We start from the raw sequence: 288,358 nt of genomic DNA, 5'->3' as shown, positions 1-288,358 counted from the left end.
CAACAGACCCTTTCCATTAAAAATCCCCCATCACAAAAAATGTGGTTAGGTAATTGTTAGCATCTGCCAATAGCTTTAAAAGTGTGATGCAATAGTAGGTTAGAATTCTTTGCTGTACCCAGCATGCCCCTGTCCCGACTAGTGAGCAGCTTCAAAGCTGAAATTCCAACGTCAGCTTGGTATGCTAATTACAGTGTGGATTCTGATTCTTACCTTCTAAGTGAACAACATAAAGGTTTCCCTAGATAATCTTTGAAAGATCTGTCGGATTAAATTTGGATAACAAGATGATTATGTGTCTATGGGAATTTTTCAATCTGCCCAACCAGGGCCATCTTAAAGAGGAAGTAAACCCTGATGGGTTTACTTCCTCTTTGTCTCCCTGCAAAGGTAAAGCATAATGAGCTAGCCCATTATGTGTCACTTACCTGACACAGGAGCCAGTGATGTCACCGCTGTCCCCTGTAGCACAGAGCCTCCATCTTCTTCCGAGTATCGCTGCTCCGGCCACTCACAGCGCCGGAGCAGCGATGACATCACTCCCGTGCATGTGCACAGGAGCCGCCACTAACGGCATCTCAGTGTGTCTTTTTGCAAATATCTCCTAAACAGTGTAGGTTTAGGAGATATTTCTTTGACCTACAGGTAAGCCTTAATCTAGGCTTACCTGTAGGTCAAAGTGGTTTATAAGAGTTTACAACCACTGTAATAGCATCATGGGCCCCTAGGCAAAGTAATGCACTGGGGCCCCTAAAATGGACACAGCGCAGGTAAACAAACATCAAGTAGGTAGGAGGCAGACAAGTGGAGCTTTCCCTTTTGGGTGGAGCTTTGCATTAACTATATGAACAATCATTCTGTATAGCAAAGAAACAATACTACATACATAAAGTAACAAAGCTGTCCTGTGCATTTAATATATCTGCTAGAATGATGCCTCCCCAGCACTGTGACCCCTCTACATCCCAGAAATCCCCCCAGTAATCTGACCCCCTCACACCCCAGATCCCCCCCAGCACTCTGACCCCTCTACACCCCAGATTTCCCCCCAGCACTCTGACCCCTCTACACCCCAAATATCTCCCCAGCACCCTGATCCCTCTCTACACCCCAGATATCCCCCATCACTCTGACCCCTCTGCACCTCAGCTATCCCTCCAGCACTCTGACCCCTCTACATCCTAGATATCCCCCCAGCACTCTGACCCCTCTACATTCTAGATATCCCCCCAGCACTCTGACCCCTCTGCAAATTAGATATCCCTCCAGCACTCTGACCCCTCTACACCCCCGATATCCCCCCCAGCACTCTGACCCCTGTACACCCCAGATATCCCCCCAGCACTCTGACCCCTCTACACTTCAGATATCTCCCCAGCACTCTGACCCCTCTACACCCCAGATATCCCCCCAGCATTCTGACCTCTCTACACCCCAGATATCCCCAGCACTCTGACCCCTCTACACCCCAGATATCCCCAGCACTCTGACCCCTCTACACCCAGATATCCCCCAGCACTCTGACCCCTCTACACCCCCGATATCCCCCCAACACTCTGACCCCTCTACACCCCAGATATCCCCCTAGCACTCTGACCCCTCTACACCCCCCATATCCCCAAGCACTCTGACCCCTCTACACCCTAGATATCCCCCCAGCACTCTGACCCCTCTACACCCCAGATATCCCCCCAACACTCTGACCCCTCTACACCCCCGATATCCCCCCAGCACTCTGACCCCTCTCTACACCCCTGATATCCCCCTAGAACTCTGACCCCTCTACACCCTAGATATCCCCCAGCACTCTGACCCCTCTACACCCCAGATATCCCCCAGCACTCTGACCCCTCTACATCCCAGATATCCCTCCAGCACTCTGACCCCTCTACACCCCAGATATCCCCCCAGCACTCTGATCCCTCTCTACACCCCAGACATCCCTCATCACTTTGACCCCTCTACACCCTAGATATCCCCCAGCACTCTGACCCCACTACACCCCAGATATCCCCCCAGCACTCTGATCCCTCTACACCCCAGATATCCCCCCAGCAAACTGATCCCTCTCTACACCCCAGATATCCCCCCAGCACTCTGACCCATCTATACCCCAGATATCCCTAGCACTCTGACTCCTCTACACCCTAGATATCCCCCCAGCAATCTGACCCCTCTACACCCCAGATATCGCCCCAGCACTCTGATCCCTCTCTACATGCCAGATATCCCCCAGCACTCTAACCCCTTTACACCCTAGATATCCTCCCAGCACTCTGACCCCTCTACACCCCAGATATCCCCCCAGCACTCTGACCCCTCTCTACACTCTAGATATCCCCCCAGCAATCTGACCCCTCTACACCCCAGATATCCCCCAGCACTCTGGCCCTTCTACACCCCAGATATCCCCCAAGCACTCTGACCCCTCTACACCCCAGATATCCCCCCAGCACTCTGATCCCTCTCTACACCCCACATACCCCCCAGCACTCTGAACCCTCTACATCCCTAGATATCCCCCCAGCACTCTGACCCCTCTACACCCCAGATATCCCCCCAACACTCTGACCCCTCTGCACTTCAGATATCCCTCCAGCACTCTGACCCATCTATACCCCAGATATCCCCCAAGCACTCTGACCCCTCTACACCCCAGATATCCCCCCAGCACTCTGATCCCTCTCTACACCCCACATATCCCCCAGCACTCTGAACCCTCTACATCCCTAGATATCCCCCCAGCACTCTGACCCCTCTACACCCCAGATATCCCCCCAGCACTCTGACCCCTCTGCACTTCAGATATCCCTCCAGCACTCTGACCCATCTATACCCCAGATATCCCTCCAGCACTCTGACCCCTCTACACCCTAGATATCCCCCAGCACTCTGATCCCTCTCTACACCCCACATATCCCCCAGCACTCTGAACCCTCTACATCCCTAGATATCCCCCCAGCACTCTGACCCCTCTACACTCCAGATATCCCCCCCAGCACTCTGACCCCTCTGCACTTCAGATATCCCTCCAGCACTCTGACCCATCTATACCCCAGATATCCCTCCAGCACTCTGACCCCTCTACACCCTAGATATCCCCCAGCACTCTGACCCCTCTACACCCCAGATATCCCCCAGCACTCTGACCCCTCTACATCCCAGATATCCCCCAGCACTTTGACCCCTCTCTACATCCCAGATATCCCTCCAGCACTCTGACCCCTCTACACCCCAGATATCCCCCCAGCACTCTGATCCCTCTCTACACCCCAGATATCCCTCATCACTTTGACCCCTCTACACCCTAGATATCCCCCAGCACTCTGACCCCACTACACCCCAGATATCCCCCCAGCACTCTGATCCCTCTACACCCCAGATATCCCCCCAGCAAACTGATCCCTCTCTACACCCCAGATATCCCCCCAGCACTCTGACCCATCTATACCCCAGATATCCCTAGCACTCTGACCCCTCTACACCCTAGATATCCCCCCAGCAATCTGACCCCTCTACACCCCAGATATCGCCCCAGCACTCTGATCCCTCTCTACAAGCCAGATATCCCCCAGCACTCTAACCCCTTTGCACCCTAGATATCCTCCCAGCACTCTGACCCCTCTACACCCCAGATATCCCCCCAGCACTCTGACCCCTCTCTACACTCCAGATATCCCCCCAGCAATCTGACCCCTCTACACCCCAGATATCCCCCAGCACTCTGGCCCTTCTACACCCCAGATATCCCCCAAGCACTCTGACCCCTCTACACCCCAGATATCCCCCCAGCACTCTGATCCCTCTCTACACCCCACATATCCCCCAGCACTCTGAACCCTCTACATCCCTAGATATCCCCCCAGCACTCTGACCCCTCTACACCCCAGATATCCCCCCAGCACTCTGACCCCTCTGCACTTCAGATATCCCTCCAGCACTCTGACCCATCTATACCCCAGATATCCCTCCAGCACTCTGACCCCTCTACACCCTAGATATCCCCCAGCACTCTGACCCCTCTACACCCCAGATATCCCCCAGCACTCTGACCCCTCTACATCCCAGGTATCCCCCAGCACTCTGACCCCTCTACATCCCAGATATCCCTCCAGCACTCTGACCCCTCTACACCCCAGATATCCCCCCAGCACTCTGATCCCTCTCTACACCCCAGATATCCCTCATCACTTTGACCCCTCTACACCCTAGATATCCCCCAGCACTCTGACCCCACTACACCCCAGATATCCCCCCAGCACTCTGATCCCTCTACACCCCAGATATCCCCCCAGCAGTCTGATCCCTCTCTACACCCCAGATATCCCCCCAGCACTCTGACCCATCTATACCCCAGATATCCCCAGCACTCTGACCCCTCTACACCCTAGATATCCCCCCAGCAATCTGACCCCTCTACACCCCAGATATCGCCCCAGCACTCTGATCCCTCTCTACATGCCAGATATCCCCCAGCACTCTGACCCCTTTACACCCTAGATATCCTCCCAGCACTCTGACCCCTCTACACCCCAGATATCCCCCCAGCACTCTGACCCCTCTACATCCCTAGATATCCCCCCAGCACTCTGACCCCTCTACACCCCAGATATCCCCCCAGCACTCTGACCCCTCTGCACTTCAGATATCCCTCCAGCACTCTGACCCATCTATACCCCAGATATCCCTCCAGCACTCTGACCCCTCTACACCCTAGATATCCCCCAGCACTCTGACCCCTCTACACCCCAGATATCCCCCAGCACTCTGACCCCTCTACATCCCAGATATCCCCCCAGCACTCTGACCCCTCTACATCCCAGATATCCCTCCAGCACTCTGACCCCTCTACACCCCAGATATCCCCCCAGCACTCTGATCCCTCTCTACACCCCAGATATCCCCCAGCACTCTGAACCCTCTACATCCCTAGATATCCCCCCAGCACTCTGATCCCTCTACACCCCAGATATCCCCCCAGCACTCTGACCCCTCTGCACTTCAGATATCCCTCCAGCACTCTGACCCATCTATACCCCAGATATCCCTCCAGCACTCTGACCCCTCTACATCCCTAGATATCCCCCCAGCACTCTGACCCCTCTACATTCCAGATATCCCCCCAGCACTCTGACCCCTCTACGTCCCAGATATCCCCCAGCACTCTGACCCCTCTCTGCACCCTAGATATTCCCCCAGCACTGTTACCATATACCATAAGATACTCCTTGTATACATCCCTGATACCCCCACACTGTGGCCTCTCTACATCTATGATACCCCTAGCATTATAGACACCCAAGATACCCCAAGCATTTCTACCCCCTATACACCCCAGATCCCCCCTCAGTGTTGTTATCCCCCATACACCCTTGATATCCCCCAGCACCATTATTCCATCCATGTAGTACCCACATTTCCAGTGGAGATACAGTGCATGTAAACTTTTGGCTATGTGCCCACCTCCAGCACTGGGACAAGGACTCTCCTATACCAAGCAAGTTATGCAGGCAGAAGGAGGGATGGAGGAGGGAGAATCCCTCCAGGCATTTCAAGTCCTTCAGTGTGAACAGTACTGGACAGTTGGGCTCACCATGACACCATCCACAATGCTACTTCCGCAAGTGGGCTCTCAGTGCTGCCGACTCAGCAGCTCCCACTCCAGATCCTACCCGCAGCCCCCGAGTCCCGAGCATTCAAGCTTCATGGGGCGGGGTCAGAGCATCACTGGCGCTCCAGCCCCACCCATCCCTGCTAGCTGGGAAATAATAAGTGTCTTTCTATACAGCATGGCCCACCGCTGCCAGCCTGACTCCCCTGTGTATCCATCACTCTCAGTGCCATCATGGGGCCCCCAATTTTGGGGCAGCATGGGCTCAAGGAGCAGCTTCCTTGGGGAAAGTGCAGGGGCCCCCCATGCAGTGCCCAGGTGTGAACAGTCATTAAGACAGCCCTATGCCCAACCACCCCTTAGCGAACCAGTTGTGGGTAAAGCTTCAGTTGCCAGTGTTGGATTTTTCCAGCTGCTTTCTTTCAGTCTCCAAAAATGACGCTGATAATCCATGGTGGGCACAGAACCATAATATGCATATTTGGCTGAAGCAAAATTACATGTTTATTTACTAATTGATAGTCATCACGTGACTTAAAATACAGGCCAATGAGTCTGAGGCGCGCAAAGTCGGATGCCAAGCAAAACCCTGCAGTGTAAATTGTAGCACTCTGTAGTTTAGGCAGGGTTTCTCCTAAATTTGCCTGCCAGGAGTAACTACCTTGGCTAATTGTTAGGGCTCATTTTTTTGTTTAATAAATGTTTATTAAAGATAAACAACAAACATATACTGTTAAATCCACATACAGCACCCAGTCCCATAAACCAGGGGACAGGATTAGTAATTAGCATCAGAGCATCTTAGGGCAAACACAGTAAAGCAATAACGGAAGTGCCAGTGAAGAAAAACAAACAAGAAAAAACACAAAAACAAAACCGAAAAGCATTCAAGAGATAATGAGCAAAGTACACAGCTCTGATTCAAGGACCAGGTATCATGTTGTCTATCACAGAAACTGAGAGATAACAGAAAAAGGCAAGAGAGTGTAAAAAGGGGGGGGGGGGGGGAAGAGAAGGAGAGGAGGGTCAAGGAGGGGAGAAAGAGGGTGGGGGTACGGTGGCTCGCGTGGTGGCATGTAGAAACTTAGTTTGCGCTGCTCAGTGGGGCTGCGCTAAGATATCTGCGTAAAATGTAGTGGAGGTAAATTCTTTCCAACAAGACCAAGTCAAGAGGGTTTTTTGCGAGGAATTCTTATTGGCATGAGTGATGTCCTCCATGAGGTAAACTGCCTCGATTTTACGCATCCAACTTTTCAGTGACGGAGTCTTTGATTGGCCCCACAGGGCAGGTATCAGTGCCTTAGCTGTGTTCAGCAGGTGTGGGATGATAGAGCGTTTGTATCGGCCCACAGGGTCTATAGTAGCATGGAAGAGAATGGCCCAGGGTTCATCGGGGAGGAGGGTGCCAGAAATACGTTGAATAATCTGGATGACATTCGACCAGAACGGCTTGATAACGGGGCATGACCACCATATGTGTGCATGAGTGGCCCGGAACCCACAATTCCTCCAGCATAACGGGGAGTTGTCAGGAAACATCCTGTGTAACTTCACAGGGGTGTAGTGCCATCTGGTGAGCAATTTGTAGTTAACCTCAGCTATTTGTGAGGCGATGGATGAGACCTGGGTTAGTTGTAGCACCTTCCGTTTTTGTAGGTCAGTGAGGTTGGTACCTAAATCTTTCTCCCATGAGGCCAGAAAGGACGGGAATGAGTTGTGGAGGAGACTATTGAGGGCCTTATAGAACAAAGAAATGCAATGCAAGGGAGGATCCTTGGGGTAAAACACCACCTCAATTTCATTTAAAGTCTCGGAGTCTCTCAGTGGTCGGGGCAGGGCCCGCAGGAAACACTGTAATTGAACGTACCTCCACTTGTCCAGGAATGTAATCGGCTTGGTGCCGAGTATTTCTGACAAAGGTTTAGGGGCATTGTTCCGGAGGACCTGGTGCAGCATCAGGGACCCATCCGAGGACCAGGCATGAAAGCCTGGATCTAGTAGACCCGGTAGAAAATATCGTTGGTGGAGAAGTGGCATTAGAGGGGAGTTGTAAGACCAGGAGAACCGCTTGTGTAAGTAGTCCCAAACAGCAAAGGTGGAGGAAGTGAGTGAGGAGGTTTCAGTACCAAGATGTCTGTGAACACGAGGGATCCACGGTGCAACTCTGAGGTCCGCCCCAGATAAAAAGTGTTCCATGGCCACCCACAGCTTGGTGTTAACCGCGTACTTCCAATTTGCTATCCTGGTGAGTATAATTGCATGGTAATACATCCTAAAGTTCGGTAGAGCCAGGCCCCCAGCATCTTTGGCACGGTATAAAACGTCCCTAGATACCCTGGGATGGCTGTTCCTCCAAACATAGCGGGAGATCATGGTCTGTAGGTTAGGGCTCATTTGATTTGTCCCTAAGTCTGGCACTGCTGCACTTTTCTCTTCTGCCGCTAGGTGGCCAGGTACCTAGTGCCATTAGATACGAGAAGGGCAATGCTAGGTCAGATTATGGGTATATGGGGTGTCTCAGCCAATGGGCAGGGGTTTTCTTGTATCCCTTGGCCTGCTGGGAGAACCTATATATATGGGTGCAGCCAGGTGATCGGTGTTCTGTGCCACCTGTACAGCTGTCTAGGCGAACACGGCTTGCAGTCCAACCAGAAGTGACAGAGAACCTGTCGTGGTCGGAGGTAGAGGGGAAGCTGTGGCCACTAAGGGACCATCCACCTTATTACCAGGGACCATAGAGTAGCTGAAGCAAGTACCGGAGCAGTATTTTCACCAACCAGGGACAATGAAGAATCAGGAAAATTAAGTAGGTATCAAGCCAGGGACCCAGCAAGCGGAGGTGACACATTCAGAGCAGCCTCGTGTGTCTAGCCAGTGATTGTAGTGGACGCGAAAGAACTGTTACAACTTGTGTTAGGAACCGTTAAAGACTGTTGCCATGGAAGACAGTGCTTCAACACATGCAGATGTGGCGTCTCACGGGATGCCTTTCCCTGCATGGCTGTCCTCCTGTTGAAGTCTCGGAGTCTGACAATTAATCTTGCAACTGCCTAAGGGTGTCCTGGCCCTAACCCTTTCTCCCAAACATCTGTTAAGAGAACTAAAATCTCTTTTGCATTCAAGAAGTGTCTGGCGCCCAATGAATCTAACTGCTTTGCACCCACCATGCCTCACAACCCATCATATACAGAGGGATGTCAGCTATCTCTGGCCCTGGAGGTTCTCATTAGACCGAAGGAGGCCTGGGACCTTGCTACACAATGAACATGAGGGCCGGGGTGCCCTGCCTAAGGTGGGATCTTGCTGCCACCAGCCTGCCTCGCCTCCCCCACCAGGGAGGTGGAGCATGAGCATACGCGGCAGTACCCAAAAGATAGTAAACTATGCCTGGGAAGGTTAAAACCAGAGGAAACTCTGATGGGAGCCCTGACATGAGAATCGGTATACAACCTGGGTATATAGACAAAAGACCAATTGATCTATTCCATCTGATTAGATACCTTTACCATGAGGTACAGATTACCCATCTCCCGTGGTAGCCAATCAGTAAAATTCTCTCTCTTTAACTTTATGCGGCCATGTGACTGCACTTCTGGTTTGGTAGCCCTTTGTATATTCACAGATTTTTACATAGGCAGAGACTTACTGTCAGAGACCATGAAATCAGGCTGAGACAGAAGTACAGTTAAATCACACTTTTTTAATAATAAAAGTAAAAAGAACAAACTTAGTCAAAACATACCCAAAGTTCAGTAACCAGAACTGAGATAGTCAGCCAAGCCAGAAGTCAGAGATCAATGTAATGGAACAGAAAGCAGGATCTGGAGCCAGAAGGGATGTCAGCAAAGAAAGTCTTGAACAAGATCGCAGGAGAGCGTCTCAGGTTCTGTGATGTTGACCAAGGCAAAAGCAGAGCTCCCCTGGACAGGACGGCTTAAGTAGGCAGGGCTGACGAGCAGGATATCATCAATAGCTGAGTAACTGTGGAGAGATAGGATCTGTCAATTAGCCGACAACTGAGCAACCAGCTCATAGAAGGAAGGGCTGAGCCCAGCCCTGACAGTACCCCATCCTCAACGACCCCTCCCCCTCAGAGGACCACCAGGCTTGATGGGAAAATGTCTATTGAAATCTTGGAGGAGGACAGGGCATGTACGTCCAATGATGAGACCTAAGAGTGTTCCTCCTGTTAATGTGTTAATCCTGCGAAGAATACAAAAAGGCCCAATAAACCGAGGTGCGAAGTTCAGTGAGGGAACACAAAGTCGGAGGTTGCGAGGTGACAGCCAGACCTGGTCCCCAACCTGGTAGGAAGGGGCAGGCAGGAGTCTGCGGTCAGCATGGAGTCTGTGCCTATCATTAGCATGTCGCAAAACCTCCTGGACTTGTACTCAAGTGGCATGAAGACCACAGAGATGCTCTTCTACCGCAGGAATAATCTGGGGAACAAGCGAGTCAGGCAACATGAAAGGTTGGAAACCATAATTTGCCATAAACGGGGACAGACAATCAGGAAGCAGAATTCAAGGCACTGTTGTGAGCAAACTCTGCCCACGGTAATAGGTCTGACCAGTTGTTATGATGGTCAGAAATATAGCAACATAGGAATTGGTCCAAGGACTTATTGCCTTGTTCTGCTGCCCCATTAGACTGCGGGTGATACGCAGAGGAGAAAGCAAGCTGAATTCCCAACTGTGCTTGCCAGAACCGGGACACAAACTGACTACCCCTGTTCCGAGACAATCACCTTGGGTAGCCCATGTAAGCAAAAGATCTCCCTGGATAAAATGGAAGCCAGTTCCTTAGAAGTGGGCAACTTCTTAAGTGGAATACAATGACACATCTTTGAGAAGCGGTCAAGCACCATAAGGATAACTGTGTTGCCCTGGGAGTTGGGTAACTCCACAATGAAATCCATAGACAGGTGGGTCCAAGGCCTCTCTCCATTGTGTATGGGTTGTAGGAGGCCCACTGGAAGGTGTCATGGAGTCTTACTCTGAGCACACACAGAACAGGCAGCTATGAAGGCAGTTACATTAGCATGTAGACTAGGCGACCAGAATTTTTGGGAAATGGCCCAAAAAGAGTTGATTCTTCCCAGGGTGGCCAGCCGCCTTGGGAGAATGGTAAGTCTGGAGCACAGCAGTACGGAGACTCTCTGGGACAAAGCAGCGATCACAAGGTTTCTCAGGAGGAGCATGGACCTGAGCAGCAAGAATTTTGTCACCCAAAGGAGAAGTAAGACTGGTGCCAGCTGTAGCCAGAATACGATCAGCAGGAATCACAGGAACCGGAACTTCCAACTTGGAAGTGGAGGAAAATTGTTGTGACAAGGCGTCAGCCTTTACATTCTTAGTATCGGATAAGACAAAGTAATTGAAACTTGACAAGAAAAGAGCCCATCATGCCCTTCTGGGAGCCTCAGTCAAGAATGTGAGATTCATATGGTCAGTAAGAATGAAAACTGACACAGTGGTACCTTTGAGGAGATGTCTCCATTCTTTCAGGGCTAAAAAGATCACCAACAGCTCTCCGTCACTAATCTCGTAATTGCACTCCGCAGGTGACAATTTCTTGGAAAAGTAGCCACAAGCATGCATAGTGTTCTTAGAGGTAGGACGTTGAGACAGAAGGGCTCCAACACCAGTCTCAGAAGCATCAACCTCAAGGATAAAATATAACGTAGGATCAGGATGTGTCAACACAGGAGCAGAAACAAAGGCAGCCTTGAGACTCTCAAAGACCTTAATGGACTCCGAAGACCAACTCTCTGGGTTACTGTCCTTTCTGGTCATATCATGCACTATAAACAAAAATAGAGTGACAATTTTGAAAAAAACACATTTTTTACTTTTTAAATATCCCCCAAAAATATATAAAAAACATTTTTTTCCCCCAGTTTAGGCTGATACGTATTCTTCTACATATTTTTGGTAAAAAAAATCGCAATAAGCGATTATTGATTGGTTTGCGCAAAAGTTATAGCGTTTACAAAATAGGGGATAGTTTTATTGCATTTTTATTAATAATTTTTTTTTTTACTAGTAATGGCGGCGATCATCAATTTTTATTGTGACTGCGACATTATGGCGGACACATCGGACATTTTTGACACATTTTTGGGACCATTATCATTTATACAGCAATCACTGCTATACAAATTCAGTGATTCCTGTGTAAATGACACTGGTAGTGAAGGGGTTAACCAGTGGGTGGCAGTGTAGGGGTTAAGTGTTCTTAGGGGTGTGTTACTAACTGTTGGGGGCTGGGCTTTCATTTAGTGAGCACTGATCTCTGCTCCAATCACATGGAGCAGAGATCAGCGTCACTTGTTGCTAGGCAGAACGGGGAGATGCTGTTTACAATGGCATCTCTCCGTTCAGCCGCCCCGTGAGACGATGGCGGGTATGCCCGCGGCGATCGAGTCCACGGGACCCGCGCCCGGACTCACGGGGGTCCCAACCAGCACGCGAGCGTGCAGCCAGCGGTGCGCTCGTGATGGCAGGGCGGCATTAAAGATTGGACGTACCTGTATGCCAATATGCCTGCCCGTGCCATTCTCCTGACGTACATCGGCGTGCGCTGGTCGGTAACTGGTTAATACAATTCTGGAAAACTGCCGGGGTGTTACAAAGGCCAAAAGGCATTACGAGGTACTCATAATGGCTTGTTCTGGTATTAAACAAAGTTTCTTTATCGTACATCACATGACACAGAGCCACAGTAATTACTGTATGGGTTATATGGCACTATCAGCAAAGAGGTACTCACTGAGGCCAAGATGCAGAGAGCGGTGGCTGTTGTGACTCAGCGCACACCACCCCTGGAGGTGATACAGGGAGTGGGTTGCACCAAGAGGCACAAGCCTCCAGTGGGCTATCCTGACTTGTGTGAAGGTCTGGAAGAGGGCTTGCGCAGGATGGACCGGACCAGAAGGTAAGTAGCAAGCAAGTCTGTAAAACAGGTAAGCAGAAACAGGCCGAGGGTGAAACACAGGTAATCAGTCCAGGAACCAGCAAGGCTAAGTGCAGAGGATAGAGGATAATCCAGAGGCAGGCCAAGAGTCAAACACAGGTATCAGTCCGGGAGTCAGAAAGGCTAAGAGCAGGAAGTCCGTTAAACAAGCCAGGGGTCAGGTCAGGAGAGAATCAACGTAGTCTTCAGGCAATCCGGGTCACAACAGGAAGTGGTAAACAGGAACAGGAAGCAGAGGAACACAGGTGAGCTGAGACAAACCAGCAACTTGTCTGTCTGCTAAGGCTCCTTTTATAGGCTGGTCAGGGAATTTGCGTTATGCGTGCTCAGTAGGGCATTGAATGTGCATGCGCCGGAGCACCGATCCATGTCGAATTTGTGTGCGCAAAGGCGCCATTCCGCTGCGCCTGTGCGCAGGGAGATGGTGAGCTTGATCCAAATTACTTCCCTGATAGGCACTTTCAGGTGATGGACACTGGCACCCTAGACAGGAAGTTCAATTCCTCATATAACCCCTCCCCTTACCGGGAGTACCTCCGTTTTTTCACCAGTGTCTTAGGTGTTGGTCACACAGCTGTGCTGAGCTAATCTGGAGAAATCTTGCTGGGGCAAGCCATGCAACCGGATCCATTCAAAGTGTCTTTTCAGGCCAAATTGAATGGTACATGGGCCTCGTGTCGGAAGAACGAGGTTTTACATGTAACGCTTCTCTTTTTAGAGAGTTTGACTCCTGGATCCAGTGCTTGGTTTTTTCAGCCATATTTTAGGTGGGGTGCTTTACAGGTCCAGGGGTGTGGAACCCTCGATAAAAAGGGGTCCCAGTCCCTGAAGTTTTTTTAACGGAGCCTACCATGAGTGGTGAAGATTGGGTCTGTCAGGTTTGCCACAGAACCCTGCAGCTAGATAAGGTAAGGGAGATTCCTAAGGAATTTTTCTAATTCTTATGGGTTTTTCTCCATCTGGGGATGATTTGGACAAATATATCCAAAAAATATCAAGTGGGAAAAGTACCCTTTTGCCAGTTAAGAAAAAGAGTAAACGTCCCTCATTTAAACTGGCTCTTTCTCCAGTGCCAGGGGCATCAGTCTCCAGGCAGTCCCGATGGCTTCCGCCGTTAGATTCAAGAGGTAAACCTCAGGGTCAACCCCAGGGACAAAAGAAGTCCTGGGGGAGGAAACCCACAAGACAGAGCGCTAAAGCCTCTTTATGAAGGGGCATCCCGGCTTGTTTGAGTGGGGGGAAGACTTCTGCAGTTCTCAAGGGTCTGGCAGGAAGAATTTCGAGACAAAAGTAACTCTAGGTTACAAACTAGAGTTCCAAGAATTCCCATCTCCTTGTTTCCTCAGCTCAAATGTCCCCAAAGATCCAGAGAAAAAGAAGTCTCTCTTTTTAGCGTTAGACGGCCTTTTGTCACAAACAGTGATCATGGTGGTCCCCATGGAAGAGCAGAGTTTGGGGTTTTATTCAAACCTTTTCACGGTGCCAAAACCAAATGGAGATGTCAGACCCATTCTAGATCTCAAAGATCTAAACCGGTTCCTCAATATCCGCTCTTTTTGCATCTATCTGATCATTACTCTCCATCCTACAAGGAGGAGATCTTCTGGCATCAATCGACATCAAGGATGCATAACTGCGTGTACCTATTTTCCCCCGCTCACCAGAAATATCTGCGTTTCGAAGTAGGAAAGCTTCATTTTCAGTTTGTAGCCTTGCCTTTCGGTCTACTGCACCTCGGGTGTTTACAAAACTTCTGGCCCTTTCTCTGGCCAGATTAAGGACTCAAGGTTGAACGATAATAGCATAACTAGACGACCTGCTCTTGATAGACCGGTCGGTAGTCCGCTTGGACCAAAGTATGGTCACCACAGTCAACTACCTGGAATACCTAGGTTGGGTCCTCAACCCAGAGAAATCTTCTTTAAGGCCAGTAAGAAGATTAGAGTACTCGGGCCTGGTTATAGATACAGCCCAGAAGAGGCTGTTTTTACCCCAGGCAAAGATGAGCGCGATAAAAAAGCTGATTCAGGTGGTCATGGAGAAGAAGTGTCCTTCTAGTCGCCTTTGTATGAGGTTGCTGGGGAAAATGGTGGCTTCATTCAAAGCGGTTCCCCATGCTCAGTTTCATTAGAGACTGCTGCAAAACTGTATCCTGTCTGCCTGGAACAAGAAGGTCCACGCACTTTATTTTCCGATAAGTTTGCCAGAGCCTCAGTTGGTGGAGGATATCCGAGAATATGCAGAAGGGGAAATCCTTCTTACTAGTTACCTGGAAGGTGGTAACAACAGATGCCAGCCTTTCGGGTTGGGGAGCAGTCCTGGAAGAAGTGTCTGGCCAAGGGAAATCCAGAACCATCAACCCATCAACATTCTAGAGGTTCGGGCAGCTCACCTAGCCATAAAGGCCTGGACATTCAGGTTGCGGGATTCTCCTGTCAGGATTCAATCTGACAACGCCACAGCAGTGGCTTATATCAATCACCAAGGAGGCAACAGAAGTCAGGCAGCACAGGGAGAGGTAAACCATATCCTAACCTGGGCAGAAAGACATGTGCCATGTATATCGGCAATCTTCATTCCAGGGGTAGAGAACGGGCAGGCGGACTACTTAAGAAGCAGCTGTTCTCCAGGGAATGGTCCCTTCACCCCGACATCTTCCTGGCTATATGACAAAGATGGGGGATCCCGGAAGTGGATCTGTTTGTGTCCCAGTTCAACAACAAAGTTGACAACTTTGTGTCAAGAACCAAGGATCCATTCGCATGCGGAACATATTCAATTGTGACCCCATGGGATCAGTTCTCACTGATTTATGCATTCCCTCCTATTCTGCTGCTACTACGACTCCTTCGCAGGATCAAGCAGGAAAAGAAGTCTTGGTTCTTGTGGCCCCAGCATGGCCCAGAAGATCTTGGTATGCAGAAGGCTGCAGGGGCCCCATGGACCCTACCACCACATCCAGACCTGCTATAGGGACCAGTATTCCATCCTACCATACAAATGCTAAATTTAACAGTTTGGCTATTGAAACCCACATTTTGAGGAATCATGGGCTTTCAGGCTCAGTGATATCTTCTGTACTTTGATTAATGCAAGGAAGCCAGCTTCCAGAATCGTTTATTATAGAGTCTGGAAGGCATATGTTTCCTGGTGTGAATCCAGCGTTTGGCATCCTAGAAAATATATTATAGGTAGAATCCCTGTCTTTCTGCAAATGAGGTTAGAAATGAAGCTGGCCTTGAGTACCATCAAAGGCCAGGTCTTGGCCTTATCGATTTTGTTTCAACGTCCACTTGCTTCCCATTCTTTGGTCTGAAGCTTTATACAGGGAGTAACGCGCCTTAATCCACTGGTTCCCTTGAAACTTGAATTTAGTTCTGTTGGCATTACAGAAACAGCCTTTTGAGCCGAAACAACATATTCCCTTGTCCTTTTGACAAGGAAGCTGTTTTTTCTGGTAGCCATATCTTCTGCAAGAAGGGTATCAGAATTGGCGGCTCTTTCTTGTAAAAAGCCATATTTAATCATTCACAAGGATAGAGTAGGATTGTGTCCTCATCCTATTTTTCTGCCAAAGGTGGTTTCAGATTTTCATCTACACCAGGATATTGTTCTACCTTTATTTTTCCCAGAACCCTGTTCTTCGGAAGAAAAGTCACTACATTATTTGGATGTAGTCAGAGCAGTCAAAATCTATTTGAAGTCATCTGCTCAGATTCGGAAAACAGATGTTTTGTTTGTGTTGCCTGAAATTCCTAGGAAAGGACAGGCAGCATCAAAATCCACTATTGCCAAATGGATACGGCAAGTAGTTATTCAAGCTTATGGTTTGAAGAGGAAAGTTCCACCTTTTAAAATCAAAGTGCACTCCACCAGGGCTGTTAGTGCTTCATGAGAAGTGCATCACCAAGCCTTCATGCCTCAAATCTGCAAGGCCACAACTTGGTTTTCAGTCCATACATTCACCAGATTCTATCAGGTAGATGCAAGTAGGCATGAGGATATCGGCTTTGGGCGCAGTGTGCTGCAGGCAGCAGTATAGGTCCTCAGGTCTGATTGCACCTTACCTTTGTTGGTGTCCCCTCCCCTCAGATAGCATTGCTCTGGGACATCCCATACAGTAATTACTGTGGCTCTGTGTCCTGTGATGTATGATAAAGAAAATAGGATTTTTATAACAGCTTACCTGTAAAATCCTTTTCTTGGAGTACATCACAGGACACAGAGGTGCCTCCCCTCTTTTTGGTTACAAGCGTATTGCTTTGCTAAAAAACTGAGGTACTCCCGGTAAGGGGAGGGATTATATGGGGAATTAAACTTCCTGTCTAAGGTATGCCAGTGTCCATCCCCTGAAGGTGCCATATAACCCATACAATAATTACTGTGGCTCTGTGTCCCGTGATGTACTCCAAGAAAAGGATTTTACAGGTAAGCTGTTCTAAAAATCCTATTTTTCCACTCATCACCCTCCTTAATCCTCTCAAGATTGTATGCCTCTTTCAAATCAAGATTTGTGAAATTGTGTGCTCCTTGAGGCGGTCAAATAATTCTGTTATGAACGAAATCGGATAGGCATTCTTAATCGTGAAATGATTGAGACCCCTATAATCAATACAAGGTCTCAGTTCACCACTCTTCTTCTTTATAAAGAAGAAACCAGCACCAGCAGGAGATGAGAATTTGCAGATGAAACCTCGAGAAAGTGCATCTGCAACATACTCCTCCATGGCCTTATCCTCCAAGACCAACAAAGGGTAAACCCGTCCACGAGGGGGTATGGCACCAGGTTAAAGGTAAATTGCGCAATCATACGGCCGGCCGGTGAGGAGGCATACTACTGGCTTGACCTTTGTCAAAGACATCGCTAAAATCGCAGTGAAGTGAAGTGAGTGAAGAGGTGCACAGGACCTTGGCTACCTTCTGGAAGCATGTCTCACAGCATTGTGGTGACCAGGAGAGAACCTCAGCACTGAGCCAATCAAAAGAAGAGTTGTGTCTCTGTAACCAAGGGTAACCAATAACCAGCAGACACTTAGGTGAGAAAATAACTTGGAATTGGATTATCTCATGGTTAAGAGCCCTTATGGCCATGGACAATGGAACTCTCATGAGTCACATGGGCAGGCTGTAGAGGTCTCCCATCAAGAGCCTCAATGGCAATTGGAGTGTCACGCAGCTACAGTGGAATTAAGTGCTTCGATACAAAGGCAGCATCAATGAACAGGCCTGCAGCCCCAGAGTCAATTAGAGCCTGTATCTCGATGGACGACTCAGCCCAAGAAAGGGTAACCGGGACCAGTGGCTTATCCTTCTGAATAACTGGGGACGAAACAATGCCACCTAAGGTCTGTCCATGACAGGACCTCAACGTTCAGTCCTGGACAGGTAGGACAAGACTTCAAAAAGTGACCTGCCTGGCCACAATAAAGGCACAATCTCTCCCTCCTCCTAAAGGTTCTCTTTATCCGCAGAGAGATGCGTGAAGCCCAAGTGCATGGGTTCACCTTCACTGACCGATTCTGTACCAGGAGGCATGGGAGGTGAGGGAGGCATGGGTGGGAGTGCAAGGCTTGGAGACAAATGTACAGGAGGCTTCCGCAAGCGCTCCTTAAAAGAGAGTCTTGGCAAACGTGATCCACTTCTCCAGCTCAGTGGGCATATCTCGGGCTGATATCTCATCCTTGATGGTATCCGAGAGACCATGAGAAAAAGCAGCCACGAGGGCCTCATTGTTCCAAACAACCTCTGCTGCCAGAGTACGGAATTCAATGGTGAAGTCAGCAACAGTTCTCATACTCTGTTTGATGGACATGAGGCACTTGGCAGCAGAAGCGGAGCGAGGGGGAACATCAAATAGCCTTTTAAACAAAGCCACAAACTTAGGGTAGCTCAAGACAACAGGTTTTTGCATCTCCCATAGAGGGTTTGCCCAGGCCAAGGCTCTGTCAGAAAGCAAAGATATCACGAAACCTACTTTTCTTCTGTCTGTGGAAAACGCCTGGGGCAGCATCTGAAAGTATATCTCAACCTGGTTGCGGAACCCTGTGCATTAAAAGTAGATTGCCCCCAAATCGCTGGGGAAGCCTAGCTGAACCAGACATACCTCTTATAGAGGTAATACTCGAGGCTGGTGCCTGCACAGAGAATGAAGCAGCAGCAGGGTCAGCCTGCAACATAGGTTGTACCGGGGTGGCCACAGTGGGAGATTCCAGGTGAGCCATGTGACTCAGGAGAGTTTGAAATGCCTTGGAAAACTGATCCATGCGGTGATCCAGTTCATCCAATCTGGAAAAAATATTACCATCAAGTGGATTGACTGCATCTTCTGAATTTATGGCCTTCGCCTACTGTCAGAAACCATGAAATCAGGCCAAGACAGAAGTACAGTTAAATCACACTTGTTGAATAATAAAAGCAAAAATAACAAACGTAGTCAAAACATAGCCAAAGTTCAGTAACCGGAACGGATAGTCAGCCAAGCTAGAAGTCAGGGATCAATGTAATGGAACAGCAAGCAGGATCTGGAGCCAGAAGGGATGTCAGAAAAGCAAGTCTTGAACAGGATCGCAGGAGAGCATCTCAGTTTCTGTGATGTTGACCAAGCTAAAGGCAGAACTCCTCTGGACTGGACAGCTTAAGTAGGCAGTACTGACAAGTAGCATATCATCAACAGCTGAGTAACTGTGGAGAGATAGGAGCTGGCAATTAGTCGACAGTGGAGCAGCCAGCTCAGAGTAGGAAGGGCTGAGCCCAGCCCTGACACTTACAAGGGTGATGAAGTAGGGGCACAATGAAGTAGTGGCACACTGTGTGCACCATGTTGAATAGAGGGCATGGCTCATTTAAATAAGGAGTGTGGCTCCAATGCCCATGCAAAGACTTTCCCATGTAGACAAATCTTTTATTAACCAACATCCCTGAAAGTACAGAGCTCACAAAATGCTTTTCTTCACAGGTTAAACGCTCTAGGTTCCACCTCAGGCTCAGTACCTAACTGACACAGGAAAAAGCATATCAGCAGAGACACAATCAGTACCATAGTTACACTACCAGAAAAACACCAACAGTTCTAACTAACAGTTCTGCAGTGACTCCGCCATAAATACAATCTGTTCCCTAGACACCACCAGAAACATGCCTACATAGAGGCAATCAATTCCATTGTGACTCCACAGGTAATACATCAGCAGAGATATAACCAATACACATGCTTTAAGATGATCAGTCATTTACTCATTAAACATATAACACAAAGATTGTATAAATTACCTGAGTTATTCTACTGTACAGCTGCAAAGAACGTGCAGTGGGCACATAGCCAGCTCCTTCTGACACAGACACAAAGTTATGCGTGAGTGGGATAAAATGAGTCCCAATTCATCGGTGTCAGTGGGAGCAAAATAATCCGAAGCCCAGCTTTGGTGTTCAATGGCTAACATACTCATCACATTGTCCCTTGCTTCACCGCCTCTTTCCTCCATCAGGTCAGGGCTTTGCTGGGACTGTTGTGCAGATCACTCTGCCCACAAAGTCCAGTATGCTTGCAGTGTTCCAGCACTTGGCCCCCAAAACTTGAGAGATTCAGTCAAGCTCTAGGAAGACATGAAAATACTCTGCAATATCGGGTGATTCCTGAGTTTCCTGACTTGAAATATTATTCATGTAGCACCCTCCACCATAGGTAGGTGCTAAAAGTATAGTGTTGTAGGTTTTGTCAGTACAGGTAAATTTAAACAGGCCTATTCTACAAGCTAGGCCTGTTTGTTTTTGATCTGGGGGCAGGGAGTGGTCAGTGTAGCAGTTGGTGTGACCACCTGTATTTTAGTTCTGAGGTGCCTCCCCTGCTTCCAGGGAGAATGTTCTGGAAGAGGGGCAGGGCCTAGAACTGGAGTAACAGGCAGCTCATGTGAGGAGCCCTGACCAATCCCTAACTGGAATTGGCAGGGGACAGGCCTTCTATAGAGGTAACAGGCCACTGGGGGGGGGAGTTGTCGGCTGGGAAAAGTGGAGAATGGAGTACTAGACAGCAGCATTAGGGCACCCCCATCTGGGGAGAGGGGGGTGCGCCGATCGCAGAAGGAGGTCTGGGAGAGCTGTGAGGGAGCTTCACCCTTACATGGTCATGGGTGAAGTCCTCATCTTTACACGGTCATTGATGAGGAATTCCTGGAGCACAGGGGCCGGAGAAGCTGTTGCAATGTACGATTCGGTTAAGTTCTCCATCATGGACTCGGGGCAGAGAAAGGTTGGTGAGTGTACCACAGTGGAGAGCTGGATGTGGAGACATGCCAGGAAGTCTGGGAGGGAACTTCATCCTTACACGGTCATGGATGAAGTCCTCATCTTTACACGGTCACTGATGAGGAGTCCTGGAACAGAGGAGAGACTGTGGGGAATAGTATCAAATCGATGCAGCCCGAGGGCACAGGATTTACAAGCTGGACTAGCTGGGAACAGAAGTCCACCGTTCAGCACATGTTACTAAACTACTAGGCCTCCGGGGAGAGGTACTGCAGACCTCCGGCCTAGTAGCAGCAACTAATCAGAGTCAGCATTAGAGACTATTCAGAGTAGGTTCTTTTGCATATAGAAGAGGATGTGACAAGAAATATAATGTGCTACAGAATAAGTTTGTGCAGGAGGGAAGGATTCCTGGGAGCAATAGTCTGCAGGAGTTACGCAGAGGAGGAACAATAATCTGCATGGAGATGCAGGGAAGAGACTGTAGATCTGATGTTATACATGTGTGTAGTGGCTATAACCCTCAATAGGGCAGCCTTGACTGTTGGGCTTACCGATTACCTCCGCTTGGCTTGTTCTTCCATGTCTAGGGGTTCCCAGGGTTAGTACCCAACGACTTTGGACGCTGACACCATAAAAGTCCTTTAGAAAGGTTTTTATTTCCAGGGGGAACATCCAACAAACACAGTTTCGTATGGGAACAGAGGGCAAGAGTGAAGAAACTCAGGCACCTTGAACTGCTAATCACTAGAAAGTCTCTACTACAACCCAGAGAGTAGCCACTCGCAGCTGGGCTTTACAAAGCTGAACAAATCTCTAGCCAGATATTATGGCAGTCAGCACTTTAATCCAGAAGAAGCAAAGTCTCTAACCTTGAACACATTGCAACCGAAAGTGAACAGGAACCTTTCCTCAGTACCTGGAACGCTCTCTGTCTCCTTTGCAGTACTGGGAAAGTGTGGATCCATTAGTGTCGTTGACAACCCAGCAACCAGGCACTTCTTGGGATGCCAGCTTCAGACCCTGCCCCTTATGATGTCCCAGTCCCAGCATCCTCCGGGACTGTGACATCATAAGGGGGTGGGGTCACCATGTGACATCACCTGGTGACCCCACCCATTGTCCCTATATAAGTCACCGCACAACACGTCCCTGTCATTGCGGCCAGAGAGAGCGTTGAGTCAACATCTCAAGGAAGAAGAAGTGAAGAAGAGAAGGTGGCGACAGTGGCGACAGAAGACCGGGCCACCGCTAGTAAAAGAGCTGGGAGAAGAAAGTAGAGGCCTGGCAAGAAGACCTGAAGAGGGGGACAAGACCCCCGAAGTCGGAAGAAGACCCCCGGACGGCGGCGGTGACAATGAATAAGAAAGCTCCTCTGCTAGTAAAAGAGCTAGCAGAAGATAGCGGATGAGTCCGGCGAGAAGACCCCCCAAGACGGAAGACCACCAGAGCTGTGCAATAAATTATTTTAAAAACATGTGTTGTGTTTTTTACTTTACACTTTTTTCCCCCAGGTGAATGGGTAGGGGTACATGGTACTCCAATATTCATTCACATAAGGTGGGGGGCCGGTATCCCGGATTCCGATAAGCCCCCCTCCCACAGACCCCAACAACCAACGGCTAGGGTTGTCGGGAGGAGGGCCTTGTCCTCATCAACATGGGGACAAGGTGCTTTGGGGTGGGGGGGCTGCAGGGCCCCCCCTTCCCCAAAGCACCCCCCATGTTGAGGGCACACGGCCTGGTACGGCTCAGGAGGGCGCTCCCTGGAAGCTTTCCTGGGCTTCGTGCTCGGATAAGGGTCTGACATGGACTTTGGGGGGGACCCCCACGCCATTTTTTCGACGTAGGGCTTCCCCTTTAAGTCCATACCAGGTGACGGGGCCAGCGAGGTGTTAATCTCGCCACCGAAGCGGCGACATTGACTTCCTTCGCTAGTCCCAGCTACCTGGAGCCACGTTCAAAATGAACTGACTTTCCTCCGTGTGTGGGCAAGTCCATTCATTTCAAAAGTCCGGCGGACTCCCACCATAGTTCGGTGGTTTGTCTGCCGCACCTAGTCCGCTGGAAAAGTCCGGTCGTGTGTGGGCAGGTCCGCTCGTTCGGAAAGTCCGGTGGACCTCCGCTTCAAAGTCTGGCGGTTTGTCCGCTGGACTAAGTCCACCGGATAGTCCGATCGTGTGTACGCGGCATGACATTAGATGCCATGTCTCTGGATACTCCATTCGCATTATCCCTGACTCCTTTGTTTAGCATCCTTGGAAACAGCACTTAATCCTGTCCCTAAATCAGAAGTTCCCTTGCAAATGACATTGTTCCAGCATTCCGTCTCTGGAAAATGACTTTTCCCATATCTGACTTGGCAATCAGTATAGTTTTTCTGGAAATATCATTCTCTCTCATTCCTGACTCAGCTTTGCCTCTCCAAATAGCAATATCCGCCTATCCACAATGAAGCAGCATGATGTCCCTGCAACTATCACTCTCCCATCCCTGGCTCATTGGTGCACTGTATCTAGAAATTTCGATCTCAGTATTTCTATGCTGTGATGCTCAGCGATATAATTCTTGCTGGACATTTAAATGTTAGTTCATTCTAGGGGGTGAGAAAGCAGAAATACTTACTGTAGTGTATTCATTGCTTACCTCTGCCCCCAGTTTGTGGGCAGACCCTAGTTGTTCTCACATACAGTGCAGGGCCACTGGTCCTGCATTGTACATGATGCAGAGGCTCCATCATTTCACAATTAAATGTCAGGGGTTTGGCCTAGTGTTGTAAGGGTGTGTGGCTTTAAACTACATTTGCACAATAGTGCAAGGCTCTGTAGTGACATGCTGCCAAATCTCATTGCTGCATCAACTGTGAGCTGAATGGTGTGTTGCTGGTTAGATACTATAGACTTAAGAGGTCAGCAGCGATCCTCTGTGATTGGGAGATGAGCCATTCTGAGGCCGCGTACACACGTGCGGACTGTTCACCCAACTTTGTCCGCTGAACAGTGTTTCAGCGGACAGTCCGCTCGTGTGTGGGCTTCAGCGGACAGTTTCAGCGGACTGTCTGACGAACAAAGTCTTACGCAATTTCCGTAAAACTGTCCGCTGAAACTTGGTTTGAGCGGACAGTCTGCCCGTGTGTGTGCCAGTCCGCTGTACTTTCGAAATGAGCGAACTGTTCCCGCCCGGAGAAAAGTCTGCTCATTTCGAGCGCGTCTCCAGGTAGGCGGGGCCCGCGAAGGAGACGTCGCGGGCCCCGCCGCCTGGTATGGACTTAAAGGGGAACCCCAACGCCGAAAAAAATCGGCGTGGGGGTCCCCCCAAAGTCTACAACAGACCCTTGTCCGAGCACGCTACCCGGCCGGCCAGGAAAGGGGGGCGAGCGAGCGCGCCCCCCCTCCTGAGCCGTAACAGGCCTCGTGCCCTCAACATGGGGGGTGCCTTGGGGAAGGCGGGGCCGCGCAGCCCCCCCACCCCAAAGCACCTTGTCCCCATGTTGATGAGGACAAGGGCCTCTTCCCGACAACCCTGGCCGTTGGTTGTCGGGGTCTGCGGGTGGGGGGCTTATCGGAATCCGGGAGCCCCCTTTAATAAGGGGGCCCCCGGATACCGGCCCCCCACCCTATGTGAATGAGTATGGGGTACAATGTACCCCTACCCATTCACCTGTGAAAAAAAGTACAAAAAAAAACACAACACAGGGTTAAAATATTTTATTGCACAGCTTCGGGGGTCTTCCGTCTTCGGGGGTCTTCTCGCCGGACTCCTCCGCTATCTTCTTGTAGCTCTTTTGCTAGCGGAGGAGTCCGGCTTTCTTCCTCCCCGCCGCCGGCCTCTTCTCCCGACTTCAGGGGTCTTGTCCCCCTCTTCGGTTCTTCTGCCGGGCCACCGCGCCTTCTTATAGCTCTTTTAGAGGCGGTGGCCCGGTCTTCTGTCGCCGCCTTCCATTCTTCTGCCGGGCCACCGCGCCTTCTTATAGCTCTTTTAGAGGCGGTGGCCCGGTCTTCTGTCGCCGCTGTCGCCGCTGTCACCGCTGTCGCTGTCGCCGCCTTCCGTTCTTCTTCTTCTTCTTCTTCTTCTTCTTCTTCTCCAGGAGATGTTGACACGACGCTCTCTCCGGCCGGAATGCCAGAGCCGCGCTGCGCGGCCACTTATATATTGACAATGGGGCGGTGTCACATGCTATATGTCACATGGGTTGGTCACATGGGTTGATGTCACATGGGGACTATGACATCGTAAGGGGGCGGGGTCACCATGTGACCAACCCATGTGACATATACCATGTGACACCGCCCCATTGTCACTATATAAGTGGCAGCGCAGCGCGGCTCTGGCATTCCGGCCGGAGAGAGCGTCGTGTCAACATCTCCTGGAGAAGAAGAAGAAGAAGAAGAAGAACGGAAGGCGGCGACGGCGGCGACAGCGGACAGAAGACCGGGCCACTGCCTCTAAAAGAGCTATAAGAAGGCGCGGTGGCCCGGCAGAAGAACGGAAGGCGGCGACAGAAGACCGGGCCACCGCCTCTAAAAGAGCTATAAGAAGGCGCGGTGGCCCGGCAGAAGAACCGAAGAGGGGGACAAGACCCCCGAAGTCGGGAGAAGAGGCCGGACTCCTCCGCTAGCAAAAGAGCTACAAGAATATAGCGGAGGAGTCCGGCGAGAAGACCCCCGAAGACGGAAGACCCCCGGAGCTGTGCAATAAAATATTTTAACCCTGTGTTGTGTTTTTTTTTGTACTTTTTTTCACAGGTGAATGGGTAGGGGTACATTGTACCCCATACTCATTCACATAGGGTGGGGGGCCGGTATCCCGGATTCCGATAAGCCCCCCTCCCGCAGACCCCGACAACCAACGGCCAGGGTTGTCGGGAAGAGGCCCTTGTCCTCATCAACATGGGGACAAGGTGCTTTGGGGTGGGGGAGCCGCGCGGCCCCCCCTTCCCCAAGGCACCCCCCATGTTGAGGGCACGCGGCCTGGTACGGCTCAGGAGGGGGGGGGCTCGCTCGCCCCCCTTTCCTGGCCGGCCGGGTAGCGTGCTCGGACAAGGGTCTGTTGTGGACTTTGGGGGGACCCCCACGCCGATTTTTTTCGGCGTTGGGGTTCCCCTTTAAGTCCATTCCAGGCGGCGGGGCCCGCGACGTCTCCGTCGCGGGCCCCGCCTACCTTGACACGCGCTCGAAATGAGCGGACTTTCCTCCGCGTGTGTGGGCGAGTCCGTTCATTTCAAAAGTTGCACGGACTTAGTACGACGAACTTAGTCTGCCGTATTAGTCTGCTCAAAAAGTGCCGTGTGTGGGCAAGTTCGTTCATTCAAAAGTTTGAGCGGACTGTCTGACGAACTTAGTTTGGGCAGACAGTCCGCCCGTGTGTGTACGCCGCCTGAGATTTTGCCTTCACATCTAATCACCTGTAAAGTCTATCGGCATTCTTAGAGTGAATCACAATTGCAGCTGACACATGAGGCATAGGGCTTGATTTACTAAAGGCAAATAGGCTGTTCACTTTTCAAAGGAAGTTGCACTTTGCAAGGGAAATTTCTCCAGTGCTTAGGGAACAAGGTGCTGTCATCCAACATCCAATCATGTGCAAGCAAAAAATACTCACTGAAACTGCACCACATTTGCTAAACTCTGGGAAAGATTCTCTTGCTAAGTGCTACTTCCACACAAGCAGTCTTCAGTAAATCAACGCCATAGGTCTGCTTTGGGGCCATTAACAGTTTTCATTGGCCACAGGGGTTGATTTACTAAAGACAAATAGACTGTTCACGTTGAAAGCAAATTTTTCCAAAAGCTTGGTAAATGAAGTGAAGCGCTGGTGAATTCTATCAACCAATCATGTGCAAGCATACACTATATTGTCAAAAGTATTGGGAAACCTGCCTTTATACACACATGAACTTTAATGGCATCCCAGTCTTAGTCTGTAGGGTTCAATATTGAATTGGCCCATCCTTTGCAGCTTTAATACTTTCAACTCTTCTGGTAAGGCTGTCCATAAGGTTTAGGAGTGTGTCTATGGCAGTCTTTATCAACTCCAGTCCCCAAGGAGCCCCAACAGGTCATGTTTTCAGGCTCTCCATTATTTTGCACAGGTGATTTAATCTGTTTCACTGCCTTAGTAATTACCACAGTCGTTTCATTTGAGGGAAATCCTGAAAACATGACCTGTTGGTGCGCCTTGAGGACTGGAGTTAAAGAACATTGGTCTATGGGAAAGGGTTATACCATTCTTCCAGAAGCACATTTGTAAGGTTAGGCACTGAGGTTGGACGAGAAGCCTCCCCTCAAATTCAACCCAAAGGTGTTCTATCGGGTTGAGGTCAGGACTCTGACCTCCACCCCAAACTCGCTCATCCATGTCTTTATGGACTTTACTTTGTGCACTGGTCCAAATCATTTGGTGGAGGTGGGGACTATGGTGTGAAGTTGTTTTTCAGGGGTTGGGCTTGGCCCCTTAATTCCAGTGAAGGGAACTCTTAAGGTGACAGCATACAAAGACAATTGGACAATTTCATGCTCCCAACTTTGTGGAAACAGTTCGGGGGTGGCTTCTTCCTGTTCCAACTTGACTGCACACCAGTGCACAAATCAAGGTCCATAAAGACATGGATGAGCAAGTTTGGGGTGGAGAAACTTGACTGACCTTAACCCGATAGAACACCTTTTGAGATGAATTAGAGCAGAGACTGCAAGCCAGGCCTTCTCATCAGGGTCTGACCTCACAAATGTGCTTTTGGAAGAATGGTCAAACATTCCCATAGAATAGCCTTCCCAGAAGAGTTGAAGTTGTTATAGCTGCGAAGGGCAACTCAATATTGAACCCTATGGACTAAGACTGGGATGCCATTAAAGTTCATGTGCGTGTAAAGGGAGGTGTCCCAATAATTTTGCCAATATTGTGTATATATATTTTTTTTTTCTTTGGATGTGCTTGAATATTCTTTGCAAAGTAAAATTTCACCACATTCACTAATCTCTGGGAAAAATTTCTGTGCAAAGTGCTACTTTTCTTCCCTATACTGCCTTCAGTATATCAACCCTAGTGTCTTTTATATAGGAATTGTTACTTTAAATGAACTTTTCTTAATCATGTATACATGTTTCAGTATTTAATTCATAATAAATGGCTGGACGCCAAAAAGCAGGGGAATATAATTACGTGCCCACCGATTCAAATATGGTATGGGTTTATATACCTTAAAAGCAATATAAAAATTAAACCAGCAAGTGAAAAATAATTAATAAAGTAAAAACATTTCCAATATATGCGACTCATATTTAAATACCATCACCCTCCACCATAAACCTGACAACATTGTCGATTCATTATTTGCATTTTTGCGTTTATTTGCAATATAATGCACTGTAGTTGCATTTATGTAAAGGTGCCCAGATATGCAGCATTTATTTTTACAGTTAACAAATATAATAGTCAGGAAATTGTCTGGTGTTAAGCAGCTGTCACTCTCACTATCTGGTCCTTGAGCTGAAAAACATCAGTTAAGGTCAATGTGGAATACATCTGGTTCCAGATGATCTGGCTGTCCACAAGATCATCTTATTGAGACCAATCCACATTCTCTACTTGACTTGTCCTATTCATTCAAGTCTCCATAGAACAAGGGGACTCTGTGTAAAGAATTAGCTTTTTGTAAGCCAAAGGAGGATGCTTTTTGAGATAAATTGCAAGTTTATCATCGCGTATCGACCTAGAGAATATTGTGTGCTCTCATGCTTACTTGCAGGTGTCTCAGAAACTAAATATTTGCCAGAGTGTGTTCCAAATTATGATGACAAGGGTGTTTATTAGGAAACATTACATACTTAATCTACTCACGGACATGCTAGGGTGGTCAGAAATGCACACATGATCTGACTGTCAAAAATCTTTCCATAAACATGCACCCCTGGATCACTTGAGTGCACATGTTTTTGACTTTGAAGGATTGAGGAGGCTCTAGGTTTTCTTGGGGTAAAACCTTTGTGATCAGCCAAGAAAATGCAGCTAATATTTATTAAAGCTGAAGGCCAGGAATGGTGTTTTTTTTAAACTTACATTAGACCAGCTTGGTCACATAAAATTCTTCATATATATAGTTAGTAAGGCTGAATAAAGACACCAGTTCAACCTGAGTGAGTGTCTACAATTATCCCTATCCCTGTACATTGCACACTCACATCAGTCCCTACCCTCAAGGAGCCCACAATCCAAGGTCCCCATTCATATACTAGGGCCAATTTTGGACAGAAGCCAATTAACCTACCTGCATGTCTTTGGAATGTGGGTGGAAACTGGAGTACCCAGAGGCAACCCATGCAGGCACAGGGAGAAGGGAGAACATGCAAACTGCAGGCAGGTAGTGTCATGGTTGGGATTTGAACCAGCAACCCTTCTTACTGCTAGGTGAGAGTGCTACCCACTACACCACTGTGCCACCCAAATCTCTCATCTCATCAGCAAAGCGCTACACAAACTGTTGGCACTATATAACTCCTGTGTAATAATAATACATGTAGCCTAGCTGTGTATAATCAGCGCTTGTATCTTTCTCATTCACCCCTCCTCTCGTTCAATCAGGGAATGCCATATTCTTCTAGATTGTAAGCTTTAACGAGCAGGGCCCTCTGATCCCTCCTGTATTGATTTGTATTGTAAGTGTACTGTCTGCCCTCATATTGTAAAGCGCTGCGCAAACTGTTGGCGCTATATAAATCCTGAATAATAATAATAATAATAATAATATTTATTGTCAGAAGTGCTGAACAAGCGACCTCCTGCAATCAGTATACAAATGGCAAGTTGCTTGAGCAGCCCTTGGATGAGATCAATGCTGAATGAATGAAGCTCAGGCTATTACAATGAATTTCTGCATCCCCAGCAGCCCTCTGGATGTGAGATGTGAAGAATTTAATGTATCCAGGCTGGATTAATGTAAGTTTTAACAAATTAAAATCATTCCTGGAGTTCAGCTTTAATTTTTCCCCTGAGGTCAATGGGCCAGTACATCTCTGTAGGAGCCAAAGAGCGCCAAAAGACATTCAGTAGCTTTGTAATTAAACCCACATTAGCTAAATTGTCAGGCATCATATCACTATGGGAACATTTATTTATGGGTAAAAGCATGCACAAAAAAAGTCATCATGCGTTGGTTTTCCGGAGGTTTGCGCCTCATGCACATGGACTCTTGGCAGCCCTTTTCCAGTGCTTTCTGGCACCAGGGGAGCCACGTGTGCAACACACAGCCCCCAATAGAAGTGAATGGCAGTAGGTAAATGCTGATGGCTTCCACAAAAAACAGTCAATCCATGGTGTTCGAGCCTGAACACCTCTGTGGAGTATGACATTTCTCCCCAAACGCGAAATTGGTGAATATGGGAACAAGCGTCATATGCACACGGGTGGGTAATCGTTAATGCAGAAGTCACTGACGTTTAACTGAGCACAGTTGCTTACAGTTATTTACTTGTACTGGTGCATGTGCATGGCACATATGGCTTGCTGAGCATTTTACACCTCAGCACACAGGAGCTGCAAAGTGTCCGTGTGCATGAGGCCTTAGTGAACATTGCACTTCACCACTTGCCGGTCTTGATAATGTAACAGATTATTATTATTATTATAATACAGGATTTATATAGCGCCAGCAGTTTGCGCCGTGCTTTACAAAATGAAGGCAGACAGTACAGTTACAGTACAATTTGTTACAAGAGGAATTAGAGGTAGGGTTGTCACCTTTTCTTCAAGTCAAACCCGAACACTTTAGCGGCGCACAACCTTTTTTTTACAGTATATACTATAGAGTACATATATTTTGTGATTAAATAACAAGAGGCCCCTTTTACATCAGAGTCCACAAAGTTCCCCTTTTAAACCTGAATCCGCAGAGTTTGCTCTTACATCTGAACTTGCAGTGTTCCCTTATTCTGTAAGGGGGGACTCTGCAGACTGATGTAAGGAAGAACTCTGGACACTCTGACATAACGGATGCTCTGGGAATCCTGATCTAAGGGGGAACACTGAGAACTCTGATGTACGGAGAGGACTCTGATGTAAGGGGGAACACTGTGGCCTCTGGTGTAAAGGGGAACTCTGAGGTTAGGGGTGCTCTGAGAATCCTGATTTACCTTAGTATACTCACTCAGAGGCAGGAGAGAGAAGGGGGGAGACCTCAGCCACAGACAGGGATGGATGGTGAGCTTGCTTACCCCTTGGCAGTCAGCACCTCTCATCCAGATGTATCTACGTCTGCTGGGCTTCAAATGTCCCTCCCCCACTTCCCTTTTCTTATTGGATTGGAGTGTGGGCAGACACAGAGGAATAGGGGCGGGAGGAAGAGGAGCAGATCAAACCCTCTCTCCTCTCCCATCTGTATGTGTGTGTGTGTGTAGGGGGGCTGTTAATAGTAACTTGAAAGAGATTTTGACAGACACACTCGGCTTAGACAACTGCAGCCAGCAACCCTGCTGGGAAGCCATGGTCCGGTCTGAATAATGTGTCCAGGTTTCAGGTGGTCTGAAACCCGGACACATGATTCAAAACCCGAACTGTCTGGGTGAATCCTGGACAGGTGCTAACCCTAATTAGAGGGTCCTTCTCGTCTGAGCTTACAATCTAAGATAGGAGTAAGCAAGGGACTTTGAATTCAAAGTGTCACTAAAATATTCCTGTTCTGTTTATCTAACACTCTAAATGAATGATATGCACAATATTTATATCCTACATATCCGCAAAATATATATTGTTTAAGGTTCTTGTACTTGTTTCCTATATTATCTATTTTGGTGATAAAGACGTAAGGAGTGATTGCATTGGCATTGCCATACTTCTTTACAGCACTGATCATCCTCAAACTTTAGCAGGGGTCCGCTTTGAAAATGGAAGAAAATTGGTAACTGCCTTTTTTTTTTCTTTGTTTCATTCCTAACAGATATCCAGTCTGTGAGGTTCATCATCAAGTTACTGAAAGGGAAAATTTAAAAAAAACAAAGCAATGAGGAAGTATGTTCTCTACTGATATGGAGTAATGTCATGTTTGTTAGCTTTCACATCCCTCTAGTGGCCTTTCTGTGTTTTACACTTTAGTATTGGTGTCTAACCTTAGACTTCTCAGTGAAAGCTCAGAAGTACCTGACTTGTCCTGTAAATCCCCATACACACTATCAGTTTTTCTGCTGAGTATTTCCTTCAGGTTTACCAAAACCATGTAGTGCAAGGGCCTGCCTGATTGCATACAAACTGAAACTCCTAAGGTCTGCCCTCATATTATATGGTTTTGGTAAATCTGAAGGAAAAACTCAGCAGAAAAACTGATAGTGTGTATGGGGCTTTAGGGAAACTAAAAAATGACTTCTATGAGCCACATGGAATATTTTGTTTGTTTCCCTAACTGGTACGGGACAAACTGGATATTTTTAAGCTGAGTTTGTAGGTGCAGTGCAGCGTAGTATGACTTAAATAATACACACAGTCCAAGTGCAGCGAAAGAACTCTTATTAAGACAATGCAAAGACAGTTCACAAATAACTCAGTGGCAAGACAGCCCAGCTGGGAACACTCACAAGTCCAAAAGCGTGTAGAGAGGGGGTTTCAGCCAAACTCACAGTGTTTGTAGAAAAGGACAGAATGTGGCCTGGCCATCTTGCGCCCAAGCATGCAGATGTCCAGAGCAGTAGCAAACCCTACACTTTCTTTCCTCGTCAGGAATCTTTTCCTGATGCTAGTTCTGTCCTACCAGATGGGGTACCTGTCCCTACTCTACCAGCTCGCAAATGTGTGCCAAAACCTGGGAGCCAGGGCTTTAAAAAGGCTCTTCTTGTCCCAACCCGCTCTGACTAGGCCGGGCCGGAAGCTCCTTAGGCACATCCTGACAGCGGCCCGCTGCCTGATAGCCCTTAACTGGAAGAATCCATTGCCCCCGTCTAGGGAGGCCCTTTACTCCAGGATCAAGGACGTTGAGCTCATGGAGAAGATGACTGCCAGGGTGAGGGACAGGCTTGAGGAGCATGACCTGGTCTGGGGGAGATGGCGGCTGCTGGAGGATTGATGGTGAACCGGTGTGGACATGGTGATGTGGACCGTTGGCACTCTATTTCCTTTTCTATGTCTTTCCCTCTTTCTTTCCTTCTCTCTCCTCTTCTCTCCTCCACTCTTCTCGCTCATACTACTGATGGTCCTTGTTTTGTTTTAAGTTTGGCATGTAAGCTAAGCAGCAGGCCCCGGGTGGCCTTTCGGTTTCCAGCATGGATAACTGACTTTTGGTGTCTTCCGTCCTGCTGTGCACCCTGGGTCGGTTGGTCTGATCCCGCTGTATTTCCCGGTACTGTACTCTTCTGCACTGTCCACTTACAATGGGCCTCCTGTGTTTTGGAAGCCATGTTACCATTGCTGTATGCCTGCACTACTACTTTTGTTATGCGACCACGAAAACTAAATAAATTGTTATTTGGAAAAAAAAAAAAGGCTCTTCCTGACCCAAGATGGCTGCAGGAGTCACAACCAATTGGATAGCTTCCCCAATGACCCAGGAAACCATAAATAAGCCATGTTCCTCTGTGGATAAGCACCACCTGCAGTGGAGAAAGTAGGTTGCACCGACCAATGAGCTTTCACTGAAAATATTACTCTAGGTTAGACACCAGCCAGAAATGACAATTTCTGCGTGATAGTGGCACAGAAACTGTCAGGTGTGCCATGCGCTACATTAACTAAGCCACACACGCCAGTTTCTATTTCAGAGTGAAATAGAAACTAGCGCAGGTCTGCCTATATTTAAAAGAGGGAATACAGCAGGTCTCAGTATAGAAAACTGCCGCAAACTAAGATAGATAGACCGACCCATAGATAGATAAACCCATTTAGTCGGGTGCTCGTTTCAGTTTTATCTGGCAGAAGCAGCTAACTGTTGTACATCCAGGAATTGTTTGTGTAACTTCTTCCCTCTCATGTAATGCATATATGTCATGGCAGGAAAAGTGGGCCTTAACCACTTTCAGACCGGACCATTTTGCTGGTAAATGACCAGAGGTCTTTTTACACTTTGGCACTGCGCTGTTTAACTGGTAATTGCGCGGTCATGCAATGTTGTACCCAAACGAAATTTGCGTCCTTTTCTTCCCACAAATAGAGCTTTCTTTTAAAGGTATTTGACTGACTCTGCGATTTTTATTTTTTGTGATATAAACGTAAAAAGACCGCAAATTTTGAAAAAAAATGATATTTTCTACTTTTTGTTATTAGAAAAATCCAATAAACTCAATTTTAGTCATACATTTAGGCCAAAATGTATTCAGCCACATGTCTTTGGTAAAAAAAAAGTCAATAACTGTATATTTATTGGTTTGCGCAAAAGTTGTCACATCTACAAACTAAGGTACGTTTTCTGGAATTTACGCAGCTTTTAGTTTACGACTGCCTATCTAATTTCTTGAGGTGCTAAAATGGCAGGGCAGTACAAAACCCCCCCAAATGACCCCATTTTGGAAAGTAGACCCCCTAAGGAAATTGATAAGTGGCATGTTGAGCCCATTGAATATTTTATTTTTTTGCCTCAAGCGATTGAATAATGACAAAAATTTTTTTTTTTTTTTTTTTTTTTACACAAAGTTGTCATTAAATGATATATTGCTCACACATGCTATGGGCATATGTGAAATGACACCCCAAAATAAATTCTGCTGCTTCTCCTGAGTACAGGGATACCACATATGTGGTACTTTTTGGGAGCCTAGCCGCGTACGGGGCCCCGAAAACCAAGCACCGCCTTCAGGCTTTCTAAGGGCGTAAATTTTTGATTTCACTTCTCACTACCTATTACAGTTTTGAAGGCCATAAAATGCCAAGATGGCACAAAACCCCCACAAATGACCCCATTTTAGAAAGTAGACACCCCAAGATATTTGCTGAGAGGCATGTTGAGTCCATGAAATATTTTATATTTTGCCACAAGTTGCGGGAAAATTACAAACTTTTTTTTTTTTTTTTTTACACAAAGTTGTCACTAAATGATATATTGCTCACACATGCTATGGGCATATGTGAAATGACACCCCAAAATAAATTCTGCTGCTTCTCCTGAGTACGGGGATACCACATATGTGGGACTTTTTGGGAGCCTAGCCGCGTACGGGGCCCCGAAAACCAAGCACCGCCATCAGGCTTTCTAAGGGCGTAATTTTTTGATTTCACTTCTCACTACCTATTACAGTTTTGAAGGCCATAAAATGCCAAGATGGCACAAAACCCCCACAAATGACCCCATTTTAGAAAGTAGACACACCAAGCTATTTGCTGAGAGGCATGTTGAGTCCATGGAATATTTTATATTTTGCCACAAGTTGCGGGAAAATTACAAACTTTTTTTTTTTTTTTACACAAAGTTGTCACTAAATGATATATTGCTCACGCATGCCATGGGCATATGTGAAATGACACCCCAAAATAAATTCTGCTGCTTCTCCTGAGTATGGGGATACCACATATGTGGGACTTTTTTGGAGCCTAGCCGCGTACGGGGCCCCGAGAACCAAGCACCGCCTTCAGGCTTTCTAAGGGCGTTACAGTTTTGAAGGCCATAAAATGCCAAGATGGCACAAACCCCCCCCCAAATGACCCCATTTTGGAAAGTAGATACCCCTAAATTTACGGGTACACTAGTGAGACTAGGTAATAAATGGCGGGTGCCCTGAAACTATAAAAAAATAACTAACCAACCAGCGTCACCTGTAACAGTTATATGGTGATCACTGGTGAAAGGGTTAACTAGGGGGCAATCAGGGGGCTTTATGCGGTAGTATATGGGGGTCCCTGGCGCTATAAAAAGCTGCGGCGAACCTAAATACCTACCTGCCTAACTAGCGTCACCTGTGACACTAATACAGCGATCAGAAAAACGATCGCTTATTAGGCTGGGTTCACACTGGAGCGATGCGGGAACGCCATGAATCCGCGGCGGGTTCCCGCATCGCATGCCTCCCGGCGGCAGTTCACACTGCCCTATGCGAACTGCTGGGAGTGTCAGTGAAATGTTAATGACACCCCCAGATCAGTTCGCATATCGCAGTGCGATCTGCAAACTCGGATCGCATGGTGTGAACACCCATGTGATCCGATTCTGCTGCGGACCAAAAAAAGGGTCCCGTGCGAGTTTGCGGCGGGTGCGGCGGGTGCAACGCGAATTCAGCCATACTATCTGTATGGCTGAACTCGAATCGCACAGAGATCGGATGTGATTTGCACTGCAGTGCGGTGCGAATCACATCCGTTCTCATAAACCGCTGCAATGTGAACCCAGCCTTAGTGACACTGGCGACGGGGGGTGATCACGGGGTTAAACCTTTATTGGGGGGGTTAGGGGGGTACCTTAGAACTAAAGGGGGCTAACCCTAACTGCCCTAACAGTTATTACAGTCACAAATGACACCAATGCAAAAAAAAATAAAAAATGCATTGGTGTCACTGTGACTGGGGGGGCAGGGGTAATTGGGGGGGTGATCGGGGGGTAAAGGGGGGGTGTGAGTGTGCCTGGCATGTTCTACTGTGTAGTGTAGTGCTTGTGCAACTCACCGATGCTCTCTCCTCGGTGCCGGAATGAAAAATACAGACACGGAGGAGAGATTACATCACTTCCTCTCCTGTGTTTACATTACAGGAGAGGAAGTGATGCAATGCTTCACTCCCATTCGTCGGGAGCGATCGCGAGGGGGTGGCCATGAATGAATGGCCGCCTCCTCATCACCGATCGCTCCTGCACGGATACCGACCGCCGCAGGCACCGGGCGGGGGCCCGATCGGGCCCCCGACCCGCGGGAAGGCAGGGACGTACATGTACGCCCATATGCCTGCCCGTGCCATGCTGTCGACGTACATCGTCGTGCGCCGGTCGGGAAGTGGTTAAAGTGACACTAAACCCTAATCTTCTCAAGTATACTGCATATTTCTCATTTAAAACATGCATTATGTTGTTTTCAGGCTCCTTCTTACATGGTTAGTAAGGTTGAATAAAGACACCAGTCCAACCTGAGTGAGTGTCTACAATTGTCCCTATCCCTGTACATTGCACACTCACATCAGTCCCTACCCTCAAGGAGCCCACAATCCAAGGTTCCCATTCATATACTAGGGCCAATTTTGGACAGAAGCCAATTAACCTACCAGCATGTCTTTGGTGTGGGTAAGGAAGCTGGAGCACCTGGAGGAAACCCACACAGGCACAGGGAGAGCATGCAAACTCCAGGCAGGTAGTGTTGTGGTTGGGATTTAAACCAGCAACCCTTTTTACTGCTAGGTGAGAGTGCTAACCACTACACCACTGTGCTGCCTATGCTGCCTTCTTGCCTCCAAATTCCATTTTTTTGCTGCTGTTAGACAGTGGTTACATTAGTTCTTCATGGTCCCACAGTATGTAGGAATGTAGTCACCATACCTCCCTTGCTTCCAAAATGGACTAGGGATTAGAGACTACGGGATGTGTAGTGTGCATAGAGAAGTTCTGTGAAGGCCACAACTAACATGCACTGGTTGTTCCATATGGAAGGAAAGGCTCAGGAACTCATGGAGGACATTACAAGGAGGCAGAAATACACAGTAGGAATTGATTTAATGAAAAGTATATTACAGGGCCATTAATTAGTTGATGTGTATATGTTATTTTTGGGGAAATTTCTTTAGTGTCATTTTAACACCCAGCCGATGCACACATGTGTCTATGGTGGTTAGAAGTTATGTGCTGAGAGTGTGCTCCCAGTACATTAACCAAGATGTCACTGATAGCATTTGGTCACAGCTTCCAATCCAGAACCAGCCAGATGGGCTCCTGGTCATGTGACCAATGTGAGTGGTCCTAGAGTAATAGAAATACGAAGGATGCAATTGCAAATCCCTGTATTCTTACCTAAAGAAGAATTCCAGGCATGGTATATTTTTACATTAGCTACATTGGTCCAGCTCAGAGCATGAGGACGCTGTTATGCCAAGCAGTCGACTAAAAAAAGTGCAGATGCATTAGCCATTACTCTGAGTTGTGTGATAGCGCCCTCGTGTGGTTATACCCATTTACACCTTAATAAATCTAGTTCTGAGAAATACATTTGTTGAAATATCCTTGGCACTCATCCTGTGGCTCTTCATCATATTCCACCGGGGCTCAAATGGGTCACAGTGTGTGGGACTCTCTCAGGGGGTCTCCTCAGGTCCTTTATGTATTGTATTAACTTGACGGTGAGATACCCTTCAGCAAAATTGTGCTGTGCTACTATGCTTATACATATTATATGTATGTATGTATGATATGTTAATAATTATTTGATACAGCCCATACTGTATATGGTAGTAGAAAATCTCCTGATGAAGCCACATTAAAGGCGAACCATATTGAAATGACTACTCCAGACCAGCATTAATGAATTTATTCACAAATTTGCATCAGTCCATCCATTTGATGTAACTGACATGTCTTCAAATTCACATGCTTTTATATTATATATATTTTTTAACAAACTATGTAGCTTTTATGAGATTTTGTATAGCAATAAAATTGTGGATTTTGTATTATGTGTATATTGATATTGGCACTGCAAAAGAACCACATTTGACATATTCCTGTTGCCTAAAAACATTCCTGTTGTCTTATCTTATAACAGGGTTCTTTAGGTGAATACATCCCCTACCAGTTTTTTAGGCATCATACTGCCTTTGGTAATGCTGAATAACCTGCAAACAGAAAGGACAGACAGTAGACGGGCTAGGAAGGAAATAGGGAGAAAGACTGGGGAAGACATGGAGAGGATAGGTATGTGGGGTAAATAGCTATAGGGAAGATAAGTAGAAGGAAAGGTTTTTGCGTATGGTGGTAGAAAGCAATTATAAAAATTAAAGGGAATGCTCTAAGACCTAATTATAAAAAATGGGAAACATCCGAATTTAGGCCATCTTAGAAGCTGTCTCCTCTATTACAACATGATCTATAATATGTACTAAGTTAGGTTTATACACGATTATTAGCTATGTTGGGGTTATTGATTTTTCTAATATCTCACAAGTGAGCCCCAAATCTACTCCTAAACCTCCTCTTGGCATTTCCCGTACATCGTATACAGGTCAACATAAATATTACAAAGCTTTTATAACAATTGACTACTTGGAGGCCACTTGAATTTCTTTCACAGCGTGGATATCTGGGGGCTTTGTGACAGTTTAGCCTATAGATACCTTGGATTTCAATAGACTTTCAAAGAAAAACTACAAAAAATTGTAAAAGCATTACTCTGTGAAGAGTGACCCAAGGCAGATCACTTTTCAGGGGTTGCTTGATAGGTCATAAGTTGGCAATACGCCTTTTTTTTTCACAAAAAGAAATTGTTTATTCAATTTTTTACAGTACAAGCGATGCATATACACAGTTGTTCACAGAAGATTGTTACATGAATTGTCACAGGGTAGATGGGCTGTACATTCAAATAGGAGAAAGATGTGGTGGCTTTTAAGTTACAATACATTAGGATATGGGTTCGGAGGCATTAGAATACAGCAGTATCAAGTAAGGAGGTCCATGGGAAGAGTGGGGGGGGGGGGGGGGGGTGAGGAGGGTAGGATACAGGAGGAGAGGAGAAGAGGGGCAGGACGTAGGGAAAAAGGGGAGGGGGGAGGTGGAGAAGGAAGGGGAGTGAAGGAGGGGCCTCATATACTGTATGAAGTATGCATAGTACAAACAGTGATTATATACTCAATAGATCATGTCAGTGGTACCCTGTTTCAGGGCAGTTCCAGCAGTAATATTTTAGTAGTTATCCACCAGTTCTGCGCCCCAGGCATCTATCCATCCTGACCATATTTTGTCAAACTTGCCAGGGCAATTACGATTGGCATAGGTAAGCTTGTACAGTGGCAACACCGAATTTAGTGTTAGGCGCCATGAGGACACCCTGGGAGGCACAGCGTCTTTCCAATGTAGGAATATCTCTGTGGGCATAAGAAGTAGCGTAATTTAGAAATAATCTAGTATATTTACCCCTTATTCTGGAATCAAAGACATTAAGCAGCATCATTATGGGGTCTGTTCCCAGTTCGAGGGAGGTAACCCGACCCAGGGTATCAGCTATCTCTGACCAATAGTCTCCAAGTTGGGGACATGACCACGTCATGTGAAAGAATGAGGCAGAGGTACTATCACATCTAGGGCAGGCCACAGGGCTGCTAGGGTTCATAATTGTTAAACGCCTAGGAGTGTAATAGGCCCTGTGGAGGAACTTAACCTGCATAAATTGGTCTCTGGCCAAGATCATGTTAGTGACAAAGGAAGATAGACAAGCCTCCCATTCCTCCTCTGTCAGGTCTGGGATGTCTAGCCTCCACTTTACCAGGGTTTTTTCAAGTTTCTTCAGTGAGGCTATAGATAAGTGGAAGTATAGGGAGGAGAAGGGTTTATCTATGATCTTGGTAGTAAGTAGTCCCTCCACAGAGTGTGACTCCAGTACAAGCTGTGCCGGGAACTGTTTCCTATATGCATGGCGAAGCTGGTAGTAGCGAAACAGCATCCACCCCGGTAGTAAGTAGGCACTTTTAAGATCAGAGAAGGTTCCTCGCCACCTTTTTTAACCCCTAAAAGCTTGCAGCACCAGGCCACAACCACATGCATTGCATGCAGTTGCAGCACAGCCCCATTTGCTTGAATGGGCCACATTCAGCAGGTGGTACCTGACAAGCATGACGGGAGTATAATCCTTACCCTGTTGCCAAGCAAAGCATCATGGCTGTGGCAAATTTACAACCATAGTGTAAAATAAATATACCACTCTAAATGCTATATGCAATATATTGCTATGTACGGACAAATGTAAACTACTGAAAACAATCAATAAATGTAACAGTCCCCAGTGAAAAGTGCTGGTGCTTGTGGAACAATGATGAAAAACTCATATACAGTGCTGTGACTTGATAAGTAGTTCCATGCTCCTTATGTGCTTAAATAGGGTGCCCCCTAGTAGATTTGCACTCACCCTTGGGATTGGACCAACTATCTTTACTTAGGTCCAATTTGTGTGTGGGGTGACCCCTGTAGATATGCTCTGGACCGTTGGTTGACTATGATGAATGTCCCTCATATAGATGGACACAATAGAGAAAACCTCATTCTGCAGTCCCGTTTCAAAAGAACATTTATTCCAAAAAATTTAAAGATATTCAACTCACATGTATGAGTGCCTGATATCCTGGCACCCAGAGTGAACAGCAGGTAAAAATATCATCCGTGTTTATACCACACATTGCGCCACTTCTCCATGATCTCAGGTCTTTCCATCAACCACTCAAAATCGGTAGCCCTCAACCTCTCACTAGACGAACACAGTAGCACAACTACGAACCTCATTTCTATTTAAATGGCAGACAGAAGCCCTCCCATACTTAGGAAACTTCCTGACCCCCACTCTAGATAAGCTGTATCTGGCAAACTTTCCCCCTCTTTACAACAAGATGATGGCTGATCTCCAATGTTGGGGCACTAATCCTCTGTTGTGGTTCGGAAGACTGCACACAATTAAGATGAATCTCTTGCCGAATTTACTTTACCTATTCAGAACACTGCCAATATCCATTTGTATGCCAGATTTACGCAAATTCCAAAACAAGGTTTTGAAATTCATGCGGGGGAACAAGAGACCTCGGGTGAATAAACGCACCCTTTACACGCCTAAGATGGGGGGAGGCTTGGGAGTCCCGCATTTAGCTAGATATTTCTATGCAGCCCAATTGGCACAGCTAATTCGCTTTTACTCCTCAACACCCCCACCCATCTTGATGAAAATTGAATCAACCTTGCATCCTACTAAACCAATCAGTCACCTGATGTGGTTGAAACCATAAGACAGACCAATCATGATGTGTCCCACAGTATAATTCTCATTAAACCTATGGGATAGACTGTCGAAATCCCATAATTTCAAATCCCCACATACTCCCATGGCCCACCTAGTGGGCATCCCGGATTTCACCCCAGGTCTCAATTCCCAGTCCCCTGCTTGGTGTTGGTGGACAAACAAGGGTTTGATACGTATAGCCAACCTCTGTGATTATAGGGGGATTCTAACACAAGGATCCCTTCAAGTACCTCCTCCCAAATTCAGAAATCTTTCATTACGTGCAAATAGTGCATTTTCTTCACTCCTTGCAACATGCAGCCGATATAACCACATCCATCTCAATGGAGTATTTGTGAAGATACTTTGATAAGCACACTGGCTTCATCTCCAAAATCTATAGTATATCAACCTCTGCTTCAGAAAAAAAACTTTTACATCAAGAAGTGGGAACAAGACATGAGTGAGACATTCACTCTTGCCGAATGGTCCACAAAGTCGCAGTGTGCATCAAAATCATACATAAATGCATCATTAATTGAAGAAAATTACAAGATTTTTCTTAGATGGTACATGATACTGACAAGAATAGCCTTGTTCGTTCCAGAGGCATCTCCCTCCTGCTTTCGAGGGTGCGGATTGGAAGGAACGATTCATATATGGTGGTCCTGCCCCACGGTGAAACGTTTTTGGATCCGCCTATACAATTTTATCTTCTCACTTACACAGGTGAATTTAATTAAATCCTAACAACAACAGGGAGACTTGTAGCCTTCATTTTTAGCCAGAAGAATAGCAATTGCCAGATCATGTTAAATGAACACCTTTTGGCGATCCTACAGGACAAACAAGCTCAATTTGACAAGGTGTGGGAACCCTGGATAAGATATTTGTCGGACCCCTTGTGAGATATCAGGGATTCACTAAATCAACCTTAGGTCTTTTCCCTCTGAAATTCCTTCTTTCTTCTATTCTTTTAGTTTTTCTTCCTCTGGAGAGGTTTGTGGTCTTGGCAAGCTCCCCCCCCCCCCAGTAGGGTGTGGGGGAATGGGGGGACCAGGCGATATTTATAATTGCCTTCTAGATTACAGAAATGTTAATTGGTTGTGTTAGTGTTTAGTTCTTTCTGGGATTGCAATAATATAATAACTTATGTGCTAGCCGGAAGTAAATAATTTGCTTTTCTCTAAAGATTGCATTGTATACTTATACTAAGTTATGGCAAACAATTTATGCTAAAATGTCAAACATGTTTTGCAACTTTCAATAAAAACCATTAGAATATAACATATCCGTGAAAGCTGCCTGATCATTTCATGCAGTGAAGGACTCGATTTCCGGGTATGGGTGTCCAGCTGCCTTTGCAGTTTAAGTGTAAACTTAAACTAACAACCAAGCAGTATTGCCAACTGGGATATCCCAAAGCAATGCCACAATGGGGTGGGTAAGTACATGGAATGTAAAATCAGACTAACTGTAATATCTAGTATAATATAAGCCAGTCAGTCTGCCACCTGTAAAACTCTAAGCCCCAAACTGAGATTGGATTGCACTGCAAAATCCACCTTGTTAATTTTGGGGAAAGCTACTCCCAGAAACAGTGGTTCTTGGTGTTTGATGACATATTTGTTCAATGGTTTGCTGGAACCAGCATGAGATGTTAGCATTTGACTCTGTAAGGCCCTTATTTGATCCCTCTTCAACCTCCTTGGACAATGCCAGCAGTGAGAGCTCTCTTTTGAAGCCTGTGTAGCACACCACCTACGGAGCTGCAGGTAAATTGGGGTCATCAAATTTGCACAGGCACAGGCACTCTTGAGGCTGTGACTTTGTTTCTGTTATTTAATGAGGTTAATAACTTGGATAGGGTTGGGAGGTTATGGGATGCCCATTTGACTTCAGCAACTTCAGGGACAATTTCCTAGACAATTTCCTACATACAGTCTCTATATACAGCTTCTCTTCTTCCTCCAGCACTACTTGCTTGCAGAACCTAGCTGGAACACTGTGAATATTTGACAGTCACTCAGTCAGATTAAAGCAATGGCCCATTACAGGCAGGAACCCAAGACCCCTTAGTTGAATAGCAGAATTTCAGTGTCCAGCTTGCATCACTCCTGTGCCTACTAATCCATAGTTGCCAACAGTCCTGATTTTCCCAGGACAATCCCGATTTTGGGTCCCTCTGAGGCCGTCTCGATTTTGGATTTTGCCTTTTTTGTCCAGGGAAATCGGGAATGTTTGGCTCTGCAGCAGCTGGCTCCAACAAAATGGCCCCCAGTGCACCCACTAGATCATTCCCCTTGTGTTCAGTTTGAGAGGGGAGGGGGCTCGATCCCTGCAGCCAATGAATCGGCTTCTCTCTTCACAATTCTGAAGCCGGGGTTAGCTGCATGGATCGGCCACTTACCTCTCCACTGAACACATGGCGCCGCTCATGGAGTTTGCTCTGCTCTTGTCCATCTCGGTGTAAAGCCCAGGCCAGAAGTGATGTAACTGTAATGTACAGGGAGGTTATTATGTACCAGGGGGGTTACTATGTACGGGGGGTTACTATGTACAGGCGTGGTTACTATGTACAGGGAGGGGTAACTATTCACAGGGGGGTAACAATGCACAGGGGGTAACTATGTACAGGGGGCAACTATGCACCAGTGGTAACTATGTATCGGGGGGTAACTATGTACAGGGGGAGGGGGTAACTCTGTACAGGGGGGTTAACTATGGCTCTGCCAGGGACACTGATGTAAGTACTAAGGCTGGGGACACTGGTGTAAGGGCTGACTCTGCTGGGGCCACCTGATGCAATGAGGGACTCTGCTGGGGGCACCTGATGCAAGGATGGACTCTGCTGGTGGCAGGAGACGTGGCAGGGGTCCCACTGATTCTGCATTATGGTGAGTTGAATGATTTAATTTTATATTACGATGTAATAATAGAAATAATGCACTTCTATCATCTTGACACCATAACAGCCATGGTGCCGGGATTATTAAAGTGCTAACACCAGGTGTTTGGAGTATCTTTATCTGCTGATTGTTAAACTCTGGAATACACATATTTCTATTGTAGTGTAGGATCTGGGGCTGCTGTCCCTCCATCCTTCTCCCTCTCCCCCCCTTTCCCCCTTTTCCGCTCCATCCCTCATTCATCTCAGACTCTAACCACATCCCTTTTGAGCCATGCCCATTTAAGACACGCCCACCCTTTCACGTAAATCACACCCATTTTTGGGCACGCCACATTGTTATTATCATGCCACGCCTACTAGCGCATGTCCCGCCCCTAATTATAATGTGACTCTGACTATAGCCAAAAAACTGCCCCTAAATTTTTTTTTACAATGTTGGCAACTATGCTAATTTCAGCACCACCTCTTCAGGCACTGCCAACTCACCTGGCTGCAGCTGCTCCTTTCAATAGCCCTCCTGCCTAACTTCTCCCAGCAGTACTCCAGACTGACACTCACCATCCCATTTGGCTGACTCTCAGGAGATCTCTCAGACATGTTGACCTACTCCTGCTGTCCTCTCTCCTTACATAGGTACATAGTAGGTGAGGTTGAAAAAAGACACAAGTCCAACCTATGTTTGTGATTATGTATTCCTTGCTCCTGTGCCTCCAGGAAGGGCTTCCATGTGTTTTGGCAGCATTCTTCCAGCACCTGAGACACAGTCCGAGTTCACCCCCCCCCCCCCAGACTATGCGTTACCTTCCCTCAAGGGCCACAGACAGCCTTCTCAGCACTCCATCTTTCACCCAACTGCCCCCTGCTGGCATGACTCATAACTATTTATGAGATAGCCTGCTCCCTGCCAGCCCTTTACCTGGGATTGGCTGAGGCCCTCATAAATATTCCAAGCAGCTCCTCTTAACCTCCACCCACTATGACTATTTTCCCATGTCCCGGAGAACAGGGGGAGGCACCAGAGAAGCTGCTAGGATAAGTCATCCAGCCCTGAGTCACTGAACCCTGATCCAGACTCCCACCTCAGGCTTGCCCCAGAGTCAAACTTACATTTTCCTACACTAACAGCTATACTAACAACCTAGCACACTAGAGCAGTTTCTCAACCGGGGTTCCGCAGAATGATAGGGTTCCTCGAGAAGTCCCAAGGGGTTCCGTGGCAATCTACCCATCAATCACAGACAGCTGACGGGTAGATCGAATCTAAGTCAAAATGCAGAGTAGCGAGGGAAGCGGCTGTACTAAGACCTCTCATAACGCAATCCTTCCCGCCGGCCCCTCCTTTCCTCTCATCCACAGGTGACGTCACATACAAGCACTTGGGCTGGATGGAAGGAAAGGAGGGGCCGTCGGGAAGGATCGCGTTATGAGGTCTTATTACAGCCGCTTCCTGTGCTACTCTGCATTTGAAACTGCTGCTGTTGCCGCCGTGTCCTGTACCCTGCTGCCACCTGTGCCCTTTACCCTGCTGTATAGCTGTGCTCTGTACTCTCATGTTTCCTGTGGCCTGCTGTATACCATGTCATGTACCCTGCTGTATGCCAGTCCCCTGCTGTGTACCCTATATACCCATATCCTAATGTTTCCTGTGCCCTGCTCAATACCGTGTCCTGTACCCTGCTCTATGCCAGTGACCTTCTGTGTGCCCCTTCCCTGTTGTATACCCATGCCATGTACCCTGCTGTATACTCGTGCCCTGTACCCTGTTGTATACCCGTGCCCTGTACCCTGCTGTATGCCAGTGCCCTGCTGTGTGCCCGTGTCCTGTACACTTCTGTATACCCATGCCCTGTACCCTGCTGTATACTGTGTCCTGTACCCTGCTGTATGCCAGTGCCCTGCTGTGTGGCCATGTCCAGTACCCTGTGTGCCCGTGTCCTGTGCCCTGCTGTGTGCCCGTGTCCTGTACCTTGCTGTGTGGCTTGTGCCCTGCACAGCCATGTCCCATGTCGTATGCCTGTGCCCTGTACCATATTGTGTGCCCTGTACCATGTTGTATACCCTGCTGTGTGCCCTGTACCATATTGTGTGCCCTTTACCCTGCTATGTGCCCTGCTGTGCCTTGTACCATGCTGTGTAATCTGTGTGGGCTGTACCATGCTGTGTGACCTGTACCATATTGTGTGCCTGGTGCGCCTTGTACCATATTGTGTACCCTGTACTCTGCTATGTCCCCCCCCCATAATTTGCCCTTGTGGTGCCCCATAATGTGCCCTGCTGTCCCCCCTGTTTTGTATCCTGACCTCCTGCCCTCTGTACACTGCTTATCTCAAGTTAAACCCAGACTTGAGCATTTGTGCAGAAGAAAAACAGAACATGTCTCACATAAAATAGGTAAGTTCTAATATTTATTTCTATTATTTAAAGAGGAAGTAAACTCTCCCACTCTGATGCTTCTCTTCATTTAGTCCATTATAATAAGTAATTATCAGACTATAGACACTGTAATCCAGCCGAACTGTTTAAAGAAATTTAAAAAAAACTTGTTTCCAGGGGTTAGGCAGCGCCATCTTAACCACTTGCCGACCAGCGCACGACGATGTACGTCGACAGAATGGCACGGGCAGGCAAATGGGCGTACATGTACGTCCCTTTAAATTTGCCGCCCTGCCATCGGGAGCGCGCCGCCGGCGGCGCGCTCCCGCGCTGGTCGAGACCTCCGTGAGTCCGGTCGCGGGACCCGCAAACTCGATCGCCGCGGGCATCCCCGCAATCGTCTCACGGAGCGGCCGAATGAAGAAATGCCGTTGTAAACAACATTTCTCCATTCTGCCTAGCAACTAGTACGCTGATCTCTGCTCCATGTGATTGGAGCAGAGATCAGTGTTCACTAAATGAAAGCCCAACCCCCCCACAGTTAGTAACACACCCCTAGGAACACTTAACCCCTACACTGCCACCCACTGGTTAACCCCTTCACTGCCAGTGTCATTTACACAGGAATCACTGCATTTATATAGCAGTGATTATTGTATAAATGACAATGGTCCCAAAAATGTGTCAAAAATGTCCGATGGGTCCCCCACAATGTCGCAGTCACAATAAAAATCGCTGATCGCCGCCATTACTAGTAAAAAAAAATAATAAAAAATTATTAATAAAAATGCTTTAAAACTATCCCTATTTTGTAAACGCTATAACTTTTACGCAAACCAATCAATAATCACTTATTGCGATTTTTTTTACCAAAAATATGTAGAAGAATACGTATCGGCCTAAACTGAGGGGAAAAAAAGTTTTTTTTATATATTTTTGGGGGATATTTATTATAACAAAAAGTAAAAAATAATGCGTTTTTTTTCAAAATTGTCGCTCAATTTTTGTTTATAGCGCAAAAAATAAAAACCGCAGGGGTGATCAAATACCACCAAAAGAAAGCTCTATTTGTGGGGAAAAAAAGGACGTCAATTTTGTTTGGGAGCCACATCGCACGACCGCGCAATTGTCAGTTAAAGCGACGCAGTGCCGAATCGCAAAAAGTGGTCTGGTCTTTGACCAGCAAATTTGTCCGGTCTGAAAGTGGTTAAGTATTGTTTTCTGAGTCCACGGTGGAGTGTATTTCCGCCCTTACATTGAGCACATCCTGTACTGTTAACCAAGCCTCCTTCTCAATCCAAAGTTTCTATGGCAACCCTGCCTCCCTGTTCATAGCTTACTTGTTTATTTCATAGTATTTACATGTGCCTATATCTAATGTTTGCCTTTTTCAGACTTATCAGCTTCAGCTGATAAGACTGCAGTAATGGCCAAGTTTAGACTGTATGTGAGGTCACATGGTCACATGGTGTGTAGGAGGAAGCTCTGAGTGATTAGCAGAGTTCAGTGTTGTGCTATAGGAACTCCTGATAACAGATAGATAAGCACATAGAGAGTGTGCCATAAATCAGGGGAGATCTGGGCATGCTCAGTGACTTCATTCTACAGAACAACAAGCAGTGTTCATTAGGGTTTTTTATGCTGATTTACATGGGACAAAGATGTGGGGGAGGGTTTACAACCACTTTAATGCTATTTCTTAAAATAATCGTTGCCATGTCACAGCTCGCTAATCACGGCAATGTTCCGTGAGCTGTAGACCTGAACGCTATTTTAGGGGTTCCCAGAGATCTCAAACTTTTTGTCAGGGGTTCCTCAATGGTAAAAAGGTTGAGAAACACTGCACTAGTGGGTGCTATTGTGCCTTGCGAATGTATTCACCCCCTTGGCATTTTTTGTTTTGTTGCCTCACAACCTGGATTTAACATGGGTTGTTTGAGGATTTGCATCATTTAATTTACAGAACATGCCCACAACTTTGAAGATTTTTTTTTTTATTGTGAAGCAAACAACAAATAGCACAAAATAACACAAGAAGTCAATGTGCATGATTATTCACCCCCCTAAAGTCAATACTTTGTAGAGCCACCTTTTGCGGCTATCACAGCTCCAAGTTGCTTTGGATAACTCTCTATGAGCTTGCCACATCTTACCACTGGGATTTTTGCCCATTCCTCCTTACTTACTTTTCTGCTCCAGCTCCATCGAGTTGGATTGTTTGCGCTTGTGAACACCAATCTTTAAGTCTGACCACAGATTTTCTATTGGATTGAGGTCTGGGCTTTGACTAGGCCATTCCTACACATTTACATGTTTCCCCTTACTACACTCAAGTAGAGTGTTTGGGGTCTTAGACCACTTAGCAGAGTGTTTGGGGTCATTGTCCTGCTGGAAGGCTAGCATTTTCTGTTCTGTGCATTTGCTGGAGAAGAACCCCTGTGTGGGAAACCTTTGTTGTTACAGACTTTTATTTTTTCCTGTTTTAATAAAAATGGGCTACCATGCCCTAAAATATAATTCCTGACTCGCTTGGATCACTGAAAATGCATCTACCATGAGAGTTAATGGTCCCCCATGTTACACTATGTAACTATATTAGGTTTTGCGGCTGGTTTATATATATTAGTATCACTCTTTCTGTAATTAGGCACATTTTATCAAATACTCAAAGTAGTGCGAGGGACACTTTTACACAGCTCAAAATACCCCTAGCAACCTCTGGAAGAACCCTAGTGTTCCACAGGATCCTGGGTAAGAATGACTACTATAGGTAATTGCACTTTTAAAAAATATTGGATTATTGATTTCCATTAGTTATAGCACAATTATCACTAGTGACTATGAATTTCATTGTGGCATTTATCACCCCACAATTTTTCACACTCTTTTCCATTATACCCACCTGAATGACAATTCTGGCTTCGTTTTGACTCCCTGCAGTTTTGAGGGGTTTATAAATTCCTCCACCATTATACTCCCAATCATCAAAGAAAGTGGCTATTATATTTGTAAATCCATAGTATTTATTGGAATACCTTCTACGTTCAGCATGTAAAAGAGCAAAGTTTCTTTACTGTTACCATTGTGAGAACATAGGATAAACTCTGATTCTTATAGCACAATATATATTATTTCAACAGATCTTTGTTTTGCTTTTTACATTGTTTTGCAACTTTATTAAATATCAAAGAAAGTTAACAATAACCTTTTACAAAATAACACTTAACTGAAATGATGAGTAAACACTTGTAAACGCATCTCAAAAGCATCAAAAATCCACCCCAAACTGATCTGAAATACAAGCCATTTTTCCATGAACCTAAAAGCATGCTCCATTGAGCTAGCTTGTGAGTCTGACCCCAGGTCACAATGCTTTATTCTGTTCCTTTACCTGGTGGGGCCAGAGTCATCTGTCAGATTGGTATTTTTATTGAAGAACCACTTTATGTAATTGTTTCTTATTTATGAAACTACTATGTATTCACTATTTAATTCAATTCTGTTCTGTGCAACACTTTTCTAGCCTGCAATGTCTAAAGTTTTTATACTACAGTTACTCTAAATGACCTAAAGCTGCTCTATATGAATCCTCATTAACCAGTTCTGAACAGGCCAGAGAATACAAGGGACGAATCTTTAAAACATTGCCTACTTTCCTCCATTATGACATTTATTTAACAAATGAGTTCTCAAGCAGTTTCCCAACCCCATTTGCAAGTGGACAATGAAAGAGGTGCCCTCAACTCTTTAGCCTCTCCCCAGCATGTCATGCATTGGGGCTAAAGTAACTGGCTCTCTTTACAGCTTTTGTCTTCTGCTGCCAATATTTAATATTCGTGTGCTCCACCACTGCCCTGGTTGCCTCAGCACAGATGCTAGTAGAAAGCCCTGTGCAAGCTATGTGTCAGTCTGTGTCTGTGCTTACACAGAGCTAAGGAATGTTCCCCCATATGGCAGAGCTCAAGCACGCTGATTGGCTACTCAGATGTTGTTCATAGAGAGAAGAAGAGAAGATGGTCACATGCTCCCCTATACAAGGAAGTATTTCCAAGACTTTCAACCAGTGTATGGGGAAGCAGCGTCGCATTGTGTTTGTATCAGCACCCTTAAAACAACCTATCCGATTAAAAATAAAGCCTATCAGATTAAAAATAATGCCGTTACTTCAAAAGCAACATGTAAATACTCTGGTGCTGCTCAGCGCCACTCAACTGCTGAGGAATCATCCCTCAAAGTGTACCAAGATTCCAGCACTTCCAGGAGTGTTCTGTGCTCCCCACAGTGTTGCGTGGTTCCTTCTGCCAACCTCTGTAGTGGCAGGAGTGAGATCTAAGAAGTAAGATTTTACATTTTTCTTTTTAGAGTTATTGTAAATTTAATATTAGCAACAGGGTAACTCAGTACACTCAGCTTTACAGACATCAAAAACAAATTATGCAGTGTCTGAGGTGCTGCTGTAGATAGCTTGTCGAACATTTAAGTTGACCAGGATTGATGAATAAAATAGTAATAGTAAAGATAGTGTAAATTGTTATTGTAAAAAATCCTGCTATAGGAACCTGGTTGACTTTGTGTGAAGGCCAAAGCTCTTGCTCACATCAACTGACTTATCAATATGAACTCTGGACCTCTCCTTCAACACAGGTTGCATGACCAAATGCCTAGGTCCCAACAAATATGACCAACACTGAAGAGAACCTAGGGCAGCATTTTCTCAAGGAAAGGTGATTACTTCTGTTCTTCTCTTGCTATTTACCAATTCCGTCGGAATGGTTAAGAAGCATTATGTTAAAGTTGAACTAGATCTCTTTAAATGCAGTAGCGATCATAAAGGTCCCAGGTATGTGGCTCACAAGAATTGATCCTTGATGAAAAGAATCCTCATCAGACATGAGACTTTTTTATCTACAGTTTATAGAAATCTCTAGTATTGTTTAAGTTAAAGCTTTCTTCACCATATCTATAACCTTAATCACTGAGATTGTTACATTTTTAAAAATGTATTCTTCTTAGACGGCAGGGGTCACTGTTATTGTCATTTAAATTGCATCTGTCAGAAGAATTCAGAAATACAGAGGCTGCCATTGCTAAGCTCACAATGCTTGTTGCCTGGTTGTTATATTGAGTCTCTGGTTTCCGCGCTTTGAGTCATCAACCTGGAATTAGTATGCAAATGAGTATTCCAAGCTTTTCTTTGATTTTTCCAGATCTGCTTACTTATTTCGGGTCAGTAGTCCATTAATTATTGAAGCAGTGGGTCAGAATGACAGGGACAGAGGTTAACAAATGCAGACTCAAAATGTAGGTTTACTTTAAGCCTACAAACTATTTTACAAACAAAAGCCCTGATAAACATTATATACAGAAGAGGCAATAAACAGCAATAAATATAGTAAAAGGATTTTTTTTACAATAGGACTCTTGCACATCACCTGAGCCAATGCAATGTAAATCTCTGTGTTCCCCCCTCCGCCTGGGCAGACCAGGTGCAGCATACAGCTGCCCATAGACATGAATGTGCACTGGGTACACTATATAGCATACGGACTTGTGTAAAAAATAAAAAATGTTCTATAGCATATATACATATTCTATACTTGTGTTTACATGAGCATTGCTGTATACTCAAGAGTACAGTGGCACACAGCCATTCATGTCTATAGGCAGCTGTACACAACAGGAGAAATGAGACAGATCCCTGCTCCAGGTGGGTATATTAATCCACCAAAAAGGAAGGGCAGTGTGCTAGCTCCGACTTGCAACCGTGAACATGTAGACCAAGTGAGAAAAATTATCTGCACACCAAAATCCGACCAACAGGTTTATTGAAAGTCTGCCACCAGGACTAAAACAACGGACCAAGGGGTGACAACGTTTCACAAGAAGAAGCACAATGTATGTGTGAAACATTGTCACCCCTTGGCCTGTTTTCTTTCTCCTGGTGTCTTTCAATAACCCTGTTGGACGGATGTTGGTGTGCAGCTAATTTCTATCACTTGCTCTAGCTGTACACAACACTTGGTGGGTTATTTACGAAAGGCAAATCCACTTTGCACTGAAAGTGCACTTGGAAGTGCAGTCGCTCTAAATCTAAAGGGTAGATCTGAAATGAGTGATTTTATCATCCAATCATGTGCAAGCTAAAATGATGTTTTTTATTTTCCTTGCATGTTCCCCTCCGATCTAGAGCGACTTTACTTCCAAGTGCACTTTCGGTGCAAAGTGGATTTTCATTTAGTAAATAACCCCCTTGGGCTGCACAAGCAGGGATAGAAAATGTCAGGATTTATGTTGCAGGAGCTCAGCCATTCTTGTGTAGGAGCCCTTAAAGTGCAAACAAGTCCATAAATTTACTTTTCTAGTTCAAATGTTTCTAAATATGTATTCAAAATGTTAACATTTTTATTTATCCTAAAGGCCATTTCACATTTGCAATTTTGTAGCAGAGATTTCCAGCAGCTAGTAATCTAATTATTTTTCTTTATTTACTGAAGCCAGCTACAATACCTCCTTTCTCTACAGCTATAAATTGCTGGTGTAACATGATCACTAGCACCTACATTGTATAACATGGGTAACTATTGAAGCTGGTGTTTTGTAGCTAGCCCCACAAAAAAAAAAAAAAAAAAAAATCACAAAAATCTATCTCTCCGATAACCTGGAATTTTTGCAACTTTCAGTAACTGTAACTGATTGTTTCCTAACAAAAATCCTAATCAGAACAATTCTCAGGATGCTAGAAATTGCTGCTGCAAAAGAAGCTCTGTGGCCCTTATGCCACATACACACGATCGGATTGTCCGGTGAAATGCGTTTCATCGGACTAAGTACGCCGGACAATTCGATCGTGTGTACGCGGCATTAGATTTCCTACTAAATTAATGACACTTGCTTAGTATTATATACAGCATAAAATTGTAGTCTCCTATTGTTGAAAACATAAGAACAAACACACACCCAAATGCTTCTGTAGAGTTAAAAAATGTTTACTACCCAAGTTAAAATTTTATTGAAGATTTTTACACTCCCTTGTAGGAGCATGGAATAGTCCCCTTCTTTCTGAATCCATTTATAAGCAAGAGTTGAGTATCAGTCCCTTTGTTCTGTACAGCTGCCTGACAACCCTTGAAGGTGTGGTAGCATTGTTATATCTCAATAATGGCTTAAATACTGGGAGGGGGTGCATAATTAAAAAAAACTGTCTGTTGGATCGGATTAGATAGCACTCTGGTGTAAAGGGACAGGTAGTCCATTAATATCCAACCATTTATAAGAGGAGAGTGGGCTGTGTCTGTGTCTGCTCTGCATAACACGGACCAGCCATCCGCCTGCTCAGCGGGGTTTAGCTGAACCGGCAGACTCCAACAGAGCCTGTCCTGTCTGTAAGGGGCCTTAGGTTTGTGGTAATCATATTAAAGCCAGACTCTGGGAATTGCCAAAAAGCTACCCCTCCACCCTGCAATGGACAAATGTTTGTTAACTCTAGTCTAGGGCATGAGGAATGAGGTGTGATACTTACCCTACTCCTTGTTTCTGAAGATTCCCTCCATCTGTGCAACAGGTGCCCAGAAGCCTCTTCTGTAAGGCTCTCCAGGCTTGGCCACGCAATGATGTCAGTGAGTACAATGCAGGGTCAATCGCTGTTCATTGTATCTAAGGATGATGAGGGACTGCCCACAACCTTCACATTGCAAGGGATAAATGCTTGTTAACTCTAGTCTAGGGAATGGGGAAAAAGCTGTAATACTTGGACTGGTGCCCAGTAGCCTCTTCTCTTAGGCTCCCCAGGCAGCAGTCACATGATGATGTCATTAAATACAATGCAGGTCTAATTGCCCTTCATTGTATGAGCGCCCACACCCCCAAGCAAAGGAGTGCGACAGAGTCTGTCACAGTCAGGAGTGAGGTAAGTATTATACTTTATTCCTTATCTCCCAAATGTAAAGCCCCATACACACTTTTAGATTTTCTGTTGTTTTTTACCTTCAGATTTACCAAAACCATATAATATGACGTCAAACCTTAGGAGTTTCAATTTGCATGCAATCACCCTTGCATTACACGGTTTTGGTAAATCTGAAGACAAAAATCTGATAGTGTGTATGGGGCTTAAGAGTTAAGTTAACCCTTTGTTAGTTTTTTTTGTAATTCCTTTTTTTGTTTGCCTGTCTGTCATGCAGATGCAAAAAGAAATCTCTACAAAGTGAGGGTATATTTTCTGGTATGTTTCACTAGGACGGGTGTTCCCATTTGAAGATTTCACAGCCAAAATGAGCTTTCTTTGATAGAGTAGGGAAGGGTCACAAATTCTGTCAGTTTATTTTTTAGGTGTCTGTATACCATGGAGATGCAACAGAGACTCTCTACCAAGTGAGGGGAGCACCCCTCCTAGGTGTCACCAGGACAAGTGTTCACATAGGGAGATTTACCCTCCCTTTCTGATGACAACTGTAAAATTTTAGATTACCCGTCACTTTCTTTCTCTCTCATCAGGACAAACAGTGAGGGTGGGTCTACCAAGCAGAGACACATACTGTAATACAAAAGGAGCAAGAATTCTAAACCTTCCCTACTCTATCCAAATCCTGAGAAAAGAATTGACTATACACTTCAAATTTGAAATACTCTGTAGGGTTCACTTTTTAACAAAGTCTTGTTGTGGCTTCTCTTAGCCCATGTACACACGGTCGGAGATTCTGCCAACCAAATCCGTCGGATTTTGTCCGTCGGATTTAGTCTGACAGATTGTGTCCGAAACTGTTGCATACACACGGTCGGACTAAGTTGTCGAAAAATCCGATCTTTCAGAACATGATGACGTAATTTCGTTACGATGGGACTACATTCAGGCTAGTAGCCAATAGCTTTGATGTAGGGATTTGATCTGAGCATGCGTGGCACTTGGTCCGATCAAAATTCGCTACACATGATCGGAGTATGTCCGATCGAACCAGTTGGTCGGGAAATATTTCCAACATGTTGGAAAATTGGGTCCGACGGATATTCGGACGGAATCAGTCCGATGCATACCACACACAGTCGGATTATCCGACGACACGGTCCGATAGGACACATTCCGACGGATTCTCTGACTGTGTGTACAAGGGCTTAGGGTGTATCTTTCATGGGATTGGAAACTTTGCAAAGACAAGAAATCAGCAAACCCTCTGCCTGTCTTAAAGGAGAACTATAGTCAAAACTTTTTTTAATTTTGGACAGAGCAAGGGAGGGTTATAACCCCTGTCATATTCTTTTCTCACCCTCTGAGTCCCATTGCGCAGATTTCCCTTCACTTCCTGTCTCATAGCCAAACAGGTAGGAAATCACTGCAAATGAAGGGAATTCCTTGGGGACCCCTAAGTCACCAGAACTAGTGTCCCCATTGGAAGATTTTCCCTCTATTACTTTTCTAGTCCAAAACAACCCAAAATAAACCCAAAATGTGTATTTTCTCTACTTTCACTTTTATTGATAATGGTAAACTAGACCGATACAGAGGATGAATCTCCTTAACGAGGACAAAGACAGCAATAAAAACTGACAGGTGTTCTAATCACTGTCCACTCTATAGAAAACCCCCAAAATGGTTTTGGCTTTAGTTATTCTTTAAGCTCACCACACACAGTACACTTTAACATCTTGTTTAGATAGTTTAGGTTCGTTATCATATTCAAATATATTAAATCTAAAATTGCCTGTGTAAAGATTGTACAGTCAAATTGTGAGATGTATGGTGACCTTAAAACAAGTCAGTCCATGGGGGCGTGGCCAAGCTATGGAGGAGTGAGGACATGATCTCCCTTAGCTCAGCTCTCACCGCAGCTGCTATCAGCTACACGGGGACAAATCTAGCTGTAGCCGGATCCAATCATGTCACAACATTTGCAGGCACTCTACCAGCTGCCGAGGACAGATCGGGCGAGGCAGGGCCCACTGGATACGTACTTCCTGGAGACCCGTTAGCCCGGGAAGGGAGGACCGAAGATGGCTCTGGAGAAGGAGGCCGCTCGGTAACACGTCTCCAGTCCCTGAGATGGTGGCATCCCCGATCCAATCGCTGTGGTCGGTGAGTGACTCTGCTCCCCGGAATCCCCAGGCTCAGTGTCTTCCCTAGAGAATGACCCTGACTCTACAGACTTGCTGGGGGGGTGGTGACCTCAAGCACGACATCTGGTCTCTCCCCACTAGAGAGGACTTGGAGCGATTCACAGCCAGGATAGAAAAGGCTTTCACACAGGCGCACCCTTATGCAACGCAGAGCTCTACATCCTTTGCTAACGGCCATTCAAGATGCAAGCCTTACTTACCACTGGGGTTTCCCCTTTACCCCGGCAAGTGCTGAAAGAGGGGCAACAAGTTACATTACGCAGTAAAGATGATTTACTACACTTCCTCTCTGTTTTGAAGCTCGGAGAAGTGGACTTTCCGGACTAGAGGAGATACCCGGATTTACCTGCTTTCTCTCTCCCCCAGCCATGGCAAACCGCAAGTGGCAAAGGTCGCTCGCTCTAGAGGTAACAGACGCCGTACTTCCAGTGCCTCTCTCTGCCCATCTACCACCAGAGACTGATGGAACTTTCCCTTATGGCTCAGGACGATTCCAGTGCCCTCTCTCTCTGGGCCTAACCACTCCTAGCCTTGATGGTCTAGGCGGGAAAGCCTTGGTCCCAAACTCAGGTTTCACTAAAGGGACTGTGCGCTATTGTTTCCCTTAGGTTCCTGGCATATTCTCTCCACCCCTGATGTTGGACTCTGGACATGAACAATTGGCGTCGCCTGTTTGATTATTAATACCCTGTAGAGGCAGTGGGAGGGGAGTGGGTTCTTAATTTTCCCCATGCTGGCTTCTATTCCCCCAGTAGGCCTATCCACACTTGGTGTAAACCCTATAAGGGATAGTGGGCCGTGGCCCAGGGCCCTCCTTGCAACTGAGGGGTGCCCTGTGCCTGGCTCACTGACTGACCTTATAGCAGGCCTGTTAGACTCCACCTGCTTTGATAGGTTGTATTTTCTAACCTGTTCAATTGCGTTGATTTATACGTTAATGTGTTGTGTTTTTTTTATCCTTTTCTTTTTCCTTATCTCCACTCGGTATACTTTAAGGCACTCTACGCATCACATTGCTCACGCCATGATCAGTGGCGCTCCTCGGCTCTGACGGTGTCCCTGGGCCTTTATGGTATCTGTTAAGGTAATATCTTACAATGTTAGGGGTCTCTGCTCTCCACACAAACGACGCAAGCTATTGTCGGAACTAAAAAGGCTAGGGGCTCAGGTACTGTTTTTACAGGAGACACATTTTACCTCCCCGTCCACACCTAAACTACCCACCCAATTATTTAACCAATGGTTCCTAAGCTCCTCTATGGTTTCTATGGCAAAAGGTACGGCCATAGCTATCCACAAATCATGCCCTTTTCAACCTATAGAACATTTTTCAGATTCCTTGGGCAGGTTTGTCTTCCTGAAAGGGAAAATAGCCGAGGCACTATACACCTTTGCAAACGTATATGCCCCTAACTCTAACCAGCTTGCCTTTCTAGATACCACTCTGGAACGACTGACTGAATTTAGAGAGAGCCATCTGATCTTAGGGGGAGACTTCAATGTCTTGACACATCCCATAACCGCTCAACTCGTATGCATTCCCCAAGCAATTTCGAAAAATCCTCCAATCCCACCTCCTGTTCGACAGCTGGCGAGTACTATTTCCTTCAACTAGGGACTACAGCTATTATTCTAAACTACATGATGTATACACCCGTATAGATCTCCTCTTTGTGGACCAGTTGACCCTCAAGCTACTGCAGGCAGCATCCATAGAGAATATTACCATGTCAGACAATTCGCCAGTGTCTGCCACTTTTACTCTACCGCACGGCAACCAGTGTACATGGTCTTGGCAACTAAATGAGAACCTTTTGGATGACACTGCGGTGGTGGCGGGGGTTTCTGATACCCTAACATACTACTTTAAAGAGCATACTACTGATGATATGGGTGAAGGGATGATTTGGTTGGGACACAAGGCAGTGATACAAAGCAAGCTGACTTTGCAGGGGGCCAGCTTAAAGAGGGCACAGCAGGCCAACTTTCAGAAAGTCCTGGAAGCCCTTCAACGGGCGGAACTCCGCCATAAGCATCACAGGGATCCAGAGGCTTTAAAGAGGTTGCTGGAGCTAAGAGAACTTTTCTCACGCCTACTGGACCGCAAAGTCTTCCTTCGTTACCTCTCTCATAAATACGATGAGCTTGGTAACAAGTGCAGTAGGATGTTTGCTAGAGAACGTTGGTCTCAAACCCACGTCCACAAACTCCAATCCACTTCTGGTGGGACGGTCTCACATGCCTCTAAGATTGCCTCGCTGTTCTGTGACTATTATGCAGAGCTTTATTTATTGGATGCAGATATGTCATCTGCGACCAGGGCCTCTAGAGGATCTGACATTCAGGAATATCTGGCAGCCTCTGGCTCCCTTCCTTGTCAGAGGAACAAAGGACGGCATTGGAGTCCTCTGTTGCACCCTCTGAAATTGAGGCAACAATGAAATCACTGCCCAATGGGAAGAGCCCGGGCCCTGATGGATACAAGTAGGCATACTATAGTATATTCCTACCCCTATTAATCAGCCCTATGTGTAGTTACATTGATTCAATAGCCAAAGAAAATCCGATCCCCTCTGAAGCTTTATTAGCCCACATTACAGTGCTCTCAAAGGAAGGCAAGAATCCTACTTTAGCTAAGAATTCCTATCTAATATCACTATCGAACGTGGACGTTAAAATCCTAGCTAAAATACTAGCTAACTGCCTGAAACACCTTATTCCCCACATTGTACACCCAGATCAAAGGGACTTTGTCGCAGGCTGGGAGGCACATGATAATTCTCTCAGGGCCATCCAACTCGTCCGTTGGGCTTGGACCAGCTCAGCACAGGGTCCATACCTCATCCTCTCAACAGACGCAGAGAAGGCTTTTGACCGGGTGGACTGGTCCTTCCTGAGAGCGGTCTTGGAGACCATGGGACTAGGTCCTTACATGCTGACATGGATCATGGCCTTCTATTCCACCCCCAGTGCCTCATGTCAAGGTGAATGGCCTCCTCTCCCCCAGATTCCCAATTAGGAAGGGCATGAGACAGGGGTGCCCCATTTTGCCCCTCCTGTTTGCTCTCACTTTATACCTGCTGCTGTGTAAAATACAAGCTAACCCGGACATTAAAGGGCTGACGGCTGGAGCACATGGAGCACAAACTATCGGCCTATGCAGACTATGTCCTGTTCCACATAACGGAACCCCTGATCTCTCTGCGCTTCTGCTGGTTTCCCCCAGGAGAACAAATAGCATTCTTTACAAAGTGGAGGGATGATTCTAATGCTTGCTGTGGCAAATGTCTGGAGAACGGTAGACTCCCCACTCTTGAGACCCTTAGGGCTTGCCATGGCAGCTCCCCAATGGATTTCTAGTGACATAAACAACTCAGTCACTTTTTTGCTAAGCAAGGTCAACCCATTAGAGCTACTTCTTAGCTTACACCCTTTGAGCTTCTCTTTGTCACGGATGAACCCATCCCTCGCATGATCTCCAAGTTATACCAACAATTGTGCTCAGCCGCTTCAGGGACTAAGCCGGTTTATATCAGGGAATGGGAACGGGATCTATGGAGGGAGTTCTCCGGGGCTCCGCTGGCTCACCTGTACCAGCTAACACATTCTAGCTCCATTGAGTCCAGAACGCAAGAAACCAATTACAAGATACTGACACACTGGTACAAGGTGCCGGCTGTCCTATCCCGTATCTACCCCTCCTTATCCGACCACTGCTGGAGAGGCTGTGGCCTCCGTGGTACTTTACTTCACCTATGGTGGGAATGCCTGAGAATCAAGCCCTTCTGGGAGGAGATTAAAACTCAGATACAGGACATACTGGGCATCAACATCCCTTTCTCTCCTTTGCACTTCCTCTTCCATATTCCTCCTATGTTTGTTAGCCAATATAGGAAGAGCACCTTGCCACACTTTCTGAATGCTGCTAAATGCCTGCTCCCTATATATTGGAAGCAGACCCATGTGCCTGGTCGAGAGGAATGGACCCGGAAGTTGAAGGAGATTAGGGAAGCGGAAGAATGAGTAGCTACTTGCAATGGCACTAGGGAGCGTTTCAACACTACTTGGGCCCTTGGCTAAAACACATCTCCGACATGGGGTTTATTCCCTCCAGCCTGGATATCGCCTTATTGGAGCCTGCTGAGCCCTCCCTTAGGGAACGTATTGGTCAGCATAGTTCAACCACCTAATATAGAGACCCAAGAACTGACAGGACCACCACTGTAAATACACCTTAATCTTCTTTGAAAAGCGGTTGTGAGTAATTACATGTATGTTCTCAACAGGAACATGGGTGCATGCCAGGAGGAGAGGTCTTCTCCTTCTCTTCCCTTCCTTCTTTCTCTTATTTTCCCTGTCTTCTTTACTTTTTTACTTTTTGGTTTCTATGTTATGTTTTGGATTCACACATGTTTACCTAAACCATGCTACCTAGTGGAAATTAGGCACTTCACTACTACGAGGTCCACTTTTTATAATGGTTGATGCTCCCTCTCCTTACTATAATGGAGATGGGGCCATAATGGTGCAATGCCTTTCTCTTGCGTGTCCGTGGGCTAGATACTAGCTGGAGAGGGTCAGATGAAGGTTCCCCGAACCCCCCTCTCTACTGAGGATATGCAGGAGTGGGCCTTTCATTAGACCCGTAAACCTAGAATGTTCACTCATTCTGTGAGGCAATACATACTCGCCAAACCACACCACACCACCACAAGCCTAGGTAGCCTCTATGCCAGCTAGGTAGTCTACCCCCCTTCTGGAAAAGGTCATCATAGCATTGGAAAGATGTTCATGACCTATTACTGCTTGTATTGATCTATGTAATTGATTCCTGCCTTACAGTATGTTTAGGACAATGTTTATAATGTGTATCCTCATAATTTGTTATTTTTGTAGTCATAAATAAAGATTACATTTAAAAAAAAAAAAACAGCTCAGCCCCTTCTAATTGGGGTTCTCTGGTACTGTACTACTATAACATAGTGAACACTACCACACATTCATTTCTATACTCAGTGTTTCTCTTAATAAAGGCCAGGATCCTACTTTAAATTAGTATCTTAAAGGCACAGAAAACAATTGAGATAATTCCATGGTCCTGGAAAGAGACACTGGCCCTTATATAGTACACCTGACAAACACTGCAAACAAGCTCTGGTAAGCATGCTGTAGGGTAAATTGCCTGCTGACAATGACCTTCAAATGCTGCATAGTAGACAATGACAAACATATCCAGTTTTTCACAAGCAAGAGTATTTCCAAGAACTGCACCAGTAGCTCTTTATGCCAGGGTAGCTTAATGGTCTTTCAAATGTATTGTTCTTTTTCAAAAAAACTACTCTATAAAACCTTATGTCACTCTGAAGCTGACACTTGATTTATAGCAGTGTAACTATACAACAAAATACATTTATTTACAGTAGATGGCAATAATGACATGATCACCAATCATCATTTTTACACTTTGACTTAGTTATTCAGCTATAAAGTCCAGTGCATCAAGCCAATGGGTAATGCTTATGAATTATCTATAGTGGTATGTTATTTCACTAACTAATCTGTTAGAAGCCTGCTTACATGATCATATTTTTTTTTTTACCTTTCTATATACATTAAATCAGTATGGTCCAAAGAGGCTTCCTGACCATTATCTAAATGAAAAAATAAAATTCTCTCCTAACATTCCATTCTTTCGGTTCTGTTTCCTTTGATATGCAGTAGACCTACAGCTCTGCATTTATTTACACAGCTAATGAATCTGTCACTGGGAGGAAGGGGGCAAACTGCTACAGGCACCTAGAGGTGCCAGTACATACATGTATCAGCACCTTAAACCTTGGTGGTGCCCATGTTGTGTGGCCAACCTCCTGTGTTCAGAATGCAGCTGTAGCCGCTCGGCACGGTACCCAGAAGTTAGAAGCGATCACTTGAGTAGATGTGTCTACTTCACTGCAGTGGCGGCCCGTTCCCTAGGGGTGCCTGGGCACTGGCGCCCTCTCTCCAGGCCACCCCCTATATGCAATTGACAGATTCATGCATAGCATGAATCTATCCATGGCTGCCTTAACCACCCCCTATTACAGCAGGGTTTTTTTTTTAAGCAAATGATTAGAGCCAGAAGCTCTAATAGGCTTCAAAATAGGGTGGGCTTGGGTCACAGAGAATATGAATGGAGCCCACCCAGGTGTGTTACAACAGCGAATAAATATTCGCTGTTGAAACACTGATCCTCAATCTGGCCAATCAGAAGCGGGTGTGAGACCGTTTTCTGATTGGCAAAAAAAGAGAACACTCCTGATTGGCCGCTGAAGAGGAGGGAGGAAATGGAAGCCATTGCCGCCGCCGTCGCTGTGATGACCCATGGAGAGCAGGAGAATGAGAGGCCACCGCCGTCACCGAGCAAGGGAAGCCGCCGGTGATGGTGTAAGTGCTACCAACTGACCGGGGGGAGGTTGTGGTTGCCACTGCTTCAGTGTTTCCCAGCTTCTAGAGGAATCCCACAAGTATGGTATATGCATAGTTACAGTGCTCCTCACTGAATTGATGTTACTAAATGTAAAAAAAGGCCATACCTGGAATTCTTCTTTAAGCTGTCTTGATTTGAACTCCCATATAAATCAGCTATTTAGTTGGGTTACACAGCACAGGCAGACCGTTGATAGTACCCATAGTGGATGGGTACTATCAACGGTCTGCCTAAAGATCTGGTTGTGGCTAAGGTTTTAACAGTGTCAAATGCTTATACGGCAACGGCTCTCAGCAAGTTAACAGGTTATATTACTAGTGTCTGCCATTGGCAATCCAAACTTTTCCAATTGCAATGTAAATTATAGCTTTGCTCTCTTGTAACAGCAGCAGTTCAGCTATCGGTTGCCACTACTGAAATGACAAGTGGCCATCCTTGGATCATAGGGACAGTGCAGTACAACCGTGGCAGCCTGAGGGCAGCTGCATGAAAAATCTGGCACTGATTTTCACAGGGATCATCTTTGTACAGGCACATAATGTTCAATATTCAAGGATTTCCCCTTAAGGCACAGTACAGTAATCCATCTTTCTTTTGGCATTCTTTTGAATTTAGCAAAACACAATAAATTAACAGCAGTTTTAACATGCACACCACTGCAAGGTCCAGCTACTTTCTCTGAGCTACTCGCTTGGCTCATTGGTGTATAGGCCAGCTTCCCAGCGCAGTGCCATTTTGTTCTTGCGTCGATTTACACGGGTGGACTTCACAATCTGAAATAGACAAACCAATCAGTGAATCTCAGAAGTGATAAATTACATTGCCAGAAAACTTAAAGAAAGCCAGTGCTCATCCATTGATGGCAAAGCAAGTTTCCTTTAATACCACCCTTCGCAGCAGTTACAATACAACTTATTACAAGATGGTTCAGGATCCTGCTCATGCGAGCTTAAAGCGGTAAAAAAACACCACTGAAATAAAAATTAAATGGGCCCCCCGTGGGGTTAAGTCATAATGTACTAGTATGCACCACATACTAGCACATTATGACAGACTGACCTGTAAAGCGGATTCCTTCAGCGCATCACTGTCATGCATTCCAGTGCTGATATCTTCATCCAGTCTTCCTTCTGGGTTTGCGGGCTCTAGCTGTATGAATGGCCGAGCCAGGGTGACGTCACTCCTACACATGTGCACGAGACCATCTGGTTTCAGCATGGAGCTATAAAGAGACAGCATAGATATGCTGTCCCTTCAGAGCGCGTATGCCAGTGACATCACCGGCAGCATCGCTTGTGAATATCTTCTAAACAGTGCAAGTTTAGGAGATATTCGTTGTACCTACAGGTAAGCCCTAATATAGACTTAGACCTGTAGGTATGAGTTTAAAAGTGGAGTTTACCTCCACTTTAAGCTTTGAAAACGCAGGGGCTGAAAAATCAGCTTGTGTGTACAGCTGTCTGTTCTACAGAAGCACGCCTCACAAATGGCCTCTGTACAATGAGCATCCTGGCAAACCAGCATCCGATCAGCACTGGCAGCCATTGCGGGGGACAGCCCCCCTTTCAGAACACAAAGACACAGAGGTGGAGTTCCCACTGAATGAGGCTATCTCTCAAAAAAAAATTTTCATTCAGGCCACTGGGTTGAACAAAAAAAAAACTTCTAGTGTGTACCAGGCTCTACAATCTAAAAGAGAGGGTCAAGCGATAAGAAAGGTAATTACTGTGAGGAATGACCTGACAGAAAAAGTAAAAGTTAAGTTTATTTGGTGGAGGCGGGATAGCTTTTTCTGAAGACATGAATTTTCAGGGATCGCCTAAAGGCAAACTCAGTCAAGAAAGTCAAACAGATTGTTGTAGGGTGTTCCAGAGGATGGGAGAGGCTCTGAATAAGTCCTTGGAGCAAACAAGGGAGGAAGTGAGAGAGCAGTTGGTGTTGGGAGGAGCAAAGAGGATGCTTTTGAGATTTGTTTGAATATGTAGGTCAGGACAAAGTTGTGAATGGCTTTATGTGTTGTTGATAGTATTTTGAATTTTATTTGCTGGGCAAGCAGAAGCCAGTGGAGGGTTTGGCAGAGTGAGGTGGTGAACACCGAATGATTGGTAAGATGGATGATTTACCATATTTATCAGCATATAACAAACACTGTGGGTGCGTGTTATACGCCTATCCCCGTTGATCTCCACTGATTGTGAGCAAAGCGGAGCGATCGTCGCAGAGATAAACATAGCCGAGTGTACTCGGCTCCTCTCAGCTCCGCTCACAGTCCCGCCCTATGATGGACATATCACAGGTCTAATGGTGGGACTGGGCGTGACTGTGAGCAGAGCCGAGCCTAGCCGAGTACACTCGGCTATGTCTATCTCGGTGGCGTTCGCTCCACTCCGTCCAGTCCCTGTGATCTTGGTGGTGCCAATTTAAAATGCATCCAGTAACACTGACAAGGCTGCAATGGACACTGGGGCAAGGCTGCACTGACAAGGCTGCAATGGACACTGGGGCAAGGCTGCACTGACAAGGCTGCAATGGACACTGGGGCAAGGCTGCACTGACAAGGCTGCAATGGGCACTGGGACAAGGCTGCACTGACAAGGCTGCAATGACAAGGCTGCAGATGGACACTGATAAGGCTGCATTGATGGGCATTTAAATTTAAGGGGTTTTTTTTTCCTTAAAATTCCCTGCTAAACTTGGGGTGCATGTTATACGCTGACGCATGTTATATGCCGATAAATACGGTAAATTGGTTACCAGTGATAAAATGTCAGCGATGCGATTAGTAGCAATGAGTAAATCTTGTCAGGTTTAATTCATGGGCAATTTGTTGTACCCTGTTTGAGATTTGTGAATTTAAAGATGTTTGGACCAATACAACTATGAACATAAGACAGCACAAAAGCTAAGTGGTTAGCACTTCTGCCTAGCATCACTAGGGTCATCGGTTTTCATCCCAACCATGACCCTACCTGCATGGGGTTTGCGTGTTTTCCCTGTGCCTGCGTGAGTTTCCTACCATGCTCTAAAAACATGCCTGTAGGTTAATTGGCTCCTGTCTACATTGGCCCAAGCACTATATAAATACCTGTTATAAATAAATATATCGTACCTGGCAGATCCCCCTGGAAGCTTGAAATTTCAGAAGTAGACACCTCTACTCCAGTGATCTCCACTAGCTTCCAGGTCCCATGCTGAGCAGTCAGTCTTATACATTCTGAACACAGGAAGTTGGCCTTTCAGCTTGGGCATCATTCAGAGAATGTGTTGGAATCTCTAAATGAATGCAAAGCGTTTGGATGGAGTGGAGGGGTAGAGCAGTGATTAGGGAGATTTTCTTTTATTTCCTGTCCAGTAGACGCAACAAAAAGTGAGTATATATGTCTCCAAAGTGAGAGGAATTACCTTCTTATACAGTTGCAACAAGAAAACTGTACCCTCACCAATTCTTTATTTGTTTTCTGCTTCTGTTCTTCTGGTGACATCTCTAAAATTCAGCATTTTCCCTGTTTTGGTGATCAGTGGAAGGAATAATGCCCCATCACTGGTGTCAGTGGAAGAAATAGTACCTCATTATTGGTGTCAGTGGAAATACCTCATCATACATGTCAGTGGGAGGGGTAGTGTCCCATCATTGGTGTGAGTTGAAGGAATTGCAACAGTCATTGGTGGCAGTGAGAGAAATTGCGCTCATTACTTTGTGTTGGGAGGATTAGCGCTACAGGGGCCAGTTGAATGCAAGAAAAGGGCCACATTAGGTATGGTTGCAATTTGGGGATCACTGGTTTAGCTTCTCAATATGAACTCTAAAAACTAAAAAGCCAGCTATAATGATATAATTAGAACAGTTTTTTTAAGTTGTTTATTTAGGTCTTTAAGTTTTTGTAACAGGTTTTTTTTTTTATTGTATTTGATCTATAGGTTTTTAAAACGTCTTCTTTTTTTATTATATGGGTAGATATAGAGACAACACAGCAGACGAGCATTGTTTTGTTCAAAAATGTATGTTTAATTTTCGAATCATTAGTGGGGTCAAATTGATGTTCATTTTCAGTGATGAGAAAATTTGAAAGGGCAGGATGGAATTTTTTTCTTAAATGAACTGATTTCTAACACTTAACAGGCAGTCCCCGGGTTACAAACAAGATAGGGTCTGTAGGTTTGTTCTTAAGTTGAATTTGTAAGTGGGAACAAGTAAACTTTTTTTGGATAGCCTGTGGTAGGGTTAACACCCCTGTAACATGTATTTTGCTGCCTGTGCCCCTGTTCAGAAGATTTCCCCTCACCTTCTTTCCCTGTGACAATTGGATTTTGAAAAATTTGGGGTGTTGTGGAAAAAGAATTGGTAATAAAGCTTCAGTGGAGGCACCTTTTTCCCATGTTACCTTTACAGTAGTGAATTTCCCTTCCTAGGGGAAGATTTCCTTTCACTCCCTGTTGTCTTCCTCTGTTTGTAAGTAGGAGTCGTTTGTAAGTAGGATGTTTGTCACCAGGGGGCCGCCTGTATATGGTTTTCATTAAGTCCATTTGTTCCAAAATCAAATGTTAAAAGGAAACAAAATATTGATGTACTTTTGAACGACATTCATTGAATGAACTCAGAATTTTTTGTACAAATATTCATACAAAAGTTTGCAAAAAACCTACTTATGTATGGCCAGCTTTAGAATGCACTGCCCAAAAACTAGAAGACACTGGGGTTGATTTACTAAAGGCAAATAGCAACTGCACTTTGCATATGCAGTTGCACTCTCGAAGGGAATTTCTCCAGAGCTTACTAAATAAGGGAAAGCTCTGCTGACTTCCATCATCCAATCATGTGCAAGTAAAAATGCTGTTTTTTTTTTTATTTTGCTTGCACTTGTGAGTATATTTGGAAAGTGAAGCTTCACCTCATTTGCTAAGGGTGTAGATGCTCTTCACAGCTGTTCAGGACATTAGCAAGAAAACCCCCTTTTAAACCTCTTAAAGGTTTTCAGCTAAACAACTTCCATCACAGGTCTCTGAGTTCTCCATAGATTCATCAGTTATGATGTATGGTCGGTAGCAGTTCCGAGTGTAATGGACTGTCTCTTAGCCATGACCCTGAATAGTAGCAGTGACCCAGCAGGGAACTTAAAGAGGAGCTCCAGCTTCCTGTGTAAAGATTAAAGGTCAGAAGATACAAAAGCAGTAGCTGCTGACTTTTAATGAACAATCTCTTACCTTTCCCATGATCCAGTGATGGGCTCACCCCAGCTGTTTTCCCCTCTTGTCATCTGTCCCTGGCGTTGGCATTCTAACTGTGGGTACCCAGTTGTGACAGTTTGCAGCTTTACAGCTGGGTGCCCAATGTGCATGTGCAAGCTGTGCTGCGCATTGTGAATAATCCCACACTCTTCTGGGCCTGTCATGTGTCCCAGAAGAGTGCAGAGAGGGAGGAGAACTTCCGCTTCCAATCGCCTAGGCAGTCAGAGCGGAAGTGGGAGCAGGTACCTATCAAAACCTGTGGACAGGTACCCACCTCCCGAGAACAAAAAACAATGCATGGGACTTTATCAGTTGCCAACTGTAATTCCAGGTAGGAAAGGATGAGTACACTGATTATAAAAATATTCAAAGTTTATTTAAGAACAAAGTTAAAATCTCAAAAAGTATGTGCAATAAATTGGATACATTATTTCCCCATAGGCTGGATAGCTAAAGTGTATACATATACAAAGAGATCTGTCTAAGGCTGGATTCACACCTATGCAGTTTTAGTGCTTTATGCATTTTGCAGATTTGCACTAGAGTCCATTTAACATTGATTCCTATGGAACACGATCTGTAGTGCAAATCTGCAAAATGCAAAAAGCACAAAAAATGCATAGGTGTGAATCCAGCCTTAATGGCCCACTTCAGTTCAGATTATAGTAGTAAGGAAATGGATGAGAGATAATTCTTTCATATGCAGGGCCAGGTGCAGGAATCAGTGTATTGTCACCAATAGTGATCGCTATGCGTTTCACCAATCTTCCTCAGTGCATCCTATTGGTATTTTATATACCAAGCCAGAATGAGAATCATGGAGGAAGGGGGGCAAGAGAGGGCCACATTCATCCAGTTCAAAATGGGGGAGAACATGCATCAGGGTCAGTGCAGCTAGAGAGGGGCCTCGCTATGGCATAGCTTTAGAAAAAGCAGAAAACAGTAGGCTCCTGGTAAACAATTCAGATATCATTGTGTAATCATAAGTGGACAAATTGTTCCACATGCAGTTAACATTTTAGGTGCTTAGGAAATGAGTTCTCCCAGACCGGTCCTAGCTGTGACCTCCATTACCTCACAGGAGTTGAGTGACATGCACCAGCCTCCCCCCTCCCAATTGAGAGATTTCACAAGCAAGGGCTGGGGAGGAGACCTTAAAGCAGAACTTCCCTTTTGGGTGAAGTTCTGCTTTAACCTGGCTCTGCTTCATCATAAACTATAATATCTATTTAAGGAGGAATTGGTCTTTATTAGTGAGAATACAAAAAGGAATACATTTGCATAGCTCTCCTCTGTTATTTCAGTTTTTTCTTGCTACAAAGGGAATATCAAGCTGGCAAGTACTGATAAGATACATCCATACCAAATGGCAATCTCCCAAGATCAGCTACTCCAACCTGTTCCCCAGTGACTTTTTTTGAGGGCACTAGTAAAGCACTTCTTCTGTGAATGTCCTGTGATTATCTATTCCTGACCATGCATAGTTGAAGGATTGTTGAATTAAGGGTAAACTAGACAATGACGGGGGCATTGAAGCAATACATCATCGTACAGTAATCACAATAAAAGACATTGGGGTGACGCTCAAAGCAGCTGATCACAGATCCATACAAACAATGTTTGGGAGATGTTTGAGTACCTGAATTGTGCTGTGTCCCGATATCTCAGGGGGGAGGGGGGTGCAGGTACCTGTACAGTACAGGTAACTGCACCCACTTCCGGGATAGCTCTCTGCGGAAAGGGGCGTAGATTACGCCCCTTTCCGAAAGTCCCCCGCTGCCTGCTGGGAAACACACAGATCCCAGAGGGAGCGGGTCCATCCTTATTGCGCAGCGCGACTCGCGCATGCGCAGTAGGGAACCGGGAAATGAAGCCGAAAGGCTCCACTTCCTGATTCCCATACCCAAGATGGTGGCGGCAGCACCCGAGAGATGATCAAGAGATCGGCTTCGAGTGCCGACATTGCGGGCGCGCTGGGCGGGTAAGTGTCCTTATTTTAAAAGTCAGCAGCTGCAGTATTTGTAGCTGCTGGCTTTTAAAAAAAAAAAACGGCGGAACTCCCGGCGGACTCCCGCTTTAACCTCTGTGGTGCTATGGTGGATGAATCGGGATGTGCAAATAAGCATCCCTGAGGTCTACTGTGGCCATGTGGCAACCAGGAAACAGGAAATTGGTTATCGAAAAGATCGACTCCATTCGGAATCGTTTGTATCTCACAAACTTGTTCAGGGGCGGAGATTCAGGATCAAGCTGAACTTTCCCAAAGGCTTCTTTATGACAAAGACATGGGAGTAAACTCCCTGACCACGTTCCCTCTGGGGCACCTGAACCAGCAAATCTCCCAACAGTAGTCCCAGGCCCTCTGCTTTTTCTCAGTCTCTTGGTAACCGGGTAACCTGAAAGCTTGAGGGGGGAACTAAAACAAACTCCAACCTGTAACCGTTCCCTATGACGTCCAGTAGGAACGGACTTGAGGTTGAAGCGGTCCATTGTGGGAGGAACTTCCCCAGCCTCCCTCCCACTGGGACGCAGGAGTCACTGAAACTTTGGGGTGGCTTGAGGATTAAATAGGATTCCTCCTTAACCCCGCCCCTTGTGGCCTGACCAATGTTTCTTGGGGGGGCCTCCCTCTCTTGTTGGGTCCGCTGCCTGCGACCTCGAAAAAAGCGTTTTCCTTCAATCTTCTTTTTCTTTTGTGGGAATGCTTTTTTCCTGTCCTGAGTGAGTTCCAGCGCCTCCTGTAGGCCTGGTCCAAATAAGTGGTCACCTGAAAAGGGTAACCCGCACAACTTAAGCTTTGAGGCCACATCGCCTGTCCAGGCTTTTAACTATACAGTCCTTCTAGCTGCATTTACCAATGCTGCTGACCTAACCGCCAATTTAACCGATTCGGCAGAGGCATCTGTCAAAAAACCGACTGCCTTGAATAGTAACGGAAACGACTTCAACAGCTGTTGCCTAGAGGTGCCCGCTGAAATTTGGGACTGTAACTGAGTTAGCCAACACTCCAGATTTCTGGCCACGCAAGTAGCTGCAAGGGCTGGTTTGAGCCCAATTGACGAGGCATCCCAGGCCCTTTTAAGCACCACGTCTCCTCTTTTGTCCATGGGATCTCTGAGCGAGCCCATGTTGTCAAAGGCCAAATCTGTTTTCTTAGAGACTTTGGCTAATGGTGCATCAAGTTTTGGAATTTTATTCCAGGGATGCGCAGCATCTGTTTTAAATGGGAATCTCCGCTTGAGGCTGCCTGAAAAGAACGGCTTTTTTTGCGGCTGCTCCCACTCCAGCAAAATCGATTCTATTAGCGATGTATGCATGGGGAATACCCTGTTCTTATGAGCACTAGACCCCTGGTACATAAGGTCGTGCTTGGAAAGTTGGACCTGCTCCTCCCGAATTTCCAAAGTGTCATAGATCGCCTTGAGAAGATCTCCCACATCGTCCAAAGACAATTTGTATCTGGACCCCCTGGAAGACTCTTCCTCTCCTTCAAAGTCAGATGCTGAACCCGTTTGAGAGGAAGCTAGCGCTCTCGGTACCCTCTCCCTATCCCCCTCATCCTCCTGACTAGGCTAGGATAAGGAAAGCATACTCACTGCCCTGGGTAAGGAAAAAGAGGGACCCTGCATCCTATCCATCATACCCTTGAAGGACTGGAATGTGGCTGCAATCTTGTCCTTAACGGATGTCAGGACTTTGTGACACGCTGCCACTGAATCGTCCCTGACAAGACTACTGACACATTCGGGGCAAAATGGTTTTCCCCAATTGGCACCTAACTTAGCCCCACATACGGCACATTTCTTTCTGGGCAACTGTATCTGGGTCCTATCTTGTTTGACCTGAAATTTAAAAAAAACTATTTCCCATTAGAATACAGCCCTGACCCGCACCACCGTGTTTAGGGTAAGCCTATGAAGTGCCCAGCTCATCACCTGTGGCTCCCCACCCTGGGAGGGTTCTCTAAGGTCTAAAGGACCCTAACCCCCCAGTATAAGACATGGTCTACCCTCACCATGCTTACCTGAGAGGTGCCGGAGCCTGCTGAACCGGAGTCCACCTGTGTAGCTGTGCCCTCCATGGTCCCTGGTGTTTGCTCAGTCTCTGAGCCTTTTACACCACTCCAACGCCTGTCACAGGTACTTTAGCGGAGCATGGGTGGCGTAATCTGCAGCACATCGGGGTCCTGCTCTCTCTGATCAAAAAAGGCAGAGGTGGTTTTATAGCGACCCTACTCTCCCCTGACAGGACAGAGGGGTGCTACAGGCAGAACCAGTCCATGCCAGGGGCTCTCCCAGGACAACCCCTGAGATAAGGAGCTCCCCTTAGGTTCCTACGTGCTCCTTCCCGTCCAGCAGGAAACACGAAAAACTGAAGAGGGAGGCCTGGAGGACATCCTTTTAATCTGATTGGGTAGACGTGTTTCCTGTCCCGGAGAGAGGAGCCCTATGTCTCAGAGGCTGTCCTGGAAGACGAAAGGAGAAATAATTTTAAATATGTTTATGCGGCCAGTTAGAATGAGGGGAAATGACAACCAGGTACTGAACCTATCCATCATTTGTTTGACTATAGGAGTGACATTAAAGCGGAGGTCCACCCTAAAGTGGACCTTCCGCTCATTGGATTCCTCCCCCCCTCCGGCGTCACAATTGGCACCTTTCAGGGGGGAGGGGGGTGCAGGTACCTGTACAGTACAGGTATCTGCACCCACTTCCGGGATAGCTCTCTGCGGAAAGGGGCGTAGATTACGCCCCTTTCCGAAAGTCCCCCGCTGCCTGCTGGGAAACACACAGATCCCAGAGGCAGCGGGTCCATCCTTATTGCGCAGCGCGACTCGCGCATGCATGGTAGGGAACCAGGAAATGAAGCCGAAAGGCTCCACTTCCTGATTCCCATACCTAAGATGGCGGCAGCAGCACCCGAGAGACGATCAAGAGATCGGCTTCGGGTGCCGACATCGCGGGCGCGCTGGACAGGTAAGTGTCACTATTTTAAAAGTCAGCAGCTGCAGTATTTGTAGCTGCTGGCTTTTAAAAAAAAAAAAAACGCGGACTCCCGGTGGACTCCCGCTTTAAGTTCTTCGTATTTAGAGAGTTCAGCATGTATTTGAATACCTAGGTATTTAAAGGAGGACATTAATTGGATATGTGACCTTTGTAGATAATCAATAGGAAAGGGGGGCCTATGAGAAAGGCCTGAGATTTTTCCAACCCACCTGAAGCCCTGAAACCGCACCAAATTCTTCCACAACATGCAACAGTTTAGTAAATGAGCTCTCTCTACTGTCCAAATATATAAGGGCATTGTCCGCATAGAGAGAGATCATCTCCTCTCCTCTATTGGACCAGATCAGATGCCCCCTATCTCTGATGTTTGTCACACCGCCAGGGCCAACGGCTCAAAGGCCAATGCCAACAGAAGCAGAGAGAAAGGGCACCCCTCTTCAAGGTAAAATGACCGTCTGAAGTCTAAAGGCAAGAATTTTTGCTAGAATTTTGGCATTGTTGTTTAAGAGGTAAATGGGACAGTAGGACCCACACTGCAGCCTATACTTACGAGATTTACTTATGACAACAATGAGTGCTTCGTTCATAGAGTCAGGAAGTTTCCCCAGCTTAAGAGAGTCTTGGAATGTTTGCTATAGAATTCTGCAAAGGTTTGGTTAATAGTCAGTGCGTCAGTAGTAGCTGACCCATCTGGGAGTTGAATTTCAGCAATCGAAATGTCCTGAAGGTCCGTATGGGCAAGATACGCAAGGAGCCTACCGTTTTTCCCCCCATGCTTATGAATGTGAGCAGAGAGGTATAGTTGTTGCTTCCTGGTCAAATCCACCATATGAAGCTGCAGCGCCCGATGAGCATCCTTCAGCATACCTCTAGTCTCAGAGGAGGGGCTACCCATATGACGATTGTGTGTGCCTCCTCCAACGACTTTTGGAGAGCTTCTTCCATCTGTATTGTTTAATGAGTGAAATATATGAGCCCCGACTACCGCCTTAAAGGCGTCCCAGACAGGGTCCCCGGCTGCACAGTCAGTGTTGGAATACCAGTAATTGGCCAGTCGGGATGTACTCAGAGATTTCCTGCGTGGAGAGCCAGAGAGTGCTGAGTCTCCAGACCTGGAACGATGGTCTGTGGCCCACAGTCAAACCCACCTGTATTATAGAAAGACCAGACACCGTCTGGGACAGATATGCTATGGACTGGACATGGGGTAAAAAGTCCCCCATGGCCAGGGCATAGTCTATTCTGGAGAGGGCTGCGTAGAACCTGGACTGGCAGGAGAACACTTTGTCCCTAGGATGTTTCCAGCTCCATAGATCCACATATCCATAGGTACTGTACCACAGGTATTCTGCAAATTTCTCAGTGATGGCCCACAACAGGGCAAGCAACTCCAGCTTGAAGGAGCTATAGTTATGGGGATTCCTCTCAGTTAGCCACAGACAATAGCTCGCATATGCGATTACATGCTCAAGGTCATCCTGCCCTTTGGCCAGGACAGCCCCCGGACCCTGTAAACTCCCATCCGTACATACTGAAAAAGATTTAGAGTAATCCATATTTTGCAGTAGAGGTGCCAAAGTCAGTTTTGGTTTGAGAGCTGCAGAGGTTTGTTGCTGGGGTGCTTGTCACTAGAATGGCTACTCAGTATCTGATGCAGAGAGGCGAGGATTTGCTTAAACTTAGGGAGGAACCGCCAATAATATTCCAGCAACCCCAGAAAAGAGCACAGCTCAGTGATAGTCTTTGAGGAGTGCCAATCCTGTACTGCCTGGACTTTGGCAGGGTCTGGAAAGACCCCCCAGCTTCTACAATGTGCTCCAGGTACTGTATTTTCTGACTCATTAAGCAGGACTTACTTGAACTTTAATCCGTACTGGGTTAAACAGATGAACACCCAGTCCAGATGTTGGATGTAGTCCTCAAAGGTTTTGGAGAAAATGTTGATATCAACCAGGCAGACTAAGCCCTTGTACACACGATCTGAGATTCCGACGGAATGTGTCCGATCGGAGCGTTTTGTCCGATATTCCGACTGTGTGTGGTCTGCATCGGACTGTTTCCGTCGGAATATCCGTCGGACCAAATTTTCCAACTTGCCGGAAATATTTTCCAACAAAATGCTCCGATCGGACATACTCCGATCATGTGTAGAGAATTCCGATCGGACAAAGTGCCACGCATGCTCAGATCAAATTCCTACATCAAAGCTATTGGCTACTATCCTGAACGTAGTCCCATCGTAACAAAATTACGTCATCACGTTCCGAACGATTCGGATTTTCTGACAACTTTGTCCGACCGTGTGTATACAACAGTTTCGGACAAGATCCGTCAGACAAAATCCGACGGATTTGGTTGTCGGAATCTCCGACCGTGTGTACAAGGGCTAACAGTCTCAAAATTTAAATCTCCCAAACATCTTTCCATCAGGTTCTGGAACGTACTGGGGGCATTGCTTAGTCCGAAAGGCATGTGATCAGGGCCGTCTTTAAGGCAGGGCAAAAGGGGCAGCTGCCCTGGGCCCTGTCATTGTTGTGGGGCCCAAAGCAGCTGCCTTATACTTGCCAACTATCCCAGTTTAAATTTCCTTGTCCCTTGAAGTTTTAGCCCTGTGCTGTGTCCCGATATCTCAGTGTGAAATGCTTGCACTAATGCTGCCCAGCTCTGCCCTATTGTTGTGCACAGATGACTCACCTGCAGACCCTGTGTTTACATGTAAACAACTGGCATTCATATGTAAATAGCAGCGGCATTACTAAGCAAATAGCTGTGGCCAGCGGCATTGATATGTAAATAAAGGTGGAATTCATATGTATATCATGCTTCCCTGCAGTGAGAAGATGATGTACTGTAACCTCTATCAATCAGTGAGCAGTATTACTGTACAGTAATCTCTAGTAACTAATTAACAAGCAGAAATCATTTTCTGTAACCTCTAGCAACTAATCAGTGAGCCGTAATGTGTGCTGTAACTTCTAGCAACCAGTCAGTAAGCAGTAATGATATGCTGTAACCTCTGGCAACCAATCACAATTGCTGCCTGATCTGATACAGTAAACTGATTTTAAGTCCAGCTGTTATTTATTGTATGTCTCAGAGCAGGTGGAGAGTGAAATTGCATGGGAGGGGGTCCCCCAAATTTTTTTTGCCCAGGGTCCAATCAATATTAAAGATGGCCCTGCATGTGATTAATCTTGAATAGTCCCAGGGGCATGATAAAGGCAGTCTTTTCATGATCTTGGCCCCTAACTGGAACTTGCCAGTAGCCGCTTGCCAATACAAGGTTACAGAAAAAAATGGCTTGACCCAGTTCCATGAGTGACTCCTCCACCCTGGGCAATCAGTAGGCATCCCAGTGAGTACAGGCATTTAGCTTGCAGTAAACCACACAGAATTACAGAATTTCAACCTTTTCTCATACTAGGACAATGGGGTGGCCCATGGACTATGGCATTCCCAAATTATCCCACTCTACAGCATGTTGCGGATGAAGTCCTTGGCCTCCAGGCACAGGGCTGTAGGAATAAGACAGTACCGCTGTTGAGTGGAGCGTTCCCTGCATGAATTTAGATGGTCGATATCCTCTGTGCAGCCGTAGTCCTCAGGGCTGGTAGCAAAGACCAGTAGGTGCTTCTCCAGTAGTTAATGAAGTAGCTGCTGTTTGGGTAGAAGATAGTCCCAGGAAAGGAATAGCCATCTGTTCTAGCAGTGATTTGTATTATGGCTTGTTAAAGGAGCACGTGGCTGCCTGTAATGGGGCACAGACTGCTTCCACCCCTGGCTGGGCATCTGAAATAGAGTGGTGGCACACTGCATAGAGTTCTGCTATGGTGGTATGGTTAGGGAGCAGGATCTGGAAGGTCCTTAGATTGATAAGCTGAACCAACACCTTTCCTTTGTCAACTTTGGATAAGGTGTGGGTGATCAGTCACTCCCCCGGTGTTACTAGGCTCCTCCATTAACATGGCCCTTTACATTTTCTTGTGAGCCCCGATGGACAGAGATCAATCTACCTCTTAGAGGGGTGCTAGGAGTAACTTTTGCTTGGGGGAGGGTGTACGGACAACCCCCTCTTGATCAGGCTGCTTTCTTGCTGCTCTCTGGTAAACCTCGTAGGCCTGGATAGCATTAAGCCAGACAGCTCGCAGACCACCGACCCCGTGCACTGGCCTGAATGCTCAAACTTGGCCAGAAAGCAGAGCAAGCACAAATCTTTCAAGACGTTGATGCCCAGGATAATAGGTACTGCTGAGGTCACTGGGCTCACTGAGTCACCACAATCCCTATTTGTATCGTCACCCAGGTAACACCTTCCATCGGGATGTGAGGACAGCCAAGAGGGGTCCAGCTGGTCCTGTGTCCCGAGCCGCTGGGCATAGAACTCATACTCCATGACAGTGACCTCAGATCCCATGTCGATCAGGCAAGGGACCTTTTGCCCATTGATGAGGGCTTTCACCATTGAGCTTGGTGCAACCATAGCCTCTGATCTGATGGGACCTTGTGCTGACAGTCCTGGGGATCATCCTTCTGCCCCAGGAACTGCTAGTTAAATGGCAGCCTCCGGGTGCTCTTGGATTTAGCCTGACCACAGTACCTAGCTACATGTCCAAAGTGGCCATACTGCCAGCACTTCTAGTGTCCATCCAGATCTCTCCGCAATAGATTCTCGCCCTTAGAGGGGTGTGCTGAATCATATTTGAATGTGGACATCTCTTGCTTCAAGGAAGCCACGTCCTGGGTGAGCTCCGCTATAGCTGTCTGTCAGGCTGATGGGCGATGGAGCCAAGGCCTCCTCTTTCAGGTGTAGCCACTTTGTCCCCGCCACGATTTGGAGTGGACCCTGCACTTTTCCTACTCCTCTGGAACCTTTCCCTGACTCAATGGACTGTCCCTCTCGCACAGGTGACCTGTCCCTACTCTAGCCACTTGCAAAATGCATGCCAAACCCGGGAGGCAGGGTCTTAAATAGACTCTGCCTGACCCAAGACAGCCACCAAAGTCACTTGGGGCACCAGCATCTAATTGAATAGCTGCCTCCCTGTGACAGAGAAAACCATAGCGAAACTAGACTTGACTTCATCCCCATCTGTATTGCTGCTGTGGATGAGCAACAGCTAAAGTGGAGAAAGTAGACTGCAGCTGCCTACAGGGCACCTAGCCAAGCACGCTCCTGAGCCGGACTGTGGGTGTCCATAGACACACACAACGCAGCTCAGCCACACCTCCTCCTTCCTCACAGGATTTGGCTGACAGCAGTGGGAGCCAATGGCTACTGCTGCGCTCAGTGTAGCCTATGAACCCAGGAAGAAAGGGGGAGCTGAACTACAGATGGGGACAGCACTAGAGTGTAAGAGGACTTAGATAAGTGTTCAGGGGGCAACCAGTATCCTGTTTCCTAGCACCTGTGTACCCATCTGCATTCCTGATGGTACTCCTGCCTTCCTGTGAGTCTAACATTCTTAGTCTTAGTCTTAGGCTTTTTTTCACCAGGCGATCTAGCCAGTAAGTCTGTTTATTAATAGAACAAGCTGTTCTGCATATGTAGCAGTTAGTGATGGCTGCATTAGAGGGTTGAGACAAACCATTTAACACTGACATGGGTGCTTACAAAGATCAGCTTTTATTTATTTATGTAAAACCTTTATTCCAAAATGAACAAAACTGTTGCTTTAACTACTTAAAAGGGTTCTTAAACACAAAAGTTTTTTTCCCTTAAAGCGCTCGTTAACCTCAAAAATAAATGGATTCTGTCCCTTTAAAACATTTTATACAGCACAGTGCTTGTGCTGTGTAATTTGGCCCCCTGTAACACCTGTAATACCTGGTTGATCCTGCCAGTTTCTGCCTACCCCTATGTAAACGGATCACGATTGATCATGGCTGCTGAGCTCTGACATCGTGGTCAATTTACGTGCCTCCATCATCCGCAGCCCTCCTGTCCTCCTATGTGCTCCTGTGTCCTCCTCCCCTCCCGTCTGCCCCTGTGTCAGTGCCTGCCCCCTCCACTCCTGCTGCTGTCATAACTGTTAGATTTATATAAGGCCTTCTGTGTCCTAATAACAAGTGTTCCTGTCTGTGTGCTTTATAAAAAAAAAAAATGCCTCCTTTACCAGATTTCACAGATCATGTGGCGGCCGTCTCTCTCTCTCTCTCTCTACTCTGCTCCTCGTGTCCTGGTTGACGTCAGTGGGGGAATCTCAGCCCTGCCCATTGCATCTGTCAGGCAATCAGAGGAGAGAGCTGGCTGGTGACATGTTTGCAAGGAACTGCTGTAAAATACGGTAAAGGTGACTTTTTTTTAATAAAGCACACAGATGGGCTTATTTAAAGTTATATAAGTGGGTTAACAACCACTTTATTGCATTTTCCGCATTAAGGTAATAAACCTTCCACTACCCCCCCCTCCCCAAAACACTTTCCTGAGTCCTCTATCGTGCTTGGCCCAGCTGTAGGTCTTCTCCTCTCTCTGAGTCACTGAGAGCAGGGAGAGCTATTGGTTCCTGCAGCTGACAGTAAAATCATGTGAGGGGGGAAGTGAGGGGGGGAAGTAGGGCTAAGCCACAATGTGTGTATCTATAGAAGCAAACAGCCTGGCTCAGGAACCCGCCCGCACAAGTGCCTACACAGCACACTGTTTTGTATGGGGGCACTTGGAGAAGAGGAGGAGCAGACAGCGCCACCAGGGGCCTGAAAAAGAACAGGTAAGTGACCAATCTGTGCAATATCCTTACATAGAGCAGGTAAGTATAACATTTTTATTATGAGTTTTATATCACTCTAAAAAAACACGTTAGCTGGAGTTTGCTTTAACCACTTGAGGACCGCCGTATTGCCAATGTACGTCAGCACAATGGCACAGGCAGGCACAATCACGTACATCTACGTGATTGCCTTCCAGCGGGTGGGGGGTCCGATCGGACCCCCTCCCGCTGGTTACGGCGGTCCGATTCGGTCCAGGAGCGCTCCGTGATGAGGGGATGGCCGTTGGTTTTCGGCCACCCCCTCTGGATCGCTCCTGGCCAATGAGAAGCTTCCTCCCCTGTGTATTGTTTACACAGGAAGGAGGAAGTGATGTCATTCTCCTCGGGGCGGTCTTTTTGACCGGACTACGAGGAGAAGACAGAAAGTAAGTGTGCACCAACACTACACTGACATGTAGGTACACACAGGCACACAAACCCCCCCCCGATCGCCCCCCGATCCCCCCCGCCCCCCCTCCCCCCCCAGTCACAGTGTCACTGATTGCATTGATCATTTCTTTACTGATCAATGCATTCAGTGTCAGTTGTGACAGTAAAAACTGTCAGGGCAGTTAGTGTTAGGTCCAGGGTAGCCCCCTATCACCCCCCAATAAAGATTTAACCCCCTGATTGCCCCTAGAGTTAACCCTTTCACCCCCTTTTGCCAGTGTCACTAAGCGATCATTTTTCTGATCGCTGCATGTGTCGCTAGGTAGCTAGTTATTTTTTTAGGTTCACCGCCAGGTTTTTATATCGCTAGGTACCCCGATATACTACCCAATAATGTTTTTAACCCCCTGATTGCCGCTAGTTAACCCTTTCACCCCCTTTTGCCAGTGTCACTAAGCGATCGTTTTTCTGATCGCTGCATTAGTGTCGCTACAGTCGCTAGGTAGCTAGTTATTTTTTTAGGTTCACCGCCAGGTTTTTATAGCGCTAGGTACCCCGATATACTACCCAATAATGGTTTTAACCCCCTGATTTCTGCTAGTTAACCCTTTCACCCCCTTTTGCCAGTGTCACTAAGCGATAATTTTTCTGAACGCTGCATCAGTGTCGCTAGTGTCGCTAGGTAGCTAGTTATTTTTTTAGGTTCACCGCCAGGTTTTTATAGCGCTAGGTACCCCGATATACTACCCAATAATGGTTTTAACCCCCTGATTGCTGCTAGTTAACCCTTTCACCCCCTTTCACCAGCGATCACAGTATAAGTGTCACTGGTGACGCTGGTTAGCCAGTTAGTTATTTAGGTTCCCCGTCAGGTTTTTATATAGCGCCAGGGACCCCCATATACTACCTAATAAAAATTTGAACCCCCTGATTGCTCCTAGTTAACCCTTTCACCACTGATCACCGTATAAGTGTTACGGGTGACTCTGGTTAGTTTGTTTTTTATAGCATCAGGGCACCCACCATTTATTACCCAATAAAGGTTTAACCCCCCGATCACCCGGCGGGTGATATCAATTAGGTTTTAGGGTCAGGGTCTGCGTCGCCCCAGGCAGCGCTAGGTTAGTGCCAGTACCGCTAACACCCACACACAAAGCATACACCTCCCGTAGTGGTATAGAATCTGAACAGATCAATATCTGATCTGATCAGATCTATACTAGCGTCCCCAGCAGTTTAGGGTTCCAAAAAAACGCATTGTTAGCGGGATCAGCCCAAATACCTGCTGGCACCTGCGTTTTGCCCCTCTGCCCAGCCCACCCAAGTGCAGTATCGATCGATCACTGTCACTTACAAAACACTAAACACATAACTGCAGCGATCGCAGAGTCAGGCCTGATCCCTGCCATCGCTAACAGGTTTTTTGGTAGCATTTTATATTCAAATCCGGAAGGCAGTGCTTGGTTTTCGGGGTCCCGTACGTGGCTAGGCTCCCAAAAAGTCCCCCACATGTGGTATCCCCGTACTCGGGAGAAGCAGCAGAATTTATTTTGGGGTGTAATTTGACTTCTGCCCATAGCATGTGTGAGCAATATATCATTTAGTGACAACTTTGTGCAAAAAAAAAAAAAGTTTGTAATATTCCCGCAACTTTTGGCAAAATATAAAATATTCCATGGACTCAACATGCCTCTCAGTAAATAGCTTGGGGTGTCTACTTTCCAAAATGGGGTCATTTGGGGGGGTTTTGTGCTATTTTGGCATTTTATGGACTTCGAAACTGTGATAGGTAGTGAGGAGTTAAATCAAAAATTTGCACCCTTAGAAATCCTGAAGGTGGTGATTGGTTTTCGGGGTGCCGTGCGCGACTAGACTCCCAAAAAGTCCCACACATGTGGTATCCCCGTACTCAGGAGAAGCAGCAGAATGTATTTTGGGGTGTCATTTCACATATGCCCATAGCATGTGTGAGCAATATATCATTTAGTGACAACTTTTTGTAAAAAAAAATTTTTTTTTTTTTTGTCATTATTCAATCCCTTAGGACAAAAAAAATAAATATTCAATGGGCTCAACATACCCATCAGCAATTTCCTTGGGGTGTCTACTTTCCAAAATGGGGTCATTTGGGGGGGATTTGTACTGCCCTGCCATTTTAGCACCTCAAGAAATGAGATCGGCAGTCATAAATTAAAAGCTGTGTAAATTTCAGAAAATGTACTCTAGTTTGTAGACGCTATAACTTTTGCGCAAACCAAAAAATATACGCTTATTGACATTTTTTTTACTAAAGACATGTGGCTGAATAAATTTTGCCCTCAATGTATGACTAAAATTTAGTTTATTCGATTTTTCTTATAACAAAAAGAAGAAAATATCTTTTTTTTTCAAAATTTTCGCTCTTTTTCCATTTATATCGCAAAAAAAAAAAATCGCAGAGGCAATCAAATACCATCAAAAGAAAGCTCTATTTGTGGGAAGAAAAGGACGCAAATTTCGTTTGGGTGCAATATTGCATGACCGCGCAATTACCAGTTAAAGCAGCGCAGTGCGAAATTGCAAAAAGACCTCTGGTCCTTAAGGTATTTATTGGTCCGGAGCTGAAGTGGTTAAAGGCTAAGTTCACCTTTGTTCACTTTTTCTAAATTCCAGCTCCCCTATGTACCAATATAGTATTCATGTACTTTTTTTTCAAAGATATCAACGCTTTCCATAAAAGCGGGGGAGGCGTTTTGGAGCATTTTCACTCATCACACATAAGGCAGCCCTGAATGGGCTGCTCTACACACAGCAATCACCCCAAAGAGGCTTCAGAACTTTTTTTTAGATTGGAGCTTGTTTCGTTTTTCACTGCGATTTTTGGTGCAGCGCATTTCTGAAATGCAAGGAAACGCACAGATGTGAATGGAGCCTCGTTGTTCTTGTGTTACCGCACCAACTTCACTTTCAGGCCCCATTCACATCTGGCATAGTGGGAGCAAACGTTTTGTGGCTCATTTTTCCTCTGACACGCATAGTGCATAGTGATTTCAATTGGCTGTGCTATATGTGGCTAATGGGACATTTTGACATTTTGTGGGTTGCGTGTTTTTTACTGTGCGTTTTGCAGAAAATGCATGTGGGAATGTGAGTTCCCGCTATGCAGAGATGTGAACAGGGCTTGACAACTGAGTTTTTCTGTTCACTCCCTCCTATGTACTTGTATAAAGATGGCCATACACTATGTAATTTGATTGTTTATTGTGTATTTAGTGAGAAGTGTGATCACTGATTGATTGCATTTCATTTAAACAAAATGTGCCGCTGGAATGGTAGGGTGGATGATGCAGGGTGTGTGCTAATGAGGTCGGCTGGTCAACTCCTTCCTGTGTCATAACCTATAGTCAGTAAGGAAGTAAGACAGAAGCAATAGATAGATTTGGAAACATGAATGGAGGACAGTAAGGGAAGTGTCTAAATTTTATGGCCAGCATTGATATTTTTTCAAAAAAGTACATGAATGCTATATTGGTACATAGGGGAGCAGAAATTTTGAAAAAGAACAAAGGTGAACAAGTGAACAAGGTGAATTTAGCCTTTTAAATGTTAATCTGCTAGTCCATCCAACACTTCCCTCCCTCCAGATTAACAATGCTGCTTTCCAAATGTGTCTCTGTTTCTCCTTCATCCAGAGTGTAACCACTCTGGAGGAAGGAGAATATGTTACTGGTCAGATCATCAGGTGAAAACAGAGGTTAAAAACGAATGCAGCCATCACCAATGATTGGTAAGCTGCAATATATCGTATTTTTGAGTTTGGGTTTAATTTTGATTTAACTCATACCTCCTGTACCTCTGAATCTGGTCAGCTGTGGCCTGCATAGCTGTACTTGGGGGCCGCAACCTAGGAGGTGCCCTACAGCACAATCCACCACCATTAGATTCTTTGGCAAAGGCCTTAGACCCTGCAAGCCAAGCACACTACGATTAAGTGTGCAGGCTGCACAGAGTGTTCACAAGCCCCTAGCCCATTATACCATAGACATCAGAGAAAAGAAGAATGGAGATCCACAATTCAGCCAAATCACTGATGCAGCCTGATTACTTGAATATTTTTTGTTCATGCTATACAGAGGTAAGAAAGAGAGGGAAGCCAAGAGTGGACAACACTGGCACCAGGTGAATAAATAACTGTTTTCAACCAGTGGTTTCTGCAGAGTTACCGCAGTCACAAGGATTTTCACCAGAACTGCCCAAAAAGAACAGACTGGGTGGCACTCTTGTCATTTATTGTTACTTTCATCATGCTTCTGGAATCACTATGATTTTTCTGCTGATGGAACAAATAGTCAGTGTATTTGTCATTATACTTGTATGGTCAGGCTTCAATAACAGTTCCTTCCTGACCATCTCATGGCAGCACACACATGGGTTTGGCTCTGCCCCCACACTCCCATAGGACCAATACATTGAATTCTCACCCAACTGGCCTTGCTTTGTTTTTGTCCATGCTATATTGGACTGTAGAAGCAAGATGAACATACCCCCTTTTTTGTGCCATGGGAAAACCCATTGTTCTCAGGTTGCCTCATGCGTGCAGAGTTTTCTAAGTATCCATCGGGATGTACTATGTACTAAATCTCAGTCACAGACAGCTGGTCATAACCTGCTTTAGCCCTTCTTGTTGTGTTTCCAGGTTTCAGATGAGTGCATTGCTTAACCTTTATGTGCTGTTTTTTCCAAGTGTTAGGTCAGCAGGTGTGTTAGCCCTTATGTGCCGTGTTTACAGAATTCACATTTTGTGGCCTGTTCCCGAGGGAAGCAAGGAAGCCAAAATCGCCTATATGTCCATTGTTTTCAAAGTGACCTACCTTTGGTCTTAGGATATCTATCAGAACCTCCCTTTCATAACAAACAAGTTATGAAATCTGACTTTTGAAATCTGAAGCTTTCTTGCGCTCAATCACTTCTGGCAGAAGAGTTTTGGAACTGAAAGCTTTGGGATGCAGAGAACAGTTGGCGATTTTTTTCCGACAGAGTCGTCCTAGTACCTATGTTAAAATTCCTAATAAGAACTGATGTTACCCATGTTCAAGGACACAGAAATGCAAATGACGCATCACCTGGATGTGGAGGAAATACTGCAGACCTACATCCAAGCAACTTCCGAATTCTGACGCGCAGATCAAAAAAGTGCCGCAACTAGTTACAACTAGTATTCTGAGAAATTATGAAATGTGGATCCTAGTTTCACTGAAATGGGGGCAAATGCAGAACTGGGAACCCCCTCATGTGTTCCTGCAGGAGGGCACATAAGTGCTGGTTTTATTTGTTTTTCAACCTGGAATATCCTGTTAACAAGGAAGGAATGTTGACATAATCATATCAATTTCTCATCTACTCATTCATGTAATGCAATGTTGTAGCTTTTTCTTCATAATTTTAACATGAATAATTCCAACATGAAATGACACAATTGCTGAATTTGCAAGTTTATATAATGATAGAGAAGCTGCACAGAAGCACATACACATAAACTTTTGGAAATATGAGAGATCATTACCTCTGTGTTGACAGCATCACTTGGTTCAATGCCAGCATACTAAAAGAGATAAATGAATAGCCTGTTAACTTTTGGGGTTATCAATTTATGTTAGGGAAGACACTACAATTTATATTTAATATTCAGTAATTAGTGGACCTCATAGTAAAACAATGTATCCATATAATAATATCAAGCACCTAAATAAGTGAAATCCTCCTAAATACCCACTTGAAGACCAGGTCTTTTCTGCCATTTTTTGTTTACATTTAAATATCTGTATTTTTTGCTAGAAACACCAAATATTCTTTATCTTTTAAGCAGAGGCCCTAAAGAATAAAATGTAGAGTCTTGCAATTTTTCATATCTTGTGGCATTTTTCAAATGCAACACACTTTTATTGCACACAAACCCGATATAATACTCATAAAAAATATAAAAGATACCTAACATGTCATGCTTTAAAGTTGTGCCAAACTATGGTATTTAAAAATCTCCACAGGTGATGCTTTAAAAGCCTTTACAGGTTAGCATTTTAGAGTTATACAGGAGGGTCTGGTGCTAGAATTATTGCTCTCATTCTGACGTTCATAGCAATACCCTACATGTGTGGAGCCGTTCATGCATGCCTGCATTTTACTTTTTTTTGGGGGGGGGGGGGGTTTACACTATCTTTTAAAAAAAAAATTAAAATCACTTTTATTGTTCTCACAAGGAATTTCCCAAGCAAAAAATGGTTTTATTTACATCTGGCGAAACTAGAAGTGACAAAATACTGGTCACTTCCGGTTTCCTATACCACAGAGATGATCAAGGACATTCCAGTCTCCGAGCGCACCTATGGTAAGCTGGAAAAACCACTGGCTTCAGTTCCAGGCTCCCCGGTGAGAGGGTGGCAGGAGGGGGCGACCCTCCTCAGCTGCCTGTAGAATTGGTCCAATGACTAATTAGCAACTGATAAGGATCTGCTTCTCTAGACCACCCAATTAACAATGGATTTACACTGTTAATTTTTTCATTTTTATTTTTTAATAAGGGCTAAGTGGTGTATTTATTTACAGAGCTTCTTTTTTTTTTTACCATGTACCCCTAACATATAATTTGAGGGCAAGGGTCAGTATCTGATGGACCATTTATTTTTAAACGGCCTTCCAGAATCCAATAAGCCCCTCACCTGTCCCCCCACCAAGGTGTTGGGGAAGAGGCCTTATCAATATGAGTATCCCTTTCCTCCATGTTAACAGCATGTGGCCTTGTATGTTTCAGAGGAGACATAAATGTCTGGTATAAATGAAGAAAATCCCTGACCATTTTTTTTACAAATTAATTTTTATTTGCCAACAATTTAAAAAAAGCATTTTTCTACCTAAAATGTCAGCGTTGCTGTAGTAGGTTGTATACATTGTACAAATGCACACCTTCACAGGCAGGTTAAGGGCATCTCCCAGACATTTTATTTAACCACTTGACCTCCAGAAGGTTTTACCCCCTTCACGACCAGGTCATTTTTTGTTATTCAACACTGTGCTGTGCATTGGGAACACTAGTATAGTTCTGATCATGATCAAGACACTGAACTGTACAGACACTATACTAGTTACGGTGGTGATCAGCGACTGATAGTGTGGTGGGAAATCAGGCGCTAACTGACACAGTGTTCAGTGATATTACTGTACACTGTACTAAAGACACTGACTGGGTGACAGGAGTGATCAAGAGCACAATTAAGGAGTTAACTTTGTGCCTAACAAGTGTATGCAAGTGTATGCATGCAGCTTTTACTTACTAATCATCTGGCTGAAGTCTCTCCTTGCTTTCAGTTCTAAACGGTAATGGAAAGCGGGGAGAAATCCAGCCATATCTGTGTGTAGTGTTTACCACCACACAGATCTGTGTTGTGATTGGCCACAGTTGATTAGCAGGTAAACAGCCAAAATAATTGTCAGTAACCTGCTGACAAACTTGTGCTGTGTCCAATCACAGCGCAGGCCAACAGGGGGTGCGCACATGCGTGTATCTAAACCAGGAAGCTGCCAATAAGTACCCATCAGCTGCCAGTCAGTGCCTCATCAGAAACGGATGTCAGTGCCCATATCAGTGGCAATCAGTTCCCACCACAGTGCCAATCTGTGCCAATCTGTGCCCAGCAGTAAAACCTGTCAGTACCTCATCATCAGTGCTGTCCATCAGTGCCACCTGTCAGTGCTCATCACAGCCGCCTGTCAGTGCCCTTCAGTGCTGCATATCAGTGCCCATCAATTCTACATATCAGTGCCAACTCATCAGTGCCCATCAGTGTTGCCTCATCAGTGCCCGTCAGTGAAGGAGAAAACAATATTTTATAACCGAAACGAAGAAAAACATATTTTTTTCAAAAATGTCGGTCTTTTTTAGTTTGCTTGGCAAAAAATAAAAACCCCAAAGGTGATCAAATACCACCAAAAGAGAGCTCTATTTGTAGGAAGAAAATGATAACAATTTAGTTTGGGTACAGTGTTGTATGACTGCGCAATTGTCATTCTAAGTGCAACAGCGCTGAAAGCTGAAAATTGTCCTTGGCAGGAAGGGGCAAAAGTGCCTGGTATTGAAGTGGTTAATGACGCTTAAAGTGCAACAATAAAATGAAAAATTCCTTTAACTATTTATCGACCGCCCACTGCAGTTGTACTGCGGCAAGTTGGCTCCCCTGCGCGAAATGGCGTCATTGTACGTCGGCGTGTACATGGTGCTTTGTGGGAGCGCATGGGCGGAGAAGACAACCAGCGGCTCCAGTGGACTCTATGTCCGTTGGCTACCCACGATTGCTCCAGAGACAGGCAGAACGAGGATCTGTCAGTGTACACAAACAGATCCCCATTCTGTCAGGGCTAGGAGAGACAGATTGCTTGTTCCTAGTGATTAGGTAAAGCGATCTCTCTCCTCCTCCGGTCAGCCCAGCCCCCATACAGTTAACAACACTTCCAGGGAACACATTTAACCCCTTGATTGCCCCCTAGTGAAAACCCCTTCCCTGCCAGTGGCATTTATACAGTAATCAGTGGCTATTATTAACTCTGATCGCTGTATAAATGTCAATGGTCCCTAAAAAGTGTCAAAAGTGTCCAATCTGTCGGCCGCAATGTCACAGTCCTGCTAAAAATCGCTAATCACAGCCATTACTAGTAAAAAATAAATAAAAATGCCATAAATCTATCTTATTAGATTTGTAGACATTATAACTTTTGTGCAAACTAATCAATGTACGCCTATTGATATAAATATATACACATTACTGTATGTAGCAAGGTCCCAGGCCTCTTTTGCTCTAATGAGAGCCTCCACGGCCAGGGATAGCTGACATCCTTCTGTATGTGGTGGGTTGTGAGGCATGGTGGGTGCAGAGTTATTAAAGTTATTGGGCGTCAGACACTTCTTGAATGCAAAAGAAAGGTTATTTCTCTTAACAGTCTCTTTTTTTGGGGGAGAGAGGGTTAGGGCCAGGACACCCTTAAGTAGTTGCAAGATGAATTGGCAGACTCTGAGACTTCAATGCAGGGAAAGGCATCCTGCAAGATGCCACATCTGGATGTGCAGGAATTCTGTCTCCTATGGCAACAGTCTTTAACAGTTCCAAACACAAGCTGAACAGGTCCTCTCTATTCCACTACATTATCTCCTTTTAGTTCTTCAGCACACTGAGCTCCCGATCTCTCACTAGATCACTGATTCACTGCCACTGAATCCCTTGAGCTTCTCCAATGTTCACGTGGTATCTTTCTCAAGCGTCACCCCCGCTTCTCTGCCGGGTCCCTAGCTTGACACTCTATATAGCTCTTAAGCTTCACCCCAATGGCCTGCTCGGTCCCTGGCTTGACACACAAGGCTGCTCTGCAAGCGTCACATCCGCTGGCTGGGTCCCTGGCTTGATTTTCACTGAAGTTTCCAGATTCTTCACCGTTCCCGGTTGGTGAGAATACTGCTCCGGTACTTGCTTCAGTTATTCACTCACTGTGGTCCCTTGTCATAAGGCAGATAGTCCCTTACTGGCGACAGCTTCTCCTCTACCTCCGACCGTGACAGGTTCTCTGGCCGACAGAACCGCCACTTTTGGTTGGACTGCAAGACACAATCTCAACCCTGCGCTGCTCTCTTGCTTCTGGATAGGATCTTATGCCTTGTACACACGGTCGGAGAATCCGTCGGAATGCGTCTTATCGGACCGTGTCGTCAGATAATCCGACTGTGTGTGGTATGCATCGGACTGATTCCGTCCGAATCTCCGTCCGACCCAATTTTCCAACATGTTGGAAATATTTCCCGACCAACTGGGCCGGTCGGACCTAATCCGATCATGTGTAGAGAATTTTGATCGGACCAAGTGCCACGCATGCTCAGATCAAATTCCTACATCAAAGCTATTGGCTACTAGCCTGAATGTAGTCCCATCGTAACGAAATTACGTTCTGAAAGATCGGATTTTTCGACAACTTAGTCCGACTGTGTGTATGCAACAGTTTCAGACACAATCCGTCAGACTAAATCTGACGGGAAAAATCCGACGGATTTGGTTGTGGAAATCTCCGACCGTGTGTACAGGGGCTAAGACAGCCTAGCAGCTAGATGTGAAAAAAAAAAACCCACAAGGAGAGGGGCTCCTCTGAATATATATCAATATTAAAAAAGCAGCCAGATGTGCCTGGGATAGGCTCAAACTCCAGAGTAGCAGCCCGGGCAATACAACGCATGTCCACCCAGACAGACGTCCAGGTTGCACAGAACACAGATCATCTGACCTCATCCCGAATATATAGGCTCTCCCAGTAGGCCAAGGGATTCCAGAAAAAAAAAAAGGCCAAATCAATAGATCTCTAGCAATCAACCAGTATAACTACTCCTGGCAAGTAAATTTGTGAGGAGCAACCCTGCTACATTTATATATATATATATATATATATATATATATATATATATATATATATATATTTATTTATTTATTTTATTTATTTATTTATTTTTTTTCAAAATTTGTCAGTAATTTTTTTTGTTTATAGTGAAAAAAATATAAAAAACGCCGAGATAATCAAATACCACCAAAGGAAAGTTCTATTTATGAAAAAAAAGGACATACATTTTATTTGTGTGCAGTGTTGCATGACCACGCAATTGTCAGTTAAAAAAACTCAGTGCCTTATTGCAAAAATTGGGCTGGTCATGAAGGGGGGTAAATTATCCAGAGTGGAAGTGGTTAAAAAAAAAAAGCGGCACACCAAATTTAATGGTACAACAGTACTATGTGATTTGATGCCTGCCAACACACTGCATTTGCGATCTGTGTTTGAGGTGCCCTTAACATTATTTTGGTACCCAATCCAAACCAGCAGATGACAAATGCAGTCCTTTTTGAGTGCATTGATAAGCCACACACGGAACCCACATTTTCTGCACCAGTGATAATGGCTCTTAAACCACCAATAGAAGTGCACTTAACCACTTGGCGACCAGCCACAGTACATATACTGCGGCAGGTTGGCTCTATTGCCCAAGATGACATATCTGTATGTCGCTTCATGCAATAGATACTGTAGGTGTTCGTTAGCAGCGAAAGGAAACACGCACGCACCTGGTCCTCGCCACCGGAGCGCACCTACAGGTCTGGCGGACTCGTGTCCGTCAGCCACAGCAATCGCGGTACAGAGAGGAAGAATGATGTAAACAAGGCAGATCCCCTTTCTGACAGGGGAAAATTGCTGTTCCTAGTGATTAGGGACAATGATCTCTGCATTGTCCCAGTGAGCCCATCCCCTACACAGTTAGAACACACACAGGGAACAGAGTTAATCCCTTGATTGCCCCCTAGTGTTAACCCCTTCCTTGCCAGTGGCATTTATACATTGATCGGTGCACTTTTTGTAGCACCGATCGCTGTAAAAATGTCACTGGTCCCCAAAAGGTGTCACTTGGGGTCATATTTGTCCGCCGCAATGTCGTAGACCCGCTAAAAATCACAGATTGCTGCCATTACCAGTAAAAAAATCGATTCCCTGTTTTACAGACTCTATAACTTTTGCGCAAACCAATCAATAGGCCCTTAATTGAGATTTTTTTTAACCAAAAATATATAGAAGAATACATATTGGCCTAAACTGATGAATACATTTGTTTTTTAATATCTTTTTTGGGATATGTATTATAGCAGAAATGTTTTATTTTTTGTCTTTTTTTGTTTAAAGCACAAAAAATAAAAACCGCAGAGGTGATCAAATACCACCAAAAGAAAGCTCTATTTGTGGGAAAAAGAGGACACAAATTTTGTTTGGGTACAGTGCCCCCGCAATTGTCAGTTAAAGCGACGCAGTGCCATATCGCAAAAAATGGCCTAGTCTTTAAGGGGGTAAATCCTTCTGCCGCTGGAGTGGTTAACTTTTAAGGTTACATAATAGTTGAACTGAATGTGGGGTGAAGGTATATTTTTGCTGGATCCTTAAGCCTAGTACACACTATGAGAAACTCGGACGAAGGATCTCTATATTTTCCATGAAGGAGCGTATCATGAAAATAATATTAACGGGGTTGTAAACCTTAGTGGTTTTTCACCTCAATGCACTGAGGTGAAAAACCTCTTGCAGTGCAGCAGCCCCCCCCCCCCCCCCCAGTGCCCCCGTTTTACTTACCTGGACCCTCTTTTTCTCACGCCGGGGACGAGCACACCAGCTCTAGCTGGTGTCTCGTGTCCTGATTGGCTAGATTGATAGCAGCGCAGCCATTGGCTCCCGCTGCTGTCAATCAAATCCAATGACGCGGGCGCCGGGGGGCGGAGCCGAGTCATACATTTGGAGGCTATGGACGCCAAATGCTGGACTCTGGTGTGCGCCCGCAAGGTAACCCCCTCAGGGAAGCTCTTGCCCTAGGGGGTTATCTGATGCGGGGAGGAGCCGCATGAGCAGCCGGGGGACCCCAGAAGACCAGGTTCAGAGCCACTCTGTGCAAAACGAGCTGCACAGTGAAGGTAAGTATGACATGTGTTATTTTAAATAAAGAAAAACTAACCCTTACAATCACTTTAACTTTTACAAAAATTCTTGAATGACAAAGGCAAACGTAGTTTTGTACTTGTGTCTTCTGAGCAGTTTTTTGCTTCTGATCATGTGCAATATTTAATGTTCAATCATTTCCACACGACTACTTTACACTTAACGAAAATCGAACGTTGTGTTAACTTACTTAACCACTTCAGGACCGCCGTATTGCCAATGTACGTCAGCACAATGGCACAGGCAGGCACAATCACGTAGATGTACGTGAATGCCTTCCAGCGGGTGGGGGGTCCGATCGGACCCCCTCCCGCTGGATACGACGGTCCGTTTCCCTCCGGGAGCGCTCCGTGATGAGGGGATGGCCGTTGGTTTTCGGCCACCCCCTCTGGATCGCTCCTGGCCAATGAGAAGCTTCCTCTTCCTGTGTAAACAATACACAGTGGGGAGGAAGTGATGTCATTCTCCTCGGGGCGGTCTTTTTGACCGGACTACGAGGAGAAGACTAATAGTAAGTGTGCACCAACACTACACTGACATGTAGGTACACACAGGCACACAAACCCCCCCCCCCCGATCCCCCCCCCGATCGCCCCCCGATCCCCCCCCGCCCCCCCTCCCCCCCCCCAGTCACAGTGTCACTGATTGCATTGATCATTTCTTTACTGATCAATGCATTCAGTGTCAGTTGTGACAGTAAAAACTGTCAGGACAGTTAGTGTTAGGTCCAGGGTAGCCCCCTATCACCCCCCAATAAAGATTTAACCCCCTGATTGCCCCTAGAGTTAACCCTTTCACCCCCTTTTGCCAGTGTCACTAAGCGATCATTTTTCTGATCGCTGCATGTGTCGCTAGGTAGCTAGTTATTTTTTTAGGTTCACCGCCAGGTTTTTATATCGCTAGGTACCCCGATATACTACCCAATAATGGTTTTAACCCCCTGATTGCCGCTAGTTAACCCTTTCACCCCCTTTTGCCAGTGTCACTAAGCGATCGTTTTTCTGATCGCTGCATTAGTGTCGCTACAGTCGCTAGGTAGCTAGTTATTTTTTTAGGTTCACCGCCAGGTTTTTATAGCGCTAGGTACCCCGATATACTACCCAATAATGGTTTTAACCCCCTGGTTTCCGCTAGTTAACCCTTTCACCCCCTTTTGCCAGTGTCACTAAGCGATAATTTTTCTAAACGCTGCATCAGTGTCGCTAGTGTCGCTAGGTAGCTAGTTATTTTTTTAGGTTCACCGCCAGGTTTTTATAGCGCTAGGTACCCCGATATACTACCCAATAATGGTTTTAACCCCCTGATTGCTGCTAGTTAACCCTTTCACCCCCTTTCACCAGCGATCACAGTATAAGTGTCACTGGTGACGCTGGTTAGCCAGTTAGTTATTTAGGTTCCCCGTCAGGTTTTTATATAGCGCCAGGGACCCCCATATACTACCTAATAAAAATTTGAACCCCCTGATTGCCCCTAGTTAACCCTTTCACCACTGATCACCGTATAAGTGTTACGGGTGACTCTGGTTAGTTTGTTTTTTATAGCATCAGGGCACCCACCATTTATTACCCAATAAAGGTTTAACCCCCTGATCACCCGGCGGGTGATATCAATTAGGTTTTAGGGTCAGGGTCTGCGTCGCCCCAGGCAGCGCTAGGTTAGTGCCAGTACCGCTAACACCCACACGCAAAGCATATACCTCCCGTAGTGCTATAGAATCTGAACAGATCAATATCTGATCTGATCAGATCTATACTAGCGTCCCCAGCAGTTTAGGGTTCCAAAAAAACGCATTGTTAGCGGGATCAGCCCAGATACCTGCTAGCACCTGCGTTTTGCCCCTCTGCCCAGCCCACCCAAGTGCAGTATCGATCGATCACTGTCACTTACAAAACACTAAACACATAACTGCAGCGATCGCAGAGTCAGGCCTGATCCCTGCCATCGCTAACAGGTTTTTTGGTAGCATTTTATATTTAAATCCGGAAGGCAGTGCTTGGTTTTCGGGGTCCCGTACGTGGCTAGGCTCCCAAAAAGTCCCCCACATGTGGTATCCCCGTACTCGGGAGAAGCAGCAGAATTTATTTTGGGGTGTAATTTGACTTCTGCCCATAGCATGTGTGAGCAATATATCATTTAGTGACAACTTTGTGCAAAAAAAAAAAAGTTTGTAATATTCCCGCAACTTTTGGCAAAATATAAAATATTCCATGGACTCAACATGCCTCTCAGTAAATAGCTTGGGGTGTCTACTTTCCAAAATGGGGTCATTTGGGGGGGTTTTGTGCTATTTTGGCATTTTATGGCCTTCGAAACTGTGATAGGTAGTGAGGAGTCAAATCAAAAATTTGCACCCTTAGAAATCCTGAAGGTGGTGATTGGTTTTCGGGGTGCCGTGCGCGAGTAGACTCACAAAAAGTCCCACACATGTGGTATCCCCATACTCGGGAGAAGCAGCAGAATGTATTTTGGGGTGTCATTTCACATATGCCCATAGCATGTGTGAGCAATATATCATTTAGTGACAACTTTGTGCAAAAAAAAAAAAAGTTTGTAATATTCCCACAACTTGTGGCAAAATATAAAATATTCCATGGACTCAACATGCCTCTCAGTAAATAGCTTGGGGTGTCTACTTTCCAAAATGGGGTCATTTTGGGGGGTTTTGTGCTATTTTGGCATTTTATGGCCTTCGAAACTGTGATAGGTAGTGAGGAGTTAAATCAAAAATTTGCACCCTTAGAAATCCTGAAGGTGGTGATTGGTTTTCGGGGTGCCGTGCGCGACTAGACTCCCAAAAAGTCCCACACATGTGGTATCCCCATACTCGGGAGAAGTAGCGGAATATATTTTGGGGTGCAATTCCACATATAACCATGGCATGTGTGAGCAATATATCATTTAGTGACAACTTTTTGTAAAAAAAATTTTTTTTTTTTTTTTGTCATTATTCAATCCCTTAGGACAAAAAAAATAAATATTCAATGGGCTCAACATACCCATCAGCAATTTCCTTGGGGTGTCTACTTTCAAAATGGGGTCATTTGGGGGGGATTTGTACTGCCCTGCCATTTTAGCACCTCAAGAAATGAGATCGGCAGTCATAAATTAAAAGCTGTGTAAATTCCAGAAAATGTACTCTAGTTTGTAGACGCTATAACTTTTGCGCAAACCAAAAAATATACGCTTATTGACATTTTTTTTACTAAAGACATGTGGCTGAATAAATTTTGCCCTCAATGTATGACTAAAATTTAGCTTATTCGATTTTTCTTATAACAAAAAGAAGAAAATATCTTTTTTTTTCAAAATTTTCGCTCTTTTTCCATTTATATCGCAAAAAAAAAAAATCGCAGAGGCACTCAAATACCATCAAAAGAAAGCTCTATTTGTGGGAAGAAAAGGACGCAAATTTCGTTTGGGTGCAATATTGCATGACCGCGCAATTACCAGTTAAAGCAGCGCAGTGCGAAATTGCAAAAAGACCTCTGGTCCTTAAGGTGTTTATTGGTCCGGAGCTGAAGTGGTTAAAAAATTTCTAGTATGCACCTTAGTTTTTTTTCATCAAAAGAGTCTGAAATGACTGTAAAAAGTGCTATACTAATGAACAATTAGTCGACCAATAGTTTCTCTTATATATATTTTCATACGATTTTTTTATCATGTGTATGGGCCCTTAGACTGTAATAAATGCCCAATCAGTGATGATTTACAGTACAGTAACACCACATCAAACGAATTGCATCATTTACATATTGTAGGTTCCCCCACCCATAGTTTGAATTGGAAGCATGGCAACATTTCTGCAAGTATTTGTTTTTAAACTACATGCTACAGTGTGTGAATAGTGGTACGGTGCGGAATGTACTTGTTTCCCTAAAATTATATTAAATCCCCTGCTCCCCCCCCCCCCCCCCCCACCCCTTCTCCATGCTTACAGACTGGCCTGAGACTGCACTTTCCACTGTTAACAATTTCCTATATTAAACCTAACCCAGCTTACCAATCCTTAGATATGATGGCTGCATCAGTTTTCTTTTTTTAGGCTTTTTTCCTCCTCATTTCACCTGATGTTTCAGCCAGTAACCTCTCCTGTATTAGTGTGGCTGCATTTTGGATGAAGTAAATCAGACATTTTTGGACAGCAGCATTGTCAGGCTGGGTAGAGGGTAACATACCTCCCAACCGTCCCAGATTCCGCGGGACCGCCCTGAGATTTAAAGTAATTCCCGGGGTCCCGCGGATCTGGGCTGGAATCCTGGAATCCAGAGCCCAGTGCAGGGCTCCATTCGGTGGTGGTACTCTCAAAGTGAAGAATTCTGTGAGCAGAGAATGCAAAGCAATCTCTGCTTCTCTCCCAGCCCCTCAATCTTCAAAACTGTCAGTTGCTAGAACCGCCGGTGTCCTAGCAAACAAAGACACACTTTATAGGCCACCTCCGACTTCCTTTGAAGAGGAAGTAGCTTCAAAAAGTGTCAGGACACAGACTGCACAGTGAGAGAAGCACAGAGACCAGAGCCACCCTCTATGGCAGGGATATGCAATTAGCGGACCTCCAGCTGTTGCAGAACTACAAGTCCCATGAGGCATAGCAAGACTCTGACAGCCACAAGCATGACACCCAGAGGGAGAGGCATGATGAGACTTGTAGTTTTGCAAAAGCTGGAGGTCCTGCTCTATGCTACATCTGCAAGCCCAGCCAGCGATCTGGTCAGTAGCATTACTTTCTCAAGCCATCCACCAACCTTCCTATTCCATCTCCCCTTTCACCACCCCCCCCTGCCAGTATCACTCTTGTTCCAACATGACTATCAGCCGGCCAGACTAATGATCCCTCTCCCGCCAGTTGCTCCAGCCAAATTTACTTCTGCTCCAGCATCTCCTGCCGGCAACACTCCATCCAAGCCGAGCAGCATGATAATCCCTCTCCCGCTGTCACCGCTGTTCCATGCCTCCCCGTCTGTCATTTCCATTAACTCTTTCAACCCTCTACCCACCACAGCTCACAGTCATTTCTGCAGTCTCTACTTCTGTCACTGCTGCTCAATGCCCCCCCACCTGTCATTTCAATTAATTCATGCATCTTCCCTCTCCCCCTTCATTGCCCCCCCCCCAGCTCTTCCAGCATCCTCTTCCATTCATACTCACCAACCAACATTGAAATCAATCCTCTAGCCCAGCCCTCACCCCCCCCCCCCCCCCTAGCCAAAGGCATTGTTTTAAGAGACCCCCTCCAGCCACCAAGCAATCTTCCCACAACCCTTCCATACCCTATACTTCAATACCTTCCATTTCAAACACCCCTGCCCCCCCGCCCCCACTTAACCTTTCCCTATATTTACCCCACCCCCACTTACCCCTTCCCTATCCCTACACCCTAGCCCCACCTCGCCATTCACCTACCTACCCCCCAGCCCACTTCCCCATTCCCCATCAGAACAATGACAGGAAAGGTATACTGATGGGGGGTGGGAAAAAATGACGGGGAGCAGGGTGGGGGGGGGGGGATTTGTGCTAGAAATGGAGATGGGGGGGAATTGTGCTTGAAGAGGGGAAGAGAGATTTGGTTGGAAGGGGGAATGGAGGAAAGGAGGATTTGTGCTGGGGGGAATTTGGGGAGGGAAATTGTGTCGTAAGGAAGAATTTGTGGGGTGGAAGAGGATTTATTTGGGGAAAAGGGATTAGAGAGAGGGAGGATTTGTGCTGGGGGGAAATTGAAGGAATAAAGGATTTGTTCTGGGAGGGGAGAACTGAGGTAGGTGGGAATTTGTGCTGAGATGGGGAAGAAGGGTGGATTGTGCTGGGAGGGGGGATTCAGGGTGGTGTTGGAATAATTGTCTTGGAGAAGGGGAAGAAGATTTGTGTGGGGAAGGGGGATTTGGGTGGCAGGATTTGTGATAGAACTGGGGAAAGGACTTGTGCAGGCGAGGGGTATTCGGGGAAAGAGGATTTGTGCTTGGGAGGATAGGGTGGGGAAGAGAGTCTTTTACTCAAGATTGGGGGGGGTGCTGGAAAAGAGAGTGGAGTGGGGAGAGGATTTTTTCTGGGAAGGGGATTTGGAGGTGGGAGGACAAGATTTGTCCTGGAGGGATTTGAAGAGAGGGAAGAAGGGTTTGTGTTGAGATGAAGGGGTTGGGTGGCTTTCTGCTAGAAGCGGGGACAGAATATGTGCTGGGGTGGGATTTGTGGGTGGGGCATTTATGCCAGGATGAGGAGTTGTGCTGGGAGGGGGCATTTGGGGGGTAAAAGAAGATCAGTGCTGGGAAAGGGGATTTGGGGGAGATGATTTGTGCTACAAGTGGAGAAAGGATTTACGCTGGGAGGAGGAGAAGGATCTGCACTAAAATAGGGATGGGGGGGTTTGCTTGAAGGGGGGAGAAAATGTTTGCTGGGAAAATAAATTTGGGGGGATTTGTTGTGTTGGGAAGGGGAATTAGTGAGGGAAAGAAGATGTGTGCTAGGGAATTTGAGTGGGAGAGGATTTATACTAGAATGGGGGGTTGTGCTGGGATGAAGGATTTGGGGGGTTGAAAAGCATTTAATCTGAGAGAGGTACGGAAGGAGGATTTTTACTTCATGTTGTTGGGAGGGGGGTCTGCTTGGGTGGATTTGTTCTGGGAGGGGAATAGAGGATTTGTGCTGGGGGGGGGGGGTTAAGTGCTCGAATTAGTGTTTTGTTTTATCTTTTTGCAAAGGAGGGAGTGGATAAAGTGGAGAAGGGTATTGCTTACAGGGGGGGGGGGATTTTGCACCCTAAAATGTGCATTACACACCCCTGCATGATTTGTTTTATACCCATGATTTCTACTATGCATTCTGTGGATAAAACTCCTGTCCCCTGCATTCTGTGCATTACATATGCCTGTCCCCTGAATTCTGTGCATTGCATACTCCTGTCCCCTGCATTCTGTGCATTACATATGCCTGTCCCCTGCATTCTGTGCATTGCATACTCCTGTCCCCTGCATTCTGTGCATTGCATACTCCTGTCCCCTGCATTCTGTGCATTACATACTCCTGGTCCCCTGCATTCTGTGCATTATATTCTCCTGTCCCCTACATTCTGTACATTACGTACCCCTGTCCCCTGCATTCTGTACATTACATACTCCTGTCCCCTGCATTCTGTGCATTATATACTCCTGTCCACTGCATTCTGTGCATTACGTACTCCTGTCCCCTGCATTCTGTGCATTATGTACTCCTGTCCCCTGCATTCTGTGCATTACATACTCCTGTCCCCTGCATTCTGTGCATTATATACTCCTGTCCACTGCATTCTGTGCATTACGTACTCCTGTCCCCTGCATTCTCTGCATTATATACTCCTGTCCACTGCATTCTGTGCATTACGTACTCCTGTCCCCTGCATTCTGTGCATTACATACTCCTGTCCCCTGCATTCTGTGCATTATATACTCCTGTCCACTGCATTCTGTGCATTACGTACTCCTGTCCCCTGCATTCTGTGCATTATGTACTCCTGTCCCCTGCATTCTGTGCATTACGTACTCCTGTCCCCTGTATTCTGTGCATTACGTACTCCTGTCCCCTGAATTCTGTACATTACGTACTCATGTCCCTTGAATTCTGTACATTACATACTCCTGTCCCCTGCATTCTGTACATTACGCACTCCTGTCCCCTGTATTCAAAACAAAAGCACACTCACCTAGGTGGATGCATCTGTCCCCGACTGGTTCAGTAGTGAGAACTGAGTGCCGCTGATCGCTCAGTTCTCCCCCTCCACTCTGAGCAAAGATCTGTGACAGTTAGTCAGCAGCTCTCTGCTCTCCATCCAGCACTCACTGGAGCACTGGGCTGTGGAGGGGGCAGGAGGGGCTGGTGGATTGCTGAGAGGCTGAGCCAGGCGCCTAGGCGTATCCCAACCATGTGGTCAGGATCTTTCCTGAGCCTGGACAGTCTCTGTGATGTCAGCCAACAGCAAGTTTTAGCCAGCTGTCAGCTGAGAATGGGCCACAGGAGTGCAGAACGTACTGCACTCTTGTGATCTATAGGAGAAGTATAGCCAAAAAAGCTTGGCTATACTTCTCCTTTATTTCCACTTTCAGGGGAGCAGCACAGCGAAAGCTGGAGCCAGTGGCATTAACTGCAAGTCCAATAATTATAACACATAATTTACTTGGGAAAGTTTATTCTATTGTCCTCAATGTGTTAAGCTAAAAAATGCTGAGGATTTATTACCATATTAAAGTGTATGCTGGGGCAAAATAACAAAAAACTAAAATTTGGTATATGTATATTTAATGTTGGCCTTTTTTTCCTTTATATAATAACAAATGAAAACCCAGTCTTTATTAATACATACTACCAAAAGCAAGCTGTATCTAAAAAAACAATATAAAATTCATGTGGGTAGTGTGTTGCAAGTAATTGTCAGCCAAATAATCACTGCACTGAAATGTGAAAAATTACCTGGTAATGAAAGGGTATTGGAGGCTGGATCGGTGGGGGAGAATTGAACCCATGTGATTGTCCCTAAAATATAGACCTGCTCAAACACTCATATCATGTGGAGGACACTTAAAGTGATTGAAAAAGCTTGACATTTTTTTTTTTTAACCACTTAAGTCCTGGACAATTTGGCTGGCCAAAGACCAGAGCGTTTTTTTTGCGATTCGGCACTGCGTCACTTTAATTGACAAATGCGCGGTTGTCCCAAACAAAATTGAGGTCCTTTTTTACTCACAAATAGAGCTTTCTTTTGGTGGTACTTGATCACCTCTCCCGTTTTTGTTTTTTTGCGCTATAAATAAAAAAAACAGCGACAATTTTGAAAAAAAAGCAATATTTTTTACTTTTTGCTATAATAAATATCCCCAAAAAATATATAAAAATGTATTTTTCCTTAGTTTAGGCCAATACTTATTCTTCTACATATTTTTGGTTAAAAAAAAAATCACAATAAGCGTTTATTGGTTGGTTGGTGCAAAAGGTATATCATCTACAAAATAGGGGATAGTTTTATGGCATTTTTATTAATATTTTTTTTTTCTAGTACTGATGGCGATCAGTGATTTTTATTGTGACTGCAACATTGTGGTGGACAGATCGGACACTTTTGTGTTTTTCGGGAACTATTCACATTTATACAGCGATCAGTGCGATTAAAAATGAATTGATTACTGTATAAATGTGACTGTCAGTGAAGGGGTTAATCACTAGGGGGCGCTGCAGGGGATAAGTGTGTCCTAGGAAGTGATTCTAACTGTGGGGGGAGGGGCTACGCGTGACACGACACTGATCACCGCTCCTGATCACAGGGAGCAGCTATCAGTGTCAGTGTCATTAGGCACTTCCTCTCTGTGAGACGATCGCAGGTATCCCCACAGATATCGAGTTTGTGGGACCTGCAATCATACTCGCAGAGCTTATGCGCGCACCACCGGCAGCGTGCACCCGACCACATGGAGGCAAATTTAAAGGGATGTACCTGTTCGCCCATTTGCCTGTCCATGCCATTCTGCCGACGTAAATGTTTGTGCAGCGGTCGCAAGCGGTTAAAATAACAAACTTGTTATCCTTACCTGCTCTGTGTAATGGTTTTGGACAGAGTAGCCCAGATCCTCCTCTTCTCGGGTCCTCTGCTGGTGCTCCTGACTCCTTCCCCTATGAGTGTCCCCATAGGAACCTGCTTCCCATGGGTGGGGCACCCATGTATGCTCAATTCCAAGCCAGACTGTTTGCATCTATCTACTATTTATTCACACAGCGCACCTTGGCCCCACCCCTCTGCTCACAGGTTTTGATTAACAGCAGCAGGAACCATTGGCTCTTGATACTTTCAGCTAAGCCTGCAAGAGCCAGAAGAGGGGAGAAGAGCTGTTGCAGATGTGCACAACACTGGACTGAGATAAGCTTCTGGTAAGTATTTGTCATGAATTGCCAGTAATACCTTCTGTCTGCTTACCTGGTCTGTGTGTCAGTCTAGGGCTGCACTCTCACACCTGCAATGGTTAAGTAATTTTCCCTCAGTGGGGCTCCACCCTAGCCTCTACAGGATACACTATTTAACACTGTGCTGTCCAAGCCTACCTTGCTGAGCAATATTGTGTGTTTGGTTTCCTGTCTCCTGCTTGCCGTGTGCTCTGGGGGCAGATGCAGTGCAGTCCATCCTCACCACTAGAGGCTCTGGTGAATACCTGCTGGCTCTGGGGAATCTTATGCTCTAGCTTCCAATGGGATCCATGTTGGCACTCCAGTGGACCTGCTTTTCTGAACCACCCAGAGTTCCATCCGCAGCAGTCAGCTATAAGGTCCACTACCATAGCGGTGCACTCCTGACCCCCAACAGTGTGCATCTGTCACCTGGCCTCAGGTGACCTGGCAGTATTTAAGTTGTTTGCCCTTTTGCCGAACAGTGAACATTATGGGGCCTTCGTGGAAGTTTGAGCGCCACGGGACGCCCCATAATGCACTGAGAGATCGCAGTGCATTGCTGTATGATGATTGGTCAAAGCATGCACTTGATCTGCATGCTTTGGCCAATCACAGTGCGCTCTGCTGAGAGAGCCATAATTGGCCAAAGGCAGGGTGCCTTTGGCCAATCATGGCTCAGGGGGACTAAGTCCACACCCCACACTAGATAAGGCTGCTTACACGGTGGCCGTGTGTAGTGTTGCTGGTAGGGACAGAGAGATAGCTTGAGTTAGGGTAAGCAGGCAGGTTATACAGTTAGTGGCAGTGTATTTGATTGTGTGTGTGTGTGTGTGTATATATATATATATATATATATATATATATATATATATATATATATATATATATATATATGTATGTATATATATATATATGTGTATATATATATATATATATATATATATATATATATATATATATATATACACACAACCAGTCTAATGTATGTGGTATTTATGTGTGTGTGTGTATGTATACATATATATACATATATATATATATATATATATATATATATTATACTCTGCATCCAGTGTAGCCTATATCTACAGTGCATTCTGTGGTGTACTGTTTCTAATACACTGGTGGTGTATTAATATACATATACAGTCTCGTACACACACATACACACACACACACACACACACACATATATGCAAGTGTTGTTGGAGCTTGTTCTGCCTCCAAAATGCTAGTGGTGATTCTGCCACATGTCCTCCACTCTCTCCTCTTCTTCTTCCTCTACGGCCTCTTTTGCAGATTTATCCTCTGAACCAGCGATGCTCCGTAAGCACTCAAAGGGCTACGCAAGCAGTCAGGCTAAAGATGCCATGCTGTGCTTGAGTTGGTCTGTCTAGGGGACAGAAGCCACACTGGGGCAGAGATTGTCAGCTCTGCAGGAGCAGGTTCAGAGGTGGTTGATGCCATGCCAGCTTCAGCCAGGAATAGTTTTGTGACAATGGCACCAACCTTATCTCCACCCTCCGATAGCGAAACTTGACCCATGTTCCATGTTTGGCACACATCCTGAATTTGGTGGTGCAGCGGATCTTAAACAGGTACCCAGGCTTACAGGATCTCCTGAGGCAGGCCAGAAGTCTGTGGTCATTTCCGCCATTCATACAATGCCAGTGCTTGACTGGCTGACATTCAAAGGGAATGCAACCTGCCCACCAACCGCCTCATTTGTGACATGCCCACCAGGTGGAACTCAACGTTGGCAATGCTGCAGCGGCTGCATACACAGCAGAGGGCCGTTAATGTGTACCTGTGCGAGTATAGCACCAGGACAGGGTCAGGGGAGCTTGGCTACTTTTCGCCAGGCCAGTTGCTACTGATTAAGTATGCATGCAGTGTCCTGTCCCCATTTGAGGAGGCCACAAGGATGGTGAGCAGCGACAATGCATGCATCAATGACACTGTCCCTCTAGTCTTCCTGCTGGAGCACATGTTTTGTTGAATCATGGACAGGGCACTTGAGGCAGAACAGCAGGAGGAAGAGGAGGACTTCCTTTACTCTGAATACCCCCTTTATCCAGATAGCATTCCTGCGGGACCGCCAAACACACAGGAAGAAGAGGAGGAGGATTGTGTCAGCATGGATGTAGAGGATAACACTCAACAGCAGTCTTCAAGGGATGGTTTTCAGTCCCTAGAAACCCAAGGAGTTGTATGTGGCTGGGAGGAGGTAGTTACGGATCATGTGATCCTTAGTGACACAGAGGAATCGAAATGCCTCTGCAAACTTAGGCTGCATGGCCTTCCTGATTCTGCGAAGCCTGCAAAAGGGCCCTAGGATTTGTGGTATCAAGGAAAGGGATCATTACTGATTGGCAACTCTTTTTGATCCACGTTACAAGGGTAAGGTTGCAGAACTCAACCTGCCTTTGCAGAGCGAGCAGAGGATAAAACATCTTCAGGAGGCCTTGAAGAAAGGTTTGTGCAACGCATTTCCAGATCCTGGAAGATTACAATTTCCTGGTGCTGAACAACGTGTTGCTGAGGCTTTATTCAGTTAGAGGAAGCGGTGGAGAAGGCGGCAGGTTGAACGATGCCCTTAAACAATTTTTCAGTCCTCAGCGCCAAAGTCTGATTTGTTCAAGCGCACATCACCAGTGTCTGCATTACATGGTGCAGCAATATCTAGGGGCAAGAGCAGACTTGGAGACCTTTCCAACAGAGCATCTACTGGGTTACTAGGTCTTGAGGACGGACCACTGGCCAGAACTTGCTCAATATGCAACTGAGCTACTGGCCAGTCCTGCATCCAGCGTGCATTCTGAATGCATATTCAGTGTTGCTGGAGGGTTTGTAACGGATCAAAGAGTGCGCCTGTCCACAGACTCCATTGATAGGCTCACATTCATAAAAATGAATCAGTCTTGGATCAGCAGCTATCAAGCACCTGATGCTGATGTAACGGATTGAATTTGCTATGGATGTGGGATCCCTTGAAGACTGCCTATGCTGACTATCCTATTACTCCTCAATCTTGATGATGCTAGCTTCCAACAATATTTTTGGTTTAGGGCACCACCAACCAAGGCCCAATTTTTCTGCCCCTGTTTAACAAGGGCAAGTAATTACAATGTTTTATATAATATTTCAATGCAGGGCCCGTTCCTGCACCCAAGAAGAGTAACTGTTAGGACTTACAGTGTTGCAGCATCAACAACACCACCCAAGGCCCAATTTTTCTGCTCCTGTTTAACAGGGGTATGTAATTACAATTTTTGATATAATATCTCACAGCAGTGCTCATCCTGTGCCCAATAAGAGTATCTGTGAGGGCTTACAGTGTTCTGGTAGCACCAAAACCAAAGGCCCAGTTTTTCTGCCCCTGTTTAACAGAGGCATGTAATTACAATTCTTGATAAAATATTTCACATCAGGGTCCATTCCTGCACCCAACTAACTGTGAAGGCTTACAGTGTTCTGGTACCACTAACACTTATGGCCCAATTTTCTGTGGATTATATAGGGCAGGCTATATATATATATATATATATATATATATATATATATATATATGTATATATATATATATATATATATATATATACTGCTGTTCAGAGTATATAGTGCCTGGGGGACCCCCACGACATTTAAAAAAAAATTGGATGCAGGGTTCCCCTTAATATCCATACCAGACCTAAAGGGCCTGGTATGGATTTTGGGGGTGACATCCACGCCATTTTTTTTGGGGATTTTTATCTATATTGCTGGGAATCTGACAATACATTACAGCCACACGCAGTTTTACATTGGAAATTTCATTTTACTGTGGCACTGTTATAAACATGGGAAAGATGCACTACTTTACAGGCATACTAAGGACACCCCCCCCCCCCCCCCCCGGCACGATATTTAAAGGAATATTTAATTTTTATTGTTTCACTTTAAGCATTATTAAAATCACTGCTCCCAAAAAAAAGGGCATTTTTAAAACTTTTTTTTTTGCATTGACACATGTCCCCTGGGGTAGGACTCTGGTCCCCAAACACTTTCTTATGGCAATAACTTGCATATACGTGAGTGGTAAATAGAGGGGGCTAATACATTATCTAATATTAACCAAATTAGTAAAAAATAAAGTGATGTGAATTGTTGAACAATAATCATACATATAAACATATATGGTGTGAATCAACAATAATGATCGAAATAAATGTAAAAATACATGCAAATGATCAATCACAAAAACATTAAAATTGTGAAAAATAAAGTCCCAAATGAGGAAGAAAAACACAATTCTAGTAAAGACAGAGTGATCTTCTGTGTGAATAGTCTTCTAGGCATATAGTGAAATATCCTTCACCAAGAAAGCAGCACCCAACAGTGCTGGATATAAAATCTGCTTACCAGATGTAATTGACTTCTTTTATTACAAAGAAAGTCACAAGATGCTTATGCAGGATAGTGCCTGCTCACATGGATAGACTGGAGATGAGTAGGAAGGCTTTTTCCCCAGATAGTTAGACACGGGATATATAAAAGACAATGGAGATGTCCATAGCGTAATTCAGTTTATTAAAAAACTAAAAGCATAAAACAGAGCCAAAAGGCCACTTACATTTGCTGGTAAGCAGATTTTATATCCAGCACTGTTGGGTGCTGCTTTCTTGGTGAAGGATATTTCACTATACGCCTAGAAGACTATTCACACAGAAGATCACTCTGTCTTTACTAGAATTTTGTTTTTCTTCCTCATTTGGGACTTAATTTTTCACGATTTTAATTTTTTTCTGATAGATCATTTGCATGTATTTTTACATTTATTTCGTTCATTATTGTTGATTCACATTATATAGGTTTATACGTGTAGCGATGACACTTTGGACAAAGTGTCTGTCATGTACAAATTTAGTTTTTGCCTCCGAACAGTAAAGGGGTTCTGAGGGTTAATTATGTGGGTTTAACTTTGACATCAGTTTGGCTGGGCTGTGTAAGCCCTTGTACACGCAGTCGGAGATTCCGACAACCAAATTCGTCGGATTTTGTCCGACGGATCTTTTCCGAAACTGTTGCATACACACGGTCGGACAAAGTTGTCGGAAAATCTGATCTTTCAGAACGTGATGATGTAATTTCGTTACGATGGGACTGCGTTCAGGCTAGTAGTCAATAGCTTTGATGTAGGAATTTGATCTGAGCATGCGTGGCACTTTGTCCGATCGGAATTCTCTACACATGATCGGAGTATGTCCGATCGGAGCATTTTGTCGGAAATTATTTCCGGCAAGTTGGAAAAGTTGTTAATATTGAACAAAGCCGCGCTTATCTAGTACAGGAAATAGAAAAAATAAAAAGATATATATATAGGTTGCAGCCCCCCCCAGCCAAGAAATCCCCACAGGGGGTTTTCACAAGTGGTTAGTAATCTATAAAAATGGGGTATCCGGCGCTACCTAGTATTGGAGAAAAGGACCACCGTTGTTTCCAACAATCCAGGTGTCAACTCAATTTAATAAATTTGTTAGTGTACGTTAACCTTTCTGTATCAATTATGAGTATTCTAATTATCGTATCTCTAAAGTATAAAATCAATAAGTTGTGAAAAAAGCCTATAGATGCCCATAGAAAGCGCTTTAGTGCAGGAATAAGTGCAAAATAATAATATGATACTTAATGCAACTGACGTTTTAAAATCGCATAGGTACTATTATGTGTTGAATTTTTCCCAAAACACTGATAAACTACATACAATAAAATGATCAAGTTATAAAGTGAAAATATGTCAAAAAATACAGTATGGCTATAAAATCTGTAACCATATATATATATAATATCCAAACCACATATATATAATAGTGCAAAATCACAAAGTGAAAAAAGAACACCCCATATGGATGTATGTACGTGGGATATATATCAAAAATTTCTATATATCATAAACAAAAAAATATATCAAAACTTGTGTGCATAAAATAAAAAATAAAAAACAAAAATAAAGCAAAATAAAGAAGAAAGAGCGAGAAGTCTTTAGAGTCCACAAATGAAAAAAATGAAAAAAATCCTCAGTGGTGCAAATCCAGCAGAAAAAGGTATATTCATAAGGTGACTTTAGTGCTTGGAATATATTCTTCAGGTGACTTGCGTGCTCCCCCACAAGGTTCCCCACTCACCAGAAAGATACACCCAAACAGGGGTACTGTGCCTTTAAATCAGCCTTTATGCAATTTCAACTCTCAGGCGTCGCACGACCGCGCAATTGTCAGTTAAAGCGACGCAGTGCCGAATCGCAAAAAGTGGTCTGGTCTTTGACCAGCAAAATGGTCCGGTCTGTAAGTGGTTAAAGTTCGTTTTTTGCTGCTTATAATTTTATTATATTTTTTACATTATTTTTATGGGATTTCTTAGATTTTTTGTTTTTTGGAAATTCTCTGCTACCCCACGGACTTTTAAATAAGTGGGAGCATTGGATAATTTTATATATTTTTGCTATTTTCTGCTATATGTATGATTTATGGTATACATATGTTTTATGAGAATAAAAGTTTTTTCTGCCAAAGTTCCAGCTCCAGCTGTGTTCCAACCGCTCGAGACAACCCGGAAGTGACATAGTGTGCGTGGCTCCGTCGAACGCGTTTCGTCATTGACGTATTCATTGGCGGCGCCACGCCACTGCACACTATGTATTTTATAGAAAGAATCTCCGTATGCCGCTCACACCCCCCCCCCCAGGGATCAGCCAATCACATCGTAGGAGGCGGGCATAGGAACAGCTCCATAGAACATACACAGAGAGAAACAGGGGAAGTCTCCGTATGCCGCTCACTCCCCCCCAAAACCAGCCAATCAGGTCATAGAAGGCGGGCATAGGGAAAGCCCCATAGAAAATAGAATGAGAATAAAAGTTTTTTCTGCCAAAGTAATTAATTAGTGCTCCCATTTGATTACGTATATATTACACTATGGAGATTTTATTTTTCTCCTATGAGGAATAAATTGGATTTCTTCTGGATACGAAGAATTATATCGCATATGGGCCTGAGAGTTGAAATTGCATAAAGGCTGATTTAAAGGCACAGTACCCCTGTAGGGGTGTAACTCTATGGAATAAACTGGATTTTCTCTGGATACGAAGAACCATATCGCATATGGGCTTGAGAGTTGGAATCGCATAAAAGCTGATTTAAAGGCACAGTACCCCTGTAGGGGTGTATCTTTCTGGTGAGTGGGGAACCTTGTGGGTGATATTAGAGCCTTTCTGATATTAGCAGTTCAAGGTGCCTGAGTTCCTTCACCCTTGCCCTCTGTTCCCATACGAGACTGTGTTTGTTGGCTGTTACCCCTGCAAATAAAAACCTTTTCTAAAGGACTTTTATGGTCTCAGTGTCCAAAGTTGTTGGGTACTAACCCTGGGAACCCCTAGACGTGGAAGAATCTGCCAAGTGGACATAACCGGTAAGCCCAAAAGTCAAGGCCACCCTGCCAAGGGTTATGGCCGCTACATATGTATTATTATTGTTCAACAATTCACATCACTTAAATTTGTACTAATTTGGTTAATATTAGATAATGTGTTAGCGCCCTCTATTTACCACTCACTTGTCTTTGACCATATTGATCAAACCTGGGGAGCAGCTATTTTCACTATTTGTTTTTTTAACAATTTGTTTTGGCGCAGAGTCCATTCACCTACTAATAACTTGCATATGAGCTTTTAAAATTAGCGCTTTTGATTTTTTTCACATTCGTGTCCCATAGTTTTAACAGTGTTCGCCTGTTTGCAGATATTTTTTGCCTGTTTGCATGTTCTGCTGCAAACTGAACCGGGGGGTGTTCGGCTCATCCCTATTCCTGATCTGTGCCTATTGTACCATGTACTTGTTTAACAAAGTATCCGGTTCTTTTTGTGTTGTTTCCTTTGCATGAAATTCCTGGTGTTCTTCCCAGTTCCCCTGCTTTCCTATTTCAAACTGACCACACTAGACACAGAACAACATCTATCTGTGTGCTCAGTTTTCTGGCTGTACTGGGAGCACAGTCTACCCAGTCAGACTTGTGGTGATATCTATGTCCCCCTGCACTTGAATTCATTGGTAAGATCAGTGACTTGCTGTTTTCTCCACCTCCACCACTCGAACTCGAAGATCATCCCTAGTCACCATCCATCTAGATTTCACAGACAGGATCAGATCAGATAGCAGTGGGTGTCAGTAGACATGTCACCGCTGACATCTGCTCTCCATAAGAGTCAATGGAGGGTGAGTGTATAAGTGTGTGTGTATATATATATATATATATATATATATATATATACACACTTATACACTCACCCTCCAAAGGAATTTTTCAAAAGTGTGTTTGTCTTATTTAACCATTTTGACACTTTCTTTGTGAAATGGTAGGGGTACTTTTGTACCCCCTTACCATTTCAAACAGGGGGGGGGCCGGGATCTGGGGGTCCCCTTGTTAAAGGGGGCTTCCAGATTCTGATAAGCCCCCCGCCCGCAGACCCTCACAACCACCGGCCAGGGTTGTGAGGATGTGGCCCTTGTCCTTTATCAACATGGGGACAAGGTGCTTTGAGGGGTCACAGACCCCCAAAGCATCCTCCCAATGTTGAGTGTATGTGGCCTGGTACGGTTCAGGAGGGAGGGGGGGGGGCGCCCTCTCGCCCCCCCTCTTTTCCTGTGGCCTGCCAGGTTGCGTGCTCGGATAAAGGGTCTGGTATGGATTTTTAGGGGGACCCCACGTCAATTTTTTTTTATTTGATGCGGGGTTCCCCTTAATATCCATATCAGACCTGAAGGGTCTGGTATGGATATTTAGGGGGACCCCCACGTCAATTTTTTTTTATTTGACACGGGGTTCCCCTTAATATCCATGTCAGACCTGAAGGGCCTGGTAATTGAATTTAGGGGAACCCCCACGCTTTTTTTTTTTAATCAATGAATGAATGAATTGTCGGCTAATACAGAGAACACTCATTGAGTTATTACGGGATGCCGAATTTAGCCGCAAGTGATTTTAAAAGACTTTTTTTCCTGCACAAATGACACTTTGTGCAGGGACAGTTCTAAGCACCAGAAACATGCGCCCCTTCACAGGCATACTATAGATACCCCCCAGCTACTTTTATTGTTTCACTTTAATCATTATTAAAATCACTGCTCCTGAAAAAACGGCCGTTTTTAAAACTTTTTTTTGCATTGATCCATGTCCCCTGGGGCAGGACCCGGGTCCCCAAACACTTTTTAGGACAGTAACTTGCATATTACCCTTTAAAATGAGCGCTTTAGATTGTGAACGTTCGAGTCCCATAGACTTTAATAGGGTTCTAAAGTTCACACGAAGTTTAGGTCTGTTCGCAGGTTCTGGTGCGAACCGAACAGGGGGGTGTTCGGCTCATCCCTAATGGTGACATTATTCTCCACCCGTCTGGTGGATCGGATCAGATGGGATCGGATGAAAATGGACAGGTGGTCTGTTTTTAATCAATCTCCCCATAGAGGAGAGTGGAGCTCTTACAGGTCAGTTTCAGCAGGGTGAGCGGAGACAGACCTGTCATCCGTCTGCTCAGCGCCCATGTGAAAGGACCCTAAAGGCTTTTGGAAGGGAATTGTCGTTCGCCGCCTTATTGTCTGAAATTCTTACCATTAGTATGCTCCCTTCGACATCTGATTTTAATTTTCAGATTTTTCGGATGGTCAGTACAGAAATCGTCACACAAAAGTCAAAAGTACATTCATGCATGTTCGGAATCAAGAAATGACCCAGAAAAGTTTGGTCTTAAATTACCGTTCATAATCTAGAATTAACATTAATTATTGTGGGTTCCTTGAGGGAAGGGACTGATGTGAGTGTGCAATGTACAGGGAAAGGGACAATTGTAGACACTCACTCAGGTTGAACTGGATGGACTGGTGTCTTTATTCAACCTTACTAACTATGTAACAGTTGTGACGTGGCAATTGATGAAATGTTGAAATGCAGCGCACATTCTCATCTTCTTTAATGGGATAATAATGAAGCTGCTTTGCTGGTGGGGATACTGATGTAGTTATGCCAAACATATTTTAAAAGGCATTTGTTTTGTAGTGATATAAATAATATTATGGTTGTTTGATTTTTTGGGGAAGTTACCACAACACCATTATCCCTGAGTTTTTAAGATCAAAGATACAACTATGTTGGTGTCCCTTGTTAATTTTCATTGTGTTGTTTTAATGCAACTGCCTAATCCCAAACTGTCATTTGAAGATCGGGAACGATCTGAAAATCGTGAATCAACGCTCACCAGACTTCTACTAACACAAAATTAGCATAAGGGTCCCACGCTTTTGACAAAAATCAGATGCGCGGTCATATGACAATCGAATCATGTGTACGAGGCTTTAGCCTGGGATGCCATTAAAGTTTGTGTGTGTATGTGTAAAGGCAGGTGTCCCAATACTTTTGGTAATATAGTGTAGATATATATATATATATATATATATATATATATATATATTGCTGGAGTGCAGTGTGTATATCTCCATTACGAAGTTTTATATATGCCATTTTTTCACAGTTCCAGGGGAACTTCTAAAAGCGTGATGTGTAGGAAATTAGCATTCACTACAACTACTTTATTTTATATTTAGTATAGCACAAAATAGTTAACAGTTACAATTTGTTTATGTCTTGTTTTCTGTAACCTTTTTTTCAATAATTGTAATAATAACAAGCTATAAATTAACATGTAACAATAGAATACAATGTGAAATAAATAAAATACAGAAAGTACTTGTGTCATAAATATATTTGTTTTACTTATTTTTTATTTAGCATTTAATATAAAAATAAAATAAAATCATCACGTTCAGAAATCTCTGTAATTAGGTGTGATTTTTTTTTTTTTTTTTTTTTTATGGATTTAGTTATTGATTTGGAATGTATTTTGTCATATGATTTTTTTTTTAAATCAAACTAGCCAGTAATTAAACACAGCTATCTTTATGTAATCATTTACTCCACTGCTGTAAAGCAAGCTTGGTTAACCTTAATTAATAGAAAATGTACAAAACATGTTTAGCATTCCAGCATTCATGTGGATTTGTATAGGCTTGGTCTATAATTTGCTTTTTAGGCCCGGTTCACAACTGTGCGGTGTGATTTTGGTGCGTTGTGTTTTTAGCTGTGTTTTACATGCATTTTAAGTGCATTACCATTGGATTGTATGCAACATGCATTTTAATCAAAGATGCAGCAAGCAGGATTTTTTTTTTAATGCTCCGCACCTAAAACACACATAAAGCAAACGGGTGAACAGGGCCTAAATGCGTTAAATTAAAAGTGGGTGGAGTAAATGAACACTTAAAGGCAGCTACCCTCCCAAGTTTATTTCCCGCTATGATTTGCTCCCTGGTTGAAAACAGCTTTTGCCATGGACTTAATCGCTTCTTTTAATATACAGAGGAAGTACAGTTGGTAGATGTTACTGCTTCCTTGGACTGGTGTCCTCCACCCACCAGCTCGGACATCCTTGTTTCCAGGTGGTCATGAGGTAATAAGACTGGGGAAACTTCCTCTACTATTTAAAGAGAAGAGCATACAGGGTTCAGGTACACTTCACACTTTATGTTAAGATATTATTTAACATTTGATCAACTTTGCTAAATAACTAAAACATGCATAAGAGTAGGTGTACAGGAACATTTTGTATGCCTCTATCTTTAGGTTACTTTCTTCACAAGAGGAACATGACTAGGATAGTACAATTTTTAGAGTCCGTTAAACAGGGAGCCAAGCTGTCAAAGATCAGGTCATCAAAATATAGGTGATATAACATGTTTGATGTTGACCTGTCTACAAAAAAAACTAGAAAAATATGAATCTTTGTAAAGTCCATTGCCCACAGAACAGCAACTAATATTACCCTATTACAGTAGAATATCTAAAGTATTTGAAAATGTGGAAAATCTGAAAAGAGATTGTAATGTGCCATTTGATGATGTTAATTTGCACAGCCACAGGGGCACCCAAGCCGAGTCACAGCTCTCTGCGTCCATTCAGACACAGAGCTGAGGCCCGGCTCTGCCCCCTTTCTCTTCTCATTGGCTGACTGACTTTAATTGACAGCACTGAATGAGGATGGGAGTCCTGAGCAGCCGAGACAATCCTACAACATCGCTGGATCTAGAAGGACCTCAGGAAAGTGTTAGAGGGGCTGCTGCACACAGAAGGCTTTTTATCTTAATGCATAACAGGAGTGGGCAGTCCATAAGGGGTGCAGGGGTGCCACCCCCTAGTTTGCATGCGGGGTGCCGGACTCTTCTTTTTTTTTTTTTTTTTTAGCAACATGATTAGAGCCTGAGGCTCTAATTCGCTTGAAAAAGGTTGGGCTCTGGGCGCAGAGCGCTGCGCCCCCGAACCCACCCACTTGAGTCACTAGCGAATCAATATTCGCTTTGTCTTTTGGCTTCTCCTCCCAGCCAATCAGGACAAGAGGCGGATCGGGTTGACAGGGAGGAGAAGACGAGGAAGCGGTGGCGCCATAACCGTGAAGGGGTGAGTGTGGACCTGGGGGGGGGGGTGCTTGCCCCCCCCTTCAAAAAAATTTAGCACCAGCCGCCACTGATGCATAGAATGCATTAAGCAGGGGCGGACTGACCATTAAGGCACTCAGGGACTGCCTGGGGGCCCCATGAGAGTCCCCCTGCCCATTCCAATATCTGCTTATCCCAGAGCCCAGTGCCGGAACAAGTTCTAGCACTGAGCTTTGGTAACTAGGCTGACATGGGCTCGCTAGTGTTGGGCAATGAGCAGGGCCGCCATCAGGGGGGTACAGCCCACACTCTTGTAAGGGGCCCAGAGTCTAGAAGGGCCCGGCTGGCTGGGAAGGATGACAGAAGGCAGAGAGAGGTGTATGAAAGCTCCGTGGCTGTGCTGGCTTTCAGAATGTGTGCGAGTCAGCAGCTGCTGCTGTGTCACTGACATCAGGCTCTTTGCTGTCACCTCTGGTCAATTCCAGCATGTGCACTCCTTGTGTATTTTGCACAAGAGCTGGGACCAGGAACAGCACCTTCCAAGTAAGGACTAATGTACAACTGAAGAGGAACGAGGGGGGTGGTGTACATCTGTGTGTCTGTGTATATATGTGTGTGTGACTATGTACGTGTGTGTGCCTGTGTTTGTCTGTGTACATATGTGCATGTGTGTGTCTGTGTGTGTGTGCCTATGTGCATGTGTACATATATATGTGTGTGTGCATGCGTGTGCATGTGTGTCTGTGTACATATGTGTGTGTGTATATGTGCATGTGTACATGTGTGTGTCTGTGTAGTGTGTGTGCATGCGTGTGTGCCAGTGCATGTGTACATGTGCGTTCATGTGTGTGCCTGTGTTCATATGTATATGTGTGTTCATGTGTGTGTGCCTGTGTCCATGTGTAAATATGTGTGTGCCTGTGTATGTATGTGAGGGGGGCTGCAAGCGTACAGCTGCTGGTTTGGGATGTCTCTTTTAGGCAAAATATAAATATGAAAGCACCGATGAAACACCGTTCATTTTCATATATGACATTGTAAGTGTTAAAATAAAAGGTGTGTGCATGGAAGGACTTGATGGGATGGCTAGTGGGCGGATTCGGTGGGACGGCCAGTGGGCAGGCCCTGGGGAATGTTGGCGGTCAGGCCTGGGGGGGCCCAGGCCTAAAGCCGTCTAAGGGGCACCACAATTTCTGATGGCTGCCCTGGCAATGAGTCAGGATATCATCTGTGCCCAGGCTGTCTCCTGCAGTGATTCCCCTCTGTGGCAGCTGAGCCGACATCTCTCCCTCCTGAGCCTGCACACCGCTCACTGAGGATCCTCCTCAGCTCCACAGTACACAGACAGGAGAGGGAGGAGCCGGGGACAAGAGATCTTACACTGCAGGAGCTGCGCTGATTCTGAGGTCTGTGTATAGTTTGTGGCTACAGTGTTGAGGGCAGGTAACACATGTGTGATGGGAGAGAGGGGTATAAGAGAAAATGTTCTGGGGCGAGGTCTTTGAAGGAAGAGGACATGTGCTAGTAGAGGGGGATTTAGAATCCGACCCTCCCTTACCCAAAGCAAAGAGTTTCCACTTGCCCCTCTCTCCTCCCATCCTAGGGGTCTCATCTCTCTCTGCTCCCACCCCAGGGATCCCTCTCTGCCCACATCCCAGGGATCCCTCTCTGCTCCCATCCCAGGGGCCCCTCTCTGCTCCCATCCTAAGGGCCCCTCTCTGCTCCCATCCTAGGGGCCCCTCTCTGCTCCCATCCCAGAGATCTCTCTCTGCCCCCATCCCAGGGGCCTCTCTCTGCTCCCATCCCAGGGGCCTCTCTCTGCTCCCATCCCAGGGGCCTCTCTCTGCTCCCATCCCAGGGGCCCCTCTCTGCTCCCATCCCAGGGGACCCTCTCTGCTCCCATCCTAGGGGCCCCTCTCTGCTCCCATCCCAGGGGCCCCTCTCTGTTCCCATCCCAGAGATCTCTCTCTGCCCCCATCCCAGGCATCCCTCTCTACTCCCATCCCAGGGGCCTCTCTCTGCCCCCATCCCAGGAATCCCTCTCTGCCCCCATCCCAGGAATCTCTCTCTGCCCCCATCCCAGGAATCCCTCTCTGCCCCCATCCCAGGAATCCCTCTCTGCCCCCATCCCAGGGATCCCTCTTTGCTCCTATCCCAGGGATCCCTCTTTGCTCCCATCCCAGGGATCCCCCTTTGCTCCCATCACAGGGGTCCCTCTCTGACCCCATCCCAGGGGTCCATGGGTGTACACGTTACAGCCTCAGCAGAAATTATACACCCTGTCACGCTTGGCATGAGGCTGCTCTGCAAAGGCTGTACAACCTTGTGCAGTACAGCGACCAAGTGGTTAAAGAAGGCTATAAGGAGGCGTTGTATTGCCTCATCACATAACCTGCTTTAACCTCTTGGATCCCACACTAGCATTCTGCTACTGCATGCATTACACATGGTTGCTGTGTGTTTGCAGAGTGGCCCTATTCACTTGATTGGGTCACGATCATGCACCAAAAGCAACAGGGGGTATAATTCCTGCCGCAGCATGTGTACATCCTCAGCTGCTGCCTCTGCAGCTAAAGGGGGTAGAGACCAATGTATGTAATACATTATATATTACCCGGGGGCCCCATGAGTTGTCAGTCCGCCACTGGCATTAAGATAAAAAAACTTCTGCCTTTACAATCACTTTAATGCTATCTATCAGACCCTGAATTGTAATGAATTGCAAATCTTTTAACCATAACCACAGATATAAATATATGCATAAACAAACTTCCCTTGTATGAGCAGCTTGCCTTATACAAAGAACAGTTTAAAAATGTATGGCTTGGAGTATAGATGGTTGCTAGTTTATTGGAATAGATACATTTTCAACTTTTATAATGGGATCACATAATTTTTGGAGCTCCCTTTCTTTTACCGTATATACTCGAGTATAGGCCGACCCGAATATAAGCCGAGGCCCCCAATTTACCCCCCAAAAAACTGGCAAACTTATTGACTCGTGTATAAGCCGAGGGTGAGACATGCCTGTCCATCCCTGTGTGTGTGTCCGTCCATCCCTGTGTGTCCGTCCATCCCTGTGTGTCCGTCCATCCCTGTGTGTCCGTCCATCCCTGTGTGTGTGTCCGTCCATCCCTGTGTGTCCGTCCATCCATCCCTGTGTGTGTGTGTGTCCATCCATCCATCCATCCCTGTGTGTGTGTGTGTCCATCCATCCATCCATCCCTGTGTGTGTGTGTCTCCATCCATCCATCCCTGTGTGTGTGTGTCTCCATCCATCCATCCCTGTGTGTGTGTGTATCCATCCATCCCTGTGTGTGTGTGTATCCATCCATCCCTGTGTGTGTGTGTGTGTGTGTGTGTGTGTGTGTGTGTGTGTGTGTGTGTCCAGCCTACCTGTGTCCCGAGCCTGTGTCCCGTGCCTTGCCTCCTTGCCTCCGTCCCGTGCCTTGCCTCCTTGCCTCTGTCCCGTGTCGTGCCTTGCCTCCGTCCCGTCCCGTGCCGTGCCTTGCCTTGCCTCCGTCCCGTGCCTTGCCAGGATCGCCGCTCTTCGTCGGCGCCTCGGCGGACATTCTACCATTCAAACGCCGCGCCTCCGCCTCCGCCTTCGCCTGTGATAGGCGGAACACTGAATTTCCCAGCAGCCTGTGTTCCGCCTATCACGGACATCGTCTCATCCTCGTCCGTAGTACGAGGATGAGACGATGTCCGTGATAGGCGGAACACAGGCTGCTGGGAAATTCAGTGTTCCGCCTATCACAGGCGAAGGCGGAGGCGGAGGCGCGGCGTTTGAATGGTAGAATGTCCGCTGTCTGTCTGCTCGACACGCTGATCGAGCAGGCAGACAGCGATGACTCGAGTATAAGCCGAGGGGGGCACTTTCAGCCTCAAAAAAGAGGCTGAAAATCTCGGCTTATACTCGAGTATATACGGTAAGTATTATGATTTTTTGCAGTATATATCTGTTTGCGTTATTAGGTACTAGGAAGGGCAGACATTGGGGTTGATTTACTAAAACTGGAGAGTGCAAAATCTGGTGCAGCGCTGCATAGAAACCAATCGGCTTTCATGATTTATTTATTTTTTGTCAAAGCTTAATTGAACAAGCTTAAAGTGGTTCTAAAGGCAAAAGTTTTTTAACCGCGTGCCGACCAGCCACCGCAGTTGTACTACGGCAACATGGCTCAGCTGCGCGAATCAGCATCATGTTACGTCAGTAACATAGACGGCCACTGGGGGGCGTGTGCCCGCCACCAGAGGCGCACGCACGTCCCCTCGTCGCCTACGGAGCCGATGCGAGTCACCGCTATGGAGAACCGGGATCTGTGTGTAAACACACAGTTTCCAGTTCTCTGAGGGGAGAACAGACAGATCATCTGTTCATACAGAGTATGAACAGATGATCTGTCATCTCCCCTGCACAGTCCCCTCACCCCTTCAGTTAGTACACGTACTAGGACACACTTAACCCTTTCACTGCCCCCTAGTGGTTAACCCCATATACTGCCAGTGAAATTTTTACAGTAATCAATGCATTTTTATAGCATTGATCGCTGGAAAAATGCCAATGGTCCCAAAAATGTGTCAAAATTGTCCGACGTGTCCGCCATAACATTGCAGTCCCGATAAAAATCAAAGATTGCCGCCATTATTAGTAAAAAAAAATAATAATAAAAAAGCCATAAAACTATCCCCTGTTTTGTAGATGCTTTAACTTTTGCGCAAACCAATCAATATACGCTTATTGCAATTTTTTTTACCAAAAATATGTAGAAGAGTACATATCGGCCTAAATTGAGGAAAATTGTTTTTTTTTTATATATTTTTGGGGATATTTATTATAGCAAAAAGTAAAAGATATAATGTGTTTTTTTCAAAATTGTCACAATTTTTTTCGTTTATCGTGCAAAAAATAAAAACCGCAGAAGTGATCACATACCACCAAAAGACAGCTCTATTGGTGGGAAAAAAGGACGTCAGTTTTGTTTAGGAGCCACGTCACACCACTGCGCAATTGTCAGTTAAAGGGACGCAGTGCCGAATCGCAAAAAGTGCTCTGGTCAGGAAGGGGGTAAATTCAGGGGCTGAAGTGATTAAGGTGAAAAAACACCTGCCAGTGACTGCCCCCCAGCCCCCCTTTTTACTTATCTGAGCCCTGGAATTTCCCACGGCAGAGATGCGCTCTTCCTCTGCCCGATGTTCTGGGCCCTTGATTTGGATAGATTGAAAGCAGCACAGCCATTGGCTCCCACTGCTGTCAATCAAATCCAATGCCGGGGCGGGGCTGAGTCTGGCATTCTGCATCTATGGACGCAAATGCTGGACTCGGGAGCACACCCGCACGGTAACTGGAGATAGTAAAAAGGGATAGGAAATCTACTACTCAAAAGAACAGGGCTAGTGACAACTGTTTAAGAGGGGATATCATATACATTTGCAGAGATATCCTTTTTCATCCTGCTATGTCTCTGGCACAGGAAGTAAAAGAAATCCCCCCAAAGGGACACAGGCAAAGATAAATAAATAAATAATCTGACATGGGTCTTAAACATTTCCTACTCTAGCCAAAACCATAATAAAAAGTTGTGACACTAAATACACTTTAGAGTCCAATGATGAGTCCAGCTTTATGCCCCCAATTGCTCTCCTCTCCCCCATAAAAGTCTCCTCTGCATATGTATATTTTGTTCTGTTCTCTTATACTTACCTGATATGTTCTGGACATTCATGTGACATGCTGCGTCTTCTTCCTCTTTGCCTATCAGGCCCAGGAAGGTACTCTGTTGATGCAAATAGCAGTGCTGACGTAATGCTAACACTGCTATCTGCTGCAATACACTAAGAATGAAGGATGCTTTGGCACCGCTTATGAAGCCAGGCCGTGACACCCATTCATTCATAATATGTTCTCAGTGTTGAATGATGCTGAACTTATAAAGGACTGCAAGGGACTGCTACACATTGAATTTAAGTATTGAATCCCGAGCTGCTTTTTTATTGTACACCCTACGCATTGCGTAAAAAGGCTGTTTGATCCTGTCTTTCGTGATCCTCAATCCATTTCCTGATAGTACCGAGCCTTGGGGGGCTCTCTGCATATGCTCACTTTGGTATGTATTGTTAGAGAGTTTTTTTTTTTATTGGGAGTGTGCATGTGATCAGCACAGGGCCAATCAGCACCGTCCAGACAGAGGGTCAGGAGTTATGCAGCCTCATTGGACAGTCAGAGGAGAATGAAAACTCCCCCTACAAGCTTTAATCAGTGTTCGGCCGGAAACTGATAGAAGTCACAAGACTGCTATATACTGCTGATGAGAAAAGGTATTTAGTTGTTTATATTTATTAAAATAATTGCATTTCCATGTTTTGTGTACTGTGGGAGACCAGATATAGTTATTTTTAGTAACACTTAAAGACAATATTTTCCCTTTTTAATATGTTGGTGCATCTACTGTATAGTGCATATATTTTATTGTAGAGATTTAGGCTGGGTTCACACCAATGTGAATTGGATGCGGATTTCCCTGCATCCAATTTGCATAGCAGGAGAATGTGACTGGCTCTCTATGGAGCCAGTTTGCATATATGCGGGGCGGCTGTGGAATGCACTGCACAGAAACACTATGCATCTTTGGCTCAGTTTCAGGGCCGAACTCAGGCAAACATTCAGCCCTGATTTGTTCCTGCATTCCACAGCGATCCTGTACGATCAGCGGGTGTTTTAGGAGTGAACCGAGCCTCTGGGAATTATTGCAGAAAAAGGAACTACTTACCCAGTCTTCATGTCTTTTCAAGCTGCCTGATTCAGACTCAGCAAAAATTATTTTGGGGTTTATTCTTGGTGTGAACATTTGTACATTTGGTGTGTAGGAAGGTATAGGGCTGGATGAACTGCTTTTCCTAGATGCAGAAGACCATGTTCTTGAACCATCTAAGAGATAAACATTATATTGTTTATTATATTATGAAAAAACTGTTCATCTGAAAGTGTCCATCTCTGTAAATCAAACTTAAAACATTTGACATGCAGAAATATTGCTTTAATATATTATAATTATAGACTAAAAGCTTCTGTTAAGTATGTTGTAGTAAGGAAAATGTCATTAATATATACATATACAGTGCATCCGGAAAGAATTCACAGCACTTCACTTTTTACACATCTTTCTATGTTATAGCCTCATTCCAAAATGGATTAAATTCATTAATTTCTTAATTTAATTCATTAATTAATTAAATTCTACCAACAATACCCCATAATGACAATGTGAAAGAAGTTTGTTTGAAATTTTCGCAAATTAAAAAAAACAAAAAAAAGCCCATGTACATAAGTATTCACAGCCTTTGGCATAGTTACATAGTTGGTAAGATTGAAAAAGGCACAAGTCCATCAAGTCCAACCTGTATGTGTACACTTTTATATCAATATTACATTGTGTATCCCTGCATGCTGTGGTCGTTTAGGTGCCTATCTAATAGTTTTTTTTAATTATCTATGCTCCCTGCTGAAACCACTGCTTGTGGAAGAGAATTCCACATCCTTACTGCTCTTACTGTAAAGAACTCTCTACGTAGTTTCAAGTTAAATTGATTTTCCTCTAATTATAGTGAATGGCTGCTAGTCTTTTTAAATGCACTTTTGAGGAAAAGTTTTATCCCTATTGTGGGGTCACCAGTATGGTATTTGAACGTTGAAATCATATCCCCTCTCAAGTGTCTCTTCTCCAGAGAGAATAAGTTCAGTGCTCGTAATCTTCCCTCATAACTAAGATCCTCCAGACCCTTTATTAGTTATGTTGCTCTTCTTTGTACTCATTCCATTTCCAGCACATCCTTCCTAAGGACTGGAGCCTAGAACTGGATGGCATACTCCAGGTACGGCTGGACCAGAGTGTTGTAGAGCGGGAGAATTATCATTTTATCTCTGGAGTTAATTCCCTTTTTAAGGCATGCCAATAATCTATTGGTTTTGCTTGCAGCATTGTATGCCACTGCAGAGCCTGTCATCTACTAGGACCCCCAGGTTCTTTTCCATCCTAGATTCTCCCAATGGTTCTCCCTCTAGTGAGTAGATTGCATTCATGTTTTTGCCATCTAAATGCATTATTTTACATTTTTCTACAATAAATCTCATTTGCCGTGTAGATACCCACCCCATTAATTTGTTCAGATCTTCTTGCAAGGTTTCCACATTTTGCGGAGAATCTATTGCCCTGCTTAGCTTAGCTTAGTATCATCCACAAATACTGAGATTGAGCTGTTTATCCCATTCTCCAGATCATTTATGAATACATTAACCCCTTCCTGACCAGCCCCTGTAGTTGTACTGCGGCAGGTTGGCTCCCCTGGGCAAAACAACGTTTCCTTATGTTGCTTGGCCTTTTGACCACTAAGGGCCGCCGGAGCCAATGTGAGTGCCTGGCGGGCAGTAATCAGTGCATTTTTATAGCCCTGATCGCTGTATAATTGTCACTGGTCCCAAAAATGTGTCAAAAGTGTCCGATCTGTCTGCCGCAATATTGCAGTCTCGATAAAAATCGCTGATCACCGGTATTACTAGTAAAAAAATAATAAAAATGCCATAAATCTATTCCCTATTTTGTAGATGCTATAACTTTTGCGCAAACCGATCAATATACACTTATTGTAGAAGAATACATATCGGCCTAAACTGAGGAAAAAATTTGGGATATTTATTATAGCAAAAAGTAAAAGATATTGTGTTTTTTCAAAATTGACGCTCTTCTTTTGTTTATAGCGCAAAAAATAAAAACTGCAGAGGTGATTAAATACCACCAAAAGAAAGCTGTATTTGTGGGGAAAAAAAGGACAATTTTGTTTGAGGTACAGTGTTGCAAAACTGTGCAATTGTCAGTTAAAGCATTGCAGTGCCGTATGGCAAAAAATGGCCTGGTCATTGAGCAGCCAAAACTTCCCAGGGCTGAAGTGGTTAAATAGGATTAGTCCCAGGACAGAACCCTGATGGACCCCACTTTCCACATTGGATCATTTCAAGTACTCCCCATTTATCACTACCCTCTGAACTCGCCCTTGTAGCCAGTTTTTAATCCAGATCCATGCCGACAGACCTTAGCTTGTATAGTAAACTTTTGTGGGGAACTGTATCAAACGCCTTTGCAAAATTCAGATTACCGTCTATGGGCCTTCCTTTATCTAGATGGTAGCTCACCTCTTCATAGAAGGTTGATAGATTTGTTTGCCAAGAATGATTTTTTCATGAATCCATGCTGATTTCTGCTAATGATACCGTTTTCATTACTAAAATCTTGCATATAGTCCCTTATCATCCCTTCCAAGAGCTTGCATACTAGTCATGTTAGGCTAACTGTTCTGTAGTTCCATGGGATATATCTTGGTCCTTTTTAAAAGATTGGTACTCCATTGGCTTTTCTCCAATCAGCTGGTATCAGACCAGTCAGTAGACTGTTCGTAAAAAATTAGGAACAACGGTCTGGCAATTACTTGACTGAGCTCCTTAAGGACCCTCGGGTGCAAGCCATCTGGTCCCGGTGACTTATTTGTGTTAAGTTTTTTTAAGTCTGTTTCTGATTTTATCCTCTGTTAACCATGGGGGTGCTTCCTGTGAAGTGTCATGAGGATAAACATTGCAGTTTTGGTTACTGAAGCCCCCTGTTTCTTTTGTGAAGACTGAGGAGAAGAAAACATTCAAAACCTTCACCATCTCACCATCCTTTTTTATCCAGAATCCCTTCATCACTCTTTATGTGGCCATTATGATCTGTCCTGCCTCTTTTACTATTTATGTACTTAAAGTGGAGTTGCCCCCCAAAAAATAAAACCACTTAAAAATCTTAAAAAAAATCAAAAAAAAATAATTGGCAAAAAAAAAATTTTTTACTCACCTCTAAATACCGGTTGCTAGGGGGTCCCTCGTAGTCTGCCTTCTTCATTGCCCGGGCTGGTGACATCACTTCCCCTCGCGCCGCACATTCACCTGGGACCTGTCACGTGTCCCAGGTGACTGTACGGCGTATCACGGCGCCCTGCGCCGCTCGCGCATGCGCAGTGGGTGCCCGGCTGTGAAGCCACAGCCGGGTGCCCACAGTATGCATGACGGCGCCGCGAGCGGAGCGGGGAGCGAGGGGGGGGCTTCGTTCCCCCGCATCGCTGGAACCCGGGACAGGTAAGTGTCCGATTATTAAAAGCCAGCAGCTGCAGTATTTGTAGCTGCTGACTTTTAATTTTTTTTTTTTAGGGGGTACCCCACTTTAATGAATTTATTGGGATTTTCTTACTCTCCTTCGATATGTGCCTTTTGTGTTCTATCTTAACCTCCCTGATTACACCCTTACATTTCTTATTGCATTCTTTGTACAGTTGGAATGCTAATGATGATTTTTATGTTGGCGTTAAGCCACCCAGGGCTTTTATTAGCTCTTTTAAATGTATATTATTGAGATGCACTGGCTAACCTTATTTAATATGCTCCTAAAGCACAGCTATTTTTCCTCCGTGTTCTTTGTTCCTAGGATTTTATCCCATTTAGTATCTTCTAGCAAGGAGTGTAGTTTCTGGAAGTTGGCTCTTTTGAAATTCAGCGTCTTTGTATTCCTCTTATGTTTCCTATTTGTGTGATTTATGCTGAAATTAATTGACCTGACCTGTGATTGCTGTTTTCTAAGTTGCCCCATATTTCTTTATCCATGATCAAGTCTGTATTGTTAGTAATCAGTAGGTCTAGTAATGCATTGTTTCTTGTTGGTGCATTTACCATCTGAGCCATGAAATTGTCCTGTAAAACATTTAGGAAATGGCAAACCTTAGATGAATGTGCGGTTCCTTCTGCCCAGTCTATGTCTGAATAATTAAAATCCCCCATTATAATGACACTTCCCATCCTTGCCACCATTCCAAACTGACATTTCAAAATTGAGCTTAGGTGCATTCTGTTTCCACTGATCATCCTTGAGATGCTTCTACAACTTGGAGTCCACCTGTGGTAAATTCAGATGACTGGACATGATTTGGAAAGGCACACACCAGTCTTTATAAGGTTCCACAGTTAACAATGCATGTCAGAGCACAAACCAAGCCATGAAGTCTAAGGAATTGTCTGTAGACTGCTGAGACAGGATTATATTGAGGCACAGATCTGGGGAAGGCTACAGTAAAATTTCTGCAGCATCAAAGGTGCCAATAAGCACAGTGGTCTCACCCATCCATAAATGGAAGAAGTTTGGAACTGCCAGGACACTTCCTGGAGTGGACCGCCCAGGCCAAACTGAGTGATCAGGGGAGAAGGGTCTTAGTCAGGGAGGTGACCAAGAACCCGATGGTCCCGCTGACAGAGCTCCAGCATTTCTCTGTGGAAAGAGGAGAATCTTCCAAAAGAACAATAATCTGCAGCAATCCACCAATCAGGCCTGTATGGAAGAGTAGCCAGGTGGAAGCCACTCCTCAGAAAAGGCACATGACAGCCCATGTGGAGTTTGCCAAAAGGCGCTCGAAGGACTCTCAGACCATGAGAAACAAAATTCTCTGGAGGAATCAAAGATTGAACTTTTTGGCCTGAATGGCAAGTGTCGTGTCTGGAGAAAACCAGGCACTGCTAATCACCTGGCCAATACGATTCCTGCAGTGAAGCATGTTGGTGGCAGCATCATGCTGTGGGGATGTTTTTCAGCGGCAGGAACTAGGAGACTAGTCAGGATCGAGGGAAAGATGAATGCAGCAATGTACAGAGACATCCCTGATGAAAACCTGCTTCAGAGCGCTCTGGACCTCAGATTGGAGCAAAGGTTCGTCTTCCAACAGGACAACAACCCTAAGCACGCAGCCAAGATAAAAAAGGAGTGGCTACAGGACAACTCTGTGATTACATAGTTAGTCAGGTTGAAAAAAAGACACAAGTCAATCTAGTTCAAACAAAAAAAATACAATCCCGTATACACAATCCTATACCCGTAGTTGATCCAGAGGAAGGCGAAAAACCCCAGCAAAGCATAATCCAATTTTCTATAGCAGGGGAAAAAATTCCTTCCTGATCCCCGAGAGGCAATCAAATTTTTCCTGGATCAACTTTACCTATAAATGTCAGGAGCCAGTTATATTATGTACATTTAGGAAAGAATCCAGGTCTATTTTAAAGCAATCGACTGAGCTTGCCAGAACTACCTCTGGAGGGAGTCTATTCCACATTTTCACAGCTCTTTCTGTGAAGAAACCTTTGTGTATTTGGAGATTAAATATTTTTTCCTCTTTAGAAGTAAAGAGTGCCCCCTGGAGTGCCATTTTCAGATCACTCCAGAGTGCTCTCTGGAGTGATCTGAAAATGGCTGTGCACTGACACTCCCCATCCAACCTGATTTAGCTTGAGAGATTCTGCAAAGAAGAATGGGAGAAACTGCCCAAAAATAGGTATGCCAAGCTTGTAGCATCATACTCAAAAATACTTGAGGCTGTACTTGGTACCAAAGGTGCTTCAACAAAGTATTGAGCAACGGCTGTGGATACTTATGTACTTGTGATTTTTTTTTTTTTTTTTATTATAAATTTGCAAGGATTTCAAACTAACTTCTGTCCTTATGGTATGGTTTGTAGAATTTCGAGGAAAATAATGAATTTAACCCATTTTGGAATAAGGCTGTAACATTACAAAATGCGAAAAAAAAGCGCTGTGCATACTTTCCGGATTCACTGTATTTTATGAAGAGCAGCTGTTTACCTGATGTTAGCGATGGCCTTCCATACTGATTATATCCATAATGCTCTTCTTTGGATGTGACAACAGGAGTAAGTTCACTATTTCTTCTTTGTTCTTGTAATTCCCGATCTCTCTCTAATGTGTTGCGGATTTCTTCCTCAATCACAATAGAACGTGAAGGCCTCAGCCTCATATTGTATTTCAAACCTCCATTAGCAGATTCTGGTGCTTTCTCCATCTTATCGTCCTTTTCCTCTTCAGCCTGACCTTCTTGTACCTGTATGCTGAACTTCAAAGGCTGAACTTGAAAATTCTGTTTGTGAACAAATATTTCCTCTGACGTTTCCTGAGCTGTAGTGGTTTCAGTAGGTGACCATACATCTAGAATATTATCCATACTTAGCCTTCTGGTTCTGTAGGGGTTGAGTGGTGTTGGTTTCCACTTAGTTCTTACACTGTAGGGTAAAGGAGCATCAATGACTGTAAAATTAGTTGTCTCGTTTTCCTCCCCTGAGTCTCTCTGGATTGTACTAGCTTGGATGTCAGCTATGATTTCCTTGGAGGTAGTTTTGGTTGTTGTTTTCTGTGGCTGAACCGGTATTTCATCTGGCAGCTCAAACAACTTTCTGCGCTCATCTAATTCTTGAGCATTTCCTTTATCATAAAGCCCAGCCACTTTTCCTTCATTTTTTAAATCAGCTTCCCTTTGCTCTTCTCTTTGAATTTCTCTTTGAAGGAAGAAGGCAGTGCGAGCTTTGTCTGTGTTCTTTTTGGACATCTGTTTTTCTGGGGAAACAGACAGCACTGGATTTTTTTGTATTTCTACTATCTCTTTCGATTCCACTGAATGCTGAATTCCCCTTTCTCTCCTTAAATTTTCCTCTCTTTGCAATGCAAGACGGATTTCTCTTTCAATAGGAGTCTCATCACTGGGGTTTGGAATGTCGTCTTTCTCTTCTGATTTCAACTGCGAAGTCTCAACTCTGTAAACTTCAGTTGGCTCTTCCTGCTCTATACTATCTACAGAATCTAAAGTAAAATCCTTTAAGAACTGTTTACGAAGTAAACTCGCACTTCTTTCCCTACCAGTTGTCTCTTGGATAACAGTACCTTTATTTTTATATGCTTTTATGTTCTGCTCCAATATGGATGACTCTTGCGGCTTGGCAACATCTGAATAGCTGTCGTTTTCATATAGAGACGGAGAAGAGAACCTAGGTGGTCTGTACTGGATTCGAGGGGTTATAGGCAGACTGTTCCTCTTCTTTTCTAACATTACAAACTGCTGCCTGGCAGATTCAAAATTGATCTGTTCCATGTCTACATCTGCTGTAGTTTGACCACCAGATGATCCATTCACTTCTTTGTTTGTAAATGGGGAATCATTGCTCTCTTGTATGTTGATCAAATCTTCTGTGTCCAAGCTTTTACGCTGACCTTGCTTTTTGATAATGTCTCTTCTTTCCTGTTCAAGCTCCCATACTTTCTCTGGGGTAAACTGATGTGAACCTACCCTAGATTTTCCACCATCTTCATCATCACTGTCAACAAAGAGCTTGCTTGGGCTAGTCTCTGAACGATGTGAACGTAGTTCAAAACGTTCCTCCTCCCTCAGCACTTTCAACTTACTATTTCGGTCTGGTGGGGGAATCCACACATCCTTTCTCTTATCTGCCACTTGGCTTTCTTCAGGTGTGGAATTAGTCAGATCTTCCCGGGAACCATCTATACTTCTGGATGAGGAGAGAGAAAAGATTTGGCTTCTGGTCACTCTGTCCATGGTTACGTCTGGAGCAATGTTTGCCTCTGTGTTAGTGGTATTTTGCCTTCGCTCTTCAGAAATATAAGTTATTTCTTCATCCGCATGAATGATCGTTGTATGCACATTCAATTCCCTTTCATTTTGTGTTTCAGATGTTAGTTCTGTTAATCTGAATGTATTCTGTATGTCTTCATTGTTTTTCTGTAAATCTTCTGTATTTGAGTCAGTATTCAATGAACTAATAATTTGATACTGTGTTGAGATATCTGCTATAGTCTGAGTAGAGTCTGTTTTGTCATACTCATTTCCATAAACTTTGGATAACTCAGATTCTGGTTGGTTCGAGCTTCCTTCTTCGCCACTAACTGACACCTAATGTAGAAAAAACAAAGGGAAATACATTGGTAAAATCATTTTTACAATTGTAATGTTTGTTTTAACTTTCTGTTAATTTATTTTGAAATAATAGCAAACAATGCAATTGCTAAAAGCAAATGGTAGTGTAACAAACAACATCTAGATATTGATGATGCATGAATTTCAAGACAGTAGACAATGATATAGACATTATGTAATGCATGCAGTTAAGTTGTTGAAACACGAGAAGTGTCTAAAGTCTTTTACTATACAGTGCCTTGAAAAAGTATTCATACACTTTTTTTTTTGTCATGTTACAACCAAAAATATAAGTGTATTTTATCTGGATTTTATGTGATAGACCAGCACAAAGTGGTACACAATTGTGAAGTGGAAGGAAAATAATAAATGGGTTTCCAAATGTTTTACAAATAAATCACTGGACCGTGGGACGAGTGAGTGTCTGTTTATTCAAAGTCAGCAGCTACACTTTTTATAGCTGCTGACTTTTAAAAGGGTGGAACTCCAATTTAAGTGTCTGAAAGAGGTCAGAATGTGATTCACAAATTTAATAGAGCATCTAGGTAGATCACTTATGGGTACTTCTTAAAGATTTTTATAGTTTCATTTCCAAGTTAAGTACAGCCAAAAAAAGGGTAGTATGCCAGAATCCAAAGGTGACAATTCAGGAATATTTATTAAAGACACAAAGCACCATTACAGTAGAGGGTTATGGTGCAAAGAGAATACAGTGACAACTGCTGAGGATTACAAATTCATTAGCGATCGTGAAGCTTTTGGGTGTGGTGTATAAACAATCGGGAAGAATAGTAGTGCCTAAGAAGTTGGATATTATGGTAAAAATTTCTGACCAAAATGCTCAAATTGCTGGGCAAGTTTGGTGTAGTTGGGTGCCTAGGTCCATGTAGCTCCTAAAGCATGTGGGCATGTATGTGGGGAACAAGGATAAATCTTTCTAACAGAGCCCTGGATAGTAGTAAACCTGATAGACTTTAAAAATCTCTCCTACTCTATCAAAAGCTAGAAAAAAGTTTTTGGTTTGATATGTGGCCAGGGATAGAGAGAGGGGATTATAGCGGTGCCAAAGAATACCAAATAGCAAATGATGTACAAAAATTTTAACAATATACATTATTATAAATACACAATACAAAAAAAGTTAACAGAAAGCTAAAAAGGAATTGAATTTGTAAGCATAGAGGAAAAAGCAGGCCTAGATCATATGAAGGCCGTTAGTACAGGGTAAAAGCTCCTACATGTTTCGCCAAACCATTGGCTTCCTCAGGGAAGTGATATATGCCTGTACCAAAAATGAAAATTCTAAAAAAAAAAAAAAAAAAAAAAAAAAAAAACACAAGAAAGGGAGAGACAACATAAGGTTACAGTGCAATTAGATTTATATATATTTGCTATCATTTCAGAATGCACGGCATGGTCATAGACCCCCCCCCCCCACCAGTCATGGGGGGGGGGGGCCTATGACCATGCCATGCATTCTGAATTTATAATAAATATATATAAATCTAATTGCGCTGTAACCTTATGCTGTCTCCCTTCTTGTATGTTTTTTTGTTGTTTTATTTTTAGAATTTTCATTTTTGGTACAGGCATATATCACTTCCCTGAGGAAGCCAATGGATTGGTGAAACATTTGGAGCTGATACCCTGTACTACCGGCCTTCACATGATCTAGGCCTGCTTTTTCCTCTATACTTACAAATTCAAACACATTTGTTGTGTACCCGTCTATATTATTGTATGCTGAATTTTTAAAGGTTTCTGTTTACTGTTTTTGTATTGTGTATTTATAATAAAGTACATTGTTAAAATTTTTGTACCGCTATAATCCCCTCTCTCTATCCCTGGCCACATATTTTTGTTTAAATAATTGGGATGAGGTGCCGTATATCGTGAGGTTCTTCCAGCCACACCCCTTTTTTCCACACTTTATAGACACTGTGGGGTTTATTTGCTAAAGGCAAGTAGGCTGTTCAAATTGCAAGAGAAGTTGCATTTGCTTGAGAATTTTCCCCCAAGCTTAGTGAATGAGAAGCTTCCTCCTTGAATCTATCATTCCTGACACAGCATGATAGCATATATGTATGGGTAGACTCCGCCCCCTGCCCTATCACAGGACCAGTTATACTATAAGATTAGGTCTCCTCCCTGCCTGCAGCATTCTCTTTTTTTCCTCACTGCTACCAGCCGGTTATGCTACTGCTGAGAGCAGGATTTTTATTTTTCTCTCACCTTGTCAGACACTTCTGACCAAGCCGCACAGGTTCAAGCCTCTCCTGTGTTGAAGCTCCCTGCTGTAAAGGCAGACGTGAATGCCTATATGGGTGAGACCTCACCCCGCAAGGATACTGGAGAGGGGAGCAGGTATCTGACCTAGGAGAGCCATCAGAAAACCACAAACGTGCAGTGGGCTGTCCATTCTCAAAATGGCGGAATCACTACTTCTGGGACTAGCAGCCTCATTGAGTGGCGCAAGATGGTGGAAGCACAACTTCCAGTAAGCTGGATATCAGAATACAAGGTATAACTTCCGGGTGCAGTAAGATGGCCGTGGAAGTACTTTCGGTATCGGAAATGATGCGAGGAGCGTCTCAGGAAGCCGCAGAAGGGGCACACCCACCCCAGCACTTAAATAGCTCTAAAGGAGGGGAGGAGCACAATCCGTGAGGACACAAGTGCACCAGCATGAACTTGTCAGGCGCCACAGAAATAGGACACTGGTAGGAGACATGCAAATCAAAAGTTTTCAATTCCCATGTTGGGACAAGTGACTGAGATAGTACTGTCTGTGAATTTCAGAGTCAAATGAGCTCTCCTAGGGACCAGCCACGTATCTTAAGGTGAGGGCAGGTAGGTATATGTGTCTGTATGACATCCTAAAAAAGAGTGCAAAAAGAGAGGAGCCTTTAGATAGAAGGATGGATCCAGATATGAAAAGAGCCTACTTAGCAGCAGGCAACGCATGTAGACCCGTCTTGGCACTTACCTCTTTGGCCAAAGCCATTACATCATGGGCAGAGAGCGTAGAAGCAGATCTGCAATCAGAAGCAGATATGACCACATCCCTCAAATTATTAACCAACATCAAGCTTTCAGGTGACTTTGTCGGTGAAGCAGCGATTGATGCCATGCGCTGCTCAGCCAGGGCCATGCAGTCATTGGTAATGGCGAAGAGACCACTGTGGCTCAAGCCATGAAATGTGGATATATCGTCAAAGGTAAACTGGTGTCGCATTCTGTTTGACGGAACTGCCCTGTTTGGTAATAAAATGGAGTTAGAGATTTCAAGTCACTGGAGGCAAGTCGGGTATGCTCCCGCAAGATGTGAAACCAAATCAAACACGCTTCCAGGGAAGGAAGCAGTATCCAAATAAAGTGAGAAAATTTAGACCTCTTAAAAACGTATAAAAAAAAGTGAGAGAACACCTCAAAATACAGTGGCATGAATTTCAAAGACAGGATTGACTTTGGAGCAGCAGAAACCCTTTTGACGGTGCCGCAGTCCAGACGGGGGCAGTAGGTGCCAGGTTGCACAGATTCGCTCATGTTTGGACTGAGAGAGTCAAAGAACCCTGAGTCATAGATGTGGTCCAAGCAGGACACCGTTGGAAATTCCTATTCCTTCCCAAAACCCCCCACTTCTCTCCCACACGATTACCACTCAGTCAACAGAGAGCTCAGATAATATTTGAATATATCCAAACGCTACTACAGAAGGGCACTATAGAACCAGTACCAATACAGGAGCAAATGCAAGGTTTCTATATTTACCACTTTTCTTGGTTCAGAAAAAGACAGGCGACTCTAAGAGACCTGAACAAATTAATCTTGGTCCAGAGTTTCAAGATGGAGTCATTGCACTCAGTAACGCAAGCCCTTTCAAAGGGCAACTGGATGTTGTCCCTCGACCTAAAAGATGCATGTCCCGCTGCATGCGCAGTTCCACAAATATCTGCAGTTCGCAGTGTCAAACCAGCATTTCCAATTCATGTGCCTGCCGTTTGGTCTGTTTACCAATAATAGCTATTCTACACAAACAAGGCCTACAAGCCTTTCACTACTTAGACGATATCCTGCTGACGGCAGAAAGCCCGCAGATACTGTTGAACCATCGTCAGATACTGATAGACACGTTACGACACGTTAGCGGAAGAGCCAGTTAGAGCCGTCACAAAGGCTATTGTTTTTGGGTGCATTCCTAGACACCCACAGAAACATGATAGAGCTGCCCAGGGAGAAGGTGGCAGCACTCCTAGCCAAGTTGGAAGAGATATCGAAGATGACCTATCTATCAGCATCAAGTTGCCTCAGTCTTCTGGGAACATTATCTGCGACGATCCCAATGGTCAGGTGGGCTCATTGGAGGTTGAGGATATTCCAGAAAGGTTTCCTCAATCAATGGAAAAAACAATCAGTCCAACAGAGGATTCAACTAACTTCAGAGATGAGAAAGTCCCTAGAATGGTGGAGAGATCCGGCAAATCTCCACAAATGCTATCAACTAGTACAAGATTCCCCGCAAGTGATAACATCAGATGCCTCAAAATCGGGATGGGGTGCACACTACAATGGGCCCGTAGCCCAAGGCAGGTGGAAACACAGACAGAGAGAGGTCTCCAATGTGACAGAATTGAGGGCAGCCCTCCGTGCACTGAAAGCATTTCACAAATAGGTTCAGGGGACAAGTGTGGTCGTCCAGATGGAGAACAGGACAGCGGTCACTTATGTGAAAAGACAGGGTGGGACGCAAAGTCGGGCGCTACTCACTGAGGTAACACCAATAATGGAGTGGGCAAAACAACATCTAGCCCATCTTTCAACAGTCTATATGCCAGCCCCGCAAAACTTTAATGCAGCACCTTGAACAGGTGAACCGTAGACCCCAGCGAATGGTCCCTGAACCAATCAGTCTTCCATTGGATATGCAGACACTGGGGCTACCCAGACTTGGATCTAATGGCAACCACAGCCAACACAAATTACAGGCGCTTTCTGGTCAGGACAAGGCTCCAAGAAGCAGAAGCAACAAATGCTCTCAACACCAAATGGGTTTGCAGACTATCCTATGTATTCCCTCTAATTGCACTAATCTTCAAGCTACTCAACAGAGTAAAAACACACTCAGGGATGGTGATAGCAATAATTCCAATGTGTTCACGCAGATCGTGGTGCGCATTGCTGCAGTCTTTAGCGGTGGAACCTCCGATACCCCTTCCAAACATACCAAACCTGCTACAAGGTCAAGTGGTACATGCAGACGCAAGAGTTTTATACTTAGCAGCCTAGAGACTGAAAGGAGAAGGCTAGAAGAAACAGGGTGTTCAGCAGCTGTAGTGGAAACACTGTTGAAAGCAAGAACAGCCACAACTAACCAGACCTACTCTCAAATATGGGAAAAGTTCATATCCTTTGTGAAGTTCGATCCCCGAACACCATTAGAACCAGAGATTCTAAGCTTCCTCCGAACAGGTCTGGATAAACGCTTTACTGTTGGTGCACTCAAGGTACAAATCTCAGCCCTGACAGCATTGTCAGGAGTGAAGTGGTCTTCACGGTGCCTAATCCGTCAGTTCTTGAAGGCATGTGTGAGAATTAGTCCCGCAGAACGATTATATGTCCCACCATGGGATTTCAAAAAGTTTTGGACTTTTTATCTCAGGGCCTTTTCGAGTTAGGACAGACTACATCTCTATGGAACATCTCTCTAAAAGCAGTGCTTCTTACGCCAATCACCTCAGGCAGGAGGGTGTCAGATATACAAGCCTTGGGCTATAAACCACCATACTGTTGCCACCTGGCAGACAGAGTGATATTACGAACACTACCGCATTACAGGCCTAATACCCCATTCCACAGGAATCAGGAAATGGTACTTCCAACTTTCCAGGCAGAAACATCAGAGATACCACACAGTCTGGACTTAGGGTCTATCTTAAAGAGTTACATAGAGGAGGACAGAAAATCTGTTCCTCATCCCAGAAGGGCGTAGAAAAGGGCTGGCAGCGTCCCCAAGGACACTTGCATCATGGCTAGGAAAGGTCATATAGAGAGCTTATACTGCAAAGAACCTAGAATCCTAGAACCCCCAACCAAGCTTAGGGCTCACTCCACACGGGTGATGGCTACCTCATGGGCAAACTTCCGAGGGGTCACATCTGTACTAATCTGTAAGGCAGCAACCTGGGTAACCTTCAATACTTTTTTGAACCGCTATAAAGTGGACCCTGCGGCTTTAACTAAAGTACATTTTGGCTGCTCGGTATTGGAGCAATTGACATAAACAGATACAACTATATAAATGTGTATATAGAATAAATAGTATTAAATAAATAGTATTATAAATAGCATTACCCGCCCATCTGTCTGGTGCTTTTGTACATCCCATACGTATATGCTGTCATGCTGTGTCAGGAATGTGGAAAATGTTATACTTACCTAACGGTAATTTTTCTTTCCTGATGCAAGCATGACAGCATATAGGTTGCCCCCGTAAAAAAAAAAAAAAAGAAAGAAATAAAACGAAAAGAAAGAAACAAACAAACAAACAAACAAAAAGGCCTCGCAGTGATACTAAATTACGAGAATGCTACAGGCAGGGAGGAGACCTAATCTTATAGTATAACCGGTCCTGTGATAGGGCAGGGGGCTGAGCCTACCTATACATATATGCTGTCATGCTTGCATCAGGAATAGAAAATCACCGTAAGGTAAGTATAACATTTTCCTCATTCAACCATGTGCAAGCAAAAATGCTGTTTGTTTTTTCTTAACTTTTCTTGCACGTGATCAGGTATATTTTTGCAAAATAAAACTAAACCAAATTAACTAAGCTTTGGGTCTAATTCCTTTGCAAAGTGAATAGCCCATTTGCCTTTAGTAATCAGCCCCCCTTTTAACAGCTACAGAAAGTTTACTGTTAAAACCACAGAAAAATCTGGTATATTTCTTACATGCTTAATTGCAGTGTTTTTTACTTTCCATAAATTATTTTTTATTCAGAGGTATTATAGTATTATCACTTTATTCAGCCAAGGAATTATTTAGACTTGCAAATGACTACCATTTTGTAATAGGGTAATATAATTTATCTTGTCATAAATTCCTTAGAAATGACCAAAGTACCTACTATATGTAAACTAGCTTTACACACCCTCATTTTAAATTGTTTTATTTTTATATAGTTAATTATTACTGTGCATCCAAATGGTAAGAATATGTATCTCTCAGTCTAATAAATTCCTTACAAATGGTCAAAGTACCGACTACATTCAAAGTTCAGAAACAGACCCTTTTTAAAATTATCTTATTTTTAGATGGTTAATTATTACTTTGCATCCAAATGATATGAAGGTGTGTGTGTATGTATGTATGTGTGTGTGTATATATATTGATATCTATCTTGTTGATAACAATATCAAACATAGACCTATTAACCTTATCATAGTCCAGGATTTCAACAATCACGATGTAGCACACTGATGTTCAGGCAGGGCCGCTATCAAATTTAGTTTCCGGGCAATAGATGCCTTGGTCAGTTGTTAGGAGTTCAATTGATTTCTCCCTAATTCTGGCATTGCTGCACTTTTCTATACTGTCACCAGGTGGCATTGTAGCTGGTGACATTAGATAAGACAAGAGCATGGCAAGGATAGATGAGGAATGAATGGGGTGTCTCAGCCAATGGGCAGGGATTTTCTTGGGTCCCTTTGCCTGCTGGGAGAGCCTATTTATTTGGGTGGAGTCAGGTGATTGGGGTTCTGTGCCGTGTGTTGCAGTGCCCTGGGCTGCTATGCCAGAAACCTAAGGTCTATCCCGGGGACATCTGCCTGCTAGGTTGTCTGAGGGCCTATCCAGAAGCAGGAAAGGCAGCGTAAGTTTGGGACTGCGGGTTTGTAGTCCAACCAGAAGTAACAGTTCCGCTGCCCGGGGAACCAGTCATGGTCGGAGGTAGAGGGGAAACTGTCGCCACTAAGGGACCATCCACCTTGCTAACGGAGACCATTGTGAGTAAGCTGAGGCCATTACCTAAGCAGACTTCTCACCAGCCGGGGGCGGTGAATAAGTGGGAAAACTTCAGCAAGTGCCAAGTCAGGGACTCAGATGGGCAGCAGAGGTGATGCTTGTGGAGCATCAGTGAGTGCCAAGACAGGGACATAACGTGTCTGCAGGGTTGAAGCTTGAGGAGTAACTGTGAGTGCCAAGCTAGGGACCCATACTGAGTGCTAAAGTGGAAGAGCTCGGGGGATCCAGTGGCTAGTAGATCTGAAGTGTAGTAAGAGAGACTGGGAGCTCGTTGAATGAAGACCTACCGTGAGTGGGTGTGGGGAAAGCTGAGAACTGTTCATGTTGCAAATAGGTGAATACAATTGTCGTTGGTAACAGCTACAAGATTGTTGCCATAGGAGACAGCGGTTCTACCTATACAGAAGTGGTGTCCGGTTGGAGGCCTTCATCTGTATAGTTTTCTACCTATAGAAGTCTCAGAGTCTGATAATTATCTTTGCATCTACCTAAGGGTGTCCTGGCCCTAACCCTGTCTCCTACAGTTCTATTTAAGAGACAATGAATCTCTTTGCATTCAAAAAGTGTCTGGTGCCCACCATGCCTTGTAACACACTCTACATTGAAGGATGTCAGACCTCCCTAACCCTAACTCTGGAGGTCACCATTAGGCCTAAAGAGGCCTGTGACTTTGCTACAACTAAATCACTACAAACAATAAAGAAAAGCAATAGTTCAGGAGATCATTTATTGTAACAAACTGAGCTCTGTCACTCAAAACCATAATTTTGCTTGAAGCATAAAGATCTTATAGGGGCCTACGCAGCCCATAGAATATGCAATTTTCTTTCCTACCGTCACTGGTGGAAGGAAAGAAAATTCCTTGATTCCCCCATCAACACAGTCAGTACTGATGCGACAGTGCCTCCCGCAGTGCTATTGTGTTCTGCCAGCAGGTGGGGAGCCTTCCCTACTTGCAGAACACAATGATTATTGCAAGCAGCTATAGCCATCAGCAGTAATTGAATGTAAAAAATCTGACAGGCTGGTTGTACTGCAATCGATCCATGGATCCACTTGGGTGCAATTAGCCTGCTCATACATGGATCGAATCATGGCTGGGCCCTGCTGAACCAGCCAAATTTCAATCTATGTATGGCCAGCTCTACACAAAAAAATTATAATTATTTTTAGGAGACACAGACCTCTGGGATATCTGCCCTGCACCTTTAAGTGGATGCAAATATGCTAGATTACCATCATACCCATATGAGCTAGTTTGACATTCAATTCATAGATTTTCATATGAATATTTGTACAAAAATATTGTTTTTAACATTCGGTTTTCAAATGAATGCCATTTCCCAAATAAAATCACATGCATTGTTAGGCCTCATTCACACAGTGAATACCCGTGGGAGGACCATTCATGTAGATGGGACGCAGCTGCTGTCAGCATCCCAGTGTGGGCAAACACGACCCTCACACAGGTGTAAGCTGTAGTATGCCCATGTGAACGAGGCCTTTAATTCATTAATTCGAGAAATATATTTCATTCTGCTCCTTCAAATTTTCTTGTCACTGCAATTGAGTTTGACACCACTAACATTTGATAAAATCTACAAAAACATTTTGAATAAAAATCTATTTTTTTTTTTAGTAACTCTAATGTTATCTAGTTCAACAGTAAAACCACTTTTGCAGCCAAACTGGGATAACACCTACTTCATATTTGTTACATGTTCCAGAATTCAGCATAACATAAAGGTATTAAAAAAAATGGCAGTTTACCATTTTAGGTACCATTTTCTGCAAATTCCAGCACTGTAAAATGCTTAGTTCTCTTTGTTTATGAGGGGGCTGGAGAGCTGGGTTTGCAATAATTAAAGTTGAAGTTTTGGTATGCTTTTTTTTTTTTTAGCATAGTTACATTGGTCCAGCTTGGAACAATGTAAGTATGCATGTGACATGCCTGTGGGATCCCCCTTGAAACTGGAAATCACTAGTGATTTCCACTAGCTTCTGGGTGCTGTGCACATGAGGTCGCTTGCTTGACACAGGAGCCATTCACAGGACACCTTGCATTTTTCTCAAAGAATGCAAGGAATTATCTGATTGGATGAGGGGAAGTGGTGATGTCATAATCTACACCTAGTCCAATAAAAAAACTCCTTGCATTCATTTAAAACAATGCAAGGCATTCTGTGAAAGGCACAGTACATACAGTAGGGCAGCCACTTGGCAAGGAACCTGGAAGACAGCGGCAATCACTGTAGTAGCAGCTCCCACTACAGTAATTTCCACCTATTACAGAGATTCCACAGGGAGGGAACATGTATATGTACATATATGTACCAATATAACTATACAAAAATATGCATACCTAAACTTTAGCTTTAAAGTGGTTCTAATGTCAAAAGTTTTTTTACTTTAATGCATTCTATTCTGTTAGCCCTTGTACACACGGTCAGACATTCCGAATCTGTCGGATTTTTTCTGACGGATTTTGTCCGAAACTGGTGTTGCATACACACGGTCGGACAAAGTTGTCGGAAAATCTGATCGTTCCGAACGTGATGACGTTATTTCGTTACGACGGGACTACGTTCAGGCTAGTAGCCAATAGCTTTGGTCTAGGAATTTGATCTGAGCATGTGTGGCACTTTGTCCGATCGGAATTCTTTACAAACGTTCAAATCATGTTGCCGTAAAATTGTTTATATCCAGCTCTCAAAGTTTGTTGGTCGGACATTCCGACGGAAAAAGTCTGACGGTCGGAATATCCGACAACACGGTCTGATCGGACATTTTCCGTCGGAATGTCCGACCGTGTGTACAAGGGCTTAGAGCAGTGAGAACTATAGGCTCCTGCTGCTGTCGGCAAACTCCTGGCTTACTGGAGCTGTGTGTGTGTCTATGGATGCACATAGCCTGGATTTGAAGCGCAACTGCATAGGTGCCCCCTCAGCACATGGCTTGCTAAGGGGGCACTTGCATTAGGAAGGAGGGGAGAGCGTCAGCAAGGAACTCCAGAAGAGGAGGTAAAGGACCACTCTATGCAATATAATTGCACAGAGAGGTAAGTATACCCTCCTTTTTAAAAAAAATAAAAAATAAAAAATAAAACTTACATTTAAGCCTGGTACACACTAAGGCCGAGTACACACGGGCGGATTGTCTGTCCAACTTAGTCCGCTGAACCGTGTTTCAGCGGACAATCCGCTCGTGTGTGGGCTTCAGCGGACTTTTTCAGCGGACTGTCTGACGAACAAAGTCTTACGGAATTTCCGTAATTTTGTCCGTTCAAACTTGGTTTTGTCCGTCCAAACTTGGTTTCAGCGGACAGTCCGCTCGTGTGTAGGCAAGTTGGACGGACTAAGTATGGCGCATGCTCAGAAAGGATTTACACGGCCGAAGGTTGCATTGCAGTGTATAGGATGTCGTTTTTCTAGTCCCGTCGTACGTGCTGTACACGTCATCACGCACGCTTTCAGCGGACTGTCTGCTCATCGTGTGTGGTCAAGTCCGTTCATTCAAATTTTGAACGGACTGTCTGTCGGATTGTCTGACGAATTTAGTTGGGCAGACAATCCGCCCGTGTGTACGCGGCCTAAGGCTTCAATGTACACTGCTGCTGGTAAACAGATGTTTAGTAGCAGTTGTGCGTTTTTTTTCAGCTGCCCCTGAACTCTCTTCTATGTTATCTTATCAGTACATGTACACAGGGTCATTTATAATAGTTTCTAGGCAGTTGGGTTTAGAAGCATTTTCTGGATTGCAAAAAAATGCATTCAGGACAGATCTTCAGAGGCATTTGAAACACCAAGTGCCTGTAACAGCTTGTAAATGCGTTTAAATGTGATAACTTGTGTTTAGCTGTGTTTCGTTCAGAGGAGTTTTTCATTTTTGACAGTTTGCAAAACAAAAAACGCAAGCGAGACTAAACGTGGCATGTAAACATTGCAAAAAAATGGTTTTAAATGTCACTTACTTTCTGATCATTTAGGAGAGGCTTTAAATCATCCCATGTACATGAAGCCTAAAACAATCGGACTTTCCGACGAGAAATGTTGAATGTTAGGCTGTTGGTGGAAAATCCGACCATGTGTATGCTTCATCAGACAATTGTTGTCGGACTTTCCGCCAACAAATGTTGGCTAGCATGTCTTCAAATTTTCTACCAACAAATGTGTGTTGTTGGATTTTCCGTGTATACACAAGTCCATCAGACAAAAGTCCAAAGTACAAATACGCATGCTCGGAAGCAGAAGCGGTCGGTCTTATAAACTAGGGTTCGTAATAGAGAATTATTATTCATGACGTGGCAAATTATGAAATCTCCAAATGCGCACAATTCTCTTCTTCTTTAATGGGATAATAATGAAGCTGCTGGTGATATTGATGGAGTTATTGCAAACAAATTTTCAAAGGCTTTTTTTTTCTAGTGATATCAGATTATTTTTTTTTTATTTGTGCAAGTTACCACAACAGAAATATCCCGTCGTTTTTAAGATCAAAAATATCTGCCAATAGAACTTAACCAATAAGTGCATTCTATGCATCCAAAAATATAGAAAATGTACCAAATCAAATCATTATTCAACCAAAAACATAATGTCAAAGCAATAACTCCAAGGCCACTAATAAATAACACGTTATTTATTATTGGCCTTGGAAGAAGAGAAGAAGAAGAAGGCGGCGGCGGCAAATGAGAAGACTAGGCCAACACTAGTAAAAGAGCTGGAAGAAGATAGCGGAGGAGCCTGGCAGAAGAACCAAAGAGCAGGAGAACAGGCTGGAAAGACCCCCAAAGTCAGAAGAAGACCCCCAAATTTGGAAGAAGACCCCCAGACGGCGACAACGACGAAGGAGAAAGCCGGGCTCCTCCGCTAGCAAAAGAGCGGCAAAAGAGCAGAAGATAGCGGAGGAGCCCAGCAAGAATACCCCCGGAGCTGCCTAATAAACTACTTTAAAAACCTGTGTTTTTTTCCCCCCCGGTGAATGGGTAGGAGTACATTGTACCCATACTCATTCACATAGGGTAGGGGTCCAGAATCTGGGGGCCTCCTTGTTAAAGGGGGCTCCCGGATTCCGATAAGCCCCCCGCCCGTAGACACCGACAACCAACGGCCAGGGTTGTCGGGAAGAGGCTCTTGTCCTCATCAACATGGGGACAAGGTGCTTTGGGGTGGGGGGCCCGCCTTCTTCAAAGAACCCACCCCCCCCCATGTTGAGGGCATGCGGCCTGGTATGGCTTGGGGGGGGGCGTTCGCTTGTCCCCACCCCCTTTCCTGACCAGCTGGGCTGCGTGCTCGGAAAAGGGTCTGGTATGGACTTTGGGGGGACCCCCACGCCGTTTATCGGCGTAGGGGTTACCTTCAAAACCCATACCAGGCAACAGGACTTGCGAGGTGTCAGTCTCGCTAGCCCCATCGTACCTGAAGTCACGTTCAAAATGAAAGGACTTTAGTCCATGTGTGGGCTAGTCCGTTCATTTGGAAAGTCTGGCGGATTAGCACACAGACAAGCGGACAATTTTGATTCAAGACTTCTTTCAAAGTCCACACACACGGTCGAATTGTCCGGCGGACCAGAGTCCGATTGTGTGTACGGGGCATTAGACTCTTTCACGCTGCCCAAAGCCAGCACTTACAATCCCCCCTCACACACACACACACAGACGGGAGAGGAGAGGGCTCAATCTGATCCTCTTCCTCCTGCCCCTACCCCTCTGCTTCTGCCCACAATCCAATCCCCAGTTCTGTGCCTCAGAAAAGGAAAGTTTGGAGTCCAGCAGCCTCAGATACACCTGGATAACTGCCAAGGGGTGAGTGAGGTCACCATCCATTCCTGTCTGTGACTGAAGTGTCCCCTCTATTCTCTCCTGCCTCTGAATGAGTACACCAAGGTAATCATGGTTCTCAGAGCATCCTTTGCATCCAAGTTCCCCTTTACACCAGAGGCTACAGCATTCCCCCTTACATCAGAGTGCTTTCCATACCTCAGACTTATCAGTGTTCACCCTTAAATCAGGGTTCCCAGAGCATCCCTTATGTCAGAGTCTCCACAGTTCTCCCTTACATAAGAGTCTGCAGAGTCCCCCCTTACAGTATAAGGGAACTCTGCGAGTTCAGATGTGAAAAGGGAATTCTGCAGATACCAGATGTAAAAGGGGAACTCTGTAGACTTTGATGTAAAAGGAGACTCTTGTTATTCACGTCATATGATTATAAATGTTATTTAATTGCAAAATATATGTATAGATTATGTAGTGGATAACATTTTGGACAAAGTGTCATTCATGTGTAAATTTCGTTTTTGCCTCAGAACAGTAGCGGTTCTGAGGGTTAATTATGTAGGTTAACTTTGACATCAGTTTGGCTGGGCTGTGTTAGAAGTTCTGCTTGGTCATGTGAACAGGTGCACATGACAGGCCAGAACCAGGCCTGGTTGGACGCTTTAGGTATCAGCCTTCTCGGAAATCAATCAGTGGGTGTGCTGGGCCCCGCTGAGGAGTCTGGGAAGGGGTACTTAAGATGTGGAGGTCACGTGTTAAATGGAGGAATTCATGAGGCCCTAGCGGTCTGTTCTTGTTTCCAGGACCGGGGTAGCCCCGCGAGGGGTCACGGTCACGGGGTGTTCGACATCCCGCAGCATGATTCTATGGGTTACCCCCAATAAACCCGACTGGTCTGGGGCAGCGATCCATCTGTTCCCGAGTCTCGGAACCGGCTGGTCCGAGGCGCAGTAACTGAGGGAGGATTCAAGGTGTCCGGGTGTGCTCTTGGCTTGGAGGGGCACCACAGCTCGTGAAAGTGACAGGGGGAGGACTCTTCGGAGGAGGGACGACAAGTGGCATTCTGAGAAGTGCCTGGTTACTGAGTTGGGAAGGATATTGACGAATCCACACTTTTCCCAGTACTATCAAGGAGACCGAGAACGTTCCAGGTACTGAGGAAAAAGGTTCCTGTTCACTTGTACATGTTCAGAGTTTTGACAAGTTCTGAATCAGCGTGCTGATTGCCATGATTTCTGGCTAGAGATCTGTTCAGCCTTGAAGTGCCCAGCTGCGAGTGGCTACTCTCTGGATGGTATGAGAGACTTTGTTATGTCTGCAGTTCAAGGTGCCTGAGTTCTTCACCCTTGCCCTCTGTTCCTATACGAGACAAGTGTTGTTGGATGTTACCCCTGCAAAATAAAACCTTTCAAAAGGACTTTATTGGTGTCAGCGTCCAAGTTGTTGGGTATCAACCCTGGGAACCCCTAGACATGGAAGAACAAGTCAAGCGGAGGTAACCAGTAAGCCCAATAAGTCAAGGCCGCCCTACAAAGGGTTATGGCTGCTACATTTATACTATAAAAAAAAATTGCTGTACACCGCTAAAGTGTTCAGGTTTGACTTGAAGAACAGGTGGTAACCCTAAGGTAAGCCTTAATATAGGCTTACCTGTAGGTAAAAGTGGTTGTAGAGGGTGTACAACAACTTTAAGAGACTTTCAAAAAGGTAAGTAATATATACATTTTTTAAAAGTTTTAGCCATGCTGTGTGAATGGGAACACGTGTGAATGGGTTTTCTCAAATTTAACTGCAAAAGTGAAAACACTTTTAAGATGCAGAATGCACAAATGCAGCATACAGCACTTTATACCAACATGTGTGCGTCATTTTAGGTATTTTTGTTGTTTTGCAAAATCCTTTAAAATGGAAGTAAACTCTCCTATTGTTTTCAACCAAGGAAGCTGCCATTTTGCCCTCAACTTAATCTCTAACTGCCATGATGCTGCACATGTGATCAGTTATGACACCAGCCATTGGATGATTTGACAGTTTGACTGAGAGCACAAACAAATGTGACAGTTACATTTCCGGCAAGTGCTGGGAATGTAACTTTTTTGAAATGTTTATATCGATGGGTTTACTTCCACTTTAATATGTAAAATAGCATAATGCTGAATATGTGCATGTAGCAAAGTTAACCAAGGCAGGGGGTGCGATTAGGAATGGTCCTGTACTGCTGCAAGCTGCTGATAACACCAGCAACTGATAATTCCAGGAATGTTACCACTGAGCATCTTACAAACACAAACACGCTGACTGCACACATGAAAAGAGCCATACAAAAGTCTTAAAACGCAATTACATGTCCCTTAAGAAGTATATGTGCACATATTGCATGAACTTAGCAACTGAAAGTCCTGCGTGCAGTAAGCTAATTCTTGACACACCAAATTGTATAGAAGCCATAAAATAAAACCCAATTAAAAAATGTATCAACTACATGTGTCTTTAAAGTTTTAGGTGTATCTAGGTTCATACACTATAAATACATGAATAATATATACAAGGGGTCTTTGCACTTTTATATACATTTATATACTTTTATATACATACATTATATAATAGTTTAAAAAAACTGCAAGACTTTTTGAAGAACCTATAATAAAAGTGTGTGTGTGTGTGTGTGTATATATATATATATATATATATAATGTATTCATATGTGTGTGTGTGTGTGTGTATGTATATATGTATATATATATATGTATATGTATATGTGTGTATATATATATATATATATATATATATATATATATATATATATATGTGTGTGTGTGTGTGTGTGTGTGTGTGTGTGTGTGTGTGTGTGTGTGTGTGTGTGTATGTATATATATATATATGTGTGTGTGTGTGTGTGTATGTATATATATATATATGTATGTATAATACGTAATAATATATAATTCATATACAAATTGTACATAAAGGAAGTGCATGCACACAAAATGCATAACAAATTGTTATTTGAATACTAATACAAGTTGTAAATATGTTGACATTTTACATATTAAAATAAATTGTCATCACTTATAGTAGAATTAAAGCCCCCAATTTTATTTTTTATTTTTTTCCATTTTGGATAGAGAAAGGAATGGTTACAACCCCTGTCATTTTTCTTTTTTGGCCATCTGTGTCCCATTGAGGAGATTTTAATTCGTATCCTGTCCCATAGCGAAAAACTAACTAAGGAGAAATCCCTGCAAAAAGATCAAATCCCTGGTTGTCACCAGAACTGAAGATTTCCCCTCTATTCCTGTTCTAGTGACAACCCTAAATTTGGAATTTTCTTTCACTTTCACTCTGCTAATGGTAAACACGACAAATAGGGCTCTTTTATATTTGTGATGCCCTCTGAAGAGCAATCGGTGTTTAGGTTTTCCAAGGGCATTTGACAGGTGGTGGGGAGTTTTTTTATCACCTCCTCACCCCTTAATTTGACTCTGTAAATGTAATTGTGTGTATTGCTCATGGTTGCATGGTGGCTGAGACGCAACGCCATTGATGTGAATGGGCGAGTTTGTCAGGTGGTGCCGCCTGTCAAACTCTACAGCCCAAGTTGAATATGCCACGGCATGTGAGCAGCCCTGTTGGGGTGTAATGTTAAAATTTGCTCAGCAGCCTGAAAATCTAGAGAAAAAAAGTTTAGCCTTTAGGTATATTTTAAAGATCTTTGTTTAGTGTAGTGCAGTTAAAGACTCCCACTGTCATTGCCTCTACCCTCTGGAATCTTCAATGACACAATTTAGCCTTCTCAAAATTTGTGTTCCCAGCCATTCCCCTGACCCTAGAACCACTTGCATTCTATTACTTGAGTTTAAAATATGTATGTCCCTTCCTTCAGCTTTTGCTCACCTTGCCAGGACTCTGGGTCACTCCTGCGCTGTGCTCATGCTCAAAACTCTGAACCTAAAAGATTTGCATGATTAGGTATTTTAGGGCTAGGCAAAGTCCAGTGATGATAATATGGTCACACCCAAGGCAGAGGAGGGACTTGATGGTGTAAAACAGTGTAGACTGTGAACTTCTTACATGCAGCAGGGTCAGAGCACTAATAATGTGGGTGTGCCAAGAACGGGCATCGCCGAGTGTGATAGTGATTGTGGAGGAGTTTGTGCAACATTTGGGTGTGTACATACCATAACAGTATTTGAAAAGACACAAATCTAAAGTCATGTGGCTTCTAAGGGTTCATTCACACTATGTGCAGTGACCCTCATTTTTCTGCTCTGAATAAACACAGCTTAACATTAGTGCACAAAGAAAACAATTGTTTTCCATGTGTTCCATTCAAATGCAACACTGGTGTGATGTGCAGTGTGGAAAAATGCAGCATGCCTCTATTTTTATACACTAACCGCATGTCAGCATACAGCAGTGACGTGACGTGGACGAAGTGTCACTATGAAAAAAAATTAATACAAACATATAGCAATAATAAGCAATATGATGTGCTGGAACACACACATCAAACCACCCCCTGCTGAAAATCACTTTTGCCCTATCCTGCACAGCAAAAAGCTTGTGGGCAGGAAGGTAGTACCCAAGTTAAAACGGAGTTCCACCCAAAAATGGAAGCTCCGCTTATCTGAACCCCCCCCGATGCCACTCAGTAGCACTTCTGGTGGTAACAGGTTCAGTAATGCTGGTGGTAACAGGCACAGTAACCCTGATGTGCAGCTGTATATCTTCAGCACCACAAGGTATCACACATTTTACTGGGGCTTCACCTGCAGGAGGAGTGGCTGACTGGTAGGGTGGTGGCACTTGAGGAAGCTATGAAATGGTTCCAGGGACCAGTGAGTAGTAAGGCATCCAGCCGTGTCACTAATCTCTCCCTACTCGCACAGAAACCTTTCCTTGAAGCTATCTCTGTCCCTGACAAGCATGGATCCTTTTCCTACACTGTCCACTCCCAAATGAACACCATATCCAGCAGAGTACAAATATCTATTAATGCTGCCCATACTAAAGATGGCTGTGGAAGGTCACTCTGTGTTAGAATGTCCAGTTGAACAGGTGCTCTCCTGTTGACTCCTAAGGAGTCTGCAGAGGAACAATGTTCCTCTCAGCCTCCCCTCTATCTGCAAAGCGTTACAGCAACACAGCGCCACATATAGGATGGGGACAAACTGCACCTGCCTACGAGATAATGTGAACATAGCCTTACATTTACTTTCTACAAGTATGACAAAAAAACTGCATGAATAAAAAAACCATACTTTCTTTTGCCTCATTGCACTTGCTGCTGTATGTAAAATATGCATGGCCACCTAGGTTGGATTTACACTGTTCTGTGTTCATGCAGCACATATTGTAATGCCATTATTTAGGTGTGAATAATCCCATATTGTTTCTATTTCCCAAAACAATAAACTGCAGCACCAGTGTGGAGGGGTCTAAGGCTGGGGTACACAATCAGAGAGATTTCACACGCAGGCCTTGGAGTTGTATAATAATTTGTATATTTATATAGAGATAAGCAGTTTTCCAGTAACCATCACTCAGACAACAGAGTGCTAGTAGTTCCTACAACTTCCAGGATGACAGACAGTAATGGCACCATATTATGAAGTAGTAGTATCACTAGGCTGGCCTGATGTACCAAATGACAGTTTCTACTGGTGGGGTGTCGAACTACAGTGACACCACTCTATGCTGCTGAAGAAATGCTGGAATGTCCACTGTGAACAAGGGATGTCCCTGCACTGACTCTACATCAGGGGTGCCCAACCAGTGGCCAGGGGTCCACATGTGTCCTGCGGAGCCATCTGATGTGGCCTGCGACCTCCTGCTCTGGGATGGCTGGTTGGCAAGCCCAGATCGCAGGTTCCTGACCCGGCATCCCAGAGCATCAGTGTTGTGAATGAAGCCGGCGGTAGAGGAAGCAAGCGGTTGCATAGCAGAGCCACATAAGACGATGCTTCCTGTATAGCGCCACATCATGTAACAGGCGGAGTGATACCAAATGCACTCTGCCTGGAACAGCAACAACTGGCGATACCCCAATTGAAGACTGTTATTAAAGGTATGTTTAATACTATAATCACAGTGTATATATGGGCATATCTGTTCTGCAGTGGTTATCGGGCTGCTTTCAAACTGCACTGAGCCATAGACCCCTGTTATTACCTACGGGTTTGGTGCGCTTTCAGAAAGTGCACAACACCTGCAGGATATAATAGAATTCTATAGCAAAGTGCAGCTAACCCCAAGAAAAGTCCACAGCACATCAGTGTGAAAGCAGCCTTAGGCCCCTTTCACATGATTGTACCGACCCAATCAGACCCTCCATTCACCTCTATGGAGCGGAAAATGTAAACAGACTTGTGTCCGTTTACAACTGCATACCTTCTATCCGATCCGCTAAAAAAACAGAAGAGGATCTGTGCCCTTCCACCTGGGAGGATCTATGGGCGGAGGGCCCATAGCGTAGAGTGGGCTGTGTACACAGACCTGTCATCCGCCCACTCCACTCATTGTGGCCCGCGACTGGTTACCAAGTCACTTAAGTGGCGCTTGCTCTTCAAAAGGTTGGGCATCCCTGCTCTACATCGACACTGACTATGCAATAGGAACCCCTCCCTACTCTGTTTATAGGGTTGCCACTTTTTCTTCAAGCCAAACCTGAACACTTTAGCACCACCGTGTACAGTTTAGCTAAATTGCATTAACAGTGGAACCTGGACAGAAGGGGTGTTGTGGTTGGCATTTAATAGAACAAATTGGCTGTTTTCATGCTGCAGCAGTGAAAAACCGACTTCTCCTCCTCTCCCTCCTGCTGGAATTTAGCTGCTGCAGGAGGAAAATACAGCCGATCGGTTCTAGTTCTTTATCTACTGTCATCATCATGATCACCATTATTCTCATCATTTTCCCCTTTATCATCCTCATTTTTATCCTCTCTACTACCATCACCACATCACCACGATCATCCTCATCATTGTTATCACCCTTATCATATCCTCTATAATGCCATCATCATCCTCACCATCATTATACTTATCCCTATCATTATTTTCTGTATCATCATCCCCACCATTACTTACCCCATTACTTTACATTATCATTGTCATCCCTGTCCTCATCCTTCCATCATCATCCTCATCACTTTCCTCTCTACTGTCATCCCCATCCTCATCCTTATCACATTTTTTACTCTCCTTCCATAATCATCATCATCCTCATCACATGTCTTTATCATTTTCATCTTCTTAACTGTCATCATCATCCTCACCACCATTTCCCCCATTACTATACATAATACCTGCAATCTCTGTCCTCACCATCCATTATTATCCCCATCACTGTTATCCCTTTACTTATCATCCTCACGATAACTTTCCTACTCTCCTATAATCTCCATTATTCTCTATACTGTTATCCTCCACCTTCACCTCATTATGATCTTTCTCTCCATTACTTTATAGTGTCTTCACCCTGTTATTCCCTCCCTCCAAACCCTGGACTCACATTGAGTGATGTGATGAAATAGCGCTCACCTGCTGGGGACCAGGGCAGACAGGAGAGGCCACTGGGCGGGCGTTCAGTCAGCAGCACAGGAATAGGAGCATGATGATGGCACCCCACATTGTTGATTGCCCAGTTGGGTCACTCCGTGCCCATCTCTTGGACTGGGCAAGGGTCAGTGTCAATGACACTCTTTAGGATTCGGAGCCAGCATGGATGGAGAGAGCACTCACATGTTTCTGGGGATCAGCTCTCTCCAGGGTACTGAGGTTCGGGATGGAACGCAGGTGAGTGGGTTTGGAGAGAGGGCCCCTCCCCTCCTCTACTTCACACTCCTCTAGCTATCCCCACAGGGGAGAAGGCAGGTAGAGGGGGAGAGCACACAGCAGAGAAAGCTGTAGCCGGCAGGATTAATTATCACTGCATTTGAGAATATCCCCCATGGAGTTCTCGCACTGGCTCCAGTCATCCATCCCATGGACGGATACCTGAGGGTTGGAACTTAAGGTATGCTACTGTGTCCGGGTTTCAGGAGGACAGAAACCCGGGCACAACTTTTAAAACCCAGACTGTCTGGACCATTCTTGTACAGGTGGCAAACCTATCGGTTTACTCTGTCTGACCAATGGGCTCTCTGTCCCTCACCTACCACAAGCTCCAGACGCACACGAAGAGTCCCACACCAAGGTGGCCATCAGAGGTCTTCAGAAGTTGCAATGTCCAATCAGACAGCTGCAACCTCTGTAGCAACTACAGAGTCTATAAAACAGGGATATGCAATTAGCGGACCTCCAGCTGTTGCAGAACTACAAGTCCCACTAGGCATACCAAGACTCTGACAGCCACAACCATGACACCCAGAGGCAGAGGCATGATGGGACTTGTAGTTTTGCAACAGCTGGTCCGCTAATTGCATGTCCCTGCTATAAAGGAACACTAAACCTCTAAAGACTCTGCTCCAGGTGTACAGTGGGACAGCGCCACCTCCTGGATGGAGGCTAAGTCACACCTATATGGGAACCAGTCTCATAAAAAAGAATGAGCTTTCTGTGTTAAATGCATTTTTCTGCTACAAAACGTATTTGTTTAGCTGCATGAAAATGGACAAGTAAGACTAGGCACCTTTTTGCTTTTTATAGTACCCAAGAGTATTTACAACAGAGTGTCTTCTGTTATATTTATTAGAATGAAGCCTGCATTATTAGCAGGGCCATTTTTAATGCAGGGCAAACAGGGCACCTACTCTGGGCCCAATCTTTGTTGGGGGGCCCAAGGCAGCTGCCGATTGAGCCCATGCTACCCATGAATTGGGGGCCCGATGATGGCATTGCAGAGCGCACAGAGGATACGGGGAGGCTGTATTCCCAAGCAAGCCAGCAGAGGGGGCCGGGAGCTCTGACCCCGCTTCATGTAACCTGTATGCTGAACAGAGCATCTGTAGTGAGAGCAGTGACTGAAGTGGGAGCCCCGCCCCTGTATGCTCAGGAGGGAGCAACTGTAGTATGAGCAGAGATCGGAGTGGGAGCCCCACCCCCGGATGGCTGGCCAGGTATATCCATACACCAATAGAATGCCTGACTGCTATCCTGAAACACTGAGCTGTGTCATTCAACTGTAAAGGTGTGCATTGCTGAAAGTTCTCTGACCATCTCTTGTAGTATGTCCGCAGTCTCTGATTGTATCCGGTAGTATGTCTGCAGTCTCAGATTGTCTCCTGTATTATGTCCGCAGTTTATGACCATCTCCTGTGCTATGGCCGCAGTCTCTGATTGTCTTCTGTATTATGTCCGCAGAAGAAAATGTTTGCCCAGGGCCTAATCAGTATTAAAGACGGCCCTGATCATTAGGCCTCTTGCACATACACACGTGGAAAAAACTACACTTGCGGTCATGTAGCTTCTTTTTTTTTTTTTTTTTAATGCAGCAATTTACGCACTTACATGTTTATACACTAGTATATATGAGTGTATATGTGTAAATTGCAACACTGGCAGGAAGAGGATGAAGAATATTACGTGTGTAAACACATATACGAACATTTACATGCCTATATACGTGCATATCCGAGGTCTTAACATAAATAAAACAGTGTTTTTACTCAGGATTTTTCTGCCAGCAAGATCTTGCATGTAAACATCAGTAAATAATTGTGTGCGCAAGGGGCCATGTCATGAACACTGCTGCACTTATTCGCTTATATAGAGCTAAAAAGATCAAAGTATATCTAAACCTAAAACATTGACAAAGAGCAGGGTATTGTTGAAACAAAAAAAAAATATTCTTTTTTTTTTGTGTGTTTCATTGGGGAGAGTTTATTTCACTTCCTGTCTTGGAGGCACAACAGGAGGTAAAGATAAATCCTCATTTAGACAGTTCTCATCTATTCCTGTTTTGGTGACAATACTACGTTTTGGACTTCCTCACATGTCCATTCTCATTGACAAAGGTCACCAAGAAAAATAAAAAGCACACATTGGGGGTTATTTACTAAGACCAGAGCATGCAAAATATGGTGCAGCTCTGCATAGAAGCCGATCAGCTTCCAGGCTTTATTGCCAAACCTTAATTGAACAAGCTAGAGTTAGAAGCAGAATGCACCAAATTCTGAGTGCATCAATTTTAATAAATCTCCACCTTTTGCTATTCTATCCTAAGTGAAAAAAAATATTTTTGGATACACTTTGAATTTCCCAAAGACAAACTCCCTATTAGCACGTGCCTGGCAATGCTGTATTGCCAGGTCTGAATCAGCAAGTGAACTTTGATTGTAGCTGCATTATTTCACTTGCAACAAAAACAATTGCGTACATTCTAATCTTTTTCTTTTTTTTTTTTTTTTGCACTAACATTCAGATTTTTGGGGCAAACTTTTGAGGTTTCTGTCCTTCTACGTTTCAAGTAGAGTACTTCTTGGACCTTAGAAGATGGGCGTAAACCCTGAAATCTAGTCCTGAAAATCTGAATGTTAGTGCAAATTAAATAATTATCATGGACAGTGCTTAAACTGAAAAAGACATAGGGGGAGATTTATTAAAATTGGAGAACACAGAATCTGGTGCAGCTTTACATGGTAATCATTCAGCTTCTAACTTCAGCTTGTTCAATTAAGCTTTGCCAATAAATCCTGGAAGCTGATTGGTTTCTATGCGGAGCTGCACCAGATTTTGCGCTCTTCAGCTTTAGTAAATAACCCCACATAGTGAACTTTGGATACTGTTGTGTTTGCAGCCTAAGGTAGGTAACGCTACATAAAAGTTATGTTATGTAGTGATCTGTCCCCGGAAACTTCTCAGCCCCTTAACAGTCACATTAGCTGATATAACAAGGTTACAATTACATATTTGCCATGCCTTGAATGCCCACGGTTATATAACACACTCATCACAGTGCTCTTTGCACTTACCTGCTCTCTCTTCTCCAAACTGCTGCACAGCACCTGCCATGGAGAGGGGTATTTAAACATCCTAGGCTTGCACACACCACCGGGCAGCTGCCAGGGGTACCCGGATACTTGGCAGTTGGGACGATCAGGAAACAACAGGAGCACTGACAGGGAGCTGTCCTAGTCCTACAGAAAAGATCTCAGAGTGAAACAAAGGCGGAGAAACAGCAATGACCTTGTACAGACTCACTGCAAATATATCTCACACATGTGCCCTTGCAATAAAAAAAGAAACTTTATGCATACCAACTAACTATAAAATAACTGGTGATTGAATGTATTCCTTTTTTGGAAACTACTTATTTCTTACCATAATATGCATCTCAACAATAATTATTATTTTAATAAAAACAACAGCAACTCTTACTCATGCAACAACATTATTTATTAAATCAATAAAGTTGTAGTAGAAACTGACATTAAAGCAGTAATTTTTCATCTTTCCATCTATTAAATCTTTTGCCTTTGTTGTTTTAACTTTGGATAGTAAAATATTTTTTTACCTGCCAGTAAATACCTTATACAGCCCACTTCCTGTTTCTTGTCTGGTTAGTAGCCTAGGCTTATGGCATCATGCACAGGTCTCTCTCTAACTCTCATGAGAGTTTGCCAGGAAGGGAGGGGGGATGAGTTATAGGAGGGCCAATGAGAGCTGCAGAGCTGGAGGTGTGTGTGTGTGTGTGTGTGTGTGTGTGTGTGTGTGTGTGTGTGTGTGTGTGTAAATCCAGGAACTGAACAGGCAGCAGCTTCAACTGTCCACGGTTAAAATTAATGCAGCCAAACTTAGTGGAGGGAGATTTCTGTAGCATATTTGGCAAGTACAGAATCACAGTATATATAAAATAATATACAAAGTGGTTGGAGGGAAGCTTCAGAATGGCAAAGATGTTTTATTACAAATGATGTGAGCAGACTGCAGTTCCTCCTTAAATAAAATGTTGTGCATACTGTAATACATTTTATGTTTTGTTTACATACATTGGTGAACTACTAATATGTGAAGCAATTTACTGCAAAAAGGAGTATCTTGTTTCATTTTCAATAGATCCAAGGCTGCCATCTTGATTCACAAAACTTGTGATATCCAAAAAGTCATGGTTTCCTGAGGGAAATCCAATGTGAATTTTAGATTAAACCCATTTTGTTTAAGGGATTAAAAAAAAATGAACAATTTGTCTTGCATACGATGAGCACATTTGGTCCCCATCGCCACCCTCTGCACTTGGAGGTAGTGGGAGCCACCAAAGAGAAAAACATTATTTGCCAATATGAAGTGAACAAGGTCAAGAATTAATCTTTTGTATGGTCCAGATGTTCTCTCACGTTCCGAGATAAAGCCCTCCACAATGCCAACCCCCTTCTTGTGGGGTATGGAGTTGTAGAGGGCCTCCACATCTATTGCTACCAAACAAGCTCCCTCAGGTATATGCATCCCATCTAGGGTTTTTAAAATGTCCATGGTATCTCGCATGTATGAAGTTAGTGCCTCCATATGGGGACAGAGATAGTCATCTACCAGTTGGCTAGCAGCCTCTGTGAGGCATCCATTTCCAGAGATGATAGGTCGCCCCGGGGGATAGGTCACGTTCTTATGAATATTGGGCAAGGCATAGAGCATGAGTGTTTTTGGAAATTCGATGTTTAGGAACTCCCAAATTTTTTTATTTATCAAGTTTTTTTATGATATGCAAAACCTATCAGTTTTCTAAAACGTATAGCAATTTTATTTACAAACCCTTCAGATACCATCTTGTACCAACTTTAGTTATTAAGAAGATCTTTTAAACATATTGTTATTCAAATAAAATTTATATATTTTTAAATATATTGTTTTTTCAATTGGCACCTTAAAAGTCTCACTTCCTGTATCCTTGAAATTCTCTATTTCCAGGGATGCTGTGCCTGTTTTTGGTTTTTCAGTACCCAAAACGTATTCTTTTGCTTCAGAGAAGAGGCCAAAGACGTAAAAAGACCTCCACGTTAGAGTTGAAATAGGGCATCAAGAGAGGATAGAAAAAGAGAAGAAAGGGGAAGCTGGGTGAAAAGAAAGAGTACATCAGAGGACGTCAAAGAGACCTAGGCTAGGCCTTCAGTTTGCCTCCTAAAGAGATGAATACTTTGCTATGGACATCAATGGGTGGTCATATTGTAAAATGAGGCTAGTAATAGTCAGATACAAATGATTATTTTTTTAAATTTTAAAGTGTTATTTTGAAAGGTTAGTGCACCTGATCCTTATATTTTAGTTTTTGGTAGATTTTTGCACATTTAATATCTTATATTATTTGTAGGGATGAGCTTCAAGTTCCAACATTGGGTGTTCGCTGAACAGCAAAATTTATATGGCGTTTGCAGCAAATTCAAGCACCCCATAATGCACTACAAGACCACAGTGCATTGCTGTATGACTGGCAAAAGCATACACCTGACCTGCATGCTTTGGCCAATCACAGCACACTCCTCAGCGAAAGCCATAGTTGGCCAAATCATGGCTCAGGGGGATCACGTCCACACCCCACACTATATAAGGCTGCTTACACAGCGCCCATATAATGTGTTACAGTGGACGGAGATAGAGAGATTGAGCTAGATTAGGCAGGCAGGTTAGTTAGTGGCAGTGTATTTAATATAAATATATATATATATATATATATATATATATATATATATATATATATACACTCTGCATTCAACGTAGCCTATTAATACAGTGTAAACTTATACCAACACTACAGGGTGTAGCCTCACAGGTCTGTTCCCTAATTCCATTACTACCACAATTCAAAATTTTAACCCGTTAGCAAACCTAGATCCTCCTACAAGCTTAGTCTAGACATTAATGATATATACCCATCATTCGTCTAATTATTCAACTCTTTAAGCAAGAGAAAAAATTAATTCATATATTAATTAGACAATGATCAAATTAATCATCATAAAAGGATCAATAAAAAGAGGAAAAAAGAAACGACAAAGTAAAAACACAAACAAAAACCAAATCCCTATATTTCGTTGAGTCTTTCAGCCATGGTCCATCTCCGGATATACTCCATATCTCTTGTCCTGTATGGTTCCATTCAGCCTGTGAGGAAGCATGAAATATACCTCTCACATTATTATAAAAAAAAGATATAAATCATTGTACCTATTCATTCCCTCAGGGTGCAAGGGTGCAGAGACCTCAATTTATTTATCCACCATACTTCTCTTTGTTTTCATTTTAATATCCTGTCACTCCCCTCTCAGATCTCTAAGTACCGCCTCTAAAATCATGAATCTCAGATCTGAGTCACTGTGACCCTGTTCAAGAAAATGCCTAGACACTGGCAAAAGTTGCACTATGGGGACAAAAATTTAGTCTCTCCCCGAGACAATGGGACGTCCGGGAGGAGATCGGCTGTCCTTATGGATTTTAGGCAAGGTATACAGGACAGGAATTCTTGTGTGGGTAGGCAACAAGAACTCAAAAAGGTCCCTGGTGATAACTCCTTCCTTAAGTGCAAGTTTAAGAATACATTCAAGCTGTTTCCTTATGGACCAAGTTGGATCGTAAGTCACTTTTTTATATACCAATTTATCATTCAATTGGCTATTGACCTGTTGCTCATACAACTGTGGATCCATGATAACCACCTCTCTCCCTTTGTCAGAGGGTTTCACCATCACATCAATACATCATCGTTCACACAGAGATATTCTTTCTTTGTGTGATAAGTTGTTGGATAAATGATCCCGACAGTCAATCTGGGAAGTCAACTCTTTGACTTCTCGAGTTACCTCTTTGACAAATGTCTCAACTGGGCCATAAGTGGTAGGTGGTACCGATTTTATATTTTACTTGCAAGCCCAACAATTTGCAGTCTAATGAGTCATCCACTGGATCCCAGTGTATATATGGTTTATTAATAAAGTGCACTTTCCATCTAATGTTGCGGAACAGTCTATAAAGATCTTGATCTAATTGGAATGTATTTAAATGGCTTTTAGGACAAAATGAATGACCACAAATGAATCAGTCCTATCTCCTCTGGCGACAGGACCCATCCTGAAATGTTATGAATCAGGCTTCTTTTGCCCGACCCTGACTGCCTCGTATGTTGTGAGACCGCTCCGAGCCCGCTGAATCCTTTCTGTTCAACCGAGAGCGAGTCTGCATCCCAGGATATCCTCAACGTCAGCCTTGGTGTAAAAAATTAGACGAGGAGTCTATATCTGTATTAGCTGAGGAGTTATCAGATATCTCTTTCCTCGTTCCTCCATACTCAAAACAACCATGTCGGTTATATGGGCGGGGCCATCTATACACCTGATTCCTCTCGTAGTCCTCAATGTCACGATCAAACTTGTTCTTTTTTACTCACTTCTAAATCAGATCAATGTCTATTGGTGTTTACATCTACTGATTCCTTAAGATTCCTTAATAAACTCTTCAGCCGTCACAGAAGTTTTTAGATCCTGTTCCACTCTGTTCAATTGTTCAGATAAAACAGAAAGTTCTTTATGAATATATGAAATTGTGAGCGTCATGAGGTCAAAAGAACACTTATTGAGAATTTGCATAAAGGTATTGTTGTATTCCTCATTATCATTAAACAGTATAGGAGTCAATCTCACCCGTAAACGTCTTGGGATCCTCTGTACCCGATGGTACCCAGCAAGAGTTAATCCATGTAATTCCAAAGACGTGTGCTTTTTTTGCAATTTCTTCCATGTACGGGTATCGTGTATGGGTGTAGTCCCAATTAGAAAATTTCTCGATCCAGATATTTGAGACATAATCTGTGAAGCTTGTGAAGTAAATGAAAAAGTGGATCCACTTGCTTCCATCATATTGAAGTAACTTACTCACAGGGAGTGTTCTCTGTTCCTCTAATTCTACGAGAGGAATCAGGTGTATAGATGGCCCTGCCCATATAACCGACGTGGTCGTTCTGAGTATGGAGGAACGAGGAGAGAGATTTCTGATAACTCCTCAGCTAATATAGATACAGGCTCCTCATCTAATTTTTTACTCCAAGGCTGACGTGGAGGATATTCTCGGATGCAGACTGGCTCTCGGTTGAACAGATTCATAACATTTCAAGATGGATCCTGTCGCCAGAGGAGGTAGGACTGATTAATCGTGGTCTTTCATTTTGTCCTAAAAGCCATTTAAATACATTTCATTTAGATCAAGATCTTTATAGACTGTTCTGCAACATTTGATGGAAAGTGCACTTTATTCATAAACCATATATACATGGGGATCCAGTGGATGACTCATTAGACTGAAAATTGTTGGCCACCTACCACTTATGCCCCGGTTGAGACATTTGTCAAAGAGGTAACTCGAGAAGTCAAAGAGTTGACTTCTCAGATTGACTATCGGGATCATTTGCCCAACAACTTATTGCACAAAGAAAGGATATCTTAAGGGGGCGTGGTTTGACCTGACATGAAGATGGCCGCTTAATTCCTGAGCTCCCGCCACTGCAACCTGAATTTGCTGAACGCCAGAAGTTACCTTTCTTCAACCAGCCGACTCCTTGGCATCACGCTCCCGCTCCCCCCCCCCCCCCCCCCCCCGTGAACAAACCGGGGGATTAAGCTACAATATCCCCAAAATGTTCTGGGCACAGAGGGGCAATATGGCGGCCCCCCCCCCACGGTCAGATCATCACCCACTCCCCACTCGGTGGACGCTACAGGGCAGGGAGAGATAGAGGTCCTTCCCCAACCACAATTAAACATTCAGGACTTGAGAACATTAAAGAAACCCTGTCAGGCGCCTTCTCTGAACTCCGGCTGGATATTCATACACTGGCTGACAGGGTTCATGAGATGGAAAAAGTCTCGGCACAACATGGCACAGTCCTCAGAAGGGCCACTCGAAAGGTGGACGCCCACACATTACAATTAAGGGACCTCCAACGGCATATGGAGGATCTCGACAATTGAGGGCGGCGCCATAACCTAAGTATCATAGGCATGCCTGAATCCATTGACACCTGGCCCACTCATACAACAATTCTGGAAAGGAGTTCACCGCATAACCATCCAAATTACAACTTATATTCCTGACTATACTCTGGCTCAATACCTGCTCCATCACACATCATATCCATACCCCACTCCGTGTACAAAAAATCCCTCACCTTACACCTCATTAACGCTGCAAAACAATGCATACTCATCCATTGGAGAAGCAATAAGACCACTAAAGTTGCCGAGTGGCTACATCGTGTAGAGAAAATAGCAGAAATGGAAGACCTGATCCACCAACCTAAAGACAACCCTACTAAATACTGCAAAACTTGGGCTAGTTGGCGACACTTTAGAGATTCCGCAGATTTATCTCCTGAATAACACATAAATATGAACCCCAGGAGAACAATAAGATCTCCCTCAAGCACTTGCTAAATATCAATACAAATAATACCCCCACCATCCTCACCCATCCTTTCTCCTCTCTCCTACCCACAACATGTCCCAATGCCCTACTGACAAACTTAAAACTCAGACCTCTACAAACCCCCACACTGTAGGGACATAAACAGAGAAACCATCTTGATGACTACCCCTACCAAATTGCCTACAAACGGTCACCAGCTGCCCACAAAACCTCACAGACATAAAGGGGCTCAGTTATATCAATCAGTAAACCAATACTGAAGGGAAAAAGCAATGCCATTCTCAACCGTGTAAACACTTCAAGTATCTTATGTATATCCTTCAGATTACTGATAAGTGATAAGGTGGTTATTTCATATATTGATTACTCTGTGAACTGTAGTAGACTCTGATGCATTGATTTTAAGCTGTACAAGCTATTGTTATTGCTTTGTTTATTAAGTTTCTGCTTATATTACTTGTAAAACTGAAACATTTATAAACTCTTTGGAAAAAAAAAAGGAAAGGATATCTCTGCATGAACTTGGTAAATGTGATGATGTGATAGTGAAACCCGCTGACAATGGGGGAGCGGTGGTCATCATGGATCCACAGTTGTATGAGCAAGAGGTTAATAGCCAATTGAATGATCAATTGGTATATAAAAAAAAGTGACTTACGATCCAACTTGGTCCATAAGGAAACAGCTTGAATGTATTCTTAAAGCTGCACCTAAAGAGGAGCTCCCCTTAAAAAAAAAAAATTATAAGTCAGCAGCCACAAATTCTGCAGATGCTGACTTTTAATAATCGGACACTTACCTGTCCCAGGGTCCAGCAATGCGGGGTAACGAAGCCCCACTCGTCCCCCTCCCCCCGCATCAGCATTGCAACTGTGGGAAGCCGACTGTCATGGTTCCCAGATGACTGACAGGAGGGAGGGGGCAGAGCTGAGCCCTTCTTGTGCCGAGGGGAAGTGATGTCATCAGCCCAGGCACTGAAGGAGGCAGACTACGAGGGACCCCCTAGCAACAGGCATTTAGAGGTGAGTTAAAAAAAAAAATTTCCAAGTGTTTTTTTTTTTTTAAGAATTAAAAAAATTTTTTTTGTGGAACACCACTTTAAGGAAAGGGTTATCACCCGGGACCTTTTTGAGATTTTGTTGCCTACCCACATAAGGATTCCTGTCCTGTATACCCAGCCAATCTCCTCCTGGACGTCCCATTGTCTCAGGGAGAGACTCAATTTTTGTCCTTGTAGCGCAACTTCTGGACAAAATCCTGTCAACCCTAGTGAGAGACACTAAATCATACCTTAGAGATACTAATGATTTTTTTGTACAAATTGAAGGATGTTTATCTGTGTTAACCACTTCCCGACCGGCGCACGCTGATGTACGTCGGCAGAATGGCACGGGCAGGCATATTGGCGTACAGGTACATCCAATCTTAAATGCCGCCCTGCCATCGCGAGCGCGCCAGTGGCGGTGCGCTCGCGTGCCGGTCGGGACCCCCGTGAGTCCGGTCGCGGGTCCCGCGGACTCGATCGCCGCGGGCATACCCGCGATTGTCTCACGGGGCGGCTGAACTGGGAGATGCCGTTGTAAACAGCATCTCCCCGTTCTGCCTCCCCTGATCTCTGCTCCATGTGATTGGAGCAGAGATCAGTGTTCACTAAAAGAAAGCCCAGCCCCCCACAGTTAGTAACAAGCCCCTAGGAACACTTAACCCCTACACTGCCACCTATTGGTTAACCCCTTCACTGCCAGTGTAATTTACACAGGAATCACTGCATTTGTATAGCAGTGATTGCTGTATAAATGGCAATGGTCCCAAAAATGTGTCAAAAATGTCCGATGTGTCTGCCATAATGTCGCAGTCACAATAAAAATTGCTGATTGCTGCCATAACTAGTAAAAAAAAAAAAATATTAATAAAAATGCCATAAAACTATCCCCTATTTTGTAAACGCTATAACTTTTGCACAAACCAATCAATAATCGCTTATTGCAATTTTTTTTACCAAAAATACGTAGAAGAATATGTATTGGCCTAAACTGAGGGAAAAAAATGTTTTTTTATATATTTTTGGGAGATATTTATTATAACAAAAAGTAAAAAATAATGCGTTTTTTTCAAAATTGTCGCTCTATTTTTGTTTATAGCGCAAAAAATAAAAACCGCAGGGGTGATCAAATACCACCAAAAGAAAGCTCTATTTGTGGGAAAAAAAGGACATCAATTTTGTTTGTGAGCCATGTCACACGACCGCGCAATTGTCAGTTAAAGTGACGCAGTGCCGAATCGCAAAAAGTGGTCTTGTCTTAAGCCAGCAAAATGGTCCGGTCTGTAAGTGGTTAAGGGAATGAGTTGCTGGTCACCTGGGGTGTTGTTAGCCTAATGCCCTGTACACACGGTTGGAAATACCGACCACAAAATCCGTCTGATTTTTTCTGATGGATTTTGGCCGTGCATACACACAGTCAGACAAAGTTGTCAGAAAATCCAATCATCTGGAACAAGGTGACGTTCGTTGCATACGACGGGACTACGTAAAGGCTAGTAGCCAATAGCTTTGGTCTCGTAATTTAATCTGAGCATGCGTGGCATTTTGTCCGTCGGAATTCTCTACAAATGATCGGAAAAAGTCAGATCAGATTTTGTTGTTGGAAAATTTTAGATCCAGCTCTTAAACTTTTTCAGACGGAAAAAGTCTGATAAAGCCCACACATGATTGGATTTTCCGACAGCATAATCCGATCGGACCTTTTCCATCAGAATTTCCGACCGTGTGTACAGGGCATTACGCATCCATCCTGCATTAAGGTGGGATTGGTGCGACTATGAGATTAATCAGGAAGAGTGAGAAATTCTCTAAGGCACAAATGCTAATGTTTAAAAAAATATTTCAGATTGTTTTGTGCCACGTTGTGGCACTTTATTGACAATATTTTTGTCATATGGCGGGCCACATTGAGTCTTTGAAAAGATTTGATGCAATGCTTAATGATTGTTGTCCTGAAATTCAATTGAAATTAACTTAGGTGGGAAGTCGATTCCTTTTTTAGACACTGGGATCTATTTAGAGCAGGGTCGGGTGGAATCTGATCTATATACAAAACCTACGGATCTGTATCAACTGTTGTCATTTGACAGTTGTCACCCACCGCATTTCCTAGATCCATTGTGAGGAGTCAACTCTGTAGGATAAAACATATTGTTAGTGACGTGACTGTGAGAAAGATAATTAGAGACTCATTAGTAAGGTTGGAGCATCTGCCAAGGGAGCACCAGGTAAAAATGACATTTTTGGGCAAAAATAGAAATGGTAGTTTTCCTTGCCTAAATTGTATCCAGTGTATTTTATTAATAAAAGCGATCATTACATTCATCCTGGCAATGGTGAAAAGATCATGGCGAAAAGTTTTCACACTTGTCAGTCTTTCTATGTAATTTATATTCTAACATGTCCTTGTAATTTAATATACATTGGTGAGGCCACACAGAAGATGAAAGATAAGATTGCCCAGCATCGTAGTACCATTAGCATAAACAGCCAGGTTTGCCAGTTTCTAGACATTTTCTTGAACAGGGTCACAGTGACTCAAATCTGAGATTCATGATTTTAGAGGAGGTACTTAGAGATCGGAGAGGGGTGACAGGATATTAAAATGAAAACAAAGAGAAGTAGAGTATGGTGGATAAATTAATTGAGTTCCCTGCACCCTGAGGGAATGAATAGGGTCTATGATCTATATCTTTTTTTTTTAGAATTTGCGAGAAGTATATTTCATGCTTCCTTACAGGCTGAATGGAACTTTACAGGACAGGAAATATGGAGTATATCCGGAAATGAACCATGGCTGATAGACAGTCTCAACAAAATATAGGGATTTGGTTTTTGTTTGTCTGTTTTTAATTTTGTCATTTCTTTTTTCCACTTTTTTTGATCCTTTTATGATTAATTCGATCATTGTCTAATTAATATAGCAATTGAACTTTGTCTCTTGCATGAAGACTTGAATAATTAGACGAATGATGGGCATATATCATTAATGTCTAGACTAAGCTTGTAGGAGGATCTAGGTTTGCTAACGGGTTAAAATTTTGAATTATAGTGGTAATGGAATTAAGGGGACACACCTGTGAGGCTACACCCTGTAGTGTTGGTATAAAAGTATGTGGTTATAAGTAGATCATTGCACAAAGCCTGTTGAAGAGCATGGTATGCTCGTAACTAGTGATGGCCGAACGGTTCGCCCGGCGGTCGTTTCGCGGCGAATTTCCGACTTTCGCCGTCCGCGGGTTCGAACGCCTTTTTCCGTCGTTCGCCCCGGCGGACTTACGTGTTTAATGTATACAAGAACTTTAACCTTTCGTGACACGTTTATCATGTGTTACAGGACAACCAATTGAGACATGACAGCTCATGGACACTTGGACATTCCCCCTAACCTATAAATACACCCGATCCGGTGGCCATTTTACATTCTTTCTTCTGTCACTGTAGGGAAAGGATCCTGTGTGGAGTAGGGACAGAGAAAACGCTAGCTATTTGGTACACAAAAGTTCTTTTCAGGACTGGTATAGGTGTTAGGTCAGCAGCCTGAGTTTCTTTTGTCAGTTTAGATAAAGGGACAGAGCGCTGTATGCTGCTATTTTAGGGACAGCTCAGCCAGATTAGTCTTTCTTCATCATCATCATCATCATCATCATTAGCTGTTACTATCAGGTCCACAAAAGAGCTGTTCCAGCTAATCGTTCCAGCCTACTCTTTTTTGCCAATTTGTATAGGGACAGGCAGGAAGCAGTGTGTCAGGCAGTGAGGATAATTTTAAAGACTTGCTGTTACTATTAGTTCCACAAAGGTTCTTTTCAGGACTGGTATCAGTGGTACGGTAATAGGCTTGTACACGTATAATATTCTTTCTTCCAAATATAGAAAGAATATTATACTTGACTGCTGCCCTTCTGCTGCAGTCTGCTAATCATTCACAACTCACTTGTTCCACAAAGCTCTTTATCAGGACTGGTAACTTGGTCTGTCTAGGGTGCTACGGTACATAGGCTTGGGTGCGGTACAGTCTGCTGTTCTGTAAGGACCGCTATCGGTCCACAATAGATAGGGTTGCCGTGCACTACTGCTGACCGCTGCCCTATACTGCAGCAGTCCTTCAGCGGTATAGGGACTGACGCACAGTCTGCTAAACACTAATACACAACCTGCTTGGTCCACAAAAGTTCTTATAAGGACTGGTAACTTGGTATAGGGTGCTACGGTACATAGGCCTGAGTGCGTTACAGTCTGCTGTTCTGTAAGGACCGCTATCGGTCCACAATACATAGGGTTGACGTGCACTACTGCTGACCGCTGCCCTATACTGCAGCAGTCCTTCAGCGGTATAGGGACTGACGCACAGTCTGCTAAACACTAACACACAACCTGCTTGGTCCACAAAAGTTCTTATAAGGACTGGTAACTTGGTATAGGGTGCTACGGTACATAGGCCTGAGTGCAGTACAGTCTGCTGTTCTGTAAGGACCGCTATCGGTCCACAATACATAGGGTTGCCGTGCACTACTGCTGACCGCTGCCCTATACTGCAGCAGTCCTTCATTGGTATAGGGACTGACGTACAGTCTGCTAATCACTAACACACAACCTGCTTGGTCCACAAAAGTTCTTATAAGGACTGGTAACTTGGTATAGGGTGCTACGGTACATAGGCCTGAGTGCGTTACAGTCTGCTGTTCTGTAAGGACCGCTATCGGTCCACAATACATAGGGTTGCCGTGCACTACTGCTGACCGCTGCCCTATACTGCAGCAGTCCTTCAGCGGTATAGGGACTGACGCACAGTCTGCTAAACACTAACACACAACCTGCTTGGTCCACAAAAGTTCTTATAAGGACTGGTAACTTGGTATAGGGTGCTACGGTACATAGGCCTGAGTGCGTTACAGTCTGCTGTTCTGTAAGGACCGCTATCGGTCCACAATACATAGGGTTGCCGTGCACTACTGCTGACCGCTGCCCTATACTGCAGCAGTCCTTCAGCGGTATAGGGACTGACGCACAGTCTGCTAAACACTAACACACAACCTGCTTGGTCCACAAAAGTTCTTATAAGGACTGGTAACTTGGTATAGGGTGCTACGGTACATAGGCCTGAGTGCGTTACAGTCTGCTGTTCTGTAAGGACCGCTATCGGTCCACAATACATAGGGTTGCCGTGCACTACTGCTGACCGCTGCCCTATACTGCAGCAGTCCTTCATTGGTATAGGGACTGACGTACAGTCTGCTAATCACTAACACACAACCTGCTTGGTCCACAAAAGTTCTTATAAGGACTGGTAACTTGGTATAGGGTGCTACGGTACATAGGCCTGAGTGCGTTACAGTCTGCTGTTCTGTAAGGACCGCTATCGGTCCACAATACATAGGGTTGCCGTGCACTACTGCTGACCGCTGCCCTATACTGCAGCAGTCCTTCATTGGTATAGGGACTGACGTACAGTCTGCTAATCACTAACACACAACCTGCTTGGTCCACAAAAGTTTTTATAAGGACTGGTAACTTGGTATAGGGTGCTACGGTACATAGGCCTGAGTGCAGTACAGTCTGCTGTTCTGTAAGGACCGCTATCGGTCCACAATACATAGGGTTGACGTGCACTACTGCTGACCGCTGCCCTATACTGCAGCAGTCCTTCATTGGTATAGGGACTGACGTACAGTCTGCTAATCACTAACACACAACCTGCTTGGTCCACAAAAGTTTTTATAAGGACTGGTAACTTGGTATAGGGTGCTACGGTACATAGGCCTGAGTGCGTTACAGTCTGCTGTTCTGTAAGGACCGCTATCGGTCCACAATACATAGGGTTGCCGTGCACTACTGCTGACCGCTGCCCTATACTGCAGCAGTCCTTCAGCGGTATAGGGACTGACGCACAGTCTGCTAAACACTAACACACAACCTGCTTGGTCCACAAAAGTTCTTATAAGGACTGGTAACTTGGTATAGGGTGCTACGGTACATAGGCCTGAGTGCGTTACAGTCTGCTGTTCTGTAAGGACCGCTATCGGTCCACAATACATAGGGTTGCCGTGCACTACTGCTGACCGCTGCCCTATACTGCAGCAGTCCTTCATTGGTATAGGGACTGACGTACAGTCTGCTAATCACTAACACACAACCTGCTTGGTCCACAAAAGTTCTTATAAGGACTGGTAACTTGGTATAGGGTGCTACGGTACATAGGCCTGAGTGCAGTACAGTCTGCTGTTCTGTAAGGACCGCTATCGGTCCACAATACATAGGGTTGCCGTGCACTACTGCTGACCGCTGCCCTATACTGCAGCAGTCCTTCATTGGTATAGGGACTGACGTACAGTCTGCTAATCACTAACACACAACCTGCTTGGTCCACAAAAGTTCTTATAAGGACTGGTAACTTGGTATAGGGTGCTACGGTACATAGGCCTGAGTGCGTTACAGTCTGCTGTTCTGTAAGGACCGCTATCGGTCCACAATACATAGGGTTGCCGTGCACTACTGCTGACCGCTGCCCTATACTGCAGCAGTCCTTCAGCGGTATAGGGACTGACGCACAGTCTGCTAAACACTAACACACAACCTGCTTGGTCCACAAAAGTTCTTATAAGGACTGGTAACTTGGTATAGGGTGCTACGGTACATAGGCCTGAGTGCAGTACAGTCTGCTGTTCTGTAAGGACCGCTATCGGTCCACAATACATAGGGTTGCCGTGCACTACTGCTGACCGCTGCCCTATACTGCAGCAGTCCTTCATTGGTATAGGGACTGACGTACAGTCTGCTAATCACTAACACACAACCTGCTTGGTCCACAAAAGTTCTTATAAGGACTGGTAACTTGGTATAGGGTGCTACGGTACATAGGCCTGAGTGCGTTACAGTCTGCTGTTCTGTAAGGACCGCTATCGGTCCACAATACATAGGGTTGCCGTGCACTACTGCTGACCGCTGCCCTATACTGCAGCAGTCCTTCATTGGTATAGGGACTGACGTACAGTCTGCTAATCACTAACACACAACCTGCTTGGTCCACAAAAGTTTTTATAAGGACTGGTAACTTGGTATAGGGTGCTACGGTACATAGGCCTGAGTGCAGTACAGTCTGCTGTTCTGTAAGGACCGCTATCGGTCCACAATACATAGGGTTGCCGTGCACTACTGCTGACCGCTGCCCTATACTGCAGCAGTCCTTCAGCGGTATAGGGACTGACGCACAGTCTGCTAAACACTAACACACAACCTGCTTGGTCCACAAAAGTTCTTATAAGGACTGGTAACTTGGTATAGGGTGCTACGGTACATAGGCCTGAGTGCGTTACAGTCTGCTGTTCTGTAAGGACCGCTATCGGTCCACAATACATAGGGTTGCCGTGCACTACTGCTGACCGCTGCCCTATACTGCAGCAGTCCTTCATTGGTATAGGGACTGACGTACAGTCTGCTAATCACTAACACACAACCTGCTTGGTCCACAAAAGTTCTTATAAGGACTGGTAACTTGGTATAGGGTGCTACGGTACATAGGCCTGAGTGCAGTACAGTCTGCTGTTCTGTAAGGACCGCTATCGGTCCACAATACATAGGGTTGCCGTGCACTACTGCTGACCGCTGCCCTATACTGCAGCAGTCCTTCATTGGTATAGGGACTGACGTACAGTCTGCTAATCACTAACACACAACCTGCTTGGTCCACAAAAGTTCTTATAAGGACTGGTAACTTGGTATAGGGTGCTACGGTACATAGGCCTGAGTGCGTTACAGTCTGCTGTTCTGTAAGGACCGCTATCGGTCCACAATACATAGGGTTGCCGTGCACTACTGCTGACCGCTGCCCTATACTGCAGCAGTCCTTCAGCGGTATAGGGACTGACGCACAGTCTGCTAAACACTAACACACAACCTGCTTGGTCCACAAAAGTTCTTATAAGGACTGGTAACTTGGTATAGGGTGCTACGGTACATAGGCCTGAGTGCAGTACAGTCTGCTGTTCTGTAAGGACCGCTATCGGTCCACAATACATAGGGTTGCCGTGCACTACTGCTGACCGCTGCCCTATACTGCAGCAGTCCTTCATTGGTATAGGGACTGACGTACAGTCTGCTAATCACTAACACACAACCTGCTTGGTCCACAAAAGTTCTTATAAGGACTGGTAACTTGGTATAGGGTGCTACGGTACATAGGCCTGAGTGCGTTACAGTCTGCTGTTCTGTAAGGACCGCTATCGGTCCACAATACATAGGGTTGCCGTGCACTACTGCTGACCGCTGCCCTATACTGCAGCAGTCCTTCATTGGTATAGGGACTGACGTACAGTCTGCTAATCACTAACACACAACCTGCTTGGTCCACAAAAGTTTTTATAAGGACTGGTAACTTGGTATAGGGTGCTACGGTACATAGGCCTGAGTGCAGTACAGTCTGCTGTTCTGTAAGGACCGCTATCGGTCCACAATACATAGGGTTGACGTGCACTACTGCTGACCGCTGCCCTATACTGCAGCAGTCCTTCATTGGTATAGGGACTGACGTACAGTCTGCTAATCACTAACACACAACCTGCTTGGTCCACAAAAGTTTTTATAAGGACTGGTAACTTGGTATAGGGTGCTACGGTACATAGGCCTGAGTGCAGTACAGTCTGCTGTTCTGTAAGGACCGCTATCGGTCCACAATACATAGGGTTGACGTGCACTACTGCTGACCGCTGCCCTATACTGCAGCAGTCCTTCAGCGGTATAGGGACTAAGAGTTTTGTCACAGGGTGATTTAAAAAATGACAGGCAGAGGAAGAGGCAGGCCCTTCCGCAGGGGTGGTAGGGGTAGGGCAGGAGCAACAGCCTTGAGCCAAAGTGGGAAGTTGCAGAAGGTGCGTTCAATTACTTTAAAGGACGCACCAGACTTGGTTGAGTGGCTCACTCAGCCTTATTCTTCTGCACCCTCCTCATCCTCTCGATCTGCACCCTCTTCTTCACTCTCTGCTATGTGCACCCCCAAAGACACTACCACCAACAACACCACCACCACATACCTTCCGCTTGAGTGCAAATGGGGGCCTTCATGCTCCAGTGTTTTAATAGGGACCCCCGTATAAAAAGCATGAGGGTCAAGGACCAGTACTGGGTGGCAACGTACTTAGATCCCCGGTACAAACACAAAATGGCGGAAATGTTACCGCCGTCGCAGAGGGCTGTCAGAATGCAGCACTTCCAGGCCTTGCTTCGAGAAATGCTGCATTCTGCTTTTGCGTGCGCTGGCAGAGGAGCAATTCCCACTCCCAGAGAAGGATTTGCGGGTACCAATCCAACAGCGCCTGCAAGAAGAGGCCGGTTTGAAGATGTGTTGGTGACTTCGGATATGAGGTCATTCTTTCAGCCGACCCATCGACAGGTGTCATCCGGATCCAGCATCAGGGAACGCCTAGACCGTCAGGTGTCCGACTACATTGGGTTAACGGCCGATGTGGACGCTCTGAGGAGTGATGAACCCCTAGACTACTGGGTGGGCAGGCTTGACCTCTGGCCAGAGCTTGCCCAATTTGCAATCGAACTGTTGGCTTGCCCCTCATCCAGTGTCCTGTCCGAAAGGACGTTCAGCGCAGCAGGGGGGATTGTGACCGATAAGCGTACTCGCCTAGCTCACGACAGTGTTAACTACCTCACATTTCTAAAAATGAATGAGGCATGGATCTCGGAGGAATTCAACACATGTGATCAGTAGACCATGTATATGTCTATAAACAATTTTTGGAATCAAGCACACAGACCTTCTTAATTCATTTGGCTCACTTCCCTGACCCAAAAAAGCACACCGTACTATATGCCCCTACCCTCCTCTTTGAAGAGGTTGAGCGGTGTCATATTTCTACTGGGGCTGCTTATTATGAGGGGTTCCCACCATCCCTGTGCTGTGCTGACTTCCTCCTGGGTGTTCTTATTATGAGGGGCTCCCACCATCCCTGTGCTGTGCTGACTTCCTCCTGGGGGTTCTTATTATGAGGGGCTCCCACCATCCCTGTGCTGTGCTGACTTCCTCCTGGGGGTTCTTATTATGAGGGGATCACACCATCCCTGTGCTGTGCTGACTTCCTCCTGGGGCTGCTTACGGTGCTGCTGTCAGCGCTGTATGTCACGGAGCTGCTGTCAGCGCTGTATGTCACGGAGCTGCTGTCAGCGCTGTATGTCACGGAGCTGCTGTCAGCGCTGTATGTCACGGAGCTGCTGTCAGCGCTGTATGTCACGGAGCTGCTGTCAGCGCTGTATGTCACGGAGCTGCTGTCAGCGCTGTATGTCACGGAGCTGCTGTCAGCGCTGTATGTCACGGAGCTGCTGTCAGCGCTGTATGTCACGGTGCTGCTGTCAGCGCTGTATGTCACGGAGCTGCTGTCAGCGCTGTATGTCACGGAGCTGCTGTCAGTGCTGTATGTCACGGAGCTGCTGTCAGCGCTGTATGTCACGGAGCTGCTGTCAGCGCTGTATGTCACGGAGCTGCTGTCAGCGCTGTATGTCACGGTGCTGCTGTCAGCGCTGTATGTCACGGAGCTGCTGTCAGCGCTGTATGTCACGGAGCTGCTGTCAGTGCTGTATGTCACGGAGCTGCTGTCAGCGCTGTATGTCACGGAGCTGCTGTCAGCGCTGTATGTCACGGAGCTGCTGTCAGCGCTGTATGTCACGGTGCTGCTGTCAGCGCTGTATGTCACGGAGCTGCTGTCAGCGCTGTATGTCACGGAGCTGCTGTCAGCGCTGTATGTCACGGAGCTGCTGTCAGCGCTGTATGTCACGGAGCTGCTGTCAGCGCTGTATGTCACGGAGCTGCTGTCAGCGCTGTATGTCACGGTGCTGATGTCAGTGCTCTGTATTACGGTGCTGCTGTCAGTGCTCTGTATCTCCTGCACCCTCTTGTTTGCCTACCCTGGTCCCTGACCTTCCCTCTCCTCCATTGCCTTCATTAGCTCCATAGTCCTGAATTGTCAGAACAATTTCCCAAATAAAAAAAAAATGCTTGTAGTTATCGATCCCAAATTCACCTCATACATGTATTATGCTATTGTCCAGGTGGTGGGACTACGTGCTACCCCCTAATAATTGCCCCGTGGCCGCAAATTCGACCTAAAGGTTTGCGAAATTCGCCTCCCATTGAAGTCAATGGAGCCCGCGGCGAACGGTCGTTTTCGCGAACGTTTGTGCCCGTTCGCGTTTCGCGTTCGCGAAACGTCCCGTCGGAAGTTCGTCCATCACTACTCGTAACTGTACAGTAGCAGCATGTAATTATTTATGCCTCAGAGAGCATTTGATATAAATACTATTTTGCATTGGAGAACGCATCCCATCATTTTCTATTGGATATTGGTGGAATGTTGGGAGTCCACCTTGACACACAGTATATAATACAGCGTGTACAGTCTCAAATACACTTCAGGTGGTGTACACAGTATATAATACAGCGTGTACAGTCTCAAATACACTTCAGGTGGTGTACACAGTATATAATACAGTGTAGTAGGGTGTTAAAAAAAAAAAAAATACCCATCATGTCTGGAAAGCCTCCAAGGAGAGGCAGACACTCACAGGCACTTAAAAGAGGGCAAGCAGCCTCTAAAATAATATTTTACAGCAGGGACCATTCCTGCACCCAATAAGAGTAACTGTGAGGGGTTACAGTGTTCTGGCGCCACCAACACCTAAGGCCCAATGTTTCTGCCCCTGTTTAAAGAGAAAGTAAACCCTGATGAGTTTACTTCCTCTTTCATTCCCTGCAAAGGCAAAGCATAATGGACTACTATGCATCGCATAGTAGTCCATTATGTGTCACTTACCTGACACAGGAGCCAGCGAAGTCACCCTATAGTCCGGCGCATCCATCTTCTCGGTGGGTCTCGCTGCTCCGCCGCTGTCATACGGGGAAGCCGCGATGACATCACTCCCGCGCATATGCACGGGAGCCGCCACGCGCTGTATCTTCGTCGTTGACAGTGCCGCGCTCAGTGCGCCTGCGCGCCGCTGTCTACGGTGCATGCGCCGTAGACAGCGGTGCCTGTCTTTTGGCAAATATCTCCCAAATCGTGTAGGTTTAGGAGATATTTCTTGGACCTACAGGTAAGCCTTAATCTAGGCTTACCTGTAGGTCAAAGTGTGTTGTAAGGGTTTTCCAACCACTTTAAGAGACACATATAATTACAATTGTTTAAATAATATTTAACAGCAGGGACCGTTCCTGCGCCCAACAAGAGTAAATGTGAGGGGTTACCGTGTTTTGCCACCACCAACACCTAAGGCTCAATATACCCACAGTGCAGTGTGTATAGTGCAGTGTACAATATATAATATAGTGTATTGAAGTGGTTAAGGGGAGCCTTATGACAGAATTAAGAAAAAAATGGCATGGGTTCCCCCCTCCATACCAGGCCTTTTGGATCTGGTTTGGATTTTTGGGGGAGGACCCCCAACCCATTTTGAATATATCCATACCAGATCCCGAAGGGAATACATTACAGCCAGGAGCAATTTTAAATTCCATTTTTCCTTTCAGAAATGTCATTTTGCTGTGGTACCTTTGTAAACATGGGAAAGATGTGCTATTTACAGGCAGACTAAGCCCCCCCCCGCACGATATTTAAAGAAATATTTCATTTTTATTGCTTCATGTTAAGCATTCTAAAGCCCCGTACACACGAGAGGACTTATGTCCGACAGACTTCCGAAGGAGTTCCGTCGGAGTTCTGCTGGAATTCCGACGGAGTTCTGACAGACTTTTCGGCTGAGCGGACTTGGCCACACACGATCACACTAAACTCCGACGGATTCGAACGTGATGACGTACGACTGGATTCGAATAAGGAAATTCATAGCCAGTAGCCAATAGCTTCCCTAGCGTCGGTTTTAGTCCGTCGGAGTAGCATACACACGAGCGAATTTTTCAAAGGGACCGGGTCCGGCGGAGTTCCTTCGGAAAAATTTGAAGCATGTTCCATATTCTAAAGTCCTTCGGACTTTGGCGAGTCAAAAGTCAGTTGCAGCCCACACACGATCGAATAGTCTGACGGACTCAGTCCGTCCGACTTTGGATGTTGAAAAGTCCGCTCGTGTGTACGGGGCTTTAAAATCACTGCTCCTGAAAAAACATCAGTTTTAAAAACTTTTTTTTTTGCATTGATACATGTCCCTTCGGGCAGTATCCGGGTCCCCAAACAGTTTTTATGGCAATAATATGCATATAAGCCTTTAAAATTAGCACTTTTTGATTTTTCACATTTGTGTCCCATAGACTTTAGCGGTGTTCGCACAAATTTTTCGTCTCTTCGCAAGTTATGGTGCGAATCGGACTGGGGGTGTTCGGCTCTTCCCTAATTATTTGTATGCTGTGATGGCGAAATCCTGGCAGTTGAGATCCAACCTGCAGGCATGCTGCAGCCATTAGGAAGGGTTCAGCTTTAGATTTTTTTATTATTTTGCAATATGGAGAATGAAGCAGGATGAGTTTGAATGTAACAGATCTTTACTGCAGGGGCCTAACCTGCACATGAGGACACCTAATGCCGCGTACACACGAGCGGATTGTATGGCGTACTTAGTCCGTCATACAATCCGACGGACAGTCCGTCGTACTTTCCACTGAACGGACTTGACCACACACGGATACACAAACAGTCCGTCGAAAGCTTGCGCGATGACGTGTACAGCACGTACGACGGGACTAGAAATAGGAAGTCCAAGACACAGCAAAGCACCCTTCCGCCGTGTAAATCCTTTCTGGGCATGCGCCATTCTTAGTCCGTCGAACTAGCATACTGACGACCGTATTGTCCGCTGAAACCAAAGTACGACGGACAGAATTTCGAAAAAACCGAAATACTTAGTACTCCGGACTGCACGCTGAAAAAGTCCGCTGAAGCCCACACACGAGCGGATTGTCCGCTGAAATGTGTTTAGACGGACTAAGTACGCCATACAATCCGCTCGTGTGTACGCGGCATAAGAGCATGGCTGGCATAGTATTCAGCTAGTTGCTCAACACATGTTATGGGCAAGTGCCTTGGTGGGAGTACATATTTCACCAGATTCTACCTCATGTTATAATTTTGCACTGTTTTTACTGTTTTAGTAAAAATATAAGGAAGGAGGACTGTACCCATATGTAACTCTGTTCTCATTCTTCTGGGCTCCACCTTGGCAGGTACCCAGTCAGGCTACAGAAGGCGGATTCATTGACTTTAATTAAATGAATTTGCACTAGTTTAAAAGGCATGATGCTGGGCAGCCTGAAATTAGGATGAGCGAAAGTTATGTATGGAAGAATCTGGAAAGACTGTTCTATGCTGAGACATAACTGCAAAAGTCTTAGGTAAAGGTTCTGGAGTTCTGCTTGTGCCTGCTCTGAAGTTCTTAGAAAGGGGTGCATCATGCATGCATGGTGTATCAAAAGGACAGGGCTTGGAAAGGGGATGTGAGAAAAGAGAAGTAAGGGAAGGGGCATTAACTTAAGGGTCTAACCTGCAGTGAAAGAAGGAGAAGCTATATTAACTGAAGTAAGGTCAAGTACTAAAGCAGCTAGCCAGCAGGTAGTCATGGTGGCTTACAGTGCTGGGACAAGGTCATCCAGAGCCCAGGGCAAACATGCCAAACTGCACCCCCCACCCCCAAGGTGTATGAGCATTATGCGTCATCAAAAATCCCCCCCCCAAAAAAAAAAAAGAGCGCTAATCTTTTTGACCCCCAAGCAAAATATAGGGATTTGGTTTTTGTTTGTCTGTTTTTAATTTTGTCATTTATTTTTTCCACTTTTTTTTATCCTTTTATGATTAATTCGATCATTGTCTAATTAATATAGCAATTGAACTTTGTCTCTTGCATGAAGAGTTGAATAATTAGACGAATGATGGGCATATATATAAATCCCCCCTACTCCCAGTGAAAATCTGTCCCCTTGCTGAAATCCCCCCCTACCAGCACAAATCTTACCCACCCCACCCCCCAAATCCCCCCAATTCAAGAGCCCCCCCAAAAAAATCACTCCTTTTAGCTAAAATTATCTACCCCTAAGATTACCCCTCCCAATAACCCTACTGCAAATCCCCCCTTCCAGCACAAAGCGCCCCAGTCATCCTTCCTAGCACAAATCTTCTTCCCCATTCCTTCCTGACCCTAAATTTTAGCATGCCCCCCAAATTTCCCCTCCTAGAACAATACTTACTCCCTGCTGCCCCCCCCAAATCCCCCTTTCCAACACAAATCCCCTCCCCCCTATTTCCTTGTGGTGCCCCCCCACCGCCTATGATACCACAGTGCCCAGGGAAGCCGACTCTCCTGCCCACCCCTTGTCCCGGCCCTGGTGGCTTAGCATGGGTGTTGTAAGGAAGAAAAGAGCGGCTGCACACCACAGGAACATTTAAACGATTTTAATGATCCTTTGAATGAGATTAGGCCAATTGTTGTGATTGAAACACACCTGTGGGCATCGAGCTACGTTTCCACTGGTACAACTTCAAGGTTTCAAGATTGAGAGTGTGACTGAGGTGCAATTTTAGTGCGACTGTGGTGTGGCTTTGAGTGCGACTTTGATCCAAATGTACACTCTGGATCGGAGTCGCATCAGAGTGGGGCAGGTACCTTTTCATAGTTGCTGCAGCTTTCAGTCGCATAGTTTGGAACGGGTGCTATTGAAATCAATGGGCTGCGACTTGTAATGCAACTTTATGTGTCCAAAGTTGCATGACAAATTGTATCAGGGGAAACGGAGACTAAATCACACTGAATGATCTTGGGTATGAATCTTTCTTCTTTGCAATTACTTACTGGTAGGGATGAGCTTCGTGTTCGAGTCGAACATATGTTCGACTCGAACATCGGCTGTTCGCCCGTTCGGCGAATTCCGAACGTTATGGGCCGTTCACGTCAAATTCGTGTGGCACTCACGGCCCACAATGCACTGCAATGGCGCAGTGCATTGCTGGCTCATGATTGAGCAAGCATGCACTGTGACCCCACATGCTTGGCCAATCACAGCGCCGGCAGCGAGGAGAGCCATGATTGGCCACAGGCAGGATGCCTGTGGCCAATCATAGCTCAGGCTGTGTAGTACACGCCCCACACTATATAAGGCCCCCAGCGCGGCGGCCTTGTGTAGTGTGTTGGCATCTGTAGCAGTTAGTGGGTGTTCTGTGTACCTTCAACACAGTATACACCGATCGTTATTGGCCGATTTTTCATTCTTGCTCTTCTGTAGTGGTTGTTGTCTGCGTGCCCTGACCGCAGTATACACCGCTATATTCACCTATATAGCTAGCGATATATCTATCTTTTATAATAGAGCTTGCAGTCAGTGTTAGGAGATTGTGCGTGCTGTCTGCATGCTCTGAACCCAGTATACACCGCTATATCCACCTATATAGCTAACTATCTTGCTCATTTTAAATAGAGCTTTCAGTCAGTGTTAGGAGATTGTGCGTGCTGCCTGCGTGCTCTGAACGCAGTATAAACCGCTATATCCACCTATATAGCTAACTATCTTGCTCTTTTTAAATAGAGCTTTCAGTCAGTGTTAGGAGATTGTGCGTGCTGTCTGCGTGCTCTGAACGCAGTGTACACTGCTATATCCACCTATATAGCAAACTATCTTGCTCGTTTTAAATAGAGCTTGCAGTCAGCGGTAGGAGATTGTGCATGCTGTCTGCGTGCTCTGAACCCAGTATACACCGCTATATCCACCTATATAGCTAACTATCTTGCTTGTTTTAAATAGAGCTTGCAGTCAGCGATAGGAGATTGTGCGTGCTGTCTGCGTGCTCTGAACCCAGTATACACCGCTATATCCACCTACATAGCTCTTCTCTATTTGAGCCATCTGCCATCTGCAGGAGTTAGTGGAAGTTGTGTGTGCCTCCAGCACAATATACATTACCCAATTGCTGGTTTTCCCAACTCCCTTCAGGCCATTACCATGTCTGGAAGGCCAGCAAGGAGAGGCAGACAGGCGCGAGCCGATAAAAGAGGGCAAGCAGGCTCTGTGTCTAGAGACAACAGTGCTGGTCGTGGACGCGGTGCATCGTCATCATCAGCACGTGGCCATGGGACACGCTTGTCCTTCTTTTCGGCAGCTGGACATGTTGAGCCACGACATGCCAATGACTTGGTAGAGTGAATGACCAAGCCCTCTTCATCCTCCTCATCCTCTCTCATCCAGGCTCAGGGTACTAGCAAAGCAGCTGCCAACGCATCGCCTTCCCTCCTCTCAATGTCATCATCAGTGACTCCTTCCCTAGACCCACCACGTCCTCCTGAGGAGTCTCCTGAACTCTTTGAGCACAGTGTTGGGTACATGCTCCAGGAGGATGCCCAGTGTTTTGTAGGCTCGGATGATGATACTCAGCTAGAGGAAGGCAGTAGCGTGAATGCAGAGAGAGGGGATGCTCAAGAAGGACAGCAATCTGGCAGTCATGTTACACAAGCTTCAGCATACTGCCAGGTTTGCTCCAGCGATGAAGAGGGAGGAGATGATGAGGGCACTGACTCCACATGGGTGCCTGGTAGGAGAGGGGAGGAGGAGGCACATGTCCAACGAGGCAGGATGCCCTCCGGGGGCCAGCTTAGGGGCAGCACACCGACTGAATCACACCGCAGAGCTCCGCCTATGCAGGGCGCTGCCTCTGCGCGTTATTCTAAAAGTTCTTTGGTGTGGGCCTTTTTTGAGACGAGTGCATCAGATCGCACCGCTGCTATTTGCAACATATGTCTCAAGCGTATCTCGCGTGGCCAAAACATCAGCCGCTTGGGCACCACATGCTTGACCAGACATATGTTGACCTGCCATGCAGCTCGTTGACAAGCGTACCTCAAAGACCCACACCAAAGAACAAAGCGGACCTCTCCTTGATCCTCATCAGCTGGGATCTCCAACCCCACTAGACCTTCAGTCCTCTCTGAAACCTGCTCTGAGAGGAATGAAGGTGTACAATTAGGTGTGTCACAGCCAAGTGCTTCTGAGCACTCTGCTAGCAGTACACCTACGTCCGATTATAGCAGGCAAATGTCCCTGCCCCAGCTGCTGAACCGGCGAAAGAAGTTCACTCCCAGCCACCCACATGCCCAGGGGTTGAATGCTAGCTTGGCTAAATTGCTAGCACTTCAACTGCTGCCTTTTCAGTTGGTAGACTCGGCCCCCTTCCGTGAGTTTGTACAATGTGCGGTTCCTCAGTGGCAGGTCCCCAAACGCCACTTTTTCTCATGGAAGGCGATTCCGGCTCTCTACCGGCATGTGGAAGGCAATGTCCTTGCCTCGCTGGACAGGGCGGTCAGTGGTAAGCTGCATATTACCACTGACTCATGGTCCAGCAGGCATGGACAGGGACGTTACCTATCTTTCACGGCCCATTGGGTCACTCTTCTGGCAGCTGGGAAGGATGCAGGACAAGGTGCAGTAGTTTTGGAGGTTGTTCCGCCACCACGCCTCCAAAATGCTACCATTGGTTGTGACACACCTCTCTCCTCCACCCCCTCCTCTTCTTCTTCCTCCATGGCCTCTTCCAGTGCTCTGTCCTCAGAACCAGCGGTGCTCCATAGGCGTTCCAGGGGCTATGCAAGTACGCAGGCAAAAAAATACCATGCCGTGCTTGCGCTGGTTTGTTTGGGGGACAGGAGCCACACTGGGGCGGATGTTTTGTCAGCTCTGCAGGGGCAGGCCGAGAGGTGGTTGACGCCACGCCAGCTTAAGCCAGGAATGGTGGTTTGCGACAATGGCACCAACCTCCTCTCCGCCCTCCGACAGACCCATGTGCCCTGTGTGGCTCACGTCCTTAACCTGGTGGTGCAGCGGTTCTTGGGCAGGTACCCGGGCTTACAGGATGTCCTGAAGCAGGCCAGGAAAGTCTGTGTACATTTCCGCCGATCATTTAATGCCTGTGCTCGGCCGGCTGAGCTCCAAAAGGAGTTGAACCTGCCCAAGAACCGCCTTATATGTGACATGCCCACCAGGTGGAACTGAACGTTGGCCATGCTGCAGCGGCTGCACACACAGCAGAGGGCCATCAATGAGTACCTGTGCGACTACGGCACCAGGACAGGGTCAGGGGAGCTCGTTTTTTTTCTCACCACGCCAGTGGGGCATGATCAGGGATGCATGCACTGTCCTGTCACCGTTTGAGGAGGCCACAAGGATGGTGAGCAGTGACAGTGCATGCATCAGTGACACTGTACCTATTGTCCACCTCTTGGAGCATACGCTGCGTGGAATAATGGACAGGGCACTTGAGGCAGTACAGAGGCAGGAAGAGGAGGACTTCCTTGCCTCTCAAGGCCCCCTTTATCCAGACAGTGTTCCTGCTGTGCCACCCATCACACAGGAAGAGGATGAGGAAGAGGATGATTGTGTCAGCATGAAGGTGGAGGCTGGCACTCAGTATCAGCAGCAGCAGCAGTCTTATAGGGATGATTTACAGTTCCAAGAAACCCGTGGACTTGTACGTGGCTGGGAGGAGGTAGCTGCGGATCATGTTGTCCTTAGTGACCTAGAGGACTCAGGACCGAATGCCTCAGCTAACCTACGCTGCATGGCCTCCCTGATCCTGCAAAGCCTGCGGAAGGATCCTCGTATTCTTCGGATCAAGGAGAGGGACCATTACTGGCTGGCCACTCTCCTTGATCCACGGTACAAGTGTAAGGTTGCCGACCTTATCTTGTCGTCGCAGAAGGAGCAGAGGATGAGACATCTCCGGGAGGCCTTGCAGAAAGGTCGGTGCAACGCGTTCCCAGAGACTGGGAGGTTACAAACTCCTGGTCCTGGACAACGTGTTGCTGAGGCATCGGTCAGAAGGAGCGGTGGAGAAGGTGGCTGTCTGATCGATGCTTTCACACAATTTTTTAGTCCGCAGCCCCAAGGTATGATCCAACCATCGCCAGCGTCCGATTTACATGGTACAGGAATACCTAGGGACAAGGTCAGACTTGGACACCTTTCCCACCGAAAATCCTCTGGCTTACTGGGTCTTGAGGATGGATCACTGGCCAGAGCTTGCACAGTATGCAATTGAGCTACTGGCCTGTCCTGCATCCAGCGTTCTTTCGGAGCGCACCTTCAGTGCTGCTGGTGGCTTTGTTACCGATCACAGGGTGTGCCTGTCCACCGAATCAGTTGATCGACTGACCTTCATCAAGATGAATCAGTCTTGGATCACCCACAGCTACCAAGCACCTGAAGCTGATGTAACCGAATAATTTTTTTTTAAATATCACACCCCTTCAAGACTGCCTATGCTGATGCTGAGTGACTGTCCTGTTATGTTGATTGTCTATCTTCTTCCTCCTCCACTGATATGTTGGGAGAACATTTCTGGTTCTGGGTGATGCCATCAGCCCAATTTTTCTGCCCCTGTTTAACAGGGGCGTTTAATTACAATTTTTGATGCAATGCTTTGCAGCAGGGCTAATTCCTGCACTACAACTAGAGTATATGGGAGAGGTTGCAGTGTCGTGGCACTAGCACCAGTGCCTAAGGCCCAATTTTTCTGCCCCTGTTTAACAGTTTGAAAGTAGGGCAGGCCCCTACTTTCAAACATCCAACTTACAAACATCTCCTACTTGCAAACGGAAGGAGACAACAGCAAGTGAGATGAAAAAAGACGGACGGCAAAACAAATTATACAGGGGTGATAACCCTTCCTTATGTTTTCCAAAAAGCTTAAAAATAGTTTTTTTGACTGGAGCTACACTTTAAAAAATGTACTAGTTGAAAATTACAAACAGATTCAACTTAACAGAACAAACCTACACAGTCCCTGTCTTGTTTGCACCGCCTGTATACTGCTGTTCTGAGTATATAGGGCCTGGGGGCCACACGTATTTCCTTTTTTTAATATGGGTATGGGGTTCCCCTTAATATGCGTACAAGACCCAAAGGGGCTGGTAATGGGCAGGGAGGGCTACCCATGCCATTTTTCTCAATGATTTTCAACCATATTGCAGGAACCAGATATAACATTAAAACCGCAAGCAGTTTTAAATGACTTTATTTCCGTTAAATGTCATTTTGTGCAGGGACTGTTCTAAACACGGAAACACGTGGCACTTCACAGGCATACTACAGACACCCCCCAGGCACAATATTTAAAGGAATATTTCCCTTTTTTTTTTCACTTTAATTGTCATTAAAATCAGTGCTCCCGCCAAAACGGCCATTTTTAAAAACATTTTAGGCATTGACCCATGTCCCCTGGGGCAGGAGCCAGGTCCCCAAACCCTTTTTAGGACAGCATCTTGCATATTAGCCATTAAAATTAGCACTTTTAATTTCGAACGCTCGAGTCCCATAGACTTCAATGGGGTTCTAAAGTTCGTACGAATTTGGGGTCCGTTCGAAAGTTCTGGTGTGAACCGAACCGGGGGGTGTTCGGCTCATCCCTACTTACTGGTTATTGTAAGCTTTGTAATTAGACCCGGGAAAATGGCTATACTGTAACTGATACAAATCATATTGCAAATAAGTGTGAATCAGTTGACTGACTTCTGTACTCCAAGCATGCATATATTTTCTTTTGTTATTCAAGTCTGCTCTAATCATTCTTGAGATAACAAAAGTAATAGTCCTACTTTAAGCCTTTTTTTTTTAATACTTCTGAAAAGTACACAGGGGAGAGTGAACATCAGTGACACACAGGGGGGAGCCTGATTTGATTTTATTGCATTAAGGTATGTTATCTATAAAAGGCAGTGTAACAGTGGTAGTGGTCAACCCCAGATGATGACCCATAGGTCGAAACGCGTCGGTAAGACTCTACCACTGCCCATTTTTTTGTGACATGTCTATTTTATCCATGGAAATGTGAGTTTGATATTTTATTCTTTATTAAAAAAATTTTTTTTTTAAAACGATATCACACTATCTTGGCCTTATCTTTCCGTCCTTCATGTGCGAGTTGATGCCGGAGTTGTCTCTCTAAAACACAGTGACCATATACAGTCCTTTACACCGCAAAGACTATGCATCCTGTGATCCACGCAAACATGGAATGTTGAACCCAATGCCTCAGCAGCTGGGACTGCAAAGCTATTGTTGACGCTCTAGACATAGGTCTATTTGGGTCATTTTCTTCTGGTAAGCCTGTACTTGGTAAGGTGGTGGGATTGGCACGACGGTGGAATTGTTTTATGGTCACTTCAAATTTGGATTTGCTGTTTTTACCACTACTGTTGAGATATCCGTATATCTATGATCACTAATATATGGACTTGATTGCTTATAAACAAATTCTTTTATTGTTGCTTTAAAATGTTATCTTTATATATGGGTTTATTATATGACTCACAGTCACATTGACACTTTTTGTGTCATTTATATATATATATATTTTTTTTTTGTTGTTCTGGGCACGTATATTGTTCACTTTTGTATATGCTTTAAAACTTCTCTGAATATTATATCAGCACAAGTTTAGCGCTTACACTTCACATTTTGTGATTTAAAGGACTATCTTCACGAACAGGGAAAATACTGTTCTGACAAGTAGTGAAAAGCAGCAACGGTGACAGGGGTGGTACCTGTCAACTCAATCATGGTCCAGAGGGTCGCTACCTCTGGAGGAGCAACCTATAAAAGATTGGGAGATCAGGTCAGGGTCCAAGCGTCTGTAAGGATGGGTAATAGAATTGCTTCAAAGAGGGGGTCTGATAGGGGAGAACCCTACCAACTGACCCAAAAGGAAGAGATTATAGATAAATATGGGCCCTGGGTGGTAAAATATATTTGCGATTGGGATTGTTGGACGGGGAAGAGGTTTTCTAAGAAAGGTACATATACATTTTAAATATGGGAAGATCTGTATCGTGCTCACCACAAAAAAAAAGAAGAAGACCCTTGGGCTATATGGATGCTGGAGTCAGCGAGTAAGATGGAGGAAATTAATGTTTTTACTATGGGATTTACATAGTTACATAGTTAGTCAGGTTGAAAAAAGACACAAGTCCATCTAGTTCAACCACAAAAAATAAATAAAAATAATAATAATATCATACAATCCCATATCCCAGTTCTATACGCACAGTTGATCCAGAGGAAGGCAAAAAACCCCAGCAGAGCATGATCCAATTTGCTAAAGCAGGGGAAAAAATTCCTTCCTGATGCCCCGAGTGGCAATCAGATTTTCCCCGGAACAACTTTACCTATAAATGTTAGTACCCAGTTATATTATGTACACTTAAGAAATAATCCAGGCCTTTCTTAAAGCAATCTATGGAGCTGGCCAGCACCACCTCTGCAGGGAGTCTACTCCACATTTTCACAGCTCGTACTGTGAAGAAACCTTTCTGTATTTGGAGATGAAATCTCTTTTCCTCTAGACGTAAAGAGTGCCCCCTTGTCCTCTTTGTTGACTGTAAAGTGAATAACTCAACACCAAGTTAACTATATGGACCCCTTATATATTTGTACATGTTGATCATATCCCCCCCTTAATCTCCTCTTATCAATAAATTCAGTTCCTCTAATCTTGAATCATAGCTGAGCTCCTCCATGCCTCTTATCAGTTTGGTTTGCCGTTCTCTGCACTTTCTCCAGTTCCCTGATATCCTTTTTGAGAACTGGAACCCAAAACAGAACTGCATATTCCAGATATGGTCTTACTAATGATTTGAACAGGGGCAAAATGATATCTCTCTCTCTGGAGTCCATACCTCTCTTAATACAAGAAAGGACTTTGGAAACCTAGGCTTGGCATTGCATACTACTATTGAGCTTATGATCTACCAAAACCCCCAGATCCTTCTCCACTATGGATCCCCCCAGTTGTACTCCCCCTAAAATGTATGATGCATGCATATTCTTAGCCCCCAAGTGCATAACTTTACATTTCTCAACAATAAACCTCATCTGCCACATAGTCGCTCAATTTGACAGAGTATTGAGGTCGGCTTGTAAATTGGAAACATCCTGTAAGGACGTTATTCCACTGCATAGCTTGGTGTCATCTGCAAAGACGGAAATGTTACTATTAATCCCAGACTATTAATGTTACTTTTAATCCCAGACCCAATATCATTTATAAAGATATTAAAAAGTAAGGGTCCCAGCACTGAACCTTGGGGTACACCACTGATAACCTTCCACCATTCAGAGTAAGAATCATTAACCACTACTAAATTCTGTCTTTTAGCCAGTTTTCTATCCATTTACAACCTGATATTTCCAAACCTGTAGACTTTACCTTACACATTAGTCGTGTGTGTGGAACTGTATCGAATGCTTTTGCAAAATCCAAGTATACCACGTCCTCCGCCACCCCCACTGTCCAAGGCTTTACTTAACTCCTCATAAAAATAAATCATGTTTGTCTGACAACTTCTGTCTTTCATGAATCCATGCTGTCTGTTGCTTAAAATATTTTTTTCCTGCAAGAACTCATCTATGTGGTATTTTATTAATCTCTCCAGTATCTTCCCAACTATAGAAGTTAAACTAACAGGCCTATAATTACTTGGTAAAGACTTTGTTCCCTTTTTAAATATAGGCACCACATTGGCCCTATGCCAATCCAGTGGTACTGTTCCTGTCATTAATGAGTCTCTAAAAATTAGATACAGTGGCTTTGAAATTACAGAGCTCAATTCTTTTAGGACCCGTGGGTGGATGCCATGAGGTCCAGGTGCTGTATCATCCTTTATTCTGTCCAAATATTTCTGGACCATATCACTTTTGAACCATTGTGGATTTGGGGCTGTGTCACTACCACCCCCATTATGGACATGAGCTCCACCATGCTCCTTTGTATACACAGAGCTGAAGAAAGTATTTAATAAATTAGCCTTCTCTTTGTCCCCAGTCACCCACTCCAGATTATTTTGTAAAGGGCCTACATGCTCAGACCTGACCTTTTTACTATTAATATACTTGAAGAATTTTTTGGGTTTGTCCTACTATCTTTTGCAATCTGTCTTTCGTTTTGAATTTTTGCATCCTTGATTTCCTTTTTACATATTCTGTTATATTCTTTGTAACATTTAAATTACACTAGTGTTCCTTCATTTTTATATTTTTTAAAAGCTCTTTTCTTATAGTTTATAGCTTTTTTAACTTTGGCCGTGAGCCACATAGGTTTTATTTTTAGCCTTTTAAATGTATTGCCCATGGGAATATACTTTGCAGTGAGATTACAAACAGTCTTTTTGAAGAATTCCCATTTCTGTTCTGTGCCCATTGATGCCAATATTCTCTCCCAGTCTTGAAGAGCAGCCCTCATCCTTGGAAAATTTGCTCTCTTGAAATTAGGTGTTTTTATCTTTCCCGTATGTGATTTTTGCTTACAGCTAACATCAAATGAAATCATGTTATGGTCACTGCTACCCAGGTGTTCCTTTATCTGAACAAGTAATAAGCTCTATATAAACCAGTAACACAAACAATTCATCAATAAAAGTCTGAGAATATCCGTATTAAAACAGCGCTTTATATAGAGTTCATAGTCTTTTCACAAATAATTGTGCATGAGCTCTAAAGCAAAGAGAGTCCTTAATGTGCAGAAAGGGTGAAAGTAGTGTTTTAATCAACGTTGCGAGGTGTTCACAGTGCTGCTGACATTTCTTCCACCATAAAATGGGAGTGCTTCACCACGTGCGATGCATCCCCCGCAGGGGGTTAAACTCACCAGACACCGTTGATAAAAGCAGCCTTAAGGAGTAGTCACTCTTTTTGGTGTACCCAAAAAATCCTACGTCTTCACGCAGGGGTCACGTTTCCAGCAATACTCCAAGTTTGTCATAGAATAAAACAAAGTATACATATAGCGTAATACCGTTTTATTTTTTTTAAAAAGATTGCTCAAACACAAAAAAATCCCCATTTAAATATCTGCGTACATTAATCAAAACATCACAAGCATTCAAAGTGTGTGTGTTTCACCGGTATTCCTGATCCCAGAGCCGTCCACCTGGGTTCCTCTGTATACACTGTGAATGACTTCCTTGTCTTTGGTCAGCGGTGGAACGCACACCTCACTTCCGGGAGCGTCGTGTAGGCCACGCTCTGACAAGTTTTGTCACTTCCGACTTCTACGGAGGGCGTCTCTGCATGGTTTGAGATTACCAGGTCCAACAGAGCATAATTCCTAGTTGGGGCCTCAATAAACTGGACCATAAAATTGTCCCATAATAGGTTTATAAATTTATGCCCTTTAAGTGTCCCAGCAGTGCCATTACTCCAGTCAATTTCTGGGTAGTTAATATCCCCCGTTATTATCACTGTCCCAGCCTTTGCAGCCCTTCCTATCTGTGCAAAGAGCTGAGTCTCCACTTCCTCATTAACATTGGGTGGTCTATAACAAACTCCATTTATTAACTTTGAACTACGCACATCTGTATGCAGTTCCACCCATAATGCTTCAGACTCATCACACTCTCCATCTACCAGGTCCTCTTTCACACTCGCTTTGAGATCACTTCTCACATACAGACAGACCCCTCCACCTTTTTCCTTTCCTCTGTCTTTCTGAAAGAGTCTATAGCCAGGAATATTAATAGCCCAGTCATGTGAGGAATGAAGCCAAGTTTCAGCAATACCGATTACATCATAGCTCTCCTTATCTACCTCAGGGAGACGAGGAGCAATTGCCCAGTCCTTGTCAGCATAGTGTTAAGGGCCTAACATGCACTATCACCTTTCAGTGGTTAAGAAAAAGGGAGAGCCAAAACACAAGTCTGATACTTATACCCCAGTAAAAGATGAAGTACAGGGGGATTGGGAGGTACAGGAAGAGGAAGCGAGAGCAGCAGGACATGGAGAGCAATTGGCCACGCTGGCATTAAGGCAGAAGGGACACTTTCTGTCCCGCTGACGGGAGAGGATGTGAAATTTAATTTCACTGGAAGAAGCCATAGTAAGTGCACAGGACAACACCACTTATCTTTGCGGCCAGGTGGTTAGCGAAACAGTATGAACATTTGAAAGTGAAAAACACATCCCTAAAAGACGTGCTAGAAATAACCAAAGGTAACATCAGTACTTTAGAAGCTTCTATGTCAAATTCTGAGGCTTATCCACCAGCAATTAGTACTAGAAAAACAGAAATTAGAGGAGGATGTTCATTGGATGGGGAAGAGACTGAAGGATGCAGAAAGTGAAGTGAAACCATTATCTGTCGGCTGCCAGGAGCCAGATAGAGTGGATAACAAAGCAGATTTTGGTAGGTCTGAATTCCGGGGGACATCCTCCACACCTAAGGTATGTACCAACAAGACTAAATCCCTGGAAGGTAAGACTTCTATAAAAATTGCCCCTATGTCTTGTAAACAGCCAGCTACTAATCCAGTTGTAGCCATCGAACATTCTCAGTCATCTAAAAGAAAGCTGTTTGTTAAGAGATGTTGTACCACTTTAGATAAGATGTGATTTTGAAGTGTACTTTGCGTGCTTCACCATGTGGCCTAGGTGTAAGAAGTATGGACCACCTAGGTCATGGGTCCCATTCCAAAATCCTGAGAATGCATCCATACAGGTTGAGAAGGGGCTAATAAAATGGGATGGATCTCTGAATGAATTACAACCTTACAAAACAGATGTTATGGGTTTAAGAAGAAGTACCGGTTATTATAGAAAAAAGGACGTCAATTTTGTTTGGGAGCCACGTCGCACGACCGTGCAATTGTCTTTAAAGCTATGCAGTGCCGAATCGCAAAAAGTGCTCTGGTCAGGAAGGAGGTAAATTCTTCCAGGGCTGAAGTGGTTAAGACTGCTTAATCCCCCCTGCTATTATTGTAATTAGTGACACACCCAGTCAGTGCTTTCTTTTCAAGCATGGCTCTTTGCCTTAGGCTACGGTATGTTACTGTCTCTAGCAATCTGTGTGTCCCCATGTGTATTTCAAGCCTGCTTCCTGCCCAGTGTTACTGTTTTTCCATTGCTATTTGTTACCAATTGTCTAATGTGTCTGTTGCGTATCTGTCACTAATATCTGTGTGTTTCAAGGCACACCGGTCGGCTCAAATTGTACCCCTTATTGTTCAGTGATCCTGGTGCCTCAGTGTTGCAAGGGATTTTTCTTTGCCTGTTGGCCAGTTGTGTCTGGTAGCAGCAATTCCTCAAGTTGGATAGACATTATGCAGTTTTTGTTGTTCAGTTTCCTTTAGATTTACCTTCAAATGTGTAGTACGAGGACCTGCCTGATTGCATACAAGTTGGGAATGTATAGGTCTGGCCTTGTGGTGTATGGTTTTGGGTGAATCTGGAGAAAAGTTGTGCAGGAAGACTGTGTGGGGTGTTACCAGCTCTTGACTATTCCAAGGACCCTCACTTTGGTTATATGTGTAGGCATGCTGTATTCTCCTCAGTTAATACCCATGGGTGTCCTTCCAGTTCTAGACTCCTTGAGTACCTTAACTAGTTGTCTGTGTTCTGCATGCCAGGAAGACCAGCGCCCCAGTGTTACACTATGCCCCTGTCATTCATGTAAGTCCTGTCTGAAGAGTGTAAGTAGTTTATTTTGTATGGGTGAAGGATAGCCTTGTCTGATTACTGAATTGATAAAGGAGGGAAAAGGGGTGCAGCCTCTATAAAGAATTGAGTATACTTGTTGGCAGGTGGTTTTCAATCCGGGTATTCAGATTATTTCCCATACTTAGGATAAAGAGAGGCTTAATGGAGACTGCCGTTGGAGCTGGAGGAGGGGCACTGGGTCCCTTAAAACACTATGGAGCTAGATATACTCAAGACCACATTGGGAGGTGTTGTGATATATATCAGGGAAGTGGTTAGGAAAACCAACTTGCTCTGTCCAGCATCACTTTGCAAGGACAGGTAGGTGGGAGTAGTAACCAGGTTGCCTATGAGTCATAATAGATTGGTGGATGACTCATTTCCAGGATCATCAAAATCTAACTTGCACTGTTCTTATCCCTAATGGCAGGGATGGTACATTGTGCAGATATCACAGTCAATCTGGGTACTATCCTATCAGACTCCACTGTGTTACACCGTGGAGTCCATCTTGTTCTGATAGTTTGAGTCTGGACAGCCTCAGATGACTGGTACTGATAAATGCTGGAGAAAGGAAGGTGTTATACTATAGGAAAAGGCAACAATGCTGGCACAAGAGGGGGTCATGTCTAATGGATGCTGGGGTAGTGTGCAACTGGTCCTAAACAAAGTTAAAAATACTTGAGGCTAGGGTACTGGTGCTGGTATCACATGTCTAATGATGCACTGTTTTCAGCATCAGGTTAAATTGTACTTAGCAGGGTACATTACCTCGGGGAGTCTATTGTACATCTCCTCTTGCCCTTGGCATAGCTATAGCAGGAACACTGGGTTGTACCCTGATCACCCCTGAAGAAAGGTTTTGTAGCAAACCTGACATCCCCTTACATCTACTGAAACCTCCGTTGGGCTCAAAATGATGGGGAGGAGAGTGGTACAAAAAAATAGCTGCTGGAAATGATCTAACATGGAGCTGGCTGAGGTAACATTTAGGTGAAGGTGGGGTAACCTGCAATAAAAAAGTTTTTTTAGGGATCACCTAGGTGTGAAAAGGGTAGGACCTGGCCTGACATATTGGGGTTGGGGAGTTCCATAGGTTCTGGAGCAGTCTTGATGTTGAGCGTGGGAGGAGGTAACAAGGGAGCTGGAAATCAGGATGTCTTAAGAGAAGTGAAGTGGACGATTTGGGTGATCGTAAGATCAAAAGAGGTTAATCCAAATATCGCAAACTAAGGTTTCTTAATGGGAAAAGTTCATTCAGGTACAGTCAAGGGCCACAACTTTAGTAGACTTCACCTTGTTGTTGTCCCTATGTGGGTAACTATTAATAGACTGAGGTAGAGTATTGTGCGCATTTAAAAGAGGACCCAAGAACTATTTTTTTTTTTTGATTGTTTTGGGGAGAAGCCTATAACAATTTGAGTAATAATGTGCAGTCAGGTTTACCTAAATTCTAAAAGTTTCAATAATTTTTTCTCTCTCTGTCAATATCTGTGTACCTGACCTGCAAATATACTGCTAATGGGAGAGGAGTTGCCCTTTTTGTTAAAGATGTATTTTTTTTTTCTTTTTCGTTTTTGTTTTTTAGCACTCAGCAATAGTTTTTAGGGCAACTAATGTATTATTTTATTTATTTATTTTGAATACAGATGCAATGCTCTTTAACAGTCTAAAATGGAATCTAAACTAAAAATCTTGGTTGGAGCAGCATTAAATCTGTAGTTTTTTTCATTATTATTTTTACAATTTTTCTTGTTCATTTTCATTACTCACCTCTCTTCAGTTCCTTTCCTTCTTTAATATTATGCTTTCTTTTAGTTTCTATCATCTATCTCCTCAAAACTAATATAATTAAGACATCAGTCATAGAATTTTTGAATTAGGAGGCGTGAGAATTCCTGCCCCCCAGTAACATATTTTACACCCAGTAAAACCAGAGTATCCCTGGACATCCAGGTTTTATGTCTTAATGTAATTCTACCTCCCCTAGTCTTCCTACTGCTTTAACCTTAGCCCCTTGAGCAGGTGTGGTGAACCCAGGGACCTGGCAAAAACAGGCAGTGTTGACTATCCCTACCATCAAGGGCCATGGATGATACTGGCTGTTGCTCGGACTCTGTACTCTGTGGGGATCCCACCTTCTTCGTCCACATTACACCCCTTATAAGTATTTAGCCTTCATGGGCACACCGCTGCTCCTGTCTGGCATTCCTCCAATAACTGTACACTGACGTTCTCCTTTCTTTTTTGTATTCATGAACGACTGTCTGGAGGCCCACCTGACCACCACCTGAAGAAGCAGCGACAACCAAGCCATCTCTTGAGACAAATGTGCAACGAATAAGACTCTCCTGAACTTTCCTTCACCATGCTGAAAAGTGCTGTCTCGCGGTCTGATCCAATCGGTGCAAAGATTACGCCGTATTACCAAGTTACAGGACTATATATGTCCGGATTCCGCCATTGTGTTTGAGTTCCGCTCTTCCAAGGCAGAGGGGTGATGAAACATTGCAGTACAGGCACTCATAGTTCGTATGTGAAGTCTCAAAGTCACCAGGATTTCTTTGCTGTCTCAAGTCTACCATGATGGGTTCCGGCATGTTCAAGAAAGGAAGAGGAGACTGCAGTGGTAGTGTGGAAAGGGTCGGGGCTTCTGGGCTGTTGTGGGTGGGTACAAAATCATTGAAGGAGGACATAAGTTCAAGGATGAACTTCAGGGGGGACTGTAGTGGATCTTTTGAAATATTATATTTATAACAAGGAACTTTAAAGGACTCTCTAATTAAATTACCACACCCCATTGGATATATATATATATATATATATATATATATATATATATATATATATATATACATACATATATATATATATATATATACATATATATATATATATATATATATATATATAGAAAGGCCAGTATGGTGGCCTGAAATTATGGGAGGAGCCCGGTAGAGTATATAACCAGCCCGTTCGCCTATCCTCCTCGTCGGTTCCGGTGCGCGATATCTGATACGTCAGATATCAAGGGCCGACTATCCTAGACCAAACGCAGTGAGCCTGTTCGTGAGTTCCCGCGTTGTTCGTCTCCGTCTTGACAAATCGTCTTCCCGTTCATCAGCGTCCGTGGGTTTTGCCATCGGAGTGTCGTCATACCCATCGAATTTGTCGTTACACGTTGGGCCGGCTGTCGCAGGTAGGGCTTCGGCACCCCCTCTTCAGTTCATGTATTACAAATGTCCCATCGACATTCCCTGAACTCACGAACCGCTCACTTCTTTTCAGTCTAATGTTTTACTGTGGCTCTCGTACTCATGTCACTGTTTCTACTTCGATGTAGTCGTTATCACCTTTCGACATGTTCGATCACGCCACGTCAGGAGATTCATTCGCAGGTACGGCATTCGAAACCGTTCGACTCCCCGAGCGTTTCTATTAGTATCGGTCGAATCGTTCGACTCACAGCCGACTGCTTGTTACGACAAAGCAAGCAGTCCGCACGTATCGGTTGGTCTGCTCCAGTTCGAATATATCTCATCATTCATGCAGTTATGTTATGTATCTCATTTCATCTCATTTCAAGTCATTTCAGTCCCAGTCATTTCTACCGTTTCAAATCATTTCTGTCACTAGCCGCGCTCCGGCGCGAATCCTGTCGCACCTCTGGTGCACCGATTCGCTTTGAAGTGCCCCAGGGTTCGGCCTCATTTCTGTACATGCTCCAGAGACTGAGTCACTCGCAGGTTCACGCACGGTCCCTGATTCTTGTCTTTGTCATGGCATACCATTTCTGTCACTTATTACGCTCCAATTCGAATCCTGTCGCATTCTTCTATGCACCGATTCGTCCTGGTGTGCCCAGCTGCTACGCCTCATTTCGGTACATGCTCCAGAGACGGATTCTTTGTAACCTACAGTCCAGTCGTTGAATCCTGTCTCTGTCATGGGATATCATTTCTGTCACTTATTACACTCCAATTCAAATCCTGTCGCATTTTTTATGCACCGATTCGTTCTGGTGTGCCCAGCTGCTACGCCTTATTTCGGTACATGCTCCAGAGACGGATTCTTTGTAACCTACAGTCCAGTCGTTGAATCCTGTCTCTGTCATGGGATATCATTTCTGTCACTTATTACACTCCAATTCAAATCCTGTCGCATTTTTTATGCACCGATTCGTTCTGGTGTGCCCAGCTGCTACGCCTCATTTCAGTACATGCTCCAGAGACGGATTCTTTATTGTTACCATCAGTCCAGTCGTTGAATCTTGTCTCTGTCATGGCATATCATTTCTGTCACTTATTACGCTCCAATTCGAATCCTGTCGCATTCTTTTTTGCACTGATCCGTTCTGGTGTGCCCAGCTGCTATGCCTCATTTCAGTACATGCTCCAGAGACGGATTCTTTGTTGTAACCATCAGTCCAGTCGTTGAATCTTGTCTCTGTCATGGCATATCATTTCTGTCACTTATTACGCTCCAATTCGAATCCTGACGCATTTTGTTTTTTATGCACTGATTCGTTCTGGCGTGCCCAGCTGCTACGCCTCATTTCAGTACATGCTCCAAAGACAGGATTCATCTGTTTGGTTCATGGGCTCGTCCTCCGATTCTTGTCTTTGTCATGGGTTTTCATTTCATTTCACCTATCACGTTCCGGTACGAATAGTCACAGCTGTGTACTAAATTCGTCTCGGCGTGCCCCAGGAATGGCCTCATTTCAGTACATGCTCCAGAATCCGTTTCGTGCTCAGTCGCAAGTTGTGGCATGGCGATCTGGATCTCTGTCATGGCAGGTTCTCTCATTTCACTGTCACATACCGCTTCCTGGTTTGGGTCCAGTTGATTCTTCAATGTTTGGACGCCTACCGGGGGCCTTGCTCCTCGGCCTCATTTCATTATAAGTTGCCTCGGAAGGGAAACACAGCTTCGTTTAGGCGTGTCTCGCTGTTTTCTCCACATACAAGCGTAGACTTCTTGCAATCGTTGCAAACACACATCCAAGCGTAGACTTCTTGCAATCATGGCAAGCACGCATCCAGACATAGACTTCTCGCAATCATTGCAAGCACACATTCGAGCATAGACCTCTGGCACTTATTGCAAGCATGCATTCGAGCATAGACCTCTTGCAATCATTGCAAGCACGCATTCGAGCATAGACCTCTTGCACTCATTACAAGCACGCACTCGAGCATAGACCTCTTGCAATCATGGCAAGCACGCATTCGAGCATAGACCTCTTGCAATCGTTGCAAGCAGATGTCCAGGCACAACTTATGGCAATCATTGTTGGCAGGCACTTCTGGCTGCTCGATAGATTGCTTTGGGGAAAGTCTGGATACCTTCCTAAAGGTACGTTGTATTACGGGGTACTTATATTTATAGGATAATTATACAAGTAAAGCCGCGCCTATGGAATAGGTCTTGATCAGCAGGAGTATGTATAGGTGTTAGTTTATACCTGTAACCTTGTGTTCTATATAATTTTTTATTGGTTACAATTCTTCTATCTAATTTTTATCTTATTAGTTTAAAAGATTAAGTATAAGCTTTCTTTGTTTTATGAGGTTGCTGCCACCCTGATATGCAAAGGCTGCACTAAACAACCTGCATTAATGGAATGATTCTTGATTAAAGGTTATTGGCGCTACCTCCACCCAGTTAATTTCAGTAACACTCTTTGCTTCCTCAAACCTTTTATGTCTATCTATCACCTTAACGTGTCCCCAGGGACTATGTGAATTAAACCCGTGTTCCGTATTTTATCTCAACAACACCCCATTTATCCAACACCTTATACTCAAGGCAAAAATTGATTGCACCCCACTTTGTATCACCTAAGTGAGCTAGTGCCACTTATTTTACATATAGTTTCATTAATATTTAAGAATCTCAGATCAAAAAGATATAAATATAAATACGAAAAATAAAATAAAAAGTGATTGGTAGAGGCCTCTGCCGTAGAAAAACCTAACCACAAACAAAAAGCCAAAAAACACAGAAAAAAAACACAGAAAAAAAGGGGAGAAAAGAACCCCCAGAAATTTTAGTGTTTACCAGTGCCAAACCTCTTCCTAATTGGGGAAGAAAACTATCTCCAATTTTCATACAAATTCTTTGTGCTAGTTATTAAATATTAAATACACCAGATCTCCTTATATTAATAAGTGTAAAAGGAGGAAGCACAAGATTTCCTCATGCAGTAATATCCCAAAAAAAATATACAGTAAACAAAAAATCAAAAAAGACAAAATATGTGAAAAGTCCAATTACATCCAGTGGTCTATACACCAATCCACGACCATGTGAGAATGTGAAAGGGTCAAATGAGACCAATATATGTAAGAAATAAACAATATAAATATCATAAAAATATTTCAGCCATTGAGTCTTCTATAACCGTATCAATGCAATTACGCCTCTTCAGAATACAGGAAAGGTGACTTTCGTGAGATTGCCTGCGCTTTATTAGTGACTTTCGTGCTAATAAAGCTAATATAACCATCCAGTTATATCTTCAATGGGTTCTTCTCAAGGTCTTTTAAAGAGATGCAGGTAAGTCCTTATATCCAATAGTGATTCCTCAAATAAAAGAAAATTCCCTCATGGTGTAGTATTTTTGATTATAGTTGAAATATTTTTATGATATTTATATTGTTTATTTCTTACATATATTGGTCTCATTTGACCCTTTCACATTCTCACATGGTCGTGGATTGGTGTATAGACCACTGGATGTAATTGGACTTTTCACATATTTTGTCTTTTTTGATTTTTTGTTTACTGTATATTTTTTTGGGATATTACTGCATGAGGAAATCTTGTGCTTCCTCCTTTTACACTTATTAATATAAGGAGATCTGGTGTATTTAATATTTAATAACTAGCACAAAGAATTTGTATGAAAATTGGAGATAGTTTTCTTCCCCAATTAGGAAGAGGTTTGGCACTGGTAAACACTAAAATTTCTGGGGGTTCTTTTCTCCCCTTTTTTTCTGTGTTTTTTTTCTGTGTTTTTTGGCTTTTTGTTTGTGGTTAGGTTTTTCTACGGCAGAGGCCTCTACCAATCACTTTTTATTTTATTTTTCGTATTTATATTTATATCTTTTTGATCTGAGATTCTTAAATATTAATGAAACTATATGTAAAATAAGTGGCACTAGCTCACTTAGGTGATACAAAGTGGGGTGCAATCAATTTTTGCCTTGAGTTTAAGGTGTTGGATAAATGGGGTGTTGTTGAGATAAAATACGGAACACGGGTTTAATTCACATAGTCCCTGGGGACACGTTAAGGTGATAGATAGACATAAAAGGTTTGAGGAAGCAAAGAGTGTTACTGAAATTAACTGGGTGGAGGTAGCGCCAATAACCTTTAATCAAGAATCACTTATATTTATAGGTATAGTTGATCCAGGGAAAAATCCGATTGCCTCTCGAGGGGTCACGAAGGAATTTTTTCCCCTGCTGTAGCAAATTGGGCTATGCTCTGTTGGGGTTTTTTTGCCTTCCTCTGGATCAGCTGCGGGCGTAGAATTGGGTGTGTCCGGTTGTGTGATACCTTATTTATTTTGATTTGTGGTGGGACTGGATGGACTTCTGTCTTTCCGGCCTGGCTACCCATGTGACCTACCATAATTCCTTGCAATCGTTGCAAGCACGAGTCCTGGCATGACTCCTTGCATTAGTTGCAGGCACGCATCCTAGCATAACATCTTGCAATCATAGCAAGCACGCATCCTGGGTAACATCTTGCAAGCACGCGTCCAAACATACATTCAAGCACAACTCCTGCAGTCTTCGCAGTGCACATGCGGTAACACGAATGGCTCACAGTCACTACGTACACATCTCCAGTGACAAACTCCCGGGCAATTGTCGCAAGCACACGTTTAACACACTTTTGGTCATGCCAAGGCTCGCGACTTAGCATAACTTCTTGCAATCATTCGTTGGCAAGCACGTTCTCAGTGGCACACGAACTGGCTACACGTCATTTTCAGCAGCACTTAATTGGCCACTCGTCTCCTGTGGCTTTTCTTACAAACCACTCACTGTTGTCAGTCTACCCGTCTCTTCCTTAGGACAGTTGAGTTCAACTTCCGTCCCGCACCAGGATCATGTTGACACACGCAACTGGCTTCTTCCTGTAGCACGCCCAGGCTATTTCTAGCCAGCGTTCAGCATTTCTTATCCTCACAGTGCACGGAGAGCCATCTGTCATTCGGCCCATACAGCAAGATCCCCACTACGAGGCATCCAGAGGCATCAGCCCATAGCCAACGGCAAACGCTCGCCCATCACAACTACCATCTTTAGGGGCATATAATATCCTCGCATATTCCCCAGTCTAGTCATCCAAAAGACACCTACAGTCCCTACACGGCATGTCGAGTTTCCCTATGCGCATCATCCCTCAGGGTCGCGCCTTTGTGTCACGCCTATTGGTCTTACTGTCCCTCTCACAGGATCCAGAGCAAGTCCTCAGCCTGGATCCCGCGGCAATAGCAGTCCTTGCTATGCGGGAGGAATACCTATCGTCTGGGAATGGCGTCTCCCTGTTCATTCCCTCCGTGTCTTCCCTTTCTCCCCAGGTGATGACCGACGCAGCGGCCTCCACGGGCTTGCGGCTGTTTTTGGCCACCTCTGGCTCGCAGCTCCCTGGCCTCCCCAGTTACTGGCAATTCCTGGCTGCGCCAAGGCGTCCTCTCTGTTGATTATGTCCTTCCTACGTCGACTCGTCCAGCTCTTGTTGCTGTTTCAGTTCAACATCCGTTGTTCCTTTATCCCCGGTAAATTCAATCAGGCAGCGGACGCCCTCTCGTGCTTTAACCTTGTCTCGTTTTCCGATCAGGTACCCGGAGCCGGACCAACATCAGCAGTTATCCCGGACTGGTCTCAACTGACCCTGGATTAGCCCTCACCTCCTAGCGGCTACCCAACTCATTGATCACTCCCTTTTCCCGCAATACCCTCAAGGCCTATCAATCAGCCTGGAGGGCCTTTAACCGCTTCATCACGTATCACAGCACAGAGACGTCCCGTGTCAAGCAAGTCATAGCCTTCTTTTCCTACTGCCACTCGCAGTTGGCGTTATCCTTTAATACGATCCAGCTATACCTGACCGGTGTATAACATTTCACCTCCCTCCAGGACCCTACCGTACCCTCCTTATTTTACCACGCCGTTCAGGCTGTTATGCGCGGTATCCAGAAGCGCCAGCCGATGGCCGGCACCAAACAACTGCCTATCACAGGAGACGTTTTAGAAATATGTCAGATATCCTGGCCACTTCACCTTTTCGGTCTCCACATTAGTGTCATTTACAAGCAGCCATACACCCGGCCTTCTACGGCTTCTTACGGCCAAGCGAGTTTACTTGTAGTAGCCTCACAGCACGCATGCTGTGCAAGCACCACCTGGTCCGATACAAAGACCATTTCGTCTTACACTTAGCAGTCTCCAAGACACAGCAGCTCGGCTCGGGTACGGACATACACTTCTATAAGTCCAACAACCGCTGGTACCTGGTCGCCATTCTCACCCGCTTGTTGACCCTTTTTGGCTGATCAACCAGGAACTAGTCCGCTTCTGCCATTTCACACTAAGCCTCTGAACGCTGCCCGCTTTATGGAACATCTCAGGATACTCCTGGGTATCCTTCACCTCTATCCTACTCACTACTCCGGACATTCATTTCGTATCGGAGCAGCTTCAACAGCATCCCGCCAAGGGGTCCCGGACCACATTATCAAGAAGTTGGGCAGATGGAGGTCCACCTGTTTCGCCCGCTACATACCCAATCCGCTAGTGGAGATGGCCCAGGCCTTTGTCGAGCTCACCCAGTAACAAACTTGAATCAATAAAATGCAACCCCTACCTGAATGTTTTGCCCCCTTATTTTGGTATACCGTACGTCAGACCAGGGCACACTTTCAGGTCCATTTCAAGTAAGCGAGTTTATGTTAACCTTGTTTGTCATCCTTATCCGTATCGGTCAGAGGGCTCTGGACCATAAATAGAAAGGCCAGTATGGTGGCCTGAAATTATGGGAGGAGCCCGGTAGAGTATATAACCAGCCCGTTCGCCTATCCTCCTCGTCGGTTCCGGTGCGCGATACCCACCCACCCATCCCCTTTTTCAGGGCATTTCTCAAACATTATACTCCTCATGAGAGTACTCATTTCACTCCATTCATATTCATTTCATTTATCACCCACTTCTCTATCTAAGGTATGCCCCCTTATTTTGGTATACCGTACGTCAGACCAGGGCACACTTTCAGGTCCATTTCAAGTAAGCGAGTTTATGTTAACCTTGTTTGTCATCCTTATCCGTATCGGTCAGAGGGCTCTGGACCATAAATATATATATACACATATATATATGTTGGAACTGGTTGGGCTGGGGATCAAAGGGGATTGCTTATTAAATCATAATGATCATATCTAATCATCATGATCATGAACATTTAGGAGGCTTCAGGGGTAGCCAATCAGGATTCAGTGCCACTTCTGAAATGAGGTGATCCTGAGTTTTGATTGGTAGGAATGGGTTATTCTAACAACATAAAAACCAAAGCCTAGGGATGCTAGTTCTCTTCGGTTCACGGTCTAGATCAAATAAGGTCACGTAAAAGTTCTCTATGTAATCTGTATTATTTTCACAGTGAATAAAGTTTGCTTTATTGATATTAGACACACAGGTTACAATCCAGAAAAAAACAATGTACAAACACACATCAAAAGAAAAGGAAATTGGAATACAGTATGGTCCACGTGGAATACAATATATGTTATACAACCTTCCCCCGACAGTACCCTGCGAGGGCAGTGGACAGTCAGATTTCACGGAACAGATAATGTAATATGGTAGCCACTGTACCCCCATCGAACCCCGCAAAGGGGGGGGAAGGGGGAGGGGTGGGTAGGAAAGGGAAAGACCAAGGGAAGAAGAAGGGGCAGAGGTGGGGACATGGAAAGGGAAAGACAAGGGAAAGAGGGGGGAGGGAGGGGGTAGAGGGAGGAGGACCAACCCACGGATCCAGCGGTAGTAGTTCTTATTTCCCTCTCTATCTCCTCCCGTCCAGGGCAGCCATATGCCATCAAACTTCCTAGGGCACTTCCTGCTGATATATGTCATTTTGTACAACGGTAGGGCCTTGTTAATGATGTCTTCCCACAGAGCCAGCGTCGGGGGGGGGGGGGAGGCAGAGGTCCAGCGAAGGAGAATGGCCTTCTTGGCATAATAAAGCAAAAAGGCAATCAGGAGTTTGGAGTAGCGAGGCCGCTGATCCTCCTCCTGAATGCCAAGAAGAGCCAGCTCCGGTGACCGGGGCAGAGAGAAGCCAAGACGCTCATTAATGGTGTCAAACACATCAGTCCAAAAGCCGGCCACTGCCGGGCAGCTCCAGAACATGTGGAAGAATGTTCCCACCGCCGCCCCGCACCTGGTACAGGCAGGGTCTCTCCGCTGATACAGTCTGTGCAGCCGCTGTGGAGTATAATAAACTCTATGTAGAAACTTGGTCTGTATTACCTTATCCCTAGAGGAAATCACCAGGCCAAGACTATCCTCAAAGCAGTCATTCCAATCCTCTCTCTCCAGGGCGGGAATATCCCTCTGCCAAGCCTCCCACAATTTCTCCATCTTAGGAGAGTCCACACTGAGTAGCGAGGTGTATAAGGACGAGAGAGGCTTGGAGAGCTGGTCCAGAGTTAGTAGCTCCTCCACAGGATCCATAGAGAGGCTCGTAACTGCTGGCAGCTGCACCCTGGCTGCATGTCTTAGTTGGTGGTAACGGAAGTACATCCACCTGGGCAAATTTAATTTGGTGGCGAGTTCCCCATACGACCCCAATCTTCCCCCCCGTGATAATGTCCCCTAACGTCCGCACCCCATAGCGCACCCACACCATCGGGTCAGGCACTGTCCGAAAATGTGGGAACCCAGGGTTCTCCCACAGCGGCTGCCGGGGAGACCAGACTCCCGGCTTAATAAACCGTCTCCTGGCCAACCCCCACACCTTGAGTGTCGTTCTAGTCGGAAGTGGAAGCACTGGACGTGCACCAGGGCCTCGGTATACTAAATTGCTAAGATCATCTAAAGAACCCACCCCAGCTGCCTCAATGCAGACCGCAGCGTTCGTCCTAGAACGGGCAAACCACCAACGGACCGCCACAAGGATCGCCGCCCATTAATAGATCCTGTAGTTGGGTAGAGCCAGCCCTCCACATCGCACAGCCAGACACAAAGTGGACCTTGCAAGTCTAGGGGTGGTGCCCCCCCAAATAAAGGACCCAACACAGCTATCGAGATCGGCAAAAAAAGCACCCGGGATCAAAACGGGGGAGTTCCTGAAAAAATAGAGGAACTTGGGGAGGAACACCATTTTTAACAGGTTAATGCGACCCAGCAAATTCAGGGGAAGCTTCCCCCAGGAGGCACATCTAGCCTTCAGCTGAAGGAGGGCAGGTTTCAAGTTAAGGTCGTAGTAGTGCGTCGGGTCACTGCCTACCACTACCCCGAGAAACCTGAATTCACTGACCCACTGGAGTTGAGTGTCTGCTGCAGCCGCCCTCGACCCTGGGTCCAGAGGAAACAGGACAGATTTGGTCCAGTTTATTCTGATCCCAGAAAAACGACCGAACACGTTATAAATTTCCAGAGCCGCTCGTAATGAGGAGTCCGCATCTCTCAAATAGAGCAGAGCATTATCGGCGTAGAGCGACACCTTCTCCTCAAGGGAGCCAATTTTTAGCCCCTCCACCCCCGAGGAGGCCCTCAGGGCCACCGCCAGAGGTTCCAGCGCCAGCGCAAATAGCGAGGGGGAGAGGGGGCAGCCCTGACGGGTGCCCCTCTCCAACTGAAACCCCCTCGACAGCCTAATCTGTATTATTTTATTTCTCTTTTCTTTTTTGTAACTTTTTCTGTCCTATGATTTGTTTTAATACATTGATAGCATTTGTAGGTCCATTATAGCAATATTCCTATTTGTATTACTTTGTATCATTGGTAACATTTTTGTTTTACGGTTGTATCCCCTATGTTATATATGGTAGTCTGATTATTCTATTCTTTCTTTTCTGTATAAATAAATGTGATTGTTATTCTTTTTACACAGTTATCATTCCTTATTGATTTCATGGGTTATAGCTGCAACCGCATGGGTTGATTCATATACATAAAAGGTTTTAATCACTTATGTTATGTATCATTAAGCATATAAGTGAGCTAGGTAAACATTGCCTTATCAAGTACCCAATTGGGATTGCTGCATCCATGGATAGAAGTTAGAGAGCAGTTGAAGTAAAAGTGTAACCATTATTAAGTGAATGTACACAAAGGGTTAACTGTGCAAGAGAAACTTGCTTGCTTCTAAGCTAGAGTGCTGCCTTAATGCTGGTTTCACATGACCACTGCTTGAACCTGTAAGTGCAGGCATTAGCGAGTATAGTACTGTGACTTTACCAGGATCTGGAGAGTTAACCAAACATGTGCAAGAGAGCGTTCTCACTTCTAAGTCAGAGCACTACCTTAATGATGATTTCACATGGGGGCAGCCTCCGCCTGTAGATGGCCTTAGCAAACACTACTAGTGAGCCCCTGATTGAACGCATTAAGCCCCTTCCAAAAAGTACATGTAGTTGTTTGTGCTTTTGTCTACTCAACATTTTAGAAGCCAGTATAGCAAGATGTTAGGACCACATTGTAATTTTTTGGGAGGATTCTGTTGTAATGTTTCCGGGTTCCACTATATGTCCAAAATTCATCTAAGCTTAGCTCAGCATTGGACTAATGTGTCCTCTGCTGTGGCCTTGGGGTGCCATTTTGTGTTAAAGGATAATGAGCTCATGTGAGATTTCTGCAGCCTTTTTGGCATGGACATGGTATATAAATACCATGTACTGCATCGCAGTAAGGGAGACCTGTATGGGAAAGCATAAACTCCATCATATGAAGCTGAGTTTGGTTCCACATGGCCACACCTTCTGGGAGTGAGATCAGAAGCCATGCAGTTAAGTACAGAAGTACCTTACGTGAGGGCTTTCCCTTCTGGGGGCAAGTGGGAGAACCACAAAGGACAGCAGAGAGATAGATTTAAAAGCACTGTGATTACCCATACTGTTAAAAACATTGCCCTTAGTATGGGAAAGATTTCTTGTGATGGACTGGACAGATGCTACACTTTTAATGAGAGTAACAGAACCCATAACACTGTTTACAGTGGAGTACTAGCAATTCTGATGAAAAAATTGTTTGCAAACAAGTTATGTTAAAGTAAAGGTATTACAAAGCAATCCAAACCTGTCTAGACATTCCAAGTCTGTGATGGGTGAAAAGTGAGAGTAAGTAGAGAGAAGAAAAGGTGCTTGGTATCACCATGGGCTCAGGTTTGAAATGAGGTAGTTGGCCTGCCAGTGGGTCATCTGCCAGTGGGTCATCTTGTTGTAGTGTTGGATGCATGGGTTCCCAGTCACCTGTCACATGGGCCTTGGTGTTGCAGTGGGACCCTGAAGGCAGATCCCTGGAGCTACTGGTATCTAGAGAGGGCTCTCTGACTAAATGTTTCCCTGACAGCATTAAAGCTGTGTAGAAGTGAACGCTGAGTTACCTGTTTTCTGACCTTCCTTAACTTCTTGATAAGGAAGATAGCCGAAACTGACTTTACAACCCAGTTGACACCACCCAAACCCAGTCACTAGAGGGAGCTGCCTAAAACTGGTTGTAAAAGATTCATTTTTTTTAATAACAAACATATTCTGCTCACCTGCTCTGTTCAATGGCTTTCCACAGAGCTGCTCTGGTCCTCCTCTTCTCGGGTCCCCTGCTGGTCCTCCTGACTTCTCTCCTCACTGAGTGCCTCCGTAGCAAGAAGCTTGCTATAGGGCACTCGTGCGTGCTCGCTCCCGAGCTGGCTCTGTGTTTCTATGGACACACTGATCTCAGCTCAGCCCCTGTCCCCCCACTCCGTTTGCACTGGCTTTAATTGACATCCGCCAATGGCTCCCACTGCTGTGTCTGAGTGAAGGAGGAGGGAGACAGTCAAGAGAGCCACTGCTCTCGCGCACATTGCTGGATCTGGATCAGGCTCAGGTGAGTATAGGGAGCTGCACTGTAGCCCACAGCCACCCTTTGCTTGTCTTTATCTGGCCCTTCGAGGCACTATTCCTCTTACTGGCAAAAATGATGGGGCACTATTCCTTCCATTGATACTAATAATGGGACCTATTCCCTCCATTTATACCAGTGAAGGGGCACTATTCCTCCCACTAATACCAATGGCTACTGATTATAGCGCTATGGAATTTGTTTTACTCTCACTGACCACCAAGCCTGAGCATTGTTTACTCCCAATGACCCTGGGGCATTTTCTAGGGCCACTGGCCAAGGTCTGGCCCACCTAAATTTTAAAGGACAGTAAACTGACCCTTTGTTTGGAAAATTTGGAGACTCCTGCCCTAATGCACATAACACATTAAAGTGTTATTAATCCCACAACAGTAAAATCAGTCTGTATATGCAGTAAAGCATGCTTGTTATATTCACTGTGGAACCTAAGGGGTTAATGCTTTGCATTGTGTATAAAGGCTGTTTGATCTTGCCTCTCTGATCCTCCCCTTCTTCCACTGTTTCCAAAAAAAGAACTGAACTTGGGAAGTTGCATGTGATCAGCACAGGGCCAATCAGCACTATCCAGACATGTCCAGAGAGAGGATCAGGAGAGAATGAAAACTCATCCTACAAGCTTTACTGGAAACTGATATAAGTCACAAGGCTGCTATATACTGCTAATGAGAAAAGGTATTTGTCTATTTATATTTACTAAAATAATGTAATTTACATGTTCTGTGTACTGTGGGACACCAAATATAGTAAATACAGGTTCTGGGTTTAGTAACACTTTAACCACTTGCCGCCTGCCCACTGTCAAATGACGGAGGTGGACGTTATATGATCAGTGCCACCAATCAGTGCCCATTATTGATGCCAGTCAGTACTCACTTTCAGTGCCCATCAGTGCCGCCTATCAATGTTGCCCATCAATTCCCATCAGAGCTGCCCAGCAATGCCCATCAGCGTCACCCATCAGTGCTATTCATCAGTGCCTATAAGTGCCACCTATCCGTACCACCTATCAGTGCCCATCAGTGCCGCCTATCAGTGCCCATCAGTGCCACCTATCAGTGCTCACCAATGCCACCCATCAGTGCCACATATATCAGCGCCACCTAACAGTGCCCATAAGTGTGGCATATTAGTGCCTCCTTATTAGTCACACCTAATTAATGCCCATAAGTGCCACCTCTTGAGTACCCATAAGTGCCACCTCATCAGTGCCCATTAGTGCAGCCACATCAGCTCACATCAGTGAAGGAGAAAAAATACTTATATACAAAATTTACAGAGAGAAACTAAGAAAAACGTTTTTTTTCAAAATTTTCCATTTTTTTTTTTGCAAAAAAATAAAAAACACAACAAGGATTAAATACCAGCAAAAGAACGCTCTCTTTGTGTGAATAAAATGATACAAATTTCACATAGTTACGGTGTAGCATGACCCTGCAATTTTCATTCAAAGCATGACAGCGTTGAAAGCTGAAAAATGGCCTGGGCAAGAAGGGGGTGAAAGTGCCCAGTATTGAGGCGGTTAAGGTAAAAAAAAGTCTACCTTTAGCACCACTTTAACCACTTGCGCTACACTGGTGAGGCCCTGCATCTCCCTATTTTGGTGTTTTAACTTTTGGAATTCACCCACTGTGTGTTGCGCTAAAGAAAAAAAGGTGCCGATAATGACGCCGAAAAGGGGGGCCGCCCATTGCAGGGTGTCTTCCGAGTGGCTCAAGGCCCTCCCCTCTCCACCTCTCCCCCCCTCTTCACAGAGCTGAATTGTCCGGGTGGCTGTAGTCCCTCCTCCTGTGATAGACAGCACACTGATCCAATGCTGGGACATTAAATCAATGTGACGTGATCACAGGAGGCGGGACATTGTTACTGCGGCCGGGAAATTCCAATCCAGCTTCATGACACAGAGGGAGATCCCTTCTCTGATCTGGGCACTGGTGAGGCTGCATCCCACAGGCACTGGCAAGGCTGCATCCAGAGGCACTGGCAAGGCTGCATCCCACAGGCACTTGCAAGGCTGCATCCCACAGGCACTGGCAAGGCTGCATCCCACAGGCACTGGCAAGGCTGCATCTGACAGGTATTGGTAGGCTGTATCTGACAGGTATTGGTAGGCTGCATATGACAGGCACAGGCAGGCTGCATCTGACCGGCACTGACTAAGATGCATCTGATAGGCATTGGCAAGGCTGCATCTGACAGGCTGGCAAGGCTGCATCTGACAGGCACTAGCAAGGCTGCATCTGACAGGCACTGGAGAGGCTGCACCTGGCATGCACTGGTGAGGCTGCATCCGACAGGCACAGGCAGGCTGCATCTGACCGGCACTGGCTAAGCTGCATCTGACAGACACTGGCAAGGCTTCATCTGACAGGCTGGCAAGGCTGCATCTGACAGGCACTAGTGAGGCACTGGCATCTGACAGGCACTGGAGAGGCTGCACCTGGCATGCACTGGTGAGGCTGCATCTGACAGGCACTGGCAGACTGCATCTGAGAGGCACAGGCAGGCTGCATCTGACAGGCACTGGCAAGGCTGCATCTAACATGCACTGGTGAGGAAGCATCTGACAGGCACTGACAAGGTTGAATCTGACAGGCACTGGCAAGGCTGCATCTCACATGCACTGGTGAGGCTGCACCTGACAGGCACTGGTGAGGCTGCATCTGACATGCACTGACAAGGTTGCATCTGACATACAAAGACAGGCTGCATCTGAGAGGTGCAGGCAAGCCTGCATCTGAGAGGTGCAGGCAAGCCTGCATCTGAGAGGTGCAGGCAAGCCTGCATCTGACATGCACTGGCAAAGCTCCTTTGACAGGCACAGGCAGGCTGCATCTGACATGCACTGGCAAGGCTGCACTTGACAGGCACAGGTAGGCTGCATCTGACCAGCACTGGCTAAGCTGCATCTGACAGGCACTGGCAAGGCTGCATTTGACAGGCTGGCAAGGCTTCATCTGACAGGCACTAGCGAGGCTGCATCTGACAGGCACTGGAGAGGCTGCATCTGGCATGCACTGGTTAGGTTGCATCTGATAGGCACTGGCGGGCTACATCTGAGAGGCACAGGCAGGCTGCATCCGACAGGCACTGGTAAGGCTGCATCTCACATGCACTGGTGAGGCTGCACCTGACAGGCACTGGCGAGGCTGCATCTGACATGCACTGGTGAGGCTGCATCTCAAAGGCACAGGCAGGCTTCATGTGATAGGCACTGGCAAGGCTGCTTCTGACAGGCATAGGCAGGCTGCATCTGACAGGCACTGGCAAGGCTGCACCTGACAGGCACTGACAAGGCTGCATCTGACAGGCACTTGCAAGGCTGCATCTCACATGCACTGGCAAGGCTGCATCTGAGAGGCACAGGCAGGTTGCATCTGACAGGCACTGGCAAGGTTACATCTGACAGGCAAAGGCAGGCTGCATCTGACAGGTGCAGGCAAGCCTGCATCTGATATTGCACTGGCAAAGCTCCATTGACAGGCACAGGCAGGCTGCATCTGACATGCACTGGCAAGGCTGCATCTGACAGGCTGGGAAGGCTGCATCTGACAGGCACTGGCAAGGCTGTATCTGACGGGCATAGGCTGGCTGCATAGGACAGGCACTGGCAATGCTGCATCGGACATGCACTGGTAGGCTGCATATGACATGCATTGGTGAGGCTGCATTTGATGGGCACTGGTGAGGCTGCATTGATTTCTTGTATCATGTCTGCAGTCTCTGACCATCTCCTGTATCATGTCTGCTAGAGGTGCACCAAATGGAAATTTTGCCAATACTATTAGCAGCATGTTTAAGTTTAAGTAAGAGATTGCAGACATGATCTGAGAGATGGTTAGAGACTGTGGACATGATACAAGAGATGGTTAGAGACTGTGGACGTGATACTAGAGATGGTTAGAGACTGAGGACATGATACAAGAGAAGGTTAGAGACTGAGGACATGATACAAGAGATGGTTAGAGACTGAGAACATTATACAAGAGATGGTTAGAGACTGAGGACATGATACAAGAGATGATTAGAGACTGTGGACATGATACAAGAGATGGTTAGAGACTGAGGACATGATACAAGAGATGATTAGAGACTGTGGACATGATACAAGAGAAGGTTAGAGACTGAAGTTATGATAAAAGAGATGGTTAGAGACTGAGGACATGATACAAGAGATGGTTAGAGACTGCATTTTTCTTGAGCTTTTCTTGCATTAAGTTGCCAATAATGCCCAACAATAAAGTCATATTAATTAAAATTGATGATATTAATTAAAAACTCGAATATAATTCAATTATATATAAAAATCTAAATTTTTTTAAAAAAAATATCATGTTTGGTTTTGGTTTTTGGCAAAGTACATCCTGCATTTTCAGTTTCAGGACCAAAATTTCCTTTCGGTGCACCCCTAATTCTAAGACTACATTATATAAAAAATGTTGAAAAAAATGTTGCCTTTATTATACTTTAACCACTTAAGCCCCGGACCATTTTGCTGGACAAAGACCAGACCACTTTTTGCAATTCGGCACTGCATTACTTTTTGACAATTGCGTGGTCGTGCAACTTGGCTCCCAAACAAAATTGATGTCCTTTTTTCCCCACAAATAGAGATTACTTTTGGTGGTATTTGATCTCCCCTGCGGTTTTTATTTTTTGTGCTATAAACAAAAAAAGAGCGACAATATTGAAAAAAACACATTCTTTTTTATATTTTGCTGTAATAAATATCCCCCAAAAATTTATATTAAATTATTTTTTTCCTCAGTTTAGGCCGATACGTATTCTTCTATATTTTTGGTAAAAAAAAAAAAAAAATTGCAATAAGCGTTTATTGATTGGTTTGCGCAAAAGTTATAGCGTTTACAAAAAAGGGGATAGTTTTATGGCATTTTTATTAATATTTTTTTTTACTAGTAATGGCGGCAATCAGCGATTTTTATCATGACTACGACATTATGGCAGACACATCAGATATTTTTGACACATTTTTGGGACCATTGTCATTTATACAGCAATCAGTGCTATACAAATGCACTGTTTCCTGTGTAAATGACATTGGCAGGGAAGGGGTTAACTACTAGGTGGCAGTGTAGGGGTTAGGTGTGTCCTGGGGCGTGTTTCTAACTGGGGGGGCGTGGTTGTGTTTGACACATCACTGATCTCTGCTCCTGATCACAGGGAGCAGAGATTAGTGACACTGTCACTAGGCAGAATGTGGAGATTCTTGTTTACATTAGCATCTCCCCGTTCTTCCTCCCCGTGAGATGATCGCGGAAATCGATCCAACTCACGGAGGTCCAGACCGTCAAGCGCGCACTGCTGGTGGCGCGTGCGCGCGATGGCACAGCAGCAAATTTAAAGGGACGTACAGGTACGCCCATTCGCTTTTCCGTGCCATTCTGCCGACGTACATCAGCGTGCACTGGTCGGGAAGTGGTTAACAGCAAACACCCCTACATTACACTATTACAGAAAAGTGCAGCAAGCATACTCACATCTTCAAGTGAAGAGGCCTTTCCATATCCTGAGGTTAAACCTTTTTTTCTTCAGGTGCTCCCTTGTCCCTTACACCTTATTGAATAACTTTGCACCAAATTCTCAAAAAATAATAAATTCAGTTAAACTAATCTTTCCTTAACCTGAGGTCCCCTATGCCTCTGCACTTCCTCCAATTCTCCAATGTATGCTTTTTGTGAACTGAGGATTTCCATTCTAAAAGGATTTCTCTCCTTACATAGTAGGCAGTGTAAAATACAAAAGTCTTTCATGTTTAGTGGTCACCAAGCCCTCCACAAGGCCCAGTAGCCACAGAGTAGGGTCTAGCAAGAGGGAAAAGTTGCCCACTGCATTACCAGTATTCACCACTCCTCTCCAAAAGTGTCGTAGCTTAGGGCAGAGCTAAAAAAAACATGAAAGTAGGTACCAGTTCATCTGAAGCAGGTATCCGAGGTTCCTGGGTATATAATAGACAAGCGTTGAGGAGTGTAATAATCTTGGTGAAGGAATTTCAATAGGAGAAACTAGTCCCTGAAGGAGATCATGGTCTTCAGGAATTGGAGTACTCAGTCCTCCTAGTCATCTCCCAACAAAGTAGGAATATCGGCCTGCGATTTGTGATACAGGGCGGTCATTTTAGGGATAGTGAAGGGCGACATTTGGGAATATAGCTTCGACAATGGTTTGGGCAAGTTTGTGCAGGATAGCATCCGCTTCAAGTGAGTCAGACGTCAGAGTAATAGAGTGAGGGAATTGTGCATGTTGAAGCTGCAGAAATCTAAAAAACATGATTGGGTGATTGGGTAAGCGGTAAGTATCCTGAAGCTCCTTAAAGGACATTAGGGAGCCTTGCGGCATAATATGTTTGAGTAGAGTAATTCTGTTTCTGGCCCATAGAGTGTGATCTGGAATAGCAGAGAAGTTGGAGAGGTTGAGATTGCCCCACAGGGGCTTATTGGGCCCTTGTTTGCCTCCAAACTATAAGAGTTGTTTTCATCCCGACAGTAATTGCAGGGTTAGAATGGGGTCCCCGAATTGGCAAAAGGTTCTGCATAAGAGCCCAGTAGAGTGGCCTAAAAAAAAATTCGGAAGGGTTAGGCCTCCACGTTCAAGTGGCAGGTGCAAAATCGATTTGGTAAGTCAAGAAGGTTTGCCAGGCCACACAAACTACACAATTGTCTTGTCTACCTTAGTAAAAAATTATTTGGGTGTAGGAGTAGGAGTCTGCCTTAAAAGTAGGAATTTGGGTAGAAAATTACATTTTGATAAGGTTTACGTGACCAATAGGGCTAAGCGGAAGAGATGTTTCTAATAAAGGTGTGGAGTAGAAAAGTTAGGTTGTCCGGCACATGGTGTAGTGAATCCTGTTGAACCTCACTCCAAGATATTGGATATTGAAATTTAGATACAACCTTAAATGGGGTACATGAAATGGTTCGGAGAGGGCAAATACCAGGGACTTGTCCCAGCTAATTCCAAAGCCTGTATACAAACCAAAGTTATCAATAATTTCTAGGCGGACCGAAAGGAAGGATCGGAATGCCTGAGATATAAGGTATCGTCGGCGCACAATAATATCCTTTCTTCCCAGTCATCCACAGGCCAACCCAACAGCGAAGCCGCTGACCAAATGAGACAAGCAAGAGGTTCAAGTGCAAGGGCAAAAAGCCCAGGGGAAAGCAGGCACCCCTGCTTAGTGCCCCTATGAAGTGAAAAGAGAGAAGACAATCTGCAGTTCATATGGACGTGAGCAATGGGGATCCGATAAAGACATTGGGGGTTATTTACGAAAGGCAAATCCACTTTGTACTGCAAGTGCACTGAAAGTGCTCTTGGAAGTGCAGTTGCTCTAAATCTAAGGGGTAGATCTGAAATCAGGGGAAGCTCTGCTGATTTTATCATACAATCATGTGCAAGCTAAAATGCTGTTTTTTATTTTCCTTGCATGTCCCCCTCGGATCTACAGAAACGTTACTTCTAAGTGCACTTTCAGTGTACTTTCAAGTGCACTTGCAGTGCAAAGTGGATTTTCCTTTAGTAAATAACCCCCATTGCATCCATGACAGAACGTTAAGGCTGAAGCCAAACATCCAAAGGCATTCCCAGAGATATTCCCACTCAACTGAGTCAAATGCCTCTTTGGCATATAAGGATACCCCTACACTGGAGTCTCTTTCCAGACCAGACATGGAAATATTGGTAAAAAGTCTCCTAATGTTGATGTCAGTACCCTTATCAGACATGAAACATGTTTGGTCATCATGCACAAGAGTAGCAATAACCCTTGCCAGACGCCCAGCCAGGATTTTTGCTAAAACTTTTTAGGGGGTGGGCCCATTAAGTGGGTCCCCTGAAGTGTGCAAATATGAGGGCTGTAGGTCTTTATAAATGTAAACACTAAGGAATGTTTGTGTGTATACATGGGTAGAGTTGGGCGAACAGTTTGAACCGAGCAAAAGCTCAGCACGAGCATCGCCTGTTTGCTCATTTGGCGACAACCCGAATTTGCGGGGAAACTTGGCAGGATGGTCACCTGTCAAGTGCCCCACAATGCACTACGCACTGCAAAGTGCATAGCTGGTAATTAAGGAGCAGGCTGGGAAGCCTGCCACTGAGTTATCGGCTGTCAACGGGCTTCCCCGCTGACAGCTGAATAAAAAAAAAAAGCATTGCTGCCAATAGCAGGTGAAAAAAAATGCGTTTTTTGCGTCTTGTATGGATTTTAACACCACAGAATTTTTTTTTAAAAGCATGCAGCCTGGCAGGTTAGGATATGGGGGGACAAGCGAGCGCCCCTCCCCCCCAAACTCTACCAGGCCACATGGGGTCAAGGGCCTTTTCCCAACAACCCTGGGTGGTGGGCAGGGGGATCTGTGGGCAGGGGGGTTAATGGAATCTGGAAGCCCCCTATGTGAATAAGTAGGGGAACTTTGTACCCCTATTCTTTCACCAAAAAAAGTGTCAAAAATAAAGACAGGAGACAGTTTTTGACAATTCCTTTATTAAAATAATAATTTAAAAAAACAATGTCCCCCCAATGTAGATCCATCGCCAATCACGAAGGTCGCCGCACCACCGGGCCTAAAAAAAGGGGCAAAGCCACCTGGTGATGTCACTTGGTGGTACCCCACTGTTTTGACGCCACTGACTCAGCATGCACCAGTCAGTGACGTCATAAGGGGGGGGGGCCGTGACACCAGGTGAGGTCACCAGGTGGACCCAACTCTTACCTATTTAAGAACTGTCAAACAGTGGTGCAAGCATTCAGCAGTTAGCCTTAATTGCGGGTAAAGTGTTTTTTTTTCTTTTTTCGGGTCCAGCGGAGCAGCAGGCACCGTGATTGACGATGGATCTACTTTGAGGGACATTGTTTTTTTCTTTTTTAAATAAAGGAATTGACAAGAACTGCATCCTGTCTTTTGACACTTTTTTTGGTGAATGAATAGGCCATACTCATTCACGTGGGGAGGCGTCATCTGGGTGCCCCTTTGCTAAAGGGGACTTCCAGATTCCGATAAGTCCCCTGCTCCCAGACCCCCACACCCACTGCCCAGGGTTGTCAGGAAGAGGTCCTTGTCTTTATCAACATACGGACAAGGTACTTTGGGGTGGGAGTGGTAGGGCGATGTTGAAGGCTTGTAGCCTGGTATGGTTTAGGAGGAGGAGGGGTAATCATTCACCCCCCCCCCCTTTCTTGATCTGCTGAGCTGCATGCTCGCATAAGGGCCTGGTATAGATTTTTTTTTGCATTTTTGTACTGTTGGCAATGGTATTGTATTGCTGGAAATTTAAAGTGGAGCCCCCCCGCTGCCACAATTGGTACCTTTCGAAGGGTCTTTGACAGATACTCATCCCCACTTCCGGGAGACCACACCATGGCGAGGTCATCCAGAAGTTCCGCCCCCCTCCTCCTTCCACCAATGAAAATACAGAGGCTTATCAGGCAGCGGGAAGAGTTTTCATATAAGGTAAAGTATCTCATAGTACCGCCATCTTGAACATGAAATCTCTCTGGAAACAGCGTGCAATATATTGTCCCCTTAGCGCAAAGTTTAGCTTAAAACTCATCAAAGGATCATCGCAGTTTCTGCGTTTCCATAGAGTTGTCTGGGAACAGCATCAGTTTAGCATTTTCATGTCATAACTCAACCTGGGCTCTGGCTTCTCGGAGAGAACAGAGCACTGCTTGGCAAGTATGGATAGCAGTCATGACTGCAGAGATGTCTGCCGGGAGAGCGTCAGCAGGAGGCTCCAAGGCAGTCTGTGTCACCAGGATTTAACAGGCCGTGCTGTCACTTGCGGCTTGCGGCTTTTGTTTTCCCAGCTCTCTCACCAGGAGGCACGAGCCTGCCCTTGGGCATTCCCAGGGGCTGCAGTAGGTTGAGCGGAGCTGATCAAGGCAGATTAGAAGGCTAGGACATTGCTGGAATACACCGGATCAAAAGAAACATCTGGCAGAGCACTCTATTACAGCTCCGATCCAGTTGCCATCTTGGACATGCCCTCGTCTATACCTCTTTTAATACAAGAAAGTATTTTGTATGATTTAGAAACTACAGCTTGGCTTAACATGCTATGATTATGTTTATGATCTACCAGAACACCTAGATCCTTCTCAACTATTGAGTCCCCCATATACAATAAAGTGTCCTGTCCTGCTGCAGGCTTACAACCCTTTACTCCTCCTCCACTTTCAAACACAAAAGAAAAGAAGCCACTCTCCACTTAACACCTTTCACTCCATCCAAAGCTCATTCGTAGGATGGAGTGAAACATGTTATGTCTTGTGGTACAGGTAAATGGCTGCTGCTTGGAATACTTCAATAAATGTACAGAAGGTTTTTAATGGAGAACAGCTTATTTTCTTTTGTGTTTGGACGTTTTCTCCCCCAGTTGTTCTCCTCCTAACAATGTATGATACATACATGTTTGTAGCCCCCAAGTGCATAGCTTTCCATTTATCAACATTTAACCTCATTTTCCACATAGTTTCCTAATTAAACAATGCAATGACATCGGCTTGTAAGTTGGAGACATCCTGCGAGGACGTTATTTCACTGCACAGCTTGGTGCCATCTGCAAACACTGAAGATATATTCCAACTCTGTATCATTTATAAGTGGTTTAAAAGTAAGGGTCAAAACACTGAACTTTAGGGTTCACCAATAAAAAGCCTTAAACCATTCAGAGTAAAGCATTGATTACTACTTTCTGAATATGGCCTTTTAGCCAGTTTTCTGTCCATTAACAGGGCATTTTTCCAGGCCTATAGACCTTACTAAACCCAGAACAGTAAAATTGGTCTGTATATGCAGTAAAGCATGCTTGGTATATTCGCTGTGGAGCCTAAGGGGTTAATCTTCCTTTTTTCCTCTGTCCCCAGTCCATCTCCTGATAGAACAGAGCCCTGGGGGCAAGCTGCACTTGCTCAATTTAGTATGTATTGCTAGAGGGTTTTTTTTCCAGGGGAGGGTGCATGTGATCAGCACATGGCCAATCATCACTGTCCAGACATAGGGTCAGGGGTCCTGTAGCTTCATAGGGTAGTCAGAGGAGAATGAAAACTCCTAGAAGCTTTAACCAGGCACTGGTATAAGTCACAACATTGCTCTAACTGCTGATGAGAAAAGGTATTTAGCAGTTTATATTTACTAAAATGATTGCATTTCCACGTTCTTTGTACTGTGGGAGACCAGATATAGTGAATACAGGGTGCTGTGTTTAGTAACACTTTAAACGAGAAGTATGGCCAAAGCTTTTTTGGCCATACTTCTCCTATGGACGACAGGAGTCCAGTTCGTTCTACACTCCTGTGACCCATTTTCAGCTGACTGATGTCACTCAGCTAGTCTAGGCTCATGAAATATGGTCGGAATACACAGAGATCCCTAGACCGGCACCTGGCCCAGCCTCTCAGCAATCTGCTGAAAGCCTGAGCCTGCCCCTCCCACCCCCTCCACAGCCCAGCGCTCCAGGGAGCGCTGGAGGGGAGAACAGAAAGCCATTGACTGACAGTCACAGCTCTCAGCTCAGAGCAGAGGGGGAGAACTGAGCAATCAGTGGTGTTTGATTGCTCAATTCTCACTACAGAGCCAGTGGGGGACAGATGCAGCATCAGAACGATAATGCATCCACCTTGTATAGTATATAGTATGTAGTATAAGCCCCCATTCAGACTGATGTGGCTTTGAAACTGCACTAATTCAGTGTGATTTCAACTGCCAATTTCATTGCGGTTTGCGACTTCATACAACAGAATTCATGCAAGTCATAATAAAATTGTCAAAATGTAGTGCAGGATTTTTTTTTCACTATGACATGAGCAGTTCCATTGCCCACAATGGGGTAGGACGTGACATGCGATTTGGAACTGTTGAATTGCTTGACAATGGGAGCTTAAACTCTCAGTGTTTCTTTGCATGATAAGCACAGTAAAGCACAAGAAACCAAACATTCTCCAATACACTACATGTTAAAATTCTTACCCTATCACTCACAGTTTACAACTTACAATGCTGCTGGCTCCTGCTCTCTTGGTGCTGCTTCCCTGAACTTCCAGTCTTTGCAGGAAAGAGTTAACAGTGGACAATGCAATCTCCAGTCAGTTGATTAGCTTGGCGAAAAGGGGGGGGGGGGGGTAAGAACAGATGAGTGCCTTGACATCCTAGGCTATGGGGATGTTTGTTTTGTGTTTTTATTAATGCAAATGGTGTAGGGAGACATAACTTTAGTCCCTGCATGCAAGGGTGCCTCCATAGAATGCTGCAAGAGAAAGGTGCCACTATTAAACATGAAACTTTTAGCAGCCATCAGGGCACCAGCTTAAACTGGAACATAAACAAGGATTAAAAGATAAAAAAGCTGCATACTCAGTAAGTGATTAAATCAGCTGCTGAGAGGGCTTAAAACAATGGAGGGTTTATTATCACTTAAGGGGTTGTAAACCCTCGCAGTTTTTCACCTTAATGCATTCTATGCATTAAGGTGAAAACATTTTTTAATGCAGCAGCGGCCCCGACCCCTTCTTATACTTACTTGAGCCCTGAAATTTGCGTGACGGGGAACGAGCACACCAGCTTTGGCCGGTGTCCCATGTCCTGATTGGATAGATTGATAGCAGTGCAGCCATTGGCTCTCGCTGCTGTCAATCAAATCCAATGATGCGGGCACTGGGGGCAGAGCCGAGTCATACATTTGGCGGCTATGGGCGCTGAATGATGGACTCAGGAGCGCATCCACACGGTAACCCCCTGGAAGAGTGCTTCTCCTAGGGGGTTATCTGATGTGGGGAGGAGCTGCGAGAGCCGCCGGGGGACCCCAGAAGAGGATGTTCGGGGTGACTCTGTGCAAAAGGAGCTGCACAGTGGAGGCAAGTATGATATGTTTGTTATTTAAAAAAAAAACCCTTACAATCACTTTAACCTCTTTTGGTCTTTGGACATGTCTGGTACATCCAGAGTTTTAAGAAGTTAAAATAGGCTTACAGCTTGCCTGATTACATTTACACCTCTTCTGCTCCTCCTGGGTGCCCAGGACCACAACAAATAGTGTGAGGATGGTAAGCAGGAGAAGAACTCCAGTGAACCGAAAAAGTGCTCAGCTATGAACGGGTTCAGAGCTATCAAAGTCCTGGCTGAAAAGCAACGTGTTTTACATGATCCACTGGAGCAAAGGGAAGGGTAAACATTAGGCGTCTAATGTTTCCATACATGGCCCTTACCCAGTGCTTTCACATAGGTTGCTTGATAGCCTGCTTGTAATATCAATAAAGTTAAATGAAAAACTGTTAAAAACTGTAAAATAAAATAGATAAAATAACAAACAAAACAAAACAAAATGAACACTGTGCACACAAATACGAAAATTTGTGTAAAATTGCCCATATGTATATAATCGATTGTGCAACATATATGAGGTATCACCATACATGCCGAAGTGGGAGAAATAATTCTAGGGCCCTCATTTATGGTTAACTCTAAACTAATGAGCTTTGAAGGCATTTCAAGCGTCCCCTATTAATAATTTCAGTTTTGAAGCTTGACATATCTGCCTTCTTTTCCCTCATTGCTACTTTATCTTTTATTTTGTTCAAGTAAACTGGGAATTAAATTGTGTTTTTGTACACTAAAATATACTGTGTTTTAGTGTATTTTTTTCCTACAAATATGGATTTGAGAAGTAGATATCATGCAACATCTATTCATTCTACAAAGCCTCTGTGTTCAGAAATTATATAGTTAGTTTGTGATGAGTTTTACGTTTATTTATAGCCAAAAAGACAGGATCTAACGTGTAAAACATGAAAAAATTGCTCAAGAGTGGAAGTGATTAACTTAAACATTACATGTTTGTGGGGAACAAATACTTTTGCAAAGGCTTAGTATACTATATCTACAGCCACACCTTTGTCTAACGTTTTAATTACTTCCTCAGAAAAGAAAGTAGATTTGTTTGACAACTTCTGTCTTTTGTAAATCCATGCTATCACTTACATTATTGCTTTCTACTAAAAACTCATCTATGTGGTGCTTTATCAAACACTCAAGTATCTTCCCAACCATAGAAGTTAAGCTTACAGATCTGTAATTAAGACCCCTTTCACACTGCAGCCCCACTAAAACAGTGCTAAAGCGCCAGGTCATTTTTGCTGTGATTTAGCGGCGCTTTTCGGGCGATATCGGGGCGTTTTTTTAAGGTTTTGTTGCACTTTTAAGGTGCTTTGGAAGCGTGCTACCCATTCATTTCATTTTGGGAGTGCTATTGCAGGACTTTTTCTAACGTCCCCCAAGCACACCGCTCAAGTGTAAAAGCACTCTTTGCAATGAATGGGAGGCAGTTTTCAGAGGCTATTTCTAGAGTTAAAATGCCTGAAAACTGCCTCAGTGTGAAAGGGGTCTAATAAATAAAAACTTTGTTTTAAATCTTTCTTTATTATTTCTTTATAATTATAAAACATACAAAACATCCATCAACATACCTAACATTCATCAACTACTACATATTTCTCAAAAAAAAAAAAATATATATATATATAAATCAGCCCTCATCCCTCCCACCTACCCCATCGCTCCTCACTTCCTCACTTACAAATATTCCTTAAGGTTCCCTGAGGTGCAAAACTCCTCCCACTTTTTCCAATGCTTTGAAATCGGATTCTCCACATATCCTTCTTCTCTTATTTGCTTCTCCATATAGTGTATTTCACTCATTTCACATTTCCACTCTATTATTAATGGAGCATTTTCCTTCTTCCATTTTCGCGCTATTACAACTTTTGCAGCTGTAGTCATACAGTGCAAAAACTCTATCTCTTTCTGTGTTAATGATTTAGGTGTGAGAGAGAATAGTACTATCATTATATCTATCTTTATCCTTGTGCCTGTCACTCGCTGATATATTTCTGTTATCTTACCCCAAAAATCTCTTAACTTGTAACAGCTATACCATATGTGTTCTAAAGTACCCTTTTCTATTTTGCATCTCCAACAGGTTTCAGGGTTCCTTTTATTTATTCTATTCATTACTACTGGGCTTCTATACCATCTTATTGCAACTTTATCGTTTTTTTCTTGGTCCTTGATTGCTACCGATAATCTATGTATTCTTCCATATATCCCTTCCCATTCCTTCTCTGTCAACACGTTCCCTGTTTCCTCCTCCCATTTTTTCACTGCTGCTATTTTTTTAATATCACCATAAGGGAGTAATAGATTGTATATCTTAGAAAGTTTTTTATTCGCTTTATCCTTATTTAATACTGTTTGCTCGAATACAGTTAATTGTCTATTAATACTTATCATTAATGGATCTATATATGCTTTCAACTGAGAGTATTGCAGCCATTTATTATTATATTCATGTCCCATTTCCTGAAACGTTGGCATTCTCCCATTTATCAGGATTTGTATTATTCGCTCATGCTCCTCCATATTCCATTTAAGAAATGTTTTGCTTTTTAGTGCTGGTCTAAATTCGGGATTGGCAAATAATGGGGTCATAGGGCCACTCATTGAGGAGAGATTTCCTTTTTTTATTATATCATCCCAAATTTTTAATGTTGTTTTTACAAAAATGGGTAACTCCTTTTCTTCTGGTCTTAAATTAGATTTTATCCATGGTTGATGTTTTATTCTAGCCCCTATTATATCTTCTTCTAACTTTACCCATTGTTTATTTTTTGCATTATGCTGCCAATCTATAATTCTCATTATTGACGCTGCTTGGAGGTATTTGGAGAAGTCAGGCATTGCCAGTCCTCCATTTTTTTTTTGTTCTTATTAATACTTCTCTTCCTATTCTAGGAACCTTATGCGACCATATAAAACTTTCTGCAGCTTCTCTTAAATCCTTCATAATCTTTCCTGATGGTATAATAGGGACAGTTTGAAAAATATATAGCATAATTGGTAATATCACCATCTTTAGAATATTTATTTTCCCTAACCAGGAATAAGTTATTTTATCATATTTTCCTAAAAGTTTTTTTACCTTATAAATTGCTTTATTATAGTTCATGTCCTGTAGAAGTTTTAAGTCACTTGGAATATATATTCCAAGATACTTAATCGCGTCTTGTTTCCATTTAAATGGGAAATCATTTAGTATTATCTTATGCATTCCTTCTTCCAATGAGATGTTCATTACTTCAGATTTATCATAATTAACTTTAAAGTTGCTCAATTGCCCAAATCTTTCCAGTTCTTTTATTACATTTGGTATTGTAATTATAGGGTTAGTTATATATAATAAAAGATCATCTGCATATCCAGCCGTCTTATATTCTTTACCTTTAACCTCTATCCCTTTGATATCCGTATTTCCCCTTATAGCTTCCATAAGATGTTGGGATGGCATTTCTCTGAGCGTATTCCATCAGTGTACATGTCTTGATAATGTTATCCCTTGTTTCTCTACCCTTCATAAAACCCGTTTGGTCCAAATTTATATGATCTGATATAATTTCTGTTATTCGTCTCGCTATTATCTTAGAGTATATTCTTATATCTATGTTTGTCAAAGATATAGGTCTATAGTTTTTACAAATTGATTGATCCTTTTCAGGCTTTAATATTAATACGATATGGGCCTCCGTGCTCTGTACTGCAAATGGCTGTGTTTGAGAGATAGAGTTATATGTTTTCTTAAGAATAGGCGTGATTAAACTCTTAAATGTCTTATAGAATCTAGCGGTATACCCATCCGGGCCTGGACTCTTTCCCAGTGCAAGTTCTGCGATTGCATGCTCTATTCCTTCTATTGAGATTTCACGCTCCAGATCCTCAATTTTTTCTATTGAGAACATGGGTACCGCTGTTTCCCGTATATAGTTTCGTATCGCCTCACCCTTATTCCCTTTCTCCTTATATTCCTGATTTTCTTTTATATTATATAACTTGGAGTAATAAGTATGAAAAGTTTCAGATATTTCCACTGGGTCATATGTCATTTCCCCATTTGGTTTTACAATTTTTTCTATGTAACTTAAGGGTTGCTGCTTTTTTAATGTTCGGACCAACACTTTCCCTGATTTATTTCCGAACTTATACCACTGTGTTATATTTTTGTCTCTTATCTGTAGGGACTCTTCATCAAGCATTGATTGCATTTCCATTTCTTTTTCCTTTAATCTTATTCTATCAAACGGTTTCATACTCCTCTTGTGTATCTCCTCTAATTCTCTAATCTCTGTTTCCAATTGAGATTGTTTCAATATTTTTTCTTTTTTTCTTCTTGCTCCATGCTTGATGGATATTCCCCTCAATACACATTTTAATGTTTCCCATTGAATTGGGAATGATGTTTCATCTCCTTCATGAGTCATTAAAAATTATTTTATAGTTTGTTGTATCTCTACCTCACATTTATTATCTTTGATTAGATTATCATTCAATCTCCATATCCCACTCCTTTTCTTTGTCGCAATTACTGCAAACTCTAGATATATTGGGGCGTGATCTGACCATAGAAATCCCCCTATCTCTGATATTGGCTTCATTATTAAACCTTCCCTATTTACAAAAAAATAATCTAATCTGTGGTATGAGTTGTGAATATTTGAATAGTATGTATAATTCTTCTCCATTTGATGTTGGGCCCTCCATATATCAGTTAGCTGGTATTTTCTCAAGACATTTTTAAATTCCTTTATTTTAATGTTATTCTTTTTTTTTTGCATATTAATATTTGTAGTGTCCCTTTTTATATCCATCAGGAAATTAAAATCGCCTTCCACAATTACTATTCCCTCACCTTTCTCCATAGCGTCTGATAGGGCTTTTATTCCAGTCTCTATTTGCCCATAATTAGGAAGGTACAAATTTATTATTGTAAATATTTTTCCATACAGCTTAAGTTTTATTATTAATAACCTCCCATCCTTACCTTCATATTTTTGTATTATTTGGACTGGTATATCCCTATGAAACGCAATCGATACACCTTTTGATTTAGAGTAAGGAAATGTATCATGTATCCACACACTATAATTTCTATTATTTATTTTAGGTATGTGATCTGATCGAAAGTGTGTTTCTTGAAATAGCACTATATCAATTTTCTGTTTATTCATAAAATTCAATATTTGATTTCTTTTAGAGGTGGAGTTTAGACCTCTTACATTAAAGGAGCAAAACCTTACATTTCCCATAAAGAAAAAAAATAAAAATAAGAACACGCAAACACTTACTATACTAACACAAATATCACTTAATACCTTCCAATCTACTTCCTTATCCTACCCAATCCATTACCACTCATTCGCCCTAAAATTTACACCCACATATACTCCAACCCACCCCTTTGACACCTCTTATCCCCTAATTATTGACTATACTAGTCTATCTTACCCTAGGTAAGGTCCCTATTGAGGGGGTATCTGATACTGCTGATCTAACTTTACTACCATTCGGCCGTTACATGCTATTTTTCCATTCCTATTCGAATTATTCTCCTTTTCTATATACATCTATTTGCCTTATCATTTATTTATACATCTTCCATTTTACCATCAAGCTTTGAGCTATTTTTTCCCCTTCCAACTATAATGAGGAGACCATAGGAAAATAAACCAGGGGAGAGAGGGATATGGTGGAGAGTAGTGTAGAGGGGGAAAAAAAAAACTATTAAAAAATTTAAAAAATAAATAAATAAATATATATATATATATATATATATATATATATATATATATATATATATATATATATATAAAAAATATATATATATATATATATATATATATATAAAAATATATATCAAAAAAATAAAAAAAGGGAGGGGGGGAGGGGGTAATATTACACACCCATTACTAAGTGTTTAATTAAGGTTAGATATACCACTACATATCTAACATATCCAAACTGTATATTAACCTCCCATATCAATAGTGTTTTATTAACCCTAAATTAGCATAACCAACCCCATTGTGTATATTTAATAATCTTGTTAACAAATTCATTATTACTATTAAAGCCTGTGACATACCAAATATAATACATCCATACAATTTAGTGACTCTTTCTTGCCTTTTCGACTTACTTCCTTTTACCCATTACCATTATACCACCCTACATCCCCTCCCTCCCAACACCTATCCTCACCACCCCTTCCACCCTTTACCCACCTATATCCAACCTCCCCCCCCCAATCCACTCCCCCTCCCCTCCACCTCAGCCCCCATTTCCCTCCTATCTCCTTCTAATAAAATCCTTAGGCCAGTCTAGTATTTTCACTTCTGGAAGCTGCAATTTCTTCTGAAAGTCCTCTAAATCAGCCATTTCTCTAAATATTACAGTCTGTCCTTCATGCTGAACCTGTAGCTGAAAGGGAAATTTCCATCTATATTGCTTATTTTTAATCCTTGACTGCTCCAACAATGGTTTCAGAGCCCTTCTTTTATCCAATGTTAATTTAGATAAGTCCTGAAAAAAAAGCAAATTTGATCCTTCATACTGTATATGATTATTTTTCCGTACTGCCGCCATGATCTTCTCCTTAGTTTGAGGATAGTGAAGTTTACATATCACATCTCTAGGCATATTGACATCCCCTTTCCTTGGTGCCATAGCCCGGTGCACTCTATCAATTAATATTTCTGCTTTTGATAAGTCCTGCAATATATTACTAAAGATCTTTTGAATTACTTCTGGGAGCATTTCTGAAGTCACACTTTCCTTTAAGCCTCTTATTCTTATATTATTCCTTCTACTTCTGTTTTCTTGCTCATCCATAGTACTTACTGCTTGCTTTAAATCCTTTTCTTGCTCTTGCATTTTTTCCTTCACCTGCTTTAGCTCCTTCTCCAAACTTTCCATTCTTATATTCATACCTTCTATTTTACCATGCGTTTCCAACGCAATTGTTTTTATCTCTTGGATTTCTGTTTTATACGCTTTCTCCATCCTCTGAACATAGTGATCCATATCTGCCCTTGTGGGTAAGGAGGTTATATAAGCTTTAATATCCCATTCTTCCTTCTCCTTCTCCTTTTTGTCATCTATTTCCATTTCCAGAATATCTATGGGGGAACTATTTCTAGGATGATCTACCATTTCTTCTCCTGATATACCAGATACTAAAGATGATTCCACAGAGTTTATTACCTCCTGAGATAACTGTGATGAATGTGTTATATGTGATGTTTGCATCGATATTTGAGGCTGTAATTGTTGGAAAATTCCTTAATATGAGTGGTTTGTGTGGCTTGAGCCTCTGTATTGCTTTTACCTTTACTGTCCTTTTTATTCCCTCCAGAGCAAAGTGGTTTATTACCCTTTTTAGGTGCCATTATTTATATAAATATATTTTCCTTTCTTTTTTCTTTTCTTCTCCCCCTCCCCTTTACTCTATTCCCATTTATCACTGTTTATGCTCCAAATCAAAACCTCTCATATAACCTCTCATATACTATTCAAAAGCATCTACTTAAGATGGCTGAGGAAAAAAAATAAATAAATAAGAAAAAAAAAATACAACATAGAAAAGATGCAATTAAGTTGCCAGTAATCGCAGATATAAAGGTTGCTTACAGATTATTGGTAGCGATTTTCAAGCTTCATGGGGATATGCAAAAAATGCCAGAAAAATGCAATTAAGTTGCCAGTAATCGCAGATATAAAGGTTGCTTACAGATTATTGGTAGCGACTTTCAAGCTTCATGGGGATATGCAAAAAATGCCACAAAAATGCAATTAAGTTGCCAGTAATCGCAGATATAAAGGTTGCTTACAGATTATTGGTAACGATTTTCAAGCTTCATGGGGATATGCAAAAAATGCCAGAATCATGCAGTCACTCAGCCCCCCCTGAGCCTTCAGTGATATCACTTTATGCAAAATTGCATCACAGTTTGTGCTCCAACTCGAAACCTCCCATATACTATTCAGCAGCGACCAGCGATAGCAGATGAAAAATAGAGTGCAGTTTAGTCCCCAATATTCCCAAGTATATAGGCTGCTCACAAGCTATTAGCTGTGATTTTTAGGCTTCAAAGAGAAAAGCGCCCCCCCTGAGCTTTCAGCGGTATCGCCTTGTTCAAGATTGCTTCTCCTTTTACTTTTTTACTTTATTTACTTCTTTTTACTTTATTGCCTTACTAACCTTGAACAGTGTCCATAGAGTGGTGGTCAGCATCATATTTTGCTTGTTCAGCTTTACTTTCTCCTGTCACCTTTCACCATCTTTTCACCATCCAGCGAGGGTTCTTTTTCGTACCCCCCCGGAGGTTCTCAAGCTCTCCCGAGGTTCCCCGAGATCTTTCCGGGATCTCCCGATCTCTGCCGTCCTCTGCCCGACTCCTCTGTGACACTTCCGAGGCTTCCGAAGGGAGGATCACATCTGTCGGCTCCGTCTCTCAAGCCTTAGACACGGACCGGCGCTCGGATCCACTCCCTCCCCCAGCCTCTCTCAGCTTCAGATCTGGCGGCGCAGCGACCGGCACTCCACGGGGTCCTCCAATCCACCGGACGTGCGGCTCCAAAGAACGGCGTTCCACAGGCTCTCCACCTCCTCACAGTGATCACGCCAGGCACTCCATCCACTTAGCCACAGGTGAGGGGGTGAAAGGGATATCCCTTATGCAGCTCGGAAATTTGCTGTGTTAGCAATCCCTGAGTGAGTCCTTCCAGGGAGATTTCATATGCGGCTCAGAGTCTCCATAACGTAGCTTAACTTCTGTGCAGATATTAATATATAGGCTCCATAATCTCTTTATGCCACAGCACAGGCACCAGCAGCAGCAGCAGCTTCCTACACCAGCGTGTCAGCATGCAGACCTCATGGAGCTCACCTAGTCAGCAGCTCCTCCCCCCTCCATCAGGTGTCCTGATTGCATACCTAAATAAAAACTTTGAACCCTTTTTAAATATAGGCACCACATCGGCCTTGTACCACTGCATTGGTACTGCCTGAGTGCCTGTCAATAAAGAGTCTCTAAAAATTAGAAAAAAAAAGTGGGTGTAAGCCATCTGGTCCAGGCACTTTAGTCACCTTTTTTTCATCTTTTTTTCATACAAAATTTCAGCCATTGTGGTTCATTTGAGGTTTTGGCACTATTATGTCCATTATAGACTTTAGCACCACCATTTTCTTCTGTACCTACAGAGCTCAAGAAGGTATTTCAATGATTTGGCTTTCTTTGTCCCCAGACACAAACCCCACAAAAGTTATCTTGCAAGGGGCCTGTATGCTCAGACCTAAAATTTCTACTACAAAAGACTCTTTTTGGGTTTTGTCTTTGTCCAGATTTCCTTTTTACATATTTTGCTATATTCTTTGTAACCTGATGAAAATGTCCTTCATTTTTATATTATTTTTTATTATTTTGTGTTTTTTTTATCATTGGATGTGAGCCATATTAGTTTCACTTTTAGCATTTTAAACTTATTGGCCATAAAAATATATTTTGCAGTATGTTTGCATACAGTCAAATTGAATTGTTCCTATTGCTATTCTGTATTGTTTGATGACAATTTTCTTTCCCAGTGTACATCTTGGAGTGCAGACATCACCAAAATGTTCCTCTCTTAAAATTAGGAGTTTTTTTATTTCCATATTTCCAGTATGTGCTCATTATTTATGACCTATATTTCTGTTGTACGTTTTCAAATACACTTCCAGGCAGGCAGGCAGGCAGGTGATTCAGTGATCTGCAGTGCATTAAATATATATACAGTCTCCTACACATATATATCCACTGCATTCCAGTCTATCCAAGCCTATATCTGATTGCAGGCCATTCCTGGTGTACGTTTTCAAATATACTTTCAGGCAGGTCAGTCAGTGATCTGCAGTGCATTAAATATATAAATGCAGTCTCCCTCACCTATATATCTACTGCATGCTAGTCTAGCCAAGCCTAAATCTGACTGCAGGCCATTCCTGTTGTACGTTTTCAAAATACACTTTCAGGCAGGCAGGTTATTCAGTGATCTGCAATGCATTGAATATATGTACAGTCTCCTACATATATATATCCACTGCATTCCAGTCTAGCCAAGCCTATATCTGACCGCAGGCCATTCCTGGTATACTTTTTCTAGTAAACTTCAGTCTGTGTTTTGCTAATAAAATTCAACAGCATATCCATATCTTGGAAGGCCACCAAGGCGAGGCAGGCGCTCACAGGCCACCAAAAGAGGGCAAGTAGGCTCTGTGTCTACAGCCAACAGTGCTGATCATGGACATGGTGCATCCTCAGCATGTGGCCATGGGGCACACTTGTCCTTTTTTCCTGCAGCTGGCCGTGTTATTGAGCCACAACATGCAGAAGTGTTGGTGGAATGGATAACAAAGCCCTCCTTATCCTCCTCATCCTCTGTCACCCAGCCTCAGAGTAGTTTGCCTGCCAATTCAGTTACCAAAGTGGCCTATTCCATCGGCTCAATGTCAGCAGTCACTCCTTCCCTAGCCCCACCATTATGCACAGAGTCCCCTGAACTGTTTGTCCGCAGTGTTGAGTACATCCTGCAGGAGGATGCACACTATTTTGAAGGCTCCGATGATGGTACCCAGGTTGAGGAAGGCAGTAACGTGAGCCCAGAGACAGGGGGTGCCCAAGAAGGACAAGAAACTGGCAGTCATGTTTCCCCAGCTGCAGCATACTGCCAGGTTTGCTCCAGTGATGAAGAGGGAGGGGATGATGAGGTCACTGACTCTACATGGGTGTCTGATAGAAGAGAGGAGGAGGAGCAGGAGGAAGAGGCAGCACATCTCCAATGAGGCAGGATGCCCTTCAGGGGCCAGATTAAGGGCAGCCACCCGACTACATCACACAGCAGAGCTCCGAATGTGCAGGGCACTGCTGACTCCCCATGTATTTTGAAAAGTTCTTTGGTGTGGACCTTTTTTGATACGTGTGCAGCAGATCGCACTGTTGCTGTTTGCAACATATGTCTGAAGCGTATCAAGTGTGGCCAAAACAGCAGCCGCTTGGGCACCACATGCTTGTTTAGACATGTGCCGACCTCCCATGCAGTCCATTGGCAACCGTACTTAAAAGACCCATACCAAAGAACAAGGCGGACCTCTTCTTGCTCCTCATCAGCTGGGATCTCCAACCCCACTATACCTTCAGTCCTCTCAGAAACTTGCACTGAGAGGAATAAGGGTGTAGAATTAGGTGTCTCAAAACAAACAAAATTACCCTATTTCATATTCGCCACCAAGATAATCTTTAGTGTGAATATAAAGAAATTCTTTTCACCAAAATAAACCGATTTATGTATCTCCTCCTAATTTTGGGGGATAACACTGTAGCCAATTCACTAGCATTCCACCTTAGTATACTCCTAAGAGAAGGGGCAGCCCAAGGTGGCAAAGATGGCTACTTTAGTGTTATTGGACAAATAAAAGATTTGGAGATTTAATATATCCAAAAAAGTTTTTATTTAGTTAATACAATTTATACATATAAGATTGACTCTGCTCTATGGCTTAGAATTAGGTGTTCCAAGTACTTGCGGGCAATCTGCTATCGCTACACCAACATCCGATTGTAGCGGGCAAATTTTCCTTACCCAGTTGCTAAACCATCAAAAGAAATTTGATCCCAGCCATCCACATGCTCAGTGGCTGAATGCTAGCTTGGCTAAATTGCTAGCACTCCAACTGCTGCCTTTTCAGCTGGTAAACTCTGCCCCCTTTCGTGAATTTGTGGAATGTGCGGTACCTCAGTAGCAGGTTCCCAAACGCCATTAGCTTTCATGGCAGGCCATTCCGGCTCTCTACCGGCATGTTGAAGGCAATGTCTTGGCCTTGTTGGACAGGGCGGTCAGTGGTAAGGTGCATATTACCGCTGACTCATGGTCCAGCAGGCATTACCTTTCTTTCATGGTGCATTAGGTAACTCTGCTGGCAGCTGGGAACGATGCAGGACAGGGTGCAGTATTGTTGGAGCTTGTTCCACCACCACGCCTCCAAAATGCTACTAGTGGTGATTCTGACACACCTCTCTCCTCCACCCCCTCCTCTTCTTCCTCTATGGCCTCTTCTTCCTCTATGGCCTCTTCCATTGCAGATTTGTCTTCGGAACCAGCTGTGCTCCATAGGCATTCAAGGGGCTATGTAAGCACTCAGGCAAAAAAAATGCCATGCAGTGCTTGAGTTGGTGTACTTAGGGGACAGGAGCCACACTGGGGCAGAGATTCTGTCAGCTCTGCAGGGGCAGACTCAGAGGTGGTTGACAGGTTGTTCAGCCAGGAATGGTGGTTTGCGACAATGGCACCAACCTTCTCTCTGCCCTCTGACAGGGACCCATGTTCCCTGTTTCGCTCACGTCCTTAATTTGGTGGTGCCGTGGTTCTTTTCAGGTAACCGGGCTTACAGGATTTCCTAAGGCAGGCCAGGAAAGTCCATGGGCATCTCCACCAGTCATATAATGCCAGTGCTTGGCTGGCTGACCTTCAAAAGCAATGCAACCTGCCCAAGAACCACCTCGTTTGTGACATGCCCACCAGGTAAAACTCAACGTTGGCAGTGCTGCAGTGGGTGCACATGCAGCAGAGGGCCATCAATGTGTACCTGTGTGAGTATGGCACCAGGACAGGGTCAAGGGAGCTTGGCTTTTTTTTGCCACGCCAGTGGCTACTGATCAAGGATGCATGCACTGTCCTGTCACCATTTGAGGAGGCCACGAGGATGGTGAGCAATGACAGTGCATGCATCAGTGATACTGTCCCTCTTGTCTTCCTGTTAGAGCACATGCTTCGTGGAATAATGGACAGGGCACTTGAGGCAGAACAGAGGGAGGAAGAGGACTTCCTTACCTCTCAAGGCCCCCTTTATCCAGACAGTATTACTGCGGGCCCGCCGATCACACAGGAAGAGGAGGAGGAGGAGGATTGTGTCAGCATGGAGGTGGAGCCTAGCACTCAGCATCAGCAGCAGTCTTCAAGGGATCGTTTTCAGTCCCCAGAAACCCATGGACTTGTACGTGGCTGGGAGGAGGTGGCTGTGTATCATGTCATCCTTAGTGACCCAGAGGACTCCAGATCGAATGCCTCAGCAAACCTTCACTGCATGGCCTCTCTGATCCTGCAAAGCCTGTGATAGGACACTTGGATTCGTGATATCAATGAGACGGATCATTACTGGCTGGCAACCCTTCTTGATCCACGTTACAAGGGTAAGGTTGCGGAACTTATCCAGCCTTCACAGAGGGAGCAGAGGATGAAACATCTTTGGGAGGCCTTGCAGAAAGGTTTGTGCAATGCATTTCCAGAGCATGCACTGTCCTGTCACCATTTGAGGAGGCCACGAGGATGGTGAGCAGTGACAGTGCATGCATCAGTGATACTGTCCCTCTTGTCTTCCTGTTAGAGCACATGCTTCGTGGAATAATGGACAGGGCACTTGAGGCAGAACAGAGGGAGGAAGAGGACTTCCTTACCTCTCAAGGCCCCCTTTATCCAGACAGTATTCCTGCGGGTCCGCCGATAACACAGGAAAAGGAGGAGGATTGTGTCAGCTTGGAGGTGGAGCCTAGCACTCAGCATCAGCAGCAGTCTTCAAGGGATCGTTTTCAGTCCCCAGAAACCCATGGACTTGTACGTGGCTGGGAGGAGGTGGTTGTGGATCATGTCATCCTTACTGACTCAGAGGACTCCAGATCGAATGCCTCAGCAAACCTTCACTGTATGGCCTCTCTGATCCTGCAAAGCCTGCGATAGGACACTTGGATTTGTGGTATCAAGGAGAGGGATCATTACTGACTGGCAACCCTTCTTGATCCACGTTACAAGGGTAAGGTTGCAGAACTTATCCAGCCTTCGCAGAGGTTTTTTTTTTAAATCAGAAAAAAAAGTTTTTATTTTGTTTGTTCATTGTGTCAAATACATAACATACAGAATATTACAGAGTGTAATAGAAAAGGCAATTATAAGCACAAGGTATTTGGTAAAGCATTGAACCATATATAGCAAATCCCTGACAAAACTTACAGATAATGTGCAATTATGCTGAGAAAAAATAAAAAAGCACAATGAATAAAAGGAAGACACCCATTCAAAGTTTCAAAAAGCTCCACATAGGGAAAAGTAAAACAGTTAAATATTTTGAACGGGTTCTGCATGTCCCTAGATCCCTGGTGACAAGCTGTTCCCCAACTTTCTTCCCAACTGCGCAGATATTTATTTGAGGCTTTGTGAAGCAGTTTTTTCTAGTTGTTAGCCCTGTAAAAGTCTATCCTTCACTAATTAACATTCTATTGACCTGCTCAATCCATTGACTCCTAGTGGGGACCCTGGGAGTTATCCAAAGCTGTGCAATTAGTTTGTGAGCAATATATAACAGGCAAAGAATTGCCGTGTGTATCAAGGGGGATAACATCTGCTCATCCAGAGCACCCAGTAGGCATATCTTAGGGTCTCGAGGAATGGCAAAAGCGTATACTTGAGAGATTGTATAAAGGACCTACTTCCAATATCGGAAGAGCTTGGGGCACCTCCAAATCATGTGTAAAAGGTCGCCATGGTCTCTCTGACATTTTGGACATAAAGTTGTGTCATGTACACCCCATTGGTGGAGGTGTGTCGGCGTCCTGTATGCCCGATGTAACAAGTATAAATGGGATAGTTTTTGAGAGGTGGATACTGAGACCAGGGGGACGGAGAGGAGGCAAAGATTCCATGTCTCCCCATCCATGGCCCCCACAACCCCTCCCAAATATGCCTGCATGGCTGGGTCCTGGATTGTGTTAAGAAGCATGTGGTAGCCTCTGGATATCATACCTTTCTTTTCACTTTCCATTAGGATTCCTTGTATCAGTCTACCAATCTAAACTCTATGTGTCTTGACTGCCTTTGTAGTGCATGACGCAGTTGTAAGTACTTGTATAAGTTGGTGCGTGGTATACTGAATTCTGATTGTAACTCTATGAAAGATTTGAGGGTAGTCCCATTTCATAATTGCGTAATGTATTTTATGCCCATCTTTTCCCAGTTCCCAAAACCTTTGAGTTTGTACAATTCTTTATAGTTCATGTTTCTCTATAAGGGAGTGTGAGACAGATATCCTCGTAACCCCAGCAGCCTTTTACTATAAGACATAGTGTTTTTAAAAGGAGTATAGTTGGAACCCCTGGGTCCAGGTGTGGATAACCCGACTCCAGGCATGTCAGAGCCGTCGTGTCATTGCCGGCCATGACATGGAGGAGCCTGCGGATCGGATCCAATGCATCCGTTAGTCCCCATCCTCCCAACTGTTGTAAATGTGAGGCAAGGTAATAGGTTCTGGAGTGAGGTACCGCCAGTCCCCCTTCTTCCTTATTATATTGCAATGTAAATAAGCTAATTCTTGCTGTTTTTTTATGCCATATTAGTTCCTATCAAACCAGCGCTGAGGAATCCAGACCGGGAAGTTATTGAAAATGTATAGTAATTGGGGTGCCCACACCATTTTTATGAGATTAATTCTCCCTACTATGGATAAGGGCAATTTACACCAGGCATCGGCATTATACTGAAATTTAGAAAGCAGGGGAAGCAAATTAAGGGATAAGTATTGAGAAACATCTGAGGATATTTGAATACCTAAATAATGAAAGGAGGACACTACCTGTACCATTGACGCGCACTCTGGCAAGGGAGTTGTAATGGGGTCTATGCGCATCAACACCGACTTGCTCCAATTAATGGAGAAGCCCGACAATGCACCGAATGCCTTCATGAGAGTCATCACCACACTCAATGAGTTCTGTGTGTGACGCCCAAATAGAGCAAAGTGTCATCAGCCTACAACGATACTACATCAGTACCCGTCACACGTTGAAATCCCACTATGTCACTGTCACCCCTTATTCATGATGCAAGAGGTTCCAGAGCCAGGGCAAACAGCAGGGGTGACAATGGGCACCCCTATTTGGTGCCCCGGAACAATGGAAAGGGATCAGATAGTTCTCCATTTACCCTAATCCAGGCAGAGGGTTGGGCATACAGCAGTTTAACCCAGCTAATAAAGTTGGCATCCAGGCCTAGTGTTCTAGCACTTTCTACAAGTAAGACCACTCGACACTGTCAAAGGCCTTAGCTGTGTCCTGCGAGAAGATCGCCCTATTTCTTGTATTGGTGGTAGGAATCTGTAAGTTTAGAAAGAGTCTCCTAATAATTTGGCCCGTGGACCTAGTGGGTATAAACCCTGACTGGTCTCTGTGTATGAGCTTGTGGATCACTAATGCCAATCTAGTAGCCAACACCCTGGCAAACAGCTTGACATCAGTCATGAGGTGAGAAATGGGGCTGTATGAGTCAGGTAATATAGCATCCTTGCCTAGCTTCAGCAGTAAAATAATGATAGTCTCATTCATCGAATTGGGCAGTAAACCTCTCATTGTACACCTTCAGTAGAGTGGGTAATAATGAGTCAGTATATCTTTTATAGACTTCAGATGGAAGGCCATCAGCCCCTAGGGATTTGTTATTATGTGTTTGTGCTTTTGCTAATTCTTCCTCCATTAATGGGGCATTAAATGAGGTAGTGTACATTTTCCTAAAAAGTCCTCTATTTCTCTTTCTGTAGGCTGTACTTTTGATGAATAGATATCCATGTAAAATGATCTAAAGATTTGTATTACTGCTTCAGTCTGTGTTTGGGTGACACCCTGCGCATCACGTATGGCTTAAACGACAGAAGTGGAGCTCTGCGTATGCGCTAGAGTAGCCTCCCCCTCCTCAAAATGTGCCTGTTTTCAGCCAACTGTAATGCCAGTTGTCTGGACATAGATTGTGCTCCTAACCAAACTTTCTTCATGTCTTCCGTAGGATTAGCTATGTATTTATCCTCAGAGTCTTGCAGACAAGTGTGTTGCAGACCTTAGTTTCCCATGCTTTCGTGTTAGTTTTGATCTGATTGATTGTGTTAATAAATTGCCCTCTCATAAATGCCTTGGCTGCATCCCAAACCACATTTAGGGGAGCTGAGTAAATGTTGTCCTGAATAAAGAATTTTAATTGCTCTCTCATGGGGTCTGGGTTCCGGAAACAGTGAAAGCCAGAAGGGGTTAAGTTTCCAGCATTTATGTCTGGCCTTATTCGGTAGTGATATTGATATCCACAGTGAGGAATGGTCAGATATATGTCTGTCATTGTGCCCTGAGTCCACCAATAATGGAATTATGAGATTGTTTCCCAGACCTAAATCTATCCTGGAAAGGCTCCCATAGGGAGCTGAACAACAGGAGTAATGTTTCACCAAGGGGTGTCCCAATCTCCATAGATTCGTTAATCCGAGTTCCTCAAGTGTATAGACACTCATCAATGTGGCAACATAAAGTGCACGTGGGACGTACCTGTCCAGAATGTCCAGAATGTTACCTGTCCATGGCTGAGGGCCTGGTTAGCTAGATGATGGACAGAGGTTGAAACATGTGCTTGAAAAGAAAAGAAAACGATATGTCAATAACAAGTTAAAGTGTGGAGCCAACAGGGCTCTCAGCCAACAGGGCTAAAGTGTGTTTTTCTCCTTAGCATACTTTCCGGGGTTTATGTGGTGGAAACACCCATATAAGAACATGTCTCTGGATGGTGGTCAGGGTTTCACTACTGCGGGGTGAATAGTGCGAACCGTGCAATGGAAAATACAAAGTTCTCTTTTCTGTCCGCCTGGCCTAGGCGAAACGGTTGGTGAAAATGAAGGGGTGAGGGGGCAGAACAATTCCAAGCCTCCACCCCCCTCCAAACCTCTCACGTAGCAGGATGAAAGACCCTCATGCTGGACCTGGGCGTTTCGGTCTAGCGGGCTTAACTGCTCTATCCTCACGATCCCGCCATTGTGCAGCTGCGGTAGGTCTATCAAAGAAATGTACTTCTCCCAGTGCATCAACTCTAAGCCCTTGTACACACGGTCAGAGATTCCGACGGAATGTGTCCGATCGGAGCGTTTTGTCGGATATTCCGACTGTGTGTGGTATGCATTGGACTGTTTCCGTCGGAGTATCCGTCGGACCAAATTTTCCAACTTGCTAGAAATATTTTCCGACAAACTGCTCCGATCGGACATACTCCGATCATGTGTAGAGAATTCCGATCGGACAAAGTGCCACGCATGCTCAGATCAAATTCCTACATCAAAGCTATTGGCTACTAGCCTGAACGTAGTCCCATCGTAACGAAATTACATCATCACGTTCTGAAAGATCGGATTTTACGACAACTTTGTCCGACCATGTGTATGCAACAGTTTCGGACAGGATCCGTCGGACAAAATCCAACGGACAAAATCCGACGTATTTGGTTGTCGGAATCTCCGACCGTGTGTACAAGGGCTATGACATGCAGGGTATAGCATTGCATATTGCAGGTTGTATTCTCTGAGCCTTTTTAACATCAATACATTTTGCAAGCTGTTTTTGAAACTCAGCAGAAATGTCCGGGAATAGGGACACATTATCAATCACCATGCTCCCACTCATGGTCTTGGACTTAGATAGGATTGCATCTCTGTCTTTATAATTTAGTAGTTTAAACAGGAAGGTGCGGGGATGATTACCCGGTGGTAAAGGGCGCAAGGGTACCCTGTGCGCCCTTTCAACGGCAAACAATGGAAATAAGCCATTGCTCTATAAAAGCTAAGGGGTTTTTAGACTCCGCTCGCTCAGGAATGCCCAGGGCGCGTACATTATTACGTCTCATGCGATTTTCTCAATCATCTAAGCGTGCAGCATGCTGTTCAGTTAGGTGGCAGTTAAAGTTTAAGTCCCTTTGCATAGGAGCCATGTCATCTTCTACTGTGCTCATTCTGCCTTCTAAAGCAGATGTCCTCTCCCTAAGTTTTTGCATATCATGACGCACATAGGAGATCTCTGCCTTCACCTCTTTCATCTCATCAGAGAGTGCTGTAATGGACAGATTGCACGTTTTTACAGCCGAGAAAATATCCTTCAGGGTGGGTTCTGGCTCATTGCTGTTAGGGGGGAGGATGCTTGTGGCCTAGTTAAAATGTCTCTAGGAATACTCACTGCATTCCATTCAGAGACAATCAGTCTGCATCCTCCAATGGGACGGTGTCATCTGCTTCTGAAAGGGCCACAGGAGCTTCCCCCTTGTTAGGTGCAGCATTCAGGGCATCTTTGTACGATCTACCCCCAAATAGAAGCTTTTGAGTGGCCTCTTTCTATTTCTTCTTCGAGGAATGCTGTGGGCCAGCACCATCTTGTGATGCATCATCCAGGGTTCCTTGGGTTATTAACTCTCCCTTGCGTAAGAGTTAATATGGGAAAAGGGTGTCTCCACTGATGCTTTATCACCAATCTGTGTTTCCCTAATAGCCCCAAATTTTCAAAATCCAATTGTCATTGGGACAGAAAGTGAGATGAAACAGGGGCACAGACAGCAAAACAAATGTTACAGGGGTGATGATAACCCTTCCATTTGTTATCAAAAAAGCTTAAAAATGTATTTCTTTGTCTGGAGCTACACTTACAAAATGCACCTGTTCCAAATTACAAACAGATTCAACTTAAGAACAAACATACAGTCCCTGTCTTGTTTGGACCACCTGTATACTGCTGTTCAGAGTATATAGGGCCTGGGGGCCCCACGCCTTTTCTTTTTTTAATTTGGATGCGGGTTTCCCCTTAATAACCATTCAAGACCCAAAGAGCCTGTTAATGGGCTGGGGGGGGGGGGGGTACCCATGCCGTTTTTCTCAACAATTTTAATCCACATTGCCGGGACCCAACATTACATTACAGCCGCAAGCAGTTTTAAATTACTTTTAATCCTTTAGAGATGTCATTTTGTGCAGGGACTGTTCTAAACACAGGAAACACGCAAAACACACACCACTTTACACGCATACTATAGTCACCCCCCAGGTACGATATTTAAAGTAATATTTCACTTTAAGCATTATTAAAATCACTGCTCCCCAAAAAACTGACATTTTTAAAAGGTTTTTTGCATTGATACATGTCCCCTGGGGCAGGACCCGGGTCCCCAAACACTTTTTAGGACTATAACTTGCATATTAGCCTTTAAAATTGGCACTTTTGATTTTTCACGTTTGGGTCCCATAGACTTTAACGGTGTTCGAATGTTCACACAAACTTTTCATCCATTCGCATGTTCTGCTGCGAACCGAACCGGGGAGGTGTTCGGCTCATCCCTAAATGCGAGTATTCAGTTCTGAGATATGAGTCTGTCTAGCTCGTTTTCGTTTGGCAGCAGCTGCGATTAGGATACCTCTTATGACACATTTGTGCACCACCCACAAGAAGGGTCTAGTCTCCAGGATGTAGGTCGTGTGGGAATGTCTGGGATTGATAAATTAGGTGAGATAGGATGGTGGTCAGACAAAAACATTGGGTCGATTGACGCTCGATAAAGCATCGGCAGGTCTTTTTGGGATATGAGCAATTAATCCAGTCTCAAGTAACATTGGTGTGGGGTGGAGAAATAAGTAAAATCTCTGCCATCCGGGTTTAATGTATGCCAGTAATCATGTAATAGCTTGCACAATTGTTTCTTTAATTGCTCGTAGGGCCTTGTATGGAAGGAATGAAGCCCTGTTGGAGGTGTCTTGGAGAGGTATACGTTAAAGCCATTCCCTAGGATTAGAATGCCCTCCTGGAATGGTATAAGAGCTTGGGTTATGGCATGAAAAAACAAAACCTGGTGTCTATTTGGGGCATAAATATTGGTTAAGGTAATCGGTTTGCCATAGCATGTCCCTTTCAGAAAGAGGTACCTACCCTCATTGTCAAGAAGTGTATCAGACAGTTGGAAAGGGCAGTGTCTGGCCATGAATATAGAAACTCCTTTAGATTTAGACATTTGGTTGGTTGCATGATGAGGTTGTGGGGTAATAACAGTTCATTAGCTTAGGGATGGAGTCTTTTCAGAAATGCAAAGGGGGGGGGGGGGTGAAGGGCTAGGCAGGAGGGATTAAGAAAGAAAGAACGTGGGGGTCAAAGGAGGGAGATGTGGAAGAGTAAAATCCGGCAACAGGAGAGCGTCTGCTCACTTGTCTTGGAGAGGACTGTATTTCTGAAAGTGTTCAGTGGTGTTGATGGACTCTAGATTGAAAACGTTTGTGTAAGAGGGGCATCACTGTGCGGTAGGTGGTTTTGTGAGAAGAGTGGGGTTAACAGATTGCTCTGCCAAGCAAAAAGCTACTGGAAGTTTGTAAGGGTGAGGTGGAGGAAGCTATACTTATGAGTGTGTTCAGGGTATATTTGTTCCAAATTGAGTAGAAGCAGGTGTTCCTATTGAGGGAAACTCGTTGTATAGATGTGGTAGAGGGATGAACTCAAATATATATCTCCTGGGTCCTGTGCATAGAAGAGAGCTTGTCATACTGAAGTAACCCATATTGTACTGTTATAAGAACTATTAGTCAGCTAAAGTAGAATTTGAGATTTTTTTTTATAACCTAACCCTGCTTTAAACCTTCATGATGCTGTTTGTTCACTAAGGTTATCTAACAAACCTCTGGGGGCTTCACAGAACAGCTGTATTTATACTGAGATTAAATGACACACCGGTAGACTCTATTTACTAATTAGGAAACTTCTGACGGCAATTGGTTCCACTCGATTTTAGTTAGGGGTATCAGAGTAAAGGGGACTGAATACAAATGCAAGCCACACTTTTCACATATTTATTTGTAAAAGATTTTGAAAAACATTTATCATTTTCCTTCCGCTTCACAATTATGTGCCACTTTGTGTTGGTCTATCACGTAAAATTCCAATAAAATCTATTTACATTTTTGGTTGTAACAAGACAAAGTGTGGAAAATTTCAAGGGGTAGGAATACTTTTTCAAGGCACTGTATGTCCATCCACTGTTCCAGCAGTTCCATTACACCAGTACTTTGACATCATTCATCATTACCATTGTCCCAACCCTTACAACCCTTATTATCTGTGCACCTTTGCAGCATTCGCACCCATGTGTAGGCCCATCAATAATGCCTTGGCACCATCACACTCTCCATCAACATGGTCCTCTTGCATATTTTTAGTTCACTTTTCACCTAGACAGACACCCCCACCTATTCCCTTTACCCCTTTTCTCTGATAGAGAGCATAGCTAAGAATATTAACAGCCTAATGAACAAAGCCAAAATTCAGCAAGTTCTCTGCATTAACCACTTGCCGACTGTTGCACGCCGATATACGTCGGCAGAATGGCAGCAGTGAGTAAATGAGCGTACCTGTACTTGCCCTTTAATTGGCGTGACCGTGGGTCCTGCGGATCGATGTCCGCTGGTGTCCCGCAATCGCGTCACGGAGCCACAGAATGCAGAGATGCCTATTTAAACAAGGCATTTCCCAGTTCTGCCTAGTGACATGACAGGGAGCTACTGCTCCCTGTCATCTGGAGCAGTGATCGCTGTCATGTCAGTGGTAGCCAATCCCCCCCACAGTTAGAATCACTCCCTAGGACACACCTAACCCCTTGATCGCCCCCTAGTATTTAACTCCTTCCCTGTCAGTGTCATTTACACAGTAATCAGTGCATTTTTATAGCACTGATCGCTGTATAAATGACAATGGTCCCAAAATAATGTCAAAAGTGTCCGATGTGTCCACCATATCACAGTCACAATAAAAATCCCAGATCGCCACCATTACTAATAAAAAATAATTAATAACAAAAATGGCATAAATCTTTCCCCTATTTTGTAGACGCTATAACTTTTGCGCAAACCAATCAATATATGCTTATTGCGATTTTTTTTTACCAAAAATATGTAAAAGAATATGTATCGGTCTAAACTGAGGAAAAAATTTGTTTTTTCATATATTTTTAGGGGATTTTTATTATAGCAAAAAGTAAAAAATATTGCTTTCTTTTAAATTTGTTGCAGTTTTTTTGTTTATAGCGCAAAAAATGAAAACCGCAGAGGTGATTAAATACCACCAAAAGAAAGCTCTATTTGTGGGGAAAAAAGGACATTAATCTTGTTTTGGTACAATGTCGTGCAACCGCGCAATTGTCAGTTAAAATGACGCAGTGCAGAATCACAAAAAGTGCTCTGGTCAGGAAGGGGGTAAAAAGGCTATTGAAGAGGACTACCCACCACTACCATTTCCCATGTCCCCATATATTGCTTTTGCTAGGATTCCCTTCTAAAAGTTTTTGAAATTATCGACACTCCTCGCTGATGGCACTAACTGTGGATGGAAGATCCACATCCTTACCACTCTAATGCCCTGTACACACGGTCAGACTTTCCGACGGAAAATGTACGATCAGACTGTGTCGTCGGAAATTCCGATCGTGTGTGGGCTCCATCTGACTTTTTCCGTCTGAATTTCTGAGATCTGGATCTAAAATTTTTCGACCAAAAAATCTGATCATTTAAATTCCGATTGTATACAATTCCGACGCACAAAAATCCACGCATGCTCAGAATAAATTACGAGGCGAAAGCTATTGGCGACTGGCCTCTATATGGTCCCGTCGTACGTGGTTTACGTCACCTCGTTCTGAACGATCAGATTTTCTGACAACTTTGTGCGACCGTATGTATGCAAGACAAGTTTGGGAAAAAATCCATCTGAAAAAATCTTATTATAATGTCCGACCGTGTGTACAAGGCATAACAGTAAAGAGATCCTTACGCAGTTTAAGGTTAAACTGTTTCTAGTTCAACTTCATTTTGTGGCCCACATGTCTTCTTAAACAACCAGAGATCAAATTGTTTTCTCTCTATGCTAGAATCATCATTTAGCTATTGCAATCATATCTCCTCTTAAGCATCTCTTCTCCAGGGAGAATATGCGTGGTTGCGCGACATTGTACCAAAACAAGATTGGCTTTCTTTTTTCCCCACAAATAGAGCTTTCTTTTGGTGGTATTTGATCACTTCTGCAGTTTTTAATTTTTTGCGCTATAAACAAAAAAGCGTCAATTTTGAAAAAAAAAGAAAAAAACTATATTTTTTACTATTTGCTATAATAAATATCCCCCCCAAAAAATGTAAAGAAAGAAATGTCTTCATCAGTTTAAGCCAATATATATTCTTCTACATATTTAAGGTAAAAAAAAAAATCGCAGTGTATATTGATTGGTTTGTGCAAAAGCGTCTATAAAATAGCAAATAGATTTTTGGAATCTTTTTTTTTCTTTACTAATAACTATTAATGGAGGTGATCTGTGATTTTTATCAGGGCTGCGACATTGCGGCAGACAGATCGGACACTTTTTGACACATTTTTTGAACCATTGACATTTATACAGTGATCAGTGCTAGAAAAATGCACTGATTACTGTGTAAATGTTACATAGTTACATAGTAAGTGAGGTTGAAAAAAACACAAGTCCATCAAGTCCAACCTATGTGTGTGATTATATGTCAGTATTACATTGTATATCTCTGTATATTGTGGTCATTCAGGGGCTTATCTAATAGTTTTTTGAAACTATCGATGCTCCTCGCTGACATCCTTGCCACTCTTACAGTAAAGAACCCTCTACCCAGTCTAAGGTTAAACCTCTTTTCTTCTAATTTTAATGAGTTGCCACGTGTCTTATTAACAACTAAAGGGCCAAGCCTCTTTTTTGAGATTTGTTGTTTACAAGTAAAAAACATTTTTTGCTAGAAAATTACTTAGAACCCCCAAACATTATACATTTTTTCTAACACCCTCGAGAATAAAATGGGGGGTGTTGCAATACTTTCTGTCACAGCATGAAAGTGCACTTTCTTTTCACAAAATACACTTTTTTGAATTTAAAAATAAGACAACAGTAAAGTTAGCCCATTTTTTTTTATATTGTGAAAGATAATGTTACACCAAGTAAATGTCACACTTCAAAATTGTGACCGCTCGTGGAATGGCAACAAACTTTTACCCTTAAAAATCTCCATAGGCGATGTTTAAAAAATTCTACAGGTTGCATGTTTTGAGTTACAGAGGAGGTCTAGGGCTAGAATAATTGCTCTTGCTCTACCAATCGTGGCAATACCTCATAGTGTTTTTTGAACACCGATTTCATATGCGGGCGCTACTCATGTATGCGTTTGCTTCTGCACGCGAGCTCGGCGGGACAGGGCGCTTTTAAATTTATATATATATTTTTCTTATTTATTTTACCTTTTATTTTTTATTTTACACTGTTCTTTTTTTAAAAAATGTGTCACTTTTATTCCTATTACAAGGAATGTAAACATTCCTTCTAATAGAAAAAAAGTATGACGGAACCTCTTAAATATGAGATCTGGGGTCAAAAAGACCTCAGATCTCATATTTACACTAAACTGCAATAAGAAATAAATAAATAAATTGTTGTCATTAAAAAAAAAAGGACCTTTAAGAACTATGGGCGGAAGTGACGTTTTGATGTTGCTTCCACCCTGCAATGGTATGAAGATGGGTGGGGGCCATCTTCCCCTCACTTGTCTCCATGGCACTGATGTGAGAGGACCTGATCGCCGACAGCTCGAGTAAGTGGGGAGGGCACCGGAGCGTTGTGGGAGGTGGGGCCCTCTCCCACCGCCGATAAAATCCGGCGCAGAAACCACTATTATCGGAAACCGGACCACTGGCCAAAAAAGAGGATACCGGGGTTATGGCAGCAGCTAGCAACGATATTCCTCTTCAAACTTAGGACTTATATCGGTGAGGAGATGATGTGCTGTAACCTCTAGCAACCAATCAGTGAGCAGTATTACTGTACAGTAATCTCTAGCAACCAATTAACAAGCAGACATAATTTGCTGTAGCCTCTAGCAACTAGTCAGTGAGCCATAATGTGTGCTGTAACCTCTAGCAACCAGTTATTAAGCAGTAATGATATGCTGTAACCGCTGGCAACCAACCGCAATCGCTGCCTGATCTGATATAGCAAACTGATTTTAAGTCTAGCTGCTATTTATTGTATGTCTCAGAGCAGGTGGAAAGTGAAATTGCATGGGGGGGCCCCAAGAAAATTTTTGTCCAGGGTCCAATCAATATTAACCCCTTCCCGCCGAGCGTACGCAGATCTGCGTACTCGGCTTCCGGGGGGTATACCGGGATGATGCCCGCACCTGCAGGCATCATCCCGGTACCGTTTTTTACAGCGGGCGATTGGCTTTCCAGCCATAACAACCGATGCGGCTAAAAGCCGCTCGGCTGTTATGCCGGGGGAGCGGGAGGGGACCCCCGATCCCTCCATAAAGAGTACCTGTCACCACCTATTACTGTCACAAGGGATGTTTACATTCCTTGTGACAGCAATAAAAGTGATCAAATTTTTTTTTTTTTTTTAAAACAATTTAGTCATTTTAAAATAAATAAAATAAATAAAAAAATAAAAATAAAAATTTCAAAGCGCCCGCCGTCCCCGCGAGCTCGCGAAGCAAAGAAAACGCATACGGAAGTCGCGCCCGCGTATGTAAATGTAAAAATGTGAGGTATCGTCGCGATCGTCAGAGCGAGAGCAATAATTCTAGCAGTAGACCTCCTCTGTAACGCTAACCTGGTAACCGTAAAAAAAATTTAAAGCGTCGCCTATTGAGATTTTTAGGTACCGTACTTTGTCGTCAATCTACAAGTGCGCGCAATTATAAAGTGTGACATGTTTGGTATCTATTAACTTGGCGTAACATTATCTTTCACATTACGCAAAAAAATTGGGCTAATTTTACTGTTTTGTTTTATTTTTATTCTTGAAAGTGTCCCTTTTCCCAAAAAGTTGCGTTTAAAACACCACTGCGCAAATACCGTGTGACATAAAATATTGCAACAATCGCCGTTTTATTCTCTAGAGCCTCTGCTAAAAAAATATATATAATGTTTGGGGGTTCCAAGTAATTTTCTAGCAAAAAATATGGATTTTAACTTGTAAACACCAAATTCCAAAACTAGGCTTAGTCATGAAAGGGTTAAAGATGGCCCTGCCTGACAGAATGGGGATGTGTGTGTGTTTACACACATCCCCGTTCTGGCACTCATGCCCACGATTGTGCATGGCCAGCGGACATGGCAGCCGCCAGCCATGTGCATCGTGTCCCCGCCCTGCAGCGGGCGGCACGCGCGCCTGCTAGAGCTATTAATAGGGCCGACGTACAGCTACGCTGATTCGCAAGAACGAGCCCACCTGGTCGGCAAGTGGTTAACATATGTAGTCGTTCCTCATAAATGAGGTCCTCCAGTCATCTTTCTAGCTTTGTTGCCCTTCTCTGGACTCGCTACAGTTCCAGCACATCCCTCTCGAGGAATTGTGACTAAAACTAAATGGCATACTCATGATGTGGCCGAACCATCTATATTTGATCCAAAAAACTGCATTACAAATAACATAAACAAATGGCATGTAATCAATGAGTGTAAATCCCATCTGCAACCAAAACCTTTTTCCTTTTTCACATAGTATTATAAAGGTTAGAACAGTGTTTCTGAACTCCGGTCCTCAAGGTGCCCCAACAGGTCATGTTTTCAGGAATGAAATGGCTGTGATAATTACTATTGAAGTGAAACTGATCAAATCACCTGTGCAAAATAATGGTGAGCCTGAAAACATGACCTGTTGGGGCGCCTAGAGGACTGGAGTTGAGAAACACTGGGTTAGAACCTTTATAAAGTTTTACTGCTCTCTATGATTAATTTGTGAATTCCTTCCCTTGCCAGTTGGTAGGTTTCAGACAAAATAGAAATATCCCCACATTCTGTCTATTTGATCGGTATTAGGCAGAACAAGAAGTGAGAGGAAATTTCTCCAACAGGGACACGGATTGAAATAAAAACATTTTATCCTACAGTAAAAAAAATTAAAAATAAAAAGAATTACTGTAGTACCTCCATCAAGATTTTACAGTTGTTACTAAAAATGTTGTAGGATTAAAAACAATCATTCCCTAAAGTTTAACTCCAGCCTTATGTTAGTCTTGCAGAGTTGTGCAGGACCCTCTCCTGTACTGATATTGCTCCCTCTGATTTCACTGCACACTGGGAGTTTCTCTCAGTGTGCATTAAAACCTGCAGCAACTCAGCCTTTAACATTTTCTGGCTAGAGAACACCCAACATCCCCTAGTCCGTACCTCCCCAGCCTTGCCGACACCTTTTATTGATTGGATTTTAGTTCTTCAATCATAGAGGCTCTACATTGCATGTGGGCAATACTTAGGGGAATCTTCATGCATTTAGTGCCTAGCTAGAAATGCTCACTCTTCCAGAAGAACATCTGCCCATCAAGGTATTTTGATATTTACAATAACTCCAACCAATAATCAGCTCACTGTTTGCATCAGGGCCTAGGCCTCTTTAGAGAAGTACTGAGCAGGAGGCTGTGATGCTTTCAGGAAGCTATATACAGCACTCTGTTGGTCCTTCCCACCAGGCATGATTGCTTTGCATTGCATAGAGAAACACAAAGACCCAGTGACGATGTCACCTGGGTACTAAGGAAATCGTGTAATATTAAGTTTATCTAGATCTATCACTACAATTTTTATTTTTTAGTTCTGTAGCACTATGTCCCATGTTTCTAAGTGCTTTCTATTCAATCTGGCCCCATCTCCTCCTGCCAGGGTGATCTGACAACAAGGCAAGATTTGCCCCCCCCCTCCCCCAAACTGCCAGGTCTGGTGTTCATTTTTTTGGATGGGACACGCATGTTTTTTAACCTCCCTGGCAGTATGATTATTTCAGATTTTTGATGCTCAAATCGGTACAATGTTTTGGAATAGAAATTTGGCGTTTTATATTGTGGACCTGTAATTCTTAGGAATAACACACTTAAATGTGTCCAAACAAGAGTCTAGTAGACGTCTCAGACATGATAAAGTTTGAAAGACAAAATAATATGTAGCGCCCTGCTCCTGATGAGCAGACGCTATTGTTCTTTTTTTAAATGTAATTGTCTGAAGCTGTAGTTTGGCTCAGACTAATTTCTCTAAAAGTTCTGGTTTCTGTACGAGTTCAGCTGGGTTGCATTGATTCCCACCTGACCGTAGGTGTCGCTGTCACCGCTGGTGGGTGTGGAACAGCAGCAGGCTGGATGCATTGAATGCCACCTCTTGCTCGGAAATGGTTCAGTGGGTGTGGTTTCCCTGCTGTGCATTCTGGGAGAGGGTATTTAAGGTACCAATGCCATTTTTTTGGGTTCGTTTTCTGGGGTCCATGATCCAAACCCCAGGGCCCTCCTGGCCTGGGGCCTGTGTCGCATGGTCTTGCGCCCTCGGGGCCGGCTGGCCTGAGGCCTCGCAACTCAGAGTGTAGGCCCAGGAATGTCTTGGGGCCTGCTGATCCAGGGGTGGTCCTGTGCTGTCTCGTCTGCGGGGGGAAGCCAAGAAAGCTGGAGGATGCAGGGAGCACTTTACCAGCGGACGAGGACCGAGCACAAGGCTGGTGTCTCTGGAGGAGCCTGGAAACTTAGTTTGAGGAGGCAACCCAGATCAATATCCTTGCAGTATCGCTGGGTCTGAATGAATCTGGTCAAGGGGTATGTTGGTGATGCGCTGATCCCGTACTCTATTTGTAATATGGGGAGTATGTTTACTTCCCAATATCTAACAGTCAATAAATAGTTAAATCGAGTGTGCGCTAAATGTAAATCAATGTGGTTATAAATGAATATGCCTGGAAGTAAATCACTCCACATAAATAAATTGTGGTAACCATGTGCAATATAAATTCCTCCAAATTCAACTATAGAATTATAAACAAATATTGAAAGTGCCAAGTGCTAAATATCTGAAAGCGAGTATCTGATAAGTGCTTAACAGTGTGATCACTTATAGGGCTGATCTCCAATAGATCAACAAAAAAATAAACGTGCATAAATATATTATTGAACGCTATGCGGTGCAAATAGTCAATAATCCATTAATATCTAAAAAATCCTAAGTGCAGAAAATAAACACTCTACAGAGGTGCAAGAATAATCACAAACAAGACTATAGATGCAAAATCATAATAAAATATCAAAGAGAATGTTATCCTTATGGTCTCGAAACTTCAGAATAGATTAAAGGTGCCAAAAACAACAAACAACCAGATTTACTAAACGCGCTGCAGAGCCCTTTCTACTGTGCGTCAAATAGAGTGTCAAAAATATTGTCCCTATATTTCTAGCTTAAAATTGATAATTAAAGTGCAAAAAACAGTGCAAAGAGGAGTTCAAACAACAGGCAGGCAACAGGAATTAGTAAACGCACCGCAGAACCCTTTCAAATGTGTGTCACATAAAGTGTCGAAAATATGGTCCATATACTTATAACTTAAAAATAATAATTAAAGTGCAAAGAACAGTGCAAAGAAAAGTTCAAAGATAATAGTAAACAAACTACAGAGACGTTTTGCAGCATGCGTTACAGTGAGGATATATGAACTAAATGTCCATGCTTGGACAGATCTTATTTTGCTATGGATATATATGAGAGAAGTCCAATTCAGAAGTGATATGCGAAACCCAGCTCCTTGTGCGCAAATGCCTTTTTTGTGCAAACAGTGCAATTCCAGTACGGTGACAATTTCCCAGTGTTTTTTCTCACTCTGTAATCATACACTTTTGTGGGCAATGGCCCCTTACCTTATGGCAAGGGGAAAATCTGTATATATATATATATATATATATATATATATATATATATATATATATATATATATATGTATATATATATGTATATATATATATATATATATGTATGTGTATATATATATATATATATATATATATATATATATATATATGTATATATATATATATATATATATGTATGTATATATATATATATATATATATATATTCCTGGGTCTCTTTATCACACTTCTTGCTCTGTCCGCACACTGGCTTCTCTTTTAAGATTTTATCCACACACTGGCTCCTTCTTTAGTTTAATACTCCAAGGGGACCCAAATAAATCAATAAGAAGAAGGGAGTACCATAGTGCAGTAATTTGTATAAAAGTATAATACTTTATTACATAATCCACAGGGTACTCACACAGTAAATAGTTAAAACAGATTTTTTTCTCCAAACGAGCAGCGAGCTCGTGTAGGTGTACTTCAATATTGAGCTTCCTTCCCGTCCCTACGCGTGACGTCACACCACGTGACTTCATCAGGGGATCCTAAACCATTCCATTATTCCAGATTGGAATAATAGACTTAAAGCGGAGTTCCACCCATTTAAAAGTCAGCAGCTACAAAAAGTGTAGGTGCTGACTTGTAGCCTCCCTGGCGGTATTCCAGCTCGGGGTGAGATTTAATTACCATAAGTGGTATTCCCGGGCCAGACTCGGGATCGCATCGCTGGATCCATGTAGGGGGTTACTTATCTTGTCCCCTGGATCCTGCGATGTCTCCCTGCTGTGATCAACGAGCCGCCGTGTCTCGCTCGATCTGTGACAGCGCAGAGCTCCGTTCCCTGTGCGCATTCCGACGCACGGGGACGGAGTTCGGCGCCAAATTCAAAAAGTAAAAAACACAGTATAGATACAGTATACTGTAATCTTACAGATTACAGTACTGTATCAAATAATTACACATCCCCTTTGTCCCTAGAGTGGTTTGTCCAGTGTCCTGCATGTAGATTTATATTATAAATACTGTTCTTTATGCCAGGAAACTGGAGATTGTCCATAGCAAACAAAAAATGTCCGTTTACATCAAAAGTGGTTATAGACCAGCTAGAAAACAGTGATAATAAATTAGAATCACTCGCAGAATTGAGCGATAGTAATTTGCGGAAATTCGTCATCAAACACTAAAAGTAATGACAGCGACAATTCTGCAACTGAGCAAATTTCAGTGTTTTTTTAATTTGATTACATTATTGAATAATTTTTATTATTATTATGATATTATTATTTGTTATAATTATTTATAGTTTTATATATATATATACTATAATTTATGATTTCACATTTCAAAGTTTATCATACCCGGGATGTCTATTAGACTCTTTTGTTTGGATGGATTTAAGTGAATTTTTTCTAAGAATTACAGGCCTACAATATAAAACGCCAAATTTCCATGAAAAATAATGGTACCGCTTTCAGCACCTAAAATCTGAAATAATTATACCACCAGGGAGGTTAATAATCAGACACTCACCTGTCCCACAGCCCAGTGATGTGGGAAGCCTCGCTCCTCTCCCCCTCCTCTCTGAGGTGCCGGCATTCTAACTGTAGGCGCCCAGCTGTGGCTTCACAGCCAAGTGCGCACTGCGCATGCACGAACCGTGATGTGATTGGCTGGGCAATCTTCTGGGACCTGTGACGTGTCCCAAAAGATTGCAGGGAGGAAGGGGGGAAAGGTGATCTTCGGTTCCGGCGCCGCGGAGCCAGGGGAGGAAGTGGGAGCTGGGTGCCCGTAAAAACTTGGTACTCGCTCCTCCCCCAAAAAAAGTGGCATGTCAGAGGGTCACCTGCACTTAAAGTGGAAGTTTCATTTTTGGGTGGAACTCCGCTTTAAGTCTACCAGGTGGCAGGCACCTCCTTAGACTTAATTCATGGTATGCCTGCAGTTTTTACAATGTAGCTGGAATTTAATATACTTAACTTTTACATCATTGGAATGGATTTATTAAAGAAGGGGCAGAGCATGTTCACTTTGCAGGGGAATTTTCACTTTAAATATATGGCAACATTCACTTAACAAAGAATACCCAATCACATGCAAGAAAAAGAAAACAAATAGAAACAGGAATTTTTATAACTGTCATTTCAAAGGATCATATAGTAAGCCATTAAGCGCCTTGTTACTATTGTTGAAGTGTGTTTTGATCAGGGAGGGAAGGAGTATTTACGAGAGAAGATATTCCACTCTATGACTAGGCAAAGTTAGTATTACCTTCTCAGTTATTTGAAAAAGTAAGTACACTCCATGGAAGTTGTTGACTTTTTGAATATAGATCTTCATGCCAATAGTGCCCACAGAAAAAAGATGATGTACTTGAACAATTTCCACATAAAATTGGCATGGTGTATTCATTCTCATAATCTCAATTAACAAAAATGCACATTTGTCACATGAACATTAAATTCGGGTGTTCTAAATTAGGGTTCAATGATTAGAACATCCTTGGGGAATATGCAGGTGGAACTTGTGTAATTTAAAGTGGTTGTAAACTCTTACATACACCCAATGAAGTGACAAGCCTTAGGTGATACATAGGCTATTTCTCAGCTTCAGTAGGTAGCGGGTGGGGATCTGATGTCACACACTGTGCAGCATACAGCAGGGAGCTGAGTATAATCTGAGACCCGAGTGGAGGGAATTGACACAAACCCTATACACAGTATGATAGGGAAACATGCACAACTGAGGCTGTGAATCACTGTGTGCTGGAGGGGGCAGGCTGCCTCCTGAGATTCTGTGGTGTTTGGATAGTGACTAAGAAGTGACTAATGCAGATAGCAAAGCAACAATAAGAAAAAAGGCGGCTTAGGGTAAGGGAAGGGCACCACTTCCTAATTATATAATGTAAAGAAAACAAAAAGCACCAGACAGACTTCAAAGGCACTCTGACAAATATCCTAAAAACATATAATTGTATACATGTACAATTCATTAAAACACAGATAAAATTCCAGCATAATGTTGTATCCAACATAGAAAGCTTATAAGACTCATCCAGAGAGTATGTGACACCCCCCATGTACAGTAGGTAATTACTACACATTAGCAAAAACTATCTGTGATGGTAATAGAAATATAAACACCAGTACAAAAACAAACTGGGAGTAGGACTAACCCTCAACTCAACGCATTTCCCAGAATCTAGTTCTGCTTCTTCAGGAGAAAGCATGAGCTCTACAATCTGAAGTTGGACAAGAATATATTGCAACACACAAATATGATAAATAAGTCATATGTAAAAACAGAGAGACCTCTCCCTCCACCAATCCCAAACATGAACAGTTAAACTTGCGCAAGTGGGGAGGGGGTCTCATAAAGCGATATAGATACATACATAGAATATAATGAGTTTGCTGTTGTGCTGGAAATGCATGGATGTTGTGCATCAAATGTTTGCCAGATGAGACACAAGACCATCCAAAAAAGTTAGTGAAGGGGAAGAACACGGATAGTGTACAAATAGATGTCACCTAGTGCCACTTTGTAAAGGTACTGCAAAAAAACACTAGATTAGTACATGTCCTAAATTAGAAGATAATTCAAAAATGGTGTGAAGGCACATGCACAGCTACCAACTGCCCCTGATTTCGAGGGACTATCCCTGAATTAGAACAATGTCCCTCTTTCTTCCTCATTGTCCCTCATTTTGGTGTAATCTATACAGTTTTTATATATGTATGAACAATATTTTGTGTGGCCACCATTATTTTCTAGCACTGCCATTGTTGTCTTCTTCCACTTCTCCATGACGACATCTAGTCAAGCTGGTGGATGCTAGAGACCTTGCCCTCTTCCACCTTCCATTTGAGGATGCCCCGCAGATGCTCATCATCATCATTCACATCAGGCAATGCTTCTTGTGAAAAGCAAACCCAGAACTGGTGTGTGTTTTTTATAGGGCAGGGCAGCTGTAACCAACACCTCCAATTTCATCTCATTGATTGGGCTCCAGTTGGCTGACACCTCACTCCAATTAGCTCTTGGCGAGCTCATCAAGAGGTTCACATACTTTTTCCACCTGCATTGTAAATGTTTACATGGTGTGTTCAATAAAAACATGGTAACATTTAATTCTTTGTGTGTTATTAGTTTAAGCAGACTGTGATTGTCTATTAGTGTGACTTAGATGAAGATCAGATCACATTTTATGACCAATTTGTGCAGAAATCTATATCATTCCAAAAGGGTTTACATACTTTTTTTGCAACTGTATGTGTGTGATTATATGTCAGTATTACACTGTATATTCCTGTATGTTGTGGTGGTTCAGGTGCTTATCTAATCGTTTTTTTTAAACTATCGATGCTCCCCGCTAAAACCACTGCCTGTGGACAGGAATTCCACATTCTTGTCACTCTTACACGATCGAACATTCCGACAACAAAATTGTGCATTTTTTTCTGAAGGATGTTGGCTTAAACTTTTCTTGCATACACACAGTCACAGAAATGTGTCGGAAATTCCAAACGTCAACAATGCGATGACGTACAACATGTACGACGGCACTATAAAAAATACGTTTTGGGCTCCTTCTGCTAATCATGTTTATCTTGTGTTAGTAGAAGTTTGGTGAGAGATAATTCGCACTTTTCAGCCTCGTGCTTTTCAGTTCATTACTGCTTGTCAGTTTGTGCTTGTGGGTTAGTATCTGTTCTTCAGTGCGTGTTGTCAGTTCATTTCTCTCTTTCAGTGCATTCTATTTAATAGTTCGTATCTGTTTATCAGTGCGTTCTTGTCCGCTCGTTTCTGATTTTCAGATTGTTCTTCTCAGGTTCTTTCTGATTTTCAGTGCATTATGTTGGTTTGTTCTGGCCAGCCGACCGTTTTCTAGCCATGTTGTGGGTATGTACACATCCTAGAGTTCGTGCTGTGCAAGGGCTTGGTGTTGGAGTTCTTACTTTGACCCAAATCCAGTCCATGAACAGGGCTAGGAGGAGTTCATGGACGAAGAATTGGTTGCTCCAATGTGACCAATTCTCGCACATGCCTTCGTTGTGGGAGATCCGGGAGAATAATCCTGATGATTTCAGCAATTATCTCCGGATGACGGACCCTGTTTTTCACCATCTGTTGGCTTTGCTGTCCCCTTATATTATGAAGCAGGACACCTGCATGCGGCAAGCCATCACTCCTGAACAAAGACTAGTCGTCACTCTGTGGTACTTGGCGAGAGAAAGAAGTCTGCAGGACATCAAGTTCTTGACTGGGATCTCCCCCCAGGCTCTGGGAATCATTATTCCAGAGACCTGTTCTGCCATAATTCAGGTCCTGCAGAAGGACTATATTAAAGTAAGTTTTATCCTTTAACATCACATTCTATGTATTTAATGTTTGCTAATGTATTTTATTTATTTCATCATTCCCTAATTACCATGATTGTAATATATGTGCAATATTCCTTATCTAAACAGTAGGATAAGCAGCGCTAAATATTAATCCACACCAGTGAATTCAAAAGTATTAAAGATTATAGACCCAGTCCAGTGAACATGAATTACTAAATGTTACTACACTGTGCAAACCCTGCCCCGAGCATACAGAAAATTGAGAAAATTAATTAATAGTTTGTATCAAAATTAATTAACACAAACTATTATATAGTGCATGTCACCAGATGAATAGTGATAATATATACGATCTGTTGAAAAAAATATAATATCCTGTGACTAAATATTATTCAACACAAAAAATAAATAAACAAATAACGAGAATCAAATGCATTGTTTCAAGTTCTATCAAACAATGTCCACTTCCTAACAACATTGTTACAAACACCACTGTGAAAGCTCCTGAGACTATAGTGTATCCCAGTAAAATCATAGTCCATACGTTGAATCTTCAGATCATAATCCGAATAGTGAAACAAACGTTTAACCAGTGTCTCTTGAATAAACAGCAGATTACATCTACACTCCTCCACCACACCGCTCTAGATGTGACTCCTCTCCCCTTATGTGATTACACTCACCAGCTGTATATGCCTCACACTTTCGTGTTTGGCTGGATGTGCTTTTTCCTTTTACAGGGTTTAAATGGGGTATCCAGGTTTCCACTCCAGAATGCAGGGCTAATGCCATGGCTGTTCTCATAGCCGCCACAAATGTTTCCATAGGTGTCACGGCTGTTCCCATAGATATTCTCATGCAACAAAGAAAAGATTTGCTTCCATAGCGTGATACAGTATAAAACTTTTTAATCACACTTAAAAAACTCTCACATTGCACTCACATCAAAGGATGAATAAACACGCCAAATATAAAAAATTCACAGCACTCTTGAGTAACCCATACTGAAGCATAGGTGGTCACGGCGGACCCAGGATATGCGGGAATGATGGATAGTCTCTCACCGCTCCTTAATTGTACCGCCGATTTACAGGGATCAATGTAAGATGTTCAGCATCCTATATGTATCTCTCTCATTCGCCTAGTAGCCAGAGATATGTATCTCTCAGTAATGAGAGAGATACATATAGGATGCTGAACATCTTACATTGATCCCTGTAAATCGGCGAGACAATTAAGGAGCGGTGAGAGACTATCCATCATTCCCGCATATCCTGGGTCCGCCGTGACCACCTATGCTTCAGTATGGGTTACTCAAGAGTGCTGTGAATTTTTTATATTTGGCGTGTTTATTCATCCTTTGATGTGAGTGCAATGTGAGAGTTTTTTAAGTGTGATTAAAAAGTTTTATACTGTATCACGCTATGGAAGCAAATCTTTTCTTTGTTGCATGAGAATATCTATGGGAACAGCCGTGACACCTATGGAAACATTTGTGGCGGCTATGAGAACAGCCATGGCATTAGCCCTGCATTCTGGAGTGGAAACCTGGATACCCCATTTAAACCCTGTAAAAGGAAAAAGCACATCCAGCCAAACACGAAAGTGTGAGGCATATACAGCTGGTGAGTGTAATCACATAAGGGGAGAGGAGTCACATCTAGAGCGGTGTGGTGGAGGAGTGTAGATGTAATCTGCTGTTTATTCAAGAGACACTGGTTAAACGTTTGTTTCACTATTCGGATTATGATCTGAAGATTCAACGTATGGACTATGATTTTACTGGGATACACTATAGTCTCAGGAGCTTTCACAGTGGTGTTTGTAACAATGTTGTTAGGAAGTGGACATTGTTTGATAGAACTTGAAACAATGCATTTGATTCTCGTTATTTGTTTTTTTATTTATTTTTTGTGTTGAATAATATTTAGTCACAGGATATTATATTTTTTTCAACAGATCGTATATATTATCACTATTCATCTGGTGACATGCACTATATAATAGTTTGTGTTAATTAATTTTGATACAAACTATTAATTAATTTTCTCAATTTTCTGTATGCTCGGGGCAGGGTTTGCACAGTGTAGTAACATTTAGTAATTCATGTTCACTGGACTGGGTCTATAATCTTTAATACTTTTGAATTCACTGGTGTGGATTAATATTTAGCGCTGCTTATCCTACTGTTTAGATAAGGAATATTGCACATATATTGTTTTTTTTTTTAAAGTGGCGGCTTAGTTTGTTTAGCGCAGTGGTGATACACAATAGATGGGGGAAAGAGTAAGTGTATCCTTGTTTACATGATTGTAATATGCTGTCAATGTCCTCTTTGTTCTCATGCATGCTGAAAGCTTTTAATGCTCCTTTTTTGTCCTTCATGCATATTTGCCTTCACTAACCTCCCCAACATGCTATCCTGAGCCCATACACACCTAGCCTAGTCACTTAACAATGTATGTTGTCATCTTCATTGTAGTGCTTACCCTAAACACCCCCTAAAATGTGTCCAAATGTTATTTTTGTCCTTAACTTCATGCATAGTGCAAGAGGCTTTTTGGGGGGGGGGGCACAACTCATTTGGAACCCTCCCTCCCCCCCAACCGGCGCTAAGTCAGCCAATACCAATACTCTATCTGCTGACTACCAAACCCATAAACACTATACCTATAGGTAACTGCATAAAGTAAAAATGTGCTTCAATTTGGACAGTGTGTATTCATATTTTTGTATTATGACACTTCTTGCCTGTCCAGTGGGCTGCCAATAGTGTAAGTAAGGAGGGGCTGACCAGAGTAACATACATTATTTATGCATTTAGCTCTCAATGAAGTGGAGAGGGTTACCTGTCCAAAACATCCCCCCCCCCCCGCTCAAATTTTTACACTGGGCCATCAGAGGGGTGAGGAATCTGATAAGTTGACCTTATACTTTTGTCTTGAACCGCTTCCTGACTGGCTCATGCCGATATATGTCGGCAGAAGGGTACGTACAGGCAGATTAACGTACCTGTATGTTGCCCTTTAGGAACCGGTTTACGGGCGCGTGCGCTCCACAACCTCTGTGAGTATGATTGGGGGTCCCACAGACTCGGTGTCTGTGGGGATACCCACGATCGTCTCATGGAGAGGAAGAACAGGGAAGTGCTGATGTAAACAAGCATTTCCCCGTTCTGCCTAGTGACAGGAAACTGATCGCAGCTCCCTGTAATCGGGAGCGGTGATCAGTGTCCTGTCACACATAGCCCCTCCCCCCCACAGTTAACCTCCCTGGCGGTATGATTAGTTCTGATTTTAGGTGCTGAAAACGGTACAATTATTTTGCATGGAAATTTGCCATTTTATATTGTAGGCCTGCAATTCTTAGGAATAACTCTCTTAAATCTGTTCAAACCAGAGTCTAGCAGACATCCCAGGTATGATAAAATTTATAATATAATAAATAATGATAATAAATAATAATAAAAATTATTCAATAATGTAATCAAATCCAAAAACACTGAAATTTGCTAATTTGCAGAATTGTCGCTGTCATTAGATTTAGTGTTTGATGACGAATTTCCCCACAAATCGCTATCACTCAATTCTGCAAGTGATTATAATTTATTATCGCTGTTTTCTAGTTGGTCTAAAATCACTTTTGACATAAAGGGACACTTTTTGGTTGCTATGGACAATCTCCAAATTCCAGGCAGAAAAAACTGTATTTATAATATAAAAGTGCATGCATTCACTCCCTAGGATACACTTAAGCCCTACAGCGCCACCTAGTGGTTAACCCCTTCACTGCCAGTCACATTTACACAGTAATCAATGCATTTTTAATCGCACTGATTGCTGTATAAATGTGAATGGTCCCAAAATAGCACCAATGTCCGATCTGTCCGCCATAATGTCACAATCACGATAAAAATCACTGCCATTACTTGTAAAAAATTTAATTATTAATAAAAATGCCATAAAGCTATCCCCTATTTTGTAGACGCAATAACCAATCAATAAACGCTTATCACAATTTTTTTCCAAAAATATGTAGAAGAATATGTATCAGCCTAAATGAAGGAATTTTTATATATATATATATATATATATATATATATATATATATATATATATTTTGGGGATAGTTATTATAGCAAAAAGGAAAAAATTTGATTTTTTTTCAAAATTGTACTTGGGTTGGAGACCGCCTGGGAATACCAGGTGCCATAGGCTTGGGGCGACACAGTGGTGTAGTGGTAGTGGCTAGCACTCTCATCTAGCAGTAAAAAGGGGTGCTGGTTTGAATCCCAACTATGACACTACCTGCCTGGAGCTTGCATGTTCTCCCTGTGCCTGCATGGGTTTCCTCCCACACTCCAAAGACATGCTGGTAGGTTAAAGTACAAATTTTTTTTTTCTTTTGTAGTGAAGCCACAGTTTCCTTCAAACCCACAGGAATGGCAGACTGTGGCCTCCCAGTTTGCTCAGCAGTAGGACTTTCCCAACTGTGGAGGGGCAATAGATGGTAAGCTCGTCCACACAGTCCCACCCTCCAACTCGGGGTCATACTATTACAACTATAAGGGGTTTAATAGTATTGTGATGTTGGCGGTGGTGTCGGTGACATACGAGTTCCTGTATGTGGACGTGGGGAAAAATAGCCTGATGTCAGATGGTGGAGTCATTGCCTAGATGGTGTTCTACAGACGTCTCCAGAATAGCGGCTTGGGCTTGCCACCTCCTGAAGACAATGTGGCAGGACTCCCATTCGTCTTCATGGCTGATGAAGTGTTTGGGCTGAGTGACCATCTGATGCAGCCATTCCCCATTAGGACCCTCACCCCGGAACAGAGGGTTTTTAATTACTGGCTGGCCAGAGCCAGAAGAGTGGTGGAGAATACGTTTGGAATAATGGCCAGCCAGTTCCGCCTATTTTTCACAGCAATCAACATGGCAGAATATAAACTGAATCATATTGTCCTTGCATGCTGCATACACCATAATTTCCTAAATGCTTTCAAAATACAACAACCTTGACGGCTCTTGGAGCTGGCCATCCAGGCTTGCCCCCCAAAAGCGCCCGCAAAGTAAGACAAAAGTATGTAGAGTACTTTGTGGGTAGGGGGGCCATTGATATGCTGTAAAACATTTTTTAAATACTTTTTTTGGTATAAACTGAACTAATATTTAATTTGATTTACTGCTTGTGTTTCTTTTAGCTGTCTCCTTGGCTATCCAATGGCCTTTTATTTTTGGCCATTTTCTTCAATAGTGCATATGTAATTTCTTTGATACATGAGGTGACAATCTCTTCTTCAGCTAACTATTATGTTGTGGTTCTGCTACACACACACAATATTTTTGTGGTTAATGTATGTAATGCATTAATGATAAAAATAGACAACCTTTTCAGCTCCATGAATTAATTGCTTTGAGTCCCTAAAATGGCCTGATTGGAGCAAATTTTAGAGCACTGAGGGGGTTATTTACTAAAGTCAAATCCACTTTGCACTACAAGTGCACTACAAGTGCACTTGAAAGTGCACTAAAATTGCACTGAAAGTGCACTTGTAGTGCAAAGTGGATTTGTCTTTAGTAAATACCCCCATTGTCACTGTAACTACAACAACTGGTATTGAGCATTGAAAGAAGAAGCCACACATTGTTGACTATAAAACATTTTACATGTGCATTATAAAAGGGATTTTAAACAAACCAACATCTTTGGTGTATAATATTTATGTGTGACAGTATATAGTATATAAACAGGCATGTTTAAAACTATAACTCAGGAACTTACAAAGTTCAACTTTGATAAATTGAAGGCAATATGTGACAGTCCAAACTGTGTTGATCTTGCCTTCATCAGATGGGGTGTCACCCCTGTAAAAGACAAATTTGGAAGATGCAAACATATTGGGAGTCAAAATGTGGAATCCCCTCCTGACCCCATGCCTAATGTCAACATGTGCTAGCTCCCATCATGGAGGATCAATGGATGTGTTTTCGGGGGTGCAACCAACAAAACGCCTACATTGATATCCCATGATGGCAGATAGCACATGTTGACACACTGGGGGTTATTTACAAAATGCAAATCCACTTTGCAGATCAAGTGCAGTGCAAGTGCAAAGTGCACTTGAAATTGCGCTGAAAGTGCACTTGGAAGTGCAGTCGCTGTAAATCTGAGGGGTCGATCTGAAATGAGGGGAAGCTCTGCTGATTTTATTATCCAATCATGTGCAAGCTAAAATGCTGTTTTTTTATTTTCCTTGCATGTCCCACTCGGATCTACAGCGACTGCATTTTCAGTGTACTTTCAAATGCACTTGCAGTGCGCTTGTAGTACAAAGTGGATTTGCCTTTAGTAAATAACCCCCTTTGAGTTTTGCTGCCTAAAGCCTAAGAATAAAAGTGAAAAGAAAACCCTCGGACCCTTCAGATCTATGCATTGTGCAAATGCACAGTAAAATGCTAAAATGCTAATTTTTTTGTACATTATCAGAGTGCATAATACTAAATGGCGTGTAATGCATTTGTTCAAAATGGCACCACTAGGTACAACTACAGTTGAGGGCAATGCACCAATGATGTAGCACACCACCCCGCATGGCATTGTGGTTGATGCAATGCATTTAAAGAAAAGGGGGTTATGTATGGTTTTTTTTGGCTATTGCTGTTGGTAGTCCAATGAAAATGAATGAGCTGCCCTAACACATGTATGTAAACACACAAAATACTGCTCCTTAACATCCACGCAGTAACACACTGTAACATCCTGGACAGGTCTGGAAGAGCCCTGACATTTGCCTGTGGACTGGTATGCTATGATCTTTGAGTCTTGTCTTTGCCTTGCCTTGTCTTTGATACCAAACTCAAATATATTTTTTTTAATCAATGCAAATGAGTGCAATTGTCATGAGCACATAGCTAAATATATTACAACAACAAATACTCCGACCTGAACACCACACTGGTAAATGCCATGTCCATGTGTCCAGGGATATCGATAGTTCACAGGGAGTTATTAAATTATCTAGAAAGGTATTGTGTTATCCATGGATTCTAAATTTTATGGAATTTATCCACTTTATCATAGAGGATAGCTGCCAACTACTCGTTGATGAAGTACCAGAACATTTTTGTATGACTTGGGTAACCGTTGAGGTGGCAGACCACTGGATCTTGCCTGTTGACCATAAAAATAGGTTGAAGGGAGGTTGAAGATTGAGAGGGATTTTGTATGGGCTGTTGGGTATGTTCTAGCCTAGGACAGTATATATATCAATTGATAAGCTCAAGTCCAGAATCTGTTGATTCGGGAACAATGCCACTAAATGCTGTATATATCAGTGTGTGCATTTACCCTGCAAACTCTGAAGTATAAATCGAATGCACCCTGGTTGAAATTGGTCAGTCTATGTGGCACCATATATCATCTTAATAATAACTAATAGTTAGCTATAGTGAGCTTAGGTGACCTGTCACATACCTGGTGAAGGAACCTGAAGCAATGAGGATGGCCTCTTATACCACCAGTTCAGGGCCCCAGGTGGCGGGAGGACATGGAGTGGCATAGGTGTCTTGTAGTTCTTGGCAGCAGCTGGTACATGTATTTACATGTACATGTATTTAAGCCTATCAGAACTGACCAGAGGAGCTTTCAGGATGAGTCATCCAGCCCTGACTCACTGAAACCTGACCCAGATTCGACAGCTCAGGCTTAACCCTGAGCTAAATTTTTCCTACGCCAACCTAGCACACACTAGAGGGTGCTATATATGCTTAAATGCTGATCCACAAGGGGGCATTAGCAGATGGTGGGAGGTTAAAGTGGAACTGTACCCATAACAACTTGATGAAAATAATGTTCTTTAGCAAGAAACCTACATTCCACATATACAGTTGTGCTCATAAGTTTATATACCCTGGCTGAATGTATGATTTCTTGGCCATTTTTCAGAGAATATGAATAAAATATTCTCTAAAGGCAAATCCACTTTGCACTGCAAGTGCACTTTCAGTGCACTTTCAAGGGCACTTTTAGTGCACTTGTAGTGCAAAGTGGATTTTGCTTTCGTAAATAACCCCCAAAGTCTTCACAACAAACAAAGCTTAACCTCCCTGGCGGTATTATTATTTCAGATTTTTGGTGCTAAAAGCGGTACAATTATTTTACATGGAAATTTGCCATTTTATATTGTAGACCTGTAATTCTTAGGAATAACTCACTTAAATCTGTCCAAACCAGAGTCTAGTAGACATCCCGGGTATGATAAAGTTTGAAAAATGAATCATAAATTATAACATAATAAATAACTATAAATAATTATAATAAATAATAATATAATAATAATAAAAATTATCCAATAATGTAATCAAATCGAAAACACTGAAATTTGCTCAGTTGCAGAATTTTCGCTGTCATTAGATTTCGTGTTTGATGACGAATTTCCCCACAAATCATTATCGCTCAGTTCTGCAAGTGATTCTAATTTATTATCGCTGTTTTCTAGCTGGTCTAAAACCACTTTTGACATAAAGGGACACTTTTTGGTTGCTATGGACAATCTCCAAATTCCAGGCAGAAAAACCAGTACTTATAATATAAAACTGCATGCAGGGCACTGGACAGACCACTAGGGGCAAAGGGGATGTGTCATTTTTTTTATACAGTACTGTAATCTGTAAGATTGCAGTGTACTATATATGTACTGTGTTTTTAATTTTTTGAATTTGGCGCCGTTCTCCGTCACCGTGCGTCGCAACGCTCGCAGAGAACGGAGCCCGGCGGAACTCGGCACTGTGTGAATGGAGCGAGGGGACAGCTCGCACACACAGCGGGGAGACATTGCAGGATCCAGGGAACAAAGTAAGTAACTTTCCCTGTATCCTGCGATGCGATCCCGAGTTTGGCTCCGGGTTACTGCTAATGGTACTGAAATTCCACCCCGAGCCAGACTCGGGAATACCGCCAGGGAGGTTAAAAGTCTCCTGGCCAAGAACTATCTATGATGTCACACAGCCATTTAGATTGGAGATTTTTTTTTCTGCTGCCTCCATTAAACCTGCTTCTCTCTATCTCTATCTCTATCTCTATCCTGCACCTGCACCCGAAGCCAATTGAAGAATGGGTTCAAGTGAGGGATTCGTTGGATGCCTGGATAGGTATTTTTTAATTTTTTGGGGGGAGACTGGAACTGCTCTTTAAGTGTGCAGGCGCATTAGTTACATCGTCAGTGACTGACCAATGGCCATAGAGAGAAGACAATGGGTCAGAAGAAGCGTCTAAGAATATGGCTTTGGCTGCCACTGAAGCAGTGATGGTAATCGTTATCAATGCTGGAGGGGAACAAGACCAAGCGGCAAGTCATATATGTCATAATGTGTAATTATTCTATCCATGCTTGCACATTATGGCAAGAGCTTCTGAGCCCTCACCATAGTTCTGCTTTAATAAAAAAATCAAAAACTTAGTGGTTTAAAGACAAGTAAGTATGTATTCTGGAATGACCAGACATAATCCCATTGTAATACCATAGCATGATCTAAAGAGACAATCATGGAGGAAATCCATTATTATTAATTAACCGAAACTGTTTTGTCAGGAGGAATTGTTTACAATTCCAACTCACTGTTGAGCAAGTCTGCTCAACAGTTACAGGAAACATCTGGTTAATATATTCCCGAAATTGTATTCACTTTATATAAAATTATAAAAATATTGGTCATCTCATTTTGGAACAAAAGGCGAAGTATTTGGATAAGGAATTAACCTCTACGTGGAATAAAATTTTCTTTAAGCCAGTTTTCAGAGCTGTTTCCCCTTGTCTGAATGCTATTTTCATATTTCAGCTGTTAGGCCTGATTCCCACCTATGCATTTCTAGTGCTTTTTGTATTTTGCAGATTTGCACAACAGAACGTGTTCCATAGAAAACCATGTTAAATGTACTGTAGTGCAAATCTGCAAAATGCAAAAAGCACTAAAAATTCATAGGTGTGAATCAGGCCTTAAAGTAGCATTAGACAAGGAATTTGAACCCCCCAATCAAATTATGGTGTAACATTGCAGACCCTAACATGTGTATGTGTATGTCCAGGTAGTACCCCTCACCCTTGTGCTACTGTCTTTGCTCAGGGTATCCTGTCTTCCCTAACCTACTTTCCAAGACTTTATCAGCAATAAAATTACAAAAAAACTAAAGCAACTGGCTCCCAAATGAATGATTGCGCCATAAGCCAAGAATCTTGTCCTAAGAGTGGATTTACATAGGAGCTACGGAAAAGTAAGTAGAATGGAACATACATAGCCAGTGGCGGCACATTGCACATTGTGGGTGCATGGGTGCCTCCCTCCTTATCCATGTGCCCAGCCCCTTGAATTACTATGGCGGGGATAGGCTGTGGGTGTGTATTTTGAAGCACTGTGTCCCGATCCCACCCAGTTGTGTGACATAGTGAATTCATTTTTGCAATTTTCACACTAACCTTCTTTCCCCCCCATCAGGAGGCAGGTCTGTGAGATCTGCTTCCCCATTGGCCAAAGCATCAGGCGATCCCATTGGATCTTTAGAGGAGGCACGGTGGAGGAAGCCTGGGAGCCGGAGAGGAAACTGGAGCCACCACTAGGCTCCTAGCCTGGGAGCCTAGGCTCCCAGGCTAGGAGGAGGAGAGCGAGCCCCACCACAGAGAAGGAAGAGAGTGAGCCCCGCCACAGAGAAGAAGTAGAGCAAGCCCTGCCACAGAGAAGGAGGAGAGTCCCAGCAGTAAGTGTCTCCAGACCGGGCGGCCTGCACTGACATCTTATACTGTCAACAACTTGCATTTTAATCAAATAAAATAATGCTGCACTAGGATTTACCTTTTTTGTAGATCTTTTCATTATATTGTTCAGTCACAAACAATATTTCCAGAAGATATACGTAAAACTTAGCAAATGTTCAGTTCTACTTTAAAGCTGAAGTTTAGGTATGGAAACTTTTTCTTATGTAGCGGTCTATCCAACTTCCAAGGGCCTGATGGTGACCCCCAGAGCCAGGGAGAACTGACATTCCTCCTCAGTGTGCAGGTTATTAGACATAGTGGGTGTGGCGCAAGGTGAAAAGATTGGGCGCCAGTCACTTTTTGTAAAAATTAACAAAGAGAGTTTTATTTCTCTTATCAGGAATGTTGGGGAGAGAGGGTTTAGGGCACAGGACACCCTTAGGCAAATGCAATAGCAATTAAGGCAAACTCCGCAGATAGCAGACGAAAATAGAACTAGGGAGACAGCAATACAGAATAAGAGCCCTTAAGTGAATGCAGAAATCTGCATCCTGGAGCAACCACTGTCTCCTATGGCAACAAATTCTCTCACTGATCTTCCAGTTTAACTCACAGTAACCCACTGTAGATCTTCCAGCTTAACTCACAGTATCCCACTGTAGATCTTCCAGCTTAACTCACAGTATCCCACTGTAGATCCTTAAAGCGGAGGTCCACCCTAAAGTGGACCTTCCGCTCATTGGAATCCTCCCCCCCTCCGGCGCCACAATTGGCACCTTTCAGGGGGGAGGGGGGTGCAGGTACCTGTACAGTACAGGTATCTGCACCCACTTCTGGGATAGCTCTCTGCGGAAAGGGGCGTAGATTACGCCCCTTTCCGAAAGTCCCCCGCTGTCTGCTGGGATCCCAGAGGCAGCGGGTCCATCCTTATTGCGCAGCGCGACTCGCGCATGCGCAGTAGGGAACCGGGAAATGAAGCCGAAAGGCTCCACTTCCTGATTCCCATACCCAAGATGGCGGCGGCAGCACCAGAGAGACGATCGAGAGATCGGCTTCGGGTGCCGACATCGCGGGCGCGCTGGGCGGGTAAGTGTCCTTATTTTAAAAGTCAGCAGCTGCAGTATTTGTAGCTGCTGGCTTTTAAAAAAAAAAAACGGCGGAACTCCCGGCGGGCTCCCGCTTTAAGCTCAGATCACTGTCTTTCACTAGACTTCTTAGACTCTCAGACAACGCTGGATTCTAGAGCTTCACCCACAGTTAACCGCTGTACTTTATGTTCAAGCCTTACTTACAGCTACCCGCTTTACTCCTTCAAGCATTACTCACAGCTACCCTCTGCCTTACCGGATGAGTCTCCACTGAAGCTTTCCCACTACTTCACTGTCCCTGGCTAGTGAAGCATCTGCTCTGGTACTCCTTCAGAACTTCATCCATTCCAAACTTGCCTCCGGTAAAGGGAGTGGTCATCCCTTTGTGGCAACTGCTTCTTCTTCACCTCTGACAATGATCAGACTCCCCTCAGGCAGAGCCTCTAACACATGCGGTTTCACCCCCAGCTTCGCGCTTAACCGTGGCTGCTCCTCGTTTACAGAACCCCAAACTGCTGGATAGGCCTTAAATGGACCTATCAGCCAGAATGCCTCCTGGATAGGCCTCAGGATTTAGGCATAGCAACCAGGAGCTTCTCAACACACACTTACCCAGGCCGCAACCTTGGGCAGGAAGAACCCCTATCACCTGACTCCTCCAAAATAAATAGCCTATCCCAGCATACACAGCGGTTAAAGAAACTCCTGTTGATTCGCTGAGACAACCTAGTTACCCATTACCTCAATTTATGGTAATCCATCATTCTAATGCCAAAAGCAACAGTGTCACCTATTGGCAGAAGAAAGAGACTACACCAAACTCAGACTTAGGACAGGAATCAGTGGATCAACCTACCAATTAGCCAGGCTAGTTATCACCTAGCACAACTAGATTTATTAGCAGCCCTATTTAAGGCCAGGGTGCTACAATTAGTTACATTGGTCCAGTTTGGATCAATGTAAGTATGCATGTGCCATACCTGACCAACTCCATGGAAGTTCTAAATCACTGTAACAGATACTGATACTACAATGATGGCAGCTGTTCTCCGGTTCCTGCACTCAGCAGCTGCTCTGCTGCATAGCGAACACAGAAGTTCATTTGCTCGGCATGAGTACCATTCAGAGAACATATTGGGGGTTATTTTCTAAAGGCAAATCCACTTTGCACTACAAGTGCAAAGTGCACTTGAAATTGCACTGGAAGTGCAGTCACTGTAGATCTGAGGGGGACATGCAAAGAAAATAAAAAACATTAGTTTTAGCGTGTACATGATTGAATAATAAAATCAGCAGAGCTTCCCCTCATTTCAAATCTACCCCTCATATTTACAGCGACTGCACTTCCAAGTGCACTTTGCAATTGTAGTTTGCACTTGTAGTGCAAAGTGGATTTGCCTTTAGTAAATAACCCCCATTGTATTTTCTCAATGAATGCAAAGTGTTCTCTGATTAGGTGAGATGTAGAGGTGGTGCGCTGATGTCACAATCTCCTCCTTGTCCTATCAGAGAACACTTTGCATTCATTTAAAAGATGCAATGTGTTCTATAAATAGCGTCTATGCTGGTACGGGACCCAGAAGCTGTGATCATATAGAAAGTAGTGCCTACTACCGTGATTCCCAGCTTCTACAGGGATCAGTCAGGTATGACACATGAATAACTGCACTGCTTCAAGCTGAAACAATGTAACTATGCAAACATACCTATACCTGGAATTTAGCTTTAAATACACATGCACTTGAAGCTGTAGAATGACAAATATATTCCATCAATTTGTATTGGTTCTAGCCTAGATGCATGTGAACCAGTTTCTCCAAGTCCCAGTGTGCCATCAAAACAATCAAAGCTGTCTTCCGAGCTCCAAATCCTCTATAGCTTCATCATTAATTATATCACTCATTAGTTCTATACCACTGCTACTGACTAGAATTAATTATGTTCCTTTACTGTCCCATGTCACTCTATCTTTGCTTATTAGAAGGGGTCCATTGAAGCCTGTAATTCAGATATTATGCTCTTTTTTCTTTTTTTATTAATTCTATTTATAATTCCACTATCCCTTTCCAAAAATAAATGTGATCATTCTTTTGCTTGAAATCAAGTGATATCAAATTCTAAAAATCATTATAAGCCTCTTATTTATATTGCATTTCTTGATGACTTATATGCTTTAAAAAATTTTTCGTGCATGTTCCATATTTATCCATAATACATAGTATTCTGTTCAGCTGACTCCTCCTCAACTGAGATGTCTTTTATTTCTGCTTCTCAGATTTGACCTTGGACTCCCCAGTATTGATAGCTTGAAGGCTTGGCAGGCTGCCAGTTAGAATTTCTACTTTCATTTCCTCATTCACCTTTCACCCATGACACTATCTCACCACTCCCAACAGTTGTTTGTTGTTAATTGTTTTCTTGTCTCAAAATGAATATACAGTTGTGTGAAAAAATACTTATATATAAATTTTGACTTTTTCAATATTTGTAACATGCAAATCTTAGATCTTGATTGAAATAGTGTTTACACATAAAGGTAATATACTTGAACAATTGACACATAACATTGGCATGGCATAATCATTTTCATGACATAAATTAACAAAATTGCACATTTGCCACCAGTTCAAATTCATAAAATCAGAACCTGGCGTTTCAGATTAGGTGTCAATGATTGGAACCTCCTTAGAGAGCAGGGATGAGCTAAGATTTGACCCTAGTTGTCTGAGGTTTAAATAGGACAGGTTCCCCCTGCTTGCTTCCTAACAAGGATGAGCTTGGAAGAGGGCCTCAGCTTGTTCCCACGTGGCCAACACACACCATTGGGCTCCACTTATACATACAAGATTACAGGGTTCTACCTAAGCCCACATACTGTTCATGTACACGGGTTATGGCCCAAGACCTCTCCCCTCATCCTCCTGGTCACTGAACACAATAACCCACATGCGGAGTACTCACACATAGCTCCAGAAGCCCAACCTACTACCCAGGGCCCATGAAACACATGGTCCTAGGCCACCTGATGCATAGTACATGGGTGGGTTCTTTCTCATCGTCAGGTGGGGCACTCCTTTTCCTCCATCACCACCCACTCCACTGATGACCGGATTTAGCCCAGTAAAGTCACAGAATTCTTCACCCCAGGCATTGGCTGTACTTAACAATGACTCTCAGGAGAACATCACACTAGTTGCACACGTAATTCTTTAGCAACAATCCATTGAATGGTAACAGCTTTCCAGATAATGGCAAGGCAAATATGTCAGTCAGTCACATTACTGTGACTTGCATTACAGTGAAAGAGTAATGGGATACTCACAACCAAACCTTAGTCTATAGCTGAGATTACCATGAAAGTGGTCCACAGCCTTTACCCTGAAGGGGAGACCACACCAGGAAACCCTGTACTCCCTTTCCCAGAGGCGCCAAACAGACCATCTCCTAAGCTCCCACTGCCTTTATAAAGAGGTACTCCATGTCACTACTCCACCCATGAGGAGAAGTTAACCTTAAAGGGGAACCTTACCTGTCTACAAGCTCTACAAGTTCATGTTAGTACTGAACTCAAAAAACTTCGCAAGCAGCTTAGGTTTAAAACAATCTCTCCAGGTCTGGCTGGTCCATCAAATGCAACCCAAGTGCTGACTCTCTGAAGCTAAAAGAAGACTTCAAGAACCACAAATTTTAATTGCTGTGTGTTCAGATAACTCCTGCAACAGTTTAGGAGCATACGTCTACAATAAGAAAGAGATTGCAGCAATGCAACCTGCATGAGAAATGTGTTGTGCTGTACAAAAAGAACATTAGAGCAAAATTACTGTTCACCATTGAACATATAGACCAAGACCAGGCCTTCTGGCGCAATGGGGGTTATTTACTAAAGGAAAATCCACTTTGCACTTGAAAGAACACTGAAAGTGCACTTGGAAGTAAAGTCGCTGTAGATCCGAGGGGGACATGCAAGGAAAATAAAAAACAGCATTTTAGCTTGCACATGATTGGATGATAAAATCAGCAGAGCTTCCACTCATTTCAGATCTACCCCTTAGATTTAGAGTGACTGCACTTCCAAGTGCACTTTCAGTGCATTTTCAAGTGCACTTGCAGTGTAAAGGGGATTTGCCTTTCATAAATAACCCCCAATGTGTTCAAGAGAAAAACCTCATAACAACAGTGAAGCACAGTAGCACAGTGGTGGAAATATTATGGTTTGGGGCTGCTTTGCGGCTTTAAGGATTTGACAGCTTGTAGTCATCATTAAGTCACCCATATGTCCTGCATTATATCAAACTGCACTACTCATTGTGAATGGTCTTGCAGTCTTTTGGGACCTGTGAGGTGTCCCAGAAGACGGGGGGGGGGGGGGTGGGGACGTTGACTCCAATCACCTAGGTGGTCAGAGAGGAAGTGGGAGCTCATACCTGTCAAAATCAGGTACCCGCTCCCCCCTCCCCAAAAGTGCTGTTTCATAAACAGGAGTGGGGGAGGAGGCCTGAAAGCGGGAGTAAACCTGCTGACATACATAATGAGCTAGTAAGCACCGCTGCGAGAGGAATATTTCTAAACCATACAGGTTTAGGAGATATTTTTTTTACCTACAGGTAAGCCTTATTATAGGCTTACCTGTAGGTAAAAGTAAAAAAAAAGACTATACAACCGCTTTAAATTGGAACTTTCCCTTTTGGTTGAAGCTCCTCTTTAACCACTTGCTTACTGGGCACTTAAACCCCCCTCAGTCCCAGACCAATTTTCAGCTTTCAGCGCTGATGCACTTTGAATGACAATTTATCATTTTTTTTCCCACAAATAGAGCTTTCTTTTGGTGGTATTTAATTACAGCTCGGAGTTTTATTTTTTGCTAAACAAACAAAAAAAGATGCAAAAAATAAATAAAAATAAAATCATGTTTAATAGTTTGTTATAAAATTTTGCAAACGGGTAATTTTTCTCCTTCATTGAAGTGCGCTGATGAGGCGGCACTGATAGGCTGCACTGGTGGGCACTGATGGGCTGCATTGGTGGGCACTGATAGGCTGCATTGGTGGGCACTGATAGGCTGCACTGGTGGGCACTGATAGGCATAGTTAAGGCGGCACTAATAGGCACAGATAAGGCGGCACCGATGGGCACAGATAAGGCGGCACTGATGGGCACAGATAAGATGGCACGGATGGGGGACACAGATGGGTGGCACGGATGGGTGGCACGGATGGGCACTGATAGGTACCACTGATAGATGGGACTGATGGGCACTGATAGGTGGCTCTGATAGGTGGCACTGATGGGCGGCACTGATGGGCATGGATATGTGGCACTGGGGTGCAGCACCTTTGTTGAGGCAGATTGTGGGCACTGCTGGGTGGCACTGTGGGCACTGCTGGGTGGCACTGTGGGCACTGCTGGGTGGCACTGCTGGGTGGCACTGTGGGCACTGCTGGGTGGCACTGACGGGGGGCACTGCTGGGTGGCACTGACGGGGGGCACTTACTTTTTATTAATGTGGCATTGGCAGGGGGCAGGTGGGCACTAGCAGGGCTGGCCGTGATCGGGACTGATGTCCCGATCACGGCCGCCGGTGATCGGCTTTTTTTTTCTCCTCGCGCTGACAGCGCGAGGAGGAATAATAGCCGATTACCGGCTCCGTTATATCACATGATCAGCTGTCATTGGCTGACAGCTGATCACGTGATAAGGGGTCGGGATCGACCCCTTGCACGGATCGGTGTTCAGGCGAGTCTCATAGACTCGCCGATCACAGAGCGCGCCGGCCGCTCGTGCATGGGACTACGTCAATAGACGTAGTCCCGGAAAAGGAGATCCGCACTGTAGCCGTCATTCGGCTATAGCGTGGGTCTCAAGTGGTTAAGGAATTTTTACATGAAGAAGTGGCAAAAAAATCTCAATATCAGAGATTGGTGGGCAGTTAAAAAAATAAGTCATTTCTGCAATGGCAGTTTTTGATGCCAATAATATGCTGACTTTTTTTACAGTACACTATTATATCTGTTCAGGGGCGGCCCATCCATTAAGGGTGTACGCCCCCCCCTCCATCTATCGCCGCCTCCTCCAATCCATGCACCCATTGCAGGATGCCGGATGCATGAATTCCAATGGAGGGGGAGTTTTTTTCAAGCACCTTATTAAAGCCAGAGGCTCTAATAGGATTCAAAATAGTGTGGGCTCATGGCGCAGAGAATGTGAACGGAGTCCACCCAGTTGTGTTACAAAAGCGAATGAATATTCGCTATTGTAACACTGATCATCCTCCCGGCCAATCGGGAGGCAAATAGCGGGGGTGGAGGTGCTGCCGGCCGCTCAAGGGGGGGTTCCCCAAATAAAACACGAGTTGCTACTACATCTGTTAACATTTTTTGTTGAATACATTATTCAAAAGACAATTATTTTTGTTCTTACTAAAGTATAATACTTTTATCTGTACGATTTGTTTGATAAAGATCTAATGCTTGCCTATTCAAACACATTAAAAAAGTGTATTTAATACCGTTTAAGTGTGTTTGTTTAAATATATATGCAAGTGGAAATTTCCTTTTTTCTTATATCAATCCAGCAGGTGGAGCAGGCAACGTTTCAAATGTTTGTTTACAGAGCTTCAAAGCTCAAGCACAGATAATTGGTTCTTCCCCTATGCCTCCCAAAGATCTCCCTGATCTGCTGCACATCAGCTCTATACAGACTTTCAATAAGAGATAGATAGTTGGTAAGCAAACATCTTCTACTGTTCCCTTTCGGTGACACCAGTGTCATGGGTGCATTCTCTAGTAAACCTTTATTTGTAAAACAAATATTTTTATAAATGATACAATGTAAACATTTGTTTTCTTGTATTGTGGTACACTATTACAACGTCTACATATTATTTGGGCTATCAGTACAAATTGAGGTGGCTTGTTTTAGTATTTTGGGCGTGTAAAGAAGCAACTCAATTATGATGAATTGTGCTGTCTAGAATTACTCTTCATGCATACAGGGCGTTTTAAAAAACAAGCTGCAAAGCGTTTTGCATTGAGGTTAATGTGCATTGTGGAATCAGAATTGGTTAAATTACAGGAATCCTGTCAGCAACATAACATTAGAAATAAAATTAATTTGACCAAGAAAGAAACCAAAGCCCTAAATGCTTTGAAAATGAGATCTGACTTATTGATTTGCCAGGCAGATAAGGGGGGTACTGTAGTGGTCTTAGATTCCGCTAGTTATAAACAGAAAGCACTGAGACAGTTGGATGATTACACTACATATCTCCCTCTTAGTTCTGATCCTACAGCAACCATCCAACAAAAAAGATTACACTTACTAGATGGGTGTTTTGGATAAAAAAAAAACACATGTTTAACGTAAAAAAAGAAAAAAACGGCACGGTGCATTATATTATGGTCCCACTTCCCATCACTCCGGTTTTTCACCATCTCCCCAAAATACACAAGCAAGACATTTCAGTGAAAGGTCGCCCTATCGTTGCTGGTATAGAATCGCTACTGGAGAAACTGGGAGAATGGGTTGACCAATTTATTCAACCGCTTGTTGTTCTTTTATCTGGGTTCATAAAAGATACTGGACATTTGTTAGCCTACATGCAGAAAATCTTTTAGTCCACAGAATGTACCTGGATTACCATAGATGTTAAATCTTTGTATTCTTGCATTCCCCACTCTCTAGCACTGCTAGCCAATAAACACCACCTTCGTGTTACAGTGTTTACAGTTCCAATGTACAGGAGTTTATTTTTAGAGCAGTAGAAATCCTCTTGACACATAATTTTTTTTATGTTTGATGCTATATACAGAGTCAAGGTGCGTCCATGGGGGCAAAATGTATTCCCTCTCTGGCGTATCTTTATATGGGCTGGTGGGAAGAATTATTTTTATCTACCCATAGTAATCCATTTAAAACAAACATTGCCTGGTATGGACGCTACATTGATGACCTCATTGTAGTATCGCATGGATTGGGTGTGAAAAAGTGTCCCTCGCGCTACTTGGAGTATATGTTAAAATGCGCCAAATACCATAAACAAGTGATAATAAATATATAATCCTGCAGCAAAACCTAATAGTATTTCACAATACACAAAAAGGTAAATATAATGAATAAAGTGATGCCACGCAATATAAAAAATTAGGGATGAGCCGAACATAAAAAATTTGTTCGAATACGCGAACGCCGTTAAAGTCTATGGGACACGAACATGAAAAATCAAAAGTGCTAATTTTGAAGGCTTATATGCAAGTCATTGTCATAAAAACTGCAGAACATGCGAACAGGTAAAAAATTTGTTCGAATACGCGAACGCCATTAAAGTCTATGGGACACGAACATGAAAAATCAAAAGTGCTAATTTTGAAGGCTTATATGCAAGTTTGTCATAAAAACTGTTTGGGGACCTGGGTCCTTCCCCAGGGGACATGAATCAATGCAAAAAAAAGTTTTAAAAACGTCAGTTTTTTGTGATTTTAATAATGCTTAAAGTGAAACAATAAAAGTGAAATATTCCTTAAAATTACCTGGGGGTGTCTATAGTATGCCTGTAAAGTGGCGCATATTTCCCGTGTTTTGATCAGTTCGAGAGAAAAATGACATTTCTAAAGGAAAAAGTAATTTAAAAGTACTCGCGGCTATAATGAATTGTCGGTCCCGGCAAGGCACGTAAAAGTCATTGAAAAAATGGCATGGGATTCCTCCACATGGGAACCCTGAATCAAAATTAAAAAACAAAATGCATGAGGGTCCCCCCAAATTCCATACCAGGCCCTTCAGGTCTTGTATGGATATTAAGGGGAACCCTGCACCAAAATTTTAAGAAAAATGGCATGGGGGTCCCCATCAAAATCCATACCAGACCCTTCAGCTCTGATATAGATTTTAAGGGGAACCCCATGCTAAAATTATAAAAAATATGGTGTGGGTCCGACTCAAACATCAGACTCATCCCTATTAAAATATCACTCAAACATATAAGGTGCAATCCACATGAAAATAAATAAAGTGCAATCCACAGGTGGGTAAATAAAGTGCTAAAGTCTAATGCCGCGTACACACGAGCGGACTTTTCAACATCCAAAGTCCGAAGGACCGAGTCCGTCAGACTATCCGATCGTGTGTGGGCTGCAACGGACTTTTGATTCACCAAAGTCTGACGGACTTTAGAATATGGAACATGCTTCAAATTTTCCCGAAGGAACTCCGCCGGACCCGGTCCCCTTCGAAAACTCCGCTCGTGTGTATGCTACTCCGACGGACTAAAACCGACGCTAGGGCAGCTATTGGCTACTGGCTATGAACTTCCTTATTCGAGTCGGGTCGTACGTCATCACGTTCGAATCCGTCGGAGTTTAGTGTGATCGTGTGTGGCCAAGTCCGTTCGGCCGAAAAGTCTGTCAGAACTCCGTCGGAACTCCGGCGGAACTCCTTTGGAAGTCTGTCGGACATAAGTCCTCTCGTGTGTACGGGGCATAAAAATGCAAATGCTGATATATCCACAAAAAGGTGCAAAAATGGTGCAAAAAATATGCTGTATCATAAATGTCCATTTGGTGTTAAAAATCTTACAATAAAGTTATAGTAACTAAATATGTGCAAATATCAATCCTATTGGGTCCTTTTCCAGCTCACATACACTAATAATGGGGCCAAGGGTAGCTTCTCCAGCTGTATATATACTCCACTAAGCCATCCCGATGCACTCCGATATATTATCACAACCAAAGTGGGGGAAAGAGAAACAAAGTGCATCAAATTGTGTAGTATGTTAGAGGAATATAGGTGCGTTTATTAACTGCTTGCGGACCAGCTGCTGCAGTTTTACTGCGGCAGGTTGGCTCTGCTGCTCAAAATCACGTTATACGGGCTTGCATAGCAGGCGCGTGCCCACCACGAGCTCTGTGAGTCAGATCGTGGGTCCCGTGGACTCGATGTCCTTGGGGATACCCGCGATAATCTCACGGAGAGGAAGAATGTGGAGATGCTGATGTAAACAAGCATTTCCCTGTTCTGCCTAGTGACACTGTCACTGGTCACAGCTCTCTGTGATCAGGAGTATGATCGGTGATGTGTCACACACAGCCCCTCCCCCCATAGTTAGAATCAATCCCCAGGACACACTTAACCCCTACAGCGTCACCCAGTGTTAACCCCTTCACTGCCAGTCCCATTTACACAGTAATCAATGCAATTTTAATCGCTGTATAAATGTGAATGGTCCCAAAAATGTGTCAAAATTGTCCTATCTTTCCGACATAATGCCGCAGTCACGATAAAAACCGCAGAACACCACCATTACTAGTAGAAAAAAAATATTAATAAAAATACCATAAAACTATTCCCCATTTTGTAGATGCAATAACTTTTGAGAAAACCAATCAATAAACGCTTATTGCGATTTTTTTTTTACCAAAAATATGTAGAAGAATACGTATCGGCCTAAACTGAGGGGAAAAAAAATTTTTATATATATTTTTGGGGGATATTTATTATAGCAAAAAGTAAAAAATATGCTTTTTTCAAAATTGTCACTCTTTTTTTGTTTATAGCACAAAAATAAAAACCACAGAGGTGATCAAATGGCACCAAAAGAAAGCTCTATTTGTGGGAAGAAAAAGGACTTCAATTTTGTTTGGGAACCATGTCGCACGACCGTGCAATTGTCAGTTAAAGCGATGCAGTGCTGAATCGCAAAAAGTGCTCTGGTCTTTGGCCAGCCAAATGCTCCGGGGCTGAAGTGGTTAAGGTATCAAAAGGGTGAACTTTTACATTAAAAACATTAAAAACAGGCAAGAACAAATCCAGCCACTCCCTACACATTACATCACATCACGTGACTTCATCTGGGGAACTGTATTGGCCGTAAAGGCATTGTTTATATATAATGAAAAACGGAAGTGTTAGGCCCCTTTCACACTGGGGCGGTGCGGGCGTCGGCGGCAAAGAGACGCTATTTCTAGCGGTGCTTTACCGTCACTTTGGCGGTGGTCTGTTAGAGGCCGAAAAAGGGTTAAAACCGCCTGCAAAGCGCCGCCGGTATAGCCGCGATGCCCCATTGATTTCAATGGGTAGGAGTGGTTTAGGAGTGGCGAATACACCGCTTTTTTCACCGTCCTGCGAGCGCACCGCTCCAGTGTGAAAGCCCCCCGGCTTTCACACTGGAGTGAAAGGGGCTGGTTTTTTCAGGCGCTACACAGGCACTATTTTTAGACCTGTAGCGCCTGAATACCGCCCCAGTGTAAAAGGGGCCTTAAAGTGGCCATATTCTTGTGGTCCACTCTATATTTACATCATGGCCATTTTGTTGGTTATCCATGCAACGCACATGGCGGCCATTTTCTTGTAGAAACATTACTATTTGAAATTATCTTATGTTGTGGTAACCAACAAAATGGCCGCAGTGTAAATATAGAGCAGACTATGAGAAAATAGCCGCTTTAACATTTCCGGTTTTCATTATATACAAACAATGCCTGTACGGCCATTCCGGTTCCCCAGATGAAGTCACATGACGTGTAACGCGTAGGGAGTGACCGAAATCAGACGTACACCGGAATTGATGTGAAAAGGCGATGAGAACGCCATTTTTATTGTTCTTGCCTGTTTTTAGTATAAGAGTCCACCCGTTTGATACCTTAATAAATGCACTTATATTCCTCTAACATACTACACAATTAGAGACACTTTGTTTCTTTTTCCCCCACTTTGGTTGTGATAATATATCAGAGTGCATCGGGACGGCTTAGTGGAGGATATATACAGCCGGAGAAGCTACCCTTGGCCCCATTATTAGTGTATGTGAGCTGGAAAAGGACCCAATAGGATGCGGCGAAAAGTCCAACTTACTCTGTGATGCGATTCACTTTATTGCATGAGGTGAAATTTCTGTGAGACTGTTATTACAATTTGTTATTTGCAATTTGTGAAGTTATTTATGGACACTACATTGGCATTAATTTGTCCATTCTACATTCTATCCATTGTGTCCACCATTTTATGAATTTTAGATTCTCCTATAGCACTTTTTTTCTCCTTGGAGAATTGGAACACGTTGTTTTTTGGAGGATTGACATTTGCACATGTTTAGTTACTATAACTTTATTGTAGGATTTTTAACACCAATTGGACATTTATGATACAACATATTTTTTGCACCTTTTTGTGGAGATATCAGCATTTGTATTTTTAGACTTTGGCACTTTATTTACCTACCTGTGGATTGCACTTTATTTATTTTCATGTGGATTGCACCTTATATGTTTGAGTGATATTTTAAATACTGCGTGAGATCACTTTATTCATTATGATGCCATAGGTGAATTTATGAAATATCTTAATACTAATTCTTTAAATCTGGTGTTCACCTATGTGCACCACCCGACCCAAATAGACCATTTGGACTTGACTCTGATGGGACATTTAGATAGCAACACAGTGACTTCTAGGACTTTTAAAAAAGCCCTGCACAGGGAATTCCTTTTTATTGGCCAATAGCTGCCACCCCAGTCACACCATTAAACCTTTGCCCATTGACGAATTCATCAGGGCCAGGAGGAACTGTTCTATAGAGAAGGGTTTTCTATAAGAATGTACTGTACTCAGGGCCGTTTTTAAGGCAGGGCAAAAGGGGCAGCTGCCCTGGGCTTTGTCATTGTTGTGGGGCTCAAAGTAGCTGCCTCATACTTGCCAACTATCCTGGTTTAAATGCCCTTGTCCCTTGAGGTTTTAGTCCTGTGCTGCGTCCCTATAACTCAGTGTGAATTGTTGCTACTGCCCTATTGTGGTGTACAGAAGACTCACATGCAGACCCTGTGTTTACATGTTAACTACCGAAATTCATATGTAAATCGTGGTGACATTCATATGTAAATTGCAGTGGCCGGCGGCATGGATATGTATATCATGCCCCACAGTAATCTCTAGCAACCAATCAACAAGCAGAAATCACGTGCTGTACCTCTAGCAACTAATCAGTGAGCCGTAATGTGTGCTGTACCTTTCACAACCAGTCAGTGAGCGGTAATGATACACTGTAACCACTGGCAACCAATCGCAATAGGTGCCTGATCTGATTCAGTAAACTGAATTTGACTCTAGCTGCTATTTATTGTATGTCTCAGAGCAGGCGGAGAGTGAAACTGCATGGGGGGGGGGGGGGGCCCAAGAAAAGTTTTCCCCAGGGTCCAATCAAAATTAAAGACGGCCCTGACAGTACTTCAAAAGTGACTAAGGGAAAGGGGCTATAGTATACAAACAATAGCTACAAGCAAAAGTTTAGCTCTTCATGGAGATCGGGTAGAGATGATTCAGAATAGTAGTATAAACAAGCACAAACAGGGTAGCAATTATAAAAAAAAAAATAAGTTTGTTACTACATTTTCCTTAAAGAACAACAAAATTGTTGTAATTCTTAAAGAACATCTTCTCATCCTGTATGTCGATAAAGATCTGTACAGTGCTATTAAGGGGGGTGCAATTTTTCTTGTAGAAGGGCCACTAGGTTTGCTATTATGTTTGTCACCTAGTTTGTTTTGCTCTCAGAAGCCAAACAAACCACTGACTTGGCTTTCTACTATGGGATCCTACATGTGTGGCCAAAATACCTGCAGACAGGGCCCATAGACATAAAAAAAAAAAAAAATGATCCTCAGTGTTTTTTTTTTCAACTAAGAAAACATATGCCATCAAACAATATATTAACTGCAATAGTAAATCAGTGGTTTATGTAATTCAACGTAGTGCCTGTAACCTGCAATATGTTGGGTGCACTATACACCCTTTGAGAGTCAGAATCTCAAAACATGTGAATGACACCACCAATACCAATGCTAAAAAGATTTCAAATGTGTCAAAGCATTTCCAAGAAGTACACCATGGCAACCTTGACACCTTTTCTTTTTTTTGGTGCTGAACAGGTTAAAAAAAACAAACAAGAGGAGGTGATACTCATAGTATTTTGCTTAAACGTGAAGTGTGGTGGATTCATACCCTCAATACTAGAAAACCATATGGCTTGAAGGATACGAAGGGCATACATTTTTTCTTAACATAATTACATTGTTTTGTTATATTTGTTGGAGTATTAGCAGAACATGTTTTATTTGTTTATGATATGTTCTTCACATGCTAGCTGCGTTTCTTCCTTTTCTCTCCATGTGTTTTTAATTGATTTGATTGTTCCTTTTTGAGGGCTTGTTTTGTTATAAATATCAGTTTTTAAATCAAATATGTACTGTATGTTTTGATGAAGGCTTCATAGCCAAAATGCATCAGCTGCTCTAGGACACACTGGCCTTGTTTTTTGCAGCTTAAAAACGCCTATGCCACTTATAGCTCCTAAAACCTATGTGTGCATAGAATACCATGGAGAGGAGATGCCCCTAGGAGCAGCTGTAAAAATGTCCAGTGTGCATGATAGATATATTTTTATTGGTGGTACAGCTGTTTTTGTTAAGTCTTCTGTGTGTATATTTTTAAATAGGATTCTTAATTTGAACCATGGTTGTATTCCACAACATGTAATTACAATTTTTCATTCTATAACCAATTATTTTCTTTGTTCCTTTTACACCCTATAGATGTGAATTATGACTCCTGCTATACAGAATTACCTTCCACATAACAGATTAAAATCAAATAACAATAAAAATACAAAAGGTTGCTAACCTAGGTGTAAATGATAGATAACATTTATATAATGTGCTATATATGGTACTATATGGTATGCTACTGAGTGAGCCTGTGCTATATACTGGATAAAGGGAAAGGGATGCAGGTGATGCCTGTAGACCGTGTTCAGTACTTTACATTATATCTTCTATGATAAGTGATGCCGATAAGTTCCATCAGCTCCACACTGCACTTCTACTTTCTGCCTGTTTCATATTATTTTGAGCTGGGTGTAATTTCAACATCATGCTAACTAGATCACACAAATTAAAATTTGTATCAAATAAATATGTGTAAAACAAGAACCCTCTGGATTGATGTAGTGCGGAATGGAGTCTATAGAGCTTATGTTTGGAAAGTAGGTGGTTATGAGAGTGACAATGAAATGTATTACAGCTGACAGTGAAAAAGCAACCAGACATACCGTATTTCCCGGTGTATAAGGCTACCGGGCGTATAAAATTCTATTAATGAATACAAAGCCTGCTTGGATTGGCAGAGGCTGTAACATTATCAGCCCGCGCCTCTCTGACTCTCAAAGCCAATCCGAGCAGGCTACAGAGTCGCCTGCTCGGATTGGCAGAGGTTGTTACTCCAATCCGAGCAGGCTCTGTATTCATTTGAATACATCGCTCATCGGGATTGGCTCAGTATATACTGTACATACATACAGTATTACCGAACACCCAGCAGGCATCCGAGGGGCTGACCCAGCGTATAAGACGACCCCTGCTTTTTGGCCAGTGTAAAAGGTCGTCTTATACGCCGGAAAATACAGTAGTGTAATAAGAGGTTTAAATTGATCCACAGATCGATATAGTCCAAACTGGAAGAGATTAACTACCATATCAAAACCAGATGGCACTATATCCAGATAATCTACACTTTCTATTTCCTGATCACCTCTGTGTTGGAGAGCCTGTGGGATGATAGCGACCCACGATCACATCTGGTGGCACTGCCCCATCATTTTTACAGCTTTAATACCATCTCCCAGAATTTGTTCATTCTTGATATGGGACTGGCCCTTGTAGTGCACATTCAGGCTACAAAAATTGCAGCAAACCCCTGGTCAGTCCTATTCCACTGTATAGGTGAGTCAATCAGCTGATACAGGTGATTCATTATTTCACACCTCACCTGCTAAATTTGGCTAAATCCCTAATACCATCACACCTGGTGGCACCGCCCCCTTGTGGCGTCACTGACCGGTGGACCGGCCCCTTACCTATGTAAGAACTGTCACCAGGCGGAGCAGGCATTCAGCGGTCAGCCTTCCTTATGGGCAGAGCATTTTTTTTTTTTGGGTCCAGCAGTGGCACTGAGCAGCGGATCTACAGCGAAGGACATTGTTTTTTTTTGTGTAATAAAGCAATTGTAAAAACTGTGTCTTTTTTTTTCTTATTGACACTTTTTTTGGTGAATGAGCAGGGGTACAATGTTCCCCAATACTTCACGGGGGTATATTCACGGGGGTTGGGATCTGGGGGCCCCCTTGTTAAAGGGAGCTTCCAGATTCCAATAAGCCCCCTGCCCACAGACTCCCACAACCACCGCCCAGGGTTGTCAGGAAAAGGTCCTTGGCCCCAAAGCATCCCACCCCCCATGTTGAGGGCATGTGGCCTGGTATAGTTCAGGAGAGGGGGGGTGCTCGCGCTCCCCCCCTTTCCTGGCCTGCCAGGCTGCATGTTCAGTTAAGGGTCTGGTGTGGATTTTGGGGGCGGGACTCCACGTCATTTAAAAAAAAAAATTGGCATGGGAGTTCCCTTCAAAGGGCCTGGTATGCATGGGGGGGGGGGCACAGCGTTTCTTCTTATTTTTGATACCATCAATGCAAATAATTTTTTATTAAAGTATCGCTTTTAAAGGAGCAGTGATTTTAGTGATGTTTAAAGTGAAATAATAAAAATAAAAAATTCCTTTAATTATAGTGCCTGGGGGGTCCCCTTAGTCTGCCTGTAAAGTGGCACATTTGTACCATGAATACAGCCTGCTGCCGCAAATCTCACATTTCTAAAGAAAAAAAAATGACATTTAAATTACAGATAATAATCCAGCAATACAAAAATGTGAAAAAAACGGCATGGGGGACCCCCCCAAAATCCATACCAGACCCTTATCCATGCATGCAGCCCAGCAGGTCAGGAAAGAAGATCGGGGAGAATCGAGTGAGCGTCCCCCTCCTGAACCATACCAGACCACATGACCTCAACATGGAGGGTTGCTTTGGGGCTGGGGGGTGCTTTGCACACCTACCCTGAAGCATCTTGTCCCCATGTTGTTGATCCCAACAAACCTGGGCTGTGGTTGTGGGGGTCTGTAGGTAGGGGGCTTATCGGAATCTGGAAGCCCTCATTAACAAGGGGCCCCTCAGATTCCCCCCCCCCATGTCAATGAGTGGGTACTACTCATTCTTAAAAAAGTGTCAATAAGAAAAAAAACACAGACACAGTTTTTGACAATTCCTTTATTAAAACATTTTCTAGCAAATTAAATCAATAATAAGCTTTAGATTAAACAAATATTAGGATTGATCTCTATTCTTGCCATATAATTCTAAATTGAAATATATAAATTGTTGGTGGTAGGTAGCCTTCATCTGTTGTTATTTTCATGATAAAAAGCTGGATGAAATTAGTTGACATTGTTAGAAAATTGGCCTGTATATTATGCCTTCATTTTGAATTTTTCTTAATTGGAAATATAGTTTGTTAGATATGACCATTAAAGTGCTTAAATCCATGATAAAAATATCTGAATTCCACTGAGGAGTAACTCCATCTTTTGTCCAAAAACAGGTAGAATATGAATAACTCTGATATATATCCTATGAGGTAGGGTGTTTTTTTTTTTTGAGTGCTTTTAAAAAAGAGCTTCCCAGTGAATTGGAGTCTGTCCATTAGGAAAATTCACTGGTATCTCATTACAGACATCTCCTCTTATCTAGGACAGAGTGTAGTAGTTGGTTTGCTATGCTGTGTCACAAACTCTGCACTGATCTCAGCTTTCTGCACTACAAAACCTCTCATTTCAGAACAGAAGCAGGTGAAAATGTGGAATAAAAATTGCTAAAATCCTTGTAAATTGTATAGCAGAGCTGGTGGAGGGGAAAGGTCCTTTTTTTAAAATAGAATTTTATATGGAGAAATAAAGAAACAATGTTCTAATTTTTTTATTCTCTTGGACCAATAACATTTAATTAATATAATTCAATTCATTATTTCACTGGAGAGAAAATTATATATCTTTAAATCTTTCCTGAGCATAGATTTTGGAAATGCTATATTCCTTAGTTACATAGTTAGTAAGGTTGAATAAAGACACCAGTCCATCCAGTATGAGTGTCTACAATTGTCCCTACCCCTGTACATTGCACACTCCCATTGGTCCCTACCCTCAAGGAGCCCACAATCCAAGGTCCCCATTCAGATACTAGGGCCAATTTTGGACAGAAGCCAATTAACCTACCTGCATGTCTTTGGAGTGTGGGAGGAAACCAGAGTACCCGGAGGAAACCCACACAGGCACAGGGAGAACATGCAAACTCCAGGCAGGTAGTGTCGTGGTTGGGATACAAACCAGCGACCCTTCTTACTACTAGGTGAGTGTGCTAACCACTACACCACTGTGCCACAAAACATTAAATAAAATCCTTTCTACAAGGTAAGCCTTTCTCTTATTTTCATGAGGAGAACACCAAAAGAGCAAAATAAGGCAAAGCGCATACATGTATTACAAAATCATGTTTCTGTTTGATTTTTGCTTTTTTATTTTTTAAATAGCAACCACATTTAACAATGTAATTTAAAATATATACCTAGAAAGCGTTTGAATTCCTTACCTGGCCCCATCCATCCTGTGGTTCATCCATCCTGTTTTCAACTCTGCCCATTTTCAGTGGGTGGTTTAGTGTATGATGGGTATACAGAAAGCCGGCCTTTAGCAAGTAAGGCCCAGGAGTGACACAGTACAATAGTCATGGGATGCTGACAGAGGGAATGTGTACCCAGGAATGTTGCTGATCACAGAGCCGCTTTTATTAGGCAGAAATGAAACACGAGTTTGTGAGCAGAGCCTGTATCGGGAAACTTCAGGAGAGCCGGAGAGGAAGCTGGGGGCCAGACAGATTTTATCTAAAAAATCCTTACATGTCCTCTAAACTGATCACATGGTATGGTAGAAATATGCAAATAATATTCAATAAAAAAGACTATATATTAGTATTTGCACTGTAGTTTGTGGAACATTGTAAAAATACACATTATAACTGACAAATAAATAACTCAGCTGCCCAACTCAGATAATATGAGTAGATCTAAGCCCTTGTACACAGGGTCGGACATTCTGACAACCAAATCCGTTGGATTTTGTCTGACGGATTTTGTCCGAAACTGTTGCATACACACGGTCGGACAAAGTTGTCGGAAAATCCGATTGTACATAACGTGATGACATTATTTCGTTATGACGGGACTACGTTCAGGCTAGTAGCCAATAGCTTTGGTCTAGGAATTTGATCTGAGCATGCATGGCCCCTTGTCCGTCGGAGTAGGCTACACATGATCGGAGTATGTCCGATCGGAGCATTTTGGAAAACTTGGTCCGTCGGATACTCCGACGGAAACAGTCCGATGGAGATCACACACAGTCAGATTATCCGACAAAACGGACACATTCCGTCGGAATCTCCGACCGTGTGTACAAGGGCTCATTGTGATGTGGTCACATATTAAAATCTGCCATCAGATGCATGTTCAATAAAGCTAAAACATGTGTGCCTCAGCCAGCAACAGTATAATAGGAGTTGCATTTAGGTGGACTTACTGTACTGCATATAGTATATGGATTTACAGTTTATTGTTCATATGGGTTTGTTGGAGTACCAGTGCATATTAAAATTGGGTTTGGCGATAAAGAAAAAAAACTGCTACTTGCTATTACACTTAAGTGTTTATAAACCTCTGACATGAAGAAGGAAAAAGCATATCCTTATATAGTGTGTGTGTACTTGCTCCTATTTAATTTCTCTGGTTTCTGCATGATAGCTAAACAAGAAAGACTACCTCCGTACCACATCCAGAATTGCAGAGATCTAACAAAAGGCAGAGATTGATCAGACAAATGGGATAAGGCTTAACATTAAAAGTTATAAACACCTTATTTTATAAAATCCAGATATATATGGACATTAGGGATGAGCCGAACACCCCCAGGTGCGGTTCGCACCGGAACTTTCGAATGGACCCCAAATTCGTACGAACTTTAGAACCCCATTGACGTCTATGGGACTCGAACGTTCGAAATTAAAAGTGCTGATTTTAACGGCTAATATGCAAGATACTGTCCTAAAAAGGGTTTGGGGACCTGGCTCTTGCCCCAGGGGACATGGGTCAATGCCTAAAATGTTTTTAAAAATGGCCGTTTTGGCAGGAGCACTGATTTTAATGATGATTAAAGTGAAAAAAAAAGTGAAATATTCCTTTAAATATGGTGCCTGGGGGGTGTCTGTAGTATGCCTGTGAAGTGCCACGTGTTTCCCGTGTTTAGAACAGTCCCTGCACAAAATGACATTAAACAGAAATAACATCATTGAAAACTGCTTGCGGTTTTAATGTTATATCTGGTTCCTGCAATATGGTTGAAAACCATTGAGAAAAATGGCATGGGTAGCCCTCCCTGCCCATTACCAGCCCCTTTGGGTCTTGTACGCATATCAAGGGGAACCCTGTACCCATATTAAAAAAAGGAAATGTGTGTGGCCCCCAGGCCCTATATACTCAGAACAGCAGTATACAGGCGGTGCAAACAAGACAGGGACTGTGTAGGTTTGTTGTGTTAAGTTGAATCTGTTTGTAATTTTCAACTGGTACATTTTTAAAGTGTAGCTCCAGTCAAAAAAACTATTTTTAAGCTTTTTGGAAAACATAGGGAAGGGTTATCACCCCTGTATAATTTGTTTTGTCGTCCATCTTTTTTCATCTCACTTGCTGTTGTCTCCTTCCATTTGCAATTAGGAGATGTTTGTAAGTTGGATGTTTGAAAGTAGGGGCCTTGCCCTAAATGCTCTGCAGAAATGGCGGAACACGGTGTTGGTTTTGCCACAACATTGTAAGCCCTCAAAGTGACTCTTGCTGGGCGCTGGAGCACCCTGCTGTGAACAATTATATCAAGAATTGTAATTACATGCCATTGTTGAACAGTGGTAGAAAAATTGACCTTTGGTGGTTGTGGTGCTGGTGCCACAACACTATAAGTCCTCACAGTTACTCTGGGTGGGCACAGGAACGGGCCCTCCTGTGAAATATTATATCAAGAATTGTAATTACATGTCCCTGTTAAACAGGGGCAGAAAAATTGGGCCTTAGGCACTGGTGCTGGTGCCATGACACTGCAACCTCTCCCATATACTCTAGTTTTATTGCAGGAATTAGCCCTGCTGCAAAGCATTGCATCAAAAATTGTACTTAAACTCCCCTGTTAAACAGGGGCAGAAAAATTGGGCCTTAGGCACTGGTGCCACGACACTGCAACCTCTCCCATATACTCTAGTTTTATTGCAGGAATTAGCACTAGCAAAAGGCATTGCCTCAAAAATTGTACTTAAACGCCCCTGTTAA

The 288,358-nt window shown here is 44.1% G+C and overlaps 1 protein-coding gene across 4 annotated transcripts; it reads right to left on the bottom strand.

Moving 5' to 3' along the window:
• Nucleotides 1–62,455: 62,455 nt before the first annotated feature.
• Nucleotides 62,456–285,674, bottom strand: MISP (mitotic spindle positioning). Of its 4 annotated transcripts, XM_077475639.1 has the most exons (6): nt 285,583–285,674; nt 155,394–155,558; nt 128,547–130,659; nt 122,614–122,771; nt 86,440–86,478; nt 62,456–64,305 (listed from the first exon to the last, which is right to left on the bottom strand). In XM_077475639.1, exons 2-6 carry the CDS (start codon nt 155,451–155,453, stop codon nt 64,216–64,218), a joined length of 2,460 nt encoding a protein of 819 aa, XP_077331765.1. In that variant the 5' UTR covers nt 155,454–155,558; nt 285,583–285,674; the 3' UTR covers nt 62,456–64,215. The 4 variants fall into 4 exon arrangements, with proteins under 4 accessions (XP_077331765.1, XP_077331764.1, XP_077331767.1 ...); XM_077475638.1 differs by lacking the exon at nt 285,583–285,674 and having other exon boundaries at nt 155,394–155,587; XM_077475640.1 differs by lacking the exons at nt 62,456–64,305; nt 86,440–86,478; nt 285,583–285,674 and adding an exon at nt 114,747–114,885 and having other exon boundaries at nt 155,394–155,586.
• Nucleotides 285,675–288,358: the final 2,684 nt, after the last annotated feature.

Source organism: Lithobates pipiens, unplaced genomic scaffold (genome assembly GCF_037356315.1).
Source record: "Lithobates pipiens isolate NorthernLeopardFrog02 unplaced genomic scaffold, aLitPip1_a1.2 Scaffold_13, whole genome shotgun sequence".
In the NCBI taxonomy this organism is placed as follows: domain Eukaryota; kingdom Metazoa; phylum Chordata; class Amphibia; order Anura; family Ranidae; genus Lithobates; species Lithobates pipiens.
The sequence above is the reverse complement of the archived record's forward strand: the minus strand, read 5'-3'. Positions and strand labels throughout refer to the sequence as shown.

What these genes read in the sequence shown, in the direction of transcription:
- MISP (XM_077475639.1), bottom strand. Translation starts at nt 155,453, where the DNA reads ATGTTTAAATACCCCTCTCCATGGCAGGTGCTGTGCAGCAGTTTGGAG. An exon ending in AAGGCCATCGCTAACATCAG is followed by an intron (nt 122,772 to 128,546) that starts GTAAACAGCTGC and finishes TTTATCTCTTAG; the next exon opens with ATGGTTCAAGAACATGGTCT. An exon ending in TGAAAAGACATGAAGACTGG is followed by an intron (nt 86,479 to 122,613) that starts GTAAGTAGTTCC and finishes TATCTCTTTTAG; the next exon opens with TATGCTGGCATTGAACCAAG.